Here is a 288,358-nt window from a genome sequence, read left to right as displayed (position 1 = left end):
GAAATACACCTTTAATAGCAGTATACTTAATGATCTAGTGTGGGGAGAGGGTTAGTGTAAGGATACTTTGTGAATCGGAGCAGTGTAGAGGTTAATATTCGCAAACCTGAGGGTCTAAGACAGTAAGGGGGTTCAAAAAGTAAGGATCCCTGGTTGTCTAGGTCATTAAAGAGGCTAATGTCATAATTCCTAGCGGTCTAAGGCAGTGAAGGAGGTAACATAAGGATCACTGGTGGCCTTTGAGAGCCAGATTGTTAATGCTGCATACCTGGGGTCTAGCTCGGCTCTCTAGGCTTTGGTGTTGCCCTAGCTGTAACTTTGTGTTTCCTCCCTATACTGATCATAAATATGAGTGCAGGGAGAAGACTGAGTAGCAAAGTTTTCTCTATGATCAGGCAGTATATACCAGAATGGTTAAAAGATTTGGGGTATAACGTGCGACCTATAGACATATATAATGGATTTTTGCCAAACCTCTCTGTTTATTTATAAAACCAGCATATAAACACGCTTCGAGGTCAGTAGACCTCTTCCTCAGTACTTGCTGGGGACACTCTATACATATTAAAATAGCCATTATCAGAGTGAAGGATAAAAATGGAAAGGGATAACAATGTAAAAGCAGTGATATATACGGAAATTGAATCCATTAAGGATAGTTACAGGTATAATTTGAAATTATAAAAATGAAGAGCAAGCAACAAAAAAAACTGTAATCTTTGTTTAAAAAATATGCAGCTAATAAATAGCTATTAGGCAGACAATAAAATAATTTCATTACCATTTTACATGAATGCATAATAAATCTGTATATAAAGGTTGTAGATGACTTCATTTAAAAACATACGGGATATGAATCAAAAGCTATTCATTCCTTGGTTACATGACAGAGAACTGGCTAAAACCTTTTTATTCTAACAATATGCTTTAAATATTGAGATAAAATAAATACAGACAAAATAAACAGAAAACCGGTTCTTGCTAAAAAGATATCTTTATAAGTATCATATAAAAGAATAATACACCGCCTCGCATAAAAAACATGATGTGCAGTGGGTGGCATCAATAACCAATGAAAGGATGTGGGGATGAATAAGCTCATTGTGGCGAATCGGTTCTGTTTCCTTTTCTTGTGTGTAATACATGCGCTGATATATGATAGGTGCATAAATAGATAGTAAATGGTAAAAACAAAATAATTGACAGAAATCTGATGTGTGGGTGAGAATAAATAATTTCTTGTGCAATTAATAAATAAAATTAGCTGCTAAATAGCTTTATATACAGAATATTGAGTATTTAGTAAACTGACGAGAGACATTTAGATGAATTTGCTACGATTTTTATTTAACCCTTTGCAATCCAATTTTGGATTCAGGGTTTCCTAGGGGTTTTTCTCCTTCTGCCATTATACAATGGCACCATCTGCTGGCTAGAGCCAGTACTGCAGTATGTAACATGCTGGAGAGGCCCCCCGACAACAGAGCAGCCAGTAATCTGCAGTAAGAATGCTCTGCCGGACGTCTTCCGACATCAGAGCTGTACAGCCTTCAATCAGAATGTCTTTAGATGTCAGACAGTGGATTGGAAAGGGTTAATCTCATTCTATATAATCATGTGGGGCTGATTATTGTTTGAATGTGGCGGTAAAAGATCTATCGTCTGGATACTGGCGGGTGTCTTTGAGAGAAAATCCAGCAATGTTTCAGTAAAGCGCAGGGGTGCTATTTAAATTGCCGGTTGGCGAGAAGAAGAAGGTGGGCAAGTGAAGTACAGAGGTGGACGCATGCGCTGTGTGACACCGGGATGGGAGACCGCAGAGTCCGCTAGCGGGGCACATATGCACCACTGTTATAGCTTGTAACGTAGCCAGAAGGGCAGGAGAATAGCCAGGATGTAGCAGAGTCCAGCAGGGAAAAAAGTTAGCATCATAAAATTTATATGGATGTTTGTTCATGGAGGGAGAGAAAATCTAATTTATTATTATGATAGTTGAGCCAGTCAATGAATGGCTGTGATTGGACATCAAGCCAGCGCCGCGAACCAATCACAGCAATCTATTGCTGGAGGCAGTGTTCTCAAACCTCGCTTACAGTAATAGATGATCTGTCAGTGCGCGGAAACCCTGGAACAGCGCCAGAGACCAGCGGAAGGGACCCCGACAGCATCTACAATGTGAGGATTGCTTTTTTCCATCTAGTGTAGCTAGAGCTGATTTTTGGGGTAGGATTTATATTTCAAGCCCTCCTCACGAAAATAGGTGTCTGGTTAACGCTGCCAGAAACGCTGCAGCGAGTTGTGCCCCGTTTTCAGCAGTGCTGAAACTGCTGTCCATTCATTTTAATGGGTGACGCAGGGCTGAAAACACTTGTGTAAATAGTCCCATTGAAATGAAAGGGAGCGTTGTACAGCGTTTAGAGCTGTGCTGAAAAAACAACGCTAAACGCTGTACAAAAATGTGCTTTGGTGTGTTTTTTGGAATGTCTAGAACGGATTAATTGGATTTACATTGATTCCTATGGAAATAATTGCCTCAAATTTCATTGGTTTTAAGTTTAGATGATTGCTCTTGGACGGATTACCAATGAAACTAGAGGTTTGACTGTGTGTATATGTATATGTGTGTGTATGGAAAATGAATGAATATCAAGTGTTTAAGTGTATTCACATATGCACGTCAAATATTCTCTAGTACTTCATTCAGGCCCATGGGTAGAAGGGTATTTATACATCCAGAGCGTCTCTCTTCTCTTCTTGAGAGTTCTGAATCCGTCTGTTGTATTTGTTGGTATCTGTTCCAGCACTTTTACTGTAAATGCATTAAAATCACACTTATGTTTTAGGGCTGCGTGACTGGACATACAATGCTTTAAAAATCCATCTGTGCGTATTTATTCTACATCTACGGGTTTGTATAGTACGCCCTACGTACTGGGGGCGACACAAGCATTGTAGCATATAGATAACTAAGTTAGAAACCTTTGTAAACTGTTCCTCTATCCGGTCATTTTCATTCATGGTGTAACTAGTGAAATTGATCATTTTGTCCATAATATTTGAACAGCCCTTGCAGCGCCTCTTGTTACACCTATGACCGTCCACTATGTCTGGGAAGAAATGTTGGATATCCTTTTAACATTTCTTTTGCTATTTCAGATTGCTTGGTGCTAGACAAGTTTTTACAGATCTTGCTTTGCTTTTCTAAAAATAAGGTGTGGTTCTGGTGGAATTATTTTTGTCCGATGCGGGTCTTGTAGGAGGACTGGCCAATACTTTTTAAAGATATACCTGATGGTTGGGTGTGACGAATTGGAAGTGGTAAGGAAACGGAGAGTAATTTCTATGAGTCCTCATCGTCTCTTTTTTTCTTGAGGGCTTCCATTTGGGATTTGCTTTTTTACATCATTATCCCTTTCCATTTTCCCCTTCACTCTGATAATGGCTATTTTAATTTGTATAGTGTGTAGAGATGAGCGAGCACCAAAATGCTCGGGTGCTCGTTACTCGGGACGAAATTTTCGCGATGCTCAAGGGTTCGTTTCGAATAACGAACCCCATTGAAGTCAATGGGCGACCCGAGCATTTTTGTATATCGCCGATGCTCGCTAAGGTTTCCATTTGTGAAAATCTGGGCAATTCAAGAAAGTGATGGGAACGACACAGCAACGGATAGGGCAGGCGAGGGGCTACATGGTGGGCTGCATCTCAAGTTCCCAGGTCCCACTATTAAGCCACAATAGCGGCAAGAGTGCCCCCCCCCCCTCCCAACAATTTTTACTTCTGAAAAGCCCTCATTAGCAATGCATACCTTAGCTAAGCACCACACTACCTCCAACAAAGCACAATCACTGCCTGCATGACACTCCGCTGCCACTTCTCCTGGGTTACATGCTGCCCAACCCCCCCCCCCCCCCCGCACGACCCAGTGTCCACAGCGCACAGCAAAGTGTCCCTGCGCAGCCTTCAGCTGCCCTCATGCCACACCACACTCATGTCTATTTATAAGTGCGTCTGCCATGAGGAGGAACCGCAGGCGCACACTGCAGAGGGTTGGCACGGCTAGGCAGCGACCCTCTTTAAAAGGGGCGGGGCGATAGCCCACAATGCTGTACAGAAGCAATGAGAAATATAATCCTGTGCCACCACCATCAGGAGCTGCACACGTGGGCATAGCAATGGGGAACCTATGTGCCACACACTATTCATTCTGTCAAGGTGTCTGCATGCCCCAGTCAGACCGCGGTTTTTTATAAATAGTCACAGGCAGGTACAACTCCGCAATGGGAATTCCGTGTGCACCCACAGCATGGGTGGCTCCCCGGAACCCACCGGCTGTACATAAATGTATCCCATTGCAGTGCCCTGGACAGCAGAGCTAACGTCAGATTAAATGCAGGTGGGCTTCGGCCCACACTGCATGCCCCAACCTGACCGGGGTTTTTAATTCATAGACACAGGCAGGTACAACTCCCTATTGTGAGGTCCCTGTGGACTGACAGCATGGGTGGGTGCCAGGAAGCCACCGGCGGTACATAAATATATCCCATTGCATTGCCCATCACAGCTGAGGTAATGTCATGTTTAATGCAGGTGGGCTTCGGCCCACACTGCATGCCCCAGTCAGACTGGGGTTCTTTAGAAGTGGACACATGCAGTTACAACTCCGTGTGGACCGACAGCATGGGTGGCTCCCTGGAATCCACCGGCTGTACATAAATGTATCCCATTGCAGTGCCCTGGACAGCAGAGCTAATGTCAGATTAAATGCAGGTGGGCTTCGGCCCACACTGCATGCCCCAGTCAGACTGGGGTTCTTTATAAGTAGACACAGGCAGGTACAACTCCCTATTGTGAAGTCCGTGTGGACCGACAGCATGGGAGGGTCCCAGGAAGCCACCGGCGGTACATAAATAAATCCCATTGCATTTCCCAGCACAGCTGAGGTAATGTCATGTTTAATGCAGGTGGGCTTCGGCCCACACTGCATGCCCCAGTCAGACTGGGGTTCTTTAGAAGTGGACACATGTAGTTACAACTCCGTGTGGACCGACAGCATGGGTCGGTGCCAGGAAGCCACCGGCGGTACATAAATATATTCCATTGCAGTGCCCAGCACAGCTGATGTAACGTCAGCTTTAATGCAGGTGGGCAAAAAATTAATTGGATTACACTGTAGGCGAGGGCCCCAAAAAATTGGTGTACTAACAGTACTAATGTACGTCAGAAAAATTGCCCATGCCCAACCAAGAGGGCAGGTGAAACCCATTAATCGCTTTGGTTAATGTGGCTTAATTTGTAACTAGGCCTGGAGGCAGCCCAGTTAAAATAAAAATTGGTTCAGGTGCAAGTTTCAACGCTTTAATGAGCATTGAAACGTATAAAAATTGTTTACAAAAATTATATGACTGAGCCTTGTGGGCCTAAGAAAAATTGCCCGTTCGGCGTGATTACGTCAGGTTTCAGGAGGGGGAGCAGGAGGAGGAGGATGAATATTATACACAGATTGATGAAGCTAAAAGGTCCACGTTTTTGATGGTGATAGAGAACAATGCTTCCATTCGCGGGTGCAGCCTACGTATTGTTTAGGTATCGCTGCTGTCCGCTGGTGGAGAAGAGAAGTCTGGGGAAATTCAGGCTTTGTTCATCTTGATGAGTGTAAGCCTGTCGGCACTGTCGGTTGACAGGCAGGTACGCTTATCTGTGATGATTCCCCCAGCCGCACTAAACACCCTCTCTGACAAGACGCTAGCCGCAGGACAAGCAAGCACCTCCAGGGCATACAGCGCGAGTTCAGGCCACGTGTCCAGCTTCGACACCGAGTAGTTGTAGGGGGCAGAGGCGTCACAGAGGACGGTCGTGCGATCGGCTACGTACTCCCTCACCATCCTTTTGCAGTGCTCCTGCCGACTCAGCCTTGACTGGGGAGCCAGAAAGCTGTCAAAGGCCTTAGAGAGTGTTCCCCTGCCTGTGCTGTACATGCTGCCTGATCTCCGCGCCTCCCCTGCTACCTGGCCCTCGGAACTGCGCCTTCTGCCACTAGCGCTGTCGGATGGGAATTTTACCATCAGTTTGTCCGCCAGGGTCCTGTGGTATAGCATCACTCTCGAACCCCTTTCCTCTTCGGGTATGAGAGTGGAAAGGTTCTCCTTATACCGTGGGTCGAGCAGTGTGTACACCCAGTAATCCGTAGTGGCCAGAATGCGTGTAACGTGAGGGTCACGAGAAAGGCATCCTAACATGAAGTCAGCCATGTGTGCCAGGGTACCTGTACGCAATACATGGCTGTCCTCACTAGGAAGATCACTTTCAGGATCCTCCTCCTCCTCCTCAGGCCATACACGCTGAAAGGATGACAGGCAAGCAGCATGGGTACCCTCAGCAGTGGGCCAAGCTGTCTCTTCCCCCTCCTCCTCATCCTCCTCATGCTCCTCCTCCTCAACGCGCTGAGATATAGACAGGAGGGTGCTCTGACTATCCAGCGACATACTGTCTTCCCCCGCCTCCGTTTCCGAGCGCAAAGCGTCTGCCTTTATGCTTTGCAGGGAACTTCTCAAGAGGCATAGCAGAGGAATGGTGACGCTAATGATTGCAGCATCGCCGCTCACCATCTGGGTAGACTCCTCAAAGTTTCCAAGGACCTGGCAGATGTCTGCCAGCCAGGCCCACTCTTCTGTAAAGAATTGAGGAGGCTGACTCCCACTGCGCCGCCCATGTTGGAGTTGGTATTCCACTATAGCTCTACGCTGCTCATAGAGCCTGGACAACATGTGGAGCGTAGAGTTCCACCGTGTGGGCACGTCGCACAGCAGTCGGTGCACTGGCAGATGAAACCGATGTTGCAGGGTGTCAGCGTCCGTGTGGGACTTGCAGAAATGTGCGCAGAGCCGGCGCACCTTCCCGAGCAGGTCTGACAAGCGTGGGTAGCTTTTCAGAAAGCGCTGAACCACCAAATTAAAGACGTGGGCCAGGCATGGCACGTGCGTGAGGCTGCCGAGCTGCAGAGCCGCCACCAGGTTACGGCCGTTGTCACGCACGACCATGCCCGGTTGGAGGCTCAGCGGCGCAAGCCAGCGGTCGGTCTGCTCTGTCAGACCCTGCAGCAGTTCGTGGGCCGTGTGCCTCTTCTCTCCTAAGCTGAGTAGTTTCAGCACAGCCTGCTGACGCTTGCCCACCGCTGTGCTGCCGTGCCGCGCGACACCGACTGCTGGCGACGTGCTGCTGCTGACACATCTTGATTGCGAGACAGAGGTTGCGTAGGAGGAGGAAGAGGAGGGTGGTTTAGTGGAGGAAGCATACACCGCCGCAGATACCACCACCGAGCTGGGGCCCGCAATTCTGGGGGTGGGTAGGACGTGAGCGGTCCCAGGCTCTGACTCTGTCCCAGCCTCCACTAAATTCACCCAATGTGCCGTCAGGGAGATATAGTGGCCCTGCCCGCCTGTGCTTGTCCACGTGTCCGTTGTTAAGTGGACCTTGGCAGTAACCGCGTTGGTGAGGGCGCGTACAATGATGCGGGAGACGTGGTCGTGCACGGCTGGGACGGCACATCGGGAAAAGTAGTGGCGACTGGGAACTGAGTAGCACGGGGCCGCCGCCATCATACCTTTGAAAGCCTCCGTTTCCACAACCCTATACGGCAGGATCTCCAGGCTGATAAATTTGGCTATGTGCACGTTTAACGCTTGAGCGTGCGGGTGCGTGGCGGCGTACTTAAGCTTACGCTCCAACACTTGCGCTAGCGACGGCTGGACGGTGCGCTGAGAGACATTGGTGGATGGGGCCGAGGACAGCGGAGATGAGGGTGTGGGTGCAGGCCAGGAGACTGTAGTGTCTGTGTCCTGAGAGGGGGGTTGGATCTCAGTGGCAGGTTGGGGCACAGGGGGAGAGGCAGCGTTGCAAACCGGAGGCGGTGAACGGCCTTCGTCCCACCTTGTGGGGTGCTTGGCCATCATATGTCTGCGCATGCTGGTGGTGGTGGCTCCCCGGCTGATCTTGGCGCGACAAAGGTTGCACACCACTGTTCGTCGGTCGTCTGCACTCTCAGTGAAAAACTGCCAGACCTTTGAGTACCTCGGCCTCTGCAGGGTGGCATGGCGCGAGGAAGCGCTTTGGGAAACAGTTGGTGGATTATTCGGTCTGGCCCTGCCTCTACCCCTGGCCACCGCACTGCCTCTTCCAACCTGCCCTGCTGCTGCACTTGCCTCCCCTTCTGAAGATCTGTCCTCAGTAGGCATAACAAACCAGGTGGGGTCAGTCACCTCATCGTCCTGCTGCTCTTCCTCCGAATCCTCTGTGCGCTCCTCCCTCGGACTTACTCCAATTACTACTACCTGAGTGATAGACAACTGTGTCTCATCGTCATCGTCCTCCTCACCCACTGAAAGCTCTTGAGACAGTTGCCGGAAGTCCCCAGCCTCATCCCCCGGTCCCCGGGAACTTTCCAAAGGTTGGGCATCGGTCACGACAAACTCCTCCAGTGGGAGAGGATTCGGAACCATTGCTGCCCATTCTGGGCAGGGGCCCGAGAACAGTTCCTGGGAGTCTGCCTGCTCCTCAGAATGTGTCATTGTAATGGAGTGAGGAGGCTGGGAGGAAGGAGGAGCAGCAGCCAGAGGATTCAGAGTTGCAGCAGTGGACGGCGCAGAACTCTGGGTGGTCAATAGATTGCTGGATGCACTTTCTGCCATCCACGACAGGACCTGCTCACACTGCTCATTTTCTAATAAAGGTCTATCGCGTGGACCCATTAATTGTGAGATGAATGTGGGGACGCCAGAAACGTGCCTCTCTCCTAATCCCGCAGCAGTCGGCTGCGATACACCTGGATCAGGAGCTCGGCCTGTGCCCACACCCTGACTTGGGCCTCCGCGTCCTCGCCCGCGTCCACGTCCGCTAGGGCTACCCCTACCCCTCAGCATGCTGTATTACCAGTAGTGCACAAACAGAACGCTGTAATTAAATGTGCCACATATTGGCCTGTGGTTGGAGGCTGACTTCGCTTATGGAACGCACAGCAGAGCCAGGAAAGAATTTTGCGCAAGCCTGCTGTAACACTTAGCTGGCTGCGTATGAATTAGGACAACTACCCCCAGCAGAGACGCAGTACACTGAGGACGGTCACAGGCAGCCCAAATAGATTTTTTTCCCAAATTTTTTTGGAAAAGCCCACTGCCTATATAGACTGTATATGTCTTTCACTGTCCCTGCCTCACCACCACTACTGGCCCTGGACTATGTAAAATTACTGCAGACTGTTTCACTCTGGACAGGATGACAGCGGTGCTGTAAGAGGCAACGCAGAGCCAGGAAAGAATTTTACGCAAGCCAGCTGTAACACTTAGCTGGCTGCGTATGAATTAGGACAACTACCCCCAGCAGAGACGCAGTACAGTCAGGACGGTCACAGGCAGCCCAAATAGATTTTTTTTCCAAAATTTTTTCGGAAAAGCCCACTGCCTATATAGACTGTATATGTCTTTCACTGTCCCTGCCTCACCACCACTACTGGCCCTGGACTATGTAAAATTACTGCAGACTGTTTCACTCTGGACAGGATGACAGCGGTGATGTAAGAGGCAATGCAGAGCCAGGAAAGAATTTTGCGCAAGCCTGCTGTAACACTGTAAAATTACTGCAGGACGCAATGCTCTGGACGCAATGCTCTGCGCGGCCGATATACAAAAAAAAAAAATAAAAATGTGCAACACTGCAAAAAGCAGCCTCAACAGTACTGCACACGGTCAGATGTGGCCCTAAGAAGGACCGTTGGGGTTCTTGAAGCCTAAAATCAATCCTAACACTCTCCCTATAGCAGCTCCGGCATCAGCAGCATTTTCCCTGATCTCTGTCAGAACGCATCTGTGGCGAGCCGCGGGAGGGGCCGATTTATATACTCTGGTGACACCTGATCTCCCCAGCCACTCACTGCAGGGGGGTGGTATAGGGCTTGAACGTCGCAGGGGGAAGTTGTAATGCCTTCCCTGTCTTTCTATTGGCCAGAAAAGTGCGCTAACGTCTCAGAGATGAAAGTGAAAGTAACCCGAACATCGAGTGGTGCTCGTTACGAGTAACGAGCATCTCGAACACGCTAATACTCGAACGAGTATCAAGCTCGGACGAGTACGTTCGCTCATCTCTAATAGTGTGTCCTCAGCAAGTACTGAGGAAGAGGTCTGCTGATCTTGAAACGCGTATATATGTTGGTGTTCTAAAGAAACAGATGTTTGGCAAATATCCATCCCATGTAATTATATGTCTATAGGTTGCACCTTATACTCAAAATTTTTTAACCATTCTGGCATTTGTTATTTAAATGTTTACCCAGTCAGGTTTGACGTTATTTGAGGTCGGCTGCACCTACAATATATAGGAGTTTTTCTCTTCATTCAAAAATTTTAGCGCTTTTACTCCTTTGGCCTCCAGACAAACGTACTTTTTTGTGCGCCTATGTGCGTAAAAAAAAAAAGTGCAGCTCGCATGAGCAGAAAATGTGGGAACAGGCAAAGTTTCATATGCCCGTTCACTGGAGCAGCAAGGTGAGTTATTTTCTTTTTTTCTACAGCTAGGGATGATTTTCAGTGTAGGGCTTATATTTCAAGCCATCCCCCCTGAAAATCATCGCTGCAGGGGTTGCCTGCATCCCATTACTTTCAATGGGGTGGCAGCAGTGCCAGCCCCATTGAAAGCAATGAGATAACATCGCGGTCCTCTGCCACAGCTGATTCTTTCATCCCTGCTGCAGTCCCCTTATCACTGTATACTCTGACAGTGCTGTCATAATGTTCAGTGATGAGGGGACCCCCTGCGGGGATTAACAGAACCCTCCAGGAGTCCCTTCATCGCCGCAGGGATGAAGGAGTTAACAGCGGGACATTTAAAAGGTGCTTCTGGCCAGAAGCACCTTTTAAATGTCCTGCTGTAAGCGGCAGGGAATCTATACCATGCGTAGAACTGTACATTAACTCCTGCTCCCATCTGAGTCAATGGAAACTCCTTCAAATTCTGCACATATGAACACTTCTGTAGGAATCCATTGGTTCTTTTAGAAGCGTTCATTATGCACAAAACACACGCTCGTGGGAATGAGGCCTCACTCATTACTTTTCAAAAAGGGGACATAGTCCTCAATTTCTTTTCTGTTTTTTGCTGAGGTTGCTCTACCAATCTTTTTCTATTCTACTCCTCTATGATCAGGCAGAGCACTGATTCAGGAGCATTCTGCTTGCTCCTTGGGCCTCATGTCCACGGGGAAAATCAGATCCGCTGCGCATTTGGGCTGCGGATGCACTGTAATTGTCTTTTATTTTTCATGCGGGAGATCAATTGAGCTATGTGCTCCATGAGCTCCCGCACGCGTGATCCGCACTAAAATGGAGCATGTGCATTTTTTTTCATGCTCCAGAAATTTTTTAATTACCATCCGCGGGTATTTATCTACCCACTGGTGGTCAATGCCTTCCTATGGGGCGCGGATCCGCATGCGGGAAAAACGCTGCGGATTTTAATTCTTATTTTCCCCGTGGACATGAGGCCTTAAGGGAATAGTCAGTGTCCTTGTGAGAGGGGCCTGTGGGACTTCAAGCTTAGGGGCAGCTAAAACCACAGCAATACCTATAGCTACTGTATACTACTTATGTGCAATAATGTCACAATGGTCTCAATGTGGAGTTACAGTTCACCAAAAGATGTCATGGAACTGAACACAAATAACTGCAATTTCATTAAAAGAGAACCTGCACTTTCACTTTGGAATGCTTGTGTTCCATTAATGGTTTTTGGCTACTTCCAGCAGCTGAAGACGGTCCCATATAACCGTCACCCCTAGTAGTGGTATGAGACACAATGACAAACTAAGGGGGTACAACAGGGTACTAGAGCCTCTATGCCCACCCGTATCACATCTTGTATCCAAGCTAGAAGCGGTCCAACAGGGTACTAGAGCCTCCATGCCTGCCTGTATCACATCTTACATCCAAGCTAGAGGCGGCCCAACAGAGTACTAGAGCCTCCATGCCCACCCGTATCACATCTTGTATCCAAGCTAGAGGCGGTACAACAGGGTACTAGAGCCTCCATGCCTGCTTGTATCACATCTTGTATCCAAGCTAGAGGTGGTACAACAGGGTACTAGAGCCTCCATGCCTGCCTGTATCACATCTTACATCCAAGCTAGAGGCGGCCCAACAGGGTACTAGAGCCTCCATGCCTGCCTGTATCACATCTTGTATCCAAGCTAGAAGCGGCCCAACAGGGTACTAGAGCCTCCATGCCTGCCTGTATCACATCTTACATCCAAGCTAAAGGCGGCCCAACAGTGTACTAGAGCCTCCATTTCTGCCCGTATCACATCTTGTATCCAAGCTAGAGGCGGCCCAACAGGGTACTAGAGCCTCCATGCCCGCCCGTATCACATCTTGTATCCAAGCTAGAGGCGGTACAACAGGGTACTAGAGCCTCCCTACAAGGGGTCAGTTTTCCACAATAAACTAACCTTTTCCTCTGGTATTATAATCACTTAGGCCGCCTGCAGACGGCCGGGTCAGATCCGGCTGCGAGAATTCTCGCAGCGGGACCCGACCCGAGTGTCTGCAGAGAGCAGCGCGGGCACTCACCTCTCCCGTGGCCCCGGCTCTTTCATGTGCATGCGCATCTGCAAGCCCCGCACAGAATTAGAGCATGCCGTGACTTGTTTGCTGCGCGAGATTTCGCGCGGCCAAATCGCGACCGTCTGCATAGGATTGCGTTTGTTAACGCAATCCTATGGCAGCTTCCAGGGGCAGAAATTCTGCGGGAAATCCCGCCGTGGAATTTCCTCCCATCTGCAGGCGGCCTTACTTATAATCTTACAATCACACATATAAAGTGTCATTCAATTCCGACAACTCCTTCCAGGTGCTTGATTTTTTTCACAATGAGTGCATATAAACCAATATTCAACAGCCTGACGACATAGGACCATTGTATTGTATGGTATCTTGAAGAACTTGCTCTATTATCTGCTTACACATGTAAGATGATAATTGAGCATAAAGGATGTTCATAAAGATTTATCCAGCAAGAAACCTCTTTCATAAAGCCTTGATTAGTGATAGATACGTTAGGTACTTTAACCATCACCACATTGCAATTGTCAGATATATATTACCTTTCTCAGTTTATGAAACTGCATAAGGAATGACTTTATCTTTTCATTATGTAATCCAGCTGGGAATTTGCTAGTTTGGATCATTTATATTGATCTTTTGTATATCTTGGAAGGACAGCCTTTCTATACAAAGATGGGACTACTGAGACAGAACATGACAGAATGTGGGGGGGGGGGGGGATTATCGAAACTATTTTTTAAACAACTACTCCATAATTTCTTTACAACAATTTAAATAAATCTCCTTTAGGGCTTATTCAGATGGGCGTATATTGGCCGGGTTTTTACTCCTGGGCTGATATACGCGGTCCATCTCTGCAAGGGGAGGAGGTGGGTCTGGCCAGGAGCTAGTGCACCGAGCTCCCACCCCCTCTCCGCCCCTTGCCACTGTTTGCAATGAGAGGGGGGGCTAAGTTCCGCCCGCCCCTCCCATTGCAAACAGTGACGAGGGGTTGAGAGGGGGCGGGAGCTCACTGCACTAGCTCCCAGCCAGGCCCGCCTCCTCCCCCTTGCCGAGAGGGACCGCGTATATTGACCAGGCGTGAAAACCCGGCCGATATATGCCTGTCTGAATTAGCTCTTAGGCTGGCCTAACACAGGCGGACCGGATTCCACATGCAGGAGGCCCGCAGTGGATATCGGCTCTGAGCCTGGCCAGTAACCCTGCGTACCTGTTTCCACTGTATTGCACGTGACCGTGGCAGTTCGCTGGCGGTTATGCGCAGTACTGAAGTTTTTTTTTGTTTTGTTTGTATTTACTGCACTTAGCGATGATGTTAATTGTGTATGGACTGCGGGTCGAACAGTCGCCAATGACTTTAATGGAGGCCGTCCGGGCAGATTCTGTGGGAAAATAGAGCATGCTCTGATTTTTTTTCTGCTTGCGAAATGCGCAATATGTATCTGCGGGTGTGAACAAAAAGGTGAAAATGCATGCCTTTTAATTCCCATGTTTTACCATGGATGTCCCGCACGGACGGTGATTGCGGAATCCGCAATCCACATCCGCCAGTGTGAGAACGGCCTTAAAGGTTATTTCACACAGGTCTTCTTGTGGCCATTTTTGATTCATGTTTTTAACCAAATCCAGAAGTGGATCCAACAGGAAGAAGTATAAGTCCTTAATGTGTATTTTCCATATAATTGGTATCCACTTCCAGCTTTAGTCTGTAAAACTATTTTAAAAATTGCACTTGAAACCACCCTAAGGGCTCAGTCAGACGAGCGTTTATGTGCACGCATGTTAGGCGCGGTTGTGATTTGCATCTGTAAGAACCAATGCTTTCCAATGAAAGCGGTCACGTGTTTTTTTTTTTACATGCAAATAAAATTCGCACCTGCAAAAGATAGGACAAGTAAGTGAGGACCAATGCACCTGGTCACGTGATTTTTTTCTACATGCGATGTGCGATTTTTTTTTCCGTCACCTATAATGCGTGAAAAATTCGCTCGTCTGAGGGATCATTCAGACAGGCATGTGCAATTTTGGTCATTTAAAAAAAATGCAGCATTTTCATTGCGTGTTTGTGTTTTTGCTACATACGTCCACGTCTCAACAGTTTTTCACATGTGCAAAAATAAAGCACAAGAGCCCAAATGATGTTAGTTTTCTCACAACCCCAAAACAGCAGTGAACACAGATGCTAATGCAGGTTTGCTCCTTTTTTTTTCAGGCACCTTCAGACTTTAATAGACAATTTTGATCCGTAAATATGGACCAAAATAGGACATTGCTGCAATTTATTTTACATGCAGCATCATTCCGCATCAAAAATGCAAGTCTGACTATACCAATGTAATTCAATGGATCTGTGTACTGTTTGTATTCAGTCAGTAGAAAATACAGACTGAATAGGGATAGGAAATATACCGTAAAATATAGCCTCCTAGGGCTCATTCACACAGATGTATGAAACTTTAATCTGTGAAAAACACACCATTTTTAGGGTCCATTCAGACGACCATATATCGGCTGGGTTTTCATGCCCAGCCGATATACGGCGTCTATCTCTGCGGCGGAGGGGGCTGGAAGAGCCGGGAGCAGTGCTCTGAGCTCCCACCCCCTCTCTGCCTCCTCTCCACCCCCCTGTACTATTTTCAATGAGGAGAGGTGGGATGGGGGTGGAGCTAATTCCCAGAACTTAGCCCCGCCCATCCCTTCTCATTGCAAATAGTGCAGAGGGCCGGAGAGGAGGCAGAGAGGGGGCAGGAGCTCAGAGCACTGCTCTCGGCTCTTCCAGCCTCCTCCCACTGCAGAGAGAGATGCTGTATATCGGCCGACGTGAATACCCGGCCAATATACGGTTGTCTGAATGTGCCCTTAATGTGTATGTGCATATTTGGTACATGTGTGCATTCTTTACATTCATGTTGCATCCTTGTTCACTGCATTTTTTGCGTGCTTAAAAAAACCAAAAACTTAAGAAGGCCCAAGTGATACCAATTTTGTCACAACCCACAGAAAACAGGGTGTTAAAAAAACTCTGTGAACACGGTTGCTAATTTGTATTCACTGCAGTTTTTTTTATGCACCCAAAGACTTTAATGGGCGACTTTGATCCATGAATACAGACCAAAATAACACATACTGCTATTTTTTTTTACGTGAAACATTGGTCCATGAAAAAAACGCACATCTGAATATACCAATTTACTTTAACCCTTTCCAATTCAATTTGTATCCCAGTTTTCCTAGGGGGCTTACTCTTTTTCTGCCATTATACAACGGCGCTATATGCTTGCTAAAGCCAGTACTGCATGAGGTGACACGTTGGATAGGCTCGGACAGCAGAGAGGCTGGCAATATACAGTAAGAGAACCCTGACGGATGTCTTCCAACATTGGAGCTGTACAGCCTTAACCCTTTCCAATCCAATTTATATCCTGGTTTTCCTAGGGGGCTTACTCTTTTTTCTGCCGTTATACAACGGCACTATATGCTGACTAAAGCAAGTACTGCATGAGGTGACACGTTGGATAGGCTCTGACAGCAGAGAGGCTGGCAATATACAGTAAGAGAACCCCGACAGACGTCTTCCAACATTGGAGCTGTACAGCTTTAAATCATAATGTCTTCAGACGTCAGACAATGGATTGGAAAGGGTTAACGTGTCTGTATTCAGTCTGTAAAAAATATGGACGGAATACGCACAGAAAAAATGGCATGTGAATGGGCCCTACTGTGATTTCTATCTGATGGCTTGCAAAGCAGAAAAAGCTGCCATAAGAATTATATACTTGGCAATGCCCTCCAGAGATCTCACTTGCCTTGAATTTAATACACGTGAGACTCGTTGGGGTACAGGTACATTAAAGTTTCTCAAATTCCTTATTTTCACAGAAAACCTTACTTTTCGGGAACAATGGGCACCATAAATAAAGTCTACATATTTGATGTTGCCACTTCTTCATGTGTTTTCCTTCAAATATCCACAGAACATATACAGATTAACTAATTCACTGCCGACCATATTATTCCTTATTGCAGAATTCAGAAACATCCAGATAAGGACAAAAAGCATTATTTTGTTCCCCGAGTCTGTAAGCAATATGAAACTCGAGTTATCTGAAGCAATTACAAGATGGAACAGTCTTTACTGATAGTGCTCAAATCAACAGTTTCAAATCTTTCATCTGCTAGAATAAGCCTTTATCTCCATGTGCCATTAATGTAACACAAAAGAACCAATTGACTTTGACTCACACTAGATGTAATCCAAATGGATAATGTTATGTAAAGTCGCCCAAAAAGCACTGATTTGTGCATTCTGACTATATGGAGTCCAAAGCCAAATTAGAAATGTGGAAGGCAGTGGAGCATGCTCTTGAAGCCTTCCGTATATTTTACATACACAGCATGTCATTAGGCAATAGGTTTCCTGTTGCAGAGAGTAGAATCTTTTTTTTACTTTTACTTTTATGTCCACAAAGTAGTTTCCCTCTAATTTATTACATATATATTAATGTAAGAAGAGTCCTACTCATCAGGGATGGATTATGGGAAGGACTAGATGGACAATTGCTTCACTATCAACAATCAACGTCTGAATGCTTAATTAGTCCCCCTACTTTTGGAATTCCAATATTGTACAAATGGCTTTGATCTGTGGAATTTGGAAAACTATTTGTTAAAGGGGTTGCCCAATTTAAACTGTTTTTGCCCTATCCTTAGAACAAGTCATCCATGATAGATCAGCGGGCGTAATTTATGCAGGACCCCCACCAAACAGCCATTCGCCAAGGCCAGTTTGCTCATTCACTGAACTGATTTCTGCAGGAATCACACAGCTTATTTCTTACTTCAGTAGCCAGGATTGATATTGCAGGCCAAGTTCCCATTATCTTCAATAGGAACTTGGTCTGCAATACCAAGCCTAGCCACTGCAGTAGCACTGGAGCTGTCTGCCTCCTGCCAAAATCAGCTCAGTGCACATGTCCACCTGCCCAGCGAACAGCTAATCAGTGAGGTTGTGGGATGACAAATCCTCCCATGATCTACTAGGGATTAATTGACTTAAGGATAGATCATCATTAGTTTACAACTGGACAACCCCTTTATTCTTAGCAATGCTCCCCTCATTCACACTATCAGTGTGCTGCACCATCCTAAACACACCAATTTCAGCTCATAAAAAGGAACATTTCATCAGCTATGGGTTTTTTTGTTTGAAAATAATTTTATTGAATTATTCACTTTTTAACAAACAGAAAGCTTTAACAGGTTCCCTGTGCAGGGGGTATATCAGAAACAGTGAATTAAGGTAAACATTCAACCCCACCACCACCACCACCTACCCACCCGCCCCTTTCATTGGACATGGCCTTATTGATTCTCCCTTTACATTGTGTTTTATTTATTTTTTTAATTCTTTTTTTGCTTTTTTTCTCCCCCCCCCCCCACCATTTAGTATTATAAAATCAATTTTACTCCGGATCTGACTCCTCATGTGCTGAGAAGTCTGTTTATGCCAGGTATTTCTAGAAAAGATGCCCATGGCTGCCACGTTTTGAGAGAGAGTTCCATTTCATTTTCCCTCATGGCCGACAGCTTTTCGTACAGCATCATTCTAGAGACTCTTGCAATAACCGGATTAAGTGTAAGAGTGGGTGTGAGCCATTGGGAAGCTATGTAGATTATGGCGGCCATGCAAATGTGTTGTGAAAGTTTATACTGTTGATTATTATAGCCAAGAGGTTTGTCCGCTAGGAGGCAGGTCGATGGAGAAAGGGAGAAGGATCTACCCAGGACTTTAGATATCAGGTTGGCCACCCGCCTCCAGAAAGACCTTACCACCGAGCACGACCACCACGTGTGGGATGCTGATCCCAAAGTGTTACATCCCCTAAAACAATTTGGAGCTTGGCGAGTATTTATGAATTATTATGAATTAAGTGAAGATTCGGCAAGCGTTACTTGATGGCTGCCCTTTGAAATGAAAGTATAACAATGAAGCCATCGGGTAAAAGAAAGTGATGCTAGTAGATATGGTAGGGAGGTGAGGGGTCGCAATAAGGTGAGGAGGATAGGATATCATCATCAAAAATACTAGTTTTATGTTCTTGCTTTCCCACTGATACCTGAAATGTTTGGATTTTTTCTAACATGGGCCAAAGGCTCCATTGCTAGTGCAAAAAGAGCTGGTGACGGGGCAGCCCTGCCTTGTTCCTCTTTGTATTGGTATTTGTCTAACTGTGGAACAGGGGAGTTTTAATTCTGCCAAAGGTTCAGAATACAAAGAGCGCAGCACTGTGATAAACTCTCCCCGGATGCCTGCGTTTTTCAGAACAGCAAAAGGGTAGTCTCAGGAAAGACTGTCGAAAGCCTTTTCTATGTCCATGGCTACAGTTATTAGCAGGGTGCTATGTGATTTTGAAATATGTATCAGGTGGAGGACTTTTCTAATATTGTCCGGGGCTTGTCGTGAAGGGATAAAGCCGACCTGGTCTCTGTGGATCAGGGAGGGGAGGAAATTATTTAGACGGTTAGCGAGGATGCTTGTCGTTAAGTTTAAACAGCCACCGTTCATTAGCGAACGGACGCTGTGTATCTCAATGGAGAGGGGGGGGCGTCAGGGTGTAGCAGGGGGGAGCTCTCTCTCTCTGTTTCCCCCCCACACTCCCCACCGCAACCCCCCGCTCACCCCCTGCGCCCCCCAAATCTTTTCACCGATTAGGCAGCTACTCGAAAAAAAGCGATGCTCGATCGAGTAATTGCTTTAAACGAGCATGTTCGCTCATCTCTATTAGCAACCCTTTAATCCATTAAGGAGCAATCAAAGTAAAAATACAGTGCGGACTAAAGCCCCTGTTCTGCAATCAATCAGAAGCAGGTTGGGTTGTCAGCTGTTAGTCACAGCTGATAACCCAGAGGAGGACAGAGCATTGTTTTTTTAACCCTTTCTGCCTCTTGCTTTCTTTAGTAAACAGCGCTCAATGAGTACTATGTACTTAAAAGTAAAAGTGGAAGTGTTTCTTCCACTAAGCAAGTCGGCCGCCGGGATCCCCTGGCACAGCAGAGCTACAGGGTCCCAGCAGACCCTGATCAGCTCTGCCAGTGACAATTTTCACTACAGGGGATGTTTTCCCTGTAACTAGGGCTCCTATGGATGCCTCAGCTATGGTGAAAAAATGTCAAATAAAGAAAAAAAAAAAGACCATGTGAATGTCCCCCAGAGGTATGACGTCATGGGGGACATAGTAAAAAAAAAATAATTACAGAAATATATACATAATAAAATAACCCAAAGCCAACGGCAACCAAAACCGTCGCCGTATGCGCCCTATAATCCAAAACCACACATATTATATATCAAAACCTCCAAAACAAAATGAGGAGCCAATTCCCATACCTTATTTTAGCGTAAATATACTAATTTGAAAAAAAAAACTATAAATGTTAAAACATTTTATCTTAGCTTTTTACCCCCAATTAAACTAAAAAGCGGGGGGAAAAAGTCAGTGAAAAAGATATTTTAAAAATCATCCCTTTATGGCAGTTAAACCACCACATGGGTAAAATCCCTAAAACGTGTCTGGTCCTTAAGGTACAAAACAGCCTGGTCCTTAAGGGGTTAAGATAGATACACAGTAAAAGGAAATGTATGAAAAGAAAAAACATTCATGATTCTTTAAGAGCGTATGGTTTGTACAAATGGTGTAACAATCCGCAGTAGATGTAATATGTCGCTAGGTTTTGTAGACATTATGCTGTTACTACCACTTCAAAAGAAATGCTGTAGACTTCCCAAAGAGCAGCTCTCGTAGCATAATGCAATAGGATTTTTGCTGTGTAACATCTGACTGCATGTTTGTGGATTACAATGAGCCTATAGAGAGCGCTAACAAAACATGTATTAAAGGCTTTAACAATATTTTTCTATTCACATATCTGCCAATAAATCAGGCTGACTTCTTATGTTCCTCTTTTAATACAACAGCTGATGAAGGACTTTCGTCTCCGCTTAGTCATATTGTGCAGCATAGCAATTGCCCATCAGCAGCCCCTCATGACATCTTAGGAACGTATAAGGCCTCTTTTAGGTACATTTTGACTGTATAATATTTATTTTTTACCTTTAACTTTTTTCTGACTTTTTTTTTAAAGTTGCTGCTCATAGCCAAAAACGTGGAGCAGCTTACAATAAAGTTTATGGAGCCACTCCCAGCTCAATACCTATATCCCCATTATCTACTCCTCACCCCCAATATTCAGAGGCACTCCGAACAGGAAACCTTTTCATCAGTTTGTTTGACGTTAGTAAGTGTGAGGATTTGTAGTGAGACTTTGAGCAAGTCATGAATTTGTTTTAATAGATTTTATTTGAATTCCCGAGAGAAACCTTTAAATCTCATATTCTTCTAAGGAACACTGTGCAGCTTCTGCTTTGCCTTACTTTGGTGACTCAATAAATTGACATTTTTAGGAGTTTCGGTGAATTCTGATTACTAGCTTTCTGGCTTCTGCTTTTTTCATACAGCTTCTTCTGCTGGGAAAGTGCTCTTTGCATCACATTACAAGACAGTGAACAGTGGCTGAGGCAATAAAGTACAGCTCCCGTCATTCATTGCATGCCTGCATTGTACAGCAGCACTAAAGTGTACCTTTCCTTTGGAATATCATCACAGAATGTCAGTAGTATAAGGCACATCGGGCATATAGAATTCATATATTTGCTCCCTCAGACTAAAAAAAGATATCCAGAATAACAAAGCTATATAGAATTACTCAACATGCACTGAGAAAGTGTTATATATCGGTGTTTAGTCCAAAAGTTTAGAGAAGGGTATGGATAGAGAAGTATCATATCTCATATCCGATGGAAAGCCTCTAGCCATATGCCCTATTAGTAGTTTTGCTGCCTAAACTTTCTCATTCTTGTGTTTTCTTCTATATTGTTCTAACACATACTGACGTAATCAGACCACACAAGGCTGTAGTGTAAAGCATGAGGGAGGGATATAGTGATAAGGCAGGGGCAGTGTTCATTTGCAGCTGTAGACTGCCATGCACCTATACTGTAGTTACTGATCTGGAGAAATAAGTAATGCAAAACTTTTGCTTTTTAGATTTAACCCTTTGCAATCCAATTTTGGATTTAGGGTTTCCTAGGGGGCTTTCTCTTTCTGCCGTTATACAATGGCGCCACCTGCTGGTTAGAGCCAATACTGCGGTAAGGGACATGCTGGAGAGGCTTCCGACAACAGAGCGACCAGTAATATACAGTAAGAGTACCCAGCTGGACGTCTTCTGACATTAGAGCTGTACAGCCTTCAATCAAAATGTCTTCGGATATCAGACAGTGGATTGGAAAGGGTTAAAGATGGATTGCAGTATCCCTACTTTTGAGGCTCATCTTTTTTCTCTCTCACCAATGATGTCAAAAGTGTAGCTATAGAAAGTGTAGAAATAGTTATCATACCCAGGCGGCCCTTATGTTACATAAGGTTTCTTTAACACATAATGAAATATTCTGCTATGGAAAAATCTGCGCCAAAATCTGCATGTGGATCTTGAATTGGAATTGCTGTGGATTTCGGCATTTGCAAATCCGCCATCAATTCATGTCAAAATCCACGTTAGACACGCACAGTTTGGTGCACATTTTTCTGTGCCAGAATAGCACCCTAAGGAAACACCAGGTTTATAAATGGCGAATGGTAGGTCAGAAGAATCCCTGTAAGAGTTTTTACATTGGAGCCTAGGGGCGGCACGTTACTAGTCTGTGTAATCTAATTACTTGCTGTAATGGAGGTCAACATTCATGGCCTGCTGAGCTCACAGTAGACTTGTGCAGCTTACATAGCAGACAAGCTGTAAAAGAAGAAATGCAGTGTAAAGCATAGAAGAACAGAGACAGCAAGTCGGCAGTAGCCTGGGCCTCAGAAGGTATATTTCAGAATATATAGATTACTGCAATTAGGTAAAGGTTAAGTCCCCTGGTGCAAGCACCGAGTCATGACTGACTCCTAGGGGGATTGCAGTACATCTTGACGTTTTCTTGGAAGACTGTTTTTGTGGGGTGGTTTGCCATTGCCTTCCCCAGTCATCTTTTAACCCGCGGCAAGCTAGGCACTCATTTTACCGACCTTGGAAGGATGGAAGGCTGAGTCAACCTTGAGGCATCTACCTGAACCAAGCGGGGAATGAACTTGCAACCTGCAGGTCATGAGTGAGAGCTTAGAATGGCATTTCTGCTGCCTTAACTCTTTGCACCACACGGGGCTCTTCTCTGCGGTTTGGGCGGCACAAAGATAAGCACAGTAAAATCTCAGGTTAATGCAACTGGCATGGGACCATAATGTTTCAGTATAGGGAGAAAATACAGATGACTTATTCAAATCACAAGAAATTCAACCACATCAAAAATTCTAGTAAGTTTGTTCCATAGGAAAACATTGAAGTTGCAGTAATACTGAGATTTGGAGCACTGTTTTAGGAAGAAGCCACAGATCATAGACTGCCCTAATGGAGCAGAGCTAAAATCAGTCAAGCGTCCAAGACTGAAGAAAATAAATGGCAGGTAAGCCGCAGCCATGCAGTAGTGACTGAGGCATCGCTTCTTAAAACTCAACTAGAATTCTATGTTAAGTCACTGGAAATGTAGTAAACTTATATTCAGGAGACTCCGACATGGGATATGATTGGCAAAAATGCATGAACAGTAGGAATGTATCCATTTCCTAAATTGTGTGTTTGTGTATGGAAATATTATAGTGATTTGTAGCACAGCCGGTTCTTAATGTACTCTTGTTTCCTGTCATTTTGAAAGCATATAAGAGATTGCTAGGGATTTATGGAGGGAAAAGTTAAAAAGGGAAGAGGCATTTTCGAGCACTTTATAGATTATATCAATGACTTGCATAGCTAAAAAGTTTCTCATAAAGGGTCATAATCAAAATCACTTTCTTTAACAGCAGGAGAGATCCAAGTATAGCTATCAAGTCACCATAGAATTTCAAATGACTGTGGTCTCCACCAGCCCTTACTTATTATACTTACAGATGTAACAGCGCTGAATATGTCTTCAATAGCTATCCATAAATGTGAACGTTAAACTAGATTCCCATCCAGAAACAGTAAATATTGTGACTTACCATATATTGGTAAATCAGAAGCCAGAGCAAAGGCTAAAGTAATTTTTGCAAAAGTGAGAACGGCAAGTACAGCCATATTTAGTGTCACCTTTGAATTGGCTTTTTAGAAGCTGATAGTAAAATTGTCACTTCGTTGTCGATTGAACATACTGGCAGAAAAACAGTTTGCTATCAATATCTTCTAAGAAGCTAAATAAAAGGTGACAACTAATATCACTGTATTTTTTGTTTCCCTTTGTTCAATAATGGCTGCAACAACACAGCAGAGGTACGACAATAGAAGGGTATTCCCATCTGAGACTTTTACGACATACCCGCAAATATGCCATAAATGTCTGATAGATGCAGTCCTACCTCTAGGACCTGCATCTCTCATTAGGTCTGGCCCCTAGCACAGCGGTAATCGTGGATGCAGACTAAGTGAATGGCAGTTATGGAAACAGTGTAGGACAGCAAACTACTGTTTCCATATCTCCTGATCACCCGATCACCCCTTCCCACTGCATTCAGTCAAGCTGGGCACCAGATGGGGGCAAAACTTAAGATAACTCCAGGATATTCATCTTTTATTGCACATCTTTTGGAAGTCTCAGATGGGAATACACCTTTAATTAAAAATATTATAATCACCAATTTTGTATGCCACAGCTTTTGATTTACTAATTGATATATGGTCTATTATACATTTTGAGTGTAAATCCTCTCAGGACTTTGGAGTTGCATTATCGGTGCATTGTAATAACTCAAGATAACAAAAGTTCTCCAGATGTAGCCCTGCATAGAACTAGAGATAGCACACTGTAATACATAGATACATTACATTATAACATAACTGTATGGCAGAGGTAGCATTTCTGTACCCTCTAGGTAAAATAAACAAAAGTTTAGTACCATGTTAGCTAGTAGAGCAAAGTGTGATTGTTCTCAGTAAGAGAAACAAGTAATCTTGTAGATATGATACCTTTTAATGGCTAACAAAAATACATGATGTTACAGCAAGCTTTTGAACCTACTCAGGGTTCTTCCTCATGCATAATGGCATAAATCTAAAGATGTATTTAATATATACACATGAGCACATGGGAGGGCACAAACACGGTGTACTTAATTTGCTCTAGATAAATACCAGAGACCGGATAAGAGGGCACCGACATGTGATACCTAGCACTTACATAAATAACAGGGAGGGATGAGCATAACAGTAAATAATTAGTCCAGTGACATGGAATGTGAAAGTTTATAGTCTCTAAATTGATGTTAGGGGCGGGCCTCTGATATGTAATATTACACCAGTAATATTAATGTTACATGATAGGTGAAAAACCTTTTAACCCAAAACTTCAAGTTATTACTCTGCACTACAAAGCCAAGTGCATGGCAGCATATGGAGTCCTTATGGCTACCTATTGCAAAGTTGTAGGCTCTCTTTGGCTACTGTATGGTGCCTTTGCATGATATTACTTTCTCTACTAGAAAGAATGCTTTTAAGTGAAAATATCTCCTTATGACATGAAGATGCCATGGTTTGAATTTTTCATAGTTTCTGTATACATTTAGAACCCTATGGATTTCTGTCAAGACTCTATAACCTACATATAAATATGTTGCTGGAGACATTGAAGTGCTGTTGTTCTGGGACTTCTAGTAAGGCTGTGGAATATTACTTGCACAGGGAACACATCTGAGAACGGTTAGCTCTAGAACTCTGTTGCAGCTATATAGGGGAAGCTGCTGCCATGGTTCTGGGAGCCCCTGGTGACTACCCTGGAAGATAGGAAATGGGTACGGCTCACCAACCAGCTTCTTCAGCTCACAGAAGATTTACACAAATCTCCCTCTGCCAACAGTACCAACTTCTGGAACTAAAAGAGACCGGTCTCTGGTAATTGCTGGGTGCACATATACTACTAGAGGAGCAATTTACTTGTAGACTGTGCAAGGTTATAAGTTTTTTTTATCTAGCTTTGTGGGGATTATTCAAAAGGTGTCCAAAGGGTACTAGGGCATTTTGGGAGACTTGTGCCAGTTTGCTTTTACTGGGTAACCAAGAATACTGCAAATCTGTTATTATATTGTTAATAAAGAAATAGCTGTTCATGGACTGTGAGGAGGATCCCAATCGGTATAGTGTTGCAACAGATTGTAGCTGGTAGCTGGCTATTGTTAACAATATTGTTTTCTTCCTGGTGTTTTTTTTTTTTTTTTGGGGGGGGGGGGGGTTCTCTTACCGCTAGCCCTAACCAATAACAAAATAAAACTGTATTTTTGTAAACCTGTCTCCTTACTTGACATCTTATCAAATATTCTTGGGTGCCTTGCTGCGTTGCGCTACATATCCCCCCTTTGGAATTAATAGGCTAAGTACCATCAGAGAAGATTCTCCAGACATCTTCCGCATAAAATACCTCTTGACACAGAAGATTCTTTATTTATTTGTTTCTCTTATTGCTACAATTAAAGAAATTGCACCCAATTGGTTCCAGTACTCTACACAATGCTAATGACTTTAGCAACATTCAAGATCCTATTCACAGTGGAAGTCTGTTCCACAGAAACAAATTACAGTGACTTGCCTAATCCCTAACTTCTGCAGCAATTACTATGTTTGTTCCGTAACTGAAAGTCACACATTGATCTGCACGTTGACTCCCGCTGTTATCTCATGCAGTTGTTACTTGTTTTCTTAATTTCTTTTCCTATTCTTTCCTAGAAGACGGAATCAAATTTTAAAAAGTTTTACATATATGCATTGGATATATGCAAAAAAAACCACCAAACTATAAGACATTTAAGACATTTGCATCTTGCTAGAAAACTCATTAACATTCTTGGATTGCAATTAGTTTATATCGAATCAGTAACTGCCGAGGGACATCCTGCTCATACTCCTTCTGTGTATTAGGAAGGGTAAGGGAACTTCTCAGGCCCAACCTGTTGAAAACTCATCATAACAATAATATGGCTGGATGTGATTTTTTTTTTTCCTACTGTTTCCAGACGGAGAGCGGAACAGGGTTGCCATGACACCTGGGTTTCTGCTTACCGTGACCATGTAAGAAAACATGTCTTTCAAAGAAAGATCATCAAGTCCTATAGAGCAAAGGGTTAAAAGTACGATGTCTGAATAAGCCTTCTTTGGTTCGGAGAAGAGCTTTATGCACAGAATTGCTCTATCTGCTGCACAGAAGTACATTGATGCCAAAGTGCATTGTTAAGCAACGTAGAGCTTGTAATCAGGAGATGTAATTACCGAATTGGTGGGAGCTGTATTTGGAACATCTATATCTGTTCCTTTGTCAGTATAAAAAGATGCATTGCTAATCAGTATCTGTTATCTTTCCTCATGCTTCACACACTTGTAGTCCAATAGAAGACATTACATACTGCTGTGGTTTGTCTAGAAACGGGCATTGGCACTGCCTTGGGTATGAGAGATGATGGGGCACTGATCCAAAATTTCTTCTAAGGCGCTTTATAAATTCTGACGGTTGTTAAGTCTTTACTTTCTTTTAACTTTTGCTCTAAGATCTGCTTCTGGTATGGCAATGGCACAAATGTGCTCTTGATTTTTCCTCCTTCAAGTGGTTTTCCTACCATTAGAAGTGATGGCATATGACAAGACTATGTTAAAATAATGATACAATAAAGCATACTACACAAATATCCAACTAAAGAAAATAAAACCAGTACAGTTTAGAAGTGTTAAATGCTATTACTGCTCATTAGAGATGAGCGAACGTGCTCGTTTAGAAAAATTACTCAATCGAGCATCGCTTTTTTCGAGTAACTGCCTAATCGGGCGAAAAGATTCAGGGAGCGCCGGGGGTGGGCAGGGAGTTGCTGCGGGGAGTGTGGGGGGGGGGGGGGGAGAGCTCCCCCCTGTTCCCCCCTGCTACCCCCCGCTCCACCCCGGCGACCCCCGAATCTCTTCGCCCAAGTAGGCAGTTACTCGAAAAAAGCGATGCTCGATCGAGTAATTGTCCTAAACGAGCACGTTCGCTCATCTCTACTGCTCATACAGTCAACAGTCAGCAAGCCCAACATTTCTTAAAACAAGATACTTTCCCCAAAAGCAATGCTATGGGTAGCAGACATGACAGTCAGTGTCACAAGTCAGCCTAGGGCATATGACAAGGTTATGCCATCACTTCCTGATCAGTTCACTCACTGTGCATCCCACTACAACAGAGTCCCATTTGCTTGAATGGAGAAGTGTTGCTGTCCCCTTCACAACAGGTGGACAGAAAAGCCACTGTCGAAAAAAGCTGATGGAACTTTGGTGACCTAGCAGTTGGAAGGGGTAAAGAGAAGTTGGGTGGCCCCAAGATAAACTTTTGCACCCAGGCCCATGAGCCTTTAGCTACGCTGCTGGTTGGACCCATAATATCCTAGAGATATGGCATAATGTTATAGGATGGGAATACCCCTTTAGTGTACGCCCCTGTATAGCTGGTTCTCCATTCAAATTCTCAGTGTCCACATAGGAGTGGAAGCATTCATATGAACACACAACTATATAACATACTGAACAATATGCCTTTGCTAAAACTATGCAATTGCTTGATAATCTATGTTTGCAAGTGAAATTGGGAAACCTTTTAGAATATTAGTAGTAAGTAGTTCAGTTGTGGGACTAGATTTCTGGCTGTTGCAGTCTACAGATAAATCCAATGACCTGTGTTGAGCTTTCATAGTGATTTGCCAGTTCCAAATGTACGGCAGAACAGTTCTAACTACAAAAAAGCCTCTCTAAACTGAAAATTCAAGTATTATTGCAGTACCAAAGAATTCAAGTGTTTCCCTCCCAATCAAGACACCCTATCATGTCTAACTGAAGGCCAGAAAATATTTCTGATACTAGACTTCCTAGAGCCTCTATTATTAGTAGAGCAATATCTCCACCAGTTTTCCATTGTCAGCATATCTCATCTTCGTAGACCCTGTCATTGTGAGAGCGTCAAAGCACTCCAGGCGCCAGCTAGTTCTGAGTATAGGCACAGGTCCATAGTGACATCACAGCATCATCTCCTGACCATGTGATGCACCTGTCGGATTGGAAGCAGCATCATTAGGTGCCTGACATTCTTACTGATAGACAACACAGCCAGCCTATCCAGTTCTCTGGAGGGGTTCTTAAACTATATCTTGATTTTTGGAAGTACTGGTAATACTCTTAGGCTTTGTTCATACAGGGAAGATTTTACAAATCAACAGCAAATCTGCATCACAAAATGCATGTCAAAAACCGCACTATTTGGTGAGGATGTTGATATGGATTTTACCATGGATTTTGGTGTGAAATCCACCCCCTCAATTAAATAAGTGGAATCTGCATCAAAAATACAGTGCTATAATTCACATGCAGTGGATTTAAAATCTGTTCCACATGTTAGTTTCCACACAGAATTTGCGTGGGATTTTCCGTAGCAGGTGGATGAGATTTTGAAAATCGTATCCACTTTGCTGCTACTGTAAATGATGTGGATTTTCCATGCAAAGTTTTCACATCTCTGCCAAATCCGCCCTGTGGAACATAACCTTAGGGCGCATTAACACGAGTGACAGCGCGTCACGCCAGATATTCTCGGGCGCAGATGCATCACACAGTACACATCCATGTGCTGTTTGATCTGCAGGAGAGCGCATATCTGCATGTTTTGTTTTCATGCGAGACTCACATGAAAATAGAACATACTGTGAATTTCCTGTCATGCAGCATCGCTGTGAAAGAGAAATTACCCATATAATTACACCCATTACGAAAAATGGATTGTATTTTAATGCAACTTTTGTGAGTCTCGCAATGGACAAAACTTGCACAATTTTCTGGCCCATGTGAATGCACCCTTATTGCTCTGTTCTCAGTGTTTAGACTTTTGTATTCAGGGTTCACCGCTCAGTATTCTGTGGTCAAGTGTCCTTGTTTCTGTCTGACTTTGCTTCTTTCCAATAGTGGGGTCACCCTGATTGGGGTGGGTATTCTGCTTAGTTGTGGGTGTAGTTGGGGCAATCCAGGGAGTACTTTGTAGTGTTACTTCAACCCTTGACCATTGTCAGTGCTTGTATGCTGCATCTGGTTCAAGCTCTCCCATCTACTGGTGACACAGGTTGTCACAGTGTCTTGCTCACTAGGTTTTTGCTATCTGTTGCACTGATAGGCTTGAGCAGACATAAAAGAGAGTTGGGATATTAGAGTTAACTGAAATCAAACTTAAATTTTGATAATTTCCTACTTTACATATTGCAGTAAAAGTAAATTTAAAGGGTTTTCTGAGAACAGAATAAAAGGGTGTGCTTTATTGCCCCCAAAACAGTAGCACTTTTATCAAATGGCTATGTTTGATATTCTAGCTCAAACTACAATATCATCAATGAATAGCTGTGCGCTACCGGTGATTGGCTGAGCGCTCAGCCAATCAACACAACCCTTTCAGGAGGCAGGGATTTCCACCTCCTGAAAGGGTTGTGTTGATTGGCTGTACAAAAGCATTACAGCAGTGCCAGAGCTAGCCGTAGACGCACCTGAGCGGCAGAGAGGTGAGTATATAAATTTTTATTTTTTTTTTACCAGCTAAGGATGATTTTCAGGGAAGGGCTTATATTTAAAGCCCTTACCCGAAAATCATTGCTGTGGGGGTTGCCTGCAATGAGAGGGGCGGGGGAGCGCGAGTAGAGAAATCTCTTGCAGCCTCTCCGCCACCCTGCTAGCCGCTCTGTGAGCGAGCCAGCGCTTCTAGCTCCCATGCAACAGCACGGGAGCGAGGACACACAGGGCCGAGTGTCAGGCATCCTTTGCCGGAGCATTCATCCCGTGTAAATGGGCCTTTAGGACCTTGTATACTGATTTCACCCAGGGTCCCTAAGCGGGACAGCCTTTTGTCCCGCTTTCGGGACATCTGGTCATCATGAAGGTGATGACCAGATGAGGAAGCGGTAAATAAATCCATCTCAGTGGGCTACTGTGAGGGTCACAATTAATACTTGGGCCGATATAGGAGAAACTATTACTAATAGCGTCCCCTATATCAGCCCCAGTACTAATAGTATTACCACTGAGGCCACTGTGAGGGTCACTATCACTAATGAAACCAATATAGGGGACACTGTTACTACTGAGGCCACTGTGCAGCTGGTTGGAGGGCTCTCCTTCTCTGCTAGGACAGAGCTGTCAGTATGGAGAGAGGCCCAAACAGTGCAGTGCCTATAAAGTGCAGTGTGTTACTAATATAGGCGGCATGGCTAACTCCTCTCTAAGGGATCCATCCGGACATTCACTGACTCTCTGGTGGGCCAGTCTAATCCTGCCAGTCCAAAAAAAGGGCCTTTTTTTGTGTCTGCGAAATTTATTAAATGCATCAAGGAATTTTTTGAGTCTGGTGATTATAAACTTTATCATTCAGTATGGCTTTACTCGTGTGTCTATAAAAAATCCTTGATTTTTGGATAAATTGTCCAGTAAAATGAAGAATTCAGGTTGGCCACCCTGGTGTTCACCCTTAACTTAAGTTGAACTGCATTAAAATGATACTGATACATTATAATCCACATTATCCAGTAAAAGTTTAAAAGGAAATCTTTCTGAGCTCCTCAGTTAAAAACAAGATCAATATTAAAATTCTCAAGACTTGGATAACAGTTACAGTCTTAACAAGAAAGTAGATGATTAGGGTGCAACTAGTTTTGCCCTGGCTAGACTGGGATGCGGAGTTTCCCTAATTTTACCCTTAACCTCGTAAGGAGGTATAAACATTTTTTGTAGGAGGATCCTCAGGTTGTGGTACCCAGGATAGTCACCAGTTGGCAACTGGATATAGCAGTGAGAACAAATCAGGAGCAAGACTAGACATGGAGCCAGGACAGAAATGAGGAGCATGGAAAAGGATTGTGGGCACAGGACAAGACATGGTCACCGCGCAGGCTGGACCATGATCACAGGACAAACTAGGAGCTGTAATGAGGAAACAAAGACCAGGAACAGACCAAGAACTGGAACCAGCAGATGCTAGGAGAAGAGTCCATAGACAAGCCAGGGTCAGAACGAGGTAATACCAAGAGCAGTGTCCAAGAGTAACACAGGGTCGGAATCAGGAGATACCAAGAGAGGGTACAAGTGCAGGCCCAAGGACAAAGGAAATCCCGAGCAGTATCCATGCTTTGTCTTCAGAAAGAACCAGGAAATACCAAGAACCAAACGTCAGATGGAAACAAAAAGTAGCAGGCACAGTGACCAAGGAGATCAGGGCTGAAGCGTGGTTGGATGGAACCATAGATCATCACTAGGAGAACCTTTTGGGATAGGACAGAACAAGGAATTAAAATGGAACAAGCCAAGGGGTCAGATCCAGAAGTAGCACTACAGGTACCAGGTGTAGTATCCAGGGGTCTAGGCATGATTGTAGTCAGAAGAAGCCAGTATTCTGGATCAGAAGTAGTGCTACATATATAAAAAAAGCATAGGCATCATTAATATGCCGTAAGCCTGCATGGTGCAGTTCATGTGTCTGTGTGATTGGTGCCCCTTATCTATGCGGTGTGTAAGAGGGTGTTTAAACATGCAAGTTTCATGCAGGAGTTCTGTGCATTGCCAGATTCATAGACTGCAAATCAAAAGAACCCATTATTTTCTATTAATTGACATGAGTGATTTTTTTATTCACGTTGATAGTGCGAGAACAAAAAATCACAGCATGTCCTATTTTTGGGCGATTCTGTTCATCCATTATTTCTGATGGGAACAAAAAAAATTGCATCGCACTCACATGTAAATGCACTTTTCATGCAAGTGTGATATGATTTTCTATTTTCACTATTGGAATAACATCTGGTTCTTATCCACGTGAATACTATGTGTACAGCGTTGTGATGCGTTTTTCTCACCCAGCACATTGTGTTATATCGCAGGTTTATGAGTGCGATATCTTGGACCAATATCACACTCGCCCTTGTAAATACACCCTCATACTAAACAGCTAACCCCCCCCCACCCCCCCCCCCCCCCCCCCAAGGAATTTTGCCATTCGGAATGCTGCTGGGAATTGAGCTTTCTACCTGCTCTTGTACCTTTGTATCAGTAAGTATGGCCTTCTTCTATTTCTGGAGAGGGAGGCCGAAAATAGGGTGCAGACGCAGCAAGGAAAACTAAATCAGCCATTAACTATTTGATTTATATAATAAAGTGTGACCTCCATAGTTATCCTCCTGACTTTTGTTCAGTTCAATACACTGCTATATCGGGTCTTGACTCCATTTAGACGGAGGTGCAAGAAGAGTAAATATATAGTCTGTTATAGGGGCCGAATATTATTTTGTTGTCTGATATAGGCTCTGAATAAAGTTAGGGGACTGAAATTAATATAGGAGGTCTGGGATCAATCAAACAACCACATGTCTGTAAGTATGTGAGTGAGTGATTCTCATGCCCCTACTCCCTGGTGACGTCATAGCCCCGCCCGTGGTGATGGCATAGCCTGCCCTGGTGACATAGCCCTGCCCCTGGTGCTGTTGTAGCTCCACCCCCTGGCACTGTTATGGCAGGTCCTAACACACTGAGAATTCAACTAAGCCATTATAATGTCAGACACAACTCAGCGGTCCTGACAGGAGACACTGACCTAAATTCGCCACAGAGATCCGGTAGGCTGAAAGACCTGTGGTGATGTCACTGCTGTGGGAGAAGCCATTCTGAAGTTTGGTAGTAGTGTATACTGGATAAGCTGACAGAAAGTACAGGACCTGTGATGATGTCACCATCATGTGATCACCTGTGTGGGTGGAGTCAGGGATCACATGACCAGGGGCTCATCACTGTATTCCAAGATGTGTGTGTGTCATGTGTGCAGTCAGCATAAATGTAGTAAAGCTGCGAGTGGCTGTTTGTCTAATGTGCTGTGTGTGTAATGTGTATAGTCAGCATGGATGTATATCATGTAGCACAGCTGTGTTTGTACCATGCACGTGTCATGTCTGTCAGGCGCATATCATGTACTAAAGCTGTGTCTGACGCCCATGTCATGTAGCAGAGCTGAGTTTGCAACATGCGCTTGTACTGTGGCACAGCTGTGTCTGTTATGCGCATATAATGTAGCAGAGCTGTGTTTGTACCATGTGCGTGTCATGTCTGCCAGGCGCATTTCATGTACCAGAGCTGTGTCTGTGATGCCCATGCCATGTAGAAGAGCTGAGTTTGCAACATACGGGTGTACAGTGGCACAGCTGTGCCTGTCACGTGCATATAATGTAGCAAAGCTGTATTTGTACCTTGTGCATGTCATGTCTGTCAGGCACATGTCATGTACTACAGCTGGGTCTGTGACGCCCATGTCATGTAGTAGAGCTGAGTATGTAACATGCACATTGTACTGTGGCACAGCTGTATCTGTCACGTGCATATAATGTAGCAGAGCTGTGTTTGTACCATGCGTGTGTCATGTTTGTCAGGCGCATGTCATGTACCATGTCCGGGGTCTGAATTAAGTTATGGGTCTGATACAAATATAGGAGTTCTGGGGTTTGAATATATTTAAGAGGTCTGTTCTGAGGTGTGATATTAATATAAGGGGTCTAATATTAATATATGGGATCTGAATATATTTAGCCATGGCCCACTGCTGGATTATCACTCTGTGAAAGGCTCTCCACAATTGACATCTTTGCTTACTGGTAGAATGTAGAGGACAGTCTGCCTGATCTCATAGCATAGAAGTCACTCATAGGCTGTAAGCCCATAGCACTGCATGGTGCACTACATCTATACACGTATCTGTACGACTAACACCCTATACAAGCCTTATCTCTGTGCAAGTATAATACTAACCAGTCCCCCAATATGAGGTAGGTTTGAGGGTGATGGTTCATCTGTATTTTGCACTTGTGCAGTCTCCCCATATAGCTTTTTGTTTCTCTGTATGCTGCTGGAAATTGGTGTTTCTACCTGTCCATATATCTTTGCATCAGAAAATGCAGTCTTTTAAAGTGATTTTTATATGGATTTAATGCTTTTCAATAAGTTATCTACAAATATTAGTAGTATCCAAGGTTCAAGGGAGAACCATAAGAGAATCCAAGCTTTACTGCAAGCAACTTTTCTCCATAGAAAACAATGAGACTGTGACTCGCTTGCGACATTTGCAATTTTGTGGATTTTTAACCATAAAATTGCAGTTCAAAATGATCGCACGACAGTAAGTCACAGATAAATCACACTGGATATTTTGTCGTGCAACTTGATGTAACGACACACTTACAGGAATCAAATGGTATCCTGCCAGTGACCTAAGTGATGTGCGCCAGTTGTCAAGTAACATGGCACAACCACCCAGAGAACGGAGCTGGCATGGTGAGTAATGGTGCCAACAGCATTTTATGTAACAATTGTTACATTCGTCTGGGCTAGTGAGCAACAGGCCCACACGAACGTCACCAAGGATAGGGAACGTTAGGTGATACAACCACCGATTAACACCTCCCCCTATTTTCTACAAAGGAAGATGACCAAGGGCCTAGCTGAGCAGGGACATCTCACCAATAGGGGTGGCCCAGTGGTCTTCGGATCTGGATACTTGCTGCCCCTACACTCCCAGGCTAAAATGTATAGACATGCCATCACAGACAGGGACAACTGGACAGGATAAGAAGCTGAGCTGTAATCATACCATACAGCAGCCAATATGCAAACACTAGTAGCAGATGTTAATGCTATCAATTGCAGGTATTTGTTGACATTTTGGCCAAAATATGGAAGCTAGCAGGCCATGTCACGGCTCCCGGCAATACTGCTTGTCCCTACACTAACTAGTGTAGTCCAGCAACACAATCAAACAAGACGACAAGACACAAACCTTTCTTGCAGCCACCACACATAGAACCTGCTCACACAACACACAGAGAGAGAATGAGTACAGAGACAGCTGACCACAGCCACACCTGAGAAGACAACTTTTATGTGTGCTGACCTGGAGTGTTTGGCTGACTGAAGACACACATGCCCAGCCAGTACAATCCCCAACACCGGAGCAGTAGAACTCCAGAGCACCTGTAGAACCACAGGTCTCAGGAGACAGATGTGACAACAATCAGTATTTTAATCATTAAGGCTCAATTTACTTGTTAGGATTGTGGAGTTTGGTCCTTGTTATAAGCCCTTGTCTGCAGAATATAAAATAACTTCCCATCAATGGGGATCTGGAGTTATTTATTACTTTTATGGAAGGGTAGACAATTTCTTTCTCCAAATCACTGAATATAGCCATCCGGACAGTAAACAATTAGAGCCCCCTCGTTATACTTTATCTATTAGCAGCCAAGAGTTTGATGTATGGAATATGATTTCATCCCAGTATTCTCCTGTCTTGCTATACAAACCATTCTCTTTGTGATGATATCTCATCCCAATCCAAACCAATGCCGTTCTCCACGCTCAAGTGAAATCAATAGGTTGATCAATATCTCCATATACCGTAAATGCTGAGCAGAATTTCCATCGATATGTATTGATTTACAGAGCAGCTTTAAATTGGTTCTGATGGGTTTAAAAACATTTCCTCATTGATCACAGATTTCTATCTTTTACTCTCCTGTTGTTCTGTCCGCAAACTGTGAGATAGAACACGTTTTATACTTGCAAAATTAGGTCAATGTTGAATGGTGTAAATATATATTTGTGGATACAATATTTGCATGAATGGACCCAAACTTGTTTTTTTCCCCTCTTTTTTGTCTTCTCCCAAACCTGCGCCATGCATCTTAATTTGCTATCATTTCTGAAATCAACTAGATTAGAAGGAAGCCTGGTTTGTTGTCTTCACTGAAGCCCATCAAGCATATTTTTCTTTTCACCTCACCGGTTTTGTATAATATTTGTTATGTAAAACCTCAGCGAGCCGGTGGTACGGCGTTCACATGGCAACTAGTTGCTTTATCATAGAAAGCTTCACCTCACCAAGCAGCGGATTCAAGCTTCAAAGAGTCCCATTAGAACAGCTCACGTTAAGGCAGGTTCTACGGTAATGCCTTTGAACTCCTGCAACGTATGAAAGTTCAATTGGGGCAACGTCTTACAGCGTACTATGTACAAATAAAACCGAGCACTGAACGTTCGCTGAACGTATCCAAAAAGCTGTCGGTAATACGCAGAACAACAGTCAAATGATTTCTGTAATGCTATTTCCAGTTCAAAGTTGCTGCGGCAAATCTACTTGGGTCCTACGATAATGTTCACCACGAGCATCTTGGTTCATGCATAAGGTCATATTTACATGGCCAGTAGGAAGTAACACCTGAAAAATTGGGCATGAATAGAAGCGCACAGAATCCAGACACCGTGTCCGTTTTTAGTGCAGTGTTATGGAGACTGCAAGATTTGCATGAAGATAGAACATTCTGCAACCTTTTCATCTGGCAGCATCACTACGAACAAAAAATCATTGCAAACAATGGGGTCTATTGTCGTATGAGTTTTGTCTCTCTCACAACACACAAAGCTTCCATGAGAATATCGTCCATGTAAATACAACCTAAAGCTTAACCTATATGACAATACCACAGACTGGGCCGGTAAAGAAAATCAAAAGTGAAGAGCTTGGAGGACTCCAACCAAGGCCATATTTACAGCTCATGCTGCCCTAGGCACTAAGGTTGAATATGCTTTGTTTAGTTGCCTGTCACTTTTCTCAACAGAAACTATGTTTTTTGTAAATAAGTAGTGAAGAGGAACAGTGCCAGTAACATGGAAAGGAGGCACAAGGCATGGCGTCAGTAGATTATGGGCAAGCATAGTGGGGCAGATTTACTAGTATTGTCTAATACTTAAAGTTAAATTGGGGAATTTACTAAACTCATCATCTTTGATGCTGGAATTAGTACAGTTTTCGCCCCATGCACTTAGTGCATGCCTCTTCATCTATTCAGAGCATCTCCAGCTCCTCCGTGCATCTTCAGAGCAAAGTACACCAGATTTGACCTGTCGTACCTTTCTGGTGGAGATGAGCGAGCACGCTCGGTTAAGGCATACTGGTCCGAGCAGATTCAGGGGCTGGTGGGGGTGAGGGGGGGGGGGGGGAGAGATCTCTCTCACTCTCCCCCTCCGCTACCCTCTGCCGCCCCCCCGAACCTGCTCGGACCAGTATGCAGTTACTCGAGAAGAGCCATGCTCGCTCGAGTAACTGCCTTAACTGAGCGTGCTCGCTCATCTCTACTTTCTGGTATGAATTATGCCATTTTGGGGCATAAATTATACATAATTCTGTCCAGGGTCGACACGCTTTTCCCAGCAAGCCCAGCCTACTTTTTGAAAAATGCCCAAAAGAAAGAAAAGTTGTAAATTTTTGTGGAAACACTTGTTTGTGCAAAAATGTGTGACTTTTTTACGCCAGTACCTTACATCAAGCATTACATTAAAAAAAACAAAACAGTACAGATAATAAGCAAATTAAAATGATCAAGGAGGGGCAGGGCATGGGAGGCAAGGATGGGGTAGCAAGACAGAGATGGGCATTGAAAAGGGTGTGTACATCTACAGTAATTAGACAAACTTGGACTAGACTGTCTTAAAATACATCAGTTTATTACAGTGACTCTGCTGGACGATAAATGTGGTGCATCTTTAAACTGTCTAGTCTAACTTTATACCACTTATTAGTTGGTTTAGTTTCTGCCAAATTTTATGCTCAAACTTTGGCGCCGATTTTTTGCACACCCTTATATTTAGTCCATGCCACTTCCCACATCCTTTTCAAACGCGGCAAAAAAATAGACAAAAACAACTCATGCGGTGCAAAACATGTAAGACAGTTTTTCATCTGTGATTTTAAATGGCAATAAGAGTGTTTTTATATGGTCCAGTGGATTGGAATGACATGTAAGGGGAAAGTGAGTGGTTCAATGGATTTTAATGTCGTAGTTCAGGATAAGGATTGCTACAACAAGCCTATGTATGGTTAAATGTCACTAGAGAAAAGATGTTCCACCTGGGAAAGATTGGGAATAGAATTGAGCGAACATACTCTGCTGAGCTTGATGCTCGTTCGAGTATAAGTGTACTCGATGGTGCTCGTTGAGAGAGAGAGAGAGAGATCAATGGGGTTCATTACTCGAGTAGAGCTCTCGAGTAACGCGGACTCAAGCATTTGGTTGCTCGCTCATCTCTAATTGGGAGTTTTAAAAGATCTGCTTCTATTGCAAACCATTCAAGTATGGCCAACAGTTATGCAAACCTTCTATGTGAGGAACGTATGTGCAAATTTGGAAATGCATATGTTTTTTTGGGTCCTTGCAGACTCTGTAGGCTGTCCGATAATGTCAGCAAGGATCTGCGTGGGGTAGGTGTATGAGAAGATGCTGATGGCCAGGGCTCTCTATATTGTTTGCTTCTTGCTCCTCTATCTCTTAGGCTAATTTCACATGGGCGAGTGCGATAGCAGGCTGTGAAACTTGGCCCGATATCACGTTAGCCAACATGCAATGTCGCTGCAGATTCAAGGTGTTTTTATGTTAAAAACACCTTGCATCATTCCAAGGAAGTAGCGATCCTTGTGATTGGGAAACCTTGCATTGAACGCGCATGCACCTCACATGCCGTACGATGCTTTGCCGGCTCCATTAAAAGCAATGGGCGATGCGTTCCGAGGAAACACCCAAATATAGGACATGCTGCAATTTTTCCATTCTCCGCAATGTGGGGAAAAAACGCTTATGCATATGACCCCATTCAAAAGAATGGGATACATATTCATGCAAGATTTGTGCGTCTCACAATGCACAAATCTCGGCCATGTGAAAGCAGCCTTAGGGTCGTTTAGACCTGCCAATTTCTCATTTGAAGGAGCGAATGATGTCCGTTCACTCTGGCAGCCTGTTTATACTGGCAGATACACTATATAAATAAATGAGAAGGACTGAACGAACGGTATTTAAACTCAACGATTAGTGAATGGGCCAACAATGATTTTTATGCTGCATAAAATGAACGCCGAACAAAAAGTGAATGATTGATCATTCGTTGGTCGGTCGTTAGCTGCGTTTAGACTGAACGATTATCGTTCCCTTTTGCTCATTTGAACGATTTTTTGAATGATAATAATTCCGTGTAAAATGGCCTTTATTATTATTTTTCCCCAATCAGCAATGCAAATCACGCAGGGGCAGAAGAGAACTTACTGTGCGTATCTGTTCACCAACCCACAGCTCGTTTCCTCTACTGTCATCTTGCCTGTGGAAGTTCCAGGTCCAGCTCTAGGTGTTAAAAACTTTGAACATACTTTGGAAATATTTTAATGATCAACTTGTTGATTCGTTATAAGTGCCTTAGGATATTGAAGTGCTCTGTATAATATGAAACTGGTGGTTATATCTACTGAGACATGCCTTTTTTTGTGCTCGAATCCTTGTAATATTGATGTAGAATATTGTTTATCATTACTGTTCATGCTTCAAAGAACTCAGGTCAACGGAAAAACCCGAAAAGAAGTAACCAAAACTAATTGTGATTTATTTTTTTTTGTTGTATTCTGTAATTTTTTCCCTAAATATTGAGCGATTCTATAACTTTTTCCTCTCTTTGAACAGGAAGCACATACAATACCGTTAATTCAAATAATATACTTTAAGGTATATTTCTTGAAGCCAGTATGTTCAGCTCTTACACAAATATGGTCGAAAAGAATATTTGTGTTTTTGCTACAGGGCAAAAAAAGCTGGGCGAACATCCTCTAAGGCTGGTGATTCCATCATTTTTGCCAGGGGTTGTAATCTAGGCAATCTTGTTGGCTTGAAGAATTCATGACTATTACAACCTATCTGCGCTCTAGTCTGCCACCTCCTCAGTACTTTGAATAAAGAGCTGGTGTACGCTGTCAGTCACAACATATTTAGCAGATGGCTCATTCTGTTGATTTGTGGATGGTGTCAGTCAGGAAAATATTTGTACGGTTCCAGTGTGAGGCTGTTAACAAACCCGAGTGCTCCAGGTGCTAAGAACTCCCAGATGCTCTTCCTTCCAGCTGTGTACAGGTGGCTCAATGTGCACGCTGTTATAAATAGCGGCAGCATGTCCTTTACCTAAGGAATTCTATCGCGTTGTGGAATTGCTCAAAATGCAGTTTATTGAAAATCTTTTCTTAAGTCAGTGTCTGTGGTTAAAAGGGGTTCTCCAGGAGATTGACAAGTACAAAATGTTGTGCATTGTGTAAGTAAAAACTATGTACTATGGTAGCTCATGTTATATTTGAATTTCTTACTATTTTCAAAATTTTTGCTTTTTGTCAGTGGCTATAAGCCTGCTCAGATCATGTACTGTGCTTGTTATCATCAGAAAATATTAATTGAATACGGTTGTCATCATAAATATATTATTTCAAGTTTTGGGTGGTATTTTTATGTGACTATTCTCAAAATACAAAAATCTTGAAATATTGCAGTTTTCACATAGCCACTAGAGAAATGCCAATTAGCTGGTATTTACAATTCACTGGAACACACTTGAAAGTTTGCTTTATATACAGGTACGGGATGACAATAATCACCTCATAATCATTGGAGGGTAAGGATGGCCATACACGTTAGATAATTGTCTGAACCTGCCGATTCAGGTTCACAGGATTGACCAGCCATCTAATGTGTAAGATGATGTTCCAATTTTCCTTTGACTGGAGACTCTAATAATTTGTAAAATATATGTTAATTTCAAGACATGAACTCATTTTCATGACCGTTTTCGGAAGCCTCTGTCACCCAGTCACCCTGTGATATATGGTCTTCAACCTGCCATTACAGAAGGCGTAGATGCAGCAAAAATAAAAATCTGATTTGGGGTTTGATATTATTATAGGAGTCTAAGTAGGGTTGCTCATAGTGATTGCATGGTGGCTAAAATCAGGCTGATTTTCACGAAATCAGAATCAGTCAGCCCAACTGGATTTTTGGCAAAAAAACGCTGGAAAATTGGTGTGGTGGTGGTACCTCCTTAATGAATGTCGCTCAGTAGTTAGCACTGTTGCAGTGATCTTGCCTTTGGTCAGATTTGAGCCTAGAACTCTGGTGCTAACAACTTGGTCATTACATTTGTTCATTCTTTTCTAGACGAGGAGAAGAATAATCACAAGAAAAATATAAAAACTTCATACAAATGTTGCCCTTAGTCAGTTTTGAACCCACATTTTCAGCACTGCAAGGCAGCAGCGCTAACAGCTGATCCACCATGATTGTTCTTCTTTCTTTCCTTTCTGAAGGAAGAGAGTGAGAAACACAAAGTGAACATACAAAGTACATTTAGATGTTTTCCTTGCTTAGATTTGAACCTAGAGTCTCAGCTCTGCAAGGCAACAGTACTAATGCCACTATGCTGCTTCTTGCTCTTTCTACTTCTTTCTCCCCCTCTTCCTGTGCAGAGGAGGAAGAGAAAAAAAGTAAAGTAGAAGGAGGGAGAAGAATAAGACAGACTTTTTTTGTCCTCCTTCTCCTCTTTCTTCTCATCTTCCTCCTCCTCAAGAAGGAGGAAGAAGCAGCTTAGTGACTCAGTGGCTAGCACTGTTGCCTTGTAGCGTTGGGGTTCTAGGTTCACATATGACTATGTACAACATTAACATGTAGTTTGTATGTCCTCTTTGTGTTTACTCTTTTTTTCTTCTCCTGTGGATGAAGGAAGAAATGCGGTCGCTCTGTTATTAGCACTTTTGTCTTGCACTGCTGGAGTTCTAGGTAAAAATCTGACCAAGAGCAACATTTGTATGAAGTTTTTCGAAGTTCATGCAGATGTTGTCCTTGATGAGATTTGAACCTAGGATGCCAGCACTGCAATACAACATAGCTAACCCCTGAGCTACATTCATTGCAGAGCCACTGCCACCACCATGGCTACTACCAAGACCACCACCTATGGCTGTATTTCCATGCAATTTGGCTGCATTAGGGACCTTCTGGAGACCAAATTAGTGCACCCAATTTTTACACCCATTGATTTTAATGGCCTTCGCGATTGGGTCATCCTGTTTTCCGATTATTTTTGGCAAATCAGTTCGATCACGTCCGACCTGATTAAGCCAATGATCACTTATCACTATTTCTAAGTATATTTAGCTCTGTCCTTTTATATAACCCACATCCCTTGGAAAGGTACCTCCTATGTTTCTGCAACTTTCTGCTTAAGTATCATTCTTTGAAGGGCTCTCCCAGGTTGACATTTCTGCACTTCTCTGGTAATTGACTTCCATTTATTGCAGCTGCCATAAAACACACACACATCCTGCTGTTCTAACTTTACATGAAATATTTTAGATGGTCACTAACTTTTCAAACAACTTGTGCTTATATGGTAGTCAATATGATAGTTAGCAAAAGTTGCATTTACTTTATTTACCTAAAATGATATTTTTGTGCTGAAGGATGCAGGATGGAGAACAGGAATTATAAGAGGGGAGTGAGTCATTCTGCTCATTGATGTCTATGACAGCAGAAGGGAGGGGAGGAGGTGTGAAACAGAAACACACACAAACATGTTCTTAATGCTAATGATGGGTGATTTACTGCTATTTATTCACATCTACACTGCTAAGTATTGCTGTACATTGACCTACACAATGATCATAGAATCAGAGAATGGTAGAGTTGGTAGGGTCCTCCTGGGTCATCCGGTCCAACCCCCTGCTCAGTGCAGGAGTCACTAAATCATCCCAGACAGATATTTGTCCAGCCTTTGTTTGAAAACTTCCATTGAAGGAGAACTCACTACCTCCCGTGGTAACCTGTTCCACTCATTGATCACCCTCACTGTCAGAACGTTTTTTTCTAATATCTAATCTGTGTCTCCTACCTTTCAGTTTCATCCCATTGCTTCTAGTCTTTCCTTGTGCAAATGAGAATAGGGCTGATCCCTCTGCACTGTGACAACCCTTCAGATATTTGTCCCATTAAGTCTCCTCTCAGCCTTCCTTTTTGCAAGCTAAACTCTCCCAGATCCATTAACCGTTCCTCGGAGGACATGATTTTTAGACCGCTCGCCATCTCTGTGTGTTACAGATAGTGAACGGAATCTGCTGTTTTCTCCATGTGCAGAATATAGAAGACAGCATAAAAGCAAGATCCTTATTCTTAGAGGACTGAAAATACGATAAATGGCCAGCAGAGGAGGTAAATAGGGAAAAATGCAGTATACAAGTCACATAATAGCCAGAAATAGTGTTATTCCTAATGTACACACAGAACAGCTTATGCAGAAAAGTTAGGTGCACTTTAAGTGTATTTAAGCTGTCTAGAAATAATCAGCTGTGCCAGTTTGACATTATAAGCACAAGTTTTCATATGATGACAGCAATCAGGTTAATACACAAAGATCAATATAAAATGAATAAGCTTAACAAACACAAAACTAGAAAACCACTTTAAATAGGCTGTGATTCCTTTATTAACACAGCTGACCACCCGCAGAGTGAGATAAAAGCCTAGTGACCACTCAGCTGAATACAAATCTAAGATCTCAAGCAGATCTCAGGGGACAATACAGAGATCTCTCCCATTATCTATTTATATCCAGGTCTGTGACTGTAACAAGTGGGCATCCTCTATGTCTAGAGGAAAGAAGGTTTCTACACCAACACAGATGGGGGTTCTTTACTGTAAGAGCAGCGAGACTGAGGAACTCTCTTAGCTATCACTCTCTAACACATGCATTATAGTTCTGCACCAAAGGAACATGACTTATGAAGCAGAATTTACATTGAATATAACATGATTGCCATCACATTCCGGTGCGATTTCCTCTTCTGCTTTTGTCTCTCTCTGTCAATCAACGACTGTGTAAATATTGTATATTTTTGAATTAGAATTTATTATACTCGCACAGCGTTACTACAAATTGGCTGCTATTTAGAATATAAGGAATAATTTACCCCCACAGGGAGATTTTCTTAGAAAATGCCAGAACACATTATTTTCATTTTTTACGTGAAAAGTTTCTTCCTTTTTATTTTAGTTACATTTGAGCCAATTAATAGTTGTTGCAAAACATTTTACAAGATAATTTTTACAGTGTCGGGGTTTTCTCTGGTGAAGAAGCTCAAATGAAATATAGTTTGCTGTGTTAGAACAGTTTTCTATCTGCACAAAGCAAAATTTTACATAAGATGATCTCAAAGTTAGGCAATTAATATTTAATACACTTAATACATTACTGCAATAATTTATTTTCATATGTTGTCATTTGCATATTCATATCCTTGAGTGCATGTTCTGTGTCTCCAGCGTTCATTGTTTTCATTAAAAAAACGTACCGCATCTGCAGATAAAGACTTTTTACTGAGCACATGACTATTTCATGTGGACAGCTAGAATGTTATCGCTCTACAAGGAAATTTTGGCGCCGTCAAAAAAAAGAAAATGGAATATTGTCGACAGTTTTGGGCACCGGTACTCAAAAAGGACATATCAGAGCTTGAGCGGGTACAAAGGCGGGCAATTTAGGTAATAGATGGAATGGGCGGACTACAATACCCAGAGATTAAAATTGGGATTATTTAGTTTAGAGAAAAAGATGGCTGAGGGGCGACCTAATAACCATGTATAAAGATATTAGGGGACAATACAGAGATCTCTCCCATCATCTATTTGTACCCAGGACTGTGACTATAACAAGGGGGTGTCCTCAATGTCCAGAGGAAAGAAGGTTTCTACACCAACATAGAACTGGGTTCTTTACTGTAAGAGCAGTGAGACTATGGACCTCTCTGCCTGAGGACATGGTGATGACAAATTCCATAAAAGAGTTCAAGAGGGGTCTGGATGCTTTTCTGGAGTGTGATAATTTTTGTTGTCACGCAAAGCTTGTGTGATATCTCTGAATTTTCTTCTGGCTTGTATAGTCATCTGTGAGAGGTCTGTAATAGTTTAATTTGTTCGTAGGGGGCTGGGAGGGTTGTTTCTTTCCTTATATATATATATATAAGCATGGCTTCTTTTACGTGAAAAAAGTGTATCCTCACAATTACATCTCTTGGAAGGTGGTCAGGCACTGATTTTGGGCGAGGCAGTCTATGCGCTCTATCAATGGTTCTCTCCTCTGTGGTGGTATTTGGGAGGATTTGTTTTATAAACTTTTGGATGTATTCTTTGAGTTCAAGTTGGGTTATTGTTTCTGCGATTCCCCTAATTTTCAGATTATTGCGCCTGTTTCTGTCTTCGATGTCTGCTACTTTCTTTTTTAGCGCTTCCAGTTCATCTTCAACATTATAATGTGCGTCGATGAGATTATTGTGCAAGGATGCAAATTCTGCGAACTTGTTCTCCATGTGGTCTACTCTCGCTCCTATTTCTGCCACTGAGTTGTTTAGAGCTGTCGACACCGATAGTAGATCTTTTTGTAAAGAGCCTCTCAGGGCTAGAATCATCTGTTTTATAAATAGCTCTGACGCAGCTTGGTCTGAGCAGCTCATGCTCATTATCGGATCGTCATTACTGTCTGTCAGTGTGTTTATTTCCAGGCTTTGGGTGTTTTGTCCACCTCTCTCCTGGTTAGACAAGGGGTTTTGATTATAAGGGTCTAGTGTCTCTTGCTGCTGTGGCTCTTGGAGCGCGGGAGACCTATTTACAGCAGGGGAGGCAATCGCCATCTTGTTTGTCCCTGCTAGCGCTTCTGCTCTTTTTTCAGGGTTTGCAGTTCCCTGTGCTGGGCTTTTATGAGGTCCCATGTGCAGGGGAGCAGGGGGAGAGCTTTTACCTCTGTTGCTCTGTAAGGTGTCTCCTCGGTCCGCCGCTTCAGCTGGTCTCCGCAGCTCCCGCGGCTCAGTCTCTCTCACCTCCCGTCCTCCTTCTCCTGCTCGGGCTGTGAAGTATGAGGTGAGTCGCTGCGGTCCCGTTTTTGTTCTCCTCTTGGTTGCTATGCTTTCTTGGGTCCTCCAGAAAGTTTAGGGTGAGAAGTTTCTCTCTCTTTATGCTTTTTAGTAGCATTTTTTGGCCAGCTTTCTCGGAGCTCAGAGGAGTGCAACCGCTCTGGTCTCCATCCAGGCCACGCCCCCCAAGTGTGATAATTTTTCATGATATGGTTACTAGCTTACTTTGGAACAGGTGTTTCCGTGCTTTTGGCGTATCTGGGCCACATTGGAAGAAGAGTTGCATTGAGCCACACATTAAATACACAAACACTAATGAAAGCTGATAAGCAAAAAAAGAAGTCCATGTATAATTTTTGATATATCTGCCACTATAGATAAGCAATAAAGTTCTCAAACAAAAATTCTAATTAAATAGCGGCCCGTTCGAAGAGTCTTTTAAAATCAACCAGGTACCAAGTTTTGGATCACTAATATAGGAATTGTACATATCTAAAGCCCATTTAGACGCAACTATTATCGCTCAAAATTTTCTCAAAAGCCATCTTTTGAGCGATAATCGTTGCGTCTAAGTGCACGGCCATTGTGCACTTTTCGTGCACTATTTGCTTATCGCTAACTTTTAGCAAGCTAAAAATCAGCGATGATGCTTATCAGCACGGTGTGCTGAGTTCTCAGTGGGAAACTGCTGATAGTATTGTTTCAGCTGGTATCCCGCTCCGAGAACACAGCAGAAGTGTGCAGAAGACAGCACTTAAGCTGTCTTCTGCATACCCCGCTTGGAGCACTCAGCTGGATACAGCAGCTGTATACAGAAGACTGTGCTCCTGCTGTCTTCTGCATACCCAGCTCGGAGCGCTCAGCTGTATGCCAACTAGGCGCTATGAGAACACAGCAGCTGTATACAGAAGACAGAGCTTCAGCTGTCTTCTGCATACCCCGCTTAGAGCACTCAGCTGTATACAAGGTGAGTACTCTGTGAACACAGCAGATGTATACAGAAGACAGAGCTCTAGCTGTCTTTTTCATACAGCGGGAGCCTTCATTTACACACTAATAAGCTCTTAAGTAGCTAATTAGCTACTTAAGAGCTTATGCAAAATGAATGCTCAAAACTATCACTTAAACTGTAGTTTGAGCGAATGTTGAGCGATCATTTTGCCGTGTAAATGCACACAATTATCACTCAGAATATTGCTTTTGAGCGAATTTTGAGCGACAATCGTTGTGTCTAAATAGGCCTTAAGTTATTACATCACGGATTTTTTTTTTTTTAATGTTATATTATAAAAGAAAAGAGGGCAACATAAAACTAGTAGGGCATTTGACATCCTATTTGAGAAACACTCCATAAACCTCTATTGATCTCCGCTGTGCCCAAACCCCCCCCCCCCCCCCCCACGTTGCTGCTGCCAGGCCATAAGGACTCCAGATTGGTGTCAGTACCTGCTTCTATTTGCAAGCCTGGACACAGAAACCTGTCCAGGTTCACATGCAGTTTATGGCCACGGGCCCATTTATGACATCCTGGAAGGGACACACAGTGTCAACTGGCCACGAGGTGGCCACGGTTTCTAGTCTTCACCTCGGATACTGGATAGGAGTGGTCAGGACTCAGGAGGCCAGGTAGGAGAATCACCGCCACATGCCATCCACTGGGCCGGAGTGACTCAGACAGTCACATAGCTGCAAGTGCTGTCCGCTGCCTCGTCATCTGTACGAGCCTGTCTGTGAGCAGAAGCTCATAAGCTGCCACTGCCAGGTACCTCCTGCAGCCTCACCTTCGGCTTGCGTAGGCCTTCCTCTGGGCCCAATCGCACACACTGCAACTGCGATTATTATGCCTGTCCTTAATAATCCGATAAGAATTAGAGATGAGCGAACTTACTCGTCCGAGCTTGATACTCGTTCGAGTATTAGCGTGTTTGAGATGCTCGTTACTAGAGGCGAGTACCACGCGATGTTCGAGTTACTTTCACTTTCATCTCTGAGACGTTAGCGCGCTTTTCTGGCCAATAGAAAGACAGGGAAGGCATTACAACTTCCCCCTGCGACGTTCAAGCCCTATACCACCCCCCTGCAGTGAGTGGCTGGCGAGATCAGGTGTCACCCGAGTATATAAATCGGCCCCTCCCGCGGCTCGTCACAGATGCATTCTGACAGAGATCAGGGACAGTGCTGCTGATGCTGGAGCTGCTATAGGGAGAGCTTTAGGAGTTATTTTAGGCTTCAAGAACCCCAACGGTCCTTCTTAGGGCCACATCTGACCATGTGCAGTACTGTTGAGGCTGCATTTAGCAGTGTTGCACAATTTTTTTTTTTTGTATATCGGCCGTGCAGAGCATTGCGTCCGCAGTCTGCAGTCATTGTACAGAGTATAGGGGCAGTACTGGTGAGGCAGGGAAAGAGATATTCAGGCTATATACGCAGTGGGCTTTTTCCAAAAAATTGATCGCCGTCATCCCGCCAGAGGGAAACAGTATACATAAAATTATACGCTGCCTACAGTATCTATCTGCTGGGGGTTGTAGTCCTAATTAATACGCAGCTAAGCGTTACAGCAGGCTTGCGCAAAATTGTTTCCTGGATCTGCTGTCTCTGTTACATCAGCGCTGTCATCCCGCCAGAGGGAAACAGTATACATAATATTATACGCTGCCTACAGTATCTATCCGCTGGAGGTTGTAGTCCTAAATAATATGCAGCTAAGCGTTATAGCAGGCTTGCGCAAAATTGTTTCCTGGATCTGCTGTCTCTGTTACATGATCGCCGTCATCCCGCCAGAGGGAAATAGTATACATAATATTATACGCTGCCTACAGTATCTATCCGCTGGAGGTTGTAGTCCTAAATAATACGCAGCTAAGTGTTACAGCAGGCTTGCGCAAAATTGTTTCCTGGATCTGCTGTCTCTGTTACATGATCGCCGTCATCCCGCCAGAGGGAAATAGTATACATAATATTATACGCTGCCTACAGTATCTATCCGCTGGAGGTTGTAGTCCTAAATAATACGCAGCTAAGTGTTACAGCAGGCTTGCGCAAAATTGTTTCCTGGATCTGCTGTCTCTGTTACATGATCGCCGTCATCCCGCCAGAGGGAAACAGTATACATAATATTATACGCTGCCTACACTATCTATCAGCTGGGGGTTGTAGTCCTAATTAATACGCAGCTAAGCGTTACAGCAGGCTTGCGCAAAATTGTTTCCTGGATCTGCTGTCTCTGTTACATGATCGCCGTCATCCCGCCAGAGGGAAACAGTATACATAATATTATACGCTGCCTACACTATCTATCTGCTGGGGGTTGTAGTCCTAATTAATACGCAGCGAAGCGTTACAGCAGGCTTGCGCAAAATTGTTTCCTGGATCTGCTGTCTCTGTTACATGATCGCCATCATCCCGCCAGAGGGAAACAGTATACATAATATTATACGCTGCCTACACTATCTATCAGCTGGGGGTTGTAGTCCTAATTAATACGCAGCTAAGCGTTACAGCAGGCTTGCGCAAAATTGTTTCCTGGATCTGCTGTGTCTGTTACATGATCGCCGTCATCCCGCCAGAGGGAAAGAGTATACATAATATTATACGCTGCCTACAGTATCTATCTGCTGGGGGTTGTAGTCCTAATTAATACGCAGCTAAGCGTTACAGCAGGCTTGCGCAAAATTGTTTCCTGGATCTGCTGTCTCTGTTACATGATCGCCGTCATCCCGCCAGAGGGAAACAGTATACATAATATTATACGCTGCCTACAGTATCTATCTGCTGGGGGTTGTAGTCCTAATTAATACGCAGCTAAGCGTTACAGCAGGCTTGCGCAAAATTGTTTCCTGGATCTGCTGTCTCTGTTACATCAGCGCAGTCATCACGCCAGAGGAAAACAGTATACATAATATTATACGCTGCCTACAGTATCTATCTGCTGGGGGTTGTAGTCCTAATTAATACGCAGCTAAGCGTTACAGCAGACTTGCGCAAAATTGTTTCCTGGATCTGCTGTCTCTGTTACATGATCGCCATCATCCCGCCAGAGGGAAAGAGTATACATAATATTATACGCTGCCTACAGTATCTGTCTGCTGTATCAGCTCAGCATTTTAAAAAAATAGAAGCAAAATACTTAAGGCCTACTACTGGCCTTTGGCCACTTGACTGCTTCTGCGCTGTGAATTCCACTAGCTCAGTCATATGCACCTACGTCTCACTACAGGCGTGCGCAAAATTATTTCCTGGCTCTGCTGTGCGTTCCGTAAGGGAAGTCAGCCTCCAACCACAGGCCAATAAGCGGCACATTTAATTACAGCGTTCTGTTTCTGCACTACTGGTAATACAGCATGCTGAGGGGTAGGGGTAGGCCTAGAGGACGTGGACGCGGGCGAGGACGCGGAGGCCCAAGTCAGGGTGTGGGCACAGGCCGAGCTCCTGATCCAGGTGTATCGCAGCCGACTGCTGCGGGATTAGGAGAGAGGCACGTTTCTGGCGTCCCCACATTCATCTCACAATTAATGGGTCCACGCGGTAGACCTTTATTAGAAAATGAGCAGTGTGAGCAGGTCCTGTCGTGGATGGCAGAAAGTGCATCCAGCAATCTATCGACCACCCAGAGTTCTGCGCCGTCCACTGCTGCAACTCTGAATCCTCTGGCTGCTGCTCCTTCCTCCCAGCCTTCTCACTCCATTACAATGACACATTTTGAGGAGCAGGCAGACTCCCAGGAACTGTTCCCGGGCCCCTGCCCAGAATGGCCAGCAATGGTTCCTCTCCCACCGGAGGAGTTTGTTGTGACCGATGCCCAACCTTTGGAAAGTTCCCGGGATCCGGGGGATGAGGCTGGGGACTTCCGGCAACTGTCTCAAGAGCTTTCAGTAGGTGAGGAGGACGATGACGATGAGACACAGTTTTCTATCACTCAGGTAGTAGTAACTGGAGTAAGTCCGAGGGAGGAGCGCACAGAGGATTCGGAGGAAGAGCAGCAGGACGATGAGGTGACTGACCCCACCTGGTTTGCTACGCCTACTGAGGACAGGTCTTCAGAGGGGGAGGCAAGTGCAGCAGCAGGGCAGGTTGGAAGAGGCAGTGCGGTGGCCAGGGGTAGAGGCAGGGCCAGACCGAATAATCCACCAACTGTTTCCCAAAGCGCCCCCTCGCGCCATGCCACCCTGCAGAGGCCGAGGTGCTCAAAGGTCTGGCAGTTTTTCACTGAGAGTGCAGACGACCGACGAACAGTGGTGTGCAACCTTTGTCACGCCAAGATCAGCCGGGGAGCCACCACAACCAGCCTCACCACCACCAGCATGCGCAGACATATAATGGCCAAGCACCCCACAAGGTGGGACGAAGGACGTTCGCCGCCTCCGGTTTGCACCGCTGCCTCTCCCCCTGTGCCCCAACCTGCCACTGAGATCCAACCCCCCTCTCAGGACACAGGCACTACCATCTCATGGCCTGCACCCACACCCTCACCTCCGCTGTGCTCGGCCCCATCCACCAATGTCTCTCAGCGCACCGTCCAGCCATCGCTGGCGCAAGTTTTGGAGCGCAAGCACTAGTACGCCGCCACGCACCCGCACGCTCAAGCGTTAAACGTGCACATAGCCAAATTTATCAGCCTGGAGATGCTGCCGCATAGGGTTGTGGAAACGGAGGCTTTCAAAGGTATGATGGCGGCTGCGGCCCCGCGCTACTCAGTTCCTAGTCGCCACTACTTTTCCCGATGTGCCGTCCCAGCCCTGCATGACCACGTCTCCCGCAACATTGTACGCGCCCTCACCAACGCGGTTACTGGCAAGGTCCACTTAACAACGGACACATGGACAAGCACAGGCGGGCAGGGCCACTATATCTCCCTGACGGCACATTGGGTGAATTTAGTGGAGGCTGGGACAGAGTCAGAGCCTGGGACCGCTCACGTCCTACCCACCCCCAGAATTGCGGGCCCCAGCTCGGTGGTGGTATCTGCGGCGGTGTATGCTTCCTCCACTAAGCCACCCTCCTCCTCCTCCTCCTACGCAACCTCTGTCTCGCAATCAAGATGTGTCAGCAGCAGCACGTCGCCAGCAGTCGGTGTCGCGCGGCACGGCAGCACAGCGGTGGGCAAGCGTCAGCAGGCCGTACTGAAACTACTCAGCTTAGGAGAGAAGAGGCACACGGCCCACGAACTGCTGCAGGGTCTGACAGAGCAGACCAACCGCTGGCTTGCGCCGCTGAGCCTCCAACCGGGCATGGTCGTGTGTGACAACGGCCGTAACCTGGTGGCGGCTCTGCAGCTCGGCAGCCTCACGCACGTGCCATGCCTGGCCCATGTCTTTAATTTGGTGGTTCAGCGCTTTCTGAAAAGCTACCCATGCTTGTCAGACCTGCTCGGAAAGGTGCGCCGGCTCTGCGCACATTTCCGCAAGTCCCACACGGACGCTGCCACCCTGCGCACCCTGCAACATCGGTTTCATCTGCCAGTGCACCGACTGCTGTGCGATGTGCCCACACGGTGGAACTCTATGCTCCACATGTTGGCCAGGCTCTATGAGCAGCGTAGAGCTATAGTGGAATACCAACTCCAACATGGGCGGCGCAGTGGGAGTCAGCCTCCTCAATTCTTTACAGAAGAGTGAGCCTGGTTGGCAGACATCTGCCAGGTCCTTGGAAACTTTGAGGAGTCTACCCAGATGGTGAGCGGCGATGCTACAATCATTAGCGTCACCATTCCTCTGCTATGCCTCTTGAGAAGTTCCCTGCAAAGCATAAAGGCAGACGCTTTGCGCTCGGAAACGAAGGCGGGGGAAGACAGTATGTCGCTGGATAGTCAGAGCACCCTCCTGTCTATATCTCAGCGTGTTGAGGAGGAGGAGGAGCATGAGGAGGATGAGGAGGAGGGGGAAGAGACAGCTTGGTGCACTGCTGAGGGTACCCATGCTGCTTGCCTATCATCCTTTCAGCGTGTATGGCCTGAGGAGGAGGATCCTGAAAGTGATCTTCCTAGTGAGGACAGCCATGTGTTGTGTACAGGTACCCTGGCACACATGGCTGACTTCATGTTAGGATGCCTTTCTCGTGACCCTCGCGTTATACGCATTTTGGCCACTATGGATTACTGGGTGTACGCACTGCTCGACCCATGGTATAAGGAGAACCTTTCCACTCTCATACCCGAAGAGGAAACGGGTTCGAGAGTGATGCTATACCACAGGATCCTGGCGGACAAACTGATGGTAAAATTCCCATCCGACAGCGCTAGTGGCCGAAGGCGCAGTTCCGAGGGCCAGGTAGCAGGGGAGGCGCAGAGATCAGGCAGCATGTACAGCACAGGCAGGGGAACACTCTCTAAGGCCTTTGACAGCTTTCTGGCTCCCCAGCAAGACTGTGTCACCGCTCCCCAGTCAAGGCTGAGTCGGCGGGTGCACTGTAAAAGGATGGTGAGGGAGTACGTAGCCGATCGCACGACCGTCCTTGGTGACGCCTCTGCCCCCTACAACTACTGGGTGTCGAAGCTGGACACGTGGCCTGAACTCGCGCTGTATGCCCTGGAGGTGCTTGCTTGTCCTGCGGCTAGCGTCTTGTCAGAGAGGGTGTTTAGTGCGGCTGGGGGAATCATCACGGATAAGCGTACCCGCCTGTCAACCGACAGTGCCGACAGGCTTACACTCATCAAGATGAACAAAGCCTGGATTTCACCAGACTTCTCTTCTCCACCAGCGGACAGCAGCGATACCTAAACAATACGTAGGCTGCACCCGCGGATGGAAGCATTGTTCTCTATCACCATCAAAAACGTGGACCTTTTAGCTTCATCAATCTGTGTATAATATTCATCCTCCTCCTCCTGAAACCTGACGTAATCACGCCGAACGGGCAATTTTTCTTAGGCCCACAAGGATCAGTCATATAATTTTTGTAAACAATTTTTATACGTTTCAATGATCATTAAAGCGTTGAAACTTTCACCTGAACCAAATTTTATTTTAACTGGGCTGCCTCCAGGCCTAGTTACAAATTAAGCCACATTAACCAAAGCGATTAATGGGTTTCACCTGCCCTCTTGGTTGGGCATGGGCAATTTTTCTGACGTACATTAGTACTGTTGGTACACCAATTTTTTGGGGCCCTCGCCTACAGTGTAATCCAATTAATTTTTTGCCCACCTGCATTAAAGCTGACGTTACATCAGCTGTGCTGGGCACTGCAATGGGATATATTTATGTACCGCCGGTGGGCTCCAGGGAGCCACCCATGCTGTGGGTCCACAGGGAGTTGTAACTGCATGTGTCTACTTCTAAAGAACCGCAGTCTGACTGGGGCATGCAGTGTGGGCCGAAGCCCACCTGCATTTAACATGACATTGCCTCAGCTGTGATGGGCAATGCAATGGGATATATTTATGTACCGCCAGTGGCTTCCTGGCACCCACCCATGCTGTGGGTCCAAAGGGAGTTGTAACTGCATGTGTCCACTTCTAAAGAACCCCAGTCTGACTGGGGCATGCAGTGTGGGCCGAAGCCCACCTGCATTAAAGCTGACGTTACATCAGCTGTGCTGGGCACTGCAATGGGATATATTTATGTACCGCCGGTGGCTTCCTGGCACCCACCCATGCTGTGGGTCCACAGGGAGTTGTAACTGCATGTGTCAACTTCTAAAGAACCCCAGTGTGACTGGGGCATGCAGTGTGGGCCGAAGCCCACCTGCATTTAATCGGACGTTACCTCAGCTGTGATGGGCACTGCAATGGGATACATTTATGTACAGCCGGTGGGTTCCAGGGAGCCACCCATGCTGTGGGTGCACACGGAATTCCCATTGCGGAGTTGTACCTGCCTGTGGCTATTTATAAAAAACCGTGGTCTGACTGGGGCATGCAGACACCTTGACAGAATGAATAGTGTGTGGCACATAGGTTCCCCATTGCTATGCCCACGTGTGCAGCTCCTGATGGCGGTGGCACAGGATTATATTTCTCATTGCTTCTGTACAGCATTGTGGGCTATCGCCCAGCCCCTTTTAAAGAGGGTCGCTGCCTAGCCGTGCCAACCCTCTGCAGCGTGTGCCTGCGGTTCCTCCTCATGGCAGACGCACTTATAAATAGACATGAGGGTGGTGTGGCATGAGTGCAGCTGAAGGCTGCGCAGGGACACTTTGGCGTGCGCTGTGGACACTGCGTTGTGCGGGGGGTGGGGGGGTTTGGCAGCATGTAACCCAGGATTAGTGGCAGCGGAGTGTCATGCAGGCAGTGATTGTGCTTTGTTGGAGGTAGTGTGGTGCTTAGCTAACGTATGCATTGCTAATGAGGGCTTTTCAGAAGTAAAAGTTGTTGGGAGGGGGGGCACTCTTGCCGCTATTGTGGCTTAATAGTGGGACCTGGGAACTTGAGATGCAGCCCAACATGTAGCCCCTCGCCTGCCCTATCAGTTGCTGTGTCGTTCCCATCACTTTCTTGAATTGCCCAGATTTTCACAAATGAAAACCTTAGCGGAGCATAGGTCCCATGAAAAAATGCTCGGGTCGCCCATTGACTTCAATGGGGTTCGTTACTCAAAACGAACCCTCGAGCATCGCGATAATTTCATCCCGAGTAACGAGCACCCGAGCATTTTGGTGCTCGCTCATCTCCAATAAGAATGCTTACCTATGACACCAAGTCACCACAAGCACATGTAACATCTGATGTGTAAATAAATCTCAAAATGTTTTAAGTAGGTTTACTATTTTGTGTTGGGCCGCATTAATAGCCGTCCTGGGCTGTGGGTTGAATCTCCTTTTTAGAAGAATCATTGATCCAGGGAGTTATTCTGATTGCCAGATTTGGAGTTCAGAAGCCATTTTTTTCCCTAAATGGAGGAAAATTGGCTCCTACCTCATATAATCTAAGTATAGTATAGGGCACATTTATATGACCACATTACTACTGCAAAGTATTAATGGGGAAGGGGGTTGTAACCCTTTTTCTGCTGTAGACCACAAAATTGCCTTAGGCCACCATGAATATGCCCTTCACCACTCAAGGCTGCCACTAATTCTTTCGGTGATTCTGAAACCCATGATGCGTCTCCCTTAAGGTATGCTCATACATGGCAAATACAATGTGGGTTTTCTGCAACACATTACAGAAGCAGCAAAGTGAATGGGATCTTCAAAAATGCTGTTTACATATTGTTAAGAGTCTATAGTGCACATTTACATGCAAATACTTGCATATTTGTGCGATAGTTGTTGTGTTTTTGCACGCACTCGTGTGTTTTACTGTTTTTTTTGCATACGCTTTTTGTGCATATTTATGCGCGCAAAAAAACACACTAGCATGTTCCCATTGATTTCAATGGGCAATTACGTTAAATTAGTTTAATATTTGCTATGTTCGTGTGCAAATAGAGCATGTTGCATATTTTGTTTTGTTTGAACGAAATGGGTTGTGTTCACTGTGTATTGCGCGTGAAAATTTTGTGTGTACAATTCACTGCCCAAATGAGTTTGATTTTAGATCTGCAGATTTAGACACATATTTTATTGGGGATTTTGATGGATCTGCACCAAAATCCATTCTTTGTGAATGAAGTCTTAAAGAGGTTGACCAGTAGTTTATTAAAAAAAATGTCTAAGAGTTAAAATAAAATTAAAAAAATAAAACCGCTCTCACCTCCTTGTTCACCCTTTGATTACAGGCTGCCAGCGATGATGTGCTATAACAGCACATGGCTACTGCAGCTAATCACTGGCCTCAGCGGCCCTTGCCCTTCTTGCTGGCATTACCACACAGCAGGGTGTTTTTTCTTCTTATTTCAGGACAATAATTGCTGCTACTTTTTTGAATTACTGGACAACTTAACAAGGGGGCCTGAGATGCCAAGCTGCACTGTATGATTAGAATATAGGCTACTGAGGACTCACCGAGGAGTGTTTTGGCCTTCACCCTTACTTCATTCCGTACAAAGCCTTCAGCAAGGAGACGGCGGGAGGTAAATAAATTGCTTCAGGGTCAACTAAAGAAGTGAAAGGCCTTCCTACTCAGTAAGTCTGTTCATGTTCTCGTGTGTGTGTATATATATATATATATATATATATATATATATATATATATATATATACATATATATACATATATATATATAATTTTGGGGGGGGGGCATTTCTCTGTTCGCCTCAAAGAACAAAAAGGCTAAGTGCAAGCATAGAGAAACCTGTTGTTCTGACAAAATTGCAAATATACAGATAGAACTACGTTCAATTGCGATTTTCTACAAAACTACTGGTCACAGTTAAAAGCTAAAAATATTGTCACCAGATCAGCGTAACTCATTTAGCAAAAGAATACAGGTAGAACCCTGTTGTTCCAATGCCACAGGGTGATTGATTTCTGTCTAAGCGTTTTATTGTACTTTCTGCAGAGATTTAGGGAAAAAAAATATTTTTTTTGTCCAAATTGTTTATTTAAACACATTGTTACGTCTGTGCAGGCCGTAGAAATGACGACCTACATGAAAACAACCCAAATAAGGGCTGAAAAAGAAACAGAAAGTGGTATGCATTCAGAAATGGACACCAACAACATAAATCAGCCGTGCATAGCAACACCAGGCGGCCAAATACTTATCAAAGCACTAAACTACCAGAGAGGGGGAAATATCTATAAGTACATACAAGGTCTTGGTTTGTATTTTGCCCAGAATACGTAAGCTCACAAGCCCACGTCAAGGGCCCTTGTTGTCATGTGAGTCCCTACTGTAACAAGACAACTAAAACAACAAAGAGGGAACCCTGCCTACAAGAGAAGCGATTGTCCTAATAGGAATGGCCCCACATGGGAACCTATGGGCCTGACTTGCCCTAGATAGTAACAGGCAGGAACACCAGACAATGGAAATAAAACATACACATTGAAACAGGACAGTTCAAACCTAGTGTAGTCAACACCTATAGACATACACAGAACACAACCCTGTTCACACCAAGTGACTGCAACATAAAGAGAACACCACACAGAAGACGACATTGTTCACACCTAGTCTAGTCCACACCTTTAGACATACACTGAACAGGACATTGTCCACACCTAACAGACAGAGGAAAACTCCACTCATAACCTCATGTATGCGTAGATAAAACAGGAGCTAGTTCAAGTGTCCACACACAGAGAAAGGGGCAAGAGTGTTAGACACACATTTGACGTCAAAGGAACATGTTGTCAGTTATCACCCACCTGACAACCTACAAGACAGCAGATGTCTGGAGCCCGCACCTAAAAAAAAAAGAAGGGAGAAGGGGCCCACAAAACATGCAGAAAGGGAGATTAGGTGTCCAGACCACCTTCAGAGAAGGTGGGGAAAGCAACTCTAAGTATCAGCATGCATAACAACACAAACCACCAAGTTCTGAGAGGGAAAGAGATGATGTATAAATGATTACCATCCTCTACTAAGAGGGTCTGGTATTTGGTGACCAGACCAATGGTGATTGGCTGGTTCCACACCATCAGCCAGCCAAGTCAGCCACACCTGAAGCAGTGTGATCCTGGAAACCCATAGAACTGTTACGTACCAGGAGCACAACATGACATACATATTATTAGATGACTTTATTTTTATTTGACATTTTGGCCATGCAAAATTCTTGACCTGCTCAGCATAAGCTAGCATAACAATGATTAAACTGGTTGACCCACCAACAGGATAGGTGACTGAAGTATAATTGCCAAGAGTCGGATCATTAGGGTTATGACTTTCAAGTCCCACATCAACCACCAGAATGCCTTTCTTCTGTAGAATGTTAGACAATATCTGATCCAGTAAAGTATGAACCTGACTCCAAACTAAATTGAGATGAGTTCAATATATATATTTTAAAATTGGCTATTTTTATTGTTGCGTTAGAACTATACATGGGTATTCTCTTTTGTGTAATATTATTTTCTGATCTAGGTCATATCCTCACCTTATTTTCTTGTGTGTAAAAAGCAATATTTTATGTTACATTTGAACCTTTGAAATATACTTGAAATGTAAGACCACATTCACATACAACAGATTTATATTGGTACTCCCCTTTACCTAGTTGTTATCAATGTCTTCGAGCATCAGTGACAATGCTGTCTGTCTATGCCTATAATAAACACAATAGCTGTGGTCACTAGTTATTCTGTGCAGTACGGATGAACATCTATGATACAAATGCAAAGTCGCAAGATGGTGCACTACTATTACATAAGCTGGGATGGCAATGACAAAAATAATCTAGTTATGTGTCATGAGGCTACATTTTTGGAAATCTGTTGGAAATGGAGTATTCAATTGAAATTGCAGTTCATGGGCTTTTTTTCATTCACCTGTTACAAACTTCTCATAAAAAAAAACTATTCTATTAGCTAGAAAACTATTTGTTGGGTGGCTTCACGCACAGTTGCTTATTTTAAGTCATAGTTTTTGGGCAGCTTTTGATGTTATTTTTGAGCCAAAGCCAGAAGCAGATCCAGCAATCTAAGAGGATGGAGAAGTATAAGTCCTCAATGTATATTTCCTAATTCATTTTGAATCCACTTCAGTCTTTGGCTCAAAAAACTGTATCAAAAACTGATGCTTTTTTTCCCCAAACCGCGCTTACTGTTCTTTTAGATTCGTCTTGTTAGCCGTTCCTTTCATAAAACCGTTTATTGACAGTGTATGTAATGTGAAGAAATACAGTAGCTTTGCAACAGTTGTGGAATGTTCTTGGCTTACTAATAAACTACGCAGGTCTGAGACTATTGGTATCGCTTTATTACTTTTTCAATTTTTTACTACTATTTAAGAACCCTGTTGTTGGTTTGCATATGGTAAATAGATTGCTGAAGCCATGTAAGCTGTAAATAGGACTAGTCAGTAAAATGGTAGACTTATTTTTTATTGATTTTTTTATGGAAGAGTTGGCTGGCTTCTACTCGTTCATCACCCATCGTTAAACATGCTGCAAAATTTACTGGGGAAACACAAAATAAACAAGATAAGATCTCTTGAAGAGATCTCTAAGGAAAGAGCAATAAATAGTCTTTTGCAGACATTATCTGAGCAAATGCCTCTAGGCTGCCACTAATATTTTCCCTTTAATAGCAGAAAAAATGGATTATATAAAATGCTGCTTTTATTGTTGAACTCAACACAAATACCACGTCCACAGAGGCCAAGTGCTCTTTTTTGCAATCTACAACCAGCACAAAAAGCCTGTATACTCAGGAAAAAAAATATTTCATAGCAATTTAAAATAACTAATAAAAGGAAACTTCACAGAAGTGAATGGCACTGTACAATATTACGGGCTTGGTGGTTAGTTTTGCTGCTTTGCTACAGTCTAATCGGTCCAAGGGTAAAATTTGTGTGGAGTTTGTATATTCACCCAGTATTTGTGTAGGTTTTCTCTAGGTATTTTGGTAGTTGCTATTCACTGCATTTTAGCTCACTGAAACAAAGCGACTAGTGAGTGATTTCTCACTCAATGTAAACTCGCAGTCGTTCATGTTTAACCCCTTAGTGACCAAGCCAGTTTGCGCCTTAATGACCAGGGAATCTGACGTGTGTCACTTTAACATAGAGTAACTCCCTGAAGGTCTTGCATATCCAAGTAATTCTGTCTTGTTTTTTCGCCACATGTTGTACTTCATTTAGGAGGTAAAAAAAGACCAATGGAATTTGTGTATATTTATTAAAAGTGCCAAAATTTGGAAAATTGTCATTCTTTCGCATTTTTAACTGCAATATATCAAATATGTGAAAAGATACTATACAAATTTTTGATGAGATATATATATTTCCATATGTTAACTTTATTCTGGAAGCATGTTCAAAAAAATTTAAGGTTTTTTAACCATTTACGAGACATACAAATTTAACATTAATATAACATTTTGAGGAACATTTTGTATTTCTACACCAAGCCAAGATTGCAAAGGCTCATAGATATCAGAATGATAGATACCCCAACAAATGACCTCATTTTAAAAACTACACATCTTAATGTATTCATTGAGGGGTATTATGAGTATTTTGACCCCACAGTTTCTTTTCAGGAGTTAATGCAAATTAGAGGAGAAAAAAATAAAGTTTCACATTCTGCAAATACTTCATTTGAAAGACCGTTTTTTTTCTATAGTGCACATGAAAATGAGGAGTTGAACCCCAAAATGAATACCTATGTTTGTCCCATGTTCAGAAACATCCCCATTGTGACCCTAAACTTCTGTCTATGTGCAGAACAGAAATACACGTCAGGGAAGCGCTATAGGTGTAGGCTAGGAGTTTGAACAGACATAAAAATAGCACTCTCCTGGCAGTACTATGAAAAAGGAAATATTGAGGTTAACTCACCCGGTGTATGGTGAGCGCCCCTGGTGAGAGGCCTCACCAACACCTCCACTTCCTCGTTCGCTTATAGATCCCCCTGGTCCGTCCGTAAGGCTGCTGGGCTTCTGTGTCCTGCTGAATTGCAGGACCCACTAGTGAAATCCGTAAGATAAAAAGAAAAAGTTGCCCGCGCTCTCGGGACCCGAACCCCTGGATCAGGCTGCAGACATCACTCGCTTAAACTTTTTATTAGTGCAATAATTGCACACTCAGTGCAATTATTGCACTAATAAAAAGTTTAAGCGAGTGATGTCTGCAGCCTGATCCAGGGGTTCGGGTCCCGAGAGCGCGGGCAACTTTTTCTTTTTATCTTACGGATTTCACATATGTGCAGAACAGGGCAGAAACCGAAAGGAGCAGCCGGTGGCTTTGAGAATAGACATTTTGCTTAAAGGTGTTTTAGGCCCCATTGTACACTTGTAGAGCCCTTGAGCCACCAAAACGACAGAGAACCCCCATAAATGACCCCTTTTTTATAATGTGAACTGTGCGGCATGTCTGAAAACTGGTTTAATTACAGACGTCTGGTTGGCATGGGCACATGGGGCAATAAAACCAGGTATCCTTCCTCCTCTCATGTTTGCTGCAAACCCAACACTTTTTTGGGGGGTATTTCTTGACCTCAGTAGCAGGGATGAGGTGTAAAAAGTGGAGCTCTGTGAGGCTTCATAAGCTTGCTGAGGAGTCGTGGTCTCAAACAGAAGGCTGCTCCCAGAACTTCAGGAAGGTCAGTGTTCCCGGGGACTTCTTTTAAATAACGTATTAGAGGTATCTGTCTGAATAATGCTGGGCTCACGCGGCCATATGGGGAATCCGCTTGCGGAGGCAGCAGCGGACCCCAGCTGTCAGCCCGTCCGTGGCACTGCGAACGCCGCATAATGTACTGAGCATAACTGCATACTCACACAGGCAGTAATGCGCAGTGCCCTTTTTTCTGTTTCTTTTTCCTGTGTCATCGCTTAGCAATGATGCGGGTACCCGCAGCCTGTACACAATGTAATTGCATATGGGCTGCCGGCATATCTGCCACCATGGAGCACAATATGCTCTATGTTGTGGATATCCGCAGTAAAATATAACATGCTGTGTTCTGTTTTCTGCGAGTGGATTACGTAATTCTGACCTGCTAATGTGGACAGAATTGTGCAATCCAATGTATTTGATTGATCCGCGTATTACTGTGAATCAAATGCATGTGGAATCTGTAATTTCTATCCGGTCGCGTGAGACCGGCCTAAGGTAGATTGCTACCTTTTTAGTACGTGACCTTCAACCGCTCAATGAGGCCACTGGTTACTGCTCCAGGCTCTCAGCTACCTTTGGTAGCCAGCAGCAAGGAGATTTTAAATTTTTCAGGCCCTCCTGGGCCCTGCGCATGTCTCTGTCATTTTGCCAGCGGGTGCATGCGCAGAAGCCAGGGAATGTCCGTGAAGGATGATCGTGTTAGGGTTTCAATGCAGAGGCCTTCGGTAAGACGTTTCATCACCCCTCACCGATCACATCGGTGATGGGAGATTAAACTTCAACGTTTTTTAACTTTAAGTGATTGCCATTCTGCATTTGATAACAGCGATCACATGACCGAGGACCGCTCACCGCGGCCCTAGGTCACTGCTCCAGGCTGTCGGCTACCTTTAATAGCAAGGAGATTTTGATATTTGCAGGGCCCTCCCCAGCTTCTGCATTTGTGTCTGCCATTTTGCAGACAGGTGCATGCTCCAAAGCTGGGGAAAGGTCCGGGATAAAGATCCCATCAGGGGGACATTGCCGGAGGCCTTAGGTAAGTAATTTCACCTCCTCTCATGGAGCAGATTTGTGACTGGAGGTAACACTCAGTGGTGGGCAGGGGTCAACATGGATACTCTGACTGGTCTGTAGCTACATAGCCTCTTATGCTGCATCAAGCTGGGATGCTCTGTTTTTTTAACACCTTTCTATCAAAGCCTCTACTAACTTTCTCAAGAATTTGTGCTACAGTAGTTCTTCTGTGTGGTTGGACTAGATGGGCTAGCCTTCACACCCCTCACTCTCCTGGAACCACTTTTGGTAGGTATGTACCTCTCACAAGACCCGCTGTACTGGAGGTGCTCTAATCCAGTCGCCTAGCCTTCACATTTGACACCTGTCGAAGTTGCCCATTTTTCTTTCTTTCAACACATCAACTTTAAGAACGGTTTACTTGATACCTAATATATTCGACTCTTTGATAGATGCCATTGTCACAAGATAATCAATATTAGTTAGCAGTTTACCTCCTAGTAGCATTAAAGTTATGGCTGATCGGTCTTTATTAACTTTTATTTATTTTTAAGGCAGATGTAGGAAAAAAGGGCAATTCTGCCATTTTTTAGCTATCCACTGATTATACCAGAAATAATGTGATAACTGCAATATGTGAATTGTTACGGTTATGAGGATACCAATTATGCCAGTCACTCACTGTTGTTGATCCTAATTTAATTAAGTGTGTAAAACAATGTGATATTGTCGTTTCTTTTTTTTATAAATTTTTTTTAGAAACATGATCTTCAGTGAAAAGTAATTTGCATCCATTAAACCCCATTGTAGGACCTCTTCTTTTGATTTTTTTTAACTTTTACATACAATGTCCTTGCATATTTCTATACATTATGTCTCTGAAGAATAATGCTATTAATACAGTGAAAATAATGTATCTGAAAGCAGTGCATAGTGTATCTGCCCCCCACAGATAAGGTCCTGGTTTTGAGACTTGGCAGAGATGAGTCAAGAGGAGAGGAAACACCTAGTAATTAATTAAATATATAGAGAGAGAAATGTATAGCTAAGCAGGAAGTAGCTAAGACAGATGGCAGCAGTATGCCTCACTTCCTGGAGTCGGCCTTGGAATCTGTCTGACTTTGATGGATGCTGACGGTAACCTACCATTTGGGACAGCAACTGTTAGGAATGATGATAATCTCCGTACAGCACTGTGGAATATGTTGGTGCTATAGAAACATTAGGAAGCTCAAATAAAAGTTACACGATTTCATTCATTCTGCATAAAATTGTTGGCTTTACAAATACTTAAAGTGATTTTCTGTGTATATTGGTAGCAGTGGAGGGTGCAGAATACATTTAAAAAAACCTGAGTACTCCCTTCCCATTGCCTGACGCTACCCCCCCCCCCCCCCCCGTACTCTCCCGATCCTCCTTCATCACATGGGCTGCAGGTCTGAAGTTTTCTCTGAAGCTCTTCTGGACAGAGTTCTCAAGGTAGGGGCTGTGGGGTGTAGGGGGAGAGTAATAGCTACATAGCAATTCTTTTTTTGAGAGGCCCGTTTGAATTTTTTCTATGGGCCCCCATGGTTTCTATGTATGTCCCTGTGCAGGGCCTAAAATTATAAAAAATAAATACCTTGGGAAACCCCTATAAGGCCTATGATCATTGACAAAAAAATCGTTTAACTTATATAACAGATAGAACATGCCATATAACAAAAAAACGGAAAGCGAACAGATCAGGTTTCTGGAATGGAGGCAAATGGAAGCCTTACCGTTTGCTTTCCGTTTATATAAAACCTCATTGAAATCAATAGGAGAAAAAAACTCCCTTTTTTTGTAGTTTAATCCCAGTTTATCTCCTCCAAAAATGGAGCAGAGAGACGGAAACTCTGAACTTAGCCATAATGCAGATGTGAAAGCAGCCTAAGGTTTCCTACACATAGCCGAACGCGATATCGAGCTTCTGCACGTGCGAAAAATCCCGGCGGAGCGAGGAGTTTTTTTGCCAAACACTCTTTCCATCACTTCTGTGAGGTTGTGATCCTCCGGGTCGAAGGATGGGCAAGTGTTTTCCCATTGTTTTCAATGGGAGACCTCGTATCGCACTTGCGTGCACATCACGCACCGTGCAATGTGTTCTCCTGACCCATTGAGAACAATGGGCGATGCAGTCCGAGGAACGTACAAAAATAGAGCATGCCATGATTTTTTCCCTCGGGGGGTGGCGGGGATGAGCAGGGGGTAGCAGGGGGGGGGGTGGGAGAGAGAGATCTTTCTCACTCTCCCCTCCCCCCGCTCACCCCCGCTGCGCCCCGACCCTGCTCGGACGAGAATGCAGTTACTCGAGAAGAGCAATGCTCGCTCGACTAACTGCCTTATCTGAGCGTGCTTGCTCATCTTTAATTGCAGCATGTAGGGGGTTAATAGCAGGGATCGCTTTCCCTATGTACCTCGCACTGTTGCAGCGGGAGGCTGGCTACCGGTAACAGCCGGCTCCGCTTCTGAACCAGCGCCATCCACATGACGTACATTTATACCCTGTTGCGTTAAGTACCCCGCAGCCAGGATGTAAACTTACGTCCTGTAATGTTAAGGGGTTAAAAAAAACTATTTAGATCAATAGCTTTAAAAAAGAGAGTTGATTTCAGTTTTACATGAGCCGACAGAGGGAAACCCTAAACTGAGCCCGAATGCAGGTGTGAAAGCAGCCTTACTCATTAGAGATGAGCGAGCACCAAAATGCTCGGGTGCTCGTTACTCGGAACGAAATTTTCGCGATGCTCGAGGGTTCGTTTCGAGTAACGAACCCCATTGAAGTCAATGGGCGACCCGAGCATTTTTGTATATCGCCGATGCTCGCTAAGGTTTTCATTTGGGAAAATCTGGGCAATTCAAGAAAGTGATGGGAACGACACAGCAACGGATAGGGCAGGCGAGGGGCTACATGTTGGGCTGCATCTCAAGTTCCCAGGTCCCACTATTAAGCCACAATAGCGGCAAGAGTGCCCCCCCACTGTCAGCATAAAGATCGTTCTCCTCAGCCATAGCTGTAACAGCTGTGGCAGAGAAGAACGATGTTTGCCCATTGAATTCAATGGAGCCAGCAATACAGCAGGTTCCACTGAAAGCAATGGGCTGCCGGCGATCGCGGGATGAATTGTCGGGAAGGGCTTAAATATATAAGCCCTTCCCTGCAATTCATCCAAAAATGTGTTACAATAAAAATATATACCGGCGTATAAGGCGACGGGGCGTATAAGACGACCCCCCAACTGTCACCTTATACGCCAGGAATACAGTGGAGCTGTTACAGCTGTGGCAGAGAAGAATGATTTGTCTTCTATATGTTCTCAATGGGGTCGGCGCTGCTGCCGCCGGCCCCATTGAGCGCATATAGAGAAGAGAACAGAAATTGCAGATCGCACATAGGTGCGATCTGCGATTTCTATGGCCTAAGAAGGACCGTTGGGGTTCTTGAAGCCTAAAATCACTCCTAACACTCTCCCTATAGCAGCTTCGGCATCAACAACACTTTCCCTAAACTATGTCAGAATGCATCTGTGGCGAGCCACGGGAGGGGCCGATTTTTATACTCGGGTGACACCTGATCTCGCCAGCCACTCACTGCAGGGGGGTGGTATAGGGCTTGAACGTTGCAGGGGGAAGTTGTAATGCCTTCCCTGTCTTTCTATTGGCCAGGAAAGCGCGCAAATTTGTCAGGGAAGAAAATGAAAGTAACCCGAACACCGCGTGGTACTCGTTACGAGTAACGAGCATCTCGAACACCCTAATACTCAAACGAGTATCAAGCTCAGACGAGTATGCTCACTCATCTCTATTACTCATCTTTATTTTTTATTTGAAGCAGGAATATTTTTCCTACCGGATGCCTCCAGTGACTCTGAGCTTTCCTTGTACAGAAGCACATGAAATGTTAGGTTAGACATGGCATATACCAGTTAGTATCCTGCTACAAAGTAGTGGTCTAGCAGTAAGAGGTGCAGGGCAGCATTCACATTTGGACCTTGTGCTTGAGAAGACCCAAGGAGACAGTTATTATAAATGGCACATTGAAGTCTGGAAATGATATACATTTTGCTTTGAGGCACAGGAGCTTCTGACAGTACAGTGTACAGCAAGTCAGGGGGAAGGTATAAAAACTCAATTTACACACTGTGGAAACGCACTTTATCAAAAGGCCATTTCCCATTTCCTTTCCCCTCATGATTAAAAACATACAAAAAGGCCTGTGCTCTAAACCTTAGGAAAGAAGGAGTAAAAAAATATCACAAAATGAAAAATTATTATTTTTCATTATTTCATTTATTTAAGAGTGTTGGCACTATTTTTGAATCCTAAGCATTGATTGATTCCCTGGCTCCCTAAATAGTCACTAACTTGTTAAACAGCTTATGTGATAGCGAATGTACAAAACTAGCAAAAGTGCAAATCATTTTATTTACCTAAAATTATGTTTTTGTGCTGACAAATCACTTCAAAATGCGGAAAACACTAGGATTCTCCTTCCTTCCAATTTCCTGTCCACTGCCTGTTGTCAAATCAGGTATTTCTCTAGTAACGGAGATAATAAAAAGATGACAAGAAGTGAAGATGGGTGATGACTTAGAATTCTATGGAAAGGAGGGGAAGGAGGCGGGAAACAGAAGCAGAGATTCATGCACACATTTTCAATTCCATGTGTCAATTTTTCAATACCGATGAATTTTTCATAATGATGCTTTAAAAGTGTCAGATAAATATTTCCATCACTAAAGTCATTGTACCTTTGTCACGATTTTCAAACCCTGACAATAGTGATGATTTACATATAAGCGCCTCCTTCCCCTCCTTTCCATGATTTACATATAAGCGCAATGAGTTTTGTTGTTGATCTTTTTGTGCAGACTTTTTACACTAGGCAAGAATGACTATAATTGCTCAGAAATACAACAATACTTTGGAATTTAAAAAAAAAGTGTTTTAATGAGACTAAAACCTAATCTTAAGAATAAGGCCTCCTGTCCACGGGTGAATCGGATTTCCGCATGCGGAAGCCGTCCGTGCGGGATCTGCAGTGAAATGGAGCATGCTGCGATTTTTTTTTTTCCAGACCAAATGTTCCACAAATCAAATCCGCATGCTTTATCATGTATCCCTATGGGCAGCTTGATTTGCGAATCTTCCGCGCAGGTGACCCGCGCAGATTTCACAAATCAGATCCGCCCGTGGACTTTGGGCCTTAAAGTCAATGACAATAAGAAATGATATCACACATGAAAAAAATAAACACCTATGTTGTTATTAAATAAAATGTTAGCTGTCCTCTTACTTGTAAAAAATCATTTATTAAAGGGAATCAGTCACCTTGGAGCAGCACCATAAACTAAGTTATAGTGCTGTTTAGAGAGATGATGGGGAGCCAGGGATATATTTTCAACACTCACCTACCAGTGAAGTCCAGATAGTTCTGAAAAACTGACTTTCTCCAGAAGTCTATGGGAGAGTTGACGTACAGATGTCTGAAAAGACTCCGATTTTTAGACAGCATGTGGACTTCACCAGCGTACAATGCAGGAAACGGGAAGCATGTGAATATAAAAAACACATAACTGCTGCCCCATCACCTTCCCAAACAGCACCATAACTTAGATTATAGTGCTGTTCGGAGGTGTCAGGTTCCTTTTAAGGTGATCATTAAAGGGCACAAAGAAAAATTTAAAAGAAGGAAAAATAATGGCAGACACACCACAACTTCTGAATTGTATTTACGTGTCGTAAAGTAAAATACTGCATGGATCTAAATGTGACTATATATTCACCAAATAATGCCGCAATAGCTCAGAAGTAAATGTTTATCATTATTATCATGTCCATCTTTGTGCAGCACAGTTGTTTTCATTCTACCAGGGCTTGCCATGAGCAAAATTACCAATGTAAAGGATTACAGTTTCCATGATTTCTCTCCTTTTATGCAGACATTTTTTTTGCCTTTAGCTGCCTGCATACCCCTCTCATACAGTGTGTGAGGTAGTGCTGCAATTACTCTCTGTCTTTATACACAGCATAGTTACAGAGTATGTAAAGCTGAAAAAAGATGTCCATCCAGTTCAGCCAATCCCCCCCCCCCCCCACCTAATGCTGAGACACTCCTCTGCTACTAGATTCCACATGATCTGCTGTCTGTTGCGTGGCATGTGAAACACCCCTACAGACAGGTAGAGAGGGGGAATAAGGTAGGCAAAAGTGGTGATGTGTGTTGTCCCACACTACAAAGACTGGGAGAGGGGAGGTAACCATATGTTCTGAATAGGAGTGGCTTGACGATATTAGTGTAGTATGTCTCCACCAGAAGTATAGGTGAGCCAGGCTGAGCTCCAGGTAACGCCCAGGTCACACCCAAAGCTCTTGATTGGCTCCCACACCCACCTTCACAGCTACTGATTGGCTCCAGCACACACAGACATAAATCACAGATTCCCCAAGCTGAGCTGCTGAGGGAGATCAGCCCCAAATCTACAGCCAGGCCAATGTCCGAGCTCCTGGCTTGAGCTCCTTAGCGGCCACCTCTGCAACAATTACACAGCCACATCTCAATAGCTCCCGAGCGGCCAACTTTGCAACAATTATACAGAGCCAAATCCTGAGCGCCAGCGAGCAATATATTCATGTGGGCATGGCTGTAGGTGATCGTTTGCCAGGTCAGCTCAGAGTTCAGAAATCTGTGAAGGTGTGTTTGGTAGTTTCGGCAGCAAAGAAAATCTATGCTAGCTCAAAGGTGGCTGTAGCTGTAGCCTCGGGGCTGATCGCACACTCCTCCACTCGGACAGTGTTCGTGTGGGTGTGGCTGTACCCTCTGTGAAGGTGTGTGTGCGGGAGCCAATCAGGAGTTTTGGGGAGCTTTGGGCATGACCTGGGCATTACCTGTAGCTGAGCCCGGCCAACCCATACTTCCAGTGGAGACATACTACACTAATTCTTGGCTTCACACACAAGCAGGATATAATCACCAAGAGAATTGTCATATGATTGCATGGAAAACTGGTTTACAGAGGCATTTCAGCTGCATACTGTACATTAATAACTGATATTTGGTACAATATTTAAATCATTTGCATACAGTTTTTAAGATGGGAAACCCCCTTTAATAAAATAGCTGCTGAAATGTATTAGGAATTCTTCTTTTGTCCAGCCTTCTTAGAACATAGATACAGCAGCTGATTGTTTGATCATGTGAACTCATATTCTTCTAACCTACAACTAAATCTGATTTGCCAGTGTTCACTGGAGCTCCAGCTTTTTAACTGATTTATAGATGACGTAAATCCCTTAGACTAATTCACTTCTAAATAGAAGGTTTTCAGATAACTTTTAAAAATAAGCTGCCATGTGTATGTACATGAGTGCTCTTTCTGACGATTATATGACTCATATCCTGCATTGTCACTAGTACAGGCTGTATTTCTGCTTCTCCATCCTCTGCTGCGCTGTGTGTGTTGTGTTCTATAGAATGTATACAGATGGCTACAAAAATGTTGCTTTCATAATGCCTGTTACAGACACAGACATAACCTCATCAGGCAGGAATGTAAAGAAATATTGAGCAGTGTACATTTGTATAAACATCAGAAGATTTCTCCATTTGCTCTACTTGCAGCTCTCCCTATATGAATGAGTCTTCTCCTCTCCTTCCCCTCCTCTCTGCATGGAGTACAATTAACCTGATGACTCTTCCCCTGCTCTGCCCAGAATCTTCTTGTCAATCAAGAGCTAGCAGATAGTGCACAGCAAACTAGAGGGATGGGAGACAGCACTTGAGGGAGTTTTTAGCGTTAAAATATCATTTTCTGTAAATAAAGTACATAGCGGTTTTGCTAATTATCACACTTGCTATCATAGATGTAAAGATGAGTGACCATGCTCGGATAAGGCAGTTACTCGATTTGAGCATCGCTTTTTTCGAGTAACTGCATTCTTGGTGGAGCAGGCTCAGGGGGGCAGCGGGGGGGAAAGAGGGAGAGAGATCTCTCCCACCGCTACCACCCTCGCCTCCCCTCCGAGCCTGCTCGGACAAGAATGTAGTTACTCAAGAAGAGCAATGCTCGCTCGAGTAACTGCCTTATCCGAGCGTGCTTGCTCATCTCTACATAAAAGCTCTAATTGTTTGAACGTTATTGATCCTTTAACTGAATTCTCATGAAGAAATATAGAATACACTTAGGGCAAAACTTAGTTTGGTCCTTAAGTGGAATCTGTCCGTTTCAGCATGCTTTCCAAACTGCAGGGAGCATGTTATACAGCAGGAATAGCTGAGCAGATTGATGTATAATTTTGTGGGAAAAGATTTAGTATAGCTCGCATTTTATTCATTTATATCTCTGACCATTCTGAGCTTAGTGGTCCAGTGGGCGGTCCTATCCGTGATTGACAGCTGTCTATAAATGACTGGGCATACAAAAAGAGCTGCCAATCATGAGATAGGACCACCCATTTAATCTCTAAACCCACAATGAGACGGGATTTAATTGAATGCAATAGAAGTTAAAGTGAATGGTTTCCCACAAAACTATATATCAATATACTCAGTTCCTCATGCTCTTTAACATGATGACTGCATGATGCACTGCATTTGTAATGTGACAGGTTCCATTTAAAGGGATACTCAAGTAGTAACAAGTTATCACCCAGCCACTGAATGGGTAGAGGCATGACTACTAGCACCTGCACCAATTGCCATAAAGAGGGTCCCATGCACCCATGTGAATGCAATGGGAGTTGAGCCTGAGCACTGCTGCTACAAAGTCCGTAGCACTGACAGGGATTTCAAAGTACAGTGCTTAGCTATGCCACATCCATTTTTTAAAACTAAAACTTAATTTTTAAAAGATAGCCAAGTCTATATAAAACTGTTCAATGTTTTAGAGGTAAGCTACACAAGCAAGCTGTTCAAATTCTAAATCCACAGCATTTCATGGATTCAAAATAAGAGTGAATTCCTGGACAAAGTCTGTAATTCTCTTTGCTTTGCTACAGAATCTCTGCACCTTTAGGCATGAATAAAAATGTAAAACAATGTTCTTTCAGAAGAATAGAAGGAAAACCCTGTTATTAGGGAAGTCTACAAGGCATCATGCACCTGCACACCAAGATGTTATAGTCTTACTCCAGGGGGCTAATATTAATTGAATTAAAAGATGAAAAAGACCATATGCTATTTCAATTCCTTAACTTGAAAGTGTTCTTCAGGTCATACTTCTAATGAACCGTGTAACAAAATGTATTAAGAGTGCATTATAGTAACGCTTGAACATGGGTTATTATTACAATAGTGCATTGGGTCATTTCTCCCAATAGGTATTCTTTTAGGTGTGTCGTCGTATCGTATTTTTGGAATATGATTTCTAATTTAGATTCAGAAGAAAGTAATAAACAGACGACAGTAACTTTACATTTTGAAAAAATACTCTATTTCTCAGTGTTTCACAAAGATATGACTATGCACCCAGCTTCTTTCGCTATCCAAACCGAAGTTCAGTTTTACATTTTAACTAGCTAGTCACTTTGAAAACTAAGCGACCTGAATGATAATGTTTTAAGTATAAGAACCAAGCTCTTCAACAATTTTCTTAGTGCTGAATGACTTCATAAAAACTTTAGTAGAACCTAACGAACTTTTTACTTATCATGAGTGTCGTTAGCTATTTATGAAGTTGAACAAAACACTTTCTGTTAAGTGGTGTCGCCCAAAACCATGACAGTTTTTGAAACATCCAACTCTATCACCGCCTACTAAAGCAGGTTATACTTCTTGGTCTTTCTAATCAGCTGTAAAGTCACAGATGTAGTAAGGAGTGTGTGTAAAGACAAAACCTACTTCTGTGCATTTAAAAACAAGACGTCTTCTTTCCTCCTTTTCTAGTATGCATTAATGTAAGTGTGGTGCCTTTGTCTTGTACAGCTCCTATTGCACCTGCATAGCAGCTATATGTGCAACATGATAGTTTTTCTTTTTTTTAATGAGCACCATTTACAAAGCTTCTTTTTAATGAAGACTATTTTGCTAGTATTCAGCATGTCATTTTAGGTGTAGTTTTGTCATTTTCAATAAATTTGCTGGTTCCTGTCCTTCCTGGTTCCTGTTGACCAGGACATGTGACTGCTGCAGCCAATCTCTGGCTACAGAAAGTCACTACAGTGGTCAGTGATTGGCTGTAGCAGTCACATGTCCAGGTCAGCAACATCCAGTAAGCACAGAGTGATTGTGAAACCATTGTAAGTAGTGGGAAAGACCCTTTAAGTGTTAATAGATGTGAAGATGTACAGTATTTGTGTTCTTGATTCATGTTTTCCCAAATAGCTGCCTGCTCTGCCCCCAAGAGCTTCCTAAATTATAAATTATTGGAATCACATATACTTTGAGAACTTCTGGGACACAATTTAATATGGTTTTTGCATGTATTGATGGATACAACTAGATGCACCACAGCAGCAGTGAAGGAGACGCTCACTAGAATAAAAGGTCAGGATTTCAATATATGAGGTGGAACTTCTTGAAATGTTTGCACGACCAGTTGAATCTTATTTCTGAAGAAAATATAAAACAGATTGTTAGAACAAGAGACTCTTTTTAAGTTATAAATACTGCTTTTACAACGTCTGGGAATAACCACATTTATGAACAGCAAAGATAATTATCCCTTAACGTGTTCTACTCATTAAATATTACTCCTGCATCGGTAAATGAATTGTTCTGGATGGATAGGCAGGCCAGATATCAGGGCAGGCAGTGGACAGAAGAGTAGTTGGTATAAGAAGCCAGGGTCATGACTGGAGACAGGAACGTAGTCAGAGATAGCCAAAGTCAATAACCCGAGGATCATAAAGCAAGATTGAAGGACCACAATACGCAGGCACCCTCCATAGGAAGAGGATGCCTGATACAGCTGGAGATGACATGGGATTGGCAGGGGATCATAATGTCTAGGCTTTTTAAAGGATGGCCAGGAGCATGCCCACAATTCGGGTCACTGTCAGAAGCCAAGCAGACACCAAACCCAGGTGTCTCCCATGGAGAAGAGCAGCATGGGTTTGTTGAGAGGTGGCCACAAACTGTGACTATTTCACAAGCGAGCTCCTGGTTCTCTTTGATGATAGAACCTGAGTGACCAACGTCTAGCAGCTAAAGGCACTGTATTTGAGTCCATTACTGCTCTTAATAACATAAATATTGCCCCAATTTTTATTGACAGCATACAGGATTGTGTATATTATGGAAAAATATAGAAAGTTGTTGGTAATGTATAAAAATAATGAATTGGTGAATAACATTAAATCATTTCCATCACCCATTGAGTAGAAAGTGATTAGTAGGGACCTTCTTTAGTGTTTTTACTATAACTCTTAAAGGGATCTACCTCCTTGATATTTCCTATTAGGGTATATACACGTAAGAGATGCGGGTCCTCTTATTTTATGTTCAGTTCAAAAATCATTTTATGGTTAGAGGACCACAAATGAATAACCTTTTTAATTTAATCACCTTAATCCATTCAACTTGTGTGCTCAGGCTTCTTGAGGCAGCTGTTAATTGACTTCTTTGCATGACTGGATATGTGAAAAGTTGTGGAAAATTGCAATTAACATAATCCAGTGACCGGCTATTGTTACATACCTGAAGTTGTGAACTTTTCAAAAGAAGAGGGAAATATGATGATTGTAGTGGTGCTATTGAAGTTATCATGTTTAGGAATGGCTGCTGATTAGAGATGAGCGAACGTACTCGGTAAGGCCGATTTCGCAATCGAGTGCCGCGATTTTCGAGTACTTCACTACTCGGGTGAAAAGTACTCGGGGCTCTGTGGGGCGGGGCGTGGCGTGGTGGAGCGGGGGGTAGCAGCGCGGAACAGGTGGGAGCTCTCTCTCTCCCTCTCCCCCCCCCACTCCCCTCTGCAACCCCCCGCCCCACAGCGCACCCGAGTACTTTTCACCCGAGTAGTGAAGTACTCGAAAATCACAGTGCTCGATTGCGAAATCGGCCTTACTGAGTACGTTCGCTCATCTCTACTGCTGATGTTTGGTATTGCATGGCTTCACTCAAGTATTTTGTGTAGCTGTTCAATTTTTAGTTACATTGTCCTGATCTACAGAATATAAACACTTTATCTGGTAGTATACCTACTGAGAAATTGTTTGATCTCCCCAATGAAAGGCTGTTTCAGGTGGTAAAGCTTCTGTATTGTGAAACTGCATTTGAAGAGACAATGTTTGATGAAAATCCTTCTAAGATTTTAAGGAATCATGTAATGTTCAATCTGTTCTAGTAATGCTTAGAGAGGTCTACTTTGGCCGTAATGTCATTGGATACTCTCCGTGACATATCTTCTACTAACGTCTGGCACCCTTCAGCTGGTATTTCCCTCCATTTATCCTGCAAACATCTGGTGAGTTCTCTCATATCGCTGTTCATAATTCCTGACCTGACATTCCATTCCATCCCACAGATGTTCAGTAGAATTCAGGTCAGGACTCTGTGCAGGCCAATCCAATCATGGAACATATCCTCCTACAAATGTAATACAACATTGGATTTGTGACAAGGCATTGTCTTGTTGGAAGTATTGCTGATCATTTCCAGAGTATTGTCACATTGTCGGCAGCACATTATTGTCTAGAATGTCAAGGTACACCTCCATGTTCATGGTTCTTGCTACTACAACTAATGGATGGAGACCATGACATGTAAAAAACGTTCCCACACCATAACAGAACCTCTGCCATACTTAACTGTTGGTACATCATACTCAGGAAAAAGGTGTTCCCTGGTCATCCTGCACACCCAAGTACGTACATTTGATTTGAAGATGGAATAACATGATTCATCACTCCATAGAATATTCTTCCATTGCACCATTATAGACAGGCCATTGCATTGCACTTCATAATGGATGACTTGTGCACAGTGGTATAACCCATATATCCAATAGAATGAGGTTCCTTTCACAAGCTGTGGCTGACACTTCCAAGAGTCGGCATCTTATCTAGTATGGTTTAAGACATGTGACATGCTAGTAAGACATGATCTACTCTACTGATAGGGGTGTCCAAATATTTTTGTTAGGATAGTGTATCTAGTATTCCATGATCTAGCCCTAGGTTTGTAGAAGGAAGAAATGGCAGGTATTGCATGACATTAGATTGTGGGTCAATAGACTGCCTAATATTGTATATTAAGAAAGTTTGTTGAACTTATCCTTTTTACCTTCTCCTAGGCTTCTATTGGGTTTTGTTGTCTAGTCTGTTTTGTCTTTTTAAACATGTATATTACCATACTAACTCCATTAAGGACCGTTTTACACAGAACCATTATGGTTCAAAACATTGCCAAATTGTGGGAATTTTAACAATTATCGTTCAGGATAAACCTGACCATTGATTGAATGGCGATCAAGAATTCATTTGCCTTTCATTCATTTTATGTATCATTGTTTGCTTGTTTACACATTGTTGCGTGTAATCAGTGATAGTTTAATCATTCACATTCAATGGCACAGTGAATGTGAATGACTGAACAATTTATGAGTGAATGAGCAAACGATTTATGTGCCTGTATGAACAAACTGCATGCACAAGCGGATGAGCGAACTCTCTCATCATTTGCTCATACGATCGATAAATCGCTCCATGTAAAAGGAGCCTTACTTACCTTCAGTTAGCTAGTCATCTATGGGAGGGTATTTCAAAATGTTCTACTCCTGATTTGCTATAACTAAAAGGAATTTGCTTTACTTTAGGAGCAATTTGGAATTTATAGAGATTTTCTTGCTGGTTATGTCTAAAACAAGAAGGTTTCTGCTTTAGAACATGGGAAGTGTTTGTCTAACACTTGGGAAATTAAATCCAGTTAGTCAGCATGTAAGGAACTCCCCATTGGCCATTGCAAATCTTTTTCAAGTGGGTCAATTTGTGTGCTGTCCTATGTGCATGTTTACAGTCACCTTGACATACGGAAATACTCTTAGGATGGGTGTCATGTGCATACTTGATAAATAAGTTGCACTGGCTGACCCACTTTCATTCATAAAGTAAGCATTTTTCCTGCCAACAAAATTCACAGCTCATTTGATCTGCCAAGTTTGAATACTACTTAAGTCAAGCCATGGGTTGATAATATCCAGCCCTTTCCATCCTGGAATTGTTAGCAATAAATATTGAGAAGGGTTGAATTTAATTTCTCATGTTAGACTAATAGCTCTCCACTTCCACTTTATTATTGGGCATTTTTTTCCATCAAACCAATGGAAAAGATTCAACAGATAATGTTCTGTTAGGTTGGTACTTATGAAGCTCAAAGCCTTATGGTGGGATATTAATTCTAACCTACCTATGCTTCTGGATTACCAACAGAAAATAAAGAAGGACAGAATAAGTTCAGATATGTCAGGGTTGCATTAATAAATTGCATCATAATCAAATTTAAAGGGGTATCCCAGTCTATTTTAACGGATGACCTATCCTTTGAATAGGTCATCAGTCGTTGATGGACGGGGGTCCATCACTCAGGATGCCGGTCCATCAGCTGATCGTCCAGCGCTTTGCACTTTGCAGTAGGTTGAATATTGTCATCAATGGTCAGAGGTAGCTGGGGGGTGGGGGGGAGACACCAGCTTTACTCCCATTGAAATCAATGGGAACACTGTGCTGCTTCATGCTCCTCGCATGGTCAGGATGTCATGTACTGTCCTGAGCAGGAAGTATGGGGGCAGTGCAGTGCTCCCATTATTTTAATGTGCGTGAAGGTGGCACTCCCCCTACTTCTGAAGACCATTAATTATGACTCTGCAGAGGGCCAGATGATCAGCTAATGGATGAGGGTCCCAAGCAGCAGATCCCCATCCATCAACTACTGGTGACCTAGCTAATCAAATGGTAGATGGGCATGCTACTGTATGTTGCCACTGTTAAACTGCATAACAGGTAGGGAGCCACAATCTAATTCCATGGCTGATAGGCCACCAGTGTTCAACCACAAGACAAGTAGGCTGCCACCAAACAAACACATGAGTGGTAGGTAGATACTTTTTAATCACACGGTAGCTAGGCAACCATTAAATGGAGAGAGGCTTGGGGAGAGGCTTTGTAATCCTTGTGAAAACTTGTTCATTGTTCTGAGCTTTGTTTGTAATGAGCAGAAGAGAGGAAATGAGTATGACAATTATAATTAGAAATTATGCACGGCTAAAAAAAAATTATGCCCTTCGAGTTGATATCTTATTATTACCAGCATTAACTCTGTGTCTAAACTGTTATAATATCTATCTATCTTGACATATATACACTCATTGTCAAGAAAAAATTCAAGCATCTAGAGGGAGTTGTCAGAATTGATTGAAACTTTATATGTGTGATTGATATAAGCTATTACAATACCAGAGCAAAAGCATCATTTATTGCCGAAAACTGACTCCTTGTAGGGAAGCTCTAGTACCCTGTTGTGCTGCCTCTAGCTTGGATGGAAGATGTGATACGGATGGGCATGAAGGCTCTAATACCCTGTTGTGCTACCTCTTGCTTGGATGTAAAATGTGATACGGGTGGGCATGGAGGCTCTAGTACCCTATTGGGCCACCTCTAGTTTGGATGCAAAATGTGATATGGGCAGGGCGTGGAGGTATACAGGTTCTGTATGGTATCCAGTGGCATATCAGTCCACATTTCTTGTAACTAAACCTCTTTCTATATTGGACAAACTTGTAGGCTATCAAAATTGACTTCGCAGATGGTCCCATACGTGTTCTATTGTTGATAAATCCAGTGAACGGGCGGAACACAGAAGTGAGGCAATGTTGTGGAGGCATTCCTGTGACCCCCTTGTGTGTGCAAAAGCGTTGATATGTAATGGTTAGATGGTCGGAGATGTGTTGATATGTATGTGCGTACTGTGATGTATTATACAACAGTGTAAATATTATGTTACTTGTGTTGTCTGTTACGTTACTGTCGTAAAGATGGATTTAGGGACTTTTACTGAACATCTGGCCTGTACATGGGTTCTTAAGGTGAAGAAAAGATGGCAATCCTGTGAGCTTAATACCCCCAAGTTGCCACAATGTGTATGTGTGTGTATACATACACACATATATCTATATATATATATATATATATATATATATATATAGATATATGTGTGTGTGTATCTATAAATATATATATATATATATATATATATATATATATATATATATATATATACTAGCTGATATACCCGGGTTTGAGCGAGTTAATTTGATACAGGTGTTTGCATATTGTTCGCATGGAAAAGTTTATAAAGTTTACTTTTGAGGAACCAAGGAATAAAATATGTATAGACATAGAGGAGCGTTAGATTCTCCCCAGGCTGCATGTACCGATGTCCCTCTACAGAATAGAACACCCCTTCCACTCTCCTAACTTAGGACCTAAAGAATGCCTGCTCCAAATTTTTACACTTGTTCTACACTGGAAAGTTACATTACATAGAGGTTCACTTACTTTTACAATTAGCATTGAATAACTGAGTTGTGACCCCTTTACGTTTCCTATTTAAGACGTAAAGAATACGTGTGCCAAATTTCACGCTTGTACGACACCGGGAAGTTAGATTACATAGGGGTGCCAATACTTTTGCACTTATTATTGAATAATCAAGTTTTCACCCCTTTACTTTCTATTTAGGGCCTAAAGAATGGTTATGCCAAATTTCCTGTTTGCACGACACCGGGAAGGTAGAGAATTAGATTAGGTACATTACACAGGGGGGCAATACTTTTGCACTTACCATTGAATTTTCAAGTTGTGACCTCTTTACTTTTCCTATTTAAACCTAAGGAATGGTCATGCTAAATTTGATATTTCTACAACCCCAGGAAGTTATATTACATAGGGGTGCAAATACTTTTGCACTGGACATTGAATAATCAAGTTGTGACCCCTTTACTTTTCCTATTTAGGACCTAAAGAATGATCATCCCAAATTTCATGTTTGTACAATATCAGGAAGTTACATTACATTGGGGTGCCAATATGTTTGCACTTAGCATTGAATAATCGAGTTGTGACCTTTTTACTTTTCCCATTTAGGACCTAAAGAATAATCATCCCAAATTTCATGTTTCTACGATATCGGGAAGCTAGAGAATTTGATTAGGTACATTACAAAAGGGCGCCAACACTTTTGCCCTTAGCATTGAATTTTTGAGTTGTGATCCCTTTATGTTTCCTTTTTATTACCCAATGAATAATCTTCCCAAATTTCATGTTTGTACAACATCCGGAAGTTAGAGAATTAGATTTGGTACATTACACAGGGATGCCAGTACTTTTGCCCTTAGCATTGAATTTTCGAGTTAAGACCCCTTTATCTTTCCTATTTTGGATCTAAAGAATGCTCCTGCCAAATTTCATGTTTGTACGACATCAGGAAGTTAGAGATTTAGTGGCGAGTCATTCAGTCAGTCAGTCAGTGAGGGCTTTCACCTTTATATATTGTAGCAGGGCAGTATCAGGATGGCCTACAGAGGGTGCTAAAGAGGCATTCTGATGCCTGTAAAAAGGAGTAGAGAGGGTTAACACCTGATGGGTGTAGCAGGAATTGGTTGCATATAAGCCAGTTCCTGCCAGAAGCAAAGGGGAGAGAGAGAGTGCAGCAGGGCTGAGGTGCTGCAGGCTGGTGGTCAATCAAAGGCCTGAGTCCGACAGGGACGACAACCTTGGACTCAAACCCAAGTCGGGGAGACGTTGGCTGAGAGAGCCAGAGAGAGACAGCTCAGTGGATCTAGAAGGGCTGCTAGCCCAAGGTCCAGTGCAGACCAGCAAAGGCCCGAGGTTGACAGGGACGACAACCCTAACATCACACCCAGGAGGGGGGCTTATATGGACTTTATGATTTGCTAAAGGATGTTATATGGGCTATGTTTACATTGATGCTGGGAATAAATTATGCCAGATTCTAAAAAGAAAATCCATGTCTTAAGAGTATTTCTACAAGGTTGGTGCACATTCCTGTCTGAAAGTTCGCGATCCGCAGGCAAGTGAACCCCGCTTGCTAACGATATATAGAAATGAATGTATGTGTATAATATATATATATATATATATATATATATATATATATGTGTATGTGTGTGTGTGTGTGTATGTTTTTTATGGCATATGCATGAATTTACTCTAGCATCGTGTATTTCTGGTTTACTTCGCACGGCACAGTAATTTACATCAAACACTGCAGGAATATAAGATAAATCCTTAGCTTTTTTGGCTACTGATCATATAGATAACTTTCCTCACTATCAGATGTAGGCCTACTGCCTGCCACTACAAACATAACATAAGGTGGGTCTGTTTCTCCTATCAGACTGGGAACCTTCTGGGGCAAAGACAGAGGCTCTTAATGCCCTCACTAACTATCTCCTAGTTAACCCCTTAATGCTACAGAACATACAGTTACATCCTGCATGTTCGGGGTATGTATGGAGGGGAATTGCGAGTCGATCCTGCTCCATACAATGCGGGTGCCGGCTGTTTCTAGCAATGCTAATGACTAAGCCACTACACCTTCTCCTTCTCTGGAGGAGAAAGGACAGAACAGGAAGAGTAAACACAACGAGAACATAAAATCCCCCTTTAGATAATGTCTTCAGGCAGATTTGAACCTAGAACTCCAGTACTGCAAGGCAGCAGTGTTAACAACTGAGTCACTACTCTTCTTTCTTCTCCAGAGGAGGGAAAGAACAAGAATAATAAACGCAAAGAGAACATGCAAACTCCATTCAAATGTTGTCCAGAATTACTTGTGAACCTAAAACCCCAGTGGTACAAGGCAGCAGTGCTAGTCATGGAGCCACCAAGCTTCTTTCTTCTTCCTCCTCCTGCCACAGACGAGGAGGAAAAAAATAAGAAGGAAAATATCTTCTCCTTCTCCTTCCTTGTCTTCTTCCCTTTTGCCTCCTCCTCCTTCTCTTTCTTCCCGTTTTGAAAGCTTTTTCTCCTTCTTCTTCTGCTTCACTTTCTTCTTCTTTTGCCACTCCTCAGGAGGAGAAGGAAGGAGAAAGAGGAAGAAGGAAGAGCAAGCATGGCAGCTCAGTCATACACACTATTGCCTTCTGTGCTGGGGTCCAAGGACAACATCTCCATGAACTTCTCTCTTTGTGTTTCTCCATCTCTTACTCTAGAAAAGGAAAACTAAGCATGATGAATCAATTGTAAACACTGCTGCCTTACAGCGCTGGAGTTATATGTTCAAAACTGAACATGGGCAAAATCTGCATGGTGGTTTTATGTTCTCTTTGTTTATTTTTGCTATTGTAATTCTCAGTTGTTAGCGCTGCTGCTTGCCAGTATTGAAGTTGTAGATTGTAATGTGACAAAGAGCAACATCTGCATGGAGTTAAAAATCCATGCAGATGTTGTCTTTGATGGGATTTGAACCTAGGACCCCAGCACTAAGGGCTCCTTCCCATGGACGGATTTCTGCCACGTAATACGCGGCGAAAATCCACCGCGTTGCCCGCAGCTATTAGGTTCCACTAAACCTAATAGCTGAATGCTCACGGTGCGGAATTCCATCGCACCCTGAAATCACCCGTCCTCACCTGTGGCATGCTCTATTTGCCGCGGGTTTACGCGCGGACGGCTTCCATTGCAGTCAATGGAAGCCTGTCCATCACGCTATCTTCCGCTGTAGCACAGCGGAAGATAGCGTGATACCGCTTCCCTGCCCACCGCCAGCCGCGTCATATGACGTAGCCAGCGCGTCATGTGACGCTGTGGGCGTGTCATATGACGCGGCCGGCGCGTCGCATGCACGCCGAAGCATCATTCGGGACGGAAGACTCCAGATCCAGAGGTAAGTATTGGGATCTCTGGGGGGAGCCGTGTGCAGCTGGCCTAAAAAGGCAACGGTGCTAACAATTGAGCCACATACACATAAGAACACGTCTGCATGTGGGTAAAGCCAACTTTTATTCCCATTGATTGCAATTGAAGTCAGAATTGACTATCCCAATTCATTATTGTTTTGAACATACGGTTGGGTAATCCCGACCCGAATATTTCAATAATCACTCAACACTAATTATCAGCATTTCCTCCCATCAACTAGTTACCCCCTAGAGTTGTACCTTTGCACCATAGCATTAGCTCTATTTATATACCTTACATGCCTTTTATCTTGCAAATTCCAGTAATCACAATATGTTTTTCTTCTGCTCTTGCGTCCGAATATTAAGCTGGTAGAGATAGAAGATCGCTATCCATGATGTTAGAAAGTGTGTTGATAGAGTAGCAGATGCTTGAAAGAGATATCCAACTGATGTACAGCAATAAATAGCTTTTTCTCTAATAAACCACTATTACCTACATTGCTTGCTTCATGAGGTACGAGTGGTTAGTAGGTGATAGAAGGAGCAGGGACAAATAATTCTTTTCATATTTTCGGTGCCATCAAAAGTAATTTCTTAAATCAGGAGTGACTTGACCGCCCACACAAAACAAGATGCAACAGGTAAGTGTTCTACAAAATCATTTTATTAACCAAGCTGATGTGTACCATGGCTGTAGTGGTCAATAAGGGGCCCATAATAAAGAATCAGCTCATTCTCAGTTCAATCATGTGCTAAATTCAGAGAGGAGAGGAGCCTCCACGACTGCTGATGGCCATCACAACAACCCTTCTCTACTCTCCATTTACAGAATACAACTACTTAGATGGAATCTGCTTTCTCTAGATAAACTGAATTTGATGATAAAACTTGAAGAAATTACAATTCTTTGCGCCTTTTGTTTCATAGTTGAAGTGCAATGGCTAATATATTTATAGAGATACAAAATGGTGAAGACCATCACCAGGTTAAGATTGTCTCCATTGGTCGTGATACATTCTATGGATAGTCCACACTTGGACAATAGTACTGTGTTCATATCAATAAGTGTCTCCGTTAAGTGTCAGCAGACCCTTTGTTATCACAATTCTAAGACAGTCAATGCTTCACATTGGAGCAACCTGCAGGTTCACAAGCTGCTTTATGCTGTCTGAATAATGGATGAAACACATTGTCTCTAGACTGCTCCGGGGAATCAGGTTTCTATATCTTCCTGTGTTGTTAAACATGTTGTAAAACAGGATCTTATGAAACATAATTTAGTCTTCGGTACTGATCTCTGATCATTTACTGCTGAGCTTAAAATACAAGTTATGTTGTCTGATCCAGGGACAACACCTTGCCTATTAATACTCTATTTTATCGTTCTAATAGATGCATCTTACTTGAACATGTCTAAAGATGTTATGACAAAAGGGTAATTGGAAGGTTTAAAGGGGAATTGCGTGCTGAGGATTTCTCCAGTGAGTGCAGAAGTTTCTAGAAGTAATTTAAATGCACAATGGAAATCTCAGAAGAGCCTTAGAAGGAAGATTTCGCATTACAGTTGTACTCTAAAACAGAACACAAATAAAAGAGAGCATATTTCAGGACTTAAAAGTAGTGCGGAGGCTTAGAAACAACAATATATGTCTCCAATTTCTGGGAAGCGAGACTTGTTTGTGTTTTGTGCATAGAGAAAAGGAACTAAAATTACTGGCTTGTGAATTTTATTGCAAGTTCTGCCCTTCATGACTTCTTTCACCATCCAGCTTTCATGATACAGCAGACAAATAATACATATTACGGTAGCCGAAAACTCTATTATTGGCTAATAACCCTTTATTATTGCATGAGTGAGTACTCTGCTCGTATGGGTTCCATCAGATGCTCTTCTCCTCTCAGTATCTTGCAAGGAATTTAAATGAAGTATCTCCATCAGCACAATCCACGTGGGCTCGATTTAATGAATAAATGTTTATATTTGGGTTCTGCTGTCACAACAATCTATTCGCTCAGTCAGAGCTATCTGCGGGTTAAAGCTGTGTTTTCATTGTCTTCATTTCACTTATGAGAAATATGTATTATGTGAATGTCTCCTCTAATTTTCAAAGTGTCTTCAGTGTGAATTGTACTTTAATGAATGCAGTGACAAAATACAGATTTGTGAAGAATTTCTTTTCTTCCATACGATGCAGTAAAAAGCTTAAGTAGCTTAAATTGCTTCTATGAAATTGCACTTTCTATGAAAGTGTTTGCTCTTATCCGTACATGCTGTAATATATAGATGGGTCCAGAAGTATTTGGACAGCGACAGAATGTTCAGAGGTTAGCCTCTATACCTCCACAATGGATTGGAAACAGAACAAACAAGATGGAATTGCAGGGTAGACCTTCAACTTTATTTCAAGAGGTTTAGCAAAAATCTTCCATTAACTCCTTATGGACCAGGGTGTTTGGGTCCAAAAAGACCAGACACTTTTTTGTGATGGTTTTACTGCCCTATTTCTTTTTTTTCAGCTACCAAAATCATTTTTGCTGTGTTTTTTTCCGTGACATGTAGCGTTATTTTTTATATCTTTTTTACCACCCGGTTTACTGGCGGTAAAAAGCTAAAAAAAATATATGTACAAATGTATAGTTTCTTTTTAAAAATAGTATATTTACACTAAAATAGAGTACAAAAATGGGTTTCTCATTTTTCTGTCAGATTTGATATTTAATTTAAGTTTAATATGTTTTATTGAAGTTTTACTTATTAAACACATACATAACATAACACGACTAAAGAGAATAAAGGAAATTGTTTGTATCGGGCCACACAGGGCGATATTTAATTTATATAGTCTTCTTTTTTTATACTTTTTTAAAATTTTATTCTGTAATTTATTTTACTTATTTTTGTAACTTTTTTTTAACATTTATGTTCCCTGTGATATCCCTCTGGGGGACCTTCACATTGACTTTTTTTTTTATTTCACACTTTTCCACTGTAACTGTGGCATCCATAGGGGCTTCAGTTACAAGGGAAAACATCCTCCTATAGTGACAGTAGTCACTAACAGAACTGGTCTGGATCTACATGGACCCCGCAGCTGTGTCTTGGCAGGGCGGCACCTGGTGGCCAAGTGATCACCGGGTCAAATAGCGGAAGTAACCACCTTCTCCAGGTCCTCGGCTATGATGAACAACCGAGAACCCGACTTGCTCCTGCTAGATTGCAGGAATAGGAGCTTTAATCCCATGTTATATTTTTACTATAGGCCCAGATTAACCCATTTAGGACCAGCCACTGTATATATACGGCGGCTGGTCCTGGGCTTAGAGGACCACCGATAGTAAAAATACGGTGGTGCTCTAAGCCTCCTGCCTCTGCAATCAGTCAGAGGCAGGAACGGGTTATCAGCTGTTAGTGACAGCTGACAACCCGGAGCAGAAGGCAGGAGGGGTTTTTAACCCTTCCTGCCTTCTGCTTCCCCGATATCCAGTGCTCAATGTGCACTGTATGGGGAAAGTGAAAGTAACATTTATTTTCAGTACGGGAGCCTCGGGGGGTCATGTGACCTCCCGGGATTCCCTGCTATGCAGAGCTGGAGGGTCAGACTTAGACCCTGGCAGCTCTGCAGGTGACTAAAGTCACTAGAGGGGTTGCTTTCCCCTATAATTAGGGCTCCTATGGACGCCCCAACTATAGTGGGAAAGAGTCAAATAAAGTAAAACAAAAAAAAAAAAAGTGAATGTCCCCCAGAGGTCTTATATGACGTCATGGGGGACATAGATAGTAAAAAACACAATTACATACATCAGTAAAACAAAATAACAGAATAAAACAACAATACATACAAAAGAAAGAGAATAACACAAAGCGGACGCCAACAAAAACCGCCGCCGTATGCGCCCTGTAAACCAAAACCATACATACTATATATCAAAACGTCCGAAACAAATAGAGGAACCCATTCCCATACTTTATTTTAGTGTAAATATAAAAATAATTTTAAAAAAATATATAAATGTTAAAAAAATCATTTTTTTTAGCATTTTACCCCCAATAAAACTAAAAAACGGAAAAAAAAGTCAGTGAAAAAGATATTTTAAAAAAATAGTCTTATATGTCACGGGAAAAAAAACGCAGCAAAAATAATTTTGGTAGCTAAAGGAAATAAAATGGAGCAGTAAAACAGCCACATGGGTAAAATCCCTAAAAAGTGTCTGGTCCTTAAGGTACAAAACAACCTGGTCCTTAAAGGGTTAAAGTCCAAGACCAAGTGCCATAAACTTACTGTGCTTGGTCTTTAAAGGGTTAAAGGGGTTATGCCATAATTACAAGTTATCTCCTATCAATTGGGTAGGAGATAACCTGCAGATTGGAGGGTGGTGTGACCACTGGGACCCTCACAGATTCCAAGATTGGGGCCTACTATGTCCTGACGTGTTGGCAGCAGTGGTTGCACATATGCAATGGGACCGTGTCAAGAACAAACTTGCCTATCCGATTTTATTTTGGTATTTTAGCAACTTAAAACAGGTTTTTGTGGGGAAAATTTGTATTTTTTAAACTGTTTTTTCTTCAAATTAAACTTTATTGTACTTTTTTAAAATACTATTTTTAGGTTCCCCAAGGAGACTTGAAGATGTGATCATTCGATCGCTAGGATAGTATGCTACAGTACTTATGTAGTGCATTTTACTAAGCTTGTGACATCAGCGTAGTAAATTCTGTTGGAGGTGGGGCCAAGTTACAGACATGGAGGCTTTTGTTAGGTTTCCGGATGCCAAGGGATCCTATTCATCTCCCTTTTCGCTTTCTTCCCCTCCTTTTCTTCCTCCTCTTCATCTTCCACCTCCTCTTCCTTTTCCTCCTCCTCCTTTTCCTCTTCCCTCAGTTATTAGCACTTAAGTTCTAATTTGACTGAGGACAACATCTGCATGAACTTTTTATGTCCTCTTTATGTTTTTCCATCTTCTCCTCCTCCAGAGAAAGCGCTTCAAGCATGGTGGTTCAGTTTTTAGCAGTTCTAGAGTTCTAGGTTCAAATATCTCCAAAGGCACCGTTTGGATGGTGTTTTTATGCTCAGTTTGTGTTCTTGCTGTTCTCCTCTAGAGCAGAAAAGACAAGTCTGGTGGCTTGGCTGTTATCACTGCGCTTTGCAGTGTTGGAGTTCTAGGTTCAAATCTGACCAAGGACAACATCTGGATGGAGTGTTTCTAGGGTTTCTGCTGGTATTCTTCTTGATGGGATTTGAACCTAGGACTCCAGCACTGAAAGGCAACAGTGCTTACAACTGAGCCACATGCATAGAAGAACACACAGACATTCACACTCTCATGATTTTTTTTAATTTCTGCAATTTTATCGTCCAGCAATCATGACGAGCAACACTATCTATGGGGGATAGGGGTTGACACATGAGCTACAAGTGCTTGTTCTGAACAATGGTCCATATTATATAAATAAGGTGCTATATACATTGCTATATGAGCTGGTCACCTGGCAATATCTACCAATGTGTATAAGTGCATTTATATGTATTGGGTGAGGGGGAGCCTGTTATCAGGATGGGACATAGTGTAGAACAAAATAACTGGAATTCCTAAATGGTTAATGTAGTATTTTTGGAAAGCCTCTAGAACTAAGGCTGAATGTCAAATCTATTGCGGTTGTGTGCAGAGACTAAAATATGAAAATTGTGTCAATATCCAAATACTTCTAGATCCAACTGTACACACAGAATAATTGGATTGATTTGTGAACATGCTTGTGTAACGGCCTGTAACTGTGGTCCCCAACATTAGCACTGCATCTGAATTTTAACACACACACATGGTTTCTTATGTAGATAGTTAAGTGAGGAGACCTTGAAAACTAAGGAATTACTTGGGTGCCGCTGTTCTGTAATTACAAATTTACTGTTATAGGTTAGAAACTCAAACAAGACACATGGTATTAACATTCTGGGAATCATTTTCATGTCACAATGAATAGATTAATAGCTGAGACTGTTAAAAAAGTTTATTATTACTGTCTGCTGCTAATGATACAATTATAAATGTAATCCTCCCTAATTAATAATGCTGCATAGATTGTCAGCAACAAATCAGTATAGAATTTGATAGGATGGTATACTCTTATACTGATACAGTATAAAAAATAGCTATAAGACCGTGTTGCAACTCATCCAAAACACTTACCCAACAGACTTGAATATGATAAATCTATCCAATAAAAATCAGTTCATTCAACAAGATACAATTAGCTTCCCATATAATGGTATCCTGGTTGTTGGTACTAGGAAGGTATCAGCTTGTTAAAGGGGCTGCAACAGAATTACAGGCTATCCCCAATCCAGAGGATAGGAGGATAACTTGCTGATCAGTGGGCCTTGTTGATCTTGAGAACGGAAGTCCCATGTCCCCTGTCACCTGCAAGCCTGCAATGTGGAGGAGACTGAATGAAGCGTTGGTTGCACAAGTGCACGGATGCTCCATTCTATTTTAAAGGGACTGCGGAGATAGCACAGCGGCAAGTCTTGGGTATTTCCATCAAACCCATTGAAATGAATGGAGCATCGACCGTGCATACTTGAACAGCGTTCTGTTCTGATGCCAGTGTGGGGGAAGAAGTGACTTCCGCAGAGACAGGCAGCAGGGGACCCCCATTTTTGAGCTTGATGGGGTCTCAATGGTAAGATCCCACTAATCAGCAAGTAATCCTCTACCCTGTGGATAGGGGATAACTTGTGATCATGGAACTACTCTTGTAGTCTATAAGCAGTTATTGTTAAAAGGGCAATTCCAAAATAGTGCAGTTAATACAGCTAAATTCACATCCAGGGGTAACAATGTATGGACAACTCAGTGTCAAAAATGTAAAATTTTCATCACACCACTACCGTTCCAAAGTCTCACATTTGCTATTAATATTAATGCAGAGTTCAACTTATAGAGCCAAATACACTTAAAGGGGTTGTCCCGAGAAAGCAAGTGGGGGTAAGCACTTCTGTATGGCCATATTAATGCACTTTGTAATATACATCATGCATTAAATATGAGCCATACAGAAGTTATTCACTTACCTGCTCCCGATTAGACGCGCTTGCGCAGAAGGATCTTCTCCCTTCTCTTGGGTCTCGGCACGAGCGGCGTTCTGGCTCCGCCCCCTTATACGCGTCATCACGTAGCTCCGCCCGTCACGTGTGCCGATTCCAGCCAATCAGGAGGCTGGAATCAGCAATGGACCGCACAGAGCCCACGGTGCACCATGGGAGAAGACCCGCGGTGCATCGTGGGTGAAGATCCCGGTGGCCATCTTGGTAAGGTAAGTAAGAAGTCGCCGCAGAGCGGGGATTCGGGTAAGTACTGAACTTTTTTTTTTTTAACCCATCCCTTGTGTTTGTCTCGCGCCTATTGAAAAAAAAAAAAAGCCGTTTCGGCGCGGGACAACCCCTTTAAGCTGTTCCTTTATGAATAGAAGCCAGATGTAAGTACTCAACGTCTCTCATCAATGCCACTAAGCAATACCCAGATACTATAGGTTGCACTTTCTTATGGCCCATCAGCATTATTACGGTCTGTCGTTTGTATATGTGCTCTCCAATGTTCTATGGCAATGCTGGAGATGGTTTACTATGGTGAACTCTAGAAAGTGGCATCTTGATCTTTCCTAATGGCTTGCACATTGTACATTTTGTCTCTCAGTGGCCTCGGGTACAAATGGCCGTGTATTTTCCTTACATTCCTCTGAGAGCTGGGCTTTTGGTATACTGGAGCATTAGCGCTGAATTACAACAACAAAATTCTCTGGATTTTATAACTGCCTAATTAAATTAGTTAAAAGCACTATGTCCTCTTATTCAGGCATGTGACATTACATTCCTCAGTCACATGTTCATTCTGTTGCTCAGTCCCACTCAATTGAATAAGACTGAATTGCAAAACCGGACACAGCCACTATGCAGTGCTGTACCTGGAAACAAGGAAGAGGTCACAGTGGTTACCCAAGCACAGCAGCCACTTCAAACAGCTAATCGGTAGGGGTGCCAGGAGTTGGACTACCAGCAATCAGATATTGATGACATCTTAAAGATCATGAACATTTTGAGTCCCAGAAAACCCCTTTACGGAAGGGCACATCTGAATTTTCTTTAAAAAAGACAAAATAGTGTTCAAGGGTTGACATTCACCTAAAGCAAGTCTGCAATGAGTGTTTAGTATGCACTTTATATCTAAACTTTATACTGCTACTCATTCAAACGTACTAAACCCCGACCTCCACATTTGTGTCTGTTTTTACTGCTTTTGTTATTGTAAGTGTTACTGACAAGTTTTTTGAAATGCTTAAAGGACTTTTTCGGAGTTTTTAAAACTGACCCCAGGGTAGGTAACAGACTAAAATAATAAAATAAGCAGTACTAACCCCTTACCTGTCCCTCATCTTCAGTACTGCCACTTCAGTAACCAATGTTCTGGTCTCTGAAGGTCCTACAGTGGTCACATTCCATGACCACTGCAGCCAATCGCTGGCCTCAGAAGTCACATGCCTCTCATGCATATAGGGCTGCTGAGGCAAGTGATTGGTCCCATTAATGATGAGTGGTACGTGACCGCTGCAGTAGCTTCCAGTACTAGAATGGTGGGACTGAAAGTGGGGCACTCGAGTGGAGGGACAGTTAAAGGGTGAGTAATATTTAGTTTATTACTTTACACTGTTACCATTGGGGCTTGTTTTAAAAACTCATTTAATAAATGTAATAGTATAACATTGGATTGTACTTATGTGTGTATTAGAGATGAGCAAGCATACTTGCTAAGGACAATTGCTCGATCGAGCATTGTCCTTAGCGAGTATCTCCCCTCTCGGGAGAAAAGGTTCGGGTGCTGGCGCGGGTGACAGGTGAGTAGCAACAGTCAGCAGGGGGGAGCGTGGGGAAGAGAGGGAGAGAGAGATCTCCCCTCCGTTCCTCCCTGCTCTCCCCAGTAGCTCTCTGCCCGCCGCCGGCAGCCGAATCTTTGCTCCCGAGCGGGCAGGTACTCGCTAAGGTCAATGCTCGCCGAGCAATTGCCCTTAGCGAGTATGCTCACTCATCTCTAGTGTGTATATATATATTGCTCACTGTGTCCTGGGTAGGAGTAGTGTTTTTTTTCGGTATGCAGTGATATATCAGTTTAATTTAGGGGACCTGTTTTGTAGGTAATTTTTCTATTACATTAGTGCTGGACTTTGTATACATTTGATAAAAAAGAAAGCAATAAGTCTAGATGTACAAAACAAGCATCTGCTTGGCACGTTGCGACCTGCCATGCGTCTTCTATCACCAGCAAAATACATAATGAGCAATCCGATAACTGTTGCATCACTTGTAGCTCGTGGAATCACAGAGAGATTTATGGGTCACCAAGAGACCTATTAAACACAACTTGCGGCATCCTAACCTCTGCAGATGTGTTCCTGAGCAGCAGATTCCCTATATTCCTTCTGTAGATAAATGAATAACATAGGTTGAGTCAGCTCATAGTCAGATCATAGTACTGTAGTGATTTGCAGCAGCAAATGCTTTACTTATAGTAAAGTGAAGAAGACAATTTTCAAAAAGCTTGGTTTTTTCTGGATAATCATCTCTAAAGTAATTTTTACAGATATATTACCATTAAGCTATAACGTGTTTACTGCTGTATAAGTGTATATCTACCATTATAGCTGTCGCAATCAGAACAGCGTGCATGGAAAATAATACCCTGGAACTGAACAGAATGTTTGTCGTTAACTCTTCAGTTTTCACAGAGTTTAAAGCCTACGAAACATTGCAATGAAAGGGCTGAGTCCTTGATCCCGTTTTCCATTTGTTTTTCCAGCTCATACAAAACAATTCTGACATCGCCATGGTCTAATGGACCGAAAGGACAATTGGCTAAAAACAGGGGTTGTAATAGCACATATCTGATAAAGCAGCAAAAGGAAAACATATGGGACAATGTACTTGTATATTCCCGAATACGATCAGATTAGATCTGCCTTAGATGTTGCCATCTACTCTGCAGTAAATGTTAATGCAGTGCATGAATATGTCCATTGTTGTTACACCAAATTGCTGTTTCCAAGAACCACAGAATGTTGCCCATATGTAGAATGTTTGTGGAAGTCTATGTGCACTACTCGTACATTATATGAGCCACTCTTATAGCAACATATTGGTACATATGGATGGACATTTATCACATAATGTTAGAAAGAACTCTTTCACTTTGTGATTCCTTTCTTGGACTTATCCAAGCAACAGATGATATTTTGGCATTTCTTGTGCTTCTTTTAATTTGGTTTATTATTTTTTGGTATGTGTGCCTTATAACTCTTGTGAATAACATTCAAGTTTTTAAGCTTAAAGGAGTATTCTGTGCATTTAACCACTTTAAGTACTGATGACCTATCCTCAGCTAATGGGTGGGGTCCACCATTCGGGTTCCCTGGCAATGACCTGATCTCAGCCTCTGCACTCACTGCAATGGGCCGGATGTTGATAGCTTCATTCTCATTGAATCCGAGCCATTAGTTCCATAGAAGGTATAGCTCCCACTGCCTGTGCACTGTACCATCGTGTAGTGCATCCATACCTTTCTATTCAAGTACACTATTGTTATTTCAATATACAGTAAGACACCAGTATTGAGATATAGCACTGGATCAGTCTTTTTGCCCACACCCTGTATACAGAATGTTTTATTCTCATCTGTGGGCTCCATTGGGTAAGAGTTTTGAACTGAAGGTTGTTTTATCCTCTTTATTTTTGGGATTATGTCATTATTAGAGATGAGCTAGCATACTCGCTAAGGGCAATTGCTCGATCGAGCATTGCCCTTAGCGAGGACCTGCCCACTCGTGAGCAAAGATTTGGCTGCCAGCGGCGGGGGAGAGCGGGGAGGAATGGAGGGGAGATCTCTCTCTCCCTCTCCCCCCCCCCCCCCGCTCCTCCCTGCTCACTGCCGCAACTCACCTGTCACCGGCGCCGGCAGCCGAACCTTTTTTTCCGAGCGGGGAGATACTCGCTAAGGACAATGCTCGATTGAGTAATTGTCCTTAGCGAGTATGCTCGCTCATCTCTAGTCATTATGTCAAGACATTACATCTTTGAATATAGGACACTAGTATTGATATATAGTGCTGGATCAGTCTTTTTGACTATACGCAATATATGTTCACTTGGAGTCAAAACCACGTTGATGTCAAAATATAATTTTCAAAGTTAGGAAGTTCATAAAAGGCTGCTTATTATGAATGCTTTGCTGCGTTCTGTTCATTATGCAGAAGTGAATTCTAAACCTGAATAAAATGTTTGCTGTCCTGCAGCTATATGTTTATTCTACTGTATGGGCACAGGATGTCCACGCTAGGGATTTATGAGTTTACTTGCTGGCATGGACAGCTCGTCTTATTTATATTGATTTATTACGCTTGGATTGAAGTTATTTCCAATAAAACATTAATTCCATGCACATCCCTTGCAGTCTAATCATTATTCTCAGCACCTCTCTCATTGTGATTCTCACCCTTCTGATGTTCTCTCTTATGCAGGTCAGTTGGTGTCCCTGGCCAGCAATGATGGAACAGTCAAGATACTGGTGTTAACATCTGGAGAACTGATGAGTCTGGAGGGCCATGAAGATGATGCTCAGTGTGTTATCTTTGACCACAAAGGAGATTGTCTGATCTCTGGGGGATCTGATGGAACTGTTCGGTTCTGGTCTTAAGAAAGAGCACCTTCCAATGTTATCTCTATATCTTGTCTACAGTACATATTTATTCGGATTCATCTGATATTCAAACATGGCTGACAATTTTAGATCTTCAATCTTCAATAAAATTGTTCTGGTTAGTCTGAAGTGTGGCTTTTATTAAGATGTATCTACATTAAACCACTCAGCTATACAGTCTGACGAATTTTAACTCATGCACCATTCCAACTACTATTCTTATAGACCTTTTAGAATGTAAATTGTATTGTCTAATTCAATATTCCAATATCTTTAATAGAAGGGTGAAGTGTTCCAGTGTGCCCTGAAACTAAAATACAGGGTGTGGAGAAATAGAATGATCCCTCGCTATATCTCAATACTGGTGTCCTATATTGAACTATCAATAATGCATTAGATTGCGCTACACAATAATGTGGTGCAAGGGCCCCGAAACATAGATTTCAATTCTGCGCTGTGGCCCCTGTAAGGCTTCACACGGGCAAGAAATTGAGCAAGACTCTATTGAATAGGGTCATACACATGAGCAATTTTTTTCCCGCATCACATTGCAACGCGGGAGAAAATCACGGCACATCTTATCTTTGGGCATGCTCTTGCATCGCAACCCCCTTTTTTCTTAATGGGGCTGGCGGCAGCATTGCACCATGTGCTAGGTGCACGTGGTGCGATGTGTTTGCTAGGTCTCCTATTGAAAACAATTGGAGACACTCCGCTGCATCCACAGGGAAATTGCATGTTGGCGAGTGTGATATCAGGCCGTGATTCATGGCCCGATATCGTGCTCACCCATGTGAAGTTAGCCTAAGGGCTCAAACCTACTTGCGATATGTTTTCTTGCGATGCGAGACTGAGTGAAAATCCATAATTATGAAAGCAATGATTTTCAATGGTTTCATACTCCTTTGCGATATGTTCACTCAAGGCTCGAAGTGCTAAGAAAAATCTGCGCTATCGCCCATTGTCTTCAATGGGGCCGGCGGCAGCAACGCTGGCCTCATTGAAAATCTAGGGAGTACATCACACTCCCCTGCCACGGCTGTGTCAGCTGTGGCAGAGATCCGCGATGCTATCCCCTTTCAATGGGCCAATGCTGCTGCCACCCCATTGAAAGGAATGGGATGAAGACATGCCCTGGAGCAATGATTTTTGGGACGGGGGTTGAAAAATCCCCACCTCCAGAAAGCGCTAACTCTGATCGGCTGAGCACTGCGACCAATCAGAGGCAGCACTCAGCCGTCATTGAATTCATTCAGCCATTCACTAAGACAGTCCTGCAGTGATAGTGCCAGCCCTGGACTGCACTGTTGAATGGCTCCTGCATGTCTCATAACAAAAGGAGGTTACTTTGAGTATGCTTTCCTTATACCAGTCCCATGGGACTAAGAAAGACTTGGACAGTGGATATTTGCTTCATGCATGCTACTCTTGAACTTTGCAATAGAGTCTTACCCTCTATCTCCTACAGGGGCCACAACACATGATTGAAATCCATGTTCCGGGGTCCCCTTGGGGCCTAAGCGCTATAACATTATGCAGCGCATCAATGCCTGTTATTTCAATGTACTGAGAGAAGAGCGCTGGATCAATATTTTTGACTACATCCTGTATAGTCAGAATTAAGAACAGTAACAGCAATCTCATCTATAACCTAATCTAATTGTTAACTAAGTTACACCTATCCTGGACATCTGAAGCATACTTACTGTCAACAGTCAGCTTCTTTGTTTAACCCATTGATAACCTAATATATGAAGCTGTTATTTAATTTATTCTGTGTAACATTGAATGCGATAATGACAATAATGACACTTCTTTACTATAAGCTAAGTGTTGTATATAGATTATTACAAAATATATACCTAGTCCATAAACTGTCAGTATACAAACGCATTACAGCATTTACCTGAGTGGATTAGCAGGTCTGGTGGAGATTCTGTCCTAGGCTTTTCCTGGGGGGTGTTGTAGTTTAAATTTTGCTTCAATAAAAGTCATTTCGGTGTGGTGTGTCTACTGCTGTGAGCATTATATAGCTGCTATGTGTCCCTGTGCAGGAGGCTGCTGATGTGCAGCTGTGTTATTATCAGTACTTTGCTGTACAGTGTGTATCATACCGACTGATTGCAATTCTGTGCAGCAGCCGCAGTCTGTGGTGCTGAATGTTGCTAAGCTGCGTGCTGCACACAGTGTGCATGGTGCTGAGATCTGCCTGCTGTGCTTTACACAGTGTGTATGGTGCTGAGTTCTGCCTGCTGTGCTTTACACAGTGTTTATGGTGCTGAGCTCTGCCTGCGGTGCTGTATACTGTGTGTATGGTGCTGAGCATTGCCTGCTGTGCTGTACACAGTGTATATGGGGCTGAGATCTGCCTGCTGTGCTTTACACAGTGTGTATGGTGCTGAGCTCTGCCTGCTGTGCTGGACACAGTGTGTATGCTGCTGAGCTCTGACTGCTGTGCTGGACACAGTGTGCATGGTGCTGAGCTCTGACTGCTGTGCTGGACACAGTGTGTATGGTGCTGAGCTCTGCCGGCTGTGCTTTACACAGTGTGCATGGTGTTGAGCTCTGCCTGCTGTGCTGTACACAGTATGTATGATGCTGAGCTCTGCATGCTATGCTGGACACCGTGTGTATGGTGCTGAGCTCTGCCTGCTGTGGTTTACACAGTGCATATGGTGCTGAACTCTGCCTGCTGTGCTGGACACAGTGTGTATGGTGCTGAGCTCTGCCTGCTGTGCTGTATACCGTGTGTTTGGTGCTGAGCTCTGCCTGCTGTGCTGTACACAGTGTATATGGTGCTGAGCTCTGCCTGCTGTACACAGTATGTATGGTGCTGAGCTCTGCCTGCAGTGCTGTAGACCGTGTGTATGGTGCTGAGCTCTGCCTGCTGTGCTGTACACAGTATGTATGGTGCTGAGCTCTGCCTGCTGTGCTGTACACAGTGTATATGGTGCTGAGCTCTGCCTGCTGTACGCAGTATGTATGGTGCTGAGCTCTGCCTGCTGTTCTATGCACACTGTATATGGTGCTGAGCTCTGCCTGCTGTGCTGTACACAGTATGTATGGTGCTAAGCTCTGCCTGAGGTGCTGTACACAGTATGTATGGTGCTAAGCTCTGCCTGAGGTGCTGTACACAGTGTGTATGATGCTAAGCTCTGCCTGCTGTGCTGGACACAGTGTGCATGGTGCTGAGTTCTGCCTGCTGTGCTAGACACAGTGTGTATGATGCTAAGCTCTGCCTGCTGTGCTGGACACAGTGTGCATGGTGCTGAGCTCTGCCTGCTGTGCTGTACACAGTATGTATGGTGCTAAGCTCTGCCTGCTGTGCTGTACACAGTGTACATGGTGCTGAGCTCTGCCTGCTGTGCTGTACACAGTATGTATGGTGCTGAGCTCTGCCTTAGGTGCTGTACACAGTGTGTATGGTGCTAAGCTCTGCCTGCTGTGCTGTACACAGTATGTATGGTGCTGAGCTCTGCCTTAGGTGCTGTACACAGTGTGTATGGTGCTGAGCTCTGCCTGCTGTGCTGTACACAGTATGTATGGTGCTGAGCTCTGCCTGCTGTGCTGTACACAGTGTGTATGGTGCTGAGCTCTGCCTTAGGTGCTGTACACAGTGTGTATGGTGCTAAGCTCTGCCTGCTGTGCTGTACACAGTATGTATGGTGCTGAGCTCTGCCTTAGGTGCTGTACACAGTGTGTATGGTGCTGAGCTCTGCCTGCTGTGCTGTACACAGTATGTATGGTGCTGAGCTCTGCCTGCTGTGCTGTACACAGTATGTATGGTGCTGAGCTCTGCCTGCTGTGCTTTACACAGTGCATATGGTACTGAGCTCTGCCTGCTGTGCTGTACACAGTATGTATGGTGCTGAGCTCTGCCTGCTGTGCTAGACACAGTGTGCATGGTGCTGAGCTCTGTGTGCGGTGCTAGACACAGTATGTATGGTGCTGAGCTCTGACTGCTGTGCTGGACACAGTGTGCATGGTGCTGAGTTCTGTGTGCGGTGCTGGACACAGTATGTATGGTGCTAAGCTCTGCCTGCTGTGGTGGACACAGTGTGCATGGTGCTGAGCTCTGCCTGCTGTGCTAGACACAGTGTGCATGGTGCTGAGCTCTGTGTGCGGTGCTAGACACAGTGTGTATGGTGCTGAGCTCTGCCTGCTGTGCTGGACACAGTGTGCATGGTGCTGAGCTCTGTGTGCTGTGGTGGACACAGTGTGTATGGTGCTGAGCTCTGTGTGCGGTGCTGGACATTGTACACTGCTGCGTGCAGAGCACTGAGTCACTGTCCGCGGTGCTGAATGTCTCATCTGCTGTGTAGAGCGGTGAGCGGCGTCTGTGGAGCGGAATGTGCAGGGATGAGCAATGAGGATAGTCTGGAGTGTAGCGTGTGTCACTGTCCATGGTGCTGATTGTATATAGTGTGCTTGTGTGATGAGCTCAGTCCATGGTGCTGATTGTATAGTGTGCTTGTGTGATAAGCTCAGTGCCTGGGGCTGATTCTATATAGTGTGCTTGTGTGATGAGATCAGTCCAGAGTGCTGATTGTATATAGTGTGCTTGTGTGATGAGCTCAGTCCATGGTGCTGATTGTATATAGTGTGTTTGTGTGATGAGCCCAGTCCATGGTGCTGATTGTATATAGTGTGCTTGTGTGATGAGCTCAGTCCATGGTGCTGATTGTATAGTGTGCTTGTGTGATAAGCTCAGTGCCTGGGGCTGATTCTATATAGTGTGCTTGTGTGATGAGATCAGTCCAGAGTGCTGATTGTATATAGTGTGCTTGTGTGATGAGCTCAGTCCATGGTGCTGATTGTATATAGTGTGTTTGTGTGATGAGCCCAGTCCATGGTGCTGATTGTATATAGTGTGCTTGTGTGATGAGCTCAGTCCATGGTGCTGATTGTATAGTGTGCTTGTGTGATAAGCTCAGTGCCTGGGGCTGATTCTATATAGTGTGCTTGTGTGATGAGATCAGTCCAGAGTGCTGATTGTATATAGTGTGCTTGTGTGATGAGCTCAGTCCATGGTGCTGATTGTATACAGTGTGTTTGTGTGATGAGCTCAGTCCATGGTGCTAATTATATATAGCGTGCTTGTGTGATGAGAATCAGTCCATGGTGCTGATTGTATATAGCGTGCTTGTGTGATGAGCTCAGTCAATGGTGCTTATTGTATACAGTGTGTTTGTGTGATGAGCCCAGTCCAGGGTGCTGATTGTATATAGTGTGCTTGTGTGATGAGCTCAGTCCATGGTTCTCTTTGTATAGTGTGCTTGTGTGATGAGATCAGTCCATGATGCTGATTGTATATAGCGTGCTTGTGTGATGAGCTCAGTCCATGGTGCTGATTGTATATAGCATGCTTGTGTGATGAGCTCAGTCCATGGTGCTGATTGTATACAGTGTGTTTGTGTGATGAGCTCAGTCTGTGGTGCTGATTGTATAAAGCGTGCTTGTGTGATGAGCTCAGTCCATGGTGCTGATTGTATACAGTGTGTTTGTGTGATGAGCTCAGTCTGTGGTGCTGATTGCATATAATGTGTCTAGTAGTGATCACTGTTCATATAATGAATGTTTATAGTGATATCTGTATTTGTCAGTACTATCCATGGTGTTGATTCAATATAGTGTGTATGTAAAGTGATGAGCTCTGTCCATAGTGCTAATTGTGCATAGTTTGTGTAGTGATGAGCTGTGCCTATGTTGTTGATTTTACATAGTGTATGTTTGTGTGTATGTGTGTGCGTACAGTGATGAGTTCTGTGTCTATATTGTTGATTTTACATGGTGTGTGTTTGTGTGTGCGTACAGTGATGAGCTCTGTGTCTATGTTGTTGATTTTACATAGTGTATGTTTGTGTGTATGTGTGTGCGTACAGTGATGAGCTCTGTGTCTATGTTGTTGATTTTACATGGTGTGTGTTTGTGTGTATGTGTGCGTACAGTGATGAGCTCTGTCCCTGGTGATAATTGTGAATATTTTGTGTAGTGATGAGCTGTGTCCATGGTGTTGACTGTACATAGCGTTTGTGTATGTGTATATACAGTGATGGGTGTTATTCATAGTGCTAAATGCATATAGTATGTGCAGTGGTGATAAACACAATCTATATATAGTGTGTGTGGTGGTGAGCTCTGTTCATGGTGCATGATGATGGTATAGTGTGCAGTGTAATAAGCACAACTCATATTGCTGATTGTGTATGTATTCGTGATTCCTGTTCATGCTGCTGATTCTACATTGTGTTTGTGTATGTGTGTTTGCGCAGTGATGAGCTCTGTCCATGGTGTTTATTTTACATTCTGTGGGTGTACAGTGATAAGCTCCATCCATGGTGATAACTGTGTATAGTTTGTGTAGTAGTGAGCTCTGTTCATGGTGATAATTATGCATAGCTTGTGTAGTGATGAGTTGTGTCCATGGTGTTGACTGTACATAGCATTTGTTTATGTGCATGCTGATTGTATATAGTGTGTGTAGTGATGATAAGCACAGTCCATGGTGCTGCTTGTACTGTACATAGTGTATGCAGTTGTGAGCTCTGTCCATGGTGTTGATTTTACATAGCGTGTGTGTATGTAAAGTGATGAGCTCTGCCCATGGTGATAATTGTGCATAGTTTGTGTAATGATGAGCTGTGTCCATGGTGTTGATGTTACATAGTGCATGTGTGTGTGTGTGTGTGTGTGTGTGTGTGTGTGTGTGGTGATGAGCTCTGCCCGTGGTGATAATTGTGCATAGCTTGTGTAGTGATGAGCTGTGTCCATGGTGTTGATTTTACATAGTGTATGTGTGTGTGTGTGTGGTGATGAGCTCTGTCCGTGGTGATAATTGTGCATAGCTTGTGTAGTGATGAGCTGTGTCCATGGTGTTGATTTTACATAGTGTATGTGTGTGTAGTGATGAGCTCCTTCCGTGGTGATAATTGTGCATAGCTTGTGTAGTGATGAGCTGTGTCCATGGTGTTGATTTTACATAGTGTGTGTGTGTGTGTGTGTGTGTATGTGGTGATGAGCTCTGTCCGTGGTGATAATTGTGCATAGCTTGTGTAGTGATGAGCTGTGTCCATGGTGTTGACTGTACATAGCGTTTGTGTATGTGTATATTCAGTAATAAGCACAGTTCATAGTACTAAATGCATATAGTGTATGCAGCAGTGATAAGCACATTCCATAGTCATGGTTATATAGTTTATGTAGGGGTGAACTCTGTACATACTGTTGATTCTACATAATGTGTGTGTATGTATACAGTGGTGAACTCTGTCCGCTGCAATGCTGATTGTATATAGTGTGTGCAGTGGTGATAAGCACAGTTCACGGTGCCGAATAGTGTGTAGTGGTAAGTTCTGTTCATACTGCTGTTTGTATATCCTGTGTGACTAGTAGTGATCACTATCCATGGTGCTGAATGTAATTGGTGAGCATTGTCCAACGTCCTGCCCATGCACTGTGTGCAGTTATGTCCATACTGCTTTATATCACTGTGTGCAGTGCTGTCCATACTGCTTTATATCACTGTGTGCAGTGCTCTCCATACTGCTGTGTCACATTGTGTGCAGTGATGTCCATACTGCTGTATATCACAGTATGAGCACTGTTGCCGATTCTGCTGTATATCACTGTGTGCAGTGCTGTCTATACTGCTTAATATCACTGTGTGCAGTGCTGTCCATATTGCTGTGTAACACATAGTGTGCAGTGCTGTTCAAACTGCTGTGTATCACTGTTTGCAGTGTTTTCCATACTCTTGTATATCATTGTACGCTGTGCTGTCCAGTCTGCTGTATATCCATGTGTACAGTGCTGTCCATACAGCTGTGTATCACATGGTGTATAGTGCTGCCCATACTGCTGCATATGTTTGTATGCAGTGCTGTCCATGCTGTTGCATTTGACTATGCACTGCTGTCCATACTGCTGTATATCACTGTGTGCAGTGCTGTCCATTCTGCTGTATATCACTGTGTGTAGTGTTGTGTCACATTGAGTACATCGCCGTGCATACTGCTGTATATGACTCTGTGCAGTGCTGTCCACACTGCTGTATATGATTGTGTGCAGTGCCGCCTATACTGCTGTATATGACTATGCCAAATTGACTACAGCGCCGTGCATACTGCTGTATATGACTATGTGCAGTGCTGTCCCTACTGCTGTATATGACTGTGTGCAGTGCCACCCATACTGCTGTATATGACTGTGTGCAGTGCCACCCATACTGCTGTATATGACTATGCCACATTGACTACAGCGCCGTGCATACTGCTGTATATGACTGTGTGCAGTGCTTTCCATACTGCTGTATATGACCGTGTGCAGTGCTTTCCATACTGCTGTATATGACCGTGTGCAGTGCCGCTCATACTGCTGTATATGACTGTGTGCAGTGCCGCTCATACTGCTGTATATGACTGTGTGCCGTGCCGCTCATACTGCTGTATATGACTGTGTGCCGTGCCGCTCATACTGCTGTATATGACTGTGTGCAGTGCCGCTCATACTGCTGTATATGACTGTGTGCAGGGCCGCTCATACTGCTGTATATGACTGTGTCACATTGAGTACAGCGCCGTGCATACTGCTGTATATGACTCTCTGCAGTGCCGCCCATACTGCTGTATATGACTGTGTGCAGTGCTGTGTCACATTGAGTGCAGCGCCGTGCATACTGCAGTACAGCCGCTGCTGTGGGTGTCCCCGGTGTCACACGCTGTGCAGTCCGCGGGGCTGGCCGTCGCTGTGCTGCTGCTGCTGTCACACAGTGTGCAGAGTGCTGAGTGCAGTCACTACGTGCGCCGCGGTCCCGGCTGCTGAACGCGTCCAGCCTCAGTCTCCTCTATTCCAACCCTTTCTGCTCTCCTGGAGTCCTGAGAGAGGCGCATTACACCCCGCAGACTGCTCCCTCCACCCAAACTGTCTTGGGGGCCCCAGCTCCAAGAGAACAGACATTTGTGCCGTGGTGGTTGCCGGGCTCATCTCTCTGGCTGCAGCAGTAATGTTTGATAGCTGAGCAGCGATCTCTTCTCAACATGGGATTAAAAGGAGAAAAAAAGTTGTGCCTGCGCCTTCACGCCTGTCCTTCTGCATGGTCTGCACTTGTGTCTGTAGGCGGCTACTAAAGCAACATATTGCCATGGAGCTGAAGGGATCTGGGCAGGAGCCGAGTGCCATGCTGATGCTGTTTGTGCTGCTGAAATCTTAATGCACAGACGCAAACCACCTCCTCAGCTGTGAGGGAAACCCATCCGGTGGGGATAGATCCCATCTAGAGCAGCCTCACCAGCCTGTGCAGGACATCATGAAAGCTCTGCTCACATTTGGATACACAGCAGTGCATTTCTGGTTTTGGGGTGTCTGATGTTTAGCTGGGAATCTCCTTCATCATTGTCCATCTTCTACCATGGCAGGGAATCTGGAGGGGCGCTATATCTTCTCCCCCTAAACAATGGGTCCTCTGGCACCAAGGATGGGCTAACCACAGACTCTTAACCTTTTGGCTTTTAAGTTGTCCCGCTAATCCTCATAGGATTAACCCTTCAGGTAAGAAGTGAGTGAGCAAACTATACCATATATAGTATATACACTTAGATCATGTGAACTCTTGAACACAGGATGATTAGCAATGTTTGTTTGTAATATTCACTATTTATCTATGTGATAATAAAGTGCTAAACATTTGTGTAGAGGAAATCTACAATTTCTACTCCATCATTAGCTCCTTAAAATTGTCTACAGATGCCACGGTGTTTAAATACTGCAAGAACACATTAGAAATCAATTAACAGAATAGCCCCATTGTGGAACACCCTGCTGTAATACCCTGACTACTCTGTGTGCTGCTCAGTCAAAACTGCAATGTCAGTGTAGGCTTCACCTTACTACCATATGACCGAACCATGTTGCACTCTGCTAAATTTCACACTACACTATGTGTTCTAGTTTCCACAATGCAGTAATCCTTGCTGCTGCTACATTAAAAGAAGCAAACCTGTTTCTTGATACTGTTCTAAAAGCATTAGATCAAGAATCTTCAGACGTTAGTATCTTATCAAGCCAGTCATGATAATGTGATTGTCATGTTGATGCAGCATCCTGGAGTATTCCATAAAAATCCCTACATCTTCCAAAAAGTTATGTTACACTTTGTAAATATAAACTGCTTTGCATTATGTCTACCTTTGTAGCTGTTCCATCATTGCATAGACAGAACAGATCATAGATCCCAAGTTTACTAAGCATGATGGGTTTGGTAATTTTCCCTAAGGGAACTTTAATAGTCTTGAATATACTGTAGCATTAACCAAGTATGAACTTAGCCTAATGACGCCTCATAGTTAAACTAGTGTTGTACACCTTCCCAGAACCATAATCTCTTATCTCAAAATAGGAAATACAGTCATCTCATAGTTACAGTACTGTGCAAAAGTTTTAGGCAGGTGTGGAAAAAATGCTGCATAGTAAAAAAGCTTCCAGAAATAGAAGTGTTAATAGTTCATTTTTTTTGGTCAGTTAGCAAAATACAAAGTGAATGAACAAAAGAGAAATCTAAATCAAATCAATATTTGGTGTGATCACCCTTTACCTTCAAAACAGTATCAATTCTTCCAGTACACTTATACACAGTTTTTGAAGGAACTCGGCAGGGAGGTTGTTCCAAACATCTTGGAGAACTAAGCACAGATCTGCTGTGGATGTAGGCTTGCTTCTGTCTCTTCATGTAAATCCAGACACACTGGATGATGTTGAGATCAGGTATCTGTGGGGCAATAATCATCACTTCCAGGACTCCTTGTTCTTCTTTATGCTGAAGATGGTTCTCAATGACATTGGCTGATGTTTGGGATCATTGTCCTGCTGCAGAACCAATTTGGAGTCCGACACCTATTTCTGAAAAAAAGAATCTTACTTTGCAGCCTTTTTTCCACACCTGCCTAAAACTTTTGCACAGCACTGTATTCCAGCAGAGCAAAAATACTGCTGCTGCTTAATGTGCCCATGATTCCACACAAGTGATAAATCATCTTTGCAGAGGTGTCATCTGCATCTTAAGATCAAAATGTCAAGGCCTTGCACATTGTTATGCTGATATGTAACTTGTGACTCCAATGTTTGATAACAATGCTTCTGAGAGGAAAGACCTTTTGTATATATAAAAAACACAGGCTCTATATTATTTGTAAGCTATATTAGGAGTCATCTATGGTTGGACTTTCTTATTAAGCGTCAATCCAATGTCAAGACTGTATTTGTTATTCCTCATGTTGATCTCAACTCATAAAAAGGCCTGTCCTTTATTTTGCAGATATCTATCTCCTCTCCCTCTTTGCATCTTGCTGCCTATATTATATTTTTAAATCTGCCAATTTCTAAAAAAAATGTTTTTATAAATTGCTCAATTTTAAAGACCTACATCCAATTATGTATCACCATAATTACTGAATATTAAACATACGCATCAATAAGTGAATGCAGATATTGTTTTTTTCTATGGTGAGCAAGGGTTAAAACCGAAACATCAAGAATGTGAATGTTAAAGACTTGTAGTAAGACTTATCAATTTCTATAAACCAATTAATGGGTTAATGTGAGCAGAGTTGATCACTTGACCATAGGATGTTCCTATCCATCGTAAGGCACCTCATTAACTCAAAACCAGCACAATTAATATGAACTAGTCCTGCCTCCGTGATCCATAGTCTAGATAAGAAGAGATGGCATTTAAACAACCAAGTTATTATTCCGGCTAAATGTTAACCCCTCTGGTGCCATAGACGGCTCATGTGTGTTTACAATTTAAGTATACTGAACTAATAGCTATGTGGGGTTGCAGTTTAAGATATCCATGCAGTTGTATGTAAAAATCTTTTCAACTATCAATGCCTTATAGACAGTCAGAGCACAAGGGCATAACAAGCCTGAAGCCATCTCCTTACTACAAGCATTTTGTTTCTAGCTGTTTGGAGGCTTGGAAACCTTAAAAGAGAAGAAGAGGGCAAGTTGATAAGGCAGCTGCTCCTGATAGGGTACATTCATTAGTACAATACACGGCGTGAGAATTTGTTATCTGCAACTGGTTTCATTGAAAGGACATCTTTTTGCTTCTACTATGGCTGAAGGCATCAACCCTTCTATAAAATATTAGCGTCAATTTCAAAAGGTTCTGTCTTCTCACAGATCAGCAGCTACCTAACTACGCATTTTATATGAGGCCCCATAATTATTGCAGAGGTGCCGGATAAATACTGGATAATCAATATTGTTTTCTTTCCAAGAGAACTGACTGGAGCTGAAAAAAATGCTTCAAGTAGATGCAGCAAAATGATGTGTACTTGAAGAGTCACCAGACAGTGGGTAGCTCCCCAGTAGTAGTGTTGAGTAAGGGGCTGACTCATATAATTGTTTAAACGTTCCTGCAGTTTGAGGAATATTCTATATTTTCACATCATTGACTGTCACTTAGCAGAACCCTTCACAGACATAAAAAGCAGTTAATTCTGTAACAGAAAGCAGTATAATGTTAAATGCACTTCTGCCTATATAGAAATAAATACAAAAATTATACTTCTGTGCTCACAGTTATAATCATGTAAAAGTGTTGTTTATCAGTAAAGGGGTTTTCTAGGCAAACACTATTGATGACCCATTTTTAGGATAAGTCATTAATAGTTGATCAGCCGGGGTCCAGCACTCAGGTTTCCAGCCGATCAGCTGATCCGGTATGCACTGTCAGCACTATAGCACAGAGGGAAAGCAGTTAGCTCCGACCCCTGTGTAGTGGGTGGCACTGGTAATTGCAGGCGCAGCTCTCATTAAAATTAATAACCGCTGCACCTGCAATTTTGAGAGTCGACCACTACACAAGGGGCGGAGCTAACTGCTTCCCCTTTGTGTTGTGGTGCTGACTGTGGGCGCCTAATCAGCTGACCAGCAGGGGTCCTGAGCAGTGGCCCTCAGCTGATCGACTATTGATGATCTATCCTGAGGATAGGTCATTTATAGTATTTGCCTGAAAACCCCCTTCAATATATGTTTATCATGAGCTAGGCTTTCCGTCATCAACAGAAAAGATTTAGTTCACTGTCCATGTCCGGTATCTAATACCCTAATCAGAACAAAGTGGCTTGATGCACCTCAACAGCCTCTACAAACTATGTATGAAAAGAAGTAATGCATTCTTAGCTGTTCCGTTGCCATCAACGTCCTTATGGATTGTTACTGCTGCAGATATTCTTCATATTGATGGATGTTAGGTTAACTTCACTCCAAACCTTAAAATTCAAATGGGACTGCTGTTATCGCTAGTATCATTATGTCATAATCTACTGTATCTCTAGAAATGGGATACCGGGAGCTGTTTGTCAAGTCCTGCTAGGGAGAACTGATGGCCGTTGGGGTTTTTCTTTAAGTAAAAAACAGCAGCTCTGTGGTATACCGAAAAATATAGGTATGTTTAAATCATGCAGAGCCTCTACATTGTTAGGGGAAATATATCAAGGCGACCACCAGCTCCCCAATACCGGAATCCTGACAAACAGCGACACATATCTCAACCTCCTGGACCTTTTTGTATGTGGCATGAGAGGTAAATTCACCCCAGAATGCTTAGGTTGTCAACAAGGCAGAAGCAGTGCACTCCCAAATAATGAATGACTTTAGTGGTCTTACATAGTTGATTAATTTGCATTAACATGCGAGTCTAAAGTATCTATAAAGCCGGGAATTCATCAAACAGCAGCAAACATATCCTTCTGTATAAAGTTTTCAGAACTCTTAAAGAGCGTAGGTCTAGAAGTGTCCGACTTATGGTATCCATGTCAATGCTGTATTATTCCTCTCCATAAACATTTCTTTTTACAATATTTTAGTTTCTGCACGAGATTAAATTATAATCTGTACGGACGGCCTTCTGATTCTCTTCAGTTATTGGAGGAGACGAGTAATTTATGCAGTTATTCATCATATTCATAATTAATAAGCGGTGATTAAATGAGTTAGCCATGTATAACTATGTGCTGGATTTAATGTGTTGAATAATGTGCAGAGCCTCTAGTGTTTGGTAAAAGCATGAGGAGAAAACCGACATACATTTGGTAATGGAGCACAATAGAACAATGTCATTGCAAGGTTTAGAGACTAGGAAATCTTCTATAATAGAGGCTGCTTAGGTTTAGGGCAGGAGTTTGACAAGTGCCCCCTATACGATCCATAGCTTGGTACACTATAGAAGGCATATGTGCATTACACAGCCCAATAAAGGCTTCTGCAGAACCTCCAGGGAATGTGAACTGTCAATCATGGATCAGACATGAAATACAGAGTTTGACACCAGTATAAAGTTAATGCATTTAATTTACTTTTTAGTTGTTGCGACAATTTAAGTGCTGTCACCAGAACAATACACATTTCTGCCTTTCAGGTGACGTCTTTCAAGTCTCTATTATGTATATTTTATAAAAGAGTGCTAAATATTTTAGTCTCCTTTATTTAATTTTCCTTATGTATTTCCCATGTGGGGTACGTGACACGTTGGGGAAGAGTACTTGTTACTATATATTCAGTACCTCATTTACAATTCTTGTATTCATTTTAATATGAATGGTACGGAATGAATTACTTGTTTTATTTTTCAAAGTGATATTACAGGAACTCTCTAGTTCAAATCGATACACTGTGTTATGCATAGTGCAGAGACCAAGAGGAAGGCGTATGCCACAAAGACATCATGGGGAAATTTACACAGCGTTTGATGCCACTATTCTGGAGTACAAAAGTCGCAAATCTTGGCGCGAGACCTGCTTCTCCAAAAGTTTTGCAACTTTTCAGTTTTCTGTTCTGGTTGTGTTACCTTTGTATAAAGTGGGTGGGGCTTTCAGGGGAGGGCGTGGCTATCCTGGACTGATACATTTATGTACAATGTAAACCAGAAACTGGTGTAAATTATACCTGAAATTTGTGCCAGCTCCTAACTGGCGTAGATTTCTATGGCAGGGCATGAAGGAGACGGGAGGCAATTAAGGGCTTAAACACATGACCGTGTTTGTGAATCATTTTGCGGCCATGAAAATCCCACCCGCAAAAAGTGGCGAAAGGAAACCATTGATTCTAGCACTATATTACTACACAGGAGAAAAGATAGCAATAGCGCAGAGTTTGAACAGTTAAAAAAAAAAAAGACTTGTAAGAAATGAAGTAGTTTCGAAAAAAACAGATTCCTCCAAGATGGAAAACTAGGGCAATACATTAAAACATGGTCTGAATGGCTCTCCCACAGGAATAAATTGTTTTGATGACACATTTACACTTACCTACCAGTCAGTATACCTTTTTAACCTAATGCAATTATTTCATAACTTGGATATTGGATCATAAAGCAGAGCCTCAAATCCCCTGTTGTTCCCTTCCCATCTTTCCCTCATCAATCCGCGACCAACTTTTGTAATCTGTTTTATTAATATTGCAGATATAACCTACTACATGGAAGATTTGGAAACCCTTTTGTGCTGTTGTACTTGTAGCCTACCTACCCTTGTTACTTTCTGTACCCTCCCCAAATGTCATAAAGACTTTAAAAAAAGAACGCTCGGTGCGGAGACCGCTTCCAGCATCAAGTGTTAACTTAAAGACCCCCCCCAAAAAAGACTTCATTGGTTTGTGCGCAAATACACTCCATTGCAGCGAGTGTATTTGCGCGTGTGACCGGTTTTTAAAGTTCTAATATATGAAGAGGTGTGTGCCTTTTCATATATATGTGGCATTGTGCGCTGGCAGAAATTATACTAGGACTAGTGTTGAACATGCCAGTATTAGCAAATTTCCCCACAAGGGTATGTTAAGAGCGGAAGGGTTTAACTGCAGAAAATCCATCTGGTATTCTACTGCAGAGTTCTGCAGGGGCCAATGCAAAGGATTTTTATGCAGACTTGCTTGTGGATTTGCAGCTGTGGAACCAGAGGAGAAAAATGGATGCTCACTTTCTGCATCTCCTCTCTGCTCCATAAGGAGTCTTACTGCCGCCCCACCGATTTCCAGGCCTCCAGGGATGACATCTAGACCCATGTGATTGCTGCAGCCTGTGATTGACTGTCTATGTGACGCATTATTATAAATTTGTGACCAATTTGCATCATAAATTGACTTGCTGGGAATTTAATACTATAAGCTAAATTTACCATACTGATTTTTTGCAGCATGTGGATGTGACTTCTTGAAATCTTAAGGCTTATACTATAAAACACTGCGGATGTGTGCAGGCGATAACACCGTGTAAAATCTGCATTGTATATGCCAAATGTGAATATACCCTCAAAAACGAATCACTGCTGTATGTTAGGCACTACCCCTCAGGCCCCGGAATAGACATAATACAGTTTATCAGTTGTGCCCAATGTTCTGCTTTAAACTTCATTGCCATGCCCTTTACCTGATAGTGTATAAAGGTAAAGCTTGCAATCTACGAAGACTACTCCTTCTTTGATGACAGCGACTTGATAATCAGCTGATCACCACAGGTTTGACTTCTGGAATCATGGTGATCATCTGTTACCACCTGGGAATTTCATCCAGCTACACATTTTCCCTGCAGTGGCTACTATAAGGAAAATATAGCATTACATGCTGGTCATTCGTATGAATGGCTATTCATATAATATATGAATCAGTTGGGTCTGCCATAGCAAAATTAATTCTTAGCTAGAAGCCCTCCATTCTGGATCTCATATCTTTTAACAGGAAACAACAAGAACAGTAGCCTGATTTACAGAGTTCTTTGATCTGTTATGCTCCATTGTATAGCCTGACATTGGATTCCTGCAGTTCCCCAGCTGTTGCTTCAAATTCTACCATACTTTTCCAGCTGGTACTTGACAGATAATGGCATCATGCCGTTTATACTGTAGTCCAAGAGCAGCTGACATGCCACATGGATTTTTTCTTTCTACAGGCTTAAATTGTTAAAGTATAGCATTGTGTGGGGTCTAAGAAAATATTCCACATGTCCAATTTATGGAACTGAATTCTTGTGAACACTAGATGCCATCATTGCCTAACATGTAATATGCAGTTTTTAAGTGTTGCTCTTTTGCTTGCAGACCTGATGGCACCAACCTGATCCAGTTCCTAGTGGAGTGACACACAATAAGCCTGATATTGGGGGATGGCTCTACATATCTCTGCAATCTCCATGATTTTCTTTGCAATCATGGCTTCAGCATCATCAGCTTCAATCAACCAAGAAGATTACCCTGCCGACGAAGGAGAACAGGCGTCTAGTAATGACAACTTAATATTTGATGACTACAGGGGTAAAGGCTGTGTGGACGACAGTGGTTTTGTGTACAAACTAGGAGAGAGATTTTTCCCAGGTCACTCTAACTGTCCTTGTGTATGTACAGAGGATGGACCGGTTTGTGATCAGCCGGAATGCCCTAAAATTCATCCAAAATGCACTAAGGTTGAACATAATGGATGTTGTCCTGAGTGTAAGGAGGTGAAAAACTTTTGTGAATATCATGGGAAGACTTACAAAATCCTGGAAGAATTTAAGGTAAGAGTTAAAGTTTCATATGTTGTATCGGTTTGGGATGTGGGGAGTGAAATCTACCAAAGGCAATATCTGCATTTCCTTGTATTTGTATTGTGTGTGTGTATGTAAAGGACAAATTAGATTGTCAGCCCCATAGGCGCAGGGACCAGTGAGAGTCGTTACATTATAGTTGTATGGACTATGTTAGTACTTTACAAATGAGGGCTGCTTTCTGGTCTCATAGCAGCCTTGGTTCTTTCATTTATTATACATCACTTCTGTGTATGGATTGAGGATAAATGTGATATTTTTGGGATGGATGGCTGCAGATAGACCTGAGAGTATGAACCAGGGACTCTAACACATGCAGAATTTCCTAAGAGCTCATAATCTAGACATAATATAATGTGTAAACACTATACAGTCCCCTGTGTTGGTCATAATTAAGCTAAATAAACTTTGATATTATAGTCCCATAACATTATGTGAATCATTATGAATCCCTGTATGAATATGTTATAATAACTACAAATAAAAATGCTGGTCATTAGTTCAAGAATTACTTCAGCTGAGCACATTCTCAGCTGAAAAGCAATAGCGATATGGGAAATTGGTAAAAGGCGTAATGCAGTAACAGCGGAAAATCTTTAAAAAAGAGACAATCGTAAACTTTGTTAATAAGGAAATGAGGTCTTGGGGAATAAAAACTTCCCAGCTGTTTAGAACCCTGTAACACCAGGCCTTATTAAAACTGTATCTTGTAAAGAAAGGCATAGCTTTAGTATCCTGGACCATAGTTTGTAACAGAACTCTCTAAATATCACATAGATTTTGTAGTACTGGTCAAGGCAAAGGATTCCCATTTGGTGCCCCTTTGGCTCCAGGGCCAAGGTTTGACCGCAGTCACCCCCCCCCCCCCCCCCCTATAATTAGGCCCCTGCTATTAAATCCATTTCAAAATCAGTCTGCATCGGGGCTTTGAAGATTCCAAGGAAAATTGTCTTTTTTTGAAGATTGGTACAAATATAGGAGGAAATTTACTAAGCCTGACATTTCCAATGCTGGCCTTAGTACAGATCCCTCTAGCGCGCAGTGTGCCTAATGAATGAAGAGGAGCATGCCTTTTCATGTATTCTGTGTATCTCTAATTTCAGAGAAATGTACACAAGGTCTGATCCGGCGTACATTTCTGGTAGAATTTACACCAGTTTTTAGTGTAAATTCTACATAAATTTGTTGGTCTGTGGCAGCTATGCACTGTGAAACCCCACCCACTTTTTCAAAAGTGTCGGGGCCGGCACAGAAAGAAGAAAAGTCTCAAAAAATTGCACAAATACCTGCTTGCACAAAAATGTGTGAGTTTTTTTATGCCAGAAACTGGCGTAAAACGTTTTATGAATGTCCTTTATAGAGTTGTCCTCTAAAATCATATATTTGCTTGTCATTTAGTAAATGGGGAAATAATAAGCTATAAAGACAAGAAATAGATTGCTTTTATTATGATACTAGATGGTGGGCACTGTGATATGCAAATTTCCTTAATACTATTTAACTATACTGGATATTTTATCTTCATAACCAGATTTTCATTGCGGCACAATAGGCATATCTCTATGGGTGGCCCCATGCGGAACATCTCCTACTGTTAATGGTTAGGAGACAGATAAACAGTAGTATGGGCAAAACTTAATTCCTGTCTATGAAGTCTTAGTTTTGCAGCTTTGTTGTCTTTCTTTTAGTCTTAGGCTTTTATACATGTAGCAAATGTGAAGTTAGCATTCAACACCTTAAATGTACAGATACAGCAAACTTTAATTTGACCATTTCAATGGATTTTCTTGTGTTAATGTGGTTGTCCGAGTTAAGGAAATCCCTGTCAATGGGTCCCCCATGCATTAAAATAAAAAATCATCAGTTACTCATCTCCCCCCACTCCGCCATTCGTCTCGCGCCGCTGACTCCAGTCTCTGCTGTCTGTTTATAGGCAGTTGTGATGTTTTGCAAACCTGCTGTAGCAGCCAATGACAGCACTCAGCTATGATTGCTGAGCGCTGTGATTGGCTGCTGCAGCTTACTTGTAGATGGGCTCAGCATGCAAACTGAAATCACAAAGAGGCTGGAGGTTTACGGGATGTTACAATTGCCTGTTAATGGACAGTCAACACCGGACCCAGTGGTGGGGGATGAATGGCGGAGCGAGGAGAGGTAACTGTTGATTTGATATTTTAAGGCATGCGGACCCATTGACAGGTGTTTCCTTAACTCAGACAACTTTAAAGGGGTTGTCTCGCGAAATCAAGTGGGGTTATACACTTCTGTATGGCCATATTAATGCACTTTGTAATATACATCGTGCATTAAATATGAGCCATACAGAAGTTATTCACTTACCTGCTCCGTTGCTAGCGTCCCCGTCGCCATGGTCCCGTCTAATTTCGGTGTCTTCTTGCTTTTTTAGACGCGCTTGCGCAGATGGGTCTTCTCACTTCGCCTCGGCAGCATCAGCGTTTTGGCTCCGCCCCCTTGTACGCGTCATCGTGTAGCTCCGCCCCATGACGTGTGCCGGTTCCAGCCTCCTGATTGGCTGGAATCGGCACGTGACGGGGGCGGAGCTACGCGATGACGTGTACAGGGGGCGGAGCCAAAACGTTGATGCTGTCGGGCCGAGCCGAAGGGAGAAGACCCATCTGCGCAAGCGCGTCTAAAAAAGCAAGAAGACACCGAAATTAGACGGAACCATGGCGACGGGGACGCTAGCAACGGAGCAGGTAAGTGAATAACTTCTGTATGGCTCATATTTAATGCACGATGTATATTACAAAGTGCATTAATATGGCCATACAGAAGTGTATAACCCCACTTGATTTCGCGAGACAACCCCTTTAAGTATCAATTCAAAGCTTGCAGTAACAGTGTGTTCAATGTTTTAAGTGTCAAGTAAATATTTACTATTTCTCTCATCTTGCATGACACATCAATGTGTTTGTAGTGCTTAGTGTTTTTTTACATTTTAATAACTTATTATATTTTTCAGTTTTTTTATTTAGTCTCATATCTTTTTTTCTATAGACCTGTAATTGCTCTTTAAAAGCGTATGGCCTTATTAGTCTCCTCACTCACCTTCTAGGTGCTCTCCCTAAGGAGAAACGATACCCTTCCTGACCCTTGTCACAGGCCTTTTACTGGCCAAGCCAGAAACCTGTTGCAAACTGATGAGAGGCAACACCCCCCCCCCCCGAAACAGCTGTCCGTGTATGGAATTGTGGCTTGGTTTCAATTCTCAGTCATTGTTATAAGGCTTGTATAAAGGGTCTGACATTGACTTGCAGGAATGCTGCCTTTCAATAGGTGGCGCTGCAGAGATATTGTTCCATCTTCCTCGTTTGCTCTTTAAAAGTCACTGCCATGTGTGATTCTTTTTCTAGCTTTAAAAAGTTAATTTCTAATATACATAATATAGTAGGGCAGACAGTTAACAAAATTTGGATAGATAAATCACTCACTGAGATTTCCTGCTAATTTTCCCTCTTGCTTTCTCTTTCTGATTAGAAGTTGCTAGATATACAGTATTTGGGTCCCAGAGTATTCCTTCCATAAAGGTCTCTTACACCATATCCCAAAGCAACCTAGCTATGTGAGGACTTACATACCATTAAATATGGTTACAGGGAGTGCAGTCCAATTATTGTTAAATTAATATAAGAAAACAATGTATCACCTCTATCTTTTTACTATTTGAAATATATATGTTCTACTAATTAAAACATACTGATGTATATACTTTCTTTTATTAAGTTTTTATTTTATGATTGTAGATTTTTAAAAAATCTGTTTTCTGTATATGATTATAGGGGTAGTCAACTTACTTGAGCTGCTGTTAATATCAGTTCAAATGGGAAGATGAAATAAATAACTTTGCAGGATCGCCTTTTTAAAGGTCAATATCAAACTTTTTCACAGACCTTGTATAAAATGACAGGGAATATAGGCCAAAGCCAGAGTCTTCTCCAGAAGGAAAAGAGAACCACGGACAGACAGACTGTTTCAGGATGTTTGCCTCTCACCAGTGTGTAGTGGGTTGGCTGGGAGAGAGGCCTATACATGTGGGTCAGGAAGGGTATACCTGCTTCTGGAAGGTGTGAGCAGACTTATAAGGCCATGCATACACTGCTTGGAAATGCCTCTATAGTGCCACCTATTGTCACAAGGTCTGACATTGACTTACAGGAATGCTACCTTTCAATAGGTGGTTCTGTAGAGGTATTGTTCCATCTTCTCATTTGTATGCATAGCCTAATACGCCTCCTCACATCTTCTATGTGGAACAATACTGTGATAACAAAAAAGACCCCCTAGCACTCCAGTGATATGGATGTAGGTGAAAAAAAGGGGAACTTACTTCGTCGGGGTTCCTGGTCAACGACACCCCTTAATCCCAGAATGCATATAGTATAAACAGATATTGGATATGTTTTTCAAAGTTCCAAAGATGAAGATTTATTCAGCAAGATGCAATGCGTTTCGGCTTTCATACAAGCCTTTGTCAAGCATCTGAGTCTACACCTCTTTAGCCCTACATTCTAATCTTCTCAACCTCTTATTCCCTACCATTGGAGCGCTAACTATCTTCTATGTGCTCTCATTCAGTATCAACTATAGTCTTCTTGTTCCAGCAGTTCAGAGATGTGCTTTACAGCAGCCATTGGGACCTGTGGTCTGGAGATGACTCATTGATTTCTATGGGATAGTTTTCTAGCCATGCGCTGTTACCAATGCAGATGTCATTATGCAGGGAGGGGGAGGAGATGAGCTGTGACCATTACCCATGTCAGCTGTATATAGGTGTTATCTTTCATTGTAATCTTGACTGTGATAACAAGGGGATGTCTACCAAAGAGTAGCTGAATGAGACAAGCTGCAAGTCACCCCAGAAGTGAAGCAACATTTGGAGTTACTTACAGCATTGCAAGATGTTAGGAGCTCAGATAGGAAAGAGGCTTTGTTTTTGGTTAAAGCATTCCTTGGTGGTGCAAAGGAGCACTGAAGTCATTACAAATTGGTCTTGGGGGAAAACCAGACAGCCCTTGAGTTCCATGAAGGTGCTGAGATTCGTCTGGCAGCCTGCAAAATGTCAGAAACAGAAAAAGCCAGTTGCATCAACCTTTCTTAATCCACTAAAACTCCAGTCCAGTATCTGTCCAATGGAAGATGGGGAGTTTATCTGCATTTGTAACTAGATGTATTTCACCTTGGGTTTCCTTTTTTTTTGGTTTGTTCAAGTGAACTCATCCTGCTCCAAGTCTTTCCTCCCAACTCTGAAAGTTATTACAGAACAAGGTGATTGATCTTTATTTCTTAAAAAGTGTTCCTACAGAAAAGCAATGTTACTACTGGAACTCATGACCTCTGCAATCTCAGCCATAAAATGCAGAGATTCTGGAGAAATCTGATGGCTCCCCATTGTCCTTGGACCTTCCGTTCTATCAGCGGGTACAAGGAGGTTTTTTCTTTGGTGGACTTAGGAAGAACTTGTGTGTGTGGAGTCCCTTTGACAATTTGGGATCCATTTATCATTACAAGCAGACAGACACCAGTCCTTGGAGGGAGGGAGCACATCCCCACTTTTTACTATAACAGGGACTCCAGGAAGTGAAAACATGCTAGACCTCTTCCAACTTCAAGGAACGTTTTTTTCTTGGCCCTAAAAGTTGCCAGAGCTCAGTTGGAGGAGAGAAACCTAAATGTTTATTTTGATAATACAACAAGGTTTTATATAACCCATAATCTCTTCACTGACGATTCTCTCAGCGGACATTCTTCTCTGGGCAGAATTCCATCTTTAGAGTCTCTTAGCGGTTCATTTACAGGTCCTATATCTTTTCTTCTAACTCCTTCAGGTTTTCTCTGGCAATCACTGAAGGTATGAAGGTTGTAAACCTTTCATCTCCTTAGGTATGCTGTTCCAGTGGTCTTCCTCACATAGATGCTGCCTTGTGTTCCAGACAAACAATTACTGGTAAAAGTAATTAATTTTTTTTTTGCCAACACAGTAGTTTCCAATATGGCATAACATTCTACAGGTAAAAGTAATTAAATTTTATTTTGCCAACACAGTACTTTCCAATATGGCATAACATTCTACAGAAGTTGCAAACAGCAGTGCTCACAGTAAGGGTGAATGCCCACGGACAGATTTGCATCGCGATTCCCACATGTGAATTCCACAGTGGCAAGGTTCTATTGAAGGTAATAGCTTTCTGCCTGCCAACGCACACATACGGATTTGTACAGTGGGTTTCCTCGAGCGTAAAAGAATTGCGGCATGTTCTATTTTAATGCAAATTCACTGAGGGAGGGCTTCATTGATATCAATGGATGCGAAACCGCGAAAATTCGCATGGAAAAACGCAATCACTCGCTGGCACCTTTTTGTTTTGATTCGCGGTACTCCCGTGAGGTAAATCCGTGAGTGTATTCCGCCTTGCTGATGGGCATGAGCCCTAATGTAAGATTTGGTAGCATGACATAGCACCGCCCACAAAGAAATCTTTCAGAACAGACTGCTGTTATGTCTTAGAGCCACAAAGTATGGTGTATATAAACTAGAATATTGGTACATCGTACTATTTTATACACCAGAATACTTTATCACAGAAGTGTCAATACAATACTGATGTAAAAAGAGCTTTCTTTGCCAGTAAGCACCAGAGGTCCAGGTCCTAGGGCATCCAGTTGCAGGTGGCAACCCCAGGACCAGGTGTGGCATTTATTTATATTTTTCAACTGCCCAGACAGATCTGAACCCCTGCTTCCTGCAAGACATGGAAAAGGGCTATCCAATCTTCCATTTTTTTCCTCCCAGAGATTCCAGAGTTTTATTTCAAAACCTTCAGGTAAAAAAAGAAAGCTGGCTCTTCTAGCGCACAGAGAGAATGAAAGTCCTGGAGAAGGACAGTATAGAAGCCCAAACTGCTGAGGAGACTCCATGGAACAAGACCATTATTCAAAAGGACGGCTTGTCAGGGAGATCCATTTGACCACACTACACATTCCATTTTTGGAGGGAGGGAGACAAGAAGGATCAAGTTGGAAAACTTCTACCTATCTCCCCTCTACTGTCCATAACCAGTGCTTCATTGATTAGTGGAGCAGCAGTGAATTTGCTGTCACATGGCACCACTGCAGTCCGCAGAGGAAGCCTGCAACTTGGAGCGGAAGCTGGTAGCTAAAGCACTGGACCTTCTGCACTCCTCCATCACTTCTTCGCAGTCTCCATTCACTTTTGAGTCCAGGGACCGGAGACTGGTTGCAGCAGTCATACTCTTAGCCACGCACAAGACTGAATGACCCACAAGTGAGCGGAGGCCAGAGCAACCAGGTACTCAAGAAGTGAGTATTTGTTGTTTTATTATTTTTGGAGCTCTGCAATATGTTTCAATTCTATCTGCATCCTGAGGGCGTGAGTACAGGGCTCTGGGGCTACCAGGGGGCCCAGAAAGATGCATTCTTTGCCTTATGCTTAAAGTAGCCCTAGGGTGGTGTGTATGTGCTCAGTTTCTGTATTCCTGTGTAATGTATGTGTGTATAGGATGTGTAATGTCAATATATGTGTTATGTGTGTGAAAAAATATATGTAAAATGCTGCATCCTAAATTGTATTTTATTACTACAGTACAGCAGTTAGGCCCTATTCACAATTCCTCTATTTGTTTCTTGTTATTCTGTTCTGTCAGGGAACAGAAGAACAATATAAAATGGCACACAAGATCTGTAAAATAATGAAAATCCCTAGCAGCTGCCAAAACCCATTGACTATAATGGGTTCTGTCCAGTTTCCATCATGGTTTCTGCCGTTTTATCTGTAAGCATAACACAACATGCTGCACTAACTTTGCCATATTTATGATGGAAACAATGATGGAACGAAAGAAGTGCATACAGGGTGTAGTCACAGAGACAGATCCAGCGCTGTATCTCCCCACTGGTGTCCTATATTGGACATTCAGTCCGTATGCTATCTGATTTTACTACAGAGAGGACGCAGATAGCACAGGAACCCATAATAACCAAACAGGCTATTCAGACATGCAATTTTTCATAACGGCCATAGACATGTGTATAAAAATCACAGCATGTCCTGCTCTCATCTGTTTTCATGGACGAGAATAGGACGTTCAATGTGTGAGGCTCCATGAACATGTGACAGCACATAGATGAGTAAATAAGCCCCCAAAAATACATTGTTAGTATTGTATGGTGTACAATATGGTGATATTCCTATGTACGGTGTATGATAGCATCATTCATCATTATTAATATTTTAGGCTATGTTCTCATCTGGTTTGGAGCTTCCGTCCATAGCTTCTGGTCCAAATCTATCCAAAATTCCTGGACAAACCAGCAAATAAAACTGGGGTATAAGCACCAACAGTGCCGAGGGTAGCATGAACTCGAAATACGACCCTAAATGTAGTTTTTGTAGCACTATTCACTAACCTGGTTGTAACTGGCCCACTACTACTTGGGTGCAAATATGTCTCTGATGCTAAGAAAACCAGCAACATTATATAGACGTACAATGACTTAAAGGGGTTGTCTGAGTTATATTTATATGGGCCCAACGCATCCCTCTCCCCAAAACATTAGCTTTAGTAATTTTACATTGTCTCAAAAACGCGCCTGTTCTCTGATAACAGAAGCGGTCATGCGACCATTGATGTCACCATTGCATATAGGGCTGTGACGTCCTGTAAAGATATCACATGGGACAGTCTACTGTAACACCGCCCATGTTTATTGGACATCACAGCTGACATCTGTTTCGGGGCTGTACCTATTTCCTGCCACCAGGATCGCGCAGTCGCAGTTCTCTGATTCAGCCAAGGACAGCCACGCAGTCTTCTCCCTCCACCGCTGAGACCACATCTGTCACTGTCAGTCTGTGTCAGCTTAATTACCGCGGACACAACGCTATCACAGAGCCACAGCCATCTGGCAATGATCACCGCAAAAAAGGGAGAAAGGGTGAAATCAGCTGCGGGTCTACACAGAAAGCTACATCAAAATCTACACCAATTGTATGACTTTTGACATGGAACCTATGCAGATTTTGGCACAGATTTTCCGCTTTGGACTTTTTGTTTGGCATGTCCTGTCGGATCTACAATGGACTATCTCAATGGAGCTTCCTAACACACATGAGAACATAACCCTACTACACAAAGTGTACAATATATTTCATAGAAATACTCCCATACGCAACTGTATCTGTGTAGAGTATATATGAATATGTTGTTGTTAGCTGTTTAGTCGTTCACGACCCTAAAGGCGAGCTCCCTCTATGTTTTACGGTTTTGCGCTGCTTCTTTCAGTTGTGTGATATCCATGCCAGTATCAGCTCATACAGTATCGGCCATCGTGTCCTTTGGCGGCCGGGTCTTCTTTTGCCACTGATCTGTCAAAGCATTATAGATTTTTCTAGCGACTCTGCTCGCATTAGATGGCCAAAATACAGGAGTCTGAGTGCGGTCATCTTGCCCTCCAGTGATATATCGGGTCTTATACGATTCAGGACTTCTCTGTTTGTTACTCTCGCCGTCCAGGGCGTACGCAGCAGCTTTCGCAAGCACCACAGCTTAAATCCATCAATCCTCCTTCTATCAGCTTTTTCTGCAGTCCAGCTTTCACATCCATACATGGCTATTGAAATAATGGTGGTTTGCACTATCCTGCCTTTAGTTGCTATGCCAATATCCCTATTTTTCCAGATTTTGTATATGTATAATTTTTTTTGTCTGTCTATACACATTCTGTCTGTATGTACAGATAGAAACACATGTAACAAGCAATGAGATGTTTTAGGGCTCGTTCATATCAGTGCTCCAGCTTTGCATTTTTTTTGTCCATTCATGGAACAGGTAGATGACAACCCCCAGAAAAACTGTATCTTAAGCAAATCTGTGGCCAGATTCATATGGTAATGAATGGAAAGTCACCAGCCTTTTAGATGGTTCTTGTGACTCCTGGTTTTTGACGTCCATACATTCTTCATGACTTGATACCCTCATGCGATACACAGTATAATGAATCAGATATACAGGTCAGGTACTATTTTCACAAAAAGTTTGAAATTGTTTTGACATTAAAAGTCAACCAGAGGATAATTCCAGTTCATAAAGCTGCTTTAGTACAGTCTGCTTTAATCTATCATTTATCATGCTGATCACATCATTGTGAGACCTTTGGAAATGTTCTCTGTTTATTAAATATTGATGCGTGCTTTATTTATTAGTGCCATGATAAATGACTTGTAATATAAGAAAAAGTTTTAGAACTCCTCTTTGACCGTCTTATTATAAATGTAGATTTTACCACTAACTGAAGGAACTACTGGATAATTGGCTGCTCTTAATATATGTATTTGCACGTCCATTCTAAAACTCCTGGTGGCTATGGTTGTACCATTGTAAATCATGTCAGACCAAGTAATTTACATGAAATTTCAGGTCCCCGGTGGAAAGCTGATTGCAGAGGGGTATCTTGCCGCTGGAAAGCTTTGCAATCAGCTGTTATGACCTCGGGAAAATGAAGTGCCCTGCTGCACAGAAAATAAAATATTACATCCCACCAACTGATATCAGTGGGCATCCAGATATTTTAACAAATGTTAGTGGCCCTACAGACTAGAAATCTGTGCTTGGTGCCGTTTATGCTTTAAGATCTGCCTAATTACAAGGGTCCCATTTATCTTAACAAACCCTAAAAGGCAATAATGTCACTCCACCATATATTACCATTATAAACGGGACTGAATAAGCCACCATACTGATACTGAATAAATACTATGCAAACATCAATATTACCCATCATATAGTGACCATATAGTGGTAGACACAATTCTACTCAGGCACTCGGCAGGCCATATAAGTGAATTCAGTGCAGCTAAATCTAATGACTCACTTGTGACATTTTTTCTGATTGGAGTTGTTCACCTTTTCCATCTGATCCAGATCATCATGATGACTTCTTCCAGCCACAACCTATGTTAGCAGTTTTTGCTGCTCAGACATATTTGGTTCCTCACTTTTCCAACATCCTCCATAACATTTCCTAATCTACACAAACTACTTAATCCTTCTGCTACTCTTATTTCTGTACCTCTTGCTGCTACGTTTGAACACTATAACTTAAACCTGCCGTTTTGCATAGTGCCCCAAAGATAATGGTGTTAAAACTCTAATGTCTTCCCAAATAAATACCATGCAGACCGCACCCCTGCAAAAAAAATAGCACCAGATAATGCTTGTAAAAACAACAGCGCCTTATATTGTGCCCCAAACAACTATACTGCACCACACAGTAAACTTGCCCTCTTTGTATCCTAAAAAGTAGTAGTACCCTCACACAATCATAGCATTTTATTAGTGCCCTCCTTAGGTCCTCCTCATAGTGCCCCACACAGTAAAAATGACCACTTTAGTGCCCCATACATAGCAATAAAGCCGCTTTTGTGCTTCTTCAACTGTAAGAATGCAGCTTTGACAGTAATAATGCCCCTTTCGGCTGCAACACAGTAATAGTTACCCGCATTGTGCTGGCTGCACTGTAAAAATGCCCACTTTTGTGCTCCCTACAAAATAATACTGCCACTTTGCTATAAAATAATTTTATTGTGTGCATTACAGAGACAAATGCAAAAACGTAGGTGCTCTGCATCCAAAGAAAACAAGCAACAGAGTAACAGGATAAATTACCTAGAGATAACCATGCAAATCCCAAATAGAGCTGACCTCAATAAATCACAGCAGTGATGTACAAAAGCCTTGATCAGTGAGCCAGACAGTAAACTGAAAAGCCAGCATATCAGTAATCAAGTGATAGCAATCTGGGGCACTCACCCCTCAGCAGGGCTCGGATGAGAGGTAGGTGACCACCTCGGGCACCACCTCACCACAGGGCGCAAGTTTATTGAAAAAAAGTGTTGTGCTGCTTATCTTTCCAAACAGTGGGGGCGCTCATTGCTACAGGAGGCCCTGGGAGCAGTAAGCATGCTTTATATTATTACTTACTGATCCCTGAGTCCTCTGATTCATGCGGCAGCACGGCACTGAGTTCTGATGTCGCCCGGCATCAGGAAAGCAGTGCAGCAGCTCCAGGAACAGGAGAGGACGCAGAGTGCCAGCAGCCGCAGCACGCAAATCTCACAGTGACTTTTCAGCATTATTTATTCATTTTCTTTATTTTATTTGGCCTGAGGTCTGAATTCAGGGGACTGGAATCTCTATTAACTTTTAAGTCTCCCATGTCCCCTGGTACTTCCAATTTTATTTGATAAGACAAGGTTAATTATTTGCATCTGCATCAGTTATGGGGTCTGGGTCTGCGTTGGCTTTAGATCTGAAGTCTGTATTAATTATGGGGTCTGATATAGGGTTTATAATAATTTTGCAGCTGTTCTGAGGTCTGTATTCATTTTGGGGTCTGTAATAAAGGTTTGACTAGCCAAGTAATTCTTTTATTGTAAGTGCTTAGAATGTTATAAAAGACATACTTACCTCACGTATCCCTCGCTACTGCCAGTGCGCCTCCGGTCTTTGTATTTCCTGATCCCTCTCAATATGGACATGTGATTGCTACAAGGAATCGCTGTTGGCAGCAGTGACCTGATTGATGTTGACTGGATACTGCTGCCGCCAGTGATTAGCTGCATCAGTTACATGATCCTAGCTGGATCTGACACTACAGAGACCAGCATGGAGCCTTGGAATGAGAGCGGAGGGGATTGGTAAGGTACCTTTGTTACCTTTCATCATTCTATAAAATTCTAAGAAGTTTTCAAAAAGAATTTACATACTTGGGAAATGGAAATGTAGTCCTTGGACTACAATGCAAAATTTGTAATAGTACTCTGCAACTACCATGTGACATTTATAATAGCGGTATATTCTTTTTTGACATAGAAGCCCTTGCCCCCCCCCCCCCCCTCAGGGTTCGTCCTGAATACGGCTGTTATTCCCTCTAGCTATGCCCCTTGCCATAGATGTCATCAGAAAACTGTGCAGTCTTAGGGAGAAATTGTCATGGTGGTCTGGGTTGAATGGAGATGAAAAGTTAAATGAACGAACCCAGGAGACGGTGTCACTGAATTAAATACTTATTTATTATGCCTTACTCTCATCTATTAAAATGTGTTTACATCTCTTTTACCAGCAAGTATTGCACTTTTGAATTATTTTCTGTATTGGGGGTGCACTTTACCTAATCTGCTTAGGACACCAAAACACATTGTCCTTTCCCTGCTACTAAATAGAGCATCGTGGCTCAAATGAAACAGGCTGGTTAAAGATCTGGAGAAGTAACACAATTACTGGTCACTTGGATGAAAAGAACAAGCAAGTGACCAGTAATTGCATACACTAAATAGCAAGTAGTTGCAGGACTAGTTTAATAGCAGTGTGGCAGCATCTGACCAATGACGCTCCATGTGTAGTAAGTGCAAAGCCTGCACTGTGATGTCGCACACAGGGGTACAGTTGAAAGTTGTTCTTCCTTGTAAAACTGAGGCAACAGGCCAAAAGTTTGGTGCCTCATATTCCATGAGGAAGGTTATTGAGGGATTGGGTCTTGGGCATTTGCCCTTTTCCCCCAACCCCTCCCATCACTGGGCTTGACATAACACTCTTCTATTGCAGAAATTAGTAGACTTGTCAACTGCATAGATTTCATTTTTACCTCTGAAAAGTTTTTGAGATTTTCAGTCTGATGGGTTTCATGACTCCAAGGGCGATTTCATACGTGCCTATGTGCAGTTGTGCAACTCCACTCCCTGAATTAAATGGCTATTTAGCTTAATGAGTTACAGATGTGTTTTTCCCTGCAGAACTGTGCAATGTATTGCGCATTTCCTTGTAGATTGAGCACACATTTGCGCACTCATGGATGTCTGCCCAGTTTTTTCATGTATGCCAAATGCATGCACAAAAACAAGAGCTGTGGACGATCCCAATGACATCAATGGATTCTATTCACTGTGTATTGCGTGTGTACATTTTACATGTGCAGAAACCAAAGACCCCCTTAGAAGCCTATGGTGGAGTGTGCAAATGCGTGTGCAATAGGCAAAGAGATGCGTAATACACCACGCAATTCTACTGGAAAAAGAACACATCCGGAACTCATTGTACTAAATAGCCATTTAAATCAGGTCACAGTTGTGTCCGACGTGCAAAAAAACATGCCTTGCATGCAGAAAAAGTGCAGTAAAATAGACTGGTTCATGGTGCACATATGTTGTGCTGAGTCACGCACAAGTGCGCATTCACCGTGTGCAGCCACTGTGATTGTCCTCTGGCAGCAGATAAACACCCATGCTTTATCACTCTATACGGCAGCTCTAAATACTTGTGTGCTGTAATAGCTATTTTTTAATAATGTAACCAGTCATATGTTACTGTTGTGCAGTATTTCCATTTTCCCGGAGGCCACCAGACTCTAACCTTTAAATGTGCAGAAAAGCTCGATAAAATGATACGTAATGCAACAATGTCAGAATATAAAGTAGTTTTTATTTTTGTTAAATGAGAAAAAAGGTCAGCTTGTAACAGGAGCGCTATTTCCATGACACGTACAGTAGTCACCCTAACTAGGGTGTGTTGGATATCAAAATAATAAATGGGGGATGAAAATATTTTATTTTAGCCTTTTTTGTGATTAAAAAAAAATCTTTGAAGTTGGAAAATTTAACAGTTTTAATAATTTTTTCAATTAAGAAATGTTCCAGATACCAATTACTATGCCGATAAAAATAGTAAACAAATAATGCCTCCTTTATCGAAAAAAATGTAAAATTCTCTTTAGAATGACTGTTTGGGTCTTGAAAAACAAAAACACATCAGTAGTCTAAAACACTGCCTACATGAGCAGTGCTGGCCAGTTATGTCGTGTTTTAGGCCGTAATCACATGAGTGTATGCATATTTATGTGCACCGCATTTTTGTGGAATGGACGTTGCGTATTAGCATACGTAAGTACGTGTTTTACGGTAGTTTTTGTATAGTTAGTGATTGCACGCACATAAAAACACGCAACTATGCCTCCATTCATTGAAGTGGGCAATTAAAGGGGTTGTCTCGTGACAGCAAGTGGGGTTATACACTTCTGTATGGCCATATTAATGCACTTTGTAATGTACATCGTGCATCAAATATGAGCCATACAGAAGTTATTCACTTACCTGCTCCGTTGCTAGCGTCCCCGTCTCCATGGCTCCGTCTAATTTCGCTGTCTTCTTGCTTTTTTAGACGTGCTTGCGCTGTGCGGTCTTCTCCCCTTCTGCTCGGTCCGGCACGAGCGGCGTTCTGGCCCCGCCCCCTTCTACGCGTCACCGCGTAGCTCCGCCCCGTCACGTGTGCCGATCCCAGCCAATCAGGAGGCTGGAATCGGCAATGGACCGCACAGAGCCCACGGTGCACCATGGGAAAGAACCCGCGGTGCATCGTGGGTGAAGATCCCGGCGGCCATCTTGGTGAAGGAAGAAGAAGGAAGAAGGAAGACGTTGCAGAGCGGGGATTCGGGTAAGTAATATATATTTTTTTTTAACACATCCCTTGGGGTTGTCCTGCGCCGAACGGGGGGCCTATGGGGAAAAAAAAAACCGTTTCGGCGCGAGACAACCCCTTTAAGTTAATTAGTTCAACATGTTGCACAAGAAAATAAAGCATTCTGTGTAATTTTTGGGCAAATTAAATTTGTGCGCTAAATACGCACATGTGAATGAATCCACTCAAATTAATGGGTTTGATTCTCTGCGTAGTGCACATTTTTTGTGCATAAATGCATCCTTGTGAAAAGGTCCTTAGACTAATGACGTATACTAATGCACAATGTGCATCAGGTAGTCAGAGAATCTGGTGTGGCCATCTTTGTTTCTCCAGGCCCAGAGCGTCGCTTCAATCCTTTCCAATCCAATTTGTATCCTGGTTTTCCTAGGGGGCTTACTCTTTTTCTGCCGTTATACAACAGCGCTATATGCTGGCTAAAGCCAGTACTGCATGAGGTGACACGTTGGATAGGCTCCAACAGTAGAGAGGCTGGCAATATACAGTAAGAGAACCCGACAGATGTCTTCCAACATCGCAGCTGTACAGCCTTAAATCATAATGTCTTCAGACGTCAGACAGTGGATTGGAAAGGGTTAATAGCCTAAAATAAATGTCACAGTGCACAGTCATAATCAACTGACATATTGACAATATAGACATCTAGGAAAAAACAGAAGTGTAAGGCTGGTCTCACACGGATGCGTTACAGCCCACAGCAGAATCCGTCTCCGACCGTGGCCAACATCCATGCAAAAATGTGTAAATCTGCATTGCGGATGGCCCGGATGGTTCGCCATCGGACATACGCAGTACAGATTTTTTAGTATATTTTTTTCCCACGCTGACGCTGGGCAATGACGTGGGTACCCGCGACCTATCTGCAATGTAAATAGACCGCGGGGCGGATGACTTCCATTGACTTCAATGGAAGCCGTCCTTGCGGAATCCGCACAAGAATTTAGCATGCTGCGATTTTATTTCCGTGAGCGGAAATTAGAATCACTGTCCGCTCATGTGATTGGACATGCCAATGCTCCATTCTTGTTGAAGGATGTGGAATACTGTGGATCATTGGTGTAGGTGACGCACATGGATCCCGCACTCCAAACTCGGTCATGTGAAAGCGGCCTAATGGGCATCCAGGGGGAAAAAAGGAATTTCAGCTGTAAATATATTTAAAAGTGCATTATATTTTGATTTTGGGGCTGTAGACATCTTTTTTTGGATCCTGAAAAGCCTTTAATTTGGCCCAATACATCGAGTTGTGGTTTCTCACGCTGGAATAAATGGGACTTCTCTGAGATTATGAATCAGGAGTTTGCAGGTTAACAGATCTTTTATGGGCCATACTCCAGTGCAGGTTGTGTGAGAAAGAAAGAATATTGGCTCCAGGCTGCAGATCAAACACAGAATGCGGCAGATAAGTCCCGCGGAGAATAAAGAATGTGATATTTATCAGCTTTCCTAATAACAACTGGAAGCCTAACCTTTCCTTCCTCACCTAGACTCATGACAAGAGCTTATTAGTCAGGTTCCTTCTCTAGTAGTGACGGCAGTAAACTATTCCTGCAGAGAGGACTTGCATTACCCATGAACCCCACTCTTGACTGGTGATACAAGATCACTCATTCCGGTAACGGCAAACGTTCCATACAAACAGCCCGTATGGTTGCTATGGAGCTACTGGAGTTTGATGGCACATTTCGAGTTGATTTCTTTTCATTTTTATGGATAGTAAAAAACAACACCAATTTGGTGTTCACAGGAGCTGCAATGCTATCAGATGGAAAATCTACTAAAGTCATGGAAATGGCATGGGACAAGGAATTTTGGTGAAAACACTCTGCCATTAAATCAGTTCACGATGTCCATAATTGTGTCAAAAATAATCATCCCCTCCCCCCTCCCTTTTTGGCATTCCCTAAATCTTTGATAAAAGTAATAATGTAAACTATGTGGTATGTCTGAAGACGGGTAATTACAGAGGCCTGGTTGGGATGGACACATGGGGCAATAAAACTGGGTATCCCTCCTCCTCAGTGGCACTCTTTGGGGGTATTTCTTGACCTCAGTAGCCGGGAAGGGGTGTAAAAAAGTGCAGCTCTGTGAGGCTTCGTAAGCTCGCAGAGGTGCGGCGGTCTCAAACAGAAGTCATTCAACAAGCTGCTCCTGGAACAGCAGGAAGGTGAGTGTTCCCAGGGACGTCTTGTAAATTATACAGGCATTATAGGTAGCGATCTGAATAACGGCCGGCTCACACAGCCATATGTCGAATCCGCTTAAGGAGGCCTATAGCGGATCCCACATGTGAACCAGGTCGTGGCCCGGCGTATGGCCATGTAATGTACCTAGCATTACTGCGTACTCACACTCATATTTCTTGCACCGTTGCTTAGCGATGACACGGTTACCCATAGCCCATACACAATGTAGTTGCTTATGGGCTGTGGGTATATCTGCGACCATAGAGTACAATGGGCTCTATGTTGAGGATATCCACAGTAAAATAGAACATGCTGCGTTCTGTTTTCTGTGAGTGGAATTGTGTAATCTAATGCATTTGATTGATCCGCGGATTAACAGTTGCGGAATCTGCAATTCCTAGCTGCTTTCGTTCGACCAACCTAAGGTAGATCACTACCTTTTTATCACATGACTGAGACCCGCTCAATGGTGCCACCGGTCACTGCTTCAGGCTCTCAGGCACCTTTGGTTGCCAGGAGTAAGGAGATTTTAAATTTCCCGGGCCTTCACCAACTCCTGCGCATGTGTCCAGCATTTGGCCGGTGGGCGCATGTGCAGAAGCCGGGGAAGGTCCGTGGAGGAGGATTGCATCAGAGTTCAAATGCAGAGCCCTCCAGTAACAAGTTTCATCTTCCCTCACCGATTGCATCGGTGAGGGGAAATTAAACTTCAACTTTTTTTTAACTTTTACGTGATCGCCATTATCCATTGGATAACGGCAAACACATGACTGGGGACCGGTCACTGCGGCCACCCTGTAAAATCTCCAGACTCTTGGCTACCTTTAGTAGCCAGGAGCAGGGGGATTTTAAATTTCCGCAAGGGGAGATGAAACTTTAACTTTTTAAACTTTTTTTTTTTACACTTTTTAACTTTACATGATCACCGTAACCCAATGGATAACGGTGATCATGTGATCTGAAACCGCATACAGCGGTCCCCGGTAACATCTCCCTGCACTCGGTTATCTTTGATGGCTGGCTGCAGGGAGATTTTAAATCTGCCAGGCTCTCCAGCCTTCGGTGCATGCGGAGGAGCAAGTGGCTGGTCCAGATTGCAGCAGGACATCTGGGAGGATAGAGGTGAGTAGTTTCAGCTTCCCTCATGGATCTAATCCATGAGGGAAGTTGGAACTTTAACATTTTTTTTAAAACTTTTTTCACTTTTTCCTGATCGCTGTTATCCATTGAATAATGGCTGTCATGGGCCCTGGGAGCCTTCTGCGCATGCACGTAACATAATACATCTGGTGCCTGCGCAGAAGGTGGTCTCAGGTCCTTTCTCAACCAGAACGTTGCTGGACATCATGGGGGATGGGGGTGAGTACTCTCAGCTCCCCTCATGAATCTGATCCATGAGAGGAGCTGAAACGTTAACTTTTTTAAAACTTATTTACTTTTATCTGATTAGCGCTATCCATTGGATAACACCGATCACGTGACCGGGGGGTCAGATATCCCGAGCCCCTATGACAGCTTCAGCTTGTCGGCTACCTCCGGCAGCTGACAGCATGGCGCTGTCACGTCCTCAGCCTATGTGGCATTAATCTCCAGAGCGATTGTGATTGTGTGTTTACGGCCCTGGGGATTAAATCCCACTAAAGCAGGACGTAAAAACACTATGGGGTGGTCACTAAGGGGTTAAGTATTCCTATTATAATGGTGACTACCCACTACAGTTTTTTTTTCTCTGTGAAATTCGCAGCGTTTTTTTTTCTGCAGGGGTCTATGGGACTTGTAATGTTAAAATCGCGATCACGCAATATCACAATTTACCGAGAAATCGTGATTTTGCGCGATCGGGATTTTAACATTACAAGTCCAATAGACCCCTGCAGGAAAAAAAACCGCTGCGAATTTTGCTGTGAAAAAAAACTGTAGTGGGTAGTCACCCTTAGGTGGCACCAGAGCAGTCACCTACCCCTGCTCCAGGCCCTGGGTGAGGTCATCAAAACCTCCTGTTGCAGTTGCTAGGACTATCAAGTTTTCAAGCAGCACCTAGAAAGACCTACTTTTACTCGTGCTGTACGCCCCCAGCCTGAAAATAAGTCATAGCATGATTTTCCAGAATTTTTGAGCATGCAAAATGATTTTTCAGGTTTTTTGAGGATGCTTGAAATATAAGCCCTACTCCAAAATTAAGCCCTGCTAACAGTTAATTAAAAAAGTCAATTTAAATAGTGTCCAGGCAGCTATACATGTAAAAAAGTTAAACCTTTTTGAACAAAAATTAATATAAGACACTGTCTTATTTTCGGGGAAACACGGTAGGAGTCAGTGCTATTATCTTTAGATGCTTTTACATGTTTTATATCTTGCAGATACTGTTAATATGAATTTCCTAAACTAAGCAGCAAGTTAGCCTCATGAAATCCATTTTTGCTTTGTAATGGAAGAGTCTGGATGCGGTAATTACCAATATTTTTATGAATTTATCTCAGACTATTTAGTGCTACATTATTCTGTCTGCTTGTTTTAGCTAATTTAGTTTTAATCATTAGAGTGCAGCATGTGCCGAGGTAGCATTGTATCTTCCTAACAGCAAGCCTTTTACTCCACAGCTGGTCCGCAGCACACAGAGCACTCCTGTTAGCAGCCTTCTTTTAGGATCACTAGCGGATAGCATGCAAGTTTTTTCATCATCATAAAAGCTCATATCTTTAATCATCATAGATGCTAAAATATTTGCTCTGTTGGCAGACAGATTAGTTGAGGTAATTAGCACACTCATGCATCTGAAGTGGGAAATCTGGGGGGGGGGAGGTAGGGGCGCTACTCGATACTGTCCTTAGATGTTGTAAAGCTGTTCAACAGTGCGGAGCGGCTATACTAATGTAAAATGTAGTGGCGCTGGGATACACCGAGGTCGAGGTGGAACCCGCTGCTCTGACCCCTGTGTAGCGGCCGGCACTCATAATTGCAGGCGCAGCTCTCATTAAAATCAATGGGACTTCAGCCTTCAATTAAAAGCGCATTGATTTCAATGACGACTACGCTTGCAATTACAAGTGCCAGCCGCTATACAGGTGTAAGAGCAGCAGCTTTTGCTACGACCCCGGTGTATCCAAATGGGCGCTTCTTGGAAAATCCCTTTAAGGGAATTCTACTCACCCCACTTGTAGCTCCAGTTTCGCGATGCAGTGCAAAGTTTGTGACTGCTGACATCTGCACTGAGGTGAGGGGTCAGCAGTCACAAACTCAGCAGCGGCTGCCCCTGCTTACACCACTGCGACTGGATTGGAGCTGCAGGTGAGGTGAGTGTAAAGTCTGCAGGGATTCAGATGGCCAGAGGCCAATAGGAGGGTTGCTTTTGGCGTGTGGCAAGACAGCATCCCTGGGACTACTATGGGGTTCACTATTACTACTTAGGCCACTTGGGGTCACTATTACTATTGGGGCTGCTATGGGGGTCACTATTACAACTGGGGCAACAATGGGTGTCACTATCCCTACTGCGGCCACTATGGGGGCATTAGTATTACTGGATCCACTGTGCAGGTCGCACGTAGTGAATACATCATGCAGGAAAAATCGAGCAGCCGCTATCTTCCCACCTCTTTTTTCAAACTCCTGCGATCTGGTGCAAAATTCGAACTGACAGCGAGGGAGAGAAAATTTCTCTCGTTCAGGTGCAGCTACGCGCCGTACTGCCATTTCCTGCATATTCATTTCGTATTTGTGCCCTCCCATTCACTTCAATAGCCTACTGTGGTGGGTAGTATCTACCAAAATAGGTCATGCGAATATTTTTTAAACACAATGCTTGAAACAAACTCCCATCAGATGTCATTGGAGAATCAACAGCAAGTGAATTTATACATCCCTGGGAGAAATGCACAGTATATCTATTCTAAGAGAGAAATGAAAAGGAAGTACTTTGAAAGCAGACTAGAATAATCAGTTCAGAGCTATAACTAGACTTTTCTTAACTTGAGGCAAAGATTCAGTGTCCCACCTGCCTCCCTAACAAAATAACTAATTGGGGTTGTCCAACTGTAAAGTATTGATGGCTCATCCTTAGAATAGGCCATCAATAGTAGATCAGTGGGGATCTGCCTCTTGGGACCCTCACTGATCAGCTGTTCACCAGGTCAGTATGCTCCTGTACTGAGCTGATGTGTGCAGGAAGCAGACAGCTCTGTTCCCACTCCAATGGCCAGCCTTGGCATTGCAGACAAAGTTACCATTGTAGCGAATGGCTGTAATACCAAAGCTGGCCACAACAATAGAAATGGAGCTGTCTGCTTCTTGCAGAAATCAGCTCAGTACATGAGTGCAGCAGCTGATAGGTAGGGTTCTTGGACGGCAAATCCTTGCCACTCCACTATTGGTGTCCTATCTTAAGAATGGGCCATCACTAGTTTAAAACTGGACAACATACTGTAGTTATAGTACAGCCATACATCATGTTTCTATACCACTTTACTGCAAACATATGTAACACTGCAATATGATACATCCATACATACACACGTGTATACACAGTGCACACATACATGCAGATGTTCATACATTCCCTAACTCTCACGAAAACAATTCAATACAATATCACAACCTGTTCATAAAACCCTTCTCAGTCTGCAAGTCACAACAAAACCAGAGTGCCCACTATAGTCATATATAGGATAGAGATCTCATTACAGAGTATTGCAAAGTCATGTTTTGTAAATCTCATGACACACATGTTGTATATATCCAGCCAAGAGGAAAGGGAAGAAAAGAAACATACATTAGGCACACATACTGTATACAGATGTATCCACCCTTACCTTAGCTCTAATTTGGCTGAGGACTGCTATTCCTCATGAAACCAATTCAGCACAATATTGCGATATGCTAGCAGGCTGCAACATGCAGCACAACCACTGGGTGGCCATACATAGACACATATACGATAGAGGTCTTGTGGATATCGTGGGATCATCGTTTTCAAAAGCTGTTCATCTCCTGTTACACATATCGGGATATGTTGAGCAATGAAGAAAGATAAGGAAGGACATGCGTACATAATACATACATACACATTACACAGACATGTCATATACATACACATTACACATACTTACTGTACCTTTCCTGCAGATCCCCTCAATTTCACACGTGATCCACATCAAATCCAAATCCACAAACTGTCTCTTCTGGGCAGAATAAATGTTTGTATGGTGAAGGTGGAGACCCTTCATTCTTAGAGCTGTAGTGGATGCCTTATTATTACAGTTATATGCATAGCCATTAGGTTATTAGCCATATAGTTATATTCATACATGACGTCACCCCTAAGCTTTTTTTTTTCTACCATTGCTCATTTTTCTTGATACTGTAATCAATCCATTCCTTTGCCCCCTTCCTCACACACATATGGTTAGATATGTTCTAACTGCATTTAAATATCCCAATGATCAAGATTGAAATGTCCCAAGCTTGCCTCCCCATCGTATCAGATTGCAGGCTGCTGTCCAGATGTTGTGGCAGTATGGAGCCTTCTGAAGGCCCCAGGGCTGTCATTTATTGTTTGCCTATAGGATGCTTGTTAAAATACAGTATAATGCAATACCATAATATTGCATTATATTGTATAAGCAACCAAACAATCACAAGTTCAAGTAGAACTTGTAGAAGCAAAAATAAGTAAAATAAAGAATTTTTGATTAAAAATTCCTCTATTTCCAAGTCATTACATAATTAACAGAAATTTGAAAACTGTTATTGCTGTGTCTGTAAAAGTCTAATTTATTAAAATATTACATTATTCCCACACAGTAAATGCCATCAGAAACAAATATGCAATGCCATAATTACATTATTTTGGTTTCTTCATCAACAAGCAAAAATTGAATAAAAAGCAACCAAAAAGTCATATTTACCCCAAAACTGTAGAAATACAAACTGCAGGTTGTGCCACAAAAAATGAGCCCTTACACAACTGCATCAAAAAAAAAGTTATGAGGGTCAAAAGATGGCGAAAGAAAGTCATTTTTTTCTTTATTTATTTTAGGAATTTTATTTTTTAAGAAGTACTACATAAAAAAGCTTTGTAAATGTGCTATCTCCATAATTATATTAACACACAGAATAATAAGACAAACCCTCCCCCCACCACAAAAAGGCATACTTGTGAGTTCTTTTGCATTTTGTTCCAAATAGAAATTTAAAGCGCAGAAAAAAACAAAAACAAATAGGGCTGGAAGGGGTTAAAACTTGAAATTTCTTAAACCATTCAAACAAATTAAAGCCTCATATGTGTTTAAAAAAAACCTAAGTAAAAATAGTTGATCTGCAAAACACTTGCTAAGATGTCATAATTTATAGTGGTGCATACCAGAACTGCAAAATTGACCTGGATACAAGGACATCAATGACCCTTGGTCATGAAAGGGTGACTATTCTCTTAAAAAAAAATTTTTTTTTTAAATCTGGGGTCATCAGGACTGGTCGGGAACACGGAGCAAGCCTCAGTGTCTAAAAGGTAGTTTCAGCTTTTGCGCTCCATTTTAGTAACCCAGAATTTTTCCTTTTATTAGATCAGTCAAAGGGACCCCTATGTCTGAAGAATTGGGGAAAAAACCTTGATAACAACCAGTAATTCCCAAGAAGGTTCATACTTGTTTCTTGGTAGTAGGATGGGGCCCTTTCTAGATTCCTTGAATTTTCTCATTTTGGGGCTTTACAAGTTCTTTGCCTATGAGAAAACCCAAGTATTCTGCATCCTCTAACCCAGGGGTCCCCAACCACCAGGCCGCGGACCGGGGCCGGGCCATTGGATGTTTAGCACCGGTCTGCGGCACCGCGGGGAAATTTTGCTCCAAATACAAGGCCCGCGGGCCAAATCCAGCCCCCTGCCTTGTGTTTTGTGGCCCGCGGCGTGCGGACGCCGCTCACCACTGAAGCGATTACCAGCGGGGGCGCCGCAGCTCCCCGCTGGTAATCATGCTGATCCTGGCGCACACTGACATCTGTGCAGCCAGGATTCTCCTCCCCGAGCGCCCTTGCTCATTAGTTCCGCAGGAGAGGACTCGGGGAGGAAGCGTTCCGGGCTGACGTCAGGGCAAGCAGACAGAGAGCGACAGCAGGGAGGAGGTAAGTATATGGGTTGGGGCTGCTGCTTACTACTGGGGGGTGCTGCATATTATGGGGGGTGCTGCCTAATACGGGGGGGCTACCTATTACAGGGGAAGGGGCTGCCTATTACTGGGGGGGGCTAGTTATTACTGGGGGGGAGGGCTACTTATTACTGGAGGGGACCTGCTTATTACTGGGGGAGGTGGGGGCTACTTATTACAGGGTAAGGGGCTGCTTATTACTGGGGGGGCTGCTTATTACTGGGGGGGCTACTTATTACAGGGGAAGGGTCTGCCTTTTACTGGGGGGGAGGCTGCCTATTACTGGAGTGGGGCTGCCTATTACGGGCGGGGCTGCCTATTACTGGGGGGGGCTACTTATTACAGGGGAAGGGGCTGCCTATTACGCAGGGCTGCCTATTACTGGGGGGCTACTTACTACTGGGGGGGGGGCTGCTTATTACTGGGGCGGCTGCCTATTACTTGGGGGGAACTTCTTATTACTGGGAGGGACCTGCTTATTGCTGGGGGGTTGCTTACTGTGGGGGCTGCTTATTACTGGGGGGGTGGGGGCTACTTATTACAGGGGAAGGGGCTGCTTATTACGGGAGGGGGGACCTGCTTATTACGGGGGGGGACCTGCTTATTACGGGGCTGGGACCTGCTTATTACTGGGGGGATTGTTATTACTGGGGGGGCCTGTTTATTACTGGGGGGGGAGCTACTTATTACAGGGGGAGGGGCTGCTAATTACTGAGAGGTGGGGGCTGTCTATTACTGAGGGGTGGGGGCTGTCTATTACTGGGGGGGGATAAATTATATGCTGCCCTATGTGTGTGCTGGGGGGGGGGGGGAATAGACTATATACTGCCCTGTGTGTGTACTGCCAGGACATTCTAAATGTCATAATTAAATAAGAATGGACTAAACTCCAACCCCTTTCATAACCCCGCCCCACATAACCAAAGCCCCGCTCATGTCCCGCCCAACCCTGCCGGGCCTTGTAAAAATGGTCTTGCTGGAAGCCGGTCCCTGGTGCCAAAAAGGTTGGGGACCACTGCTCTAACCCAATGTGCTTTTTTGGGGGTTCACTGTCAGACCAGTGGCTCACATGTTGTCAACAACTGCCTGCCTATATGGGATTTAGGTGTGTCGTCCAGTCCAACTAACAATCACCATATCATCTAAATAGGTGAAAGCATAGTGTCGAAAAAGCATATTTTTGTACTGAAAGAGATTGTCTGGTGTAAAAAAGGCTGTTTTCTCTTTCACTGTATCGGTCATATTTGCCAATACTCGTTAATAAAATCTAGTGTCATAATATAAAGGGCTGTACCAAGTCAGTCAATAAGTTTATCTAATACATTTATGAGATATGCATCAAACTTAGATATTGCATTCAGTTTCCTAAAGTCATTACAAAACCTGTTGGTGCCATCCGGTTTTGGGACTAGTAGATTAGGCTTGACCACTCACTATGCAATTCCTCAATCTCCCATAACTCTAAGGCCGCCTGCAGACAGCCAGCTCGGATCTTGCTGCGAGAATTCTCGCAGTGGGATGCGGACCCGTGCCCCTGCACAGCTCTCTGGCTCACCTGCTCCTGGTGTCTTCTGCTCTGTAATGTGTAAAAGGGGCCGCCCAGCCGGCGCATACGCAGAGCGGAGCCGGCGTGTCACCAGTGACATTTGATCAGATTTATATGGTAAACCTATTCTGTTTATCTTTCCCATGGTTGATATACGCTATACATTCCTTATATGTTACCTCAGACAATTTTTCCTTAATTTCAAATGGGTCCTGCCATTTAGCTAGGAACTTGCTTTCTACTGGCAGAATAAGAACCAGCTCAAAAGTATGTAGTTTGGCCCTTGTATTATAACTCATCTTTTAGGCTTGCTATGCCTGTTTTTTGGGCAAAACAGCTGCTTGAGACCATGGATTTGGGAGACTTGTCTACAACAGTTTTAAAAAAATGGTTTGTCCTTGCCAGACCTATTTAGCTATATCTATGAGACCCTGGGGCCATCTTCCATAAAGTAATTCAAAGGATGAAAACTCCATGTATGACTGCGGCACCTTTCTTATGACAAACAATAGATATGGTACTAGGAAATTCTAATATTTTAAATCCCTGTTGACCATGTTTTATAGCATTTTCTTTAAAGTTTTATTAAATCTCTCCACTAGCCCATCTGTCTGAGGGTGGTAAACAGACGTGCGTAATTGCTCTACTTTAAATAACTGGCAGAGGTCCTTCATCACTCTGGTCATGTAGAGCATCCTCTGATCTGTGAATATCTTTTCGGGAATACCCACCCAGCTAAACACCTGGACTAATTCCTTTGCAATTATTTTGAAAGAAGTTTTGAGCAAAGGAATAGCCTCAGGGTAATGGGTAGTGTAATCTGTTATCACCAAAATATGTTGGTGCCCCTGAGTGGACATTACCAATGGGCTGACTAGATCCATCCCCGCACTCAAAGGGAATCTCAATAATAGGCATGGATACGAGGGGATATGATAGTGCCTGGGCGCCTGAAATTTGACACTCTGGGTATGGCTAACAGTGTTTCTTAACATCCCCATGTATGACCGGCCAAAAGAATCTCTGTAATACCTTTTTGTAGGTTTTCTGGACCTCAAAATAGCCATTTAAAATATGTCCATAAACCAGTTCCAAAATGGTTCTCTGAGAGGACCTTGGGACAATTAACTGTCTCACTTATATCACCCCTTTTTTATCCACCTGGTACAGTAAGTAATTTTCTAGAATTATGTTCAGGTAAGACAAACCAACATTAGGCTCTACAGGCAAGCCGTTAATGAATCTTATATTTTCCCTCGCCTGAGAAAGGGTAGAGGCTCTCAGTTGCTCTGACTAAAAGTCATCCTTTCTGACCTCCAGTTTTGGTAAAGACAGCAGTTCGACGCCCCGAGGATCAGCCCTCTGCACTGGGTCGTCCGTTTCTCCTGACATAACAAAAACAGAAAAAGGAATGATTTCTTCTTCTGATATTTCTCTACCTGGTCAAGGAAGAAATTTCAAATGGTCCTGGGTTTACCTTGGACCCCACAGTAGTCTGAGTAATTCTAGCCTTAGTTCCCACAATGCTCTACCAGAAGTCCCAAACATGTGAAAAGTCTCATTCCAGGATACGATCATACATCAGAACTGGAACCACTCCTACTTTAGGATGCACAGTGCCCTAGGAAAATTGAACAAACACGATAGCAGTAGGATATTCGTGAGCATGCCCATGCACACAGGTCACCATATACAGGACCGATGTCTTCTCGGTATCAACAACCAGGATGCTTTTCTGTGTCAAACAAGCATATGTGCAAATACACTTGCCTTAGCAGAACATATTAACAAGCTAAATGAGGTAGATTTGCACACGTAACAGTGCATAGTGTTTTTTGCGCATCAGGGCCAGTTCGCACGTGACGTACCCCTTCCATGGTTTAAAAGGCTATTTAGCCGAATGAGGTCCAGATCTGCTCTTTTTCCTGCAGAATTGCACATTTGTGCGCATATTGATTCTGTATATTTGCGCACCTCTCAAAGACTTCTATGGGGCCCTTGGTGTGCAAATACGCAGAAAAATAGAGCAATGCGCAAAAACTACGGTTGTATGAAAAAGCCATAACACATACTGAAGATGGTTGTGATGGAACTGGGCCCTTATTTCACGCAGTGATAAGGGCCCATGATTACTTGCAATGCCCTGCGCTGGGTTCTTGTTGCCCCAAGACATTTTCAACTCCCACCAACACGATAGATATATATTCCTATTTTGCCTTTTCACCACGCAGAAGGGAATGTTTGATTAAGAGCTCGGCTGCCCTGACCTCCTGGGGGGTGGAATGATTTGAACTTTATAACTAATTTTACTATGCAGAGATCTCATAAATCACTTGTTGGTTTTTAGAGAAGGAGAAGACTATAAGACACAGCAAGATCTTTAACTTCTGGACGTCTGTGGCCAGAATAAACATTATTAATGAAAAAAAATACCAACAAGGAGAACATTAGTGAAGCAGGCACTTTTATTACAGCCATATAATTACTGTGCTATGTCGTATATGAAGCATTAATCAGATTATCTTACACCCATTTCCAGATAAATAGGCCCTCGATAATTACGTGATTGGAAACACTAGGGAGGAAAGCCATACTTTCCAGAGTTAGATAAATTAGATGTTATGTGCAGCAGATACATCATTCTTAATTACACGGAATGAGCATTGCATCATTTTGTAATGTTCTGAAATTAGTTCTGAGACATGAAAGGGAGGTGCGTTTTTTATGTTTTCTCGTAGGTCCGGTGTTTGCTTGTTGTATATGTGCTTATTCTTATTATTCTTATAGCACAGTACTGATACAAAAATAGAACGCCAACTGAAAATGTCAGCATAGCCTAAGGGTTCCTTTAGACCAGGGGTCCCCAACTCCAGTCCTCAGGGACCACCAACAGGTCATGTTTTCAGGATATCCTATGGTAAGAACACCTGTGGCAATGTCTGAGGCACCGACAATAAATACATCACCTGTGCAATACTGAGGAAATCCTGAAAACATGACCTGTTGCCGGTCCCTGAGGACTGGAGTTGGGGAACACAGCTTTAGACGACTGTATTTGCGTGCAAATTTCACGTGCAAGATTTTTCTGTGCAATGCACAAAGAATAGAGCCCATTGATTTCAGTGGATTGACCGCAGTACCGTATTTCGTGTGTGGAAGAAAATAGGCCCGGCTCTATTTTTCTGCACCAAGGACCCCTTAAAAGTCTATCGAAGGTGTGCAAATGCACAATCAATATGTAACTGCGATACCCTGCGCAATTCTATGAAAAAAGAACACATCTGAAACTCATTAGGCTTTTAAAATCATCGCGGGGGGTAGGGTATCATGCATGCATTTGAACAGGCCCTGCGTGTGCAAAAAGTACAGTACTTTGTGCCAATAAATGGACAAATCTATTTAATCAAACTTCTTTCACTGTGCAAATACGCTACGCTGATACATGCACAATTGTGCATATGGTTGTCTCAAGCCGCCCTAAAGCATACATATGTTTACTATACTTGTCTATTAGTCAATTTGCTACACATATGACTCATAAGATATGACATTTTATAGCTTCTCTACATCCCTTATGCAGTCACAGGCTACAGTATACATAACGCAGATAGGACGCTATGGCAAGAATGAAAATAGGGCCACCTGCTGGTGCAGTTTCATGCTTAACAAGCCGCCAATCCCACACGCAAGAGCTCACATCACTGTTAGGCCCCTCTCATACAGGCGCTTTTAATCGCGATCAGCGCAGTGATTGTTTCATTGAGCGCTGGCTCTGATTGGCTGAGCCGGCGCTCAAGAACCATTCAGAGCAATCTCTTGCTGAAAGTAGGGTTCTCAACCCTGTTACCAGCAATAGATGCTGACAAGTGCATGGGAAGCCTGCAGGTTCAGGGTCCAAGAGGCAGGCCCTCAGTCGAGGAGATAGCAGGGTAGAGAAAATAAGCTTGTCAGGAGGCTCTACCGTCTCCTCACTACGGGTGGCTAGGAACCTGACCTCGTTACTACAGGGGAAGACCAACAATTAGTAACCGAGGTTACCTGAAGTCCTGTTTGTCACTTGTGACGCCACCATTCTGTCCTCTGCGGCAGATCACTAAGTTCGAATAAAGTAGTCCACACACAAGGTATTTTCTGAATGAGAACTGGGAATGTTCGGTCCTGTCCGTTTACTTAAACTCTTAAGACAGGATCAATAAAACAGTATTTTTACAAAACAAATTGTAGTGTCGAAGCAGTGAGGATTCTCAGAGCATTTGTATATCCACAGTCTAAGTTATCTGTCAGATCTCTCTCCCAACAAAACTCTCTCTCCACTTTCATACACTCACTTTTTCCTTGCTAAGCAGTGTTTTTTTCCATATCTCCGGATACATGTGGTACCTGTGCTGTACTCTCACGCATTTCCATCATGTCCGGGTTTTCACTCTCTTTAAGGTTAGCGATTATATCAGGGATTCCTGGAATGGCTGGGCTCTGGCACGAGCGGCATACCATCGTCTTCTTCCATCTCTCCTCCACTCACTTCTCTCTTCCTCTCTCTATTCAAGGCCACCACCAACTCTTCAACTCACACTGACTAACTAACCAACTAACTACTAACTTCTTACACCTCTCACCAACACATCATGAAGACACAGACCAATCAACAGCTAGACAGATAGATACATTTTCCAGACAACATCAGACATGATCAGACATTAACCCTTTCATGCCATTCAAGCTCTAATACACATAAACCTGATGCATTCCATATTTAAGCCAGTAACACAGGACACACACAAGACATGTATTCTGAGGTGCTAGAGTGGACCGCTAACTTTGGGCCACTACACAGAAGTGCCGGAGATCAGTGGGATGGACCTGGACGGTGCCTGCTAGGTGAGTATTGCTTTTTTATTTCTTCTTCATCCTCCTTGTCTGCGTTTTCAGCTGTGCTGAAAATGCAACCAAAACGTTGTCAGAAACGCACGCCAACGCTACTGAAACTGCATTGAAAATTGCAGCATTTTGGCAAATGCCTGTGTGAGGGAGAACTTCTGGAATTTGGGACAACTATTCTTTCGAAAGTTTCTTTAACTCAACTACACTTAAGGGCATAAAATGCTCATTTAGGGTTCTACCCCAACATCTCAACAGGGTTCAAAGGAGAACTCTAAGTCCAGTAAAACCTTAATTTTGTTTCTTCTGAGCCATTCAGTGGTGAATTTGCCCAAGTGATTTGGTTTATTGTCTTGTTTCACAACCCTATTGCGCTTCAGCTTCAGTTCACAGATCAATGAGCGTAAAATCTCCTTTAAGCAAGAGCCCAGTATATAGGGTTCCCACTTCCTTGATTCTTTGTTGGCATGATGTTTTTTTATTATGAAATACTATATGAGGTTCATTCAAAAACAAGCATTTTGGACCAGCTCATGGACCAACAGTAATGCCAATGCACGTCTGATGTCCCATTCATCCTTAGTCATAGCAATTGCTGCACTGACTTACCACTCATTTAAAGGGTCATCAATATCCTCTAAATAGGTCATCAATAGTTAGTCGCTGGGCACTCACCACCCAGGATCCCCGCGAAGAGCTGATCGCCCAGTTCAATGTCAATGCAGCAGGAAGGACATGCATTATAGGGGATGGGAGAAAAAAGTGTCCTAGCTGATTTCACTCCAAATGAAAACAATATTAGCTGAAATGGCCATTACACTTCTGTGTGCCTCCCCAGTGTCAGAGGCAGAAGTGCCGAAAGTGTAATAGCCAGCTTCAGCTCCCATTGTTTTCCTGAGAAGCTAGCTAGGGAACTTCATGTCCCACCCTCTATGTAGCATGTTGGGCCCACTGCACTGACAGTTCCCTACCTTGAGGCTAGGTCATCCATAACTTTTGGCCAGAGAACCCCTTTAAATGTATGGGAATGCAGTGATAGCTCAAGAACACAAGTGTGTTATGTTTAACCTCCACCTAGGGGATGAAGTACAGCAAACATATAGAGACCTTATAAATAATATAAAGGCAATTAAAACCCATATATATTGTCTACTTCACGTATGCTAATACAATAAATCAAAGTTGCATATATTACAACCATCAACACACGCTCTGATGCATAATGGATAGCCAAAAAAGAGGTCAGCATGCAAAAGCCTCAATGAAAGAACTTTTACATTTTATTAAATAGAATAGTAAAACATCACTTTTTTGTCTTCACATATGATAAATAATGATATTGTTCATTGCAGAAGTTATTATATGCATATTCAATTAGGTATGGTTCATTTACTATTTAATTGCTGTTTATCTGAGGTAAAGGAGGCCTGCAGTTATCTGCATGGGTCTATGACCTCTTGAGTGAGTTATTGATGTACATTTTGGCTGTCCACCTCTAGGAGGATTGACTCCCACACTATTCAAATGTTCTTCATGTTCTCTCTAGTGTTCCTTGGAGTCCCTAAGCCTTAGAAATGACTTTGAAACCGTTTTTGAACTGATATATTTCAATGACTTTCTCTCTTTGGGAACTTCTTTTGATGACTACATGGAGTCAAAGCCTTTTAGGCTAAAGTCACATACAAAGTAAAAATTTGCTGAGGAACCAGCCTGAAAATCTTTACCAAAAAGTCTGCAATGTCCAGAAAATCCCCAACATACTGTACTGTACCTAGAATCCACTGAGCATTGTGTATGTTGTCTGTTGATGGCATTGGTTCATTGTATTGTACTTCATTGTTGAGTTTCGGCACCAGTTCGTATAACTGAATTTCTGCAGCAAGCACACAAAGTGTGAACCAGCCTTAAACTATTTCACATAGTTGGAAAGGTGAAAATATTCTGCATAGTGGTGGATGCACATTTGATATACAAACGAGCCACAGACTAATCGGCCACAAAATATATAAGTCTTGCAGATTCCACTCTTTGCATGTCTTTTATACAAAAACATTGCAGAAATGCTGCTGATTCTGCTGTTTGCAGAACAAAGGATGTAATCTGCAGCAATTCCCCCACCAATTCTGTGGCAAATTCACACCCAAAACAACATGAAAATCCACAAATAAGGGCTGCTTCAGATGACTGTATGCACAATTGCTCACTCTGCAGTGCAACATGTTTGCACAGTGAACAAGTTTCATTTGAGTGCATATTGCGCATTGCAATGAACTGTTTCCGTACGCAGGGCATGTTGACATGCACGCGCACCGCCCCCCCCCCCCCCCCGATTTAAAAGACTCTTTGACTAGTGAGGTCCAGATATGTTCTTTTTTTCACAAAATTACACAGCATATTGTGCATTTGCACACCTCCCTGGAAAGAGCAAGACCTATTGGTTTACGCACACATGAAATGCATTCTCAAAAATTGTTCATGAGACTGAGCCGATTGACATCAATGTGTTCTATTTCCTGAACAATGCGCACAAATACAGTCTTCTAAAGCTGCCCTAAAACAAGTGGATTTAATCACAGATATGTTTGTGGCATATTTCCATGCCATAAGTGAATTCACCTTAAGGCTTTATTCACATGGGTTGCGATTTTAGTCCACCTGTTTCGCGCCGAAAATCGCATGAACGAGAGAAATCAGCGACCAAGTCATGGCTAAACCTTGCATTTCCTCGCTCATTAACACAGCTGGGGGAAGAGAGTTTAGTGATGCTAAATGCTCTCTCCCTCCCCCACTCCCTTTGATGGTGGCAATAGAAGCTCCCATAGAAGCCTATGTGAGCTGCTGGCAAAGGGAGAGGGAGGGAGGCGGTAGGGAGTTTACCTGTCTTTTCCAGCAACATGTAAATACAGCTGGCCGAAATCGGCAGTGTATGTGCTATATTTTCTGGCCAGCTGAATTAACATGTCAGAATATCGCCCATCTAAACGAATGGCCACGATTTTCCTCCGATGTTTTATTGCATCAAAATAGCCACGATAAAATGCTGGTGTGAATAAGGCCTATGGCCACATTCATATACTGTAGGCATATTACAGATGAGTGTCCCAGCCAACAGTGGGTCTACTAACCTGAACTTACAGCAACACAGAGATCTATAACTCCGAGTTTTGGGTTAGCAAACTTACGGGTGACCTAGGACACTTGTCTGCAATACAGCCGCAAAAAGGGACCTATAATACAGTCAGGTGAGTTTGAATGCAGCCCGCAGAGATGTTTAGATTCAACAAGTCAAGCAACAATCAAGATGGGATGTACAGTGTCGCTAGACTATTTGAACCAAATGATATCTGATTATTTTGTAGATTGCATAACTCAGGCTGCTCTGCAGGTTTTGATTTCTGTTAAGTTGTACTGCTGGGACCCATAGTTCTGTGAGGTGCCACAGGTGTGGGATAATTGAGCTGGCTGGGTGTGGAGTTCTCCAGCCAATCAATCCCCCTGGTCCGCTGCTATTTGCTCCATACATGGTGTTTGTTTGTATTGGTGTGAAATGTAATGTGTTCTGTGTGTCTGTGCAAGCGGACAGACATATGGTGCATGAACAGTCCTGTTTCTTTCTGGTATGCATTACCAGGTGTGTTGTGTGAACTGTGTCCTGTCTGTTTGGATCGTTTACCATCAAGGTCAGGGTAGGTCCTTAGGTTCCAGTGTGGGGCCATCTTTACTGGGACAATCGCCCTGCATGCAGGCAGGTTTCATGTGGAAGTTGTCTTGTTAGAGTACATAACAACAAGACAACGAGGACCCTTGGTGTTGGGTTTGTGGGCTTAAGCGTTTTGGCCAAAATACGAACCAATACCTCATACCATATCTATGCCATCTGTATATGCATGCACGTATGCCAGGTGAGTGTTTTTGGACTTTCTCAGTCTCTTCCTGACTTTAGGTGTAGTCAGATCTAGGAACTGGAGGTTCTGTTAACCTGTGTCTTCTAAAGCTAAGTACAGTGGTTTATCTTTTCATCTTGTTTGTTGGTTTTCTCTTATTCCACGTAGGGTCAGCTAGTAGCCTAGCTACATGGCCAGATTCATCCTTGTCAGGACGGGTTGCCTGCATATGGTCAGGTTCCTTCCCTGCGTTAGGTTATTTAGGGACAGTGTTTTCTGTATTGTGGTTTTCTGTATTGTTTCTCACTGTTTGGTGTTCGTTTATTTGAGATCTGCAGGTTACAGATCCAGCACATCCTGAGTAAACGTAACAATTTCATTTTTTGAACAAAAGCAGGACTTAATTTAGAAAGTCCTTTCTGAATTTATTTGAGATCTGCAGGTTACAGATCCAGCACATCCTGAGTAAACGTAACAATTTCATTTTTTGAACAAAAGCAGGACTTAATTTAGAAAGTCCTTTCTGAATTCTTCAGGGTAGTTACACACCCAGCATTTTTTGTAAAAATATTACTGCAGTTTTTTTTCAGCCAAAGCCAGAAGTGGGATTTTCCATTCAAAGGAATGGAAAATATAAAGCAAGGGAGGACTAAGGCTAATTTTACACTAGCAAATGAGATATGGGACCGTGGAGCTTGGCCCAATATCGCGCTCGCGAACTTGCGATTAGAGATGAGCGAGCATACTCGTCCGAGCTTGATACTCGTTCGAGTATTAGGGTGTTCGAGATGCTCGTTACTCGTAACGAGCACCACGCGGTGTTCGGGTTACTTTCATTTTCTTCCCTGAGAAATTTGCGCGCTTTTCTGGCCAATAGAAAGACAGGGAAGGCATTACAACTTCCCCCTGCAACGTTCAAGCCCTATACCACCCCCCTGCAGTGAGTGGCTGGCGAGATTAGGTGTCACCCGAGTATTAAAATCTGCCCCTCCCGCGGCTCGCCACAGATGCATTCTGACATTAGTTCAGGGAAAGTGTTGTTGATGCCGGAGCTGCTATAGGGAGAGTGTTAGGAGTGATTTTAGGCTTCAAGAACCCCAACGGTCCTTCTTAGGCCATAGAAATCGATCTGTGATTTCTGTTCTCTTCTCTATATGCGCTCAATGGGGCCGGCGGCAGCAGCGCCGACCCCATTGAGAACATATAGAAGACAAATCATTCTTCTCTGCCACAGCTGTAACAGCTGTGGCAGAGAAGAACGATGTTTGCCCATTGAATTCAATGGAGCCAGCAATACAGCAGGTTCCACTGAAAGCAATGGGCTGCCGGCGTGCGCGGGATGAATTGTCAGGAAGGGCTTAAATATATAAGCCCTTCCCTGCAATTCATCCAGAAATGTGTTACAATAAAAATATATACCGGCGTATAAGGCGACGGGGCGTATAAGACGACCCCCCAACTGTCACCTTATACGCCGGCAATACAGTGGAGCAAAGAATAAAAATCATTACTCACTTCTTCTGACGTTCTGCGGTGCTCCTGCAGGCTGTCGCTCCCTCCTGGTCCACGGCAGAGCATTGCTTTCTGGATGCAGGGCTTGAAATCCCCGCCTCCAGAAACACACGTGCCTTCAGCCAATCACAGCCAATGACAATGATGTCATTGAATGGCTGTGATTGGCTGTGTTTCTGGAGGCGGGGATTTCAAGCCCTGCGTCCAGAAAGCAATGCTTTCAGACACATGGAAGTGGCCTAAGGTTCTTTCACACAAGCAAAATGTTCCCACAATCTGCATCTAAAAATGCTGAAAATTCCCCACCAAAATCAGCATGCATACATGTAGGCTAGTCCCCTTCACACTGGCATATTTGTGCACCCGATACGTAGAGAATAGAACCCATTGAATTCACTGGGTTCATTCACATGTGCATATTTTTCCGGCGCATTTTGATAGCACAAAGGAAAATACAGCAAAAGTCCACATAGAAGTCAATTAGGAGCCACAAATGCACAAAAACTACGCTAAGAGGTACGTGAAACAGTGCATAATTGCGCAGGAAAAAGATCACATCTGAACACATTAGACTAATTAGCCATTTTAATCGATGGGTCTTTGTCATCACAAATAAACATGTGTGCAGAAAAAGTACAGTAACATATGCTGATGGCATGCGCGCGCAAACAAACGAATTAACTCCACAGGAGTGTCGAAATACACATACGCTTATGTGAAGAGAGCCTTATGGAATGGAAATCTACAGCAGATTAAGCTGCATCGTTAGGTACAGATTTTGGAAGTATTCTACTCTTCTGAAAGCACCCTTAGACTTTTTCGTCTTGCCACAACCACTTCTAACTTTTGCTCACAAATCTACATAAAAAAATGCTGTTGCTTTCCCCCAAAATTATGTACGTTAAAATCATCATTCGGCCGCTTTCACACAGCCAAGAAAATCATGCGAGATTTGCGTGTTGCGAGACTCACAATTTTTGCACGAATATGAATCCCTTTCTTTTGAATAGGGTCAAACACAAGTGATTTTTTTCCCACATCGCAGTGTGGGGGGAAAAAAATTGTGTTGTGTCCTATTTTTGGATGTTCCTTCGGAATGCATCACCCATTGTCTTTACTGAGGCCAGCAAAAGCATTGAATGGAGTGTGAGGTGCGCGCTAATGTGATGCGAGGTTTCCAATTGAAAACAATGGGTAATATTTGATGATGTTCCTGATTCCCTGAAGTGATGCAAGTTGCTTTTGATACAAACACACATCCACAGGGAAAACGCATGTTGGCGAACGCGATATCCGGCCGAGTTTCACGGCCTGATAGCCCGCTCGTCTGTCTGATATTAGCCTTAGGGTATGTTCACAATGCATAATACATGTCAGGTTTTTCCATATGACTTCTGCCTCTAAAACTTCAGCAGAAATCTGCAGCTAGTCTGTGTATTTTTGACATGGATTTTTCGCTCTATATGCCTCAAGTCCACAAGCAAGTTCTACACTGAACCACATTGACAAATCATTTTTTTTTACTGTCATCAAGGTAAAATAAATTACTATTCACTAAGACTGGTCATCCGCCCGGGATCATTCTGCATACAGCCAACAGCTGTATGAGGGAGCATTAATAATCTCACACAGAGACATGGTGTGATCAAAAGCACTCCAGATTTTAATATTACAAGGAGCATACTTTATAGTCTTATTTATCAGTCAACAACCTCCTGAGTTTGCACAGAGAATGCAATGACTTACATAATATTGGGCTTTCCCACACCACGTGATTCACATCTGCAAGTATTTAATTAGTGTTGTGGTCAAGAGGTCAGAAGTAAACAACAAGTAGTTAATTAAAATTTTCAAACACATGACACATGTGTTTTCCAAAATAGCTTTGTGGACCTATGTCATCCTTTTACATAAATCTGTCAAAACATCAGATATGTCTTTCTGGGTGTACTGCCATAGTGAAATACAGAATGTTAGGTCAAAACTCACAAAACAGGGAGTATATGAATAATTGCATAGACACCTATATTTTCACTTGTTTATAAAAAATTAATTATGTATTTTGAGGAAATACCATTCTCACAGTTAGTCATCTGTATTCTTATCTATGGCTTACATTTTTGCCAATTTGTACATTAATTAAAAATAGATCACGCAAGTCCAACAAAGACTTCAAGCAGATACATATTAGCAACTTCTGAGAATTCCAGAAGTGACAGCTCCTCAAGGTCCCTCAATTCTACAGCAGGAGTCTTAAAATATAATACTATTTCAAGAATATAGTATTTTATCAGAATGACACACAGTTACAGAACACAAGGATTGAGAGAATTAGACAGAAAATATATGTCTAAAGACACATTGTTTTTTAACACTTGCACATTTGAAATCCGCAGCTGAAGAATCGGTGTCATGATACAGTGACACGGATTTCTTATACAAGTGAATGGGATGCATATTGTAAGAGGATTTCAGAGTGGGTTCTGCTCAAAAAATGCATTCAAAAATACCCATAGGATAGCTTCACATTGGCGAGCACGATATGGAGCTGTGAATCATGGCCCCATATTGCGCTCCCCACTATGTGAATTCACCATGTATGAAAGGCATTTTCATGTCAAAACATCATCGCATCACTTCGGGAAAAAAGCAATCCTTCGCCGTGTCAACCAGCCGTGGCAGTGGATTGCTGAGTTTCTCCCATTGTTTTCAATTGTCTCCTGCCCCATTAAAGACAATGGGCGCTGCAATGCGAAAGCATGCAGAAAGACAGAACATGCTGTGATTTGTTTCCTGCATCGCATCACAGTTCCATGTAGGAAAACATTGCTGGTATGTGTGATCCCATTCAAAAGAATGGGGTTCATATTTGTGCGAGATTTGTGCGTCTCGCAGTGCACACATTTTGTGTTATTTTTTTCGCCTGTATGAAGCCGGCATATACTTTCTCTTCCTTGATGAGCTACACCTAATTTTAGCTGCAAAAACTGCATCATAAGGGTGACTACCCACTACAGTTTTTTTCACTGCGAAATTCGTAGTGTTTTTTTTTTGCAGGGGTCTATGGAACTTGCAATGTTAAAATCGCGATCGTGCAAAATTGCGATTTCGTGGTAAATGCCGATTTTGCGCGATCGCGATTTTAACATTACAAGTCCCATAGACCCCTGCAGAAAAAAAATGCTGCGAATTACGCTGTGAAAAAAACTGTAGTGGGTAGTCACTCTAAGGTCTGATCAAAACTCCACATATATGAACAGCCTAGGGATGTATTCACATGGGTGATTTTTCTGTGTGGGTTCTGTTTGATTCCAAGATGGGAAAACAAACCATTCATTTGAATGGGTTAATTCACATGAGCAATTTTTCTGTCTGACCAAGGGTTCGAGTTAGAAAAATCGTTACTCGTTCTATCTGTGTGCAATTCTTCTACAAGAATTGGAGAAGAGTAGCAGAGAAGTGGCAGCATAAGATGATGCAAAAAAACTTATTTAATTAAAGGAACATTTTATTGTTTCAAAGTTAAAAAGGCAACGTTTCAACCTTCAGGAGGTCTTTATCAAGCCACATAACAAGAGAAACAAGGTGTGCTGTCCATATTCCACATGCGGAACATGGACAGCACACCTTGTTTCTCTTGTTATATGGCTTGATAAAGACCTCGTGGAGGTTGAAACGCTGCCTTTTTAACTTTTTGTAACAATAAAATGTTCCTTTAATTAAAGAAGTTTTTTTTGCATCATCTTATGCTGCCACTTCTCTGCTACTTTTCTCCATATATTTAAAGGGGCATTTGTCCATAGCCCCGACGTTGGCTCTGCATGTGTTTGGACCAATTGCGGTCCTTTTTGTCTCCACCCCCTACAAGCAATTTTTATGCGGGGGTTCTTTGCGAGTGCCGTGGCCCTTTGTTTTTTGATCTTATACAAGAATTGGACCCCATAAAAAAAAAGAATCAGGAAGTGCAGAAAATTGTGTGATAAAAATGTGCATTTTTCATGGGCATGAAAAATGCATGTGAAAATCACGAATTTAGCAAGAAAACAGCATTAAAATTGCATGAAAAACAAACAGTTTTCCAGTGACCGAAATTGTAAATGCCTTTGTGAATACGGCTCGAGGGCTTAAACAGATGGGCGCATGCACTACTGCAATCAACACTGCGGAGTGTATTAGCACACGACTATTCAAACTCCGCTCTATTGCATGAGAGTTTGAATAAAAAAGCTGGAAGATAGGTCCCGTACTATGTTTCTTGCATGTAGTATTAACTAAAGACCTTTTTTTCTTGATGCTCGAAAATCCTAATAGTAAAAACACAACCACTGAAATCAACGGTTTGTTTAGTCACATTATACGGCTGTGATTTTCATGGCCACACAATGGGACTAAGACACGCTCACGTGTTTAAGCCCTTAGGCTTCTGGCACACTAGTGTATTTGGGCCTGTGTGCAGTCTGTGTTAATTCACTGACAGCACATGGACCCACTATAGCCTATCGAGCTATGATCACACCAATGGTCCGCATGAAAAATCTCATTACATGCCTTATTATTATTCGTATCATAGTCGAGCATTAGGGCATGCAAAGGCATGTCAATGTGTGGGCTGCCCGTGTATCGGACAGCACGTGGACAGGTGACTGTGTGGTGCCCAATGTGAGTTGTGCCCGAATCTCTCAAGGGGAAACCGCACACAGCTCCTTAGGAGACCTGCATAACTGGTTTATGAACATCATGATGTGGGACTGCAAGTGAATTGAAGACAAACTATTTGGAGAAAATATCATTTGAACTTCCGTTGTTTGTAAGAGATTATGCCGCATAGCAACAGTTTTCCACTGGGAAATGCCTTCCCTGGTCCAGTGAATGTTTCGGAACTGCAGACCTGGAAAGATGCTTTCCATGCAGGAAGGTTACATGATTATGCCTAATAGATGTAAAGCCAATCCAAATGTAATAATTTCCCCAAGAAGATCTCTTCATGCACATAGCAAACTTTACATGCTGTAAAGTAGAAATAGCTCGAAGAAAAATTTGTAGTATTCTAAGACGTATTTGTATACAAACTGTGATCCCTTTATACAAAGGCTAGAAGTTGAGTGTGATATTCACATATACAATACAAGGAGTGAATCAGTAGAGTTGTGACTAGTATCGATGGCCAGAGACTTATTATTGGATACGCTCTTTAAAAATAAAGTGATATTTCTGTGTTTGTGTTGGACCCACGATGCTTTCAGAAATGTAAAAAACCAAGAGAATGTGAGGAGGAGCAGGTGCTTCCTTCTAGGTGAAGGTCTCTTGGGTTTCTTCTGACAAAGATGTTTCCCAGAAATCTGTCTCTGTGAATCATGCAGTGGGATTACAAATCGTGTTTTATTATTCACATCACTTCTATCCTAGATTTTCTCACTTCTGTATTTTGCTTTTCATTTGCATAAATAACAACAATATTTACATCTATAATTTTCCACATACAGAAATGTATCTTGTCAGATCTAGAAAAACTGTGAAAGTCATATACGAGAGTAGAATGTATATCAGCGTAACACAATGCAACTTGAAATACTTAAAAAAAACAAAACACTATATTATGGTAATTTATATACATAATAGTTTTTCTTATGTGTTTAACTCCTTAATGACCAGGCCAAATTTTGGAAATCTGACATGTCACTTTAACATAGAATAACTCCATAAAGGTTTTGCATATCCAAGTGATTCTGACATTGTTTTTTCATCACATATTGTACTCCATTTAGGTGGTAGTCCAATAGAATTTGTGTATATTTATTAAAAGTGCCAAACTTGAGAATATTTTTTTTAAATTGTCATTTTTTCACATTTTCAATTGCAATATCTCAAATATGTGCAAACATATAGTACAAATTTTTTATAAGATATATAAAGCGGATGAAAATAATTATGATTTTCATTTTTTTGGCAATTGTGTCATTTTAAAAACAGTTTTTACAGCACACACTGGAATTAAGACTTTCACCCACAAATGGATTCTCCTGTTTGTCCTGCATTCAGAAACATACCCATTGTGGCCTTAATCGTATGTCTGTATGCACAAGGGGGCCCAAAATGAATGGAGTACCCGGTGGCTTTCAGAACAAAAATTTTGCTTGAAGGTTATATATGCCCCATTGCACACTTGTAGAGCTCTTGAGCAGCCAAAACGATAGAGAACCCCCACAAGTGACCCCATTTTAAAAACTAGACCCCTTAACAAATTCATCTAGGGGTGTACTGTGTATTTGGACCCCACAGTTTTTGAATGAATGCTTTCCCTGTTCACTGAACTTTCATTCATTCTCTTGCAGCACTCCTAGGTTTAATTGCTTCTGGGCCTCCTGCTCAGCTGATGCATCTTTTCTAATCAGCACCCTATATAGCTGTCCTGTGCCTTTCAGTCAGTGCTGCTGTGTTGTTGTGTGATTTGCATTCATAACGCCATGTTTAGCCACTGCGATGGCAGTTTCCTTGCTACCTTACTGTTACGGTATACTACCCTTGATACACCAGCCCGGGTACCCTAGATCTCACCCACAACCCCTGTCCCTGCCTGCCTCCACTCCTGACTAACCCTAGGCGGGCAACTGGGCGGCGGTCCCTACTCTCATTAGGGACCAAAAAGGGGCGCTGGCGTACCTGGATGGAAAGGGTAGAATACCGACAGAAAAGGCAGATGTAAATAACCAACACACAACAATACTAAGCAGAACTGAGGCAGATAGAAAAACCTGGCAGACAATAGAAAAGTGTAGCAGACAAGATGACAGAGACAGGAGATCAACAGAGGCTGACTAGCTAGCACACTGAGGGAAACTAATAACTGGCAGTGATTGCAAGTCTCTGCCTGACTTTTAACCAACTGCCTCCACCCATGGGTGGAGAGAAGGAGACAGCCAACTCCCAACAGAACATAATAAAAGGGAGCTCGTGCACGACAGCTGCACTCACAGCTGCGTGCGTGTCACCAGCAACACGCCGCCCATGCCGGCAAGGCACCCGCGCCCCGGCAGCTGGACAACAAGCCAGGGGGATGCGCCCCAACTGCGGGACCCCACACACCGCCGCCCCGGGAAGACCAGCAACCCGCCGCATGGTAACACTTACTTTCTGCTTGTGTTCTGTGTCCTTCATTTGTGTATCAAGCTATCTGTTATCCTTGTGAGTCTGCCTCTCTGTTTATCCTTGTCAGTCAGTACCTCCTTTGTTCCTGTATGGCCCGGTATTGTTCTGTCATTTGTTTTATAGTTATTCTGTCCCATCAGGGTCAGTCAGCACCTAGAAGAAGACTGTGGGGTTGTCCTTATTGGGACGAGTGCTCCGCCTATAGGCAGGGGTTTCCCTCTCCTGGTTATTCGTTCAGGGCAAGATACTTTTCCTAGTTTTATCTGCGTACGAGGTTCGTACATCCGTTATATTACCTTCCACGCTGGGGTTGGCTTTCAACCATGCTGGACTGGATCATAACCTACCCAGTAGGTTGACACAGTGGTTCCACATCCACAGTCGTTACAATTTTCATTTTTTTGGCAATTCTGTCAATGTAAAAACTATTTTTTTTGTACAACACACATATAAATGAAGACTAGCACCTCAAAATGGATACATCGGTTTATCCTGTGTTCAAAGACATACCCATTGTGGCCCTAATCTTATGTCTGCATGCACAAGGGGGCCCAAAATTAATGTAGCAGCCAGTGGCTTTTAGAACACAAATTTTGCTTGGAGGTTATATATGCCCCATTGCCCACTTGTAGAGCTCTTGAGCGACCAAAACAATAGAGAACTCCCACAAATGACCCCATTTTGAAAACTAGACCCCTTAACAAATTAATCTAGCGGTGTACTGTGTATTTGGACCCCACAGTTTTTGAATGAATCTAAGCAAAGCAGAAGGAAAAAATTATGATTTTCATTTTTTTGCCAATTCTGTCAATGTAAAAACAATTTTTTTGTACAGCGCACACATATGAATGAAGACTTGCACCCCAAAATGGATACCCCTGTTTGTCCTGTGTTCAGAAACATACCCATTTTGGCCTTAATCTACTTACAGGACACATGGTTAGGCCTGTAATGGAGGGAACAGCCACTAGATTTCAGGGCACCACTGAATACATTCCAGGCACCATTACTGATTTGTGCAGAAAAAAAATTGACTCCCTAAAAATAATCCCCCCCCTCTGAGCCCTTTTTGGCATTTCACCAATCTTAGATAAAAGTAATAATCTAAACTGTGTGGTATTTCCGAAGACAGGGGTAATTATGGGGGTCTGGTTGGTATGGTCACATGGGGCAATAAAACTGGGCATCCCTCGTCCTCCCATGCTTTTTGGGGGGGTTATTTCTTGACCTCAGTGGCAGGGATGGGGTGTAAAAAGTGGTGTTCTGTGAGGCTTCGTAAGCTTGCTGAGTTGCGGTGGTCCCAAACAGAAGTGGTTCAACAAGCTGCTCCTAGAACTGCATTAAGGTGAGCTTTCCCAGGGGCGTCTTGCAAATTATGTATTACAGGTAGCGATCTGAATAAGGCCAGGCTCACATGGCCGTATGTGGAATCCACTTGCAGAGGCCCGCAGCGGATCCCAGCTGTGACCTGGCCCTGGCACTCCGTACAACCGCATACTTGCGTACTCACACAGGCGGTCATGCGCAGTACATATTTTTTTGTTCATATTCCCCATGTTGTCGCTTAGCGGGTACCCGCAGCCCGTACTTAATGTAGTTGCGTATGGGCTGCGGGTATATCTGCGACCATGGAGCACAATCTGCTCAATGTCGCGAATATCTATGGTAAAATAGAACATGCTGCATTCTGTTTTGTGCAAGTGGATTACATAATTCCAACCTGCTAATGTGAGCGGAATTCTGTAATCCAATGCATTTGATTGAACCACGTATTACCGCGAATCAAACGCATGCGGAATCTGTAATTTATGTCCGATTGTGTGAGATTGGCCTACCTTTTTAGCACGTGACCGGGGAGCGCTCTCCAGGCGAAATTTAAAATTTCCTTGGCTTCCCGGCTCTTGCGCATGTGTCCGACATTTTGCTGGCCGGCACATTTGCAGGATCCAGGTAAGGTCCGTGGAGGAGTTGGGGTTTGCTGGGGTTCCAATACGGAGGTCTCCAGTAAGACGCTTCATCTCCTCTTACCGATCGCATTGGTGAGGGGAGATGAAACTTCAGCTTTTTTTTTACTTTTACGTGATGGCATTATCCATTGGATAACGGCATTCACATCAGCAGTAACTGCATACTGCGGCCCCACGTGACATCTCCAGGCTGTCGGCTACCTTTGGTAGCCAAGAGCAGGGAGATTTTACATTTCCCGGGCAATCCTTGACTTTTGCACATGCGTGGTAAGGTCCACGGATAAAGACCCCATCAGGAGACAAATCCAGGGACCTTAGTTATGTAATTTCATCTCCCCTCATGGATATGATCTTTAAAAGTAGATGAAACTTTAACTTTTTAAGCTTTTTTTTTACACTTTTTAACTTTACATAATCACTATTATCTGATGGATAATAGTGATCATGTGACTGGGAACCGCATACAGAGGTCTCTGGTCATATCTCTCTGCACTCGGCTATCTTTGACAGCCAAGTGCAGGACAATTTTAAATTGCCGGGCTATCCGGCCTTCTGCACATGCATGCCACAAGTGAAAATCTCAGTGGGACATTACGGAAAACGAGTGAGTATTTTCACCTCCCCTCATGGATCCGATCCATGAGGGGAGGTGAAAATTTACCTTTTTTTTCACTTTTCTGTGATAGCCGTTATCCAATGGGCCCGGGGACTAGTCACCTTTAGTAGCCAGGAGATTTCAAATTTGCCAGGGTTCCTGGCCTTTTGCAGATGCAGCCGACGTAATGACGCCTGGCGCGCATGCTCAGAAGACTGGTGTCAGGTCTTGGAGGACCAGATCGCCACGGGGCACCACTGAGGATGGGGGGGAGTACTCTCAACTGCCCCCATGGATCCAAACCATGAGGGCAGCTGAATCTTTAACTTTTTTTAAAAACCTTTTTACACTGTAATGCGATTGGCACTCTCCATTGGATAGCGCCATTGCATTGCCGGGGAAGGGGCTTCCTGTGGCCCCCCATGACTACACTATATTGTCGGCTACTTCCGGGAACAGACAGCATGGAACTGTCATGCCCATAGCCCGTGTGGCTTTAATCCGCAGAGGATGTATGTTTTTATGTCCTTGGAGATTAGAGCCCACTTAGCTAGGACATAAAAAGGCAATGGGGTGGTCAATAAGGGGTTAAGGGAGTTTCCGAGGGAGAATATTACTCTGTGTAATGGCCAGCGCTTGTAACTGCAGACATTGGTCACGTTGATTTCAATGAGAGTTGCAGTTACAAGTACCGACTATTTCACAGAGGATGGAGCAGAGACTTCAGCTGCTTCCGCTCTGACCCCTGTGTAATTGTGGCACACGGCAAGCTGATCGGTTGGGGTCCCGAGCGATGGACCCCAGCCGATCAACTATTGATGATCTATCTTGAGGATAAGTCATCAATAGTATTCTCCCCTGAAAAACCCCTTTAATTTTTGCAAATCACACTAAATTCTGCAGTGTCTCACTCTCACATGGGTACTCTTTTGTATATGCATGCTGTGTGGAGTTCAGTCTGTTCGGTCTATGTCCTGTCTCGTTTGAGCCACCCATCCAATAGTGAGCAGACATCTAAGTACTGTCTTGTTTGAGCCACTCATCCAATAGTGATCACACATCTAAGTCCTGTCTTGTTTGAGCCACCCATCCAATAGTGATCAGACATCTAAGTCTTGCCTTGTTTGTTCCACCCTTCTGATGGTGCTCAGATGCCTGAGTCTAGTCTTGTCTGTTACCTCTGCCTAAAGGTTTGCCTTTACATATGTACATGTTGGTCCATTATGGACATAACCGCATCTTGCAGTAGCGTGTTGGTGATATTTGTGAGTAGCGCTGAATTTGTGCCCAGCATGAACATAATAGTGCCTCTCTATGGTATAGAACAGTACTACATGATCTGTACTGCTTTTTATCTGTACCAGGATGAGTTGCTCCTTTAGATACCAGGTGAGGACATGGTTTTTTCTATATTAGTTATCTATTAATTTACTGTGTACAATATTTTCATCATAGAATGGTTGTTTTATATTGAGGAAACACAGTATTGATATTTGTGCTATCTGAAATATGTTTCTGTTGCAAACTTTTAGAACACAAATAGTGTATCCCACATACTCTATAATAGAAGCAACACCTATTGCATAGATATACTACAAATGACATGTTGCAGTTTAGGTAGGACTTTATTGCGTGGGTTGCACCTGTGACAAGGGATATAAAACAGTTATTTCTACAGAATTGCATGTTTTGCTAATCTTATGTCCACATTTAAAGCAAGTTTCACTGATTTACTGCTTGCATTCCATTCCTCATTGCAATAAATGTAATATGTATAAAAAGTTTGACTTCTTCTAACTTTCCCAGTATCAGCCAGTCTCAGATGAGTAAACAGCAGTCCTCATAGAGCGGCAGCTTCTTTAGTAGTCAGCTTGTAGCTCCGTCTTCGGAGCTGTGTGTTGGGCGATATTGATTACAGGAATTGCTGGCATGCTGCCCAGTCATAAATCCTTAGTCTGAAGCAGGTCAGATCACTTGGCTGTGGGATTAATTATAATCTAATCAGGCATATGCCTCCTGATGATCATATACCATGGATATACCCTTATTCTTTGTCACACTTAAATGTACATATCTGCCTCTTATAAAGTGCTTTAATATGGTTGGAATTTGTATAGTAATGTGTATACTTGGCAATAACAGTTCTTAGTGTTTACTGCTATATGTGTAGTATGTCTATGTCATGGTCATACATTATGTGCACATCTTAGGAGTAAGGAAAAAAAATCTCCCATAATTGATAAGCAATGTTCATTGTCGGAGCTGATGTTGAACAGATTCTCTTTTATGCTCAGTGAACCAGCAGCTAGGAAGAAAATCTATGAAGGCTTACAGCTTGCTCATACTCGACATTTTCCAAGAGAAGCGGTTCAGCACATGGAAGCCTAATTGCAAATGCAAGTGAATATAGGGATCGTTGATCCATACCATTACTGTATAAAAAACCCGCTGTCTGTTCTCAGTGGAAATAGGTCAAAGAGAAGAAGCACAAAAAAAAAAACTAATGTACTGTTTTCTGTGTGACTCAGTTTCAAGAACGTACTAAAGTCAGAGATTTGTATAAAACATTGACATTTCTTGAAATACAAATTTTGAAGAAGCATGTTAGTATTATACAGATGACAATAGATGTACCATTATTTTTTATACAAGAGATACATTCTAGAGTATATATTTTTTTACTCTCTATTTTGGGATTTACCATTAGGGTATACAACAATATTCACCGTCAGGCTCAGACTGGCCAACTGGAAACAAGTGAATCCAGCACTGGGCACTAAGCCAGGAATGGACCCCCTAACCCTCCACGCAAAGAGCACATGGCACTATAGACCCACTACAATCAAAGTGCTAACAACCACTTGTCCGTGAGTGAATGCGTTACATGCCTCGCCCATCATCACATGACAGTGACGTCATCGCCGGTCTTAAAGCATTAAATATGCAGAGCCAGACAGAAACCATGTGTTGATAGGACCTGTGATGATGTCACCATCATGTGATCAGTCACCGGCTCTTAGCTTCACCCCTGATCACATGATGGTGACATAATCACAGATCCTAAACAAGTAGAGGCCGATGAAGAATGTATGTAGCAGAGCTATGTGTGTGGTGTGTGACACACGCACATAGCAGAGTTGTGTGTGTACGTGACACGTCCATGTAGCAAAGCTGTGTGGGGTGTGTGTGACACACGCACATAGCAGAGTCGTGTGTGTACGTAACACATCCATGTAGCAAAGCTGTGTGGGGTGTGTGTGACACACGCATGTAGCAGAGCTATGTGTGTGTGTGACATGCGCATGTAGCAGAGTTGTGTGTTACATGCGCATGTAGCAGAGCTGTGTGTTACACGCGCATGTAGTAGAGCTGTGTGTGTGACACACGCATGTAGTAGAGCTGTGTGTGTGACGCGCATGTATCAGAGCTGTGTGTGTGTCATGTGCATGTAGCAAAGCTGTGTGTGGTTTGTGTGACACATGCATTTAGCAGAGCTGTGTGTGGTGTATGTGACACGCACATGTAGCAGAGCTGTGTGGTGTGTGTGTGATACGTGTATGTAGCAGAGCTGTGGGTGTGTAACATGTTTATGTAGCAGAGCTGTGTGTGGTATGTGTGACTCGCATGTATCAGAGCTGTGTGTGTCACGTGCATGTAGCAAAGCTGTGTGTGGTGTGTGTGACACGCACATCTAGCAGAGCTGTGTGGTGTGTGTGATACGCGCATGTAGCAGAGCTGTGTGGGGTGTGTGTGACACGCGCATGTAGCAGAGCTGTGTGGGGTGTGTGTGACACACGCATGTAGCAGAGCTATGTGTGTGTGTGACATGCACATGTAGCAGAGCTGTGTGTTACACTCGCATGTAGTAGAGCTGTGTGTGTGACACACACATGTAGTAGAGCTGCGTGTGTGACGCGCATGTATCAGAGCTGTGTGTGTGTCACGTGCATGTAGCAAAGCTGTGTGTGGTTTGTGTGACATGCACATGTAGCAGAGCTGTGTGGTGTGTGTGATACGTGCATGTAGCAGAGCTCTGTGTGTAACATGTTTATGTGGAAAAGCTGTGTGTGGTATGTGTGACTCGCATGTAGCAGAGCTGTGTGTGTAACACGCGCATGTATCAGAGCTGTGTGTGTGTGTCACGTGCATGTAGCAAAGCTGTGTGTGGTTTGTGTGACACATGAATTTAGCAGAGCTGTGTGTGGTGTGTGTGACACGCACATGTAGCAGAGCTGTGTGGTGTGTGTGATACGTGCATGTAGCAGAGCTGTGTGTGTAACATGTTTATGTAGCAGAACTGTGTGTGATATGTGTGACTCACATGTAGCAGAGCTGTGTGTGATGTGCATGTAGCTGAGCTGTGTGTGGCGTGTGTGACCCATGAATGTAGCAAAGCTGCATGTGGTGTGTTTCTGGCATGTAGCAGAGCTGTGTAGTGTGTGTGTAACACACATGTAGTAGATCTGTGTGACGTGCATGTAGCAGAGCTTTGTGGTGTGTGTGACACATGCATATAACAGAGCTGTGTGTATGACATGCACATATAGCAGAGCAGTGTGTAGATTGTGTGACATGTGCATTTAGCAGAGCTGTGTGTGGTGTGTGTGTGTGACACGCATGTAGCAGAGCTGTGTCGTGTGTATGACATGCACATGTAGCAGTGCTGTTTATGGTATGTGTAACACACACGTATCAAAGCTGTGTATCTGTGACATGCGCATGCAGCAGAACTGTGTGTGGTATATGTGACACATGCATGTAGCAGAGCTGTGTGTGGTGTGCTTGACCCGCGAATGTAGCAGAGCTGTGTGTGATGTGTGTGACACACGCATGTAGCAGAGCTATGTGTGTGTGTGACATGCACATGTAGCAGAGCTGTGTGTTACACTCGCATGTAGTAGAGCTGTGTGTGTGACACACACATGTAGTAGAGCTGCGTGTGTGACGCGCATGTATCAGAGCTGTGTGTGTGTCACGTGCATGTAGCAAAGCTGTGTGTGGTTTGTGTGACATGCACATGTAGCAGAGCTGTGTGGTGTGTGTGATACGTGCATGTAGCAGAGCTCTGTGTGTAACATGTTTATGTGGAAAAGCTGTGTGTGGTATGTGTGACTCGCATGTAGCAGAGCTGTGTGTGTAACACGCGCATGTATCAGAGCTGTGTGTGTGTGTCACGTGCATGTAGCAAAGCTGTGTGTGGTTTGTGTGACACATGAATTTAGCAGAGCTGTGTGTGGTGTGTGTGACACGCACATGTAGCAGAGCTGTGTGGTGTGTGTGATACGTGCATGTAGCAGAGCTGTGTGTGTAACATGTTTATGTAGCAGAACTGTGTGTGATATGTGTGACTCACATGTAGCAGAGCTGTGTGTGATGTGCATGTAGCTGAGCTGTGTGTGGCGTGTGTGACCCATGAATGTAGCAAAGCTGCATGTGGTGTGTTTCTGGCATGTAGCAGAGCTGTGTAGTGTGTGTGTAACACACATGTAGTAGATCTGTGTGACGTGCATGTAGCAGAGCTTTGTGGTGTGTGTGACACATGCATATAACAGAGCTGTGTGTATGACATGCACATATAGCAGAGCAGTGTGTAGATTGTGTGACATGTGCATTTAGCAGAGCTGTGTGTGGTGTGTGTGTGTGACACGCATGTAGCAGAGCTGTGTCGTGTGTATGACATGCACATGTAGCAGTGCTGTTTATGGTATGTGTAACACACACGTATCAAAGCTGTGTATCTGTGACATGCGCATGCAGCAGAACTGTGTGTGGTATATGTGACACATGCATGTAGCAGAGCTGTGTGTGGTGTGCTTGACCCGCGAATGTAGCAGAGCTGTGTGTGATGTGTCTGACATGCGCATGTAGCAGCAGAGCTGTGTGTTACACGTGCATGTAGAAGAGCTGTGTGTGACATAAATGTAGCCGAGCTGTGTGTGACATAAATGTAGCCAAGCTGTGTGTGGTGTGTGTGACACGGGCATGTAGCAGAGCTGTGTGGTGTGTGTGACACACATGTAGCAGAGCTGTGTGGTGTGTGTGCCATGCACAAGTAGAAGAGCTATGTGTGCGAATTCCTTGTTGCACAGCTGTATGTGTGTGATATGCATGTAGCAGAGCTGTGTGTGTGTGACACGTGCATGTAAGCAATGATGGTGACGTCATCACAGGTCCTAAACCAGCAGGTCCTAAAACAGTAGCCGTGTGCTTACAACTCCAATCCATTTAACTATATTATATGAGTCAGTGGCATATGGTGCCACCAGAAACACTGGTACTATAATCAACACCTATTCACTAGTACATATATGATATGCAGAGTACACCATCTTAGATAGGTAATAACTGCATATAACTGTTCAGTGGCCTCTCAGAATACATTTTATTGGCAGGCCTTAGGCACCCCAGTACAACGCTGTGCACCACCCATCAACTCAAATAAAAACTAAGTATCAAAATCAAGAAAATGTTACTGAAAAAAAACATTAGTATAAAAAAGAAGATTCAGTATCATGTCATTAGAGAATGAAAATAAGCAAGCTTGCGCTTTGTAAATCCTCAATAGACCTTAAATGTATATATGATGACGGCTAACATAAAGCCCCCACTACTTCAACCACGTTACACCATTAAGGATTATGGAATCTAGGATCTCTGTGCTCTGGCTCATAGAGGGAGGTCTGAGCAAAGGATCCCTCTTTATGGCCTCATGTCCACGGGCGGTTGGATTCCAAATGCGGATTTCCGCAGCAGGAGACCTGTGTAAACTATTTTTAATTGCTTGCAGGAGATCACGGGTGCAATTGGTTTTCCAAGGGGATGCACTGCAACCCCACCTCCCTGATTGATCCTTACCTTAAAATCTACAGTACACCTGCATTGTATTTGCTGATGCCCTGCGGGTTGTCTATGCCCATAGACATCTTTGGAGCCCGTCCGCACAGAATCTGCACTGAAATGGAGCATGCGGCGACTTGTTGTCTTGCATCAAATGATCCACAAATCAAATCTGCTTGCTTTAAGTTAGTTGCAGATGCCAATGCTTCCCTATGGGTACTTTGAATAATGGATCTTCCAGCGGGTGACCCGTGTGGATTCCACAAATCAAATCAGCCCATAGACATGAGCCCTATGGCATCCAAATCATGTGATATAACTTATGGGAAAGGATTGTCTTCATGAGACATCCTCTTTTGAGATATCAATATTTATATCTACAAAGTATCTAGTATATAAGAATGGTTAGAAATTGAAGCCAGGTTACAACAGGTTATAAAATAATGCTTCTCAACTTAACATGGCAGCAACAAAAAGGGGCCCAAAAGATTTGGATTGTTTGTTTCTTTTAATGGCTGGGTGGACGCAGGGATTCCATATTGGTCAGAATAGTCTCAGTACTCAGTCTTCTAAAGTAGGATAGATTCTCACAAAATAGAGGAAATTCCATGAATAACTAATGGCTGAGACCCTCAAAATCATTAAATATACTTAAAAAGTCTATAATGAAAGAAGTTGAATCATTTGCTTGGATCTTTCAGCTTCTTAGTAGCGTTGAATTAGGTCTCCTCATAGTATCCTATAAGGCTGCACACTGACTTATATTTGGGATATTTGCTTTCCCTTCCAAAATTATGCATCAAAAATGAGAATAGATTCCCAAACAGTGAAGAAAAACCTTCTCAAATTTCCATTTGGAATGTTTCTCTTTTCTTTGTCTTGAGAGCAGTTATAAATAATTAGGAACTGATGACTAAATCTTCAGAACATCAATAGGAATGGAACCTGCGGTCTGCTCATGTGTGTTGTGAGTGGACGGTAGAAAGTGAATTTAAGTCTATTAACAAAATTTCACAGATTAAATATAAACAAGAAGTTGAGTAACTTGTCAAATAGTTAGCATTTCAAGTTATTTCATGTCATGTTCTGTCGTCAACACTTTTTTCAGAATTCTTCTGGTTTTGCTTGGACTGGATACTTGTTTCACTGCATTCCGATTTTATTTATTTTTTTATAAAAAAGTTTTTATTAGAAATATTTAAAATAATCACAAATTGACAAAAAATTTAAAAAAGTGATGAAAACAGTATGTCGTACAAAAACATTTGTCATTTTGAACCTGCAAAATAAGAGTAAGAAAGGGGGAAGAGGTGAGGGCAAGAGGGGGTGCATCAAACTGTAAAAACAAATAGAAGACAACATTTAGGGATGTTTTCTTAACCAAGGGTTCCACATTGCATTGTATTTTCAAATGACATTGTTTTCCGGGGCCAGACTTTTCTTTGCAAATACAGTGTTCCGAGATCAATTGTTTTAGTTCCTCCTTGGATGGTATGGTTGTAGATTTCCATTTTCTAGCAATCAGAAGCTTTACTCCCAAAAAGATATGACTAACCAGCAATCTGCTGAGTGGAGGGTATAGGTCTAGGTCTACTAGCAACAAGGCAGTCCTGGGAGATTTGGGGATGGAGGTTTTTGTAGGGCCGCTGAATAATTTGTATACTTCTTTTCAGAACACCTCTAGCATTTTCCAATACCAAAAAGTATGGAGAAGTGTATCTTCATCTCCACAACCTCTCTAACACACCACATCAGAGCATAGTTTTTTGTGATATAAGTACGATGGGGTAAAGTACCATCCGGGCAGAGGTAAGGATTTTTGCGTACAGTAGAGAGGACAAAGGTTTGGTTTCGTTAAATTCTGTTTCCAGGAGAGGTCAGCTGATTTTGGAGATTGTTGTACTCAGGACAGAGATTGGTTTAGGATCCAGCAGTGTTTCCCAAGTCCTCATGGATCCCCACAGGTCATGTTTTCCAGATTTTCTCAGTATTGAACAGGTGATGTAATTATTGTCAGTGACTCAGACATAGCCACAGGTGTTATTACTATAGGATATCCTAAAAACATGACCTGTGGGGGTCCATGAGGACTGGAATTGGGGTAACACTGGGATAGAGGACTGTAGATTTGCCTCAAGGTTTGGAAGACCCACTCCACCCTGGTGGCAGTGAAGAGCTAAGATAGAAAGAGAGATTCTAGGGTGCATGCTCTCCCACACATAATCTAATAATTGATGTTGGAATTTTATAATTAATGGTTGGGGGATAGGGACTGGGAGAGTGCGGAAATAACATAGCAGTTTTGGTAGGATTAACATTTGGATAGGTGTATGCGGCCTATCCATGAGGTTTGTTTTGTTTTAAAATTGTCCATCTGTCATTGAAGGGTGTTCAACAAATTGAGGTAATTATTTGTGACAGTCTCTGAGAGAGGGTAGCACAGTTCGATGCCTAGGTATGAGATGCTTTGACTTTGCCATTCGAATGGCTATTCCGATTGGTTATCTTTTTTTCGTCTATCTGAGATATGTATCCCTAGTAATTGGAATTTAGAGTGATTCGCTGTTCAGAGAGATGTCACTGGATTTGTTAGGGTAAGTAATATGTCGTCGGCGAAGAGGCTCATTTTTTGTTGTCTGAGGCCTGCGTGAATTCCAGAAATGGAGGGGTTTATCCTAAATCTCTCTGTGAGAGGTTCAATCACTACAATAAATAGGAGGGCAGAGAGCGCAACCTTGGTGGGTACCGTTTATGATATTGAAAGGCTCCGATAAGGTGCCATCTAACAACACTCTGGCTGATGGGAAGGTATAAAGGGCCTTGGTTGCTTTAGTCAAGTTTCCTGTGAAGCCAAACCTTTCAAGGGTGGTCGAGTGCGAGTAAGACAAATAGGGTGCAGCGCTTTTCAAGAATTGTTAGGATGTTTATGACTCTCCTGGCAGTGTCTGGGGTTAGTCTCCCTTTAATAAAACCAATTTGGTTGGAATGGAAAATGCTGGGTAAAATGTGAAGTAGTCTTGAGGTGAGGGTTTTTGCATAAATTTTAGTATTCTTGAGATTGGACAGAAGTTAGCTGGGGTGTTTGGGTCTTTGCCTGGTTTGGGCATAGTTACAATCGTGGATTCCAACATTTCCTTTAGGAGGGTACCTCTTTATATCCCATGGTTAAAAGTGTGGTACATGTGAGAGACTAGTGTGCGTGCATATAATTTAAAATATTCATTTGAGAGTCTGTCCAGGCCAGGGGATTTTAGGGGTTTTAGAGTGCATATTATGTCTAGAATTTCTGTAGTGGTGGTTGGCCAATATAAAAAATAGTTTTGAGCTTGAATGGGATGAGAGGTTAACTCCATTTAGGAAATGTTGAATGTTTTGGAAGGATGGCTAGGAAGTAGATTTGTCCTCTTATAGATCATATAGATTGCTATAGTAAGTATGGAAATTGTCTGCTTTTTGTTTAGGGTGATATATTTTTCCCCCACAACCATTTAGGGTGAAAAAGGTAGGGGATTTTTGCTGTCTGTGCATTTTCTTCCCAAATTTGCCATAAACAAGGTGGTCTGTTATTTGATATATAAAAATTAGATTTGGATTTTTTCATCGCCTATCAACGTTATCCATTAGGAGGGATTTTAGCTTCTGTCAGAGGTTAAATAGTTCATTGTGCATTTCACTTAAGTGGGAGCTCTGGAGTTTGTCCTCTACTGCTTGAATATGGGTCATCGTTTCATCAATCAGAACCCATTTTTTCTTTTTGTGTTTTGAACTTATCCCAATGAGAATCTCCCTGATAAAGGCTTTGTGGGCGTTCCAGATGGTGAGAGAGCTCACATCTGGGGTAGTGTTAATAGCAAAATATTCCACCGAGACCGGGGCATGGTCCGATTAAGTTGCACTACCAGTCACGGCGGAAACCACGCCGGGTAGCGTCCATCGATCCACCATAATTAGGTCTATCCTAGAAAAGGATCTGTGTCAGGGGAGTAAAACGTATATTCTCTGGCTGAGGCATTCAGGCAACGGAATGTGTTATAGAGTGCCTCTTATTAAATCTACGGAGACAGGGAAGGAGCTCTCCTGGCAGCGGTAGCTGAGGAGTCAATGGATCTATTGGGATGAGATTAACCCTTTCCAATCCACTGCCTGACGTCTGAAGACATTCTGATTGAAGGCTGTACAGCTCCAATGTTGGAAGTCTGGCAGGGTATTCTTACTGTATATTACTGGCCGCTCTGTTGTCAGGGGCCTCTCCAGCTTGTCCCATACCACAATAATGGCTCTAGTCAGTAGAAGTCGCCATTGTATAATTGCAGAAAGAGAAAGCCCCCTAGGGCTTGAATCCAAAATTGGATTGCAAAGGGTTAAAGTCTCCACAAACAATTGACTCCTTTCGTGTTTTTGCATTTTCTTTATTGTTTTGTGTAAGAAGCAGAATGGACAGAGTTGGGTGCGTATACATTCATGATTGAGAAAGGTTTGGAGTTTAAAACTCCTGAGAGGATTATAAACCTGCCTTTCGGGTGTAAATTTTGGTGTTGAATGTTTAGATTTATAGAATCCCTGAATGCGATAAGGACACCTGCTTTTTTGCATGGGGAGCAAGCCAAAAATATATTTGGATATCTTTTGTGGGATATGTTGGGATGAATAAAGGCGACGGGGTGGGTTTCCTGAATACATTAAGATATCTGCATTGTTATGAAGAGCTTCTTTCCATAGGGAGGAGCACCTAAATTGTCAATTTAGTTCCTTTACATTTAAGGAATAGACTCTAATAGCCATAATGTACATAGAGGATTACAGATATGACAATGTGTACCCTTCTGGATGTCTTCTAGAACAAGGGGAAAAACATAGCAAAACAAGTCAAACAACATTAGAAAAAATATTGAATGTGAGTGTCCGCTGAATCCAGGGAGGACTGGGCAAACCCACCCCCCCCAGGGTGCAGGCAAGATCAATGAGAAACAAGACCACTTAGGTATTGGGCTTTTTTTTTGGAGGGATCAAAAGTTCAAATTAATAGGAGCAGGGTACAAGCTCTGTCATGCTAAGGGTCAAAAGTCCTTCAGCGGGAATTTTGAGATCTGGACTAGTCCTTTTCTACTGGTGGGGGTCATCTGGCTCTTTGAGAAATGGATTCTTTAGATGTTTGGATGCCCCATGATTGAAGTAGGTGGTTGGCATCTTCTGGTTTGACTTAGGTGTAGTCAGTTCTGTCTTTCATGACTGTGAGTTTCAGGGGGGAAAACCCCACCTGTAGATATTTGCTTGACATAGAGCAGTGGTTATTGCAGCATATTTTCTTCTTGCTTGCATCGTGGCTTAAGATAAATCGATGAATATTCGAACATTTGCGTAAGGAGCTGGCAGTTGTTTTAATTTGTGAGATATCTGGATCAGGATCTCTTTGGTATGATAAAAATGGATTCTTGCAATAATGTCTCTAGGAATGCCTTCCGAGAGCAATCTTTGTTTAGGTCTCAAGCTGGTAGATCGTGTAGCACAGTTTTCATCAGTGGTTGCAAGTAGCCACGGATATCGCCAGGTGAAACTGACTCTGGGATGCTCCGCCTATTTCGGTCTTCGATGTTGGCGAGTTTTGACTTCAGTTGCTCCACTTTATCAGAAAGAGCTTAATGAGCGTCGATCATAGTGGGTGCCTGTCTAGTATTTTGTGTGTGCATCCTGGAACTTGTGTTGTTAGCTGGGGAGCAGGATCTCCCTTTAGGGAGCATCACCGGGGACCTTATGGAGGTGGTATCGCCTGCTCTTTAAATAGCAGAGAGGAAGCAAAGGACAGGTAGCTGGGTGCACTGTCCCGCGGCTTACTGCGTGAGCTCAAGAAATCATCCAGCCTGCAGGGCTGGGAACAAGATAGATGCTAGCAAGTCATCACAAGACTATAGTGGCTGGGAGCCTCCAGGATAGGGAAACTTTGCCACTGCTAGGTGCTTGGAGTTGCTTGTAGGAGTCTGCAAGTACGGAACTCTAGCTTTAAGCAGCCATACTTGTGCTCGGTCAGGCCACGCCTCCACTCCATTCCGATTTTAGACATCATCATACTATTTAGTTCTAGGGAGGTTCACACAGCATATTTTTTTCCACTCTAGCTTTCCATTTCCTCTGAATTGCCAAAAAGAACATTCAGACAGAGCCCTGAAAAGAACCATCACCTTTTATTAGTCAGAGACCAAAGGTGCAAACTTTGTTCTTCATTTGATCAGGTTTCCGTTAGTTTCCTGAAGGAACAAAAAACAGGTCAAATACGGAGACTAAATGCCCTCCATTTGACTAATAAAAGTTTATAGTTTCATCTAGGGTTCTGACTGAATGCCGTTTTCAGCGATTCAAATGGAAACCTGGGATGGAAAACCACACTGGAAACGAAAACCCTGCATGAACCTACCCTAATTGTATCAGTGCCATCTAAGCTCTAACAATGCACTGCTCTCTGGAAATAGGGGTACAGCACAAATTCTGAATTAGGCTTTATGTCTGAACAGCTAATAAAGCTTTATGCAACTAAAAAGTGGAACACGATAATTTACACCGTGACAGTGGCAACCTTGCATATAACCATAAAAATGACCAGTCCTAGGTTAAAATCAGTGGGGCTGGCTGCATAGCTCTACAGCCTGATTGACTATATCCCTACCTCTGCAGCATTCCTTCAAATCAATGTATGAGTTTTTACCAAGTTTGTAAAACAATGATTGGGAATAGCACCCCTTCTGGGTGCTCTCCTTGGGAAGAGACAACTTGCTTTTCAAAGGTGAAAATAGGAAATATTGATTTCATATTTATCTCTTAATCAATCATAACACTAAAACCACTAAGAGGTGAAGTGAATAACCTTATCTCATAACAATAGTACTGTAGCAAGGGGGGTACTCTTGCCTCGGGATCACTGACCTCTCATACCAGAAATGGCGCACCACACGGGTAAGCACGGCTCAGGAATAGCGTATCTCTTTGTCTGGCTCCTGCCAGCGTTTATTTTACAGCACGTCACAGCACAGCAAACCACATAATGTCCACAATGTCAGTAAGCACCCCAACTTGTGTGGGAGTCCAGGGGCGTCATCCCTGTCGGACTCTTGCCTTTTCAGGCCACCAGCCTGCAGCACCTTCCTATGCTGCGCTGGTCCTCTCTCTCTCTCTTTGGTAGGAACTGGCTTTTTATCTGGTTCCTGCTCAACCCCATGGTTAACCCTCGCACCAGAAGTCCTGTCTCTGGCCCTCTACAGGCCCTTCTGTGTACTGCACTACTACAGTACCTATAAGACCTTATTCAAACGCTACTAATGTAGCCGCGATAAAAAAGTCACAACCATGTAAAGCATTGGATTCCAATGCATTCATTCACATGGGTCAATTACACTAAGCAACACGGTTTTTGTGTCTAAGAAAAGTCTATTTGTCCCTGTTAGCTTTTTTAAAAAATATAATGGAAAATATATTTCTTTTTTTTTTTATTCTATATTTATAGCAGATTATCAATTAGTTACAGTTAATGTAGTATTTTCATTAAGTTGGAAAATATATTTCATTTAGAAAAAAGTTTGCTTTTGTGGTCAGGACATTGATAATTAAAAATATATGATTTCCAATGTTTCAAGGACATGCACAGTGAGAAATAAATTACTTATCATGACCCAAAGTCATTATACAATGCAGAGTATGTCCATACAGTTCAAAATTAATGAAAATCTCTGGTTCTTTTCGATTGACGATTGTGTAATTGGTCACTTTCCCGTACGAGCCCCCAGATGTTGTCGCCCATCATATTCTAGTTGTATTGTCCTTGATAGCGAGGCTCAAACTGCTGCATATCTTGGTGGAACCTTTCTCCTTGTTCCTCACAGTATGCTCCCATGTTCTGCTTGAATTTTTGTAGATGAGAATGCAGGATATGAACCTTGAGTGACATCCTGCAGCCTATAGCATGGTATTTCTTCATCATCGGTTCCACCAACTCCACATATTTGTCTGCTTTGTGATTTCCCAAGAACCCCTGAACCTCGGCAACAAAACTGTTCCAAGCTGCTTTCTGTACCTCTGTGAGCATGTCAATTTCGGACATTCTATGATCCTCTTAATTTGTGGTCCTACAAAGATGCCAACTTTTACCTTGGCCTCAGTCAACTTTGGTAAGAAGTTCAGTAGATGTTTCATCACTGTAGATTCTTTATCTAGAGCTGTGACAAACTCTTTCATAAGCCCGAGTTTTATATGAAGAGGTGGCATCAGAATCATCTTAGGATTCACTAGTGGTTTCCACTTGATGTTGCTTCGTCTGACAGTGAAGCCAATATGTTCAGGCCAGTCTCATCGATCGTAGTGTTCAGTTTTGGCACTGCTATCCCAAAGACAAAGATAGCAAGAAAACTTTGTGAAACTACCTTAAAGACCCGTTAGGAAAGCAACCATCTTGAAGTCTATAATTACCTTCCAACCATGCTGATCGTACTTTAGAATTTGCAACAGGAATTTGACACTACTATACTCCTCCTTGAGATGTGTAGAGTGAGCCACTGGAAGGGATGGAAGTTGATTTCCAATGTGGAGCAGAACTGCTTTCAGGCTCTTAGAAGAACTGTCAATGAAAAGGCACAATCCTGTGCGTTACAAGGTATCCTAATGTCACTGAATAGACCTGTCACGTCATGACAGTAACAGCGTCCATCTTGAAGGGTGAAGAAGGTCGAAAACATTTGAGGACATTTTTTTTTACTTGTAACTTTGCACACTATCTTCCAGCAAGTTCCACTGTTTAACCAGTTTTAATAAATGAGGGCTACGTATGTACAGTGGTGTCTGATGTTTTGTGTGGTATAAGGGAGAGATTAGGAAAAGATGCAGAAAGAGCTATCATTAGGCATTGGAATTATCTAGTTGTTCATTCCATACCATCTACTCCAGTCCCTACTGTTAGGTTCATCATAATTATCTTCATCCTCAGCATCCAATTACCATCATCTTCCACCCCTGTCATCTAATGGTGAGTCACTAGTTTTGAATTTGTGTTTTTACACTTGTGTTGATACATGCTTTATATTTGCTATTCTTGCAACTGTCAGGTCTGGTGGCTCTGGGGGTCTCCGTGCCTGCACTACCGGTCCTAGTACCCGGGCGGCTGGGGTGCGGTGCAGAGGAGCCCCGGTCTTGGTGACCTCCCCTGGCCGCTGTGATCCGGTACACCAGCTCCGAGTGCATGCGCCCATGCACCTGGAGCATGAGCCTGGTTAGCCGGGTTGCTGGGGACACAGCAGGTTACCGCACCGTGTCCCCATTGCTATGACGCCCGGGCACGTTCCTCTGTGGCCACCTGTTTTTATTACGCAAGGAGGCTGTTCACCAGTGTCCTGTGATTGGGTCCTGCTGCTGTCAGGCTCCCCGCCCCAATCAGCTGCTGGGGTGGGAGTTCTGACAGCATTTAAACTGCTCAGTTTCCTCCTGACCTGCCAGTGTATGTTTGGTCTCCAGCTACACCCATGTTACCTGTATTTGATTCCCTGCTTTGACTCGCTTGCTTTGGACCTGACTTTGCCTTCGCCTAACCCTTTATACCTCGTTCTCTTCTGTTGCTGACCTGGATTGCCTGACCTGCCTTTGTGTTTGTGTGTTACCTGCATTTGTCTGTGGGTCTGACTCCTGCCCCGCATCCCTAGCGAGCCTAGGGACTGTCACCCTAGGGCCTAGCCTAGGGGGGCAAGTGGGTAGGGGCAGGGGTTGCGGGTAGTTTCAGGGACTTCCAGTTACCCAGACCCCAGCTCCTTGACAGCAACATTCCGGTTGTTATATTATTTGGGTCTATTGGGCCTATCTAAGTAGTGGGAGACATGGTTAGTACACAGAAAAAGCAGTTGCTAAAGGTGAAGTCAAGTTTTGCAGTTATTGTCCAGCCAGAATCATTACACCTATATTTATTTACCTTTTATTTATCTACCTGTACCGTATGTAATCAAGGTTGAGTAGACCATTTAATGTGAACCCTACAAGGGAATCACTACATTCTACTTTGTAATAATTACCGTACCTAATATTTTTTAGTAATGAGATATTGCTTCTGATATATAGAATCTATCTACCTATAGATAGATACTTTCCAGCCATAACACTACAACTACATATTGTGCAGGTCCCCCTCGGCCCACTAAACTGCCCTGGCCTGTTGACTTGTTTACTCGACAAGACCTCCCAGAATACTCTGTGGTGTCAAGCACTGGCATGTTAGCTGCGGATCCTTTAAGATCCTAAACAATTTCTGCAGTGGGGTGGGACACATTATCCTGCTGAAAGCAGTCACTGCCATTAGGAAGACCATTGCAAAGAAGGAATTTATGAGGTATGCAATGATCTTTAGGTAGTAGATATGTATCAAAGTAACAACCACAGAAATTTCAGACCCAAGGTTTCTCAAAAAAACATTGCCTAGAGAATTGCACTGCCTCCACTAGCTTACTTTCTTCCCATAGTGCATCCTGGTGCCACTTATTCCCCAAGTAAGTGATGCATCCATCCATCCACATGATGTAAAAGAAAGTGCGGTTCAACAGACCAGGCCACCTTCTTCCATTGCTCCATGGTTCAGTTTTAATGCCCATTGTAGACATTTTCAGCAGTGGACAGGGTCAGTATGGGCATTCTAAAAGGTCTGCAGCTATACAGCCTCATACACAGCTGTGATTCTGATAGTGCTCTATCATAGCCAGCAATAACTTTGTCAACAGTATGTGCTACAGTTAAGGTCTTTTTACACACAAGGATTATCATTCAAAATTCATCCAAATGGCCTTAAATTAGCGATAATCGTTACATGTAAATGTGGGCATCGTGCACTTTTTGTTTGAGCTATGAATTTAGTTAAACTTAAAATTCATCATTAAGCCACTGAAGGACTGAGCAAATGCATTCCATTTGAAGGTATTTCACTCATCTTTCAAAAGACTTCAGGATGTTCTCCCTGCAGCATGTTTACACTAGCCACGAGGAGAACAATGCAATATGCTGGCAGATGCAAGGAAAACAGTGCAATCTGCTCGCAGCCACAAGGAGAACAATGGATTGTGATCGCAGGTGTTTACACAGCTGGCCATGTGTTTAAACACTCACTGGGCTCTGCAAACAGCCGCTGGAGGTTCTTTAACATGCAAATGAAGATAATAAAGTGGTAATGGCCAATAACACTTTATGCAAATAGATTGTTAAATCTTTCAATTGTTTGAAAGATTATCTTTGCATGTAAAAGGGCCTTTACCCTTCTCTGGAATGAAACCAGGTGAGCTACTCTTCCCTTGAATATTAATGAGCCTTGGGCACCCATAAGGCCCCCTGTCCACGGGCGTTGCAGTATCCCGCGGCGAATCTCAGCCGCAGGAACCATCGCCTGGGAGCAGGAGCCAGCAGACGGTTCTCCGCAGGTCAGCCTGGTCACAGGTCAGCTGCGAATTGCCAGCCGCAAGTGGAAAATCGCAATGATTCTCTGCTCGTGGACACGGGGCCGGCGCTTTCCATAGCAATGCTATGGAAAGCTTCAACCGGTGTGATTCGCTGGCGATTTACCACCGGCGAAATCACTGCCGTGGACAGGGGGCCTCACACTGTCACTGGTTCACTGGTTATCTTTCCTCGAACCACTTGTAGCCAGCACCACTGCATACTGGGAATACCCCACAAGACCCCTTATGGAGATGCTCTGACCCAACTGTTTAGCCATCACAATTTGTCTCTTGTTAAAGTCACTTAACACTAATCTGTCTGCTTGAGCATGGTGTCCAAACCCCAGTGTACGCAATCATAGACAGACAACTGTCAATCACTAATAGCCCCGCCCATTGTACTGTTCAGCTAAGAACGTGCAAAGGTAAGCAGGGTCCTCAGCTGTGGGCAGGGTCAGATTCCGCTGTAGGCTCCGATACGTGGAATCCAATCCGCCCGTAGACACGAGGCCTTATTGTTCACTTGCTAATATAGCCCACTCTTTGACAGGAAACTTTGTCACATGATCATTTTGATTCATTTTACCTGTCTTTGGTTTTAACGTTATGGCTGATCAGTATCTGATCCATCTACATACAAAACTTAATATACACGTATTTTCTTTTATTGTACAGTTATGTCTGTAAATCTCTTGTCTATCACAAAGCCTATGACACTTGTGTTACCTCCTGACAGCCTTCTCCGTGTGAATGGTGCCGGTGTGAACCCAGCAATGAAGTCCACTGTGTTGTAGCAGATTGTGCTGTACCAGAGTGTGTCAACCCAGTATATGAGCCTGAGCAGTGCTGCCCCGTCTGCAAGAACGGTGAGTGGAATGCTGTGCAGCCAAAACTGCAACATTGTTTTTGCTTTTGCAACATGTTATTAAGATGCTGAGGTCCTTTTCAGCCATGATTCAGTTTATTGTGCAGATTCTTATAGGCTACATGCAGACGTTGCATAGTACATGCATATTTCTATGTGTTGATTTGCATGCAGTGTGATTCAACCCTTCCCATTCCATTCATAGGTTGAAATCTGCAGCAAATCCGATACAAAATCCGCAATTAACACATGTGGGTTTGCTGTAGAAAAGTTTCAGATATTCCACATTGAATCCACCTCGGTTTTAGGTACCCATAATCTTAATATGTAAAGATCAGACTAATATCTCAAGCACATGGAGTCAGCATGGTATTGTATGGTGTTCTACATGGCGCCGTACTTTGGACATATGCTCCACTAGAAGTAATGCTTGTAGTAGGGAATTTCTAAGTAATGTTGTATCTAATGCAGAATGTCACATTTTTATTCTGTTGGATTCTGTATGCTACAATATTAAATTGGAGGCTTATAGAGGTACAGAAGGCCCTACTGAAGGCCGTGGTTGCATTGTTATTGCTTGGTAGAACTCAAAGGTTATCTGACACTGTAATGGAACTCAGTTTGCATATATATATATATATATATATATGAAATTGGAGCTAGAGAAGCTTGAAGTGTAACCTTATAGATTTATATAGGTGAAATATTGCTGCTCCATGCAACTCGAAGGTTGTAAAGATCTGTAATATGGTCATCTTTGGTGGCCATACATTAGATAGAAGTAGGCTGATGGTTGGACAACTGTTTTCTGAACAATTGTCTAGTGAACAATTGTTTTGCAGCCATACACATTTTAGCCCATTTTGGCCACGGTGTCGTTCAAACTGGCTATATATGTTCAATGACACCAGACAATGGATGAAAGATGGTACTGGGAACATTTTTTCAAACAAAGCACACTGATGGGTGAAAGATCTTGTTGTGCAAACAAAAGATCTTTCATCCATCAGGCGAAAATTTTAATTACAGCTGACATCTTTCCAGATAATGATAGTCTGGCCATTGGCTGGCTAAAATGATCATTTGTTGTTATATTTCACCCAATCAATAATCATCTTGGTTGAAATTGTCTAGTTTTATCACATTTAGTCTAAAGTGTATGGGCATCTTTAACCTTGCAGTGTTTACATTTAAAGGGAATCTGTCACCAGGTTTATGCTGCTTGAACCCTGGCAGCTTGAACCTAGGACAGGTAGGGCCATTTGGCCCATGTCTGTTTTATTCTGAAATTCAAAAAACATACTTAGAAGTTTGACTTGGGGATCAGCTCTCTGTGTTCTTGAGTCAAAGAGGCGAGCCGCACCAGCTCTCCCAGCTTACATAGTCAAAGCCGAGAGCTCCTCTCACTGCACTCCGTCTTGATGATGTGGGTGGAGAGAACCCAAGCGGCCCACCTCTATGACTCAAGAGCTCTGTGCTCTGAGTCAAACGTCTAATTGTATTTTTTCTGAAACGCAGCAGTATTTCATAATATGCATGGGCCGAATTGGCACACCTGTCCTGGCTCATGCTGCCATGGTTCAGGCAACATGAACTTGGTGACGGGTTCACTTTAAAACCACATTACGGATATTGACTCCTGCATTCATTTTTACTACATGCTATATCATACTATAAAACTGCCATGGAGCTGTTGACTTGCAAGTCAATTTCAAAGATTCTTGTTAGGATTTGAAACTTTGTTTGAACAACATAAATAATTTGTGATGAAAGTGGGTATTTAAGCTGCCACAAATTAAAAAGAAAGTTATACTCAATTACTTATTGTAATAATCAGTAAAGCTCTTGACGCTGAAAAGAAAAATGCAATAACAAAGCAATATGAAAATTGTCCCTTTGTTAAATGGGGTTTGAACGGTAATTGAAAGTTAAATTGAGAGGTGGTAATTGTTGTGCAGGCTGTGTAGTATGTCTTTCTTTGAAGCAAACTGTGAAATTAGTACTACTGTCTATCGGCTTCATGCTCCCGGATAGCAGGGTACTATAATCCCTAACTTCCATTCCCGCAAGGCTTGACTTGTACTGTGTGCATTGTGAAGATACTGAGATTCCAGAAACAATTTAATGCATTCCAGCAGGTCTGCACATAGTATCTAGAGGCAATGCTCATGCACAAGGTTGGAAGATTTAACAGGAATGGTAAATTAAGCTTCTGAACGTAAGATTTCATATTAAGTTGTGTATGCTTAAGTCATCATAGTTCACTAAATATGGGAAGCTTTTAGACGATCATTCAGAATTTTCACTATAACCAGTTTGCAAAATTAAAGAAACACTTTGGGCAAAACTTTCACACAGAGTTATGCCTAGTGCAGGGTCTGAAGGGTGGTGCATGACATGACAATTCACAGTGCGCCATCTGAGGGGTGGTACAGGACATGGCAATTCACAGTGCGCCATCTGAGGGGCGGTGCATGACATGGCAATTCACAGTGCGCCATCTGAGGGGAGGTGCATGGCACTGCAGTTTATAGAGCGTCATCTGAGGGGAGGTGCATGACATGGCAATTCACAGTGCGCCATCTCAGGGGCAGTACATGACATGGCAATTCACAGTGCGCCATCTGAGGGGCGGTGCATGACATGGCAATTCACAGTGCGCCATCTGAGGGGAGGTGCATGACATGGCAATTCACAGTGCGCCATCTGAGGGGAGGTGCATGGCACTGCAGTTTATAGAGCGTCATCTGAGGGGAGGTGCATGACATGGCAATTCACAGTGCGCCATCTCAGGGGCAGTACATGACATGGCAATTCACAGTGCGCCATCTGAGGGGCGGTGCATGACATGGCAATTCACAGTGCGCCATCTGAGGGGCGGTACATGACAGGGCAATTCACAGTGCGCCATCTGAGGGGCGGTACATGACATGGCAATTCACAGTGCACCTTCTAAGGGGTGGTGCATGGCACTGCAGTTTATAGAGCGCCATCTGAGGGGCGGTGCATGGTACTGCAGTTTATAGAGTACCAGGAATAGAATTCCTATATCATTTACTGCTCTCTAAGGCCCTTCACTAGGCATAACAGCAGCAGTTGCCAACAGCCACACAACTTAATGCCATGTAGCTATTGACTGCAATGTCAGGGCAATGACATCATTGCAGCTTTTTCTCCTGCAGCCAAAAGAATTGCATTGTTAGAGTGCATTTTGACTGTTAGGGTGCATTCAGACGAGCGTGGTTTTCCCCCCTTATATGGCTGTTATAATTGCGGCCACATAATGGGACAAAACAAAACCACTTATTTCAATAGGATTTCAGTGGTTTTGTTTTAACTGAGAAAAGATAGGACTTGCCCTACCTTTTCCACATGTTATGAATAGATCGTACAGGGAAGACCGGGCAGCACTTATTTTCCCACGTTTTTCATAGCACAAAAGTTTGAAAAGCCGGCAAAGTGGAAGACATTTCCACAGTTCAGGCGCCACTGCGCTCCGCGCCGGCGAGTGTAGTTGCGTCTATGCTAGTCTGACGCCTCCCTTATTGTTGATGACCTGGTACACCTAAGGAATCAGTTTTACAGTGACTTTCACAGGGACCTTTGTTGATCAGTATTATGCTTCAGCAAGGCACTGGCTAAGGGTACATTCACACAGGTGAGTGCAATGTCGGTCCGAGAAACTCGAACTGATATTGCACTTGCATGCGTGCAATTTTTGACTGTGTGATGTGTTTTGCGAGAAAAAGTGTTTGCAATTTTTTAGATGTGTTTTTCACACACATGAAGCTCAAATTTTTTCAATAGTGAAGGTAGAATTTACATGCGCGTGTAATGCAATTTTTTTTCTTGCCGTAGGAAAGAATAAGTGACTCTTAAACAAGAATTGCCCAAAAATAGAACATATAGTGATTTTTCTATCTTGGACCATTAGTCCGAGAAAAAAAAACTGCTCATATGAATAAAAAGCTTTAAATGAATGTGTTCTTTTCACGCGCACTGTCTGACCATATCGCAATTGGTCAGATATCACGCATACAAAGCATCGTAAGCAGGCAGGTTTTTCAGCTGCTGTCCATCTCCCTAAACTATAGGGCAATAGGAGGCAGCATAGAAAACAAGCCTGTGCAGGATGATTAACCAAAAAAAGAGAGGACACGGATGTGATTAATGGGCCCAAAAATGCTACTTTCTGTCTCGAATACTTAATTATTATTCATTAGAATTCAGCTGTTTTATATAAAAACATCCGTCATATCACTAAAATATTACTGACCATATGTAGAACCTATTTCTAAATTTGCATATATGTACAAACCAAATGAGTGATGTGCTAATGGGTTAAAATTTTCCAAATCATGATTAATTATGTATGTCCATTTTCTTTTCCTATAATAAGGCGGTGCCTGAGCCAAATATAAAACAAAAGATTCTGGTACTTCAGGACGTCTGATTGCGGAAACAATTAATTGACTCGGCTCGATAAATGAAACCAAAACCGTTGACAGCTGCTTTAATTTATGATGCTGAAAACTCAATAGGCCATTTCTGAGAATTGACTGTATTGATGAAACATTTAAAAAGAAAATCTGAAATTAGTGTGATATGAATGTTATTTGAGGAAGGACGATTACTAAAATCATACCTGGACCAAGGACAAATTACAGCGGTGTAGACAGTGTGTTCATCAATTTTTATTACTTTCTCTGTAAAATATTCATGCATTGAGTGCCATAGGGTCACCATGAATATTCTGTTCTAGCATCAGCAAATTACTAAATATTTGACGTCCACTAAATGAATTAATATGATAGAAATCTGGAGCAGTTTCTGTTACAGCGTACCTTTCATTCTAATTTTCTTTGTATATTCATATACTATGTAACATTAAAAGGAGTTGGACCAGGATCACAACTTATGCCCTATCGACCGACAGGGGAAAACTTGCTGATTGGTGGAGGTGTTACCAGTGAGGCTTCAACTGATCTTGAAAACAGGGATCCCGTGTCCAGTCTGCCTGTCACTGCAGGGTAGTTCCTTCCCTCCAACTGACATCAGAATGAATGGAACATTAGCCAAGATGCCTGGTTGGTGCTCCATTCATTTCAATGGGGCCGACGAAAATACCTGATAACTTGCTGATCAGTGGAGGTCTTTCTGCTGAGGCCTCAACCGATGTTCAGAACAGGGATCCCGTGTCCCCTTCCGCCTGTCACTGTGGGGTAGCTTCTTCACTCACAGTGATATCTGAATGAATGGAGCATTGGCCAAGCATGCATCAGTGGAGGTCTTGCCGTTGAGACCTAATAATAATAATAATCTTTATTTCTATACAACCAACATATTCCGCAGCCCTAACAAAACCACAGTTACATCTAGTGATCAGTTGATGGAAACAGTAGGGGTGAGGGTCCTGCTCCAACAAGCTTACATACTACAAATAATGGGGTAATCCAGAAGGTAAAGGGGCTGGAGATGCGCATGGTAGGGCGAGGTGGAGAGTGTGGGATGTCATACACATAGACATACAACCAATCTTGAGAACAGGGATCCCGTGTCCCCTCTGCCTGTCATTGTGGGATAGCTTCTTCCCTCGCAGTGACATCAGAATGAATGGAGCATTGGCCAAGCAGTGCTCCATTCATTACAGTGGGGCCAATGGAAATACCAGAGCTAGCACAACTAGTGCTCCATTCAGTCTCCTGCTCATTAGCCCACAGCAAGGAGGATGGGAGACAAGGGACCCCCATTCTTAGGATTGTTAGGGGTTGTAGTCTTGGGACCCTCACCGATTAGTAAGTTATCCCTTATGCTGTTGTTAGGGGATAACTTGTGATCATGGTACGACCACTTTAACATAGTAATGTTGAGGAAGCCATCAATTTTAATCTACAACATAGTCCTACAGTGTTTATTTAGAGGAAGTTAATAAACCTATTAATTTGTTGCCTCATTTAAGGGGGAAGATTACTTCCCCTCTCAAAATATAGCAAACTACCAACATGTCATTATGTACACCAGCCCATGTCAAAAGCACTTGTTTCTGAATATTCGTGCACCCGATGCCACTGTAGATGACTCCTGTCTCTGGCAGAAGCAGCCAGTTTTGACGCAGCTAGCTTTCCAAATTTGCCTACAAGACCGTGCACTCCAGGATTAGAGTGATACAGTTTCAGGGAAGTTATTCTGCTTTCTCTGTACTTTTTCTATAGAGTATATCCAAGTCTTTATATTTTTCACCAGGATTTCTAAGCAAAATAATTCTGTTTTGTTCCAATGCATTCCCTATTATGCAGTGATGCTGATGGAGTCCTATATGATGGCACACCGCACAGTCTCTGCACCACCCATCCAAATGGATCCATGTCAATGAGCACTTATACAGAATTGAATCACGGTCACAAATGCATGAAGACACCCCAAAATGGGCTTAGAATATTAATAATTAATTTTGTACCCCATCCTTATCTCCTTTTGTTGATTATTATCACATTGTAAACAAACAGATTAGTATGGATGCCCACTTGATATATTTTCATTTATTTGCAGTATATAATAGAACAGTAGATAGCTGTTTATGAGAAAATGCGACCTGAGCACCGTTAACTGCAAAACATCATTAGAGGCAGACAGGACAGTTTACTCAACTAATCCTTCTGGAGATGAGGCGCTTTATGTTCATAATATCCTTTATTGACTGTCCTTTGATGCAGAATAATTTTCAACAGAGCAATGGCCTCTATTGTTTTATGCTTGAAGGTTGCATTTTGTGAGGTATTCCAGCAATATGACAGCTAAGGGTGTCGGACGCTGAGATTTTTATTCAAGTCTCGTAACTCAATCATGGGAAATCTTAAGAGCAGATTCACAAAATCTTAAGTAATACCAAGGCTACAACTCCCATTCTTGTGTAACTCCCATTTCTGACTTCTTGTACTGTGATTTTTACGTACTACACCTAATAGTTGAATGTCTGGACTTGAAGTTTTAGATAGAATACATCATCAATATCAGCTCAGTGAGGGTTTGACAATCAGCTTTTGCAGTGCACTGGTCCGAGCACACCTTAGCACAGCTCTGTACATTCCGTGGGGGCTGTCAATGGTATTACAAGCTCTGCTCCGACTCGTGCCTGCAGTACCTTGGCTACTGCACAATGTATGGATCACGTTTATACTTGAACAATTTGGAATGGTGCAATCTATGGGAGCTAGGTAAAAACCTTATAGCTAAATGAGAGTGAATTCCAAATTTTTCAGTCTTAGGCCTCATGTCCACGGGGAAAATCAGGCCCGCCGCGGATTCTTCATGCAGAATCCTGCAGCGGGTCCCTCCTTTCCGCGGACATGAGGCTAAAAAGTAAGCATTACTTACGTGTCCGGATGCTGCGGATCTGCCCTCCGTCGCGGCCGGATCTTCTTTCTTCGGCCCGCCGGATGTGCTTGGCGAGGCGCCGTGCGCTCCTTTCTTGGAACTCCTGCTCTCCCGCGTTTCTGCGACGGAGAGCAGGAATTCAGCTGCGGGTGTGCCGCGGATCCGGACGGCTTCCATAGGCTTCAATAGAAGCCTGTGGGAGACGCACACTAAAATGGAGCATGCTGTGGGTGTTTTCCTACACATGCAATCCGCGCCTCAAGGGAAAATGACATCTGCAGGTATTTAATTACCTGCGGGTGTCCAATGCATCCCTATGGGGTGTGGATCACGCGTGCGGGTGACCCGCTGCGGATCTGCCCCGTGGACATGAGGCCTTAGACTTTATCCGCATGGCAGTATCCTGGTCAGTATTTTGTGTTTGTAAGCCAAAACCAGTAATGGAACCTAAAAGGAGAAAAAATTAAAATGCAAGCGTTTGCACCACTTCTATATTTTTGACTTACAAATGCTAATGTAAAAATATATTTGTCTGAAAGTGGCCTATCTCTGTTGTGCACTAAGAGGAGGCATGCACAGTTCTATGTGGCCCCTTCTCACATGTAAGTATTAAAGGGACCATTCAATATATACTCAACAGGGCAAAATATGAAGGACAGCATGACAGTAGAACTTCTCCTATGACAGCTCAGCCTCCACAACAGTTGTACCCCATAAAAGTGACAGAAAGTAGGGTCATTTTGATCTTTAAGTGGAGAGCAACAAAAATGATGCTGTAGTGACAGGATCACCTACCATAAATGAATGCCCAGCTCTGGCTTACTTCATAAAGTACTTCATCTAACAACATCGCCATTGTCTAACAACGCTACCATAGAGAGTTGATAAAAGTTTAACACGAACTCGTCTTATGTATGTACCTGTCAAATAATGGGTGATACAAACCGAATTGTTTATACCTGTCTGAAACCCTAAAGCTCTGTGTGACAGTGAATACTTTATTTTCTTGTTCAAGCAGTTCATGGCTATCATTCATTGCTTGTTAGTAATAAAATACATCTAATAAAATGTTCCTGCTTCACAACCCTGTATTGTTAGCAGACTGAAACTCACATTGTAGCAGCTGAAAGCCAAGTTGTAAAATCATAGGACATTCTGACACATGCTTCTAATCTAGTTCTACATCAGGACAGACTGCATTTATATTGGGAAGTCACATTCCAGATAATGAGATGATGGTCAGAATTCAGTTTAACATAGAAAGAGAAGAATTTCTCAATAGTACAAAATAATAGGAATATCAGTGAAAGAAAGCAATACATGGAGAGGCTATGAGACTAGCACTGGTTGGCCAATTTGGGGTCAACTTTCCCTCTTTTTGCATTGTGATAATGCCACTGGGTATCTGATCTAAAGAATTTTGTGTTTAAAGTAGGTAGTTAGGCATAAAAAGTCTGATTTTTATACATCAAACACTTTACAGACCTGTATTTAGCATTAGAGATGAGTTAACTGAACCTGTAAATAGTTAATTTGGTTGAACTTTGCTAAACATTTGGTTCAGCAAGAACCTGAAACTTAGGCGGTTAATTTCTGCTGAACCGGAAATTCTTATAAGCTCCTAAAAGTAGTATTGGACACTCTATAAGAGCCCTGGAACAACGGTGGTGGTAGTGATTGTGGTCCTTTTGCAACGGATGTAGCTCAGTGGTTAGCAATGTTGACTTGCAGTGCTGGGGTCCTAGCTTCAAATCTGAGGATAAACCTCTGCATGGAATTGGGAAAACTCCATACAGATATTGTCTTTGTTCAGATATGACCTTGGAATGCAGCACTGCAAGGCAACAGGGCTAACCACCGAGTCTCTATACTTCCTCTGGAGGAGAAGAAGAAACATAAAGAGAACATTCAAACTCCATGCGGATGTTGTCTTTGTTCAGATTTGAATCAAGAACCCTAGCAATGCAAGGCCACAGTTCTAACGACTGAGCTATATCCATTGAAGAAGTAATACCACCACCATGCTTTTAGTGTTTAATATCTGTTTTAAGGTGTTTTAAGAACTTTCAGTTAATTAATTTGATCTCAAATGAACTTTCTGACCAAATTTGGCTAACCAGCCAAACTGAGCATTTCAAACATTTGCTCATCTGAATTTAGAATTTGGAAGCTATATTCCCCCTTTTTAAGTCTTCTCTCACACTTAAAGCAGTCATATCAATTTTAGGGCAACAAGCCTGACCTTCTTAACATCCTTTTCTCTAAGAAAGATGGAAAAGGGGTTATGGGATGGGCAGACTATGTTCTTGGTTTCAAGATTATTGTGGTGTCAAGGAGAAGCTTTGATTCTATGTGTCATGAAACATCAAAAATCAGGAGTTGGAAGAGACCTCCAGGATCATCTTGTCCAACCCCCTGCTCAATGCAGGATTCACTAAATAATCCTAGACAGATGTCTGTCCTATTTCTGTTTGAACACTTCCATTGAAGAACTCACTACCTCCCATGGCAACCTGTTCCACTCATTGATCACCCTTACTGTCAGAAAAGTTTTTTCTAATATCTAATCTGTGACTCCTCCCTTTCAGTTTCATGCCATTGCTTCTACTCTTTCCTTGTTCAAATGAAAATAGGGCTGATCCCTCTGCACTGTGACAGCCCTTCAGATATTTGTAAATAGATAGTCTCCTCTTAGCCTTCTTTTTTGCAAGCTAAACACTCTGAGATCCTTTAATCGTTCCTCATAGGTCAAGGTTTGAAGACTGCTCACTATTCTGGTAACTGTTCTATGAACTTGCTCCTGCTTGTCGATGGTCTTTTAAAAATTTTTAAAGTGGGTTGCCCAGAACTGGACACAGTATTCCAGATGAGGTCTGACTAAGGAAGAGTAGAGGGGGATAATTACCTCACGTGATCTAGACTCTATGCTTCTCTTAATACATCCCAGAATTGTGTTTGCCTTTTTGGCTGCTGCATCACATTGTTGACTCATGTTCAGTCTATGATCTATTAGTATACTGCTGTCTTTTTCACATGTGCTGCTTAGCCCAATTCCTCCCATTCTGTATGTGGTTTTTTTTCATTCTTCTTACCCAGATGTAGGACTTTGCATTTCTCCCTGTTAAATACCTTTCTGTTAGTCACAGCCATTGTTCAAGCGTGTCTAGATCTGCTACATGTACTAGTACTACTCTACTGTAAGGATTATTTTATATTATGATACATTGCTATAATATGACTTTGCTATTACTATCAGTGATATGAAATAAATTCTATTATAGCAAATGAATTCAATAAAGCAATGTATGCAATAGATGTCTTACTTTAGTCTCCTTCACTAAGTTGGATTGTGTCCCAGTGACATTTAGACACAGACTAAACTCCCTGTATGTTCTGTTCGTCCTCCATAAATCTTTACAACTTGAATTGCGTAGAATTGTTATAGAATATAGTGTGAATATAAGGAGTTCTTGCTGTACACATGGCCCTAGTTTCAACTTTACTGACACAGCGCTGTGATTATATAACCAGATTTATATGTGTTGCCTGTGAAATGAAGGGTAAGAGATTGGAGTGAGGTTGGCTGAAGACGCAATCACGCTTACTAAGAAGTAGATTAATGAAAGCTAATATTTTATAGTTAATCTAGCTGAAAGCAATAATTATGATCTGCTGTTTCCTCTCTATACTGATTATGGAAATTTTATATTTCAAAGCGGAGCATACTACAGAGCAGCGACAACAAGTTAATTATGTGACGTGTTTACCTCTTCTATGGCTTTTTCATTTCTTTACAGCTTTGATTTCCAGACCACAGAATTTCCATTGTCAGTTCTGTGGTTTGGGACATACACTACTTATTATTTATGGTCTCATTATTTTCTGAAACTGCAAATATTTTTGACCAAAGGGTATCATGAAATGTAATGAAAAATTGATTGGTGGGAATCTGACAGTAAGGGCTCTATCACACGGCTGTATGCATATTTCTATCTGTGAATACGCAGCGTATCAATGGCAGAAATACGTTTTTTCCCTGCGTATTTGTCCTATTGCCATTTTTTATATGCACATAAATACAACCGTATTTAGCCCTGTAACAAAATTCCATTGATCTTGTACATAAATCTGCAGTGAATACGTAGGTTTCCAATGATTTTGTGCATAAGTATGCAGTAAAAAAAGACGCAGCTGTGAATGAACTCATTGAAATAAATGGGCTCTGCTCAGTGTGTAATGCATATTTAAGTTTGTATGAAGGAGTCCTAAGGGGTCATTCACACAAATGTAAATAGGTAGTGAATATAGCCCATTGGTTTCAATGGGTTTATTCACAACTACATATTTTTCACGCAACTTTTGGTCGCGTGAAAAAAAAAACACAGCATGTCCTACTTCAGTTCATATTATGCACCAAAAGCAGCCATCAAAATCAATGGGCTAGTGTAAATATACAGTATAATCGCTGCATATTAATGCAGCAAATCAATGGGATTTAGGACTTCTTCACATGACTGTATTTGTGCGTGTAAAATATTTGGATGCTAAACACAGAGACTAGAACCTATGGATTTCAATTGGTTCATTCAGTGCTAAGCGGGTCCCACATTACTCAGCGGCTTACCTTCATTACTTCCCTTTTGTCACTTCCACCCCTGACTCTCCTCAACTGTTCCCCGTCTGTATTACTATCTCCAACATCCCTGATTCTGTCAATGCAGCCACCTTACTGACCCCACATGTGGTCCTGACTCTGCCTCCAGCAGGAGCATTTACATAGACCCTGATATTAATCACAGACAGACAGGGGTAGACGTTGGCTACTATGGAAAGAATATCGGCAGAGCTAGCAAAAGCACACTATAGGTGCATCACATGGCCGGCATTCATATTGGCGGATCACAGTATAGAAAAAAATCCACTTTGTGGAATGACTTGTCACATTAAAATCATTGGTAAAAAGTAAAAACGGTCCCGGAAAACCTCTTTAACCATCGCAGCAGTAGACACTCTACATATGTATATGATATAACTGACTATAAATTTTCTGTACTGCAAGTCACCTTACTGACCTCATCTGCTTCATGCGTCTTCTCAGCAATGAAGAATTCTCAAGTAATGCTGTGATCTTATATGTAGCTAGCACACTTCTAAGAAAGGAGTGCTTAGCTTTCTTGACTGAGAGTTGACTGCCATTATTTTTTCCCCCCGCTCTCCGTGCTCAGTGAACCTTATTATACAGATCAGCTGTGTGTATTAACCAAAGAGACATCGCAAACCAGCCTGATAGTAATGAGGGTGGGATGGGGTCACGGTTTGATGTCTGAAGATCTCTAAATAGGATCATGCGTTTTTGCTGATGGGGGGCATCTGGGTTTAGTGGTACTTCATTGTATTTTCACTAATAGAAGATTGTATTTCAGATCTTCATTTTCATTTAATTAGGCAAGGTCTCAACAAGACTAGACATTCTTTAGGTTGTACATATTGATACTATGCCATTTCTTTAGACCAGATCCAAGTGGTCAGAAATACCAAAATAGTCAATTATAATTCAACATTGCTCAATATTCTAAAATGCACACATGTAAAGCTAAGCGGAGGAACATTCATGAGGCAGAGTAAAAACTAATTTTGTGCTTGAAATTTGACCTCAAACAACTTCCAAAAAGTTCACAGGTTCTAAAGAGAACATTTTTATTAATCTTGAAATCTTTGTAATGCAACACTTGTTCAACTTTTTCAAGTAAGAATGAAACACATTTCTTTCTGGCTTTTTTTAAATGCTCTATGTGGTCTTTATAGTCTAACTTACAACAGATCAAAGAGGCTATCTCACTACAGACAACCCTTATCTTATGAGGATCGGTTGGTCATCACTGGTCTGTCTCCTGTCATTCCAAATAAAAAACGGGAATTTTTTCTTACCGATAATTCCCTTTCTGGAAGACATCATGACAGCATACGCTGGAGGTTGCTCACCTGCTGACCTGAAGGGACAGGAAGAGGCAGAGTATAAAAAGCACCTCCCCTCTACCAACACCAGTGCGTTCCAAATGACCACAGTGACCAGTTATTTAACCAGAAGGTGTGTTTTTATTGACATCACACACCTCAGAAAACAAAGTTAAAGCATACACATTACCTCATGTGTTGGACAAACTAGGGTAACCATGTTGGTAAGGGGGGGAAAAAAGCCCGTATGCTGTCATGATGTCTTCCAGAAAGGGAATTATCGGTAAGAAAAAATTCCCGTTTTCCCCATGACATCATGACAGCATACGCTGGAGGAATACCAAATAAGTGGCATGGGCTTTTTAGGGAGGGATTACGGCTTGGAGCACCTTCCTACCGAAGGATGCGTCCTGACTATATTTAAAGTCCAGCCTATAATGTTTGATGAAAGTATGGCCTGAAGTCCATGTGGCTGCGTTACAGATTTGCTCAATCGACGCGTGCGCTCTCTCCGCCCAAGAGGATGCCACCGCTCTCGTTGAGTGGGCCTTCAATCCTTCTGGAGGGGGGATGCCCTTGGCCTTGTAAGCCTCCTGGATGGCTCTCCTGAGCCACCTGGCGATCGCATCTTTAGAAGCGGCCTTTCCTTTGGCCTGCCCCTGAAATTGAATGAAAAGTTTGTCAGACTTCCTGAAACTTTCTGTTGCCTCGAGGTACGCTAGTACCGCTCTTTTGACGTCTATATTATGGAGCTTTTGTTCTTTTGTATTTTTGAAATTTTGGCAAAAGGCTGGAATAACTATTGGTTGGCCCCTGTGGAAATCTGACAATACTTTAGGCTGGAAGGATGGGTCTAAAGAAAAAACTATTTTGTCCGGGTGGATAGTCATATATGGGGCCCTTCGTGAGAGGGCCTGGATTTCCCCCACGCGTCTGGCTGACGTAACTGCCACAAGCAGGGCTACCTTGTATGTCAGCCAGGCGATGGATAGATCCGTAATCGGTTCAAATGGGGGGTCGCATAAGGCCTGAAGGACTATGGTTAGATCCCAGGGTGGTGCCGTGGCCCGTGTGAATGGATGTAATCTGCTCGCCCCTCTAAGAAATCTCCTAATCCACCTGTGCTCCGCCAGCGCGAGATCGAAGCATGCCCCCAAGGCCGCAATCTGGACTTTGAGTGTATTCGGACTCAAACCTTTATCCAGGCCCGCCTGGAGAAAATCTAAGATTTTCCGGACGTCTGGCTGATCCAGCTGCTGGATGTCCTGGCCTAACCACTCCGAAAATTTTTTCCAGACTTTGGAGTAGATTTTGTGTGTCGAGGGTTTAAGGCTCTCGCTAATGGTGGAAATAACCTTAGGGGAAAGACCCTTTCCTAGGAACTTTACCCGCTCAAGCTCCAGGCCGTAAGCCTGAACTTGTGAACTTCCGGGTAAAGAAGAGGGCCCTGCGACAGTAGGTCCGGTCTTGTTGGAAGGTGGAAGGGCTCTCCCACTGACAGGAATCTCAGGAGGGGGAACCACGGTCTTTTGGGCCAATATGGTGCTACAAAAATTACTGTTAGGGTTGACTGCAGTAATTTCCTTAGCAGAAGCGGGATTAGTGGTAGAGGGGGAAAGGCATACGCTAGGTCCCAATCCCAGGGGTGAGAGAGAGCGTCCGTGCCCAAGGCCTGTTTCTCTGCGCCTCTGGAAAAGAAAAGCCGGCATTTGGTGTTTGCGCTTGATGCAAAGAGGTCTACTTCTGGTACCCCCCACTTCTCCACAAGAAGGCTGAACACCTCTGGATGGAGTTCCCACTCTCCTGGGTCCACTTTCCTTCTGCTTAAAAAGTCCGCGGCTGAGTTCTCGGCTCCTCTTATATGAAAGGCCGATAGGGACTTTGTTGTGCCTTCCGCCCATTGAAGGATCCGCCCCGCCAGTCGTTGTAGTGGAGGATTCCTGGTGGTACCCTGGTGGCGAATGAGTGATACTGTTGTCATATTGTCTGAGAAGATCCTCACATGTTTCGCCACTAATCGTGTTTGCAGGCTACGCAGGGATTTCCATACAGCTTTAAGCTCCCTAAAGTTCGATGAGCTAGCTTTCTCGTGAACGTCCCAGGCCCCCTGTACATAACCGCCTTCAAAGTGGGCCCCCCACCCTTTGGCGCTGGCATCGGTCATGATTATTACGGCCGGGTCCAAATTCCAATCGGATGCCTGAGACAGGTTGTCCGACGACACCCACCAACGGAGTGAAGCTCTGGCTTCCGCAGGAATAGGGATTGTCTGATCAAGCGAAGCCTGCAACTTGTCCCAATTCTGGAGAATTAGTGACTGGAGTCCGCGACTGTGGAATTGGGCCCAGGGGACCACGCCGATGCACGAAGTCATTAGTCCCAGGATCCGCATTGCGTCTCTTATCGTTACCCTATGTTTTTTATATAGGTTGGAACATTCCTCTATGATAAGATGTTTTCTTAGGGGAGGAAGGGACGAATTTTGTAGACTGGAATCCAGGATGACACCCAGGAATTTCTTCCTGGTTTCTGGCTCCATGTTGGATTTTGACTCGTTAACAATCCAGCCAAGCTCCTTAAATAATTGCAATGTGGACTCCAAGTGTGATCTCAGAGTAGACGGGGAATCTGCCACCAACAGGAAGTCGTCTAAGTAGGGGATGATCATGACACCCTGATTTCGTAAGAAGGCCACCATTTCCATCACGACCTTGGAAAAAATTCGCGGAGCCGAGGAGATTCCAAATGGTAGGCAGACGAACTGGAAGTGGCGGATTTCCCCCTCCACCCTCAGCGCAAACCTCAGGAATTTTTGTGAGTTGGCGTAAATAGGGATATGAAAATAGGCATCCTTAAGGTCTATTGTAGCCATTACGTTATCCCTGGCAATTAAAGGAGTTGCAGTTCTAATGGTTTCCATTTTGAATCTCCTATATTCAATGAATTTATTCAGTTGTTTTAAATTGATAATGGTGCGGTGGGAGCCGTCTGGTTTGGGAACCAGAAAGAGGGGGGAATAGAAGCCTTTTCCCTGTTCCTTCTTAGGGACTGGGATAATCGCGCCGAGACCCTGCAGGTTCCGTACGCCCTCCAACAGAGCCTGTTCTAGGCCTGGAGACTGGGTTGGGGTTATCATAAACCTGTCCGGGGGGCGGGATAGTAGCTCGATCCTGTACCCCTCCGCCACTAGGTGCAGTACCCACTCGTTAGTTGTAATATTACGCCAGCTATGGGAACAGCGAGCCAGTCTACCCCCTACCGGGCCCAAAAGTATGGGCTGAGGGACAAAAGTTAAAGTCTTACCCCTTCCGCCCTTTGGATAAGACCATCTTCCGGTCTTCCCCTTCCCGGCGTACGTAGACGAGGGATGAGGGGTGAAGGGTCTCTTGGGTGGTCTGGTGGCAGGCAGTCCGTGACTCTTGTCAGCTGCTTTCTCCAGCAGACGATCCAGGTCTGGTCCGAATATACGCCCGCCCCGGAACGGTAGGGTACATAGCCTATTTTTGGACGCTGCGTCCCCTGACCACTCTTTCACCCACACTGCCCTTCTGGCGGTGTTCGATAGGGCTGCCATGCGGGCTCCGAGGCGGACTGTTTCCATCGAAGCATCCGCCAGGAACCCTGTTGCCATTCGCAGCAGAGGGATGCCACTTGCGAACTCCTCCCTAGGGGCTTTTTGGTCGACTAGGGCTGCGAATTGGTCCAACCAGATTGCCATGGAATGAGCCACGGAAGTGGCCGCGATGTTAGCTTTCATGATGAGACCGGAGGTAGACCAGGCTTTACGCATGGATGTGTCCACCTTATGGTCCAACGGGTCCTTTAAGTGGGACGTATCCTCAAAGGGCAACCCGGACTTTCTGGATACCATGGCAATTGCAGTATCGACTTTAGGTATCTCGTCCAAAAAGGACACTTCATCTCCCGGAAATAACAGGCGTTCTTTAAATTCCCTGGGGATTAGCGGAGCCTGATCCACGCTTTCCCACTCATTCAGAATCAGCTGCTTGAGTGCGGCGTTTACGGGGAATGAAGATTTTTGTTGCGGGAGTAACCCCGCGAACATATCCTCCTGAACTGTGCGGGGTTGCTGCACATCTTCCTCCACCTGCATGGTCCTGCGTACTGCTTTTAGCAGTTGATCCATGTCCGCGGTAGAGAAAAGATATTTCTTGTCCTCCTGCGTCACTTCCCCGTCAAAATCCACATTTTCCGCTATGTCGGAGTCAGACTCAGACACCGCCGGAACCGACCTGCGTGTAACCCCGGAAGGCCCAGGTTGGAGGTCCGAGAGGGAGGACTGCACTTCTTCTCGGACGACTGACCGAATTTCGGCCATAAGGGAAGTTTTTTCCTCCTGCATAATTTTCGCGGAGCAGGTAGCGCATAACGTTTTTGTGCAGGAGTCGTCGAGTTTGGTTAGACATACTGGACATTTTTTACTCCTGCGTCTAGCCTCCCTCGGTTTTTGAGTATCCCTGTCCTGTAAGACAAGGGAAACTCTGTTAGTCGGGAAGTGTATGTAGTGCAGGTGTAGGTTGGTCCACTGGACCACTTACAGTTAGGAGGGTCTCTGGGTCCTCTCTGGTCGACATCTTGCGCCTTGCAGGAACGCTTCCTGTGCTTAGGATCGTTCCTTAGTGTGGAGAAACACCACCAGCTGATGCAGGGGCAGCAGATTTTTGAATTTGGCGCCGGCCGCGCCAGGCCACGCCCCCTTTGCGGAGCGTCCGACGTCACCGCGCTGTATCCGAAACCACGCCCCCTGGAGCGCTCCTGTCGGCCCTGGACCCGGAGATGGCGGCCGCCGCCGCAATGACGGCCGCAGTGGTGCCGGCAGCCCGTACTTGGACCCCGGCCCACCGGAGATGGCGGCGGCCGCCCGAAATGACGGCCGCAGTGGTGCCAGCAACCCGTACTTGGGCCCCGGCCCACGCAGTCCCCGGAAAGCTCCCAGATGGGGTCCTTCCCACTGGGTTTGCTGGGGCTGCCCGAAAAATCCACGCCGCCGCTTCGCCGGTAAGTCCTCCTCCGGCATGGGACAGCGTTGCTGGAGCTCTGCCATTGCTGTCCTGAAGGGACAGGAAAAACACTGGTGTTGGTGGAGGGGAGGTGCTTTTTATACTCTGCCTCTTCCTGTCCCTTCAGGTCAGCAGGTGAGCAACCTCCAGCGTATGCTGTCATGATGTCATGGGGAAAGCAGATTTAGCCAGATGAAGCAGTAACTAGGCTGATATTTCCACCACAACAGTCATCATGGTAGGTTGGCCATTGAGATGTAATACATGGATGGCCCAAATCCACCACAGCAGGAGCCCCTCGTACAACAGGGATCCCCCTCTATGGCATGCACATGCCCTAGTAAGACATATAGATAGTACTTTGTCATGGCTTGCTTGCTGTATTAGAGGATCAGGAACAGAGTGGCGTCATGGCATCAGCCCATGTGATTTTCATGCTAGCACATGCTCATTGTCATTTCAGTACTGGACACCGACGGGGACACTTCTCAGCTGGTGTGTGGATAAATTGTTGGCTGGGAGATGTATATTCCAGCCAGCCAATCAGCGTTAGTTTATATAGATTTATTCTGGTTCTTTCTTACTAGTTATACTCTCAGACTGAAGTCTGATCCAGTTGGAGACTCACAGTCAAGTCCAGTGTATCAGTTCAGATACGTCTCTCTGGTAATATAGGTTATCTAGGGTGTTGCTACATCTTATCACCGATATATTTGTGGTTCTTATACTTGTGTGATTGTGTTGCCATATTCTCTGATGCCATCTAGGGAGAGCCAAAGTCGCCTCAGGTTCCTGATGTGGGGTTGCCCTAATAAGGACAAGTACTTCTCTTTTAGGTAGGGTTTCCTCGTATTAGTAGATTATGGTCAGTTTTGCTTATAAACTATTTTTTGTATTCTCTGAATTTATACTTTACGGACACAAAAATACGTTTGGCTCCAAATGGTCTTCATGGGACAACCTGTTTAAGTAGACTTTACAAGACAACAACCTCTTTCCTCTATATGGAGTAGATTCCTTGTATTTTACAGTCCTCCATGTCTGTTACAAGTATATAATTGTACAGATTATGGAATTCACCGTGAATATATTTGTGGATAGTAATAAGGTTTCTCCACAGTATTATTTGTCTAGAGATCTAACTCCAATTTGCAAGATATTTCTCACCAGAGTAGCCTGTGTGAAGAGTCTTAAAGGATAAACTGTCGTGTTGATAGACTTCTTTGTATTAAAGCATCAGCGGGATGGCCTAATAGAACTAAACTAAGGATTATACAAGCTTCCTTATTTAATAGGTCTGTCATAATGACATGTTTACGTTCTACTATGTCCTTCTTGAACATAAGGCTATACATGACAGTAATGCTCACCAAATGTACTGTTCGAACTATTATGGCACGCAGATGAGGACCATATCTAAAGCCATTTACAAATCAACTGTACGTTGTCACAAGTATACCTTCTAAATATTCCAGTCACCTATGTTATAATTCTAGAATTCTACATTCTCTCTCTTGGTCACAGCTACAGCATTGCAGTGCTAAAGGTCTCGCAACTATAACCATGTTGTACTTCAGGGTCAATAATAGATGTAATCGGGTGACGGACTTCCTGTAACGTCATTGCTCTCATCTTTAGCTAAGTATTTATATTCTAAGAAGTGATAACTGAATACATTTACTAATTGTATGTTTGCCCTCTTTACTTAGGACAGTAAGAGAAACTTGTAATCAGGAAATAATGCATCTCAATGTCTAGTCTTGTACCTAGTTGCTTACCTAAGGCAAACCGTATATAGGGCACAGACCACCATCGCTGTAACAGCTAAGTTCACGCATAAGTTAGTGAAGTGTACTATGTAAAAAAAAATTTTTCCATTAAGGCTGGAGGCGCCATCTCTCCTCTGTCTTGCACCATATCACCTTTATTTAGATAGTTAGCTGGTTTCTAGGCTCTTGAACTGGAAGTTCTTTAGGAGTTGAACTGATGGATAGGGCCTTTCTTACATTCAGCATTGATGCTAGTTACAGAACATCTCTATTTCTGCTCGAACAGAAGGTCTCTGCTGTAGCCTATAGTGAAACAGCAGTTCTCCTCCAAAATCACTTTAGTTTATTATAACTCTATGCATGGCTCTATTGTGACACTTTGGTACCTAGCCTGCATAATACAGCTAGGGCTTTTTATTTACCATGAGGGTACATGCTAAACCAGCTCTATAGGTGCTAGCTATATATCACAATGGCAACTAGGAAACATTATGTATAAGGTTCCTGATGAAACGGTGATATTTAATGTAGAAACACTTTGAACCTCCGAACCGCTTTTAAATTTCCACTTCATTTTTCAGGGGACTGTGCTTCTATTGTGTCACAGTACTCTGACTCTGAGCGCTGCTCAATAACTGTATTTGCACTCATGATCTAGTAACACAGTGTCAGCTAGTCCTCTGAGTCCAGTAGTAGACTGCCATGTATGCATTTATGCATCTGAGCCCTATGAATCATATGGTAGACCAATTGTTGTTCTGCCTAATAGTTCTCAGTATGACTTACTTTATGGCTCGTGTCATTTTACAGTGAATTAGTCTCCTCTATTGAGACTTCACTATACTGAGTCACATACATGAGGCCAGCCCCTCTAGGTTTCCTTTACTGAAGCCTATTGCAAACATGATCCAGTAACAATAAGAAATTGCGTGTTGTGTGTTGTTTTATGTTAAGTCCTAGTCTAATTTTAATTTAATCCTAATAAATATCATTATTTTAATGTGTCTATAACTGTGAAGGGCTTCATGGGCAAGTTGTACTAGGCAAAAAGTTAATTCTTCAGTTATTTACGCAGAGGGTTGACTGTTAGACCCTGTGCAAGGGGATGCTGGGGAAGAAACCATTTTGAATAATTTTAGAAATACACACTAATTTGTTAGTAAATCCACTTTGCATGATAGAGAAGAGCAAAACCACCAATCAGCAGCAGCAGCTTGGGACAGAGTAGGTTAATGATTCATCTACATGTATGCATGTCCGTGCACAGTAATGATCCTCCATGTAACATATGGATGGCTCAAGTAAACCAGAGGAGGAAACGATTTTACAGAGCAGCTCCCCATCGTAGCTCATACTGGGGTCTCAGTAGAGTACCCCCCTGGATGACATCCATTTGGTTTAATAAGGCATATAGACTGGACATTTCTTCTTGATACAGCACCTTTAAGTTACATTTTGAAGGGGATAAATACTTTCCAACTTTCTGTAGAAGGTTAACAGGATGTATTTACTTTCTCTTCCAGACACATCATCAGTCTCTTACACACTATTAATTCATGATAGATCCTATATTGGCTGTCATGTCGCTACTGTTGCTGGTTTATTTCGTGTCTCCTGGGATTGGGTTCCGGATGACATGACTATGTCAGCTCCAGATCATGTGGTGTGCCTGTCGATGCACACATTTCGTTCATTCTTGGCCATCAAGGGTTAAACATCTTCCTACTGCTGTTTAGCTGCAGGACTAGATGGTGATTGACAGTCCAGCTAGATGATTAGTAACCTTATTAAAGTTGTTCAGCTGATGGGCTGGTTGGGATGATTAACAGCTGGTTATAATTCTAGTATTCTGGCTCTGCCACTACTCTTAGCATATCTGTCTGTTGTCAGTCTTGTACTTTCTGCATACCTGTATGTTTTGTACTCTCAGCATATCCGTTGCCTGTTGTCAGTGTTCAGCACTCTATCCTTCTGCAGTGCCTGGTTCCTCTCTGATTTCAGACTGTCACGTGTAAGCAATCGGATCACTCTTCTCGGTGCGAGTACTCCGCTTCGTCACAGGTCCTGTCAGGGAGGTTTAAGATTGGTACTTCATGTTCTGTTCTGCACCTGGCTTTAATTATTCTTCCCTATACTTACCTGTCTAGACTGCTCTGGTATCCTGAACTAGTTTTGTCAGCAGTCTCGGACAGACGTCATATCGGCACTAAGCTGTACTCCATGAAACATTAAAAAAAAAAACATTTTAAAATTATATCTTTATTAGGATATACAATGTAATATTTATTTTGTAATCAGCAGTGTGCTATGTCTAGTTCAGTAGTACAGTGATAATTGGCATGTATCATTGTCACCATATTCTAATAATTAACTAATATCTTTGAATGAAGAACTTGGTCTAAGAATAGTCTACCAAACAAGCAGGAATGACCAATAAATATCACATTTAATTAGATGTATGATAATTATTGAAATTATTGTGAACCATGGATATAATTTTGGTGCTGTATACTAGGGGGACATATGGAAAAGTTTAAAATGGGGACATATCTAGCACCACCACAGGCCCAAACATCTTGGATTGGACTTGATGCCTGTTTGCCCATAATCTCTTTTGAGTTGATTTCTTACCTGCAATACCGTAGATTATACTCCATGTGACGTGGGGATTGGTACACAATCTCTCCACCCATTTATCTAAGTGACACAGCCAACCAGGGCTGTGCCGCTTATCTACAGATTCCACAAAGCAGCTTAATGGGTTGCTTCTTTGGTAGGTTTACCCTTGCTATACACAGAATACTACAATTTTAGACTAAATACCCCATATGTACTAATATATTACTTTCTGTGTAAAAGCTACATTTTTCAGACTAAATACCCCATATATAGTAATATACAACTTTGTGTGTAAGAGCTAAATTTTAGTTTTATTGAAAACTTTAGATGAAAGCTATTGCAGACTATCTTCCAAGAGTCAATCGTTAGTCCACTAGAATAAGTGCAGAAAATCCTCGAATAATCAGTTCCTACCCTACAGGCATGGGAAAGATACATGGCAAATCCTTTAGATGACATTTAGAGTCTAATATAATGATGGACCCAGTTATCTCTCCTGCTCCTGTCTGCTCTTTATATGTAAACAAGCCGAAAGATGCTAAGTATGATAAATCTATCCCCAAGCAAAAAACATCATTCTACAATCTATCTGAACAGCCTAAACCAACAATCATTTCTTGCAAATTACAGCTGTAAAACCTTTTGGAGTGACTCTCGTCCGCACGTCCAGCTGCGCTTCTAAATCTCCCTGTAAAACTAGAAATTGATTTTGCCTTTCTTTATGCCAGCCTTAATTCTAATGCACTCTCTGCAGGTAGATGGATGAAATGCAGAAATGTCCAGATTTACGGATTGTCTCACTGGTAGTGTCTATTTGTCTATATTTTGTCATGTATTTTGAGTGGCGTGCTTAAATGGGAGCGATCTGTCTGAATTGTTATTGCGATTTCGCCGGCACTCTCAACTGGCAGAAAGAGAGCACCGTCTTTGGAAATACATTGAAGGAAACTGCGAAGACGTAATTAATGCCTTTGCGACTCAGAACACTTCACAGGCCATTATTTATATTCATTAAGGAATGAAGTTTTATGCAGCAAGGCTTTAAAGGAAAACTGAATTGAAATCTATGGCTTTCTTTAGTTAATTCCACTAAAGCAGCAGGACTTGTATTCTATTGCTTTTGTTGTGATCAGGCTTACCCAGGCCATCCAGACTTCAAGATCATGGGCTCCTTATTGTCAAAAGCTGCCAAATATACAAATAGATCTTAGGGTACTTTCACATCTGTGCTGGGGATTCCGCTTTCCTGCTCTGTTTGGGAAGCATGAAAAGGAAATCCCCGCAGCCGAACGATTCTGTCTCTGAACCCCATTGACTATAGTGGGGTTCAACCACTTTCCACAGATGCAGTTTCTCAGCCCCATCTGTGATAGGACCTCCATCTGGAGGTTCCAGCGCAGATGTGAAACCAACCTTACATGTTTTGGTCTGTCCTTGTGTTTGAATATAAAAAATAATGTATGTATTATACAGAAGATGAAAGTTCACCAATACAGACTGGGGCTTATTTACTATTCAGAATACAATAGTTTTCTGGTGCAAATTACGCCAGAGAAGCGTCTTACATGCTTGCGCCACATTTAACATTTGTTTAGACACTTTCAAACAATTTTCCCAACTTGTCTGAAAAAGTGGTGTGACCTAAATTGTGCCCAAAAATTACATCAAAATCTTGGCATAATTTTTGGCGTAAACTAAGCCAACTAACAGGTGGTCTAAACGTAGACTTGACAGCAGGGGTGTAGCTAAAGACTAGAGATGAGCGAGCATACTCGCTAAGGGCAATTACTCGAGTGAGCATTGCCCTTAGCGAGTACCTGCCCGCTTGGAAGAAAAGATTCGGGTGCCGGTGGGGGGCGGAGGGGAGATCTCTCCCCCCCCTCCCCCCACTCCCTCCTGCTCACTCCCGCAACTCACCGCTCCCCCGCGCCGGCAGCCGAACCTTTTCTTCCGAGCGGGCAGGTACTCGCTAAGGGCAATGCTCGCTCGAGTAATTGCCCTTGGCGAGTATGCTCGCTCATCTCTACTAAAGACCTATATTTCCGTGTGCAAGAAGTTTAGCTTGGGCCCCCTTCCCTTCTGCCGGCAGTGGTCTGCCTGAAACACTTTGCTACATCGCTGGGTCTCTTAAGTGGCCTAATGATACGGCAGTAACAGTAAGGGATGTTGCTACAGTTTTAAAAGAGAAAAGGGCACAAGCTCTGAAACACATGCTACCTCCTCCCCCACTACCAAAAGAGTAAAAAAAATAAAGCGTAGAGAACATATCTTTGTAACACAGCAGGCTTGGATACAGCGGCTCAGCTCTAGCGTACTTATAAATAATGCAGTCACAACATCAGTCAGCTACCAGTTCTACACAGTGGTAGTGATTACAGTTCAGTTACCTCTAGTGATCACAGGTGAAGCCTTCTTTGATCGGCATTGTCCGGTTTTGGTTTTCTTCTTTCTGGCTGTTATGACATCTTCCAGCCACACTCTCCCTATCCTGCTGAATCTACCAACTCCTCTCAGTGCATCCTCCACAGTAATGATGCACCCCTCTGTTGTCTCCCACAGTTACATTGTATCTCTCCGCCCCGCAGACAGGTGTAGTGCCTTCTGCTACCCCCCACAATTACAGTGCTGCACTCTCCACATGAGTCCCCCAAACAGTTACAACGTGCTGCAGGTGCACAGCTAAACCCCCTGGGCCCTGGTAGAAAAAAGGAAAGCAAACAAAGATTTCAATTTGCTTCTATTAGGTTTCTTGTTTTTTTACAGCAAGAGTCTGCAGCATTATCTGTTCTCTAAAAAAAAATCTGAAAGCTAACGGAACGGAAGCAAACTGAAATCAATGGGGAAAAATGGAAGCATTTAATTTCAGTTTCTCAGCTCCAGAAATAGAACAGAGAGATGGTAAGCCCTAATGGAGCCCTAATACAGATTTGAACAAAGCCTTATTGGCACGTGGTATATGCCATCGGCTGCATGAAGAATGTGGGTCTTCACCAGTCTGAAGATATTAAAGGGTTTGATGCGTATTAAATATGCTACCAGAACTGAACTTACTACACAGATACAGTACCACAACCAAACACAATCTAAACATAATATCAGAACCAAGCTTAAATACATAGGCATGATACTAGAACCAATCTCACTGTATAGATACGGTAACAGAATAGAGCTTACTACATAGATATGATGCCAGAACTGATCATGCTACACAGATAAGGTACTAAAATTGTACTTACTGCATAGATATGGTACCAAAATTGAGCTTGGCACATAGATACGGTACCAGAACCAAGCTTACTACAAAGATACGGTACCAAAACTAAGGCCTCATGTCCACGGGGAAAATCAGATCCGCTGCGGATTTGGGCTGCGGATGCACTGTAATTGTCTTTTATTTTTCATGCGGGAGATCAATTGAGCTATGTGCTCTCTGAGCTCTTGCACGCGTGATCCACACTAAAATGGAGCATGTCCATTTTTTTTCATGCTCCAGAAATTTTTTTATTCACTTTTAAATACCATCCGTGGGTATTTATTCACCCGCGGGTGGTCAATGCATTCCTATGGGGCGCAGATCCGCGTGCGGGAAAAACGCTGCGGATTTTAATTCTTACTTTCCCCGTGGACATGAGGCCTTATAGTGTAAAATGCTGCAGATATTCCACAAGCAATTCTGCTATGGAAAATCTGCAGCATTTACATTACCTGTGTACACTTTGAAAGTTGTATAGAAATGCGCTCAGCACACTAAACACACACACGGAATATTCAAGACTTTAGTCATATCAGCCTTAGGCTGCCTTCACACGGTTGTGAAAATAGCGCAAGATTTGTGCGTTGCGAGATGCACAAAACTCGCACAAATGTAAACCCCATTCTTTTGAATGGGGTCACACACATGAACCATGTTTTCCTGCATGTCCCTGCGATGCGATGCTATGCAGGAAGCCAGTCTTAGTATCTTCTATCTTTCTGCATCCTCTCGTATCGCATCGCACATTGTTTTCAATGCGGGCCGACGACAGCATCGCGAGGTCTCTCATTGAAAACAAGGAGGACTGCTTCTTCCCCGAAGTGATACGAGGCTGTTTTGACATGACAACGCCTTGCATCCGTGGGAAATTCACATGGTGGGGAGCGCGATATGGGGGTGGCATTCACGGCTCCATATCGCGCTCGCCAGTGTAAAGTTAGCCTTAGCGTACTTTCACACTGGATGGTATATTCCACAGCAGCCTTGCCCTCCTGTAGAATATTCAACACCAAACTCCATGCTGCTAATATGTGGATTTTAATGCAGAATTGAAAATGGCAGAATTCAGCGGTAAATGCCACATCAAAATCTGAATTTAGATGTGCGGATTTTGCTGGAGAATATTCCATCCCGTGTGAAATCAGCCCTAGGGGCCCCATCTGAAGGTTTGGCTTACCAATTTCTTTTTGAATGCCTGACAAGATAGCACAAAATGCTGTATAGCTGGATGGAAACCGAACGGACCCCATTATAATTAGTAGGGTCTGTTCAGTGCCATTCTGTTCTGTCGTAAGAAGGATCTCTTTGGCCTCTGGATTCCGGGACCTACAAAGCAAACTCATGGGCACAATTTTACACATAAACATACACACATGCCGGGTGACACACCAGCATATTTTTGGCATGTTTTTGCATCTGTAATACAGACATGTGTCCTTTCCTGACTGCAGGTCTCCTAAACCAAACTCCAAGCATTATCAAACTACTAACAGCCACTTGTCCATTTGTATGTATGCTGATGTCATTGCTCCACCCCTGGTAATGTCATCGCAGGTCCTACAGTATATATAAAACACAGAGTCTGACCAACAGAAGAAAGAACAAAGTTAGGGATCTTGAAAGGGGAGGACAAAAATAACACAATGAGAATACAACTAAGTTGTTATTATCTCAGACACAACTCAGCAGTCCTGACAGGAGAAACCGACCAACTGCCACCACAGAGATCTGGCGGGCGGAAGACCACTGCTGTGGGAGGAGCCATCCTGTAGTTTGATAGAAAGTACAGTATAACGGATAAGCCGACAGAGACTACCAGGACCTGTGATGATGTCACCGTCATGTGATCACCTGTATGGGTGGAGGCAGGGATCACATGATCAGGGGCTGATTACTGTATCCAGGAGCTGTGTGTGTCACGTGTGGGAATCAGGATGGATGTGGTAAAGCTGTGTGTGTAATGTACATAGTCAGCATGGATGTATGTAATGTCGCAGATCTGTGTCTGTGCCATACATGTAATGTAGCAGAGCTGTGTCTGTGCTGCACATATAATGTAGCAGAGCTGTATCTGCACTGCTCATGTCATGTCATGCTTCTGTAATGTGCTCAAAATAAGGTAGAGCTGTGTCTGTGCCATGCATATCATGTAACATAGCTGTGTTTGTAACGTGGATGTCATGTAGCAAAGCTGTGTCTGTAATGTGCATGTAATATAGCAGAGCTGTGTCTGTAATATGCATTTCATGTAGCAGAGCTGTGTCTGTGACATGTGCATGTAATGTAGCAAAGCTGTATCTGAGCCGTGCATGTCATGTAGCAGAGATGTGTCTGTGACACGCATGTAATGTAGCAGAGCTGTGTCTGTGATACGCATGTCACATAGCAAAGCTGTGTCTGTACTGTGCATGTAATGTAGCAGGGCTTTGTCTGTGCCACGCATGTCATGTAGCACATCTGTGTTTTTAACATGTGCATGTCGTAGCAGAGCTGTGTCTGTGACACACATGTAATGTAGCACAGCTGTCTGACGTGCGCATGTAATGTAGCAAAGCTGTGTCTGTGACACACATGTAATGTAGCACAGCTGTGTTTGTAACGTGTATGGCATGTAGTAGAGCTGTGTCTGTGCTGCACATTTTATGTAGCAGAGCTGTGTCTATCAGGCACATGGCATGTAGCACAGCTGTGTGTGTTTGTCACATGCCCATGTACCAAAGCAGTGTGTGTGATGTGAGTATAGCAGAGCTGTTCAGCACATTTCACCACCCAAAACACTGGTACTATAATTTTCTAATAATTACTAGTAGATTCCTATGATTCTTGGCGTTTGAGTTAGTAGACCTGTGATCAGGCTGAGACGCACATGCCTATTATGGTCGCAAAAAACATATGGACACAGACACACACATATGTACCTTCACCTTATGGATGTTGCAGAGTCTGGCGGCACCATTGAAGCTTCACTGATAGCAAGTAGGGACATCCAGCCGAGTTCTCTCTCTCCAGAACCCCTGTCTGGGCATCCCTGCACAAATTATTAAACAGCATGTATGCAAGTACTTGGATGAAAATGGAGTAATTAACCAGAGGCAGCATTGGTTTGTAAGAAACAAGTCATGCCAGACAAATCTAATTTCCATCTATGACAGAATCACCGACGGGGTTGATCAGGAAAATGCGGTGGATATAGTATATCTTGACTTTAGTAAAGCATTTGACGAAGTATCTCATAACAATCTTATTTAAAAAATGACCAAACATGGGATTAACAAGGCAACTGTTAGGTGTATTTAAAAGTGGCGGAGTGATTGTACTCAAAGAGTGGTCATAAATGGCTGCACATCCAAGTGGAAGAATGTATCAAGTGGGGTACCACAAGGTTCTGTCCTAGGCCCAGCAGCACATGTGAAAACTTTTTGGGTAGACTAATAGATCATAGACTGAACATGAGTCAATAATGTGATGCAGCAGCTAAAAAGGCAAACACAATTCTGGGATGTATTAGGAGAAGCATAGAGTCTAGATCACGTGAGGTAATTATTCCCCTCTATTCTTCCTTGGTCAGACCTCATCTGAAATACTGTGTCCAGTTCTGGGCACCCCACTTTAAAAAAGACATCAACAAACTGGAGCAAGTTCAGAGAATAGTTAAAAAGATGGTGAGCAGTCTTCAAATCATGTCCTATGAGGAACAGTTAAAGGATCTGGGAATGTTTAGCTTGCAAAAAAGGCTGAGAGGATATTTAATAGCGGTCTACAAATATCTGAAGGGTTGTCACAGTGCAGAGGGATCATTCCTATTCTCATTTGCGCAGGGAAAGACTAGAAGCAATGGAATGAAACTGAAAGGGAAGAGACACAGAGTAGATATTAGAAAAAAACTTTCTGACAGTGATGGGGTGATCAATGAGTGGAACAGGTTGCCACGGGAGGTGGTGAGTTCTCCTTCAATGGAAGTGTTCAAACAAAGACTGGACAAATATCAGTCTTGGATGATTTAGTGAATCCTGCACTGAGCAGGGGGGTTAGACCCGATGACCCTGGAGGTCCCTTCCAACTCGTTCTATGTTTCTGTCCAGCAGAACTCACACACAACTGCACCATAAGCTTGGTGAAGAAGTGACACCTGCCTTAGGGGCCAGGTCGCAGTTGCGACCTCTGTGACACCTATAGCTATGCCGCTGCTAGACCGTCTTAAAAATCGACAGATTTATAATTCAATGATAAATCTGGTGCATTTTAAGACTATCTAGTTCAAGTTTTAGACAATATTAGTAAATTAGCCCCATTTTACTTTCCCGTTGTTTTAATTAGATCTTTTCTGAAAGTTTCACGCTATTGCTGCAGATTTGTAAACATTTTGTAAAACTACTGCACAAAACTGTAACGGATGTGCAGTCATATAGCCATATGCAATTTGGTGCAGAAATGCAATAAATGTAAGATGTTGATTAGATACAAGATATAACGTATAGTTATCAAGTAAATTCACTCATAGCTCTAATTTTACAATCAAGCAAAATTTTCTGTTGCCTCAAACACCTGCTGCCATTTCAGATATGTTAACCTGTTTGTATGTACAAACTCTTACATTCGACCCAGACATATTAGTTGTGTTCTAAAAGGGCGAACATATACACACTCAGTATAAATGCAGATAGCACAAAAATGTAAAAGAAAACACAGCAGACAGCTTAGCCCACGTCAGGAACCTTTTTTGCGCCTCATCCTGGACCGCATCAATATGAGCTGAGAACTCATTCTTATCAATTAATTCAGAAACAAAGGTAGAAAATCAAACTAAAACACGGATGGAATCTATAGTTACAAAAGAAAGGAGAAGAACCCGTGGATTCTAAAGGTCTATTGTTTAAAGCAAATTCTGTTAAAGACAAAAATCTAGCCCAATCTTTTTGACTGTCAAAGACGAAAAAACGCAAGTAATGTTCTAGACTTTGATTAAGGCTTTCCATCTGGCCAATAATCTCTGGATGATATGCGGTCAAAACATATAGTTGAACACCAAAAGGACTACGCACAGAATGGCAGAATTTCGAGACAAACTGAGCTCCCAAGTCAGAAACAATATTACTAGGCAAACCATGAAGTTTGAAAATAAGAGTAATAAACAATTTGGCGAATGTTTTGGCATTAGAAAGACTAAGCAAACCAATAATATGACACATCTTGCAAAACGGATCAACCACTGCCTAGATAACTGATTAACCACTCCCCCCCCCCCCAAATCATCTCTAGACAAAGAGCATAATCGGTGGACTAGGGATGACACTGATCCTCACTTGTGGCCTGTGGCCCATTACATAAACAGTATTTTATGTTAATTATACTTAAAGGGGTTGTGCAATCAATTGCAACCTATTTTAGAATGCAGCCCCCAGCAAACAGCTAATTTTGCCAAGGGGAGTCGCAGCTAGCCAGACATTTTCCTGCCGCAGGCATTTTACCTTGTAGTATTACAAGATTTCCGAGGGCTTTATAAAGGGCGGTCCGGTAACACAAGAATAGCACAAAATCTTCCCGAATGAGAGCTACTCTTTCAAAACAGCTCTTCGCTTTGGCCATACAGAGGGTCCTGAATGGGGAACCCTGCTGTATGATATTCGTATGCTTTAATACAGTATTCGAACAAGGGTTGTGTACTTAATAGAGATGAGCGAGCATACTCGTCCGAGCTTGATGCTCGTTCGAGTATTAGGGTGCTCGAGATGCTCATTACTCGAGATGAGCACCACGCGGTACTCGTCTCGATTAAACGAGCACTGACCATTGAATTCAATGGAGCCGGCAATACAGCCGGCTCCATTGAAAGTAATGGGCTGCCGGCGATCTCAGGATGAATTTTCGGGAAGGGCTTAAAAATATAAGCCCTTACCTGAAAATCATCCTAAAATGTGTAAAAATAAAAAAATAAAAATATGTCAGCATAAAGATCGTTCTCCTCTGCCATAACTGTGACAGCTGTGGCAGAGAAGAACGATGTTAGCCCATTGAATTCAATGGAGCCGGCAATACAGCCGGCTCTATTGAAAGCAATGGGCTGCCGACGAATGTGGGAGTGAGAAGACACCCCCCCCCCCCCCGGCACTGTGAGCATAAAGATCGTTCTCCTCTGCCACAGCTGTAACAGCTGTGGCAGAGAAGAATGATGTTAGCCCATTGAGTTCAATAAAGGCGGCAATACAGCCGGCTCCATTGAAAGCAATGCGCTGCGGGCGATCGCGGGATGAATTGTCGGGAAGGGGTTAAATATATAAGCCCTTCCCTGCAATTCATCCTGAAATGTGTAAAAATAAAAAATATATATATACTCACCTTTCCGCTGCAGCCGGAGTTCAGCTGCAGCCGCCGGCAGTTCTCCTGAACTGCTTCTCTATACTATTCAGCAGCCGGGGCTTTAAAATCCCCGCCTGCTGAATGAGCTGCCTCTAACTGGTCACAGCCTGACCAATCAGAGGCAGGTCTCACTCACACACCCATTCATGAATGGGTGAGTGACTGCTGTCTCTCATTGGCTCAGCGCAGGGACCAATCTGATTGCTGTATTGCCGGCTCCATTGAATTCAATGGGCTAACATCGTTCTTCTCTGCCACAGCTGTTACAGCTGTGGCAGAGGAGAACAATCTTTATGCTCACAGTGGGGGGGGGGTGGTCTCACTCCCGCGCTCGCCGGCAGCCCATTGCTTTCAATGGAGCCGGCTGTATTGCCAGCTCCATTGAATTCAATGGGCTACCATCGTTCTTCTCTGCCACAGCTGTTACAGCTATGGCAGAGGAGAACGATCTTTATGCTGACATTTTTATTTTTTTATTTTTACACATTTTAGGATGATTTTCAGGTAAGGGCTTATATTTTTAAGTGTGTAGCCCCTTGCCTGCCCTATCCGTTTCTCTGTCGTTCCCATCACTTTCGTGAATTTCACAGATTTTCACAAATGAAAACCTTAGCGAGCATCGGCGATATACAAAAATGCTCGAGTCGCCCATTGACTTTAATGGGGTTCGTTACTCGAAACGAACCCTCGAGCATCACGGGAAGTTCGACTCGAGTAACGAGCACTCGAGCATTTTGGTGCTCGCTCATCTCTAGTACTTAACATAACTCCAATAAGGAACATTAAGAGCAAATCTGCCCCATTGTTGTGCCTAGACCTGGGCCTGAGGGTGCGCAGCATGAGACAAGAGTTCAAGGAACACCAGAGAGAGAAGCACTATGCCATGAAACACTCAATTTGGCCCTACACTAGGCATAAAACAATATAGCAGTATTGCCCTGTTACATTAAACTGCCATGATGGTAAATATGACTAAATAAGATACTTCGTAAATAAAAATTTCCTACTATGCTCACCAAGAGTTGCCCCATCATTGTAACCCATCCTCACTTTACTAAACGTTTCAGTCCTCATAACAATGACATATTAGTAGAGATGAGCGAGCACCAAAATGCTCGGGTGCTCGTTACTCGGGACGAAATTATCGCGATGCTCGAGGGTTCGTTTCGAGTAACGAACCCCATTGAAGTCAATGGGCGACCCGAGCATTCTTGTATATCGCCGATGCTCGCTAAGGTTTTAATTTGTGAAAATCTGGGCAATTCAAGAAAGTGATGGGAACGACACAGCAACAGATAGGGCAGGCGAGGGGCTACATGTTGGGCTGCATCTCAAGTTCCCAGGTCCCACTATTAAGCCACAATAGCGGCAAGAGTGGGCCCCCCTCTCCCAACAACTTTTACTTCTGAAAAGCCCTCATTAGCAATGCATACCTTAGCTAAGCACCACACTACCTCCAACAAAGCACAATCACTGCCTGCATGACACTCCGCTGCCACTTCTCCTGGGTTACATGCTGCCCAACCCCCCCCCCCCCCCCTCGCACGACGCAGTGTCCACAGCGCACACCAAAGTGTCCCTGCGCAGCCTTCAGCTGCACTCATGCCACACCACCCTCATGTCTATTTATAAGTGCGTCTGCCATGAGGAGGAACCGCAGGCACACACTGCAGAGGGTTGGCACGGCTAGGCAGCGACCCTCTTTAAAAGGGGCGGGGCGATAGCCCACAATGCTGTACAGAAGCAATGAGAAATATAATCCTGTGCCACCGCCATCAGGAGCTGCACGCGTGGGCATAGCAATGGGGAACCTATGTGCCACACACTATTCATTCTGTTAAGGTGTCTGCATGCCGCAGTCAGACCGCGTTTTTTTTATAAATAGTCACAGGCAGGTACAACTCCGCAATGGGAATTCCGTGTGCACCCACAGCATGGGTGGCTCCCTGGAACCCACCGGCTGTACATAAATGTATCCCATTGCAGTGCCCATCACAGCTGAGGTAACGTCCGATTAAATGCAGGTGGGCTTCGGCCCACACTGCATGCCCCAGTCAGACTGGGGTTCTTTAGAAGTGGACACATGCAGTTACAACTCCCTGTGGACCCACAGCATGGGTGGGAGCCAGGAAGCCACCGGCGGTACATAAATATATCCCATTGCATTGCCCATCACAGCTGATGTAACGTCAGCTTTAATGCAGGTGGGCAAAAAATTTATTGGATTACACTGTAGGCGAGGGCCCCAAAAAATTGGTGTACCAACAGTACTCAGAAAAATTGCCCATGCCCAACCAAGAGGGCAGGTGAAACCCATTAATCGCTTTGGTTAATGTGGCTTAATTGGTAACTAGGCCTGGAGGCAGCCCAGTTAAAATAAAAATTAGTTCAGGTGAAAGTTTCAACGCTTTAATGAGCATTGAAACGTATAAAAATTGTTTACAAAAATTATATGACTGAGCCTTGTGGGCCTAAGAAAAATTGCCCGTTCGGCGTGATTACGTGAGGTTTCAGGAGGAGGAGCAGGAGGAGGAGCATGAATAGAATACACAGATTGATGAAGCAAAAAGGTCCCCGTTTTTGATGGTGATAGAGAACGATGCTTCCATCCGCGGGTGCAGCCTACGTATTGCTTAGGTATCGCTGCTGTCCGCTGGTGGAGAAGAGAAGTCTGGGGAAATCCAGGCTTTGTTCATCTTGATGAGTGTTAGCCTGTCGGCACTGTCTGTTGACAGGCGGGTACGCTTATCTGTGATGATTCCCCCAGCCGCACTAAACACCCTCTCTGACAAGACGCTAGCTGCAGGACAAGCAAGCACCTCCAGGGCATACAGCGCGAGTTCAGGCCACGTGTCCAGCTTCGACACCCAGTTGTTGTAGGGGCAGAGGCGTCACCGAGGACGGTCGTGCGATCGGCTACGTACTCCCTCACCATCCTTTTACAGTGCTCCCGCCGACTCAGCCTTGACTGGGGAGCGGTGACACAGTCTTGCTGGGGAGCTATAAAGCTGGCAAAGGCCTTGGAGAATGTTCCCCTGCCTGCGCTGTACATGCTGCCTGATCTCTGTGCTTCCCCTGCTACCTGGCCCTCGGAACTGCACTTCTGCCACTAGCGCTGTCAGATGGGAATGTTACCATCAGTTTGTCCGCCAGGGTCCTGTGGTATAGCATCACTCTCGAACCCCTTTCCTCTTCGGGTATGAGAGTGGAAAGGTTCTCCTTATACCGTGGGTCGAGCAGTGTGTACACCCAGTAATCCGTAGTGGCCAGAATGCGTGTAACGCGAGGGTCTCGAGAAAGGCATCCTAACATGAAGTCAGGCATGTGTGCCAGGGTACCTGTACACAACACATGGCTGTCCTCACTAGGAAGATCACTTTCAGGATCCTCCTCCTCCGGCCATACACGCTGAAAGGATGACAGGGAAGCAGCATGGGTACCCTCAGCAGTGGGCCAAGCTGTGTCTTCCCCCTCCTCCTCATGCTCCTCCCCCTCCTCCTCAACGCGCTGAGATATAGACATGAGGGTGCTCTGGCTATCCAGCGACATACTGTCTTCCCCCGCCTCCGTTTCCAAGCGCAAAGCATCTGCCTTTATGCTTTACAGGGAACTTCTCAAGAGGCATAGCAGAGGAATGGTGACGCTAATGATTGCAGCATCCCCGCTCACCATCTGGGTAGACTCCTCAAAGTTTCCAAGGACCTGGCAGATGGCTGCCAACCAGGCCCACTCTTCTGTAAAGAATTGAGGAGGCTGACTCCCACTACGCCGCCCATGTTGGAGTTGGTATTCCACTATAGCTCTACGCTGCTCATAGAGTCTGGCCAACATCTGGAGCATAGAGTTCCACTGTGTGGGCACGTCGCACAGCAGTCGGTGCACTGGCAGATTAAACCGATGTTGCAGTGTCCGCAGGGTGGCAGCGTCCGTCTTGGACTTGCGGAAATGTGCGCTGACCCGGCGCACCTTTCCGAGCAGGTATGACAAGTGTGGGTAGCTTTTCAGAAAGAGCTGAGCCACCAAATTAAAGACATGGGCCAGGCATGGCACGTGCGTGAGGCTGCCGAGCTGCAGAGCCGCCACCAGGTTACGGCCGTTATCACACACGACCATGCCCGGTTGGAGGCTCAGCGGCGAAAGCCAGCGGTCAGTCTGCTCTGTCAGACCCTACAGCAGTTCGTGGGCCGTGTGCCCCTTCTCTCCTAAGCTGAGTAGTTTCAGCACGGCCTGCTGACGCTTGCCCACCACTGTGCTGCAACGCCGCGCGACACCGACTGCTGGCGACGTGCTGCTGCTGCTGACACATCTTGATTGCGAGGCAGAGGTTGCAGAGGAGGAGGAGGGTGGTTTAGTGGAGGAAGCATACACCGCTGCAGATACCAGCACCGAGCTGGGGCCCGCAATTCTGGGGGTGGGTAGGACGTGAGCGGTCCCAGGCTCTGACTCGGTCCCAGCCTCCACTAAATTCACCCAATGTGCCGTCAGGGAGATATAGTGGCCCTGCCCGCCTGTGCTTGTCCACGTGTCCGTTGTTAAGTGGACCTTGGCAGTAACCGCGTTGGTGAGGGCGCGTACAATGTTGCGGGAAACGTGGTCGTGCAGGGCTGGGATGGCACATCGGGAAAAGTAGTGGCGACTGGGAACCGAGTAGCGCGGGGCCGGCGCCGCCATCATGCTTTTGAAAGCCTCCGTTTCCACGAGCCTATACGGCAGCATCTCCAGGCTGATCAATTTGGCTATGTGCACGTTTAACGCTTGAGCGTGCCGGTGCGTGGCGGCATACTTGCGCTTGCGCTCAAATAGTTGCGCTAGCGACGTCTGGATGCTGCGCTGAGAGACATTGCTGGATGGGGCCGAGGACAGCGGAGGTGAGGGTGTGGGTGCAGGCCGGTAGGCACTCGTGCCTGTGTTCTCAGAGGGGGGTGGATCTCAGTGGCAGGTTGGGGCACAGGGGGAGAGGCAGTGGTGCAAACCGGAGGCGGTGAACGGCCTTCGTCCCACCTTGTGGGGTGCTTGGCCATCATATGCCTGCGCATGCTGGTGGTGGTGGCTCCCCAGCTGATCTTGGCGCGACAAAGGTTGCACACCACTGTTCGTCGGTCGTCAGGTGTCTCTGTGAAAAACTGCCACACCTTAGAGCACCTTGTCCTCTGCAGGGTGGCATGGCGCGAGGGGGCGCTTTGGGAAACAGTTGGTGGATTATTCAGTCTGGCCCTGCCTCTACCCCTGGCCACTGCACTGGTTCGGCCTGTGCCCACACCTTGACTTGGGCCTCTGCGTCCTCGCCCGCGTCCACGTCCTCTAGGCCTACCCCTACCCCTCAACATGCTGTATTACCAGTAGTGCAGAAACAGAACGCTGTAATTAAATGTGCCGCTTATTGGCCTGTGGTTGGAGACTGACTTCACTTATGGAACGCACAGCAGAGACAGGAAAGAATTTTGCGCAAGCCTGCTGTAACACTTAGCTGGCTGCGTATGAATTAGGACAGCTACCCCCAGCAGAGACCCAGTACACTTGTGGACAGGAATACAGCGGTGATGTAAGAGGCAACACAGAGGCAGGAAAGAATTTTGCGCAAGCCTGCTGTAACACTTAGCTGGCTGCGTATGAATTAGGACAACTACCCCCAGCAGAGACCCAGTACACTTGTGGACAGGAATACAGCGGTGATGTAAGAGGCAACACAGAGCCAGGAAAGAATTTTGCGCAAGCCTGCTGTAACACTTAGCTGGCTGCGTATGAATTAGGACAACTACCCCCAGCAGAGACCCAGTACACTGAGGACGGTCACAGGCAGCCCAAATAGATTTTTTTTCCCAAATGTTTTTGGAAAGGCCCACTGCCTATATACACTAAATATATCTTCTGTCCCTGCCTCACCACTACTGGCCCTGGACAATGTAAAATTACTGCAGGACGCAATGCTCTGCATGGCCGATATACAAAAAAAAGAAAATGTGCAACACTGCAAAAAGCAGCCTCCACACTACTGCACACGGTTAGTTGTGGCCCTAAGAAGGACCGTTGGGGTTCTTGAAGCCTAAAATAACTCCTAACGCTCTCCCTATAGCAGCTCCGGCACCAGCAGCACTGTCCCTGATCTCTGTCAGAATGCATCTGTGGCGAGCCGCGGGAGGGGCCGATTTATATACTCGGGTGACACCTGATCTCGCCAGCCACTCACTGCAGGGGGGTGGTATAGGGCTTGAACATCGCAGGGGGAAGTTGTAATGCCTTCCCTGTCTTTCTATTGGCCAGAAAAGCGCGCTAACGTCTCAGAGATGAAAGTGAAAGTAACTCGAACATCTCATGGTACTCGTCTCGAGTAACGAGCATCTCGAACACGCTAATACTCGAACGAGTATCAAGCTCGGACGAGTACGTTCGCTCATCTCTACATTTTAGTAAACTATAATAAATGCAATACCCTCATATAGTGTTATCATTTGCCACTATTAGTCTCTTAATATCATGACTTGTGCAATCACATTCAGCCTTGTCCTTTCTAACTTACATAACACTTTCACTATGTTCTTCTCCTGCTTCCACGCCAATAATCTCTTAGAATAAACCATATTCTATTCCCGGCCAGTTCAAATCAGACAACAAACAATATAGATGCTGAATATGAAATCTTTGCAAATATACGGCCTGAAAAAGTTCAATGTTACAGTTCTCTAAGGCTACGATAAAGGTGAAGCTTGTTATCTAAAGACGAGCTGCTAAGAGTGAAATTACATAATCCTAGATACATGAAGGAATACACTCTAATCTCAAGACTAGAAGGATTCAAAGACTCCGGTGGTACACAAATACCATTTTCCGACTCCTTACAATGATCTTGTGAAGAGTTTGAGTCATATGAGATCACACCCTGAACCGGTCTATGAGCAATGAAAGCCGCAGGCCACGGTGCTCCTTGGAAGTGATGAGAGGACACGCACTCTCCTGAGAAATGCCATTTCAAGTTGTGCCGGCTGCAACACACAGATGTGTCAGAGAGTGTTAAGAGTTTTCTGTCTTAAACTGAGACTTGCCTTTCACCATTAAAGTCATGAATCAATTCTTTCCTATGTTTTACTTTGGCAAGCTTGGTGTTGAGCTTTAGGCACTTATTGGTTAGTTTCAATGTGAATTAAGGTCATTTCCCACTAGCTGCTGAAGATATAGCACTTTTGTAATGAACAATGAATTGGCCTAGACCTTTTTTATTGTAAGCATGTATAATAGAAGCTACAAATCTGGGTTTTGAAACAAATGTAGATTGATTTTGGAACAGTAGGAGGTCACTTGTTATTACCTTCACAGTAGCTGAGATTTATAATTATTCGGGCAGCCGAGAGACAGGGGAGCTGCTATGTATAAGAAGACAATGGCTAGGACAAAGCACTGTATGTTGGTACACAGTGTCAGGTTCTTCAAATCTGCGTACTGCACACAGCGGTGCTCGTGTATAACAATTGTTAAAGGAAGGAGTGATTAGATGTTTTACCGTGGATTCTGGGAATTTGGGAATAAATAGGCCCACACGCAAACAGCAAAACATAGTATAAGATGTCCAAAGTGTATGTATGTGTATGTATATGTGTGTGTGTGTATGTGTATATATATATACACTACCGTTCAAAAGTTTGGGGTCACATTGAAATGTCCTTATTTTTGAAGGAAAAGCACTGTACTTTTCAATGAAGATAACTTTAAACTAGTCCTAACTTTAAACAAATGCACTCTATACATTGCTAATGTGGTAAATGACTATTCTAGCTGCAAATGCCTGGTTTTTTGTGCAAAATCTACAAAGGTGAATAGAGGCCCATTTCCAGCAACTATCACTCCAGTGTTCCAATGGTACAATGTGTTTGCTCATTGGCTCAGAAGGCTAATTGATGATTAGAAAACCCTTGTGCAATCATGTTCACACATCTGAAAACAGTCTAGCTCGTTACAGAAGCTACAAAACTGACCTTCCTGTGAGCAGATTGAGTTTCTGGAGCATCACATTTGTGGGGTCAATTAAACACTCAAAATGGCCAGATTAAGAGAACTTTCATCTGAAACTCGACAGTCTATTCTTGTTCTTAGAAATGAAGGCTATTCCATGTGAGAAATTGCTAAGAAATTGAAGATTTCCTACAACGGTGTGTACTACTCCCTTCAGAGGACAGCACAAACAGGCTCTAACCAGAGTAGAAAAAGAAGTGGGAGGCCGCATTGCACAAGTAAGCAAGAAGATAAGCACATTAGAGTCTCTAGTTTGAGAAACAGACGCCTCACAGGTACCCAACTGGCATCTTCATTAAATAGTACCCGCAAAACACCAGTGTCAACATCTACAGTGAAGAGGCGGCTGCGGGATTTTGGGCTTCAGGGCAGAGTGGCAAAGAAAAAGCCATATCTGAGACTGGCCAATAAAAGAAAAAGATTAAGATGGGCAAAAGAACACAGACATTGGACAGAGGAAGACTGGAAAAAAGTGTTGTGGACAGATGAATCCAAGTTTGAGGTGTTTGGATCACAAAGAAGAACGTTTGTGAGACGCAGAACAAATGAAAAGATGCTGGAAGAATGCCTGACGCCATCTGTTAAGCATGGTGGAGGTAATGTGATGGTCTGGGGTTGCTTTGGTGCTGGTAAGGTGGGAGATTTGTACAGGGTAAAAGGGATTCTGAATAAGGAAGGCTATCACTCCATTTTGCAACGCCATGCCATACCCAGTGGACAGCGCTTGATTGGAACCAATTTCATCCTACAACAGGACAATGACCCTAAACACACGTCCAAATTGTGCAAGAACTATTTACAGCAGAAGCAGGCAGCTGGTATTCTATCGGTAATGGAGTGGCCAGCGCAGTCACCAGATCTGAACCCCATTGAGCTGTTGTGGGAGCAGCTTGACCGTATGGTACGCCAGAAGTGCCCATCCAACCAATCCAACTTGTGGGAGATGCTTCTAGAAGCGTGGGGTGCAATTTCACAAGCTTACCTCAACAAATTAACAGCTAGAATGTCAAAGGTGTGCAATGCTGTAATTGCTGCAAAAGGAGGATTCTTTGACAAAAGCAAAGTTTGATGTAAAAACAATGTTATTTCAAATACAAATCATTATTTCTAACCTTGTCAATGTCTTGACTCTATTTTCTATTCATTTCACAACGCATGGTGGTGAATAAGTGTGACTTTTCATGGAAAACACAAAATTGTTTGGGTGACCCCAAACTTGTGAACGGTAGTGTATATACACACACACATTGATATATATATATATATATATATATATACATATACATATACATACATACACATATACATACATACACACACACACATACACACAGAATGCTTATATACACATATGCAAAATCATAGAAAATATCAAAAGACAAAAAAAGAAAGAAAATACTCATACTTCCATAAAGCAGTGATCATGACACTATTCCTGAACATGGCAAGAGCCGTTGTTGGGAGCATGAACTACTGTCAGGTGGGCTTTTGTCGCACACACCAACACTAACTAAATGAGAAAGATTTAGTTCGCATTTGGACCTGCTGTCATTTCAACCTTCACGCACCATCAGGGACAGATTGGTCACAGGCTCTACAGGGAGAAATCCCGTTGGGTTGGTCTGGTCAGGCAGGGATGGCATCAGCACTTGGTCAGATGTCTGGACCCACTCCATGACCTTTTAATATTCCTATGACCAATGTACCAGAACTATAGCTATACATAAAATTCTGATGATGCTGCCTACTTATATTGGCCCCACCTGTTAGTACTTTATATCCACCTATAACTTGAATCCACTTTCAGATTTTCTTTACAGGGCCATTTCAAATTCCCAATTCACCCCTGCTCACCATACTCTTGGTGTCTACGATAGCAGTCTAATCCAGTCTGCCTAGTCCTTTTATAACTCTTGTTTCTCTACACACCCTAATGGAAAGCCCCCGTTGTTATAGAAGCTTTGTGGCCACCCAAATTTAGAATGTTAGAACCCAAAATATTGCCCAGGGAATCAGTGCCTGATTTGGTTTGCCTTCTCATATTGCATCCTAGTGCCATCTCTTCCACTGTCCGTTTTCTGGCTGGCAAGTATCAGCACCAAAATAAAGGGCCATTTTAATATTGCTGTGCAACCACTGACAATCCCCTACCTTATGATATGGGGGACAAAATGTACCGACTACTGTATACAATATTTCTTCTTTGCCATCAACCAGTCAGAAGTCTTGAGAGAACTACAGTGATACCCTCCTGAAGTACCTCAATACCCCAAGACAAATCCCAAATAAATCATTGCCTTGCTGGCCTGAGTTTTCGTCTACCTTCATGTTCCCTCCTCAGATGGCTTTAAAATGGTGGTGTATATATATTTGTGACGCTGATAATAAACTTTATGATTAATTTACTAGCTGACCTGATCTGACATGAGTGTCAAAATTTGATGCAAGAAACTTGGAGTCTGTAAACACACTTGGATGTCATCCATGTATACAAATCTGCATTGGTTTGGTTGTATAACGATTTGAGGATTTTTTCCAGGCACTTATAAGGTGACACATGTAGGTCTCCTTGTTCTTGTTAGTACTGGATAAGATATCTTTTCTGCATTGAGTAGTCTACATACTTTGTGAGGAATGGACGGGATCTGGTAAAATAAAGACATCAGTTTCAAAACCAAGTACTGCCTAGTAAATGCAATTATTTGTCCCATTCCAACTTATGTTTGTGAAAGCTGGACACTTAAAAAGGTTGCCAGGAGGAAGGTGGACGCCTTTGAATTATGGTGGAGAAGAATCCCATGAACAACGAGAATCACTAGCAATGAAATACTAGATCCTGTCAAGCCAAAAACGTTATTTTGGACACATCATGCGAGCAAATGGACTTGGGAAGGATATTATGCTGGGATTTGTCAGTGGTTCACAAAGAAGAGGTCTTCAAAGAACTCGCTGGTTAGACACAATCATGACAGGCACTGGCATGACTATTTGCCAGTTAAAAGATGTACTAGGTAGACTAAAATGGTGGGAGTTGATCCATAAGGTGATCCAGAGTAAGCCATGACTGAATGGTTAATCATTAGAGATGAGCAAGCACCAAAACGCTCAGGTGCTTGTTACTTGAGCCGAGCTTTTTCTAATGCTCGAGAGCTCGTTTCAAGTAACGAACCCCATTGAAGTCAATAGGGACCCGAGCATTTTTCAATGGAGCCGCAGTGGTCTGCCAGCACCCTGCATTGTTTTTTAGGGAAGGGCTTTACATATAAGCCCTTCCCTAAAAAACAAGATTTTTAGTGTAAAAAAGAAAAACATAAATAATAATTAAAAAAATTATCTATCTGCCGCGCCATTTATTTGGCGAGAGCTGCCTGTGATTGGCTGAGCACCTCAGCCAATTACAATCAGCTCTTTCAGCAGGCAGGGATTTTAAATCTGCGCCAGCTGATAGAACAGCACTACAGAGCCGAGAACAGCGCAGAGAAGACGCGGCTGAGCCCCAGCAGCTAAAGGGAGGGGAGTATGTATTCTTTTTCTGTTTTTTTACACTACTTTTACTGGATTTTCAGAGAAGGGCTTATATTAAAAGACCTTCCCTGAAATCCATTGATGGGGGTGCTGGCAGCAGGATTCTCTACCGCAGCTGTCATGTGTGACAGCTGCGGTAGGGAATTTAAGAATTCCTCTGCTGCATCTGTCACAGATGGGGCAGATGTAGCAGCAGGGAATTCTTTTTACTAGCGGGAATGAGGGAAACATCTGCCGCATGCGGCAGATGTATTCTTCATCCCTGCAGGGGACACAGCAGCGGCGGATTGATAAGGTTTTTTTTCACTAAAATCCTTGTTTTTTAGGGAAGGGCTTATATGTAAAGCCCTTCCATGAAACACAATGCAGCGGTGTCGGCAGAGCATTGTTTTAAATGGAGCCGCCGGCAGCAGCCGCGGCTCTATTGAAGACAATGGAGAGGGTGAAATTTTCTCGAGCACCACAGTGGTACTTGCTCGAGTATCGAGTACTTTAGAGTATGCTTATGCTCCAACGAGCATCAAGCTCAGACAAGCATACTCGCTCATCTCTATAATCATCAGTCCGCAAAATATGCTAATTTATTATTTCCTTAAAGGAAGTCACTCACCGAAAATTTGGCTCATAAATCATTGCTTATATTAAACTGGTGCTATGCTGACTGTGGAGGACCAAGTGATGGACAGCTGGATAGAATGAGCTGCAAAACTGCCTATCTTATGGATGGAAGATATATTTCCCTAATGGCTGCACTTTCATGGAAACACGAGGTACGATCCTGCATATCAGCATAGTGACGATCTAATGTTGGCAGTGGTTAACTAGTCATATATGGGTGACAAACTTCATTTAATGTAGTTCTAGAAGGGGTAGATGGGATCTTATAGGACATTTGATGTCCCTTTCCCCTTGAAAAAATACTGCATATGATAGTTTGATAACACTTAAATTGAATGGAAAAAAAAAGAATAAGAGGTGAATTAAGGTAAGAACCGTAGGAGATATATCATCAATACCAACTCACATCAAAGTAATTATAGTTTTTGAAGGGCAATAAATATCCTAAAGCAGTGATATCAATTACATGAGTCAAACAGAATTGTAAAAGAAGCAGAAAAGGGCACCCATCAAGTGTACTCTAAGTAAACACTGGAAGTGAAAGGAAACTGTCCTTACTGGATACTGAAGGCTTTCCTCTTCTCTTTGTTCCAAGGATCATTAGGACATCTACGAACACCAGTCTTGTCCTGTGTTTATCGTCTATTTTTTTTGATGATGTGACATTAGTTATGAAACGCGCCAGCTTTTACTGTACTAAAGACCTTTGATTAATCAGTACTCCATAGTTTACCATGTGATTCTAAAGATAATAATCTTTATTTATGTAGCGCCAAAATATCCCAGCATTCTACAATTCTAGTCAACGACACTAAACACAGTTGCATTTGATTGTAGTGACCCAAGTTCATTAGAGGCAGCATATCTGCATTCCGTTATCATAGATGTATAATAAGTACATCTCATGTCTTTTTAAAGAAAATGATGCATAATATAAAATTAAACATACTCATCTACATATATAAAAATGTGACCTACAGTAATCCAGCCAGAATTCGTAATAACCTACAGTAGTCCATACACTTTTTAATTCCACAAAGATGTATTAAAGGAAATGACATCACGCTACTGAATTAATAATATTGATTTCATGATGTAAAGACCTGTAAAATGTTAGGAAAACGGTTACTTCCCACTAGTGCTCTTCTTTTCTTCCTGTAATTCAAAAAGTCCCCGCTGGACAGTTCAGCATTGACTGCAAATGGAGCAATCACCTTTTATTTTACAGGATTCTCCATTGTTAACACTTTGCTGCCTCTGACAGATGACTTGTTCATTACAAGAACAAACACTCTATCTCCAAGGTTCTAAATTACTTTCTAGATCGAGGCGTTCACTGTATTACATTTTACATCATTGCCAACTGCAAGTGTCAGAGCTCTTTTCATATAATGTTGACTTATAAAAGATAACACATATCGTTGGTCATTTTCATTTATTTTCAGTATGTACTCTAGCCATTGACATCTAGAGTCCGCCAATATGGACTATGATCAAGGACATACAAAACGCAGAGAAGGCTCATGAAATTTGACTCATGAAACCCTGGGGTCCAGATCTGGTTAGATCCTAATTGCTATTAGGTGAGGAGAACAGTGCAGGACTCCCCTCTCCATGGTAATTGCATTGTAGCATAAGAGGTGTGGGGAATTGCCAAAGGTTCATAGGAAGAGGATGGAGTAGGAAAGAAAAAACAGGCCATTCTGCCCTGCTTAGCAAAAGCTGGCACCATAATGGTAGCCCAGTTTGATTTAGAAGTAAAGCCCTCACTCTTCTATGTCCACCACTGATTGTAGCTCTATATACAATTCTGTATCCTGTTGAACATGTAAGCACTTAGGGTAGGTTCAGACATGGAGTTCTTCCAATGATTTTGCTGTGGATTTGTTCCAATTGTCACCCTTTAAAATCCATTGTGAAAATCCATGTTAATTACGCGACATTATGGGACTTCTCAAATCCACAGCATGCTTAAACTTTTGGGGGATTTTTGTTTTATGTCGATGACGTTTTGAAAACCCCACCCATATGTATTACACAGTAAATTGCTATGGACTTTCAGTGCAGAATCTATACCAAAAATCCATGACAAAAACACCAAATCTCAACAGGGGTAGCTTTACACGGGACCAAAGTCAGGTGCATAAGTGCCCGACAGTCGGCCCAAGATGATCACTCCTGTGCTTTTGCTCAAGATCGATAGTCGTTCAATGAATAGAGGCGGAGTGCTGGAGATCTCTTCTGGCCACCTGCTCCATTCACTGTGAACAGACAGTCATGCAATGATTGAGCAACTCCTGTGTACTCAAGAACTCACTAGTTGCTTTGTTTCAGTGGGCTGACATGAAGTAACTACTTCTCACTCATTACCTAGTCATGTCCCATGTTTAAACAGGACAACTATTGCTAAAAATCCCTTGTTTGAGCATTTTTTTGGCTAATAGATGTCTTGTGTAAAGCCACCCATACATCAGTATAAAACTGTTCTAATAAATAGATCCTAGAAGTCTACTTACCGTATATACTCGAGTATTAGCCGACCAGAGTATAAGCCGAGTCAATAAGTTTTACCACAAAAAACTGGGAAAACTTATTGACTCAAGTATAAGCCTAGCTATACTCGAGTATATACTGGGTAAAAAAAATAACTCCATACTCACCTCCCAGCCGGCGTCTCTGCGGCAACCTGCGTGAATTTTGCCCGCTGTCATCCCCATCATCCTCTCTGCTCGGCTCTGTCATCTCTGTCAGTGCTGTGTAAGTAAGCGCTGTGATTGGATTGAGCGCCAGCCAATCACAGCCAGCACTCAATCTAATCACAGCGCTTACTTACGCAGCGCTGACGGCGGCGATTTAAAAGCTGAGCAGGGAGATGACAGCGGGGAAAGCCGGCTGTGAGTGGCTGGCACTCGATCCAATCACAGCGTTGACGCCAGGGGATAACAGAGCCGAGCAGAGAGGACGGCGGGGGTTTACAGCGGGGAGATTTCCAGCAGTTTGCTACATCGCCGCTGAGAACACAGGAATTCAAGCAGCTTGCCGCACCACCACCAGGGACACAGATGCCGGCTGGGAGGCGAGTATGAAGGCTTTTGTTGTTGTTTTTTAACCCTTCCCTGACTCGAGTATAAGCCGAGGGGGGCTTTTTCAGCACAAAAAATGTGCTGAAAAACTAGGCTTATACTCGAGTATATATGGTATTACATCAGTTCAGACAACAAGTAGAAGAGGTTTATCTATATATTTTTAAATAATGCCTGAAACCACTTTCCTCTCAATAAATAATATAAAGAAATATAGTTATGCCTTTTTACACAAAAGCAAAGATGAAGTTTTTTTACTATGCACTTATTATGCTTTAGACTTTTCCTCCCAACTCTGAATCTGGGTAAAAAATAAATGCATCAAAAACTGCATCGAAATTAAAATGACCTGACTGAGCATTACAAGTAAATTGCATGAGATAACGAGCAAGAGACATTGATGCTAATTTCTCATTATCAGCCAGTGCTACATTACTGTAACATAGTATTGACTGATTTTACAAACTGTGATATCTAGTGGTATGCATTAATGGCCTATTAGCTCTTTATTAGAGATGAGCGAGCACCAAAATGCTCGGGTGCTCGTTACTCGGGATGAAATTTTCGCGATGCTCGAGGGTTCGTTTCGAGTAACGAACCCCATTGAAGTCAATGGGCGACTCGAGCATTTTTGTATATCGCCGATGCTCGCTAAGGTTTCCATTTGTGAAAATCTGGGCAATTCAAGAAAGTGATGGGAACGACACAGCAACGGATAGGGCAGGCGAGGGGCTACATGTTGGGCTGCATCTCAAGTTCCCAGGACCCACTATTAAGCCACAATAGCGGCAAGAGTGCCCCCCCCCTCCCAACAACTTTTACTTCTGAAAAGCCCTCATTAGCAATGCATACCTTAGCTAAGCACCACACTACCTCCAACAAAGCACAATCACTGCCTGCATGACACTCCGCTGCCACTTCTCCTGGGTTACATGCTGCCCAACCCCCCTCTGCACGACCCAGTGTCCACAGCGCACACCAAACTGTCCCTGCGCAGCCTTCAGCTGCCCTCATGCCATGCCACACTCATGTCTATTTATAAGTGCGTCTGCCATGAGGAGGAACCGCAGGCACACACTGCAGAGGGTTGGCACGGCTAGGCAGCGACCTTCTTTAAAAGGGGCGGGGCGATAGCCCACAATGCTGTACAGAAGCAATGAGAAATATAATCCTGTGGCCACCGCCATCAGGAGCTGCACACGTGGGCATAGCAATGGGGAACCTATGTGCCACACACTATTCATTCTGTCAAGGTGTCTGCATGCCCCAGTCGGACCGCGGTTTTTTATAAATAGTCACAGGCAGGTACAATTCCGCAATGGGAATTCCGTGTGCACCCACAGCATGGGTGGCTCCCTGGAACCCACCGGCTGTATATAAATGTATCCCATTGCAGTGCCCATCACAGCTGAGGTAATGTCCGATTAAATGCAGGTGGGCTTCGGCCCACACTGCATGTCCCAGTCAGACTGGGGTTCTTTAGAAGTGGACACATGCAGTTACAACTCCGTGTGGACCGACAGCATGGGTGGGTGCCTGGAAGCCATCGGCGGTACATAAATATATCCCATTGCAGTGCCCAGCACAGCTGATGTAATGTCAGCTTTAATGCAGGTGGGCAAAAAATTAATTGGATTACACTGTAGGCGAGGGCCCCAAAAAATTGGTGTACCAACAGTACTAATGTACGTCAGAACAATTGCCCATGCCCAACCAAGAGGGCAGGTGAAACCCATTAATCGCTTTGGTTAATGTGGCTTAATTTGTAACTAGGCCTGGAGGCAGCTCAGTTAAAATAAAAATTGGTTCAGGTGCAAGTTTCAACGCTTTAATGAGCATTGAAACGTATAAAAATTGTTTACAAAAATTATATGACTGAGCCTTGTGGGCCTAAGAAAAATTGCCCGTTCGGCGTGATTACGTGAGGTTTCAGGAGGAGGAGGAGGAGGAGGAATATTATACACAGATTGATGAAGCTAAAAGGTCCACGTTTTTGATGGTGATAGAGAACAATGCTTCCATCCGCGGGTGCAGCCTACGTATTGTTTAGGTATCGCTGCTGTCCGCTGGTGGAGAAGAGAAGTCTGGGGAAATCCAGGCTTTGTTCATCTTGATGAGTGTAAGCCTGTCGGCACTGTCGGTTGACAGGCGGGTACGCTTATCTGTGATGATTCCCCCAGCAGCACTAAACACCATCTCTGACAAGACGCTAGCCGCAGGACAAGCAAGCACCTCCAGGGCATACAGCGCGAGTTCAGGCCACGTGTCCAGCTTCGACACCCAGTAGTTGTAGGGGGCAGAGGCATCACGGAGGACGGTCGTGCGATCGGCTATGTACTCCCTCACCATCCTTTTACAGTGCTCCCGCCGACTCAGCCTTGACTGGGGAGCGGTAACACAGTCTTGCTGGGGAGCCAGAAAGCTGTCAAAGGCCTTAGAGAGTGTTCCCCTGCCTGTGCTGTACATGCTGCCTGATCTCTGCGCCTCCCCTGCTACCTGGCCCTCGGAACTGCGCCTTCGGCCACTAGCGCTGTCGGATGGGAATTTTACCATCAGTTTGTCCGCCAGGGTCCTGTGGTATAGCATCATTCTTGAACCCCTTTCCTCTTCGGGTATGAGAGTGGAAAGGTTCTCCCTATACCGTGGGTCGAGCAGTGTGTACACCCAGTAATCCGTAGTGGCCAGAATGCGTGTAACGCGAGGGTCACGAGAAAGGCATCCTAACATGAAGTCAGCCATGTGTGCCAGGGTACCTGTACGCAACACATGGCTGTCCTCACTAGGAAGATCACTTTCAGGATCCTCCTCCTCCTCCTCAGGCCATACACGCTGAAAGGATGACAGGCAAGCAGCATGGGTTCCCCCAGCAGTGGGCCAAGCTGTCTCTTCCCCCTCCTCCTCATCCTCCTCATGCTCCTCCTCCTCCTCCTCAACGCGCTGAGATATAGACAGGAGGGTGCTCTGACTATCCAGCGACATACTGTCTTCCCCCGCCTCTGTTTCCGAGCGCAAAGCGTCTGCCTTTATGCTTTGCGGGGAACTTCTCAAGAGGCATAGCAGAGGAATGGTGACGCTAATGATTGCAGCATCGCCGCTCACCATCTGGGCAGACTCCTCAAAGTTTCCAAGGACCTGGCAGATGTCTGCCAACCAGGCCCACTCTTCTGTAAAGAATTGAGGAGGCTGACTCCCACTGCGCCGCCCATGTTAGAGTTGGTATTCCACTATAGCTCTACGCTGCTCATAGAGCCTGGCCAACATGTGGATCGTAGAGTTCCACCGTGTGGGCACGTCGCACAGCAGTCGGTGCACTGGCAGATGAAACCGATGTTGCAGGGTGCGCAGGGTGGCAGCGTCCGTGTGGGACTTGCAGAAATGTGCGCAGAGCCGGCGCACCTTTCCGAGCAGGTCTGACAAGCGTGGGTAGCTTTTCAGAAAGCGCTGAACCACCAAATTAAAGACGTGGGCCAGGCATGGCACGTGCGTGAGGCTGCCGAGCTGCAGAGCCGCCACCAGGTTACGGCCGTTGTCACACACGACCATGCCCGGTTGGAGGCTCAGCGGCGCAAGCCAGCGGTCGGTCTGCTCTGTCAGACCCTGCAGCAGTTCGTGGGCCGTGTGCCTCTTCTCTCCTAAGCTGAGTAGTTTCAGCACGGCCTGCTGACGCTTGCCCACCGCTGTGCTGCCACGACGCGCGACACCGACTGCTGGCGACGTGCTGCTGCTGACACATCTTGATTGCGAGACAGAGGTTGCGTAGGAGGAGGAGGAGGAGGAGGGTGGTTGCGTGGCGGAAGCATACACCGCCGCAGATACCAGCACCGAACTGGGGCCCGCAATTCTGGGGGTGGGTAGGACGTGAGCGGTCCCAGGCTCTGACTCTGTCCCAGCCTCCACTAAATTCACCCAATGTGCCGTCAGGGATATATAGTGGCCCTGCCCACCTGTGCTTGTCCACGTGTCCGTTCTTAAGTGGACCTTGCCAGTAACCGCGTTGGTGAGGGCGCGTACAATGTTGCGGGAGACGTGGTTGTGCAGGGCTGGGACGGCACATCGGGAAAAGTAGTGGCGACTGGGAACTGAGTAGCGCGGGGCCGCCGCCGCCATCCTACCTTTGAAAGCCTCCGTTTCCACAACCCTATATGGCAGCATCTCCAGGCTGATTAATTTGGCTATGTGCACGTTTAACGCTTGAGCGTGCGGGTGCGTGGCGGCGTACTTGCGCTTGCGCTAGCGACAGCTGGACGGTGCGCTGAGAGACATTGGTGGATGGGGCCGAGCACAGCGGAGGTGAGGGTGTGGGTGCAGGCCAGGAGACGGTAGTGCCTGTGTCCTGAGAGGGGGGTTGGATCTCAGTGGCAGGTTGGGGCACAGGGGGAGAGGCAGCGGTGCAAACCGGAGGCGGTGAACGGCCTTTGTCCCACCTTGTGGGGTGCTTGGCCATCATATGTCTGCGCATGCTGGTGGTGGTGAGGCTGGTGGTGGTGGCTCCCCGGCTGATCTTGGCGCGACAAAGGTTGCACACCACTGTTCGTCGGTCGTCTGCACTCTCAGTGAAAAACTGCCAAACCTTTGAGCACCTCGGCCTCTGCAGGGTGGCATGGCGCGAGGGGGCGCTTTGGGAAACAGTTGGTGAATTATTCGGTCTGGCCCTGCCTCTACCCCTGGCCACCGCATTGCCTCTTCCAACCTGCCCTGCTGCTGCACTCTCCTCCCCCTCTGAAGACCTGTCCTCAGTAGGCGTAGCAAACCAGGTGGGGTCAGTTACCTCATCGCCCTGCTGCTCTTCCTCCGAATCCTCTGTGCGCTCCTCCCTCGGACTTACTCCAATTACTACTACCTGAGTGATAGACAACTGTGTCTCATCATAATCGTCCTCCTCACCCACTGAAAGCTCTTGAGACAGTTGCCGGAAGTCCCCAGCCTCATCCCCCGGACCCCGGGAACTTTCCAAAGGTTGGGCATCGGTCACGACAAACTCCTCCAGTGGGAGAGGATTCGGAACCATTGCTGCCCATTCTGGGCAGGGGCCCGAGAACAGTTCCTGGGAGTCTGCCTGCTCCTCAGAATGTGTCATTGTAATGGAGTGAGGAGGCTGGGAGGAAGGAGGAGCAGCAGCCAGAGGATTCAGACTTGCAGCAGTGGACGGTGCAGAATTCTGGGTGGTCGATAGATTGCTGGATGCACTTTCTGCCATCCACGACAGGACCTGCTCACACTGCTCATTTTCTAATAAAGGTCTACCGCGTGGACCCATTAACTGTGAGATGAATGTGGGGACGCCAGAAACGTGCCTCTCTCCTAATCCCGCAGCAGTCGGCTGCGATACACCTGGATCAGGAGCTCGGCCTGTGCCCACACCCTGACTTGGGCCTCCGCGTCCTCGACCGCGTCCACGTCCTCTAGGCCTACCCCTACCCCTCAGCATGGTCTATTACCAGTAGTGCAAAAACAGAACGCTGTAATTAAATGTGCCGCTTATTGGCCTGTGGTTGGAGGCTGACTTCGCTTACGGAACGCACAGCAGAGCCAGGAAACAATTTTGCACACGCCTGTAGTGAGACGTAGGTGCGTATGACTGAGCTAGTGGAATTCACAGCGCAGAAGCAGTCAAGTGGCCAAAGGCCAGTAGTAGGCCTTAAGTATTTTGCTTCTATTTTTTTAAAATGCTGAGCTGATACAGCAGACAGATACTGTAGGCAGCGTATAATATTATGTATACTCTTTCCCTCTGGCGGGATGACGGCGATCATGTAACAGACAGCAGATCCAGGAAACAATTTTGCGCAAGCCTGCTGTAACGCTTAGCTGCGTATTAATTAGGACTACTACCCCCAGCAGATAGATACTGTAGGCAGCGTATAATATTATGTATCCTCTTTCCCTCTGGCGGGATGACGGCGATCATGTAACAGAGACAGCAGATCCAGGAAACAATTTTGCGCAAGCCTGCTGTAACGCTTAGCTGCGTATTAATTAGGACTACTACCCCCAGCAGATAGATACTGTAGGCAGCGTATAATATTATGTATACTCTTTCCCTCTGGCGGGATGACGGCGATCATGTAACAGACAGCAGATCCAGGAAACAATTTTGCGCAAGCCTGCTGTAACGCTTAGCTGCGTATTAATTAGGACTACTACCCCCAGCAGATAGATACTGTAGGCAGCGTATAATATTATGTATCCTCTTTCCCTCTGGCGGGATGACGGCGCTGATGTAACAGAGACAGCAGATCCAGGAAACAATTTTGCGCAAGCCTGCTGTAACGCTTAGCTGCGTATTAATTAAGACTACTACCCCCAGCAGACACGCAGTAAACTGAAGACGGTCACAGGCAGTCCAAATATAGTATTTTTCCCCAATTTTTTGGAAAAAGCCCACTGCCTATATAGCCTGAATATCTCTTTCCCTGCCTCACCAGTACTGGCCCTATACTCTGTACAATGACTGCAGACTGCGGACGCAATGCTCTGCACGCCCGATATACAAAAAAAAAAATTGTGCAACACTGCTGAAAGCAGCCTCAACAGTACTGCACACGGTCAGATGTGGCCCTAAGAAGGACCGTTGGGGTTCTTGAAGCCTAAAATAACTCCTAACGCTCTCCCTATAGCAGCTCCGGCACCAGCAGCACTTTCCCTGATCTCTGTCAGAATGCATCTGTGGCGAGCCGTGGAAGGGGCCGATTTATATACTCGGGTGACACCTGATCTCGCCAGCCACTCACTGCAGGGGGGTGGTATAGGACTTGAACGTCGCAGGGGGAAGTTGTATTGGCCAGAAAAGCGCGCTAACGTCTCAGAGATGAAAGTGAAAGTAACCCGAACATCGCGTGGTGCTCGCCTCTAGTAACGAGCATCTCGAACACACTAATACTCGAACGAGTATCAAGCTCGGACGAGTATGTTCGCTCATCTCTACTCTTTATGTTTAACATGTTAGTTAAAATTACAACTAAATCAAAGAAATCTATTTAATATATTGTTTCATTTAATATCTAATACAATACTCAGGGTCCACCTAATTATTTTTTAATGCCATAAAACATGTTTTATGCTTCTTTATAGCACTTATAATGGGTCCCCCGAGATCAACTTATCGTGATGGTTCTGCTGCTGGGAGCTATTAACAAAGCTGTAAATGAAGCTCTGAAGAGCGCCTAGTGAAGTAAAAAAAAAAGTCTAAGTATGTTAGTTCTGTAAAATCTAACGATATAAGTGAATCCTTGTACATGTGTATACAGAAGCTTTGTAATGAATCCTTAGTATGGGAAAATTCCCAGGGTTTCTGTCATTCTTCACACCAAAAATAGCTTAGTGCCAGGGACGTAACTAAAGGCTCAGGGGCCCTGATGCAAAAGGTGAGCTGGGGTCCCCCCTTTATCTGTATCTGTACCCGTACCCATACCTACACCATGCTGCACAGAGGCATAACTTAAAGCTTCTGGGCCCCAATGCAAAACCTGTAACAGGGCCCCCAACTATAATGCTTTATTCATAGTACTGGGCTCCCTATATGGAGAAGAGAGGCCTTATGGGCCCCCTAAGGCTCCTGGGCCTGGGTGCAACCGCATCCCCTGCACCCTCTTTAGTTACGCCCCTGCTTAGTGCGCATGTCTAATTTTTCACCACATCTATATTCTATGGTTCTGAGGGAGGGGGCCTCAGTTTTCAACTACAATGTTAACAAATGTTTTTGTTTTTTTATGTTTGAAAGTCCTTAAATAAAAGTTTACACAAAATAAAAAAAAAATAGAATGCCAAAGAAACTCCCCATGAATCCCATTGAAAGTCAGTTGAGTCCATTGTGATTCCCCAATATCCCTTTGTAAATCTAGTAATCATGGCTCCATTATAAATAGAAGCCATGCCATTAGAGAGATTTGAGCTTAAAAGTAAAAAATATACATTGGTAAATATTTACTTAGATCAGTGTTCAAAGCCTCTGTAAACAATTGGTGCATCATTCGGGCTGTCTGTACGCCAAAGCTAAAATCTATGCCAGCTATAATTTACACCGGTTTTGGGCATAAATTATAGTATATCTAATGGGCTGCCCAGGGTCATGCCTCTTTTTTCCCTAGCCCCACCCACTTTTAGAAACATGACAGAGGTCTGCATTAAAGGCCAAAAGTTGCAAATTATGCTGAGCGCCATAATTTCCGACTTTGTGCACTACAAATCTGGTGTACAAAATAAATAAATATGCCCCTAGATCCTCTTAATATAATTTTGAGCTTCTACCAGAGCCATGCTCACTCTAGGAGTTCATGGAGGTTATGTAAACTTGCTTACTGTTTAAATATAAACGATATATCTGAAAACTGAAGACGTTTTAGGAAAGCTAGACTAAAATAACGAAGATTATGAAAAGCATGAGAGGCAGCTAAAAGTTAAGCCCATTTCTGAAAGAGATAGATACAGGCTTGAGTCTCAAAGCCTCAAAAGAGGATTCATAAAATATTCAAGTTACAATAAAACACCAAAATATTAATCACAAAAGTTCTAGATAACTAAATTGTCCCTCTTAACCCCTTAGTGACAGCTTATATGTCTTTTTACTGACCTCACAAATGGGTTTTAAACACGCACATACATCTCTTTCAGACAGTTTCTTGGCTGACTACTGACTATAACTGCTCGGAATAGAGAAGCCTCAGATCTTGGCAGTTTAACCTCTTACATGCCCCAATCAATAACTGCAGCATGTAAGATGATGATAGGGGAAGGGAACTTCTTCTGCCTCCCATCGGCACCCTAGAATTTGATTGCAAGGTACCAATGGGTTCCCGTGGTAGAGTCTAATAGGCTGCGGTCATAGACTTAGTAGACTGTGCTGCATAATGTAGGGTACCATCTAGTGATCAAGCAATCACACCTTCAAGTCCCCTTGATGAACTAAACAATATCAAAAAAATGTAATAATGTTTTTCCTGTCAAACCAATCTGGTCAGGTTCTACAAGGAGGCGAGTTCTAGACTGGAGCAGAAGAGTCATTGGATTTTATAAATCCGGACTTTTCCAAAGTGCTTCATACTGTACTATATAAAAGGTTGGTATATAAAATGAGAATGCTTGGTCTGGGCGAGAATGTGTGTAAGTGGGTAAGTAACTGGCTCAGTGGTAAAAAGCAGAGGGTGGTTGTAAATGGTACATACTCTGATTGGGTCACTGTTACTAGTCGGGTACCACAGGGGGCAGTATTGGGCCCTAATCTTTTTAACACCTTAAGGACATAGTCCTTTTTTTTTCTTTCCATTTTCGGTTTTCTTCCCACCTTTTAAAAATTCATAACTCTTATTTATTCAGCGCCGATGCTGTCTGAGGGCTTGTTTTTTGCGGGACGACGTGTGTTTTTAATGGTACTATTTCACGTGTCATATAATGTACTGAAAAAGTTTTTAAAAAGTCTAAGTTGAGTGACATAGGAAAAAAACGAAATTGTGCCATCTTTGAGTGCGTTTTGTTTCTAAGCCGTATACACTGCAACAAAAATGACATGATAACTTTATTCCATGGGACAGTACGATTACTGCGATATCAAACGTATAGTTTTATTTTTGCTGTACTACTTTTATTTTTTTTCAAAGATATTTAATTTTTTTAAATGATTTACTGTCGCCATCTCCTGACTGCAATAACTTTTTTAGTTTTCCGTCAACATAGTTGTGTGAGGGCTCATTTTGTACAGTACGGTCTTGTAGTTTTTTCTGACCAAAAAAAAAAAAAGCACAATTCTGGCATTATTTTTTTTGCCTGACGATGTTCATCATGCAGGGTAAATTATGCATTATTTTGATAGAGCGGACTTTTATAGATGTAGCAATACCAAAAATCTATTTTTGTTTTATTATTTAGATTCTTTTATTATAAGTATAAACAATGACAGAATTTCTGGGGTGGTGGGGTCATACAATTAATACAATTATACAACACATTATATCTACCCCAGAGTGATAGCATGTAAAAATACAACTTCTTCCACAAAAATAAGCCCCCATATGGTTATGTCAACAAGTTATGGCTCTTGCAATATGATAATGAAAATTGCTTGGTCCTTAAAGGGGTGGTCTCGCGAAACAAAGTGGGGTTATACACTTCCGTATGGCCATATTAATGCACTTTGTAATATACATCGTGCATTAAATATGAGCCATACAGAAGTTATTCACTTACCTGCTCCGTTGCTAGCGTCCTCGTCTCCATGGTTCCGTCTAAATTCGCCGGCAGCTTGCTTTTTTAGACGCGCTTGCGCAGTCCGGTCTTCTCCATTCAGCACGAGCCGCTTCAGTGTGCTCCCCGCTACAGCTCTTCTGCGCATGCGCAGACGAGCTGTCACTGCTCGGGAGCGCGCTGGAGCGGCCATTCTGTACCTTCCTCTGTTAGAGGAAGGTGCAGAAACTGGAGCTGCCCAGCGGAGAAGCCCAGCCCAGCCCAGCCCAGCAGCCCCGAGAAGCGTCCCAGGTAAGTGATGGGTCGGGGGGGGGGGGGGCTGCCGCTGCGCCGGGCTAACTAGCGCTGGGCCGGGGGGGGCTGTCGCTGCGCCGGGGGGGGGCTGTCGCTGCGCCGGGGGGGGGGCTGTCGCTGTGATGGGGGAACTAGCGCTAGGCCGGGGGGGCTGCCGCTGTGATGGGGGGGGCTGTCGCTGCACCGGGGGGGCTGCCGCTGTGATGGGGGAACTAGCGCTAGGCCGGGGGGGCTGCCGCTGCGCCGGGGGGGGCTGTCGCTGCGCCGGGGGGGGGCTGTCGCTGCGCCGTGGGGGGGGGCTGTCGCTGTGATGGGGGAACTAGCGCTAGGCCGGGGGGGCTGCCGCTGTGATGGGGGGGCTGTCGCTGCGCCGGGGGGGCTGCCGCTGTGATGGGGGAACTAGCGCTAGGCCGGGGGGGCTGCCGCTGCGCCGGGGGGGGGGCTGTCGCTGCGCCGGGGGGGGGGCTGTCGCTGCGCCGGGGGGGCTGCCACTGCGCCGGGGGGGCTGCCGATGTGATGGGGGAACTAGCGCTAGGCCGGGGGGGGCTGCCGCTGTGATGGGGGGGGGGCTGTCGCTGCACCGGGGGGGCTGCCGCTGTGATGGGGGAACTAGCGCTAGGCCGGGGGGGCTGCCGCTGTGATGGGGGGGGCTGTCGCTGCGCCGGGGGGGCTGCCGCTGCGCCGGGGGGGCTGCCGATGTGATGGGGGAACTAGCGCTAGGCCGGGGGGGCTGCCGCTGTGATGGGGGGGGCTGTTGCTGTGATGGGGGGGGGGGGGCTGCGCCGGTTACCTTCTGCCTGGCGGTGGGTGACTGGTCGGCGGCTGCGGGGCGTCCGGTCGGCGGCTGCTTGGCGTCTGGTTGCCATGGAGACACAGCTGGCAGCGTCTCGGGAGCGCGCACGTCGGGCTGCAGCGAGCGACGGGGAAAGAGCCGGCGGCCATCTTGGGGAAACTTTTATAAGTTGCTGAAACGCTGGAACGGTAAGTAGAAACCAGCTAGGAAAGTAATTTACAGGGGTAATTAGTAATGTATGTTTAATTAGGGGGACTGGGCAAAAAAAAAAAATCACTGCTTCCTCGAGACTAGAGATGAGCGAACGCGTTCGTCCGAGCTTGATATTCGTGCGAATATTAGGGTGTTCGGGATGTTCGTTATTCGTAACGAACACCATGCGGTGTTCTGGTTACTTTCACTTCCTTCCCTGAGACGTTAGCGCGCTTTTCTGGCCAATTGAAAGACAGGGAAGGCATTACAACTTCCCCCTGCAACGTTTAAGCCCTATACCACCCCCCTGCTGTGAGTGGCTGGCGAGATCAGGTGTTCGCCTAATATAAAAGTCGGCCCCTCCCGCGGCTCGCCTCAGATGCGGTGTGAGTTAGATGAGGGACAGTGCTGTTTATACCGGAGCTGCTGTAGGGAAAGAATTGGTAGTTAGTGTAGGCTTCAAGACCCCCCAAAGGTCCTTATTAGGGCCACTGATAGCTGTGTGTTGGCTGCTGTTAGCAGTGGCATTTTTTTTTTCTCAAAATCGCCTCTGCAGACCGTTGCACCTGGCATTAGGGACAGAAGTGCTGCATAGGCAGGGAGAGTGTTAGGAGTGAGTGTAGCCTTCAAGAACCTCAACGGTCCTTTCTAGGGCCATATTTATCCGTGTGCAGTACTGTCCAGGCTGCTGTTAGCTGTGCTGCATTTTTTTTGGGCTTCTCAAAATCGCCTCTGCAGAGCATTCCACCCTCCATTGATACTGCAGGGAAAGAATTGTATAGGCAGGGCCACAACACAGTTATTATTCATAGAATATACGCAGTGCTGCCTTTTGGTGGAAAAACAAGTGAAAACAAATCTATTTGTCCAGCCTCTGTCCGTCCTTACGGGCGGTGGAGACGTGTGAGCTGCGTGAAGAACAGTGCTAAATCATACGCACCCAGCTACGCTTTACTGCTGGCTTCGCCATTTGCTTTCCTTAATTGGGAAAAAAAATACCTGCTCTGCCAGAGTTATAATAACTCTGCTACCCTCACGTTCTGTGACACATAAGCAGGGACACAGCACAGTTATTAAACTTCTCATGTTCATAGAATATACGCAGTGCTGCCTTTTGGTGGAAAAACAAGTGAAAACAAATCTATTTGTCCAGCCTCTGTCCGTCCTTACGGGCGGTGGAGACGTGTGAGCTGCGTGAAGAACAGTGCTAAATCATACGCACCCAGCTACGCTTTACTGCTGGCTTCGCCATTTGCTTTCCTTAATTGGGAAAAAAAATACCTGCTCTGCCAGAGTTATAATAACTCTGCTACCCTCACGTTCTGTGACACATAAGCAGGGACACAGCACAGTTATTAAACTTCTCATGTTCATAGAATATACGCAGTGCTGCCTTTTGGTGGAAAAACAAGTGAAAACAAATCTATTTGTCCAGCCTCTGTCCGTCCTTACGGGCGGTGGAGACGTGTGAGCTGCGTGAAGAACAGTGCTAAATCATACGCACCCAGCTACGCTTTACTGCTGGCTTCGCCATTTGCTTTCCTTAATTGGGAAAAAAAATACCTGCTCTGCCAGAGTTATAATAACTCTGCTACCCTCACGTTCTGTGACACATAAGCAGGGACACAGCACAGTTATTAAACTTCTCATGTTCATAGAATATACGCAGTGCTGCCTTTTGGTGGAAAAACAAGTGAAAACAAATCTATTTGTCCAGCCTCTGTCCGTCCTTACGGGCGGTGGAGACGTGTGAGCTGCGTGAAGAACAGTGCTAAATCATACGCACCCAGCTACGCTTTACTGCTGGCTTCGCCATTTGCTTTCCTTAATTGGGAAAAAAAATACCTGCTCTGCCAGAGTTATAATAACTCTGCTACCCTCACGTTCTGTGACACATAAGCAGGGACACAGCACAGTTATTAAACTTCTCATGTTCATAGAATATACGCAGTGCTGCCTTTTGGTGGAAAAACAAGTGAAAACAAATCTATTTGTCCAGCCTCTGTCCGTCCTTACGGGCGGTGGAGACGTGTGAGCTGCGTGAAGAACAGTGCTAAATCATACGCACCCAGCTACGCTTTACTGCTGGCTTCGCCATTTGCTTTCCTTAATTGGGAAAAAAAATACCTGCTCTGCCAGAGTTATAATAACTCTGCTACCCTCACGTTCTGTGACACATAAGCAGGGACACAGCACAGTTATTAAACTTCTCATGTTCATAGAATATACGCAGTGCTGCCTTTTGGTGGAAAAACAAGTGAAAACAAATCTATTTGTCCAGCCTCTGTCCGTCCTTACGGGCGGTGGAGACGTGTGAGCTGCGTGAAGAACAGTGCTAAATCATACGCACCCAGCTACGCTTTACTGCTGGCTTCGCCATTTGCTTTCCTTAATTGGGAAAAAAAATACCTGCTCTGCCAGAGTTATAATAACTCTGCTACCCTCACGTTCTGTGACACATAAGCAGGGACACAGCACAGTTATTAAACTTAGATAATTCATTCACTAGAGGCAGTGGGGCCTTTCGTTTTCCAAAAAGGGCAAAAATTATATTTGGCCTGCAGTCTTGCGCCAATTTATTTCCTGCCTGTGAAATCAAATCACTGGTAATACAGCATGCTGAGGGGTAGGGGTAGGCCTAGAGGACGTGGACGCGGCCGAGGACGCGGAGGGCCAAGTCAGGGTGTGGGCACAGGCCAAGCTCCTGATCCAGGTGTGTCGCAGCCGACTGCTGCGCGATTAGGAGAGAGGCACGTTTCTGGCGTCCCCACATTCATCGCCCAATTAATGGGTCCACGCGGGAGACGGTTATTAGAAAATGAGCAGTGTGAGCAGGTCCTGTCCTGGATGGCAGAAAGTGCTTCGAGCAACCTATCGTCTACCCGCAGCTCTGCGCCGTCCACTGCTGCCAATCCGAATCCTCTGTCTGCTGCTCCTCCTTCCTCCCAGCCTCCTCACTCCACTACAATAACACCTGCTCAGGAGCGGGAGCACTCCCAGGAACTGTTCTCGGGCCCCTGCTTAGATTGGGCAGCAGCGGTTCCTCTCCCACCAGAGGAGTTTATCGTCACTGATGCCCAACCATTCGAAAGTTCCCGGGGTCCGGGGGAAGAGGCTGGGGACTTCCGCCAACTGTCTCAACAACTTTCTGTGGGTGAGGAGGACGATGATGATCAGACACAGTTGTCTTGCAGTGAGGTAGTAGTAAGGGCAGTAAGTCCCAGGGAGCAGCGCACAGAGGATTCGGAGGAAGAGCAGCAGGACGATGAGGTGACTGACCCCACCTGGTGTGCAACGCTTACTCAGGAGGACAGGTCTTCAGAGGGGGAGTCAAGGGCATCAGCAGGGCAGGTTGCAAGAGGCAGTGCAGTGGCCAGGGGTAGAGGCAGGGCCAGACCGAATAATCCACCAAGTGTTTCCCAAAGCGCCCCCTCGCGCCATGCCACCCTGCGGAGGCCGAGGTGCTCTAAGGTCTGGCAGTTTTTCACAGAGACGCCTGACGACCGACGAACAGTGGTGTGCAACCTTTGTCGCGCAAAGCTCAGCCGGGGAGCCAACACCAACAGCCTCACCACCACCACCATGCGCAGACATATGATGGCCAAGCACCCCGCAAGGTGGGACAAAGGCCGTTCACCGCCTCCGGTTTGCACCCCTGCCTCTCCCCCTGTGCCCCAACCTGCCACTGAGATGCAACCCCCCTCTCAGGACACAGGCACTACCGCCTCATGGCCTGCACCCACACCCTCATCTCCGCTGTCCTCGGCCCCATCCAGCAGTGTAGTTCAGCGCACCGTTCAGCCGTCGCTTGCGCAAGTGTTCGAGCGCAAGCGCAAGTACGCCGCCACGCACCCGCACGCTCAAACGTTAACCGTCCGCATAGCAAAATTCATCAGCCTTGAGATGCTGCCGTATAGGGTTGTGGAAACTGAGTCCTTCAAAAGTATCATGGAGGCGGCGGCCCCGCGCTACTCAGTTCCCAGTCGCCACTACTTTTCCCGATGTGCCGTCCCAGCCCTGCACGACCACGTCTCCCGCAACATTGTGCGCGCCCTCACCAACGCGGTTACTGCCACGGTCCACTTTAACTACGGACACGTGGACAAGCACAGGCGGGCAGGGCCACTACATCTCCCTGACGGCACATTGGGTGAATTTAGTGGAGGCTGGGACAGAGTCAGAGCCTGGGACCGCTCACGTCCTACCCACCCCCAGAATTGCGGGCCCCAGCTCGGTGCTGGTATCTGCGGAGGTGTATGCTTCCTCCACTAAAGCACCCTCCTCCTCCTCCTCCTCCTCTGTCTCACAATCAAGATGTGTTAGCAGCAGCATGTCGCCAGCAGTCGGTGTCGCGCGGTGTGGCAGCACAGCGGTGGGCAAGCGTCAGCAGGCCGTGCTGAAACTACTCAGCTTAGGCGATAAGAGGCACACGGCCCACGAACTGCTGCAGGGTCTGACACAGCAGACCGACCGCTGGCTTGCGCCGCTGAGCCTCCAACCGGGCATGGTCGTGTGTGACAACGGCCGTAACCTGGTGGCGGCTCTGCAGCTCGGCAGCCTCACGCACGTGCCATGCCTGGCCCACGTCTTTAATTTGGTGGTTCAGCGGTTTCTGAAAAGCTACCCACGCTTGTCAGACCTGCTCGTAAAGGCGCGCCGGCTCTGTGCACATTTCCGCAAGTCCCACACGGACGCTGCCACCCTGCGCACCCTGCAACATCACTTTAAGCTGCCAGTGCACCGACTGCTGTGCGACGTGCCCACACGGTGGAACTCTACGCTCCACATGTTGGCCAGGCTCTATGAACAACGGAGAGCTATAGTCGAATACCAACTCCAACATGGGCGGCGCAGTGGGAGTCAGCCTCCTCAATTCCTTTCAGAAGAGTGGGCCTGGTTGGCAGACATCTGCCATGTCCTTGGTAATTTTGAGGAGTCTACCCAGGTGGTGAGCGGCGATGCTACAATCATTAGCGTCACCATTCCTCTGCTATGCATCTTGAGAAATTCCCTGCAAACCATAAAGGCAGCTGCTTTGCGCTCGGAAACGGGGGCGGGGGAAGACAGTATGCCGCTGGATAGTCAGGGCACCCTCCTGTCTATTTCTCAGCGCGTACAGGAGGAGGAGGAGGAGCATGAGGAGGATGAGGAGGAGGGGGAAGAGACAGCTTGGGCCGCTGCTGACGGTACACCGGCTGATTGCCTGTCATCCTTTCAGCGTGTATGGCCTGAGGAGGAGGAGGAGGAGGAGGAGGATCCTGAAAGTGATCTTCCTAGTGAGGACAGCCATGTGTTGCGTACTGGTACCCTGGCACACATGGCTGACTTCATGTTAGGATGCCTTTCTCGTGACCCTCGCGTTGCACGCATTCTGGCCACGACGGATTACTGGGTGTACACACTGCTCGATCCACGGTATAAGGAGAACCTGGCCACTCTGATTCCCGAAGAGGAAAGGGGTTCGAGAGTGTTGCTATACCACAGGACCCTTGCGGACAAGCTGATGGTAAAATTCCCAGCCGACAGCGCTAGTGGCAGAAGGCGCAGTACCGAGGGCAAGGTAGCAGGGGATGTGCGTAGATCGAGCAGCATGTACATCCCAGGCAGTGCAACAGTCTTTAAGGGCCTGGCCAGCTTTATGGCTCCCCACCAAGACTGTGTCACCGCTCCCCAGTCACGGCTGAGTCGGCGGGAGCACTGTAAAAGGATGGTGAGGGAGTACGTAGCGGATCGCACGACCATCCTTGGTGACGCCTCTGCCCCCTACAACTACTGGGTGTCGAAGCTGGACACGTGGCCTGAACTAGCCCTGTATGCCCTTGAGGTGCTTGCTTGTCCTGCGGCTAGCGTCTTGTCGGAAAGGGTGTTTAGTGCGGCTGGGGGAATCATCACAGATAAGCGTAGCCGCTTGTCAACCGACAGTGCCGACAGGCTAACACTCATCAAGATGAACAAAGGCTGGATTTCCCCAGACTTCTGTTCTCCACCAGCGGACAGCAGCGATACGTAAGCAATACGTAGGCTGCACCCACGGATGGAAGCTACGTTCTCTCTCACCATCCAAAACGGGGACATTTCTGCTTCATCAATCTGTGTCTAATATTCCTCCTCCTCCTCCTCCTGCTCCTCCTCCTGAAACATCACGTAATCACGCTGAACGGGCAATTTTTCTTAGGGCCACAAGGCTCACTCAAATAATTTTTCAGAACAATTTTTATAAGTTTCAATGCGCTTAAAAGCATTGGAACTTTAACTTGAACCAATTTTTCGTTACACTGGGCTGCCTCCAGGCCTAGTTACCACTTAAGCCACATTAACCAAAGCGATTAATGGGTTTCACCTGCCCTCTTGGCTGGCCATGGCCAATTTTTGGGATGTACATTAGTACTGTTGATACAGCAATTTTTGTGGGCCCTCGCCTACAGTGTAATCAAATTAATTTTTAGCCCACCTGCATTACAGCTGACGTTACCTCAGCTGTGTTGGGCAATGCAATGGGATATTTTTATGTACCGCCGGTGGGTTCCAGGGAGCCACCCATGCTGTAGGTGCACACTGAGTTTTTAATACATCTGTACACTTCTAAAGAACCCGTCTGACTGAGCCATGCAGTGTGGGCCGAAGCCCACCTGTATTACGCACGACATTACTACCTCAGCTGTGTTGGGCAATGCAATGGGATATTTCTATGTACCGCCGGTGGCTTCCTGGCACCCACCTAGGCAGTGGGTCCACAGGGAGTTTAACCTACATGTGTCCACTTGTAAAGAACCTCAGTCTGACTGGGGCATGCAGTGTGGGCCGAAACCCACCTGCATTAACCCTTTCCAGTCCACTGTGTGACCTGTGAAGACATTAGGGTTTAAGGCTGTACAGCTCCGTTGTTGGTAGACGTCCGTCGGGGTTCTCTTACTGTATATTGCCAGCCTCTCTGCTGTCGGAGCCTATCCTACGTGTCAGCTCATGCAGTACTGGCTTTAGCCAGCATATAACGCCGTTGTATAACGGCAGAAAAAGAGTAAGCCCCCTAGGAAAACCATATACAAATTGGATTGGAAAGGGTTAAGCACAACATTACTACCTCAGCTGTGTTGGGCAATGCAATGGGATATTTCTGTGTACCGCCGGTGGGTTCCAGGGAGCCACCCATGCTGTGGGTCGACAGGGACTTCACAATAGGGAGTTGTACCTGCCTGTGTCTATGAATTAAAAAGCCCGGTCTGACTGGGGCATGCAGACACCTTGACAGAATGAATAGTGTGTGGCACATAGGTTCCCCATTGCTATGCCCACGTGTGCAGCTCCTGATGGCGGTGGCACAGGATTCTATTTCTCATTGCTTCTGTACAGCATTGTGGGCTATCGCTCCGCCACTTTTAAAGAGGGTCGCTGCCTAGCCGTGCCAACCTCTGCAGTGTGTGCCTGCGGTCCCTCGTCATGGCAGACGCAATTCTAAATAGACATGAGCGTGGTGTGGCATGAGGGCAGCTGAAGGCTGCCCAGGGACACTTTGGTGTGCGCTGTGGGGGGGGGAGGGGGGGCGGTTGGGCAGCATGTAACCCAGGAGAAGTGTCAGTGGAGTGTCATGCAGGCAGTGATTGTGCTTTGTTGGAGGTAGTGTGGTGCTTAGCAAAGGTATGCCATGCTAATGAGGGCTTTTCAGAAGTAAAAGTTGTTGGGAGGGGGGGGGGGGCCCACTCTTGCCGGTATTGTGGCTTAATAGTGGGACCTGTGAACTTGAGATGCAGCCCAACATGTAGCCCCTCGCCTGCCCTATCCGTTTCTGTGTGATTCCCATCACTTTGTTGAATTGCCCAGATTTTCACACATGAAAACCTTAGCGAGCATCGGCGAAATACAAAAATGTTCTGGTCGCCCATTGACTTCAATGGGGTTCGTTGTTCGAAACGAACCCTCGAGCATCACGGGAAGTTCGTTCCGAATAACGAACACCCGAACATTTTGGTGTTCGCTCATCTCTACTCGAGACATCTCCTTTAAGGCAAAAAATAAACCAGTCACTACGGGGTTAAAGGTGCAAATACAAATATGAAAATGACAAAATTGAATTTAAAAATGTATATAATGCAGGTAGCTTGTACTCTGCTGTACCATTAGTACTTCTAAACTTACATGACAAAATGTAAATGGCCAACAAATGAGACGTAGGGTGCTTTTACATTGGACAACTATCAGGCGCTATAGCTTCCAACAAGCTGACCTAATGACTATTGCTCTGGTGTGATCACACAGGAGTGATAGTCATTCAAGGAATGGAGAAAGAGTGTGGCAGAGATCTCTTCCAGCCACCACCCTCCATTCACTGTGAACAGGCAGTCATTTAAAGATGAGCAACTGCCTGTTTACACTGAGTGAGAAGTTGCTCATTAGTTGCTTGCTATGCTTCAGTGAAAACTATGTAATTCATCAGTAACTTTAGTAAAAAGTATAAACTACTCACCATATAAAACAACTGATCTTATTTATCTCAAATCATCCTGACAGTCTAAAGATTTTCTATATTTTAGTGTCCTGTAGAAATAATGACAATTAATAGAATGTAAAAAGCATTGTATAAGTAGATAAATAGTTGCAGCTGTCAATTCATTGTATCAACTTGCAAACAACAAATTATTACAGGACTTCATACACAACAGCAAGAGTCCCAGAAATCAAAGCATAAAATATATATATACAAATCTTTACTGGAAATCTCTCACATTAAGATGAAAAGTGTTACATTTTACAATAGAACATTTACAGAAAGAGAAGTTAAATCGACATCCTTGGAGCAAAGATATCAAAATTCTAACAATATTTCCATAGAAACAAATCACACAGTAGGTAACCATAGAAAATAATCTCAAATAACCCTGAATGACAATGGTGAAGATAAAGAACAGTGCGGAGTTGATGGGGTACACATCTGGTGGTCCAGAGCAGGGAAATCGTAGCTTGGCTCAGGGCACATGTCCCAGTTGCCCCCTGTCCTCCACCCCCCAGTTACTGTATAGGAGGACATAGCTGCAATCTCCAACATGTCCAGGACAGGAAACTACAGATCCTAGCACCTTAATGCTTTCACTATATGATATTAGAAGACATTATAAGGAGGGAGTTTAAAAGAACGGCAACTTTCAGCATATACTGACTATTATAATAGGACGTCGGAAGGTATAAAAGGAGAGAACTATAATTCCCAGGTTTTACATGGCTATAGAAGTTCACCCAAAAATCCATCATCACAGGACCTTCACTCTCCACTATGGAGCTCCGCACCTCATGACATTACTGCAGGTCCTTCAGCCCTAACATGCAGCTTAGCCTCTACTACTGTACTGAGCTCTGCTGCTCATGACATTATTGCAGGTCCTTCAATGCTAGCATACAGCCTAGCCTCCAGTGCTGAGCTCCGCCTCTCATGACATTGCAGGTCCTTAACTTCTTCACTTCTGTCTGCTGTGCCACCAGCATTTTCTTGCTAGAAGGCACCACCTGAGGCAGAAGGCTCATCTTGCCTCGTGGTGTCCCCTTGTTAGTTTCCTTCTCTTAAAAGTGGATCATATTGTATTAAATCAAATTTTTTAATTGTTATTCCTTTATGTTTTGCACCAAATACATTTCCATTAATAGCATATTTGGTAACACAAAAATAATCCTTATGCAATTTAGCCCAATTGATGGCAGTCATTCTAGACATTTAACATAGCTTTCTATTTTGGCCAGATCTGTTTTGCCTGTGTAGACATTAGATCTGAAAGTAAATCTTTAATACTGTGCTCTGATTATATTTATTTCAATAGTAAAGAAAGGAATACATCATACACAGTATGAAAGGCCTTCCACATATGTCTTCTGGCTCCAGCCTATGTTATGTATATGATTCTTTCAGTGTTGTCTACTAAATCTTTTAGTATAATAACCCTTTACTGCAATGTGAGAAATCAATTCCCTTAGCAAATATATAATTTTATGAAGAAACTACATATCCTGAAGAACAAGAAAAATGAAGGAATTGAAAATACTTGAAGGTCAAATATTGTATATAAAGGAGCTTTCCACCCATGACCTGGCCAGCTTCTTTGAAAGCTTGAAATAATGTGGAAGGAGACATTAATGATTAAATAGTATGCCTGAGGTATTGTCCTTCCAGAACTCTTTTATACACATTTCAACCCTGAAGGCTGATGATTAAAGATTTTTTTGGTTGGACTACTAGGTCTGATGTTACAGTCCTTGATGTTGTGTGCTGCCGCTTTGACCCCAATGGAGGCACTAAGAGACTAGTTGGGCAGCATCTCGGACTACACAGGCCACTTTATGTATTATTCCTGTGCGTACATCTCTTTCATTCCGAGATGTATGTTTTCTAGTTATCGCCCGATAAGCAGTCTCTGCCAGCACACTAATCCGTGTATCTTTCTAATAGCCAGTGAGCGTGCTTGAAATTGCTCAGCCCTTCAGTCAAAGCCAACTATTGTAAGCTCTACTACCTCATGATCCTATCTGTCTACCTATACCCATTTACCCCTTCTGTTTTATTACAGTAGCATGATTCTGATTACCTGCATATTTGACTTTAAAATTGTCAGGGGGTAGTGCTGCCACACATCCCTTTACTGTAGAGAGCAGCTTGCAACCACTGGCATAGTGGCCTGGAGTGCTGCCCACTAAGTCCCACCACCCCCAGGTCCAAGATAAGGCTGGGGAAGGGGGCCTTTTTCATAAAGCCTGCAGCACTGATGCAGGTGCATGCAAGCACCAGAAAAGTGCTCATCTTCCCTGCTAATGCAGCAGGGGGAGAAAGGTGTTAACAGAATCTTTGTAAAGCCCTGTGTATGGAGCTGCCAGGAAAAAGTTCTGCCTCCTCTATGATGCAGGGGGTGATGTAGCTAGCATGTCACCACCCAAAAGAAAGCCCGTTGGTAGGGCTGAAATGAAAGGGAGGGAGGTTCTACTTCCCCCCTGTGGAATGAACCAGAAGGCTCTAGAATACGTGTCAAGCTCAAGGCCCATGGAGCACAAACATGTCATTTTATGTGGCCTGTGATGAGCTCCAGATGCAGAAGGGTCAACTCTCTACTTTCTCCAAAGGATACAGCTAGCGCTTGGTAGAGGGGTCAGCACAAGGAGCCATCTTGGATTCTGAGGTCCGGCACGCACCTCCATACCATTCTGTTTAGCAACTCATAGAAAGTGAAACAGCTCAGACAGCCCTACTGAGCAGGTGAGCTGGAACTGCAGTCTGTGAACAGCAGAGAGGGGTGAACACAGCAGTTCACAAGTAGGAGTCCAACAGATGCCACAAAGTACATGGCAGTGGACGTTGTTTTATTGGTATGGGTTGCGCTGTGCGCATACTGGTGAGAAGCACAAAAGAAGAGATGGCAAAAAGGGCCTGATGACCAGTGCTGAAGAAGCAATCGCTGATGTGTACAGGCAAAGGACCCCGCAGAATGTGGGAGGAGAGGGAGTTTCCCTCCCCATATGGGACTTGATTCCAGATGACACCATGATGGATCCAACCCGGGATAAATACTCTGCTTAATATGTCAGACCAGTTTCCGGTGACTCAGTGTGCGCACACTTAATGGACAATGATGATGTGACTCAATTCACAGCAGACACCAACAGCACTCAGAAAACGGACCCTTTCTTGGGGAGGCAGGGGTTTGCAAAGCCACTGTAGGAACTATGGACATTCGTTCTCCCAAAGGTATTCCAAATAAACAAATATCAGTGACAGCAGAAGTATGGTGCATTAAATACAGAACTTTATTCTTCCATCTTTAATAAAAATGCGACATTTTGACCGTCACACAGTCTTTTTCAAGCATGCTTGAAAAAGACCGCGTTACGGTCCAAACATTGGATTTTAATTGAAGAAGAATGATGGTGTGACTGACATGGACTGGGAGAGTGCAATACTGGGATTGTGACATATGGTTATAATAGCAGGATTGGTAAATAATGTAGCAGGATTGGTAAATAATGGCATGTTAAATAGAATCCGTAAGGAAAGAGGTTAATGGATTTCATAAATGAAATGATGTTATGTGTAACATGTGTACTGGGGTGGCAAGACACCGTACAGAAGCACAACGAGCGAAGGTGAAATTACGGTAGACAAAAGTGAAGTACCGCATTCAGTGTGGCTGTTTTGATATATTCTGGCACCTACGGTGCATGCGACCTTGATGGTAGTGTGATGTCACAGAACTCCGGTAACAGAATCTACAGTACTAAGATGAAAACAGACTGTTATGGGAGAGATTCAAGTATCTTGCCATTCAAAAAACATTAGACATTGTAAGTGTGACTTCTAGTTAAAGATGTTATGCAACGTACAAGTACAGCGCCCTCCTATGGAGCAAAAAGTAATTTAAATAGTTCTGGTTTAGTAAAATGTATTTTCTATTAGCTACTGTGCTATCCTGAACCTGCGTTGCAACACTACTCACTCCAAATTGGTCTGGATATCGGTTTTTCTTTTGTTCTATTGGTAGTTCCTATAGTCCTGTTAGTACTTGACTCTGCTGTGTTCCTCACTCTGATATATTGTGTTACCCTTGGCTTTGACATTCTCTGAATTACCAGTTTTGATTTCTTGCTTTTTTGACATTGTTGCCTGTTTGCTGCATCAATGGCTACTCTGGGGACACAACTTGGACATTGTAGCAGTGAGGGCCATATCCCTTATGCCGCCTGCACATGGATGGATCAGATTCCACATTGGTGTCTGCTTGTACCTGCTTTCTTTTTCTCAAATCCCCGGACATGCGCAGTACAGATTTTTTTCTTTTTTTCCCGTGGAACCTACGGGCCATCCACAATTGACTTCAATGGAAGCCATTAGTGCGGCCACTGCAGGAAACTAGAGCATGCTGCAATTTTTCCTCCGTGTTCAGAAACCACAATTGGTTTCCGTTCGTGTGCAGGAAGAATTGCTTTTCCGTAGCATGCTATGGATGGTATTTGCTGCGGAACCTTCCAGATTCCGCAGCATAAATCCACCCATGTGCAGGCGACCTTAAGCAATGGTTAAAAGGTGAAGACCTGTGGTACCTAGGAGCTTCTAACCGGAATCGCTAGCACCAAGCCTAGTAGTGGATGAGCTGTTGCTGGACAGGCTAACTACTCTTCCCTGACAGTAATATAACACTAGGCCCCAGATCAATTGACCTATCAGAAAGATTGAACAAAATACAAATTTTTAATAAGTTAATGTTATTGAGCAAAAAAAAATGTATAAAGATTAAAAAAATATTAAACTAGAAAATAGATACATAATTTGCGACTAATTAAGGAGATAATGACAGGAATGTTCTTCTCTCAAGAATAAATCAATACTTGTTTTAGATCTCAGATGAGAAGTGTTGAAACATCTGGAAATTAAACAGGTTTACCTACAAGTAACTTTAATTTCATATTAATTAAACTTGGCATACAAGTATGATCACTGGGGGTCCGAGCACCAGAAATCTCCAGCAATCTCAAAAATAAGGGGGCTCTCGATCAAATGGTAAAACAAGCTAATAGAAAAAGCAGCCCTGGCTCGCTCTGAGTTCCCCATTCTGTTTAATTGAGTTTGACAATGCAAGTGTGGTTAGCTACCACTCAGAAAAAGGATCTGGGCCTTAACAATACAAGTTAGATACCATAAAACCTTGTTAACCCTTTCTTGACTAAAGGTCACAGATATGCCTGCATCTTGGTCATATTCTGCAGTTCAAGAATTCCCACTTTCAATAATGCATAGCTTTCGGGGTGTCATATCTACATGAGAACTTGTATTTTGCAGAACGAGTTGTATTTTTCAGTGGTACCATTTAACATATGATATAATATGTTGGAGGACTTGGGGGGGGGGGAATGTAATTGCACCATTTTGGGGGAGGGAGGTTATTTTTTTACGTTATTCATGGTGCAGTAAAAATGACATGGTGCCTTTATTATGTGGGTCAGTACGCTTCCAGGGTTGCTAAATTTATTTTGTCTTTTAGATAGCAATACATTAAAAAAATGCTTTAAAATAATTGCTTTTTGCTACTATATTTTGATTCTCATAATTTAATTATTTTTACATCGGTGGGGCAGCGTGAGGGCTGATTTTTTGTCGGGTGACCTGTAGTTTTTAATTACACCAATTTGGGGAATATATGAATCGATCACTTTTATTCAATTTTTTTTGGCGATGGAGTGACCAAAAAAAGCACAGTTCTGCCATTAGTCTTTTTCCTGATGGAGTTAACCGTGCAGAATTAATAAGATTAGATTTTAATAAATTGGAACTTTACAGATGTAGTAATACTAATTTTTAGATATTTTTTTTGGTGCAACAACTAAGAAAAGGGTTTTGTTTCTAATTTAATTTTTTTTTTTAATTTTACATATATTTATTTTTATCAGCCCTCATAGGGGACCTGAAATTGCAATCGTTTGATCATTTTTAAAGTAATGAGTGGGAAAAGAGTTTTGTTTAACTATTAGCTTTCATAAGGGACTTGAAATCATAATTGTTTGATTGCTTATATTGTATAATGCAATACTATGGTATTGCATTATACAGTATTTTAACATCCTTATAGGCAGATGATCATGCCAGACCTGGGGGCCTCAGGGGCATAGTCTGTGTCTGCACATGGCATATATATTTTTTTTTGAGAAATTATCTAGCATTACAGGCTCACCTGGGCTGCCTCCTCTCAACTGACATGCTGGATGCTATGGCTGGATCCATATTGTATTGAACGCACTCGAGTACTTGCGATCGAAATATTCGAGCGGGTGCACAAAGATCGGTAGTATGTAATAAGAGCTGATCCATAAGGAAGAAGATTACCAATTTGTATGTTATCACAATGATTCTTACGTGCCTATACATAGGCGCATACAGATTCATTTATGCATTTTTTCTAGTAAATAACTTTCATTAAACAAATACCATTGGTTATAAAGTATTTGTGCAGACGGACAATGATCAAGATAACTGGGGAGGATGAGAATTATGCTAGATAGAAATATCTTAAATGTTTTCGAATACTTTCATCTATACAGGCCCATACAAATTCATCAGCAAATGACGTTTTGCATTTCTATTATGAAATTAGCATTTCCACAGAGGGTATAAAGAGTTTACATGCATGTGCTACAGTGAAGGACTAGTTGTGCATATATTAAATGAACAGTTTCCATTACCTAGAAATATTCTAGGAGTCTAAACGTTTTTCAAAGCATCCAAGAACTCAGTATGGGGACACAGACTGGTTTGAAATTGGCAAAGGTGTCCAACAGGGCTGCATCCTGTCACCCCTCTTGTGCAACTTATATGTGGCAGTGATCATGCAGAAAAAGGACCTAGACGAATTGAGAACCGGGGTGAAAATAGGTAGCAGAAAACTCAACAATCTCCGTTATGCAGATAACACAACTCTGCTTGCAGAAACGGAAGCAGGTCTGAAGCAGCTGATATGTAAGATTAATTAGGCTGGGTTCACACAGGGCGGATTTGTTGCGGTTTTACTGCGTTTTTTCCGTTGCGGTTTTAACGCAGAAGAACTGCTTCTGCGGCAAAACCGCTTCAAAGGTGAATTTTGGCTTGCGGATTTTGCTGCGGATTTTTGTGCGGAAAAATCCGCAAGCGTTTTTTTCCGCAGCGCTTTTTTACTTTTGTCGCGTATTTGTCGCGTATTTGGTGCCGTTTTGGCTGCGTCCATAGAGGTCTATGGACAAAAAAGTGCTGTGGAAACAACCTAAGAATGAACATGCTGCATCTTTTAAAACCGCGACGCAGTTGCATTTCCGCACTGCGGCTGTGCGGAAAAAATCCGTCCTGTGAAAACAGCTTTTTGGCAAATCTCATTTGTGCTGCATTGCACTGCAAACGCAGCGGTTTTGCCGCAGTGCGGATATGCAACGGCAATCCGCGGCAAAACCGCGGCAAATCCGCCCTGTGTGAACCCAGCCTAATAAAACTAAAAGTGAAAAAATGGGCCTGAATTTAGAGAAGACAAGAATTATGATTGCAAAAAAAGGCCAAATTCAAATCAAAATTGACAATGAGATCATAAATTGCGTGCGAGAAATCATCTTCCATTGCCATTGATAAAACATAGGATAGTATTGGGGTGAAGCGCGATGTTAAACATGGGCAAAATCTGGAAAAGTAGGGATATCGGCATAGTTACTAAGTTACACAGAGTAGTACAAACCATCGTTTTCCCCATAGCCATGTATGGATGTGAAAACTGGACTACAAAAAAAGCTGATAGAAGGAGGATTTGATGCGTTTGAGCTGTGTGCTGGCGAAAGCTGCTGCGTATGTCCTGGACAGCAAGAGTAACAAACAGAGAAGTCCTGAATTGTATAAGACCCGATATATCACTGGAGGGCAGGCGTCACAGATTTCGGTCACGTAATGCGAACAGAATCGCTATAAAAACCGATACTGCTTGGACAGATCAGTGGCAAAAGACGACCCAGCCGCCAAAGGACACGATGGCTGATACTGGCATGGATATCACATAACTGAAAGAAGCAGCGCAAAACTGAAAACATGGAGGGAGGAAGCCTTTAGGGTCGCCGAGGGTTGTGAAAGACTAAATGGCTAACAGCAATAACATATATTGAGATTAATCCATCCATAAACCTGGAAAACACATGTTTAGTTCAACTGCCACAGCAAGCAGTAGTATCATTGTCGTTAATACCTCACTTATTTATTAACCCGCCACTAGACATGAGCGAACGTACTCGGATAAGCACTACTCGTCCGAGTAATGTGCCTTATCCGAGTATCGCTGTACTCGTCTTGAAAGATTCGGGGAGCGCCGCTGCTGACAGGTGAGTCGCAGCGGGGAGCGGGGCAGAGCGGGCGGGAGAGAAGGAGAGAAAGATCTCCCCTCCGTTCCTCCCGGCTCTCCCCTGCAGCTCCCCGCTCCGCAGCGCGTCCCGAATCTTTCAGGACGAGTACAGCGGTACTCGGATAAAGCACATTACTCGGACGAGTAGGGCTTATCCGAGTACGTTCGCTCATCTCTACCCACCACATATCAGAGTGATGAAATATGGCCATATTCATTCCCCCTTATAGGATATAATATTGTCTTAATACCACAATTTTCAGAAAGAAATACACAAAATTCCCACATACAGAATCAACATCCAAATGCTATTCAAGCTAGATACATTTATAATGCCCGACTGGATATAGTTTCCAAACTGTCAAAGTATAACTATTAAATGGCCTTGTCATATGACACACAAACAAAATGACAATAGGGATATGGCAAACCAGCACAACATTTATTTAGATATTAATAGGGAAGCTGAGCCCATAGCATATGCATAATGTTCCAATCAAACAATGCTAGGCACATAAACTTGTTGTTTAAGAATAAACCCAATATATCCTTCAGATTGTGTGGTATCTAGATTACTATTACAGATCGCGATCTACCTACACACTCATATAATACTAGACCTAGCCTTATACTATATCTTTCAAAACTATAGCATTGTGCGAACATTTTTAGTCATACAGGGGGTGGACAAAAATATGGAAACACCGTACGAAATGCATGGGATTTTAATCATTAGCAGTGAGCTGCCCTTTTACCCCTGTTTGGCTGAGAGCTTTCCTGCCAGATTTGTGGAATCTTGTTGCTCGGGCAGATGTTCACTTCTGCCCGGCAGCAGCTGTGTCATATCACCTCCACTTAAAACCGGTCTCTACATGTCTTATTGAAATAGGATTTATAATCCCATGTAACTTAAGGCATGCATTTCGTATGGTGTTTCCATATTTTTGTCCACCACCTGTAGATATCATGGATATTTATGCAATGGGAATATTTATTTTTAACTCATCAGTAAAGCAGATAGTCCCCACAATATATGGATTCTGTGGAAAGAGTTCAGCAAGAATCAGCCAATATATTTTATATCAGTGAATTAGATACCATGAAAGTTAATACAGAACTAGGAGTAATACAATATATAAATTAGAAAGTAAATGGTGATGCCGCAGAGACACAAAAGAAGGGAGACAAATTCTGTAGAAACAGCGCTAAGTGTAGCTGTGAAGCACAAATGCTTGGACTGTGGAACGCATGAGGTCTGTAGCACGGAATAGGGTGGACCTTCAAAGAATGGGGAAAGAGAGCGAGGTAGAGAGCCTAGACCACAGGCGGCAGTGGACCCTCCATTGCATGGTCCACAGCTAATTTGCATTTGCACCTGGATAAGCAAACACTGATATCTTGACAATGGAGACACACTGTAAAGAAATAAAGGTATCTATGATTCCACATAACACCACACATTGTATAGTATAGTAGGTCAGTAGTCCAAAAATGCAAATTTTTAAAGATTTATGCCATTTTTTAGGCAAAATTAAGGGAGGATTATAAAAGGAGAGAAACAACAAAGGAGAATTACTATGTCTTTTTTGTTTCCACTTCTGATTTTGGTTTAAAAAACTGCATCAAGAAGTTTGAATAAAGCCTGCATGCGTGTCAACATCCTAAGGCTACCTTCACTGTGGCGAGCGTGCACCTGGCTTATGGTGCGATGCTGCCTCCCGGCCCATTGAAAACAATGGCTAGTGCGATGTAAGACCACACAGAAAGATAGAACATGCTGTGATTTGTATCCTGCATAGCATCGCGGTGCCATGCAGGAGAATATTGCTGATGTGTATGACTCCATTTGCACGCAGAAGTCCTCATAGGAGTCTATGGGGGTGCACAAATGCGCACGAACTCCGCATGACCATGTGTGAAAAACTGCATAATTTCAGTGTCACCTATCAGGAAGCTATAACGTTTGCAGTTAATTGCAGAGAAGGCACAGAAAACGTCTTGAAGATTGTTTAGGATATTCTCATTTTGGAAGCATGCTCAACCAAGTTGAGATGGAGATGCTCATCAATTTAGCTGAGCAGAGGCCGGTACTCTGGGACACCGGAGGATAAACTACGGACCGCCGGAGCTTCCTTCTAGGAATAACCTCCGCCATCTCACATGACATCCTAGTCAACAGAAGAAATGTCTACACCCTCAGCTACTCTCTCCCAAACCCAGAAAGTACCAGAAGCCCCATAGGAGAGCGCCACGCCGCACACGTTGAATATTTGTGGGCGATTACAGTGGGCCGGGTCAATGATGGCAGCATGACGTATCGCCAGCGTGTTTTTATGCACAAGTAATCATTGCCAACTCCGTTAGGTTTATGCTTTCTAAAGATATATTGTATTAACGATAGGCGAGTGTTATATCCTTCTTTTATAGGGTTGAATATGCTAGAATATTTTTATATAGTCCTTCATTGTATTAATTAGATTTAGTGATATTATTAGATTACTATGTATTCTTAATTACCAACAATTTGTTCATTGCTTGTTACAATAATTATTGGTATATGCGTTAGACAATGCTGACAGTTTGTTTTTCCTGCCAACTTTTAATTTATCTATCCACAGAAAGTTGCTCTTTAGTTATGACATTCTGACCCCTAAAAGATGCCAGCAAGGAATTAAAATATGTTGCAATAAAGGCTTTCCCTTTTAAAGCAGACTACTTTGCATTTTCCTATACATGTACTGTCACCTATATACCGTACCAGTTCATGTGTATGATGCTCCGGGTTCGGCTCCGGAGACCCGCGATCAGGTCAGACTCACTTCAGAACGCCATCCGTGACACTGATAGAGCTAAAGACAGTGTAGTTAGCCACTTACGGCCAGTTCTCTCCAATACATTACAAATCTTGAAGAGTTTCAAGTACCGTGCTGGTTACCGAATTTCCTTTCACTGTTCAGTGAATACTTCAATTCCTTATGAAACAGTATTCATTAATGATGGATATAATAATAATTTAATGCCCATGATTTATGGAACTTCTATTATTTATAGGTAAATTATGTCTAGCACATTACAGAACTAATCCACACTTAGTGCACGCTAACAGCATCTTTTGAACTGTCACACGGTACACTATATAGCTGTCAATCGAGTGCCTAAAAGACCTGTTGCCTCAGGCAGTGAAACACATTCCTTGCTTAAGCCTTTGGATCCTGTAAATAAACAATCATACTTACCTCTCCTGGTCCGTGGTATGCATCAAAAAGGAGAACTGTGTCATTCTTTTCTCCATTCCCAAATGATTAAATAGGTTTCCACAAAAAGATGTTAGCAGACAAATGACCGCCTAGAGCCCACTGTGTTGGGTCAATAGACCACCCCTGTTTTGTCAATTCTAGCGCTGTCTATTCCATTTCACTTAAGGCCCATTTAGACTGGACGAATGTTGGGCAAACAATGCCTGACACTCGTCTCTGCATGTACTAGCTCACGTGCTTCTGCACAGGAATTAATATCGTTGGCTGATAGCGGGGAGGCCACAGAAGATTTCTCTCCTCGCTCTCCCTCCACCCCTCTCAATTCACTTAACATAGTGGCCGTTCAGTACTGAATGACTGCAATTTACACTTGGCGCCCATCGTTCAGAACTTTATGCAGCTTAAGGGTGCATTCACACGAACGTATATCGGCTCGGTTTTCACGCCGAGCCGATATACGTTGTCCTCATGTGCAGGGGGGGAGGCTGGAAGAGCCCAGGAGCAGGAACTGAGCCCCCGCCCCCTCTCTGCCTCCTCTCCGCCCCTCTGCACTATTTGCAATGAGAGGAGGCGGAACGGGAGCGAGGCTAAATTTCGGGAATTAGCCCCGCCCCAGTTCCGCCTCTCCCCATTGCAAATAGTGCAGAGGGGTGGAGAGGAGGCAGAGAGGGGCGGGAGCTGAGTTTCTGCTCCTGGGCTCTTCCAGCCTCCCCCCCTGCACATGAGGACAACGTATATCGGCTCAGCGTGAAAACCGAGCCGATATACGTTCGTGTGAATGCACCCTAAAATTCAGAATTTTATGTGTGTATAGAATGAACGACGGGCAAACAGCTAATGATTCTCGTTCATCGATCAATCGTTGGCTTGCATTTAGACCGAATGATTATCCTTCACTTTTCCTCGTTTGAAAGATTTTTTGAACGATAACCATTTCATTTAAAAGCACCTGTACTTGTATAAAACTTGACTCAATGGGTGGGACTTTATTCAGACCTGATGGTTTGGGTGTGGATGACTGAGGACTTGATCTGATGGGAATATATCTGGACTTGAAGGTATGGATGGAGATGCCTAAGAACATGATATGATGGGATGGAAATATTACTGGACCTGATGGTAGGGTGGGGATGAATGGGACATTATCTGATTGGAATATATCTGGACCTGAAGGTATGGGTGGAGATACCCAGGAAAATAATCTAATGGGATGGGAATTTTTCTGGACTTGATGGTAGGGTGGGGATGTCGGGATATGATCTGATGGGTTGGATTGCTTTGGACCCGACTTTATAAGTGGAGATGCCCAGGAACATGATATGATGATGGTCAGGCTTCTATTGTAAGCAAGTACAACATGGGCATGCAGTTTGTACGTTGTTCACAAACATGTTTCTGTGGGTTTCCCATGACACTAATAAAAAAAAGAGCCAAATATAGATAGCTTTTTCCTTCAACAGAACTGGGCCCAATGTAATTGACGACATTGTATCCCCTTTGCTGTGGGACATGTATGTGTAATATAAAATAAAACACACATTTATGTACTTTTAGAGAAAGATGGAAAAATAGGTAGAGGCCGTGGACATACAAGTGTTCAAATGCGTACTGCTATATACAAATGATATAAATGATTTTGCTCAAACAATTTTTATCCAGGCCACTAGTGCAGACTTCTACGATAATACTGAAGATGAAGTGGATAACTTGGGAATCACAATGACTTTAGAACAGGTAAGACTACAGAATTTGTTTTGTAGTCCTAAACTATGTATGTTACAAAATCTGTCCCGTTTATTTTTTTTCTTCATGAAGCATTGAAATCATCAGAAAAATGAAAAGGGGTTGTACCAGCATTTAAAGTTATCCCCTATCCACAATATAAAGGCTAACTTGCAGATTGGTAGGGGGCATATTGCTGAGATCCCTACTGATCCTGGGAAGGGGGTCCTGTGTCCCCCCATCCTCCTCACTGTAGGATCACTGGACCTCCTACAATGAGGGGAAAACTGAACAGATCTCAGATCACACAAGCACTATGATGCTCCATTCATTTTTCTATTGGACTGTCGGAGAAACCCGAAACAGCAAGCGAGGAAAGAAGCCTCCTAGCAGTGATAAAAGAGGGGGACACAGGACTATAGTTCTCAGGATCGGTGGGGGTCTCAGTGATGAAACCACCACCAAACTGCAGGTTATTTCCTATCCTGTTGATATGAAATAACTTGAAATTCTGGTAAACCCCTTTACAAATCAATAGATTCCCTAAGCTAATTGTATATTTATTGAAGGAAATGGCAACATGTTGCAATGAACGCACCAATGACCAAGTTGAAAACTTCTCGTTTAACATTCAATGCATGTCGATTTTGATGAAAATAATGTTTGGCACATATTACATATTTTTACTCTTCCACTTTTTCTTTTTACAGACTACCAAATTGAAAACAGCGCTTCTACAGAAATTAAGCATGAATAACGACTGTGTGAATGAGGTAAGCAAACCATATCGGCCTTTTACTTGTTAAAAAAAAATCAAACATATACAATGAACTTTTAAAAATGATTTACATGTTGTACACATTATGATGTGATACGTCTTCACTAGCCATGGCTTTGCTCTGCAGCATTAATGCAAATAAACCAGACATTTTTATTAGGGTGGCTTTACACGGGAACACTCTGTGGCGCAAAATTGCCCGACAGTCGTCCCAATGGCTTATTGTTCCTGTGTTTTCACAAAGGAGCGATAGTTCTTCAGTTAGTGGAGGCAGTGCATGCCAGAGATCTCTTCAAGGTGCCCGCCTTATATCAATGTGAACAGGCAGTCATTCAAAGATCAACTACTGCCTGTTTACACTGAGCAATAAATCTCTGACTAGTCACTTCATGTCAGTAAGCTGCAACAAAGTGACTAGTGACCATTTTTTTTGTTCCATACCCTGTTAGGTCCCGTGTTTACTCGAGACAACTATCAATATAAATCACTTTTGCGATTATTTGGCTGATAGTTGTCCCATTTAAGGCCACCTTAAGATATGAAGTCAAATATTTCCTTAAAATTACTTCATTGCCACACATTTTTACATGTGCAGTACATTTTCTGTCTCACTTTGGCAGTTTTGTACCCAGAGGGATATTTTTGTCCTTGGGTGGGGACCATGGAAGAGGGCACCAATATGGTATAGGGAGTTTTATATAGGTCAAGCAATGCTTCCTGGGGAAAAAAAGAATCAGGCTTTGTCATTAGGGTGCATCATATGGCCAATTTAATACTCCTTATTCTCTTGTCCTATCTCATGCTGTCTCTCAACAAGGAGAAAAGTCTTCCAGTTTCTTATTGATGGCCATTCACCTTGTAAAAACAGATTTTTAGCATACACCGATAAAAGCCAGTCACCCTGTAACCGAATTTGGCACATGAATAGTCTGCTTTGCTTTACAAGCCTAGTCCTATATCAAGGCCACTTAAATGGAAACGGTCACCGGGTTTATGTTGCACGAACCATTGGCAGCGGGAGCCTAGGAGAGATTTGCCCATTTGATTCATTATGTATACTATGGCATTTCAGAATAAACTTACCTAGAAGTTTGAGCTCCCGAGTTAAAGGGCGAGCTGTGTAAGCCTCTCACCGCGTGCAGCATGTAGACTGACAACTCCTCTCCAGGCTTGTGAACTTTAAAAAAAAAAAATTGGTGCGACACCATAACATTTATTGCATATATAGTCTCTTTTTTTTAAAAAATGCAAATCTCTGTAGATATATTTTGCTTCTCTTTAGAACAAGATTTTTCTAACAACTGCAGGAGTTTCAAGACTTATTGAACCAGTCACGTGTCATAGCAGGGCAAAATATTAGAGGGGAGTATTGGTGTTTTCAAAATGGTATGGGGCCCGAATGAACAATGGACTGTCCATGAAGAGGACCCCGAAGGTCGTCTGACTAGATTGGATTGTTCCAAATGTGGACATTGCAAAATCATGCCCACTTGAACTGAGTCTGTATGCAGCTTGAAGGTTGAAGACATTTCTGATCTTTGTCAATTTTGTCACTAGTTAGTTGTTTTTTTATTACATTATGAACCTTAGGAAGCTTTTTACCATGATTACAGTGTTGAGTATCTTCTGTCACAGAGACTATGATGCATTGTGGTTATGTTCAATAAAGCGTTTACGATTACATTTCCTTTTGTGTTTGCACATTTGTGTACATGTCTGATTTTTTTTGAGTTAGGATACCTTTACACAGTAAGACTGTCGGACATATAAGCAGCCAACATCTATAGTAGTGACTATTACTCCCGGGGTTTACACAGTAGCAATAGTCATTCAGATAAATGGAGTTGGAGTGGCCAGAGATCATTTCGCCAAACCCGCCTCCATTAACAGTAACCAAGCAGTCGCTCAAACATTGAACGACTCCTGTTTACACTGAGTGAGAAGCCGCTCAGCAGTCATCCCATTCAGTCCACTGAAACAGAACGACTAGCGACAATGGAGCGATTTCTCGATCGGTGTCCTGTTGGGCACTGTGTTTACCTGAGCCAACAGATGTCCAAACATCACTCCTTTGAGTGTTTATTCGGGCAAATATCAGCCTGGGTTTTTCAATCTACAATAATTATTGGAGAAAGTATACAAAAACCAACATTTGGTCATTAATGAAGATTACACAGTGCAGCTGCCTCTGACATCTGGGGAAAAGTTGATTGGGGAAAATTGCCATAACATTTGAATACATGCTGAGGCTTCTTGTATTGTGGATCCATCATAAATACAGCAAATGGAATGGAGACAAATCATTGGGACAAAATTCCATAGCATGTTGGGAAAAGCGTGCCAGTTCACTTAAATTCTTGAATTTTGGAATTGTTTGCTTGTGAATGCATGGATAAAATCAATATAATAGTAAGGTTCGCAAGTTTATAATGTTTACATTTTGTTTACGCCCTAAAAAGACCACCAAAAAGACATGTAAACTGGTCAACATGTAAAAATTAAAAAAGTAGTTCTTGAACGACATTTTCTTTAAAAGGGCTGTTTACAGGTTGGTGATGCAGTATATGACCAGAATGTTACAGGCTGCTGCAGACAATCATAGACCTAACGGCAGAGGTCTGTGATTGATTAGCAGGCTTAGAGGTCAAGTACACTGGCCAACTACAGCCTGCAATTACAGCATTAGCAGGAGGATTGGAGCTCTGCCATGGAAGTGCATGGACCAGGTAGAGGTGCATACATTAACACTGCTTTTAGTTTTTTTTCAGACCAAGGAAACAAATTTAAATTAAAAAAAGCATACTTGAAAACCAACATACAATAAACCAAAAGAAATGAATCGCATATGATTAATGAGATGACAGCTTTTCTAAAAACTTTGAAATATCTGTTTAAAATCTGGATCTAAATTTGATAATTAGATCTTCCTTAGGTGGTTTTTCAGCAGGTGCAATGTTTTGTGGAAGATGCGGCATGTGGGACTCCCATTCAAAGTGTAAATTTCTGTTAACAAATTGGACCACACCGTTCAAAATACCTGATGGGAACGCCTGCGACCTTGGCTCATAAAGAGTTTTTACAACCCAAGCCCTGTGTCTTCTTCAGTACTCAACTCTCTTGAGTCAAAACACCTGAAGCAAGTAGGTTTCCAGCAGGTATTTTTTAATATGGGGTTGACTATGCTATAGATTTGTCTTGTGGCCTTCTTTGCACTGAACATCAACTATTGCCAAACTGCCATTATTACAAAACTTAATCTTGACTACGGTAGTTTTGCATGACAAGTCATATTGCAGTTATCATTAATAGATGTCTCTCTAAACAAGATTAAAATACCATAAACTTAGGCAGGGTCACGGATTTTGCAGTTAAAATCCTGAAAAGGGACTGAAACCAAAATACTCATTTTCGTCATCCACGCTATTGCTATGCACATAAAATGTTTCCTCTTCTTCTTTACCCTCATCTTCTTGGCATTCGAATGTACAGTCTTCTGGGTCACTTTCTGTATCAGATTCGGTGTTGCAGAATGATTTTTCTGTAGTCTGTAAAAAATTTCTAGTATGTTTTTGTTTTGTAATTTTGAATGTTTTACCACCAACTGCAAAATCGACTCAGTTTTCAGGTGTATGTTTAATGCCACGGAGATGATGTTGAGGTGTTGCAACATTGATTAGAGAAACTAGATAACCTATATCTGCTATGGATTGTGCAGTTTCCTCTAATGCACCACCACTTGTTAGAGGCTTGATTGGAGTTGAAGTTTGAACATTTTCAAAATGAAACTCCACTGTATTTGGTTCTGCATCTAACAGTTCAACTGCAGGATGTTCTATAAGGGATCATCACAGTTTGCTGGTTCAGTAGTGTGGGTAAATGCAGTGGGTGCTTTTACATCCAAAAGTAGACATGTAGTTTCTTGGCTTTTCCCCTTCAGTGTTTGAGTAGCAAAATTTCGAGTCCCCACTTGTGAGTCTGTTTTCTTTTTTTTTTCTCAAATGGACAAAAATGTATGGCAGTAGTAACACCGTATTGACCGGCTCATCAACCATTTTTGGTTTCAAACTTGGATTGGTGTTGCTTGAATAGCCAATTGGTACTTCTGCACGAACATCGACTGGAATATGTAAACATAGTGTTTCTCCTTCACAGTTTAAATATGCCTAAAAAAAAAACTTCTTTTGATCCACTTCCTATACTCGGAGCCCTAAATGAGCCATGAGTATTTGATCTTTTTAGCCTCTTGACTGGTCTTTCACCAGTGCTTTCACTTGGATTACTTGTTGGTCTCATTAGCATTAGGTCTCAGCTGCTTTCATGAACCCTGATAGAAGTATGCATGTGCTTCGAGATATTTACAGCAGAGTCTGTATTCATTGGTTGGCTTTCCTGCTAAGACAGGGTTTACAAATTCATCAACATTCGCGAAGTGCTCGGGCGATTGAAGGAGCCAATCTCGAATTCTGTCTCTATTTGCTGGGACACAATGCATAAAATTTGATTTGTCTAGTTTCCAGGTGTGTGCACAGCCTGGGATTATGCAAGATGGCATTGTTTTTTGTTGATTTGCTCTAGACCTGTAAATAGAAGAAATAAAAATTCAGAATTACGGTATTCTGGAGAAGTCAATTGCTAGTAAATTATATTAGCAATTAGCTTTCTGCCTAGAAAAAAAGGATTGTTTACAACTTGATTTGCTGTACTATCGTTGTTTGCAATTTAGAAAATAGAAAGTTTGAACTGTGGGCTAAAGATATCACATATATTTGATAATTTTTTACGTTTTTTTTTAAGTTTTGAATTAATTTTTTGAAAGAAAAAAAATGCCATCCATCAACATAGTTATTCACCACATCTGTGATGTATGTCAATACTGTAATAAATACACGGGTGATCGCATTGTTACAAAAGTCATGTTACTGAAATAAAATTTGGCATTTCTTTAGTCATTTTTATGTGCTCAACACGAATATGACAGAGCGCTATGATATTAGAGGATATAGACATTAGGTGACCAGCGGGTTGTTGATCTGGGTCTTACAGTCATGAAGGAACTATCAAAATGCTGAACCGGGGATTATTCTTACTGCCATTATGGAGTCGGAAAGGAATTTTTACCCTGAATGGGCTAATTGGCTTCTGCTTGATTGGAGTTTTTTGCCTTCCTCTGGATCAACAAGGGAGGGGCGGGGGGTTAAAACAGGCTAAACTAGATGGAAATGGTCTTCATTCAGCCTAACATGCTATGTTACTATCAAAAAATGGATACCAATAGTAATAGGCCTATGGTTAATACCTTTAAAAAATCAAGTCGTAGACTACGTCTGAGATTTCTTTGCCTGTATCTTGTACAGCTGTTCGGAAGCATCTCTGTGGAGTGTCTAGCAATAGTCAGCCAGCATGGTGATGGACCATTTTCCCTGGCATCTTTGTTTGATTGTTGCGATATCTTGATAAAAACGTTCGCAATGTTCATCACTAACCATACCACAGTTGTCTGGAAAAAAAAAAAAGAGAATGAATGAAGTGGATCTTTAGAGACTATTGCAGCCAAGTTTCTGATGTTGCATCAGCATGTCTTGTACTAGTACCTTGTAGTTTTCTGCCCTGACATTCCTGAGAAAGTTTGTAGACACTAGGCGAAAAGCATTCCATGCTTGTTTCGCATCACCCTGCAGCAAATTGTTGAACCGGTCATTTTTGAAGAGCTCTCGAATCTCAGGACCCACAAAAACTCCCTCTTTAATCTTTGCTTTGCTGCAAGGGAATTTTTCATGAAGGTATCGGAAAGCTGGCGAAGTCTGGTGCATGGCTTTCACAAAGTTCTTCATCAAACCTAGTTTGATGTGAAGGGGTGGTAGCAGGATTTTGTGAGCTTGACTAGAGCTGGGTGCTGGATGTTCTTCTCTCCAACTGCTGCATTTTGTTGGCAAGTCCATTCCTTCCGCAAGTAGTGCAATTCCCTGTATGTATTTTGTATATCCCATGGAACTGGTCTCAATGCAGAGGGAATGTTGGGTAGAGTATTCTCGACTGTTTTTGTTTCGTTATCCCGCCGGAAAGAGGAGGAACCAAGCAGAAGTAACAATCATTTGTGTGGTTGCTTGGCTTTCTCCACACCCTGGGGACGGATGGTCTTTTGCCGGTCATGGTCATTGATGGTCTTTTGTCATTCACCCTCAGTGAAAGCTGTGTTGTACATGTAGCACAACATATATGTGGGACCCAAGGCTTGTCTTGGTCGCCAATCTTCCACCTGAAGTAAAGAAGATATGCCTTCTTCACTTTAGAAGTGATACTTTTCTTCTGGTTGGCAACTGTCACTTCCCCACAAATACAGCAAAAATTGTCCACGGTATTAATGCACTTTCAAGGCATAAGTGTTCTGTAATGTAACTAAGTGGATTAAATAATAACAGTTTTATGTAACAGTAGCTTAAACTGTATCCCACGAAGTCTGAAATATTTTAAATGCTCAACCTCTCTGACTGTCTTTATATAGTATACTGGTGATTAGGTGTTGATACATACTTTGGTAATGTAGGCGTTAACATGGTGTACCGGTTATGTTGGGGTTAGATGGGATGTAATGAGCTCAGAGGCAGTGACTGGTCACATGATGGTAAATCAATGACGTGCGGCAGCATATATAGATGCAAGAAAGTCTTTCAATTCTTTATTTCTCCATAACAAAGACCTATCTATAGGTCGAAACATTGTATTCATCTGCTATGGAGGAATAAAGAATTAAAAGACTTTCTTGCACCTATATATGCTGCCACAAGTCATTAAATCTGGGATTGGAGGTCCGGGTCCCATTCTTTGTGGCTTTGCATTTTCTGGTCCTGCCCATGTTGGGCCTAAGTAAGTGCTGCTAGCAACCATTCTTTGCTTGACTGATCACATGATGGTGACATCATCACAGGTCCTGTAAGCACACGGCTGCTGTCTGGCTCAAACTCTAAGTGTAACTGTAACTGTAAGGCTGTTGTTAGAGTCGTACTGGATAAATTTACGTGGTGAAACACAGAAAATGAACTATACGAAATATCTTCAAAACGAAAGCCAACAAAAATTTTCATGTTCAGCACATCAAGATACTACAGATTAGGACCTTTTTAAGTTGGTAACAATTTCAGTATTGACCATAATCAGCAAGTATCTATTGCATTTACTACACTATTCTTATTGATATGTATATGTACTTGGTGCCAGGGCATTTTCAAAAAAAGTACTTTATTCCATCTGACTGGCTTTTTTGTAGCCTTCATTGTCCATGTCACAATAAAAAAAAAAAAACTAATAAATTTAACACAAATTGTGACACAATTTCAGAAAGAAAAATTCTTTCATACTATAAACAGTTACATATCTCCACAATTTAACCCAAGCAGTGGCTATAAAAAGTTACACATATAAACATCCAAAAAATTATTGAAAGTAGGTTATGGGAAAAAGCCTGATGTAGGATAATTTTTAAAAATTACAGTAAAAAAAAAATAAAACAGACATTACACTGAAAAACACCACAATTAGTACTTTGGAAGACTTCAGCACAGTTCTCTTAAAACTTATACTGCAGTTTGAGGTAGAATATTAGTAGGACGTTTATGAGCAAAAACAGTCTACATTGGGTGATTAGAATATTCAATAGTCTTGAATCAATTTAGAAATTCTGAATATTACAGTTGAAGCCTGTTTTTGTCTGCATATGAAGTTATCCCCTCTCCATGGGATTAGGGACAACTTTCTGAGGAAAGGTTATGACCAGTTGGACCACCATGAGAATTGAGAACGCTATTTCTGAAGGCAATTACATTATGTGAATGCAGGATGCACAGGTTCTTTGATGTTTGATTCATTGCAATGGCAGCTCCAGAGGTAAATAAGTGCTTTACATGCTAGTCTCCAGCCATGTTATTGAAAACAATTGAGGAACTGTGTACATGCACTTTTCACGCCATCCGCACGTGGACCTTATAGACCTATATATTCGACAGTGATTGGCATCCTAGTGGGGGGAAAAACCTTGTTCATGAAGTCACTACCTGTTCTGTCCAGTGTGGACAACTCTGTATTTTTGAACACTAGCTTCAACTGGAAAATAGTTGATTCTTATTGTAAAGTTACAATAAGAATAAGCTAATGATGTGGAGATGAAGAAAAATAGTGGCAGGTGGAGACTGAGAAATGTATCTACACTTGCAAGCCTAAATAAAAAATAAGCTCCACTGGCAGAAGCCCCATTCGCCTCTTGGAAACCTAAGTGAGTCAAGAGCAGGATTTTATTTTCAGATTCAGTTTATGTGACACTTTGGTAGTATTTTTAGAAAATGTAATAAGCCAAGAATGTATGTTTCCTGTTTTGTTAATCCATGATGATTTTGCGCGTCGTAGTGTGTAGAAACATAATGGGGGAAAACGTGGTCAGTTTGCTTTTGGTATAGGGATGTATTGTGGGCTCGAATTGTCAAAGCTCCTAACATTTATTTCTTAGGTATGTTTATATTGCGATATAAATACAAATGGTGTTCATGTTTTTCACCATGATCTTTATATATACAGACATATGTGTAATTTATTTTACACTGCATAAAAAGATCAATATATATGTCTAACTATATAATGCAGTAATTGGTATATATCTGTATATGTATGAAAACTATATATTGTTACTATTCACAAGGCATTCGGTTGTCGGGGAGCGGATTTATCAAGGTGGCAAAAATCCTCCATACGTAACTCGAGCCATGCCCACTACAGAAGCCCTATCAGTTGGTGCACATTTTGCAAATAGGCGGAAGCAGGTCACACAATCCTTTCCAGCATATCACCTCCATGTTCCATGGGGTAGCAGTATGGTGAGTTTAGGGGCAAAAACAGTGTGGAGAATTTATTATTGTGTTCCTGCAACTACTCCATAGTGATCCAACTCAATGACACAGGGTGCTGTCTAGTTGTGAAAGATGGGATTGTGGTCTAGGAAAACTTCCTGAAGATTGTTAGTCAACAGGTCCATGTAACATTGATCATTCAAGGATTTTGGTATGATGACCAATGGTTCTATGCTATACAAGAAAACAGTTCCCAGACCATGAGATGACTATCACTGGCACGTGGAATCACAACGGTACACCTATGATATATGGCTTTATGCTATTCACACCCTATAATGACCGAGCAATCCTTATGGGTGAGTACAACCGTACAACCCTCTGCCGTGTGTCAAAGGTCCATTGACTTCTTTCTTAAGCCCATGAGAGGCATTGTAGGAGATAACATAGGGTCATCAGGGTAACCTCTTTTGGTCCTTGCCTAGTGAATAGGTCATAGCACTCTTCTATAGGTCATAGTTCACCTTGCTATTGCATGCGCAGGGGGTTGTAAATGTGCTTCTGCTCCTTCTTCCTCCTTTGCTCACTCTAGGACCTCTGTCAAAAGGACTTGGGCTGCATGGGAGCTTGATGGGTCATTATGACTCACTGTTGGCATAACGGAAAAGTATTCTGGTGCTGAAGAGCCCCTAAACGTGGTGATAACTGTATAGGGAGAAAGGGGTGGGCAACTTTCAGTGTTTGGTTGCCATTATTGCAATATGTAGCAAGAAAGATTGAGAAATTATGTAATGATGCGAAAAAAGGGAGGCGCCTGGAAAGCAAAGGGAACAAATAATATGGTTTCAAAATCTGTCAAGAGAAGTCATCATGGCAGTCTGGGACAGATGTAAAAGATGGAAAAAGTGATTGATTCTAGTTGAAGACGTCATCACAGTTTTATTATAGCCAGTAATGCTGCAGTGATCACCTTTACAGCCTGAAAAATGCCAGTTTACGGATAGTTTCTACCACTATATGGTCACTGAAGGTGTGGGGTGGGGGGTATTAGTATATTTATGTCTTAATGTTTTGAAGTAGTAATTTTTGTTAGCATTACATGTTATGGTCACATGGGTATTTGGCACTCATATTGTTTTCTTCACCCCGATCATGCAGATTTTATGTGCAAAAGCCGCAGTAATTGAATGTATCCTTATGGTATGTTCGGATGTAGTTGAAATAGTGGATTTTCTTCATTACCCACAAAGGGTCTCTCCAACTGTGGCGTATTTGCTGCTGATTTTAAATTGATGTGCAAAAATCTGCAGCAAACCCGAACAAAAATTACTTTTGTTGCCATTTTTAGTAATGATGCTGTAACAGATCATCGTAGATTTAACAAAGCCATGGTTTTTGCTGTAACTTTCAGTTCAGTATTTGAAAATCTGCTGCAAATGAACTACAGGTGAACACACTCTTTGTGGATCCTTAGGGCTTAAACAGAAATTCATGCCTGTTAAACGTGACGAAGCAAAGGCATTGATTTTAATGGATTTGTTCTTATGAGCGTGTTTCTCATGCGCAAATTCTGCATGCGACAAAAGATAGGCCTTGCCCTATCATTGTCCGTGTTACGCAGAAAGTTGCCATTCAAATCCGCATCGTAGATTTAAAAAAAGCCACACGTCAATATAGAAGCATTCACATGTGGATAATTTTGTGGATTTTCAGCAGTGAAAAGAACCCCTGATAAAAATCCACACCATTTGGTGAGAATTTTGACCCTCTGTTGAAAGTGGAAGAGGAATCAGCTGCATGCTGGATTTTTATTCATAAAGGAGAATGTGGCCACATACAGTTCTTACTTATAGGTTGGAGGTATCCTACTTATCTAAATATGGCAATTCATATGGATATGTAGATACAGCTGAGCTATGCTTTCCATTGGTGTAACATAGTATGTTAGGCTTAAGGGAGACAATGTCCATCTAGTTCAGCATATCTCCACCCCCTGTTGATCCAGAGGAAGGCAAAAAAAAACAAATCAGACAGAATCCAATTAGCCCATTTGGGGTAAAAAATTCCTTCCTGATCCCATAGTGGCTGTCAGAATAATCCCTGGATCAATACTTGAAAGTTCTTACCTGATTCCAAGACCCAGATCAACAACCCTGCTAGTTATTTAAGGTCTATATCCTGTAATATCATAGCACTCTAGAAAGATGTCTAGTCCCTTCTTAAATTCCTCTATCGATTTTGCCATCACCACGTCCTCAGGCAGAGAGTTCCACAATCTCACTGCTCTGGTTTTAGTGTTCAGTCACTGTTACAGATGAAAGAGTACACCAATCACAGCGCTCGTTCAGCTGCAACAGTAACAGCAGGGTGCATGCTGAAAGTCTTACATTAGCAGTGCAGAGAAACCAGGTTGGCTTCTCTGTGCATGCTTGGCCAGGCAGTGAGCCAGGAGCAACTAGCCTGCACCTTGTTCCTCAGCACTGATTGAAAAGCAGGAACGCTGTGGTCTGGAGAGGAAGCAGCAGCACATGCTCAACCACGTGAGATAGAACTGCTGGAGGTCGTCTCCAGTAGCAATAGGGACCAAACAAAGAATTTTGGAATTGCTCAAAATGGGGCACATATCAGAAGTATGATATGAAATGGAAACAGGCATGTATTTTCAGATCAACTGGTTTTGGAAAAAACTAACCACCGAGCCACCATTGATATTTTGGTACAACTGCTTTAAAGGGGAAGACCGCAATAGAAAGAGCTGTCACTTTTACAGTAGCGGTGGAAATTTGATCTCTTTTTTTGAAGGTATGGGTTCTCCCAAATAGATGAGCTCATTATCCTACAGGCAGTGCTTGAGGGCCAATGGCTAATTGTAATAGAGCAGCATCAAAGGTACAGAAAAACCTCCAAAAGGCACTTCATTCATGAATGCTCCCTACTATTGAAGGTGGAATCGATTGAGTGCTGCAACCATATATCTTTTATACTGAGGGCCAATGGCTGGTTCATTTTGTTAGATATCAATTGAAGTAGCATTGACACCAACACTAGACATTTCTGGCATATCTTTAGAGAAGGGACCACCTTGGCCTACAAGTGGGGTGAGTGATCTTTGCATGTGCACAGTGCCTTCAAAGTAATAGGTCTGGGATTCTATAAGTTCAGGCAGAAAATATCAGTGGCTGTGGCTTATAGGCTTTTATATCCAACTCTGAGTATTGTAGTGAATGGAATATTTTGCTGAACATTATTCAATTATTCTGAGAACACAATTTTTTTTTCAATAACAAAATATAATGCAACAAAAATTCGGCTTTGCCTTCCCGGGAATTCATCAAACAGCCTTAAATGTGTCACATTCATTTTTCATTTTTACTATTTCAGGGATTGCTGTTAGTCCATAGCTCTCTATGTGCATCACCTTTTATACAGTTTTGTTGCCATTACGGCTTGTTTTACATATTTAAAAGTACAAGATGTCAATTTTCATGTGTTGGCCTCCAGAATTATCCTGTGAAATCAGTATTATTTAGAATAATTGCACCAAGATGCTTTTCTAAGAAAAACAGTGGAAAAAGAAGCTGCTTGAAAAGACTCATTTGTAAACTAGGCAGTCTGTGTTACAGAATCCAAATGTACCTTATGCCATAAATACTTCCTGAGGGTGTTTATGTAAATTCATATTAAATTCTCTACATGAACGTGCAATCACTGTCTGGAAATAACAAGCGGAGTCTTCAGCAGTAAGCGCGCCACATTTTAAGTCAGATTCGCTGAATGTTATTTAGCTCTTTACTGGAGAGAGTCTAAATTCTAAATTAAATCTGCATAATGAAAGCTGCTTTCTGAAGTCAGGACAGATGAATATCACAAGGCAATGACCTTGCATCCAAGACAGGATTTGCATTTCTACAGCTTAACAGGTCAAAGCAGCATTCCAAGTTAAATGACATTAATGTACATCATAATATTACAAAAATCTATCTCAGTATTATAGAGCATTTGGAGACACTAAATAACTAATCGGATGTTACACATAAACCCCCTGATGTGTTCCAAATAGAAGTCCGAACACAAGTATCACATTATTGTGACTATAAAGAAGTGAAGGCCAAATAGTAGTGTCAGCACAGCCAGAGCATTGAGAAATAATTGCACATCAATATATATCTCTTCCTCAGCTCCATCATAGTCTAGCAATGCTTTCTACTTTTCTAACAATAAATTAGACGCAGATGCTACTTAAAAGTGTTGTTTTAACCCTTTCCAATCCAATTTGTATCCTGGTTTTCCTAGGGGGCTTACTCTTTTTCTGCCGTTATACAACGGCGCTATCTGCTGGCTAAAGCCAGTACTGCATGAGGTGACACGTTGGATACGCTTCAACAACAGAGAGGCTGGCAATATACAATAACAGAACCCCGACGGATGCCTTTCAATATCGGAGCTGTACAGCCTTAAATCATAATGTCTTCAGAGGTCAGACAGTGGATTGGAAAGGGTTAAGGGCCACATGGTCTGCAAGTTAAACAGGAAAGTTGCATTCTGTCAGAGATTCTGCGGCTATAATGCTAATCCAAGCCATCTAACCTACAGATTTGCTATATTGTGTTACCTGCATCCTAGTTTACCTCCTGATCTATCCTGGAATGTCATAAGGGGTAAATCATGCTGCTAAGTGACTACCCCACTAAAATGATTATGCAGCCTACCACACACCCTGAAACCTTAATCCCAAGTAAGAAGCAGCCCCACAGCATGAATCCTCAGAAGTATGGTCCTTTGAAGACCAGTTTCCAACTGACATCAGTCAAGGAGAATAAGGTCCCTCTCTTACCCCATCCTTGTGCCCCATTGCCAAGAGTAAAAACCAAATGCAACAGAGACACAGGTCTTTGAACACTGTCTGCAGACAATCCTCCCTTCAAATCACCCAAAGCCACATCTGTGTTGTGGGTTGAGCTGCATCACTAATTCTGTGCCCTGAACATTACTCTATGGGACACATCTAAAAGAGAGGAGGTCAGCTTTATACAGAACACTGCCCACCACCCTTCCTTTCTCTCCTCCATAGCTTTATTGCTAAAATGGACTGTATGCGGAAGTCTACAAAAATGCCTGCAACTAAGCTTACCCTTTATAGTAGGAACAATCAAGTATTTTTATCAATATTTTTTTATATTTTGAAAAAGGAAAGAGTCCTACTTTTTTCTGGACCATTTAAATCAGCCTACGCATTTAAACCTTAAAATATGGCCAAAAAACCTTAACGCCAAGATCAAAGATCCATGACTTATTAACCTAAAGCTGCTTACAGAAGGCACATAAAAGTCCACCATCTCAATAAAATCTACTATATATTCCAGCCACTAAAACAGCAACCATGACAATGAACAGATGTAAAAGCCTGAGCTTTCCAAAACGAAGTGTGTTCTTTGTTTCTCCTGCTCTATCTTGAGAGGTCTCAAAGAGATTTATCTAATAGCACCTCCAACTCTACACAAAATGTAATAGCTCATCAAAGCACAAACACTACAAATATAAGATGACCTCTTGCCTTCCTACAACAGAGTCACACCATCTATAAGTGCATTGAGGGAAGGATTTGTCTGTGCCTTTTAATGAATAGGGACCCTTACAAAATTGCTGCTATATATAGTTCAAATAAAAGCCATATTTCTGAAAAAGTACTAGACCATCTAGAACAAATTAAATAAGTACCCCTCATTATGTCTGGGAGTTTTATCAACTAAATCAATCCTATCATAGATATAAACCCCCAAACCACCAAAAGAATTTAGTCTACATGACCAAATCCACATAGAAGATATTCACACATTGATTTTTTTTTAGTAGATAAAAGGTAACTTCAGAGAATTCATGACTCTTCAATAAATGTAAAAGGGGACAAGTCACATCCCTACAGCACCATAATCTCAGTTTTTTTATACTCACCTGCTCCTGCGATTCATTGCTGTATCGCAGGAGCAGGGGAGTATAAAATAAAATACATCACCTGGCTCCCTGTCACACCCCTAACAGCCCCGTAACTAAGATTATGGTCTGTGGGGATTAACAGGTTCCCTTTAATTCTATGATCAGACAATGCCCCAATTTATAGCATGTATTTTAGAAACAATTATTCTTTCCCTCCTCTCCATAGAGACTAAATTATATACTAGGTAAACCTAAAAATATTTAGAACCCACACAAAAAATATTAGATGATTACCTACAAATCAATGACACTTATGAAGTTTCCAACACGTCTATGTTGTGCTCATAAGGCAGTCATTTGAGGCCATCTCCTCAAATTAACATTGAGTGAAAAAAAACAAAGAAAAGATATAACTGACCTATTATCCATGATAAAAGACCAAGAGGACAAAAAAAGGCTCTAATCAGACTAAGCAATCAATGATTTGAAAAAATATACAACATCAATTACATCTATTAATGCAAAACAAATAAGAATTATACCATTGAAAATCCAAAATTAGCAAGGGAACGAAGCCTCTAAGCCAGTGTTTCCCAACTCCAGTCCTCATGGAGCCCCAACAGGTCATGTTTTCTGGACTTCCTCAGTATTGTGCAGGTGATGCAAGTAGAGATGAGCGAGCACGCTCGTTTAAGGCTGCTACTCGATCAAGTAGCAGTCTTATCGAGTAACTGTGTACTCGCTCAAGCAGCATGCAGCGGGGGGGGGGGGGGGGGGGGGGGCGGGAGCGGAAGGCAGCGGGGGGAGAGAGAGAGATCTCTCTTCCCCCCTGTGGCCCGCCGGCCCCCTGCATGCTGCTTGGGCAAGTACACAGTTACTCGATAAAACTGCTACTCGATCGTGCTCGCTCATCTCTAGATGTAATTATTGTCAGTGCATCAGACATTAGCACAGGTGTTCTTACTATAGGAGATCTTGAATATATGACCTGTTGGGGCTCCATGGGGACTGGAGTTGTGGAACACTGCTTTAAAATCTAATTCAAATGTGGCTTTTCATAGAATGGTAGAGTTGGAAGGGACCTCCAGTGTCATCGGGTCCAACCCCCTGCTCAGTGCAGGATTCACTAAATCATCCTAGACAGATATTTGTCCAGCCTTTGCTTGAACACTTCCATTGAAGGAGAACTCCCCACCTCCCACAGTAACCTGTTCCACTCATTGATCACCCTCACTGTCAGAAAGTTTTTTCTAATATCTAATTTGTGTCTCCTGCCTTTCAGTTTCATCCAATTGCTTCTATTTTTTCCTTGTGCAAATGAGAATAGGGATGATCCCTCTGCAGTGTGACAGCCCATCAGATATTTGTAGGCAGCTATTAAGTCTCCTCTCAGCCTTCTTTTTTGCAAGCTAACATTCCCAGATCTTTTAACCGTTCCTCATAGGACATGATTTGCAGACCGCTCACCATCCTGGTAACTCTTCTCTAAACTTGCTTCAGTTTGTCTTCTTTAAAGTGGGGTGTCCAGAACTGAACACAGCATTCCAGGTGAGGTCTGACTAAGGAAAAGTAGAGGGGGAATAATTACCTCAGGTGATCTCTACTCTATGCTTCTCTTTATACATCCCAGAATTGTGTTTGCCTTTTTGGCTGGGGCGTCACATTACTTTTTCTAACTGTTGAACCATAAATCATTTTCTAAAGAAGATTTCCTTCACTACACAAAAGGTCCTTTTAAATGGGCCATTTCTCAGCCCAATGTAACAAATGGCAAGCAACAAATGTGTCAATTGGTGCTTGTTCGCTTTTGTTTACACAGTCTGTGAATCACCACTATTGGAACGAACAATTGTTATTACAGTGGCTGGCTGTATATCTCTCTGCTCATATGGGAAGATGTACATTCCATCAGCAAACATTTTTATGCTCACTGAAAATCAATAATCAACCAAACAAGCATTCACTCATCTTCTATTGATTGGCCCTTTCAGATGGCCTGATTGTTGGGTGAACAAACGTTTGGAGGAATATTTGTGCCCGTTTATAGGGTCCTGTAAAAAGACCTTAAATGGCCCACACGAATTTGTTTTAAATAGCAATCTCACCTTCTGTGAAATGCAATAAACAATTCTCTCAAAAAGCTAACAAGTCCCCAGGTGATGGTCTTCCAAATGACTATTATAAAACCTATTGTCATACTCTTGCTACATTTATTTTAAGAAAATTTAAGAAAAAAATGCCCATTGAAATACTCCACGTTACTAATCACTCTTCCCAAGTTTTATAGTCCCCAGATACCTTCAGTATCTTTAAGGCCCATTTAGACACAACAGTTATCGCTCAAAAGATGTCTTTTGAGTGACTTTTGAGTGATAATAGTTGTGTCATTTACAGCGCAAGATGATCACTAAAACATTGAGCAATCAACTTGTGCTTCGAGCGGAGGATGCAGAAGGCAAGCAGGGAGGCCGAATCATAGACTGGTAGAGTTGGAAGGGATCATCGGGTCCAACCCCCTGCTCAATGCAGAATTCACTTAATCATCCCAGACAGATGTCTGTCCAGCCTCTGTTTGAAGACTTCCATTGAAGGAGAACTCCTTACCACCTCCTGTGGCAACCTGTTTCACTCATTGATCACCCTCACTGTCGAAAAGTTTTTTTCTAATATCTAATCTATGTCTCTCCTCTTTCCATTTCATCCCATTGCTTCAAGTCTTTCCTTGTGCAAATAAGAATAGGGCTGATTCCTCGGCATTGTGACAGCCCTTCAGATATTTGTAGACAGCTATTAAAGGAGATGTCCCGAGGCAGCAAGTGGGTCTATACACTTCTGTATGGCCATAATAATGCACTTTGTAATGTACATTGTGCATTAATTATGAGCCATACAGAAGTTATAAAAAGTTTTATACTTACCTGCTCCGTTGCTAGCGTCCTCGTCTCCATGGTGCCGACTAATTTTCGCCCTCCGATGGCCAAATTAGCCGCGCTTGCGCAGTCCGGGTCTTCTGCTTTCTTCTATGGAGCAGAGAGCGGCTCCGTGTAGCTCCGCCCCGTCACGTGCCGATTCCAGCCAATCAGGAGGCTGGAATCGGCAGTGGACCGCACAGAAGAGCTGCGGTCCACGAAGATAGAGGATCCCGGCGGCCATCTTCAGCGGTAAGTATTGAAGTCACCGGACCGCCGGGATTCAGGTAAGCGCTGTGCGGGTGGTTTTTTTAACCCCTGCATCGGGGTTGTCTCGCGCCGAACGGGGGGGGGGGTTTAAAAAAAAAAAAACCCGTTTCGGCGCGGGACATCTCCTTTAAGTCTCCTCTTAGCCCTTCCTTTTGCAAACTAAACATTCCTAGATCCCTTAACTATTCCTCATAGGACTAGAGATGAGTGAGCACCCTCGTTTAAGGCTGCTACTTTATCAAGTAGCAGTCTTATTGAGTAACTGTGTACTCACCGGAGCAGCATACAGGGGGGCGATGGGCGGGAGTGCAAGGGAGCCGGTAGAGAGGGAGAGAGATCTCTCTCTCTCCCACCCACTGGCCCCTGCTGCCCCCCACATGCTTTTTGCGGGGGCGAGTACACTGTTACTCAATAAGACTGCTACTCAATCGAGTAGCAGCCTTAAACAAGCGTGCTCGCTCATCTCTACATAGGACATGATTTGCAGACCACTCACCATTCTGATAGCTCGTCTTTGAATTTGCTCCAGTCTGTCTATGTCTTTTTTAAATTCGGGTGCCCACAACTGGACACAATGTTACAAATTAGGTCTGACTAAGGAAGAGTAGAGGGGGATAATTACTTCATGTGATCTAGCCTCTATGCTTCTCTTAATACAACCCAGAATTGTGTTTGCCTTTTTGCTGCTGCATCACATTGTTGACTCATGTTCAGTCTATGATCTAGTCGTATTCTCAAGTCTTTCTCACATGTGCTGCTTAGCCCAATTCCTCCCATTCTGTATGTGCTTTTTTCATTTTTCCTGCCCAGATGTAGGACTTTGCATTTCTCCCTGTTAAATACCATTCTGTTAGTTGCCGCCCACTATTCAAGCTTTTCTAGATCTTTTTCAATCCTCTCTTTCTCTTCTCCAGTGTTAGCTATCCCTCCTAGCTTTGTGTTGTCGGCAAATTTGATCAGTTTCCCCTCAATTCCCTCCTCAAGATCATTTATAAAAACTTTAAACAACACTAGACCCAGGACAGAGCTTATTCTTTCAATTGGATGTGCAGCCATTTATCACCATTCTGAGTATGATCACTCAGTTGGTTGTGAATCCACCTAACAGTTGCCTTGTCAATCCCATATTTGGTCATTTTTTCAATAAGAATGGTATGGTATTAAATGCTTTACCAAAGTCAGGATATACTATATCTACCGCATTTTCCTGATCAACCTAGCTAGTGATTCTGTCATAGAAGGAAATTAGATTCCTCTGGTATGACTAATTTGTTACAAGCCCATGCTGTCTCTGGCTAATTACTCCATTCTATCCAAGTACTTGCATATGCTGTTTATTGAGTCCTTCAAGGATCTTTCCTGGTATAGAAGTCAGGCTCACAAGCTTGTAGTTTCCTGATCTCTCTCTCCCTCTCTCTCTCTCTCTCCCCCCCCCCCCCCCCCCCCCCCGCTCACTGCCGCAACTCACCTCTCACCCACGCCGGCAGCCGAACCTTTTCTTCCGAGCGGGCAGGTACTCGCTAAGGACAATGCTCGATCGAGTAATTGTCCTTAGCGAGTATGCTCGCTCATCTCTACTCACCATCTCTCCGCTTATAGATAAGGCTGCACTTTTTTTTATTCCCCCCCAATAGCAGAGGGAAGATCAGTTGATGTTACATCTACATTCTTTGAGAAAACAGATACAAAATAGGAATTCAAAGATTCGGCCTGCTCTACATCATTTAACAAATTCACCATTTTAATGCTGTCTTTGGATGCAGAGACTGTTTGACAAGATACAGTGGGGCTTTCTTGGAAGGGGCCTTCAGAAATTTGGTTTCACAGGTTCATTTTTATCTGAAGTAATAGCTCTAATCTCAGTGTATCAGTTTATCCTATAGAATTCCTGTCTAAACCATTTCCAATATGTAACAACACTAGTCAGTGGTGCACTGTGTTCTCGTTAATATTTGCTTTGATTATGGAACACTGCTGAACAAATTAGAGAATCTCCAAATATATGTGCTATTAATATAGGAAGACAATACTACTGCATCAGTATGTATGTGGATGATGTTCCAATGGTTTTATCCTACAATCTCTTTTTCTACAGCCACAGACTTTATAAAAAAAAATATTTCTACAAGACACTACTAGTGAATCACAAGTACTGAACTTGGGTCTTAACGAGAACCTGTCACACCTATTAGCACCATAAACTAAGTTTTGATACGCATAGGACAGGTCCTGACGAGTTCAGGGATGTGCTTTTTATATTTACCCAGTTTCTCATTCCGATGCGGTCACTCACGGAAGTCTGTGTACAGACAGTGCAGCCGACTTAGCTCTGCAGGTTTTGCTCCACACTCCCATGAAGAACAGTGGAAGTCTGCATGTGCAGCCTGTAGAGATGAGTCTGCTGCACTGTCTGCACACCGAAAGATCCATTCTGACACCAAGTTCCATTTTCCATCTTCCATAATGAAGCACGAAAATGGAAACCGATGCACAAGTGTGAATGTGCTCTAGCATAGCCTTTTGCTTCTGCTGCCATCTACACTCCTCAGCATTGAAATTGCAACACGAAGAAGGAAAAGTCAATGAAAAGTGTTGCAATTTTAATGTTGAAGAGTGTATAGATAATAATATATATAATTTTAATTAGAATTGTTCAGAATAAAATATAACCGAGAATCAAAAGACTGTGGCCTCATCATACAGTTAAGGCAAAAGAACAGGTTTCACATCTCAATTATAGACGTATGTAACACTGTATACATAATGAATGGCATCTTACGTTTAGATATAAATCGCATTGCATGTTATGATGAAAGATGGAAGTGTGCTCGTTAAATTACTTATCATATGAGCTAACAATGAGATATAGACAAGGTGCTGCACTCTATATTAGTGCTTTATATATTGTACCCCACTAGTGCAACTGCAACATTCTTCTTTGAAAACAACTTTGCTCAATTCTCATAAAACATTTTGTAGAAGTTCTAGTTTTGTTTTCAATATTCAGAGCACATAAACTCCATTACAGCTATTAGAATAGATATGAAGCAACAATATCCAATTTTACATAAGTAAGAAAACACTTAGTATGACATTGTTCATTTACAGCATTAGATATCATGGTATCCAGAGTAAATATTCAATAAACTTCTTTCCAGAGTAAATTAAGCTGTGGTTCTTTCCTATTATTCCCTTTATGAGTGTTCTCCGTTATCAGCCTTAGTTTTCATGGTTTATGTGCTTGGCCACTGCTGTTTCATTATATGTTAGCGGTATCTTTTCATATCTACTTTATTGTGTTGCTATATTTTTTGGCTGTCACATTGGGATTAAATTGAAACGCTTCTCTTGAATAAACTTAAAAATAAATTGTGCTATATGATTCTATGCTAGGTGCTGATAAGTCGATGTAGGCATTCACATGGCCTTCTTTGTTGGTTTTTACAGATGTTTCTACCAGCAATCTTAGTCAGCTCTTATTTTCCTCAGTGGATCCTTATAAGAACAAGACATTCACCTACTTTCAAGCAATATTTATAGTCGTATTTATTCTGTATTTTCATCTGCAATATAGGGAAAAATATTGATGAGGATCACTAATACAATTGCAAAAGTATTAGTAATTATAGAAAGGATAGTACCCGTCGCCTGGTTCACATTCCTCTTGCACGTTACAAGTTCCAATTCTTTGCTTTATAAGCCTTGGGAGGATTGGGTTTAAATGATGGAAATTAATTGCATGTTTTTTTATGATTTTAACGGTTTGTCTTGTTTACTGGTTACTAGGCAACAAATGGGACGTTGCATTTAAATAAAGGAAGATTATTTATAATCAGTCTATTACTCATAAATTGTTACTGCTTGCTTTGACACCAGTTTCTCTTATTATATCATTGAAATAAATGGAGAGGCTTTAATTGTTGTTTGGTAAATGTTGTGTTTAAGGGTGTTATCCAATGTAATTAATCCATTTTTAAGCAGTTCTATCACATTGTCCTTTCCTCGCTGTATCATTTACATACTTGCTTTTTTATTATGACAAGGTTTTACTACGAGTTGAGTTGTATTTATATATAGCAGTAACTTGGGGGTCAAACCAAGCATTATAACATATACATTACACCTATAATATATACTTAATATATAATATATTTATAATACATGCCTTATACACATTTCACCCATAATGCACGCTTTATAAAGGTGGTTTCACACGTACACCTGGCTTCTGCTTTTCTGCTCCATTCGGGGAGCAGGAAAGGGGAATCCCTGCGACTGAATGATTTTGTCAACAGAACAGTGCCAAACAGACCCATTTGACTAAGAGTTTCCGTTCAGTTTTCGCTCAGCTCTCCGGCTTTTGGAAGGAAGAAAAAACACTGATTGCAACACTTTTTCTTACAGTATTTTGAGCCAGATATGTCGCGGGACCTCCGACCAGAGGTTCCGACGCCTATGTAAAAAAACTGCCCAACCATATACATTACACTTGTAATACATGCCTTATATACATTTCACCTATAATACACTAACGAAGGGCTTTATACAAAAGAGTGCTGTAAGGGCCCTGTACAAGAGCCCCAAGGGGTTAAGAAAACAAAGGCCTCTGGAGATCTGTGTAACCAAGTCTTAACCCTTTCCAATCCACTGTCTGACCTCTGAAGACATTATGATTTAAGGCTGTACAGCTCCGATGTTGGAAGACGTCCATCGGGGTTCTCTTACTGTATATTGCCAGCCTCTCTGCTGTCGGAGCCTATCCAACGTGTCACCTCATGCAGTACTGGCTTTAGCCAGCATATAGCGCCGTTGTATAACGGCAGAAAAAAAGTAAGCCCCCTAGGAAAACCAGGATACAAATTGGATTGGAAAGGGTTAAAGGGGTTGTCTGAGCTCATTTCAACTGATAACCTGTTGCAGTCATCCTGTCCTGCGCAGGAAGTGCAGCACTAGCATGGCATTCCCAGTCATTTCAATGAGAGTGAAGCTGGTGCTCGCACTTCCTTCCCTGTCCGGGATAGAATCCTGCCCGCTAAACTGGACAGTGGGCAGGACAATAGGCCCATGCGGTGGACCCCTATACATCAACAAATGATGACCTATCTAGGGGATAGGTCATCAGTAGAGATGAGCGAGTATACTCGCTGAGGCACATTACTCAAGCGAGTTGTGCCTTAGCCGAGTATCTCCCCGCTCGTCTCTAAAGATTCAGGGTCGACGCGGGTGACAGGTGAGTCGCGGGGGGGGGGGGGAGCAAGAGATCTCCCCTCCGTTCCTCCGTGCTCTCCCCCGCCGCTCCCCGCCCCCTGCCGGCCCCTGAATCTTTAGAGACAAGCGGGGAGATACTCAGCTAAGGCACTACTCGCTCGAGTAATGTGCCTTAGTGAGTATACTCGCTCATCTCTAGTCTTCAGTTGAAATGAGCTGAGACAACCTCTTTAAAGATTTGTAACATGGATAAAGACATTTTCTGCATCTAAGAAGCCAGCTGAATGCACCAATTGACTGTTACTTCAGATGCATTGTTTTGGCCTGGATACAAAAAGAATATTTATGTCCAGATCAAAGGTTATCCGCGGACTGCCATTACAATTAGCAACGAAATGACACAATTCTGTAAATGATCTTCGGTAAGAAATGATAAACTAAAGTAAATGGCATGAAAGAAATGACGCTATGTAGCCTGGAATCCATTCAACATTTAGAACACTGGAAGATGGGAGGAAAGGAGTCTTTCCCCCTCATTGACTTGTGAAATCTAATTTCACTTGTAATGAAATGACATTTCTGCTCATCGTTAATTTTACAGCTATCGGTCAGGGCACACATTCCGATCCCTTCTATGCTTACCATCTTTTCTCCATAAAGAACTGCAAATACTAATTGCTTTTTTATTTTTCTGTTTCATCTGAAAAACAACAACAGTTAAATAGAAATTATATGTTCTGCTGGATTAATTATGCTTCAACTTTTAATTTCCCAACTCAGAGGAGTCAAGAAAGTATGACAATCAAAACAGATCCCTTAATAAGCAGGATATTTAATAACTACTTATACAGGGATTCAACAGAGCTTTCTGATATGTAACACGGGTCACAGTGATACCACAGCAAACATATTGGTGAAAGCATGGCGGGCGGGTCCTTTAACATGGGCAGATCTGCCTGTGTAACAAGCACTGAACGACAATGAGCATATTGGTTCATTATGTTTATACAGGTAGATGATATGCAATATGGGAATTAACGATCATTAACTGCTTAAGGACTGGTCCTTTTTTTTTTCATTTTCATTTTTTCCTCCCCACTTTCAAAAAAATTGTGCCTTTTACTTACCCATCTATATAGCTGCCTGAGGGCTTTCTATTAACCCCTTAGTAACCACCCTGTAGTGTTTTTACGTCCTACCGTTGCAGGATGTGTATGGAGGGAGATCATGCGGCTATCTCCTTTCATACAATGCGGGCGCTGGCTGTTTCTTACAGCTGACACAAGCAGGCAACTGCTCTGACAAGCCACGCTGCTCATCGAGGCTGTAAATTCTGACAGCGGCATTTAAATTCCCCAACTGCTGTTCGGTTGTCCTGTAAAGCACAGTGAATGTAGTCCTGGAAAAAAAACGCCAGAAATGCGCTTTTTTGGTCACCCTGTCTTCAAGAAAGAATGCATTAAAAAAGCGATCAAAAAGTCATATGTATTTTAAAATGGTACCAATGCAAACTTCAGAACATCCTGCAAAAAATAAGTCCTAGCACAACTACGTCGATGAAAAAATAAAAAGGTAATTGTGCTCAAAGATGCCAGCGGAGAATAATTGAAAAAAAATTAAATATCTTTGAAAAAAATACAAATAGTACAGCAAAAAATAAACTATATGTTTAGTATCGTAGTAGTCATACTGACCCATAGAATAAAGTTATATCATTTTTGTTGCTGTTTGTGCACTGTAGAAACCAAACGCACTGAAAGCTGGCGGAATTTCATTTTTTTCCCATCTTGCGCCACTTAGAATTTTTTTTACGTTTTTCAGTACAATTTTATGGTACATTATATAGTAACATTGAAAAGTACAACTCGTCCCGCAAAGAATCAGCCCTCATACAGCTACGTCGATGGATAAATAAAGAAGTTACGACTTTTTAAAATGGGGGAGAAAAAAAACGAAAATGGAAAAAAAAAAAAAAAAAAGCTTAGTCACTAAGGGGTTAATAGAGTTTTTTTTTTTAAAACTCATTTTTACGTTTTTTTTTAGTCCCCACTTGAGCTTGTGATCTTTTGATCAATCATTATACCCCGATCTGACAAGCATTCAGCAGACTCCCAATCCCCCTCCATACAAACCAGAACACACAGGACATAACAGTATATCCTGTGTTGTTAAAGGGTTAATATCTCTCAGTTCTGTGACAAAATTCTGTCCCAAAACCAGAGGGGATGGGAGTTCTATTACCTACATTTGCTTTCTGCTGCCCAGCCAATCGTCACTTTTTGGGCCCTGTTTTTTGCCATCCAAGATGGCTGCAGACGTTTTTCAACTTTTTTACACACACTGTGCACTGCTTTCTTATTGGCCAGTGTTGATCACATGAGTATCTATGGCCAATCAGAGAGCAGGTATAGTGCATTATTAGTTTCACACTGAAGATTGTGAAACTTGAATGACGAAAAACGGGACCTGGAATCAAAAGATCACAGGGAAGGCAGAGAAGATCAACTGCAGTCCTTCTCCAGTCTTGGGACAGAAATTTGTCCCCAAACCAGAAGGTCTCTATTGTTTGTCCCCCATACTGCTGTCATCAGGCTCACATAAACCTGATAATTGCTTGTTTGTCGGATGAGAGTTGGCATATTTACAAAGCCCACAGATTGAGTAAACAAATGTTTGGGTGAATGTTTGTTCCTAATCGTTGGGTCATGTAAAAGGTCGTTAAAGGGGTTGTACCAGAATTTGAAGTTGGCCCCTATTCACATGTCTACAGGATAGTGACTAACTTACTGATGAGTTGGGGTCTCACTGCTGAGACCTCTGCTGAACTTGAGAACAGGGATCCCATGCCTGCCTTCCACCTCATGATGGGGATATTGCACTCCCTGCAGTGAGGAGAAGACTGAACAGAGCACTGGTTGCACAAGTGCACTACATTCGCCTTCAATGGGACTGCCAAGATACCCAAGTGGCACCAACTCAGGTATTTCCATCAGACCAACTGAAATGACTGCATGCTCGGCCAGCACTCCCTTCATGCTGACATCACTGAAGGGTGCGGGGAACAAGTCCTGCAGTGACAGGAGAGCGGGACACGGGAGTCCCATTCTCGAGATTGGCAGGGGTCTTGGTGGCGAGACTCCCACAAATCTGTGGATAGGGAATAACTTCAAATTCTGGTACAACCCCTTTAAGTTGTGCCAAACCTCATTAGCCTTTATCTGTACTCAGTTCATTGACAATTCTGCAAAGACTGAATTCAGGGGTGTCGCTAGGGTGGTAATGCTAAGGATTTGCTGCTAAATCAGTGACTTTGTCCCAGGTGGAGGGAGGCCCAACTATTATACATAAAACCTGAGTGATTCAGACAGACCGGTAGCATGGGATGTGCTGCTTGATAACATCATAAAAAACTATGGTTTTTATTAGACATTTTATCCCTAGCAACCAGACATGTTCAGTTCAAAGCTGGATTATCACTGAGCTTAAAAAAAGAAATTTTCCACCAGTCACACCTTACCTGTCTGCATTGTAAATCTAATTTTAGAGGGATGATCTCTATGATATCTCTGGGAATGGTGTGAAGTAATTTACATATGACTGGACAGATTATACAGTACTGTATATATATAATCAAGGTTCTATTCACACTGACATCACGGCTTCTGTTTACAATGGAAGTCAGGAGACTGTCGTCACTGTTATATAATAGATCCGAATGGCACCCAAAGAGCCCATTGACTTATAATAGGCACAGTCCTCAAGGTTTTAATCTTTTGACGTCAAGAATAGGTCTGAAATCTGTGCTATTCTTAGCATGAAAAGTGATGGAAATCCCACTACGGAGTCTCGCAGCACCACTGTGAAGAGAGCCTTACTAGTCAAAACAATTGGTCATTGCACATAATTAGTAATAAAGTACTAAAGCATCTGCAAATCATAATCTAATACTGAGGCATTATACTCTAGGGACATTGTACATCTGTCGTCATTATGCACAGGGTCTCCGTATCCATTAGTACTTGTGTAAAAGAAAAGTCTCGCTGCTACTGTGCAAAATGCAATGTAAAATCTGTAATAGGGCCCCGAAATGCAATGGTTTATTCATAGTACTGGGATCCCTGTATGGAGAAGAGAGGTCTTATGGGCCCCCTAAGGCTCCTGGGCACGGGTGCAACCGCATCCCCTATACTTACACCCCTGCATGCATCTGATAGGATAAAAGGGGTTATACGGGGACAAAAAAAAATGTTCAAAAGCTGTTCGCCCTGTTGCAAAAAGTTTTAAAAAAGGAATACTCATCTCCCTTCCACTGTTCCTACTCCTCTGGTGTCCAGTTCCTTGCAGGTCTTCACTGCTCGCTGCAGTGAGCTAGCGATAACATCACGAACGCCAGGGACATGTGATCACTAGGGCCAACCACCAACTCACTTTAGCCAGTCATTAGCTGCATCAGGATGTCATCGCTCTGCAGCCAGAAGTGAAGAGTAAAAGGTGCATTTACACTGCAAAGAGGATTTCTCAAAAGATGGCTTTTCAGCAATCATTTTGCATAAATTAATACTTGGTAAATGCCTATTAGTACAAAGTAGCAGCATGTGAGCCACCAGGAGCTGTAATCAGGAAAAACACCACCCAATGTTCCCTGATTACTTTTGCTTTGTTCTGCCACGGAGCTGACAGCTGAGAGAATGCAAGCAGCTGTTATCAGTCCTCCCCGGGAAGAACACAGCGTGCGGTCCTGCTTATTAGCTGTTCTGCTGAACAATGGTTTTCAGGCAGAACTGAATTCCATTGTTTCGCCGAACAGTGAAAGATGGGCACATTTAGACACAACGATTATCGCTCCAGAGACGGCTTTTCAGCAAATTTTGAGTGATAATCGTTGTCAAAATATGACTTAACAAAGAATCAGGCATTGGAGAAATGGGAGTGGTGGGGAAGGGGAGTATTGCTTCTTTTAAATTGGTACAGCATGGTGAACTGCTTTTGAAAATATTTTTTGCTCCCAAATAAGGCTGCTTACTGGAGCTTACTTCAGGGTTTCTGTTTCTTTGCTCCGTTTTTGGAAGAGAGAAACTGATATAAAAACAAAAAAAAACAAACTTATCTGCTTTATTT

General features: G+C 43.4%; 2 protein-coding genes across 3 annotated transcripts in view; both read left to right on the top strand.

The window, feature by feature from the left end:
• SPAG16 (sperm associated antigen 16) overlaps positions 1–95,402 on the top strand; it is a 1,123,687-nt gene extending 1,028,285 nt beyond the window's left edge. The window contains exon 16 of the mRNA XM_066575621.1: positions 95,112–95,402. Within this exon, the coding sequence (XP_066431718.1) occupies positions 95,112–95,287 (176 nt within the window). The 3' untranslated portion in view covers positions 95,288–95,402. The remainder of the gene's footprint in view (positions 1–95,111) is intronic.
• An 8,710-nt stretch (positions 95,403–104,112) lies between these two features.
• Positions 104,113–261,674, top strand: VWC2L (von Willebrand factor C domain containing 2 like). Of its 2 annotated transcripts, XM_066577374.1 has the most exons (5): positions 104,113–104,836; positions 112,384–112,838; positions 178,305–178,434; positions 260,018–260,080; positions 261,368–261,674. In XM_066577374.1, the coding sequence occupies exons 2-4, from the start codon at positions 112,449–112,451 to the stop codon at positions 260,062–260,064; spliced, it is 567 nt and encodes a 188-aa protein (XP_066433471.1). In that variant the 5' UTR covers positions 104,113–104,836; positions 112,384–112,448; the 3' UTR covers positions 260,065–260,080; positions 261,368–261,674. The 2 variants fall into 2 exon arrangements, with proteins under 2 accessions (XP_066433471.1, XP_066433472.1); XM_066577375.1 differs by lacking the exons at positions 260,018–260,080; positions 261,368–261,674 and adding an exon at positions 259,245–259,277.
• The last annotated feature ends 26,684 nt before the right edge of the window (positions 261,675–288,358 follow it).

This window comes from Eleutherodactylus coqui, chromosome 8 (assembly GCF_035609145.1).
Source record: "Eleutherodactylus coqui strain aEleCoq1 chromosome 8, aEleCoq1.hap1, whole genome shotgun sequence".
NCBI classification, from domain to species: domain Eukaryota; kingdom Metazoa; phylum Chordata; class Amphibia; order Anura; family Eleutherodactylidae; genus Eleutherodactylus; species Eleutherodactylus coqui.
Note: the sequence above shows the minus strand (reverse complement) of the source record. Positions and strands in the feature narration are given on the sequence as shown.

What these genes read in the sequence shown, in the direction of transcription:
- VWC2L (XM_066577374.1), top strand. Translation starts at nt 112,449, where the DNA reads ATGGCTCTACATATCTCTGCAATCTCCATGATTTTCTTTGCAATCATG. An exon ending in AAATCCTGGAAGAATTTAAG is followed by an intron (nt 112,839 to 178,304) that starts GTAAGAGTTAAA and finishes ACCTCCTGACAG; the next exon opens with CCTTCTCCGTGTGAATGGTG. An exon ending in CTGCCCCGTCTGCAAGAACG is followed by an intron (nt 178,435 to 260,017) that starts GTGAGTGGAATG and finishes TTCTTTTTACAG; the next exon opens with ACTACCAAATTGAAAACAGC.